The sequence below is a fragment of the Ceratotherium simum genome, chromosome 11 (genome assembly GCF_057802395.1).
Source record: "Ceratotherium simum simum isolate JZ-2026a chromosome 11, ASM5780239v1, whole genome shotgun sequence".
NCBI classification, from domain to species: Eukaryota; Metazoa; Chordata; class Mammalia; order Perissodactyla; family Rhinocerotidae; genus Ceratotherium; species Ceratotherium simum.
Window position 1 is genome coordinate 12,356,448 of NC_141910.1, and position 284,742 is coordinate 12,641,189.

The following is a 284,742-nucleotide window of genomic DNA, read 5'->3' on the forward strand; positions in this document are numbered from 1 at the left end:
AGGAAGTTGAAATGGTGGCTTCGGAAGCCGCTCGGGGGTGAGACTGGGCGCGGTCCCAGGGCCCGGCGAGAGCCGCAGTGTGCCAGGCGGCGATCCATGTGGCCACGGGATTTTCCAGGCGCAGGGAGTTGGGCTTGCCAGGTGGGGGAGGCTGGTGGGGCGGGGCTTCGCTGGGTCCGCCCCTTGCCCAGGTGAGGCGCCCGCGACCCAGGCCGGAAGGGATGAAGCGCCCCCGCAGTGCTCGGAGGTGCAGGGTGCCCTGGCTGACCGGCTGGCGGGCCTGGCCTGCTGGGCTCCCCGGGACTGGCACGGCCGGCCGGGCCTTTGACGGGGGTGGAGGGGGAGGGTGCCGCGCCCTGCCCGGCCCAGGTGTCGCCTCCGGGGGCGGGGTTTGGGAACCCGGCAGCGGGAGATTCCCGGCCGGACTGGGGGGCGGGCGTCGAGGGACAGAAGCGGACGAGACAAGGCAGAGCCGGGCGGCGCGGGGAGCGCGCAGAGCGGGCAAAGCCGCCGAGCCGCCAGCATGTTCTCCCGTAACCACCGGAGCCGGGTCACCGTGGCCAGGGGCTCCGCCCTGGAGATGGAGTTCAAACGCGGCCGCTTCCGACTCAGCCTCTTCAGCGACCCGCCCGAGGTGAGAGTCCCGCGCCCCCGCCTCGCCCTTCGCCGGCTCCCGCAGCCCGGCCGCCTCGGCCGCCCGCCCCCGCCCGTGCGCACGCCGAGGGGCGGAGACGCCGCGGCCCGGCCGCCAGCCGGTTGTTGTTGACTTAACAAGAAAGGCGCGGACCGTCTGCACGTTACTCGGACCCGCGCCATCCGACACTCCCTGACCCCGTTGGGATGATTTGCCTCTGCCTGGAAAAACTCCGGGTTGGCTTCAATTTAAGGGGCTCCAGGCTGGATTCCCAAAATGTGCCTGGCCCCTGGCCCCTCCCGGGCATCCCGGGACAGAGGGCGGTGGGCAGCTGGGCGGTCCCCAACAGCTCAGACTCTTGGCCTGGGCGCCCGCTCCTTCCGCGGCCGCCAGCCCCATCCCACAACCTGTCTCAACCGCCGGGGACAGCCTCCATCATCAGTCTCCACTTCTAGGCGAGGTCTGCCCCCTTCGCCGAAGCCCTCCCCAACAGCTCCTCTGTGCCCCTGAAGGGCTAGGAGAGTGGGGGGTGAGGGGGATTCCCTTTTAACGATTTGGGGTTATTTCCCACACCCAAACTTTCAGCCTCCTTTCCTAGGGCCTAAGTGGAGTCCAGCCTCTAATCTGACAGTTTCCTCCGCGGCCCACCGCTCTCCCGCGGTCGTTGCCCAGGTCTGACCCTACCTGTAACTCCCTCGGCAGGGGCTGAAGGGTGTGGGGCTGAGCTAGGACTGAGTAGGCGAGTAGCAACAGTAAAGAGGCTGTCCCCAAGGTCAGCTCTCCTTCCCTGCTGAGCCTGGAAAGGGTTAAGTGAGGGGGCCCTCCTCCCGCCCCCCTCTCCCTCGCTGCCTGGATTCCAGGCCTGGCTTCTGCCCTTTCCCCCCAGCCTGCCCAGAACAAAGGCCCTTTCACACCCGTATCCCGGTATCCCGGGCCTTCTGTGACTCAGAAGCTAGTGGACCTGGGCGAGAGGGCCTTTGTCGGGTCCCGCACAAGCAACTCCGCGTGGGGCCAGCGTGGGGGCAGTGAGGGGCGAGCCCGGGGACCAAGAGGAGGGGCCTGTGAGCTGGGGCCGCCCCCGGGATAAGCCCAGCCTTTGGGGGCCAGCCCCAAGGAGGGGCCGGGGCGGAGCAGGGCCCAGCCGGCTGCCGAGGGGAGTGTGACTCCGTGGGCCTGGGGTGGGGGGTGGGGGTGCAAAGCTGCAGCTGGCTGGGAATCGGGGCTGGTTTCCTGTCTGGAAGGGAAGGGGCCCGCAGAGGGGAGCCGGGGCAGCAGCAGACAGGCACTCCCCTGCCTTTCTCCCTCCTTCTCCTCCCTTCTGCTGGAAAAGCGAGGTAACTGTGAGCCCAGGGTGGGGCAGGCTGGATGGGGGCCCCAAGTTGGATGAGGTGACCCTGGGGGTTGGGCTGCATTTACTGCTTTGTCCCACTCCCTGTTCTCACTCTCCCCTCAAGTCCTCACCTCCATCCCTCTTCTTCCTCAAACTAAGCCAGAACCCCACTCAGAAAGCTCCAACCGCCTGACAAACCCCACGACTCTGTAGAACCTGCATGCAGCGGCCCCTTCCTGCCCCTTCCAGCTGTGCCTGCCCCTCACGCCCTGCCGGCACACAGATTCTCTGTCTACCAGGGCAGGGATGTGGGCGGGGGCTGGGGAGGGGCCAGAGTTGCAATGAAAGGGCCTTTTTCTTCCACAGCTGGGGGAACAGCTGCCACCAAAGCAAGACTGGACACTTCGTGCCCAGAGCCCCCTCTGCAGCTGGCCGCCCCTCCTGGGACCCTGCTCATCCTCACCTCGCTTTCCTTTGCTCCCATGCCTGGCTCCCACCAGGGCCCTGGAACAGCGGTAGGCAAGAAAAGTTTGTCACAGCAGCCAGAAGGGTCTAACAGGAGTGCAGAAGGACAGGGGCAGTCTCTGCCCTCTGCCCAAGAGCTGCCCACTTCTTTCGAGACCAGGGGAGCAGCGGGAGGAGGAACTGTGGGGGCAGCGTGGTGCCTGCCCGCCCCACCCCTCTGGAGGGGTCAACAAGGGAAGGGGCACTGGGGGGCACAGAGATGCAGGACAGATTGCACATCCTGGAGGACCTGAATATGCTCTACATTCGGCAGATGGCGCTCAGCCTGGAGGTAAAGTCCCCACCCCTGGAGTACACCTCCTCCACATGCATCCCAGCCCCAGTCTCTGCCCTGCCTATTCCTGCTGGGGCTGAGGGGGGAGGGCGGGGCCCGCTCAAAGTGGGGAGAGGGGCAGGTGGTTCTGTATGCCCTACTTTGGGTGCTGCGTGTGGACCCAGGCTCAGTTCTGCCAATCAGAGCGTTATGTTGGCAACAGGGCCTTCACACCTATTTCTGGAGGCTCTGTGGGTGGGTGTGGATGTGTGTTCTGGGGCCAAGGGCTCCTTTTAGGTATAGGAAGAAGAGAGGAGTTCAGTGTGAGAGAGGTTTGCAGGAAGGATGTGGCCTTACGAGAGAAGGGGAATGGGACTCTGGAGCAGGATGTAAGGATTCTGCTGGCCCTGGAGATGGCAGGGAGCTGTTTATTAGTTTATTATTCTTAAATACATTTATCGAGCACCTGCTATATGCCAAGCTCCTTTCTAGAGCATGGAATACCTCAGTGAACAAGATAGGAAAGGTCCATTCTACTGGGGGAACAGATGATAAACATGCGGGCACATAAATGATCTCACAGTGAAATGACAGGGGCGTGTAATAAGCATCAGGTCGGGGAGGCAGCATTAGATGTGGAGGTCAGGGAAGACCTCTGTGAGGGGTTGGTTGAGCTGAGACCACAGGGATATGAAGATATATGAAGATTGAAGGAAGGGCTTTCCAGACAGAGGGCATAGCAAGGGCAAAGGTCCTTACCTGGATGAGTTCCAGTTCTAGTGTGGCTGGAACACAGTAGCTGGCTTTGAGCTCATGGGCAGGGGCCAGGTTATGCAGGGCCTTGAAGGCCATGACAAGGCACTTAGATTTTACTCTAAGTGTGATGTTGGCCCAAGGAAGGGTTTTAGGCAGGGAGATGACGCATCTAATGTTTTAAAATGATGGCTGCTGTGGAGAACAGGCTAGGCCGGGGTGGGGGGTGGGAGAGAGGAGGGTTGGCAAGAGAGGTAGCAGAAGACCACCAGATAGGAGGTTGTTACAGCCCTACGGGAGTGAACCTGATGGCGTGGATTAAAGTGCTCGTGGTGGACACAGGGAGAAGGGGGTGGGTTTCAAACGATGGTGGAAGATGTGACAGGGCTTGCTGATGGATTGGATGTGAGGGCTGAGGCAAAGAGTGGACTCCAGGGTGAGTCCCAGGCATGTGGCTGAGCAACTGGGCAGTGTGGCCATTTACTGAGATGAGGAAGACGGAAGAGGCGGTGGAAGTGACTGCTTGGACCAGGCAGGCGGTTGCTTCTGAGGGAGGTCAGATGCAGGACAGTAAAGAGTCTAGACCAGGAAAGGCTATTTCTTGCACATGTGTTACGCCCACCCCAGCAGGCCCCGCCCCCACTCCCTGGATCATAGTAGACATTACTAGACAGTCACGGCACTCTTTACCAACCCGCCCGGCCGTGGCCTCAGGATCTTTCTCAGCACAACCTTGTGATAAATTGCGCAGGTTGTGTCCTTCACAAGAGCACCACAAAGCAGAGGGAGGAGTCCTGGCCTGGTTTCGGGCTGCATGAGGAGGGGGCACTTTTATCTAATTTGTTTGCCTGGAGAGGGTCATCTTTTTCTAATGTGCAGAAATGGTGCCCAGTGAGCCTGCTGGGATTCTGACACTACCTATTGTCCTGTGTTGCACATGAGGTAAAACTGATGTGCCATCCCTAGTCCTCTGCACTGCCCATGTTACTAGTTACATGTGGCTATTGAAATTTAATTTATTAATTAAAGTGAAATAAAATTAAAAATTTAGTTTCTTAGTTGCTTTAGCTACATTTCAAGTGCTTGATGGCTACTGAACATTTCCGTCATCACAGATTTTATTGGACAGAGCTGGTCTAGGTATTTAAGCATTTAACTTCGGCATCCCTCCACGTCATTCTTCTTCATAGAAGCTCTGCCCGTGTTCTGGGGCAGAGGAGGGGGCTGAGATTTCACTTTGGTCACCTCTCCTTCAGCCGTGGGCTGAGGGTGCTGTGTTCTTTCTCCAGGAAGCTCAGCAGTTCCCCCACCCTCCTCCTCGAAAGAGAGACCCATTGATGTTTCAGGGATTTAGCGTGAGAGGTAGTCTGGAAGAGTAAATCTAAGAAGACTTTCTGGAGGAGGCAACTTAAGCTACAAGTAAAGGGGAGGTGGGAGTGAGAGAAAGGGAGTTTTTAAATATGTGCTGGGCCCAAGAAGAGGTTAGAGTTTCCCATTTAATCCTCAATCAGTGCTGTGAAGGAGGTGCTGTACTCCCCGGTTTACAAACTGAGGCTCCAGAGGTTAAGTTCTCACAGCTAGTCAAGTTCCTAAGCCAGGATTTGAACTTAGCCCTGTAGAGATTCTTAAGGGAGTAGAAGGTGATGAGAAGCAGAGAAGGAAGTCAGGGACAGAAGGGAGTGGGAGGGACAGGAAAGGATGTCCACAGAGGGCCTAATGTGTGCTGGGGCCTCTGTGTGACTCATCCTCCTTCAGCCCCTTGGGCCCTGACCCAGGTCCGCCTGACAGCCAACTCTGGGCTCTTTCCCAGGAGCCTGGTGAAAATGCTGCCTGCTTGATGGGGTGTGTGGGTGGGAAGGGGGTGACAAGAAGCTATCCCTGTGTGGGGAGATGGGGGCAAAGCACGGGGATCCAGACCCGCGTCAGGATTTCTGAGATGCCCTGCCCAAAGGGTGGGAGCCGGGATTTCTAGGGCACTCTCTGCTGTGGAGACGTGGGAGAGGGGATGTGGTGCCAGAGGGCAGTGGAGGGGGTAGCGGGGTGTCTGTGACACCAGTCCGCCTCGTCCAGGCTGGGCCCAGCGACTTCTCTGTGGCTCCAGTTATTCCAATTTATACACTGTCTTCCTCCTCACGCTTCTGGGCAAGGGGTCACCTTGGAGGGCAACCGCAATGCGGGGGGCCTCCCGACCTCCTGCAGCTCGAGCGCTGCGCTGAGGCCAGGAGCCCTTTCCTGGGCGATGCGGGCACTCCCGGAGGCACTGTCTGGCCGCCACTGGGGCACCGTGGTAGCGCCACCGGAGCCCAGAGCCTAGCCCTGCCAGGCGCACGGAGGGACCGCCGGCGCCCCGGAGCCCTTCCTCGGCTCTCGCGGCAGTTGGGAGCTGATGTCATCGGCGCCCCGAGCGCCGACGGCGGGGGTAGGGGAGGCTGTGCGGGCACCGGCCCCTCCGGCTCCCCGGACCTCGCGCGCTGCCTGCATCGGCGCCGCACGCCGGGCAATGGACAGGGCTTGGGAAGGATCCGTGAGTGCTAGACACAGGACCAAGAGGCTAGCCAGGAGGGGGCTTGAGGACGCCTCTCTTGTCTTCTACCCCCCTGCTTTCACCCGTTTGGGGGTGTTTGCGGTAGAAGCTAGATGCAGAATGGGATGGGGGATTGGCACACAGGGAAGTGTTGCAGAGGTGGGACCCAGTGCAGGCAGACATAGCGGGGGTGGGGGGAGCTGTGTAGTCTGGGAGGGCTTCCTGGTGGAGGGGTGCGTTGGGACTGGGTTGGCCTATTTCTGAAGGGTCAGGAAGGGAGACAGGTTGATAGTGCTGGGATAAGGGGTGATGAGAGCCTAGCCTAGCCCAGGAAATAGATTGTGAAGGAAGAATCTGCAGGGAAGCTGGACAAGACTTTTGGAAGCAGGAATTTAGGGTATTCAGATCTTGGAGACTTGAAGGCTGGAGCCACCAGGGACAGAAGCAAGGGCACAGAGTGTGGAAGAGAGGTGGCATGAGGGAGAAGACAGGTTATGGGTGGTCATATTCACCTCCCTCTTCCGACCTGGTGGCTCCACTTGGCTTGCCTCCTGAACTGATCTGTACACTGTAATGGGGTTAGTCTTCCACCTCCTCTCTGAAGCCTTCCCCATCACCTCAGCCAGAAGCAAACAGGGTCTGTTTCTTGCGAGTGTGTTTATGCCATGACATGGCACTTATGCAGCAGCCGTTAACGTCTGCATCTCTCACCTCTCGGCTGGATTTTAAATGTGGAGCCTTGGACAGCACAAGGATGCTCCAGTGTTTGTTGGGTGAATGCTACTGCTGCCCAAGTAGCATCATTACAATAAGCATCCTCACCATTCATGTACACCAAGTGGGAGGCATTGTGCTAAGTGCTTTATACTCCAGTCTCACTAAATCGTCACAACTGTAGGATGTGGGGACTGTTTCCATCCTCATTTTACAGAGGGAGAAACAGAGGCTTAGGGAGGTTCAGTAAGTTGCCCAGTGCTTTTAAAATAAGTTTCTTCCCAGCTTCTCAAGACTGGCAGGGCTGTGACTCAGACTGTTTTATGTCAAACTGGTGCTCTCACCCTCTGCTCTGTGCCAAGACCTCCAGAGCTCCAATCTGAGCGAATGTTCTGAGCATCCTGGTGCCTCTCCCAGTGCCCCCTCTCTGGCCCTTATACAAAGCCTGCTCAGCCCCTCACTCCTGACCTCCTGCCTCACCTGCCTTCCCATCCCCACTCCTTGCCTCTATCCTCACCTCCCAAGCTCAGAAGGCCAGCAGGTGGCAGATCCCCTAATTTGGGGTGTGTATGAGGTTCTGTGCAGCATGGGTGAACTCTATAGGTGGTATGCTCTTTCTCCACTGATCCCTTGCCAACTAGATGTCCCCCCTTATCACTTGAGTCTTTGGGGTAACCCAGGATGGCCTTTACTATCTGTGGCCATTCCCTTTAGTTGGTGGTTCTCAGCCCTGGCTGCACCTCAGAATCATTTGGGGAATTTTCAAAAAAATGAACATGCCTCACTCTTAGGAGATTCTTATTCTGCAAGTCTGAGGTGGGGCCTGGTAATTTTTTGTTAACTTAGAAGATTTAATTTTTTTAAAAGGTAACACAATTTCCAATAGTACAGTAGTAGAGTAGCATATATATAAAGTATCTTAAATCTGTTTTCTGTTCCTGGCTCCCAGTCCCGCAATCACCACTATTTTATGCCTACCTATGTATATGGGTATCTTACATCGCTTAATGATGGAGATACGTCCTGAGAAGTGCATTGTTGGGCGATTTCATCATTGTGCAAACATCACAGAGTGTACTTACACAAACCTAGATGGCATATCCTCCTACACACTTAGGCTATATGGTACCAGTCTTATGGGACCACCGTCGTATATGTGGTCCGTCACTGACTGAAATGGTGTTATGTGGCACATGACTGTATCACGCACAAATGAAAGCATGCTATAATACTGTTCTACTTTCTTTTCTCACTTCATATATTTTGAAGATTGTTTCATATCTGCACACATGTCCACCTCACTCTTTAATGTCTGTAATATTCCATATGCCATGCTATAGATGTGCTGTAGCTTATTTAACCAATGCCCTATTGACTTTTAATCTTGGTGTTTAAAATAATGCTGCTATGAATATTTTTGTATATTTGCCCATATTTTTAACTATATCTGTAGGAGAAACTCCTAGATATTGGATAGCTGGATCAAAGGATATGTGAATTTGTAGTTTTCATAGATTTTTCTAAATGGCACTCAAAAGAGGCTGAAAGAATTTAAACTCCCCCATCAAATGCACGAGGGCATCTGTATTTTTACAAATCTTCTCTGGTTATTCTTGGGCAACTGAGGTTGAGACTCAACCCTTGCTCTTAAGTTGCCTGAAACATAAGTTTCGTATCAGTTTCTCCTGGGCCACAGCCCACTTGGGGACTGGAGAGTGCTTCCACCTGTCCCCTGACTGACATTCCCTTCTCATCCTTCTCCCCACTCGGGCTAGGACACAGAGTTGCAGAGAAAACTAGACCATGAGATTCGGATGAGGGAAGGGGCCTGCAAGCTGCTGGCGGCCTGCTCCCAGCGTGAGCAGGCTCTGGAGGCCACCAAGAGCCTGCTGGTGTGCAACAGCCGCATCCTCAACTACATGGGCGAGCTGCAGCGGCGCAAGGAGGCGCAGGTGCTGGGGAAGACAGGCCGGCGGTGAGCAAGGGGAGGCGAGGCCTCATGAGGGGTAGTGGTGCGGCGTGTATTTCTATATGGAGTGTGAACCACCCTGAAGGTGCTGTCCCCATGAAGCCTTGTCAGGGGCCTGGAAGGCACCTCGGTGTTTTACCAGCAGTGTGCTACCCAGAGGTGCACTAGTGAGTAGCTAGGGCCGGACTCAGGAACGCCAGTGTATCTGGTGCAAGGCTGGCAGTCTGAGGGGTAGTTATGTAAAACTGCTACTTTGCTGAGCCCCACCTGTGATCTGATGACGCTGGCTGACTGGTTTGTGGAAAGCCAGTTCACCAAATGGCCAATTTGCTGAATGGCCAATTTACTACAGGCTGACAATAGTTCATTGCACCTGGGGTTCACCATCAGCGGCAGGGACTGGGAAATGAATAATAAAAAACATTTAAGGGAAAGCCTACCCCTTCACATAAATTAGATTGTGCATTCTAAAAGGGCTCAGCTTCGAGATGTGAAACACAGGCTACAAGGACATTAAACTCTGCTGATCTGACAAATCTACAGTGAAATGGTTGAGGTGATGCTGTGGTAAAACTAAAATATTAGAGAAAATATTTGGCAAATTGATCATTCTGAGAATTGGCCAGTTTTGGTAAATTTATCATTTGGAGAATTGGCTTCTGGCAAAGTAGTCTGCTTGATCCCACAAGGCTGAGTGGGGAGAAGGTCCCGGCCCCTCACTGGTATGGTGCCCATCCCAGCTCAGCCATGAAGGCTAACACAAGGAGAGGTCGCCAGGAGCCCTCCAGAGCTCACCTATGAAGCCCTGCCATGTCAGTCTGGCTAGGGACCTGGGGGCTGGGCCCTGGGCCAGGGGAGTCCTAGAGCCCCTGGGAACTGGAGCTGGAGGGGAGTAGAGTCTTGAGGCCAGGCTAGGACAATGTGATTTGCCCACAGGCCTTCTGACAGCGGGCCACCCGCTGAGCGCTCCCCCTGCCGTGGCCGCGTCTGCATCTCTGGTAAGAAGCACAGCTACCCCAGCTGCTGGCACTCCTTGCCCAACCACAAGACCTCCTGCCCCATCTCAACATCTGTTCCTACCCCTCTGCCCCTTAGACCTCCGGATTCCACTCATGTGGAAGGACACAGAATATTTCAAGAACAAAGGCGGTGAGTTCCACACATGCTGGGACAAATTCAGGGGAGTGACTCTGAGGTTGGAGGCTCTTGTGGGGCAGTCTTGATCAGTTTGCCCTCTTTGTTCCCAGACTTGCACCGCTGGGCCGTGTTCCTGCTGCTGCAGCTAGGGGAACACATTCAGGACACAGAGATGATCCTGGTGGACAGGACCCTCACGGACATCTCCTTTCAGAACAATGTGCTCTTGTGAGTACCTCATCCCTGTGGTTCCCTCCTTTCTCTACTCTGCTTCAATGCTCAGATGAGGTAGCTACAAGGGAGGGGGAGGAGAGGGAGGAGAGGAGGAGAGGGAGATGGGCCTTCCCATGGAGCTGTTCTGCACTTGCACATCCATCCTCCACCTCACTCCACCCCTCCTACCCCCATGCCTTCCTGGACTTCCCCAGGACCATCCTCCTCTCTTCCTCCCACGTTCTTATAGCTCTGAGGCAGGGCCAGACTTTGAACTGCGGCTGGAGCTGTATGGGGCCTGCATGGAAGAGGAGGGGGCCCTGGCTGGTGCCCCCAAGAGACTTGCCACCAAACTCAGCAGCTCCCTGGGCCGTTCCTCAGGGAGGCGTGTCCGGGCATCACTGGAGAGTGCTGGGGGTTCGGGAAGCAGTCCCATCCTGCTCCCCACCCCGGCTGTGGGGTAAGGCCCTGTATTCCCCCACTGCCCTCAGCTGCCTGTATCCTGACCACGCGTGACCCTGAGCTGTGCTGAGCATGCAGAACCTATTTTGCACTGCTGCCAGGACCAAGAGGAATGCAGGGAGAGCTCGATTCCAGGGTTTTCACCTTTTTGCAGCAGCAAACACAGCTTACGTAGCTAGAACAGAGCGCCCTGGTTGGAGCACGGTAGCCTGGGCCCTGCAGTGTTGCCTGCAGGTGCCAGAAGGCACCCAGTGGAACACTGAGCCTCTGAGGAGCAGTTTGAGAATCTCTGGGGTACTGAACAGAATGCTGATTTTTAGAGACAGACATGGGTTCAAATTTCAGCTTCACCACCTACCAGCTATAAATTATGGGCAAATTTCTTAACCTCTCTACACCTCAAGCTGCTTCATCTATAACTAAAGAATGCCACCAGCCTCACAGGGCTGTTGGGGTAACATCTTTAAAGCAAAGGACCCAGCATTCAGCAGGAGCTCAGTAAATGTTTGTTCCTGTCCCTGTGGGGGAGGCAAGCTAGTTTTCTGGGGGGCAGCCTGAACAATGGAACAGACCTGCTCAGTCCTTGCAGCCCCTGCCCTCTAACCTGCCCCTCAGTCGGCTGAGGCCCACAGCTCTGTCTGTCCTGCAGTGGTCCTCGTTACCACCTCTTGGCTCACACCACCCTCACCCTGGCAGCAGTGCAAGATGGGTTCCGCACACATGACCTCACCTTCGCCAGCCATGGTGAGTATGTGTGTGCATGGAGGTCACTGGATGGTGAGAAGAGGGGGCCACTGGATGGTCCTTTTCACATTCTCCACCCTCACCCTGCACTTCCTCCACCCCAGAGGAGAACCCTGCCTGGCTGCCCCTTTATGGTAGCGTGTGTTGCCGCCTGGTGGCTCAGCCTCTCTGCATGACTCAGCCTACTGCCAGTGGTACCCTCAGGGTGCAGGTGAGGGGGCCCTGAGGAGTGGAAGGGAACAGGGAGAAGGCAGAGGAGAGCTGCATCACCTAGGAATCGAAGGACTATTGAAAAATCAAGATCTGGGTGGAGGAAGGAGGGTTATGGCAAGATGAGAGGAGGATCAGAGGGCGGGTAGAAAGGAGCAGATTCTTGATGGGGGCTGGGAAGAAGGGTGTTTGGGGGTGTGATTCCCCCAGGAAACCTGGAGTCATTTATGCAGCAAGCTGGGGAGCGGCTGGACTGGGCGCGAGTGCATGGAGTCCTGAAAGGCACAAACCTCTTCTGTTACCGGCACCCCGAAGACGCAGACACTGGGGAAGAGCCGCTGTTTACTGTTGCAATCAACAAGGTGATGGGTCCCCTGGTGGTGAAGCCACCAGGTGCCAGTGCCCAGGAGCCTCTCTTTCAGGCCCCAGGAGGGTGGGTGCAGACCTCAGCGGGATCAAAGCTAGCCTCCTGCTTCTAACAACACCACACCCAGCTTCAGGGCCAGGAATCCAGAGGGGACCATATTCTCCCCCACCAGCATCAATGGAAAAAGATTGTCCCTTCTACTCACCAACCTCAGCCCCTGCCAAGTCTCAGAGAGGGCTCTACAGCCAATCTAGGATTGTTCATCCTCCTTCCATCTTTCCCCTCAGATTCCAATCTGCATCTACTTCACTCTTTCCCAGTTTTCTCTCCCAACCCAAGTCCATGACCCCGCTTTGCTCCCTAGCCCTTTTGCTGGCTCTCCTGCCAGCTTTTATGGAAGTGCTGAGGGACCTTAGGCCTTAGCGTTCCTGCCCACCACCATGCCTTCCCCACCTCGCTCAGTCCCTTTCCTTGTCTCCATCTGCTCCTCTTTCCCCAAGGACCATCTGTCTCATCCCCAGTCCTTTCCTGCCACTCCTGCCCACTCTGGTCAGTAGGAGGCAAATGAGAGGGCTTGGCGAAAGCCCCACCAGCTGTTCCTCCTAAGGCAGGGGTGACCAAGCCTGCCTGATGTCACTGCTGACTTCTGTGACCAAGGTGGAAGCAGACCGCTTCTCTCTCCTGCAGGAGACTCGAGTCCGGGCAGGGGAGCTAGACCAGGCCGCAGGCCGGCCCTTCACCCTGAGCATCAGTAACCAGTATGGGGAGGACGAGGTGACGCACACCCTTCAGACAGAGAGTCGGGGAGCCCTGCAGAGCTGGATGGAGGCTCTGTGGCAGCTTTTCTTTGACATGAGTAAGAGCAGGGGTCTGGACTGAAGGGAGGGATTGGGGTTTGTTATTTTTACCAAAGGCCTCTATTTCAAGAATGTGTAGAAGGGAATGTAGCAGGGGAGAGGGTAGCCTGGCCCTCTCACAGTCCTCCCCTCCCACCCCCAATCAATGCTCCCCCTTCAGGCCAATGGAAGCAGTGCTGTGATGAAATCATGAAAATCGAAACCCCCGCTCCCCGGAAACCACCCCAAGTCCTGACCAAGCAGGGGTCCTTGTACCATGAGATGGGTGAGTGAAAGTGCCCTCTGGGAGCCTGAGGGGAAGCAGGGTGGGGGTTCTAAGGGAACCCAGATAATGGAAACAGAGAGAGAGCACACTGGGTGAAGGCAGAGCTCTGGAGACCCGAGTCCCCCTCAGTCCTGTTGTATTCCTTTCTCTTCTCCACTCTTAGAACCACCTCCACTAAAGTTGAAAATGAAACCCCAAAGAACCAGATTCATTTCTTGGATTTCTTTCCTAATTTTTTCTTTTCTGTTTCCCTTTCTGCATGCGGATTCCTGTCTCTTCCTGACCCTTCACTTGCCTGGCACTGCTTTCATTCTCCTCTTTCTTGATTTATTCACACTTTTGTGAAACCCTCATCCCTGTTCATCCTGCACCCCATATCCCATAGTCTTATCAGAGGCCACGGCTCCAGGGGGCCCAGGTGAGGGGCTGCTCCTGCAGGATAACGCAATCTCGGCCGAGATCCGGGCTTTGCTTTCTTCCTATTACAGTGACAGGTGACGGTCAGGGCTGGGTAGGCCTGGGGCCTAAGCTCTGACTAGCCCCCTCCCCTCAACCCTTTCCTGGTGCCACAGCTATTGAGCCGCTGGATGACATCGCAGCGGTCACAGACATCCTGGCCCAGCGGGAGGGCGCGAGGCTGGAGATGCCCCCACCCTGGCTAGCAATGTTTACAGAGCAGCCTGCCCTGCCTAGTCCCTGCTCGCCTGCTTCAGTGGCCCCAGCCCCAGCCCGGACCCACCCCCTGCCCTGGGGGCGACCGCGAACGTTCTCCCTGGATGCTGTCCCCCCAGACCACTCCCTTGGGGCTTCCTGCTCGGTGGCCCCTCTTCCCCAGCAGCGATCCCCACGGTCCAGAGGACTCTGCAGCAAAGGCCCACCCCACACTTGGCTCCAGTCACCAGTGTGAGAGAGAAAAGTGCTGGCCACAGGATCTGACCAGAAGAGAGGACCTGTGTGCAACTGGGCTCTGGATATGGCGCTGTCCAGGTTGGCCAGCTTGGCCTCCCCCTCCTCTGCTGGACTGGGGGTAGGCTAGAGAGAGGGAACAGAAGCTCCTCTTAAGCTGTGGTTGCCATGGTGCTGAGGGACTCATTCCCGGGGCTGGCTGGGAACCCCTCAACCTTTCCTGGGAGAAAACTGGAACCAACCCTGCCCTCCCTCCCTGCACTAACCAGCTTTGAGGATGGCACTGAAGAGCCCCGGGAGGGAATGCACTTCCCTTTGACTCCCACATCAACCATTAAAGTTATTTAACAGCAGCCCTCACCTGGTTCTTGAGGATAGGTTGCCTCTCTGCTTGGTCTGGACTTGCCCCATCCCCTCATCCCTGGAGCTTAGCTCACCATTGTGAAGTATAACTGTGATACCGAGTAATCAGACAAGGGCTGGGTGGAGGGGGTACTTTATAAATACTACAGGGGGAAAGGAGGGCTGCTTTTCTCTCACACGCTGCTGAATCTCAGGATCTCAGCGAGGTCATAGCCAGTCACAGCAAAGGAGCTGCCTGAGGGATCACAGAATCGGGCACCACACACCTGGGTGTCGGGTACACACTCACCGTGACAGTGTTCCACCTGGGAGAGAAGAGGGCTGCTCAGGGCCTGCTGCCCCATGCTTGGGCTCCCCATTCCACTCATCTCACCACACACCTCAATGGAGCCACTCTCGGGGCTTCTGCTCAGCTTCCAGATGTGTACAAAGGTGTCCTCAGCTGCAGAGAGTAGCTACAGCAAAAAGGCAGGGAGGACAAGTGGGAGTTGGAACGTGGGGGGACAGGTATAGGCCAGAGGCTACACTGACCTCAGAGGCTACACTACACGGGTCCAGGGGCTACACTGAGTGACAGAGACAAGACTGTGGAGTTCCTCTCAACGTCCCAGCACCAGGAACAAGGCTACGGAGGGATGGAGGAGGACACTGACCTTGCCCACCTCAGGAGCCAGGTCGAGGGCACAGAGGGCCCGGGCGTGGGCGTTGATCTGGACATGTAGAATTCCCGTACTGGCCTCATACAGACGCACTTGCCCGTTCCCATAGCCTGCTGCCACAGTCCCCTGCCACAGCTGCACGGAAGGGCACGGGACCCTGCAAGGGCGATACCCCACTGTGATTTCCCCAGACCCAAGGCCACTCCCCACCCTGAAGCTACCTCAGGAAGGCCTCAGCCTCCTTCTGCCTCACCTACCCGAATCCTGGAATTTGGGTCAATAATTTGAATTCAGGCCCTGACCGCCAGACACACAGCAAGCCTGAGTCATCTGCCGTCACCACGTCAGCCATGCAGTCCTGAGGGGAAAGGCAAGATCAGCCCTTCCCCCTCTCCCCTGCTGGGTCCTGTGCACAGATCTTCCTCAACTCACGATAGGGTTACGTCCTGATAAACCCATCGTAAAGTGAAAATATCATTAATTCAAAATGCATTTAATACACCTAACCTACCGAATATCATAGCTTAGCCTAGCCTACTTCAAACGTGCTCAGAACACTTACATTAGCCTACCATTGGGCAAAATCATCTAACATAAAGCCTATTTTATAATCAAGTGTTGAATATATCATGTAATTTATTGAATACTGTGCTGAAAGTGAAAACCAGAATGGTCGTATGGATACCAGATGGTTGTAAGTGTATGGGTTGTTTACCCTCGTGATCGCGTGGCCAACTGGGAGCTGCAGCTCACTGCCCGCTGCCTAGCATCAAGAGCGAGTATTGTACTGCGTATCACCGCGTATCAAAATTCAAAATTTAAAGTATGGTTTCTACTGAATGCCTATGGCTTTCACAAAATCGTAAAATCAAAAAATTGTAAGTCGAAGCATAAGTCAGGGACTGTCTGTACAGGGCAGGAGGGGAAGGGAGACAGTGTTTGCATCTCTGCCTCCAGGGAAAGGGCAAGATGTGGAGCCCTCACCAGCTGGATCCAGGGTTCCCTCGGGAAGCATACAGTGCTTAAAATGCTTTCCTTACATTCCTTATAGAGTCTCCCCCCAACCCCCACCCCACACCATGTGTTAGGAGGGGCTATCTAATTGTCCTCACTGCATGGATGATAGAATGAAGGCCATACTGTTATGATCTTCTGGCGGCCTTGCAGTGAGCCAGTCACAGTCCTGACTAGACTCTGGGCCTCCTGAAACCCCCAACCCCAGGCAGCCAACATAGGCCATGGGCCCAGCTTGGTGCCAGGTGCAGTGGAGGATATGAATTAGAAGATACATACCTTCTTCTCAAGAGGTTTGCAATCCAATAGGGGAGACAAGAGTTGTCTTTGAGGGCAGTACCAATTCAGGGTTCAGCTAGGGGAGATCAGTGGGAGCTGGAATAGGGGGAAGGCTTCCCTGAGTGGGAGACACTGCAGGTGGGCCTGAATGGGGAGGACTTGCCCAAGTCCAGAGAAGGAAGCTGCACATGTCAGAGCTGGAAAGCATCTTAGAAACCATCTGTTCCAACTCCTCAATTCACACCAGTATTGAAAAGTGTCAGTGAACTATTAAATGCCATGTAAATATAGAGAATGTCTGGCTTCATCACTGGACCTGAGGTTGCTAAAGCCTAGCAAAGTGCAGCAGTTTGCCCAAAGTCATCCAGCTGCTTAGTGGTCGAGCCAAGACTTGAACCCAGGTCCCCTGCCTCCCAAGGTGGGGAAGGCTCCCAGGCTCACTGGAACAGGTAGGGGGAATCCACTCACCTGTCCCTGGGCAAGCTCCGTGGCAATGTCTGTGACTGGTGTCTGGTGACCAGCCAGCTCTTCGCTCAGTACGACGTTGGGACCCTTGGCTGGGATGTCAAACACAAGTACGCGGCCAGACCACGTTCCTGCAGAACCAGTGCCCCACTGATGGCTTCCTGATCCTCCCAAGTCTCCAGCCACCAGACTCAGCACTTCCTCCATCCCAGAAACCTTATAAAAAACTCACCCCTCACAGCTCCAACAGCCCTGCCTTTCCATTCACTTCCCATATTCTATTCCATCCTGCCCCTCTGAAACCCTCTATGGCTTTTTGGAGTCTCTGAAACCCCACCTCACTCCCATCCTTCCCTCTAACCCTCCACAATGTCCTCAAACCTTCAGCATCTTCTGGCCAAAGCCCACACCCCTGTACCGCAGCACCCCCAATGCCCTGCTCTTGGCCCCCTCACCCACACAGATGAAGTGGCCACTGGCAGCAATTCCTCGGGCAAACACAGCCTGTACTGAGTATGAAAAGGGAAAACTATTAGAAATAGTGCCCTCCCCCCCACCCCCCGCCCCAGCAAACACTCTCTACTCCTACCCCACTCAGTCTTGCAGGTACCTGGAGAGGCATCTCCAGAGCCCAGCGCATGCCAATAGACCATGACAGAGCCATCAGATTCATACATCTGGAAGACAGGGGCAAGGACGGGGTCACAGCCCAGCTGACTTTTGCTGAGCTCTGTGCTGAGTACTTCACATACTCAGGTTAGCTTTAGCCCATTTAATCCTCAAAACAACTCTGGGAGGTAGGCACTACTTTTATCCCCATTTTACAGAGGAGGACACTGAGGCTCTGAGAAGTTAACTAAATTGCCCAAGGTCATACAGCTAGTAAAGGGGGAGATATTGGAGATGGTACTTGGGAATTGGAAATGATGGAAGGAATAAAGATGAGAAATAAGGATGAGTGTGCTAAGCATGTGAAAAGTTTGGAAGTGTTTAGAAGCAGTTGGGGAAGCAGCAAGGGGCCTTGGAGAGGAGTTGAGAAGACTCTACTGGGTGATGCCAGGAAGGTCCTCTTCTTACCTGTATTCCTCGATGTGAGGTGAGCACCAGCAATACTCTGAAGGGGAGGACACACCAGTGCACCTGCAGGGAGGTGGATGGGAGTAGGGAGAAGTGGTCAGAGCAAGGGACATAAGGACTCAGTGGAAATTCAGAGAGCTAGAGAAGTCCTGTTCCTTGGGGTTTGGAGAGGACAGGGTTAGACTGGGTTCAGCAACACCGTCCCAACTCCGTGCCTCACCTGGGTGATAAGTGGAGGGCTCACTCCAGCTCCCCCCTTAGCGTGGAGCTGGCGCTGGGCCAAGGGCACACCCTCAGGAGCAGCGCTGAGAAGCTGGGCGCTGGGTCCATGGACTACCCCAAAATGTGTGAGGTTGCGGACAGGTAGTGGCAGCACACTGAGGTTGTTGCACAGGGCGGCAGCCGAGCATCGAAGGGGGATGGAGCTCTCCCGGCGGAACATCCTAGGGGAGAGACTGCCGAATCACGAGGCGCGCGGGAAACAGAAGACAGCGGAGTTCCTGCGGGGGGTGGGGGGTGCTGTCATGAAGCACTAGGGAAGACTCCTGAGACTCGGTCATGATGTGATGGGGGGCCCTGAGGACTGTGATGAGAGGGTCACATGCACGGGGAGGGTCTCTTGGAGCAGGAGAGGGGAGCCCCAGGGCTGAGTCATGGGGAGATAGGGGAATCCCAGAGGAGGAATGGTGATGGCAGAGGACCCATTGGCCCCAAGCGCCCGAGCCAAGGCGGGATGAGGCACGGTAGTCCCCAGACCTTTCCTCCCTCGGTTCGGCTCCCCGAAGACCCCGGCCCGGGTCAGAGGTCACACCAGCAGCCCCAGGTCTGCTTGCCTGACTCCAGGGTCCTCGGGTCCCGCGGAATCCGCCGCCACCATAGAGACGACGCACGTACGTACGGCCGTTGGGCGGGGCGAGTAACCCGATCGTGCAGCGAGCTGCGCGGTTGCTGGGGCAACTGTGGACGTGGCGAGCCGCCCTGCGCACCGCGGGGTTGCTCGGCGATCTTTACGCGGCAGCGGCGGCCGCAGGGAGGCAGGGTGAAGCTGCTGAAACCCCGGGGTTGGAGCGACAGCTGCGGCGATGGCGCACGAAGGCTCGGTGAGCTTCAGATCAACTAGGGGTGCGCCAGCCGGGATCCGCCGTTGAGGTCGGCGTCGGGAACCGTGGGCCACCTCCGCGCCTCCCGACGCCGGCCCACCACCGGGCCGTTCAAGATGACCAAGGAAGCCACATCGGTACTTGAGCAAAAAACCTACACCTGCACCACGCCCACTCCCACGCTTTGTCACACTCGGGACCTGAGGGAAAGGGTCAAATGGGTAGTGCAGAGCCCAACAAAAAGTGACTTTGGAAACAGCTAATGTATGTAATAGGTCTCTTTCGTTGAGGTACCCGTTTAAATAGATAAACCAGAATTGGTCAGGCATTGGGGAGAGATGTTGCTAAATTATCCATTTCGAGAATTTCAGGAGGAAGAAATGGATTAAACAACTCTGAGGCTGCACTTGAAAGTCAAATTGTTTAAAAGCCAAAAAAAATTTTAAATAAAACAGATTGAAGAGCTTTTGTGCAACAATGTCTCTGGCCCCTCTGGCCAGGCCACGTCTAGGTACGGTCACTATCACGGGTGTCACATGAGAGGCTGGGAGGTGAAGTCTAAGGAACTGACTCTCCTCTCCTAGCCTTACCTGCTCTGCGCTGGCCAAGCCTGGACTGGGCTGTTGGCCATTCCTTGGGCTTGCCAGAGAGGCGAAATACGGCTTAAGGCATCTTAAATTCAGTGTGAGGTTTAGGAAACACCAGATTTGGTGGAGAATGAATTTTGGGGAACATCAAGTATGAGGCAATAAGGTTGGGGGTGGGGAGGCAAAGGTTTGGGAAGATTATGTTTGGAGGTAAATTTTGGAAGGAGTCAGGTTCAGGGAGACTGTTATGGGGAAGTGAAGAGGCTCCCAAGAATCTGCTAGTAAATTCCTATGTTCCTAAAATGAATTTTTGGGACTAGTCTTTTTAAGTGGGTTTTTCTTGAGTATAAAAGGATACAAACTCATTGTAGAGAACTTACAAAATAGAGAAGAGCATAGGAAAGAAACATACCCACTGTTACAATTTTGGTGTTTTCCTTCAACACATACTGGTTTACATATCTGAGATCATACTTGATATGTAATTTTGTATCCTGTTTCTTTCATTTAACGTTACATCATAAGTGTTTTCCTATGCGATTGCAAATTCTTCCTAAAGATTACCTTTACTCATTGCATAACATTCCATCATATAGATAGTGCACAATTAGCCGTATATTCTCTTTTTGTTAAACATGTTTTCAATATTCTGCTATTATAAATGACACCACAAGGAATATGTTGGAGAATATATTTTTATTTTCATTTCAGAGTATGCCTTTGGGTATATTTGTAAAACTGAAATTGATGTTTTTGAAGGTTGGACATCTTTTCAAATGTTTATGAGTCATCTGTAGTTCCACTTGTGTGAAATGTTATGTCTTGCTTATTATCCTTGTCTTATGATTTTTCTTATTTTGTATGAGTTTTTAATATATTGGAGGATATTTATTCTTTTTTATATTTGTTGCAAATATTTTTGGGGCAGCAGGATAAAGTCAGGCTCTGTAGTCAGACCTGAATATGCATTATGACTCCACTAGTACTTCCTTGCCATATGATCCTGGGCAAATTCTGTAAAATGGGGATAAAAATGTTACATAGTCTAAAAAATGTAGGAATTGAGTAAATGTATGTGACTGATATACTTTAAGTGCCAGTAAATCCTAACTACTAATATCAGCTTGTAATGAGGAACTTTTAAAAAATAAGTGAAGGAAACGACCTATATCTATACACCTATCTACCTATTTATTATTTTTCACATTACTTTTATGTTTAGGCAGTTCTTGCTCATCCAGAGATTATATGACAATTTAACCTATTTTTCCTACATTATATTTTTTGTTTATATTTTTGTTTTATTTGTGTGTGTTTATCCTTTAATCCATCTGGAATTTATTTAGATGAATATTGTGAAATGAGGATCTAAGTTGATTTGGGGGATGGGTGGAGACTCTAAACAGCACCAGTAATTCCAGTACCATTTATTGACTCATCTTTCTCAGGATGAACTCTCAAGAATTTGGGACGCTTTCAATTAGTGCAAATAGCAAGGACTGTGGAGTTAGAGCTGTATATAGCCTGAGTATACTGTGTGATCCCACGCAAGTGATGGTTAACTTGTGTCAAGTTTGTTTCTTTGTCTGTAAAATGGGCTTAGTGAGCTGTTATGAAAGTTAAATTAGCTAAGTCAGTCACCTAAAAAGCATCTGTCACATAGTAGGCTCTTAGTAAACTGTCCCTTTCAAAAGGCTTTTCCTTCCTACTGGACAACTTGAGAAAGCTTCCTCCAAGTCTAGAGCTGCTTCTCGGTTCCACTTCCGGTGTCCTGCCCTGATTGCCCTGTTTCTTTCCCACAGAGGCAGGAGAGGCAGGTCCGAGACCGCGGGATGACCCGATCCAAGGCAGAAAAGGTGCGGCCGCCTACGGTGCTGGTGCCGCAGGTGGAAGTCGTGCCTGGGCGGCTCACCGAGGCCGAGTGGATGGCTCTCACGGCACTCGAGGAAGGCGAAGACATCGTGGGGGACATCTTGGCCGATCTGCTTGCGCGAGTCATGGGCTCTGCTTTCAAAGTCTACCTGACCCAGCAGGTGGGCCTGGATCTCGGTCCTCCAGACCCATCTTCCCCCTCTCCAACTCCTTCCTGCCGGGCTAAGACCCTCTCTTGCCCCCGTAGTGCATTCCATTCACCATCAGCCAGGCCCGGGAGGCCATGCTGCAGATCATTGAGTGGCGCTTCCTGGCCCGGGACGAGGGAGAATCTGCAGTGGCCGAGGACCCCACGTGGGGCGAGGACGAGGAGCCCTCGGCATGCACAACGGACGCCTGGGCTCAGGGATCTGTGCCTGTGCTGCGCGCGCCCTCCTCGGTGGGGCTGGAGGAGACTTTCCAAGGCGAAGTAAGCCCAGCCCGTAGCTCCCTTCGAACTCCCCCCGCCGCGTCTTCATTCTCCTCAGGGCCTCTCTGGACTCTTCCACCCGTAGTTCCTCTCTCCCTTTTCTCATGTCTCACTACCTCCCACCCCGGGTGCATTTCTCCAGGACCAAGGGATCGTGGACCAGATCCCTTTAGGAAGACCGTGGATGGATACAGGAGCACAGGAGCAGATGGAATCTTGGGAGCGTTCTCCCGAGCTGAGAGTCATCCCTGGCGCCCCACCCACTCTGGAGCTGTTTCAAGAAAGAGGGCCCGGGCGTCCTTTAGAGGGACTGGACGGCCAGGCTAGAAGCCACCTGTCCTCGGCCGGGTCCTTGAACGGGAGCCTCCAGCCGTCGGTGGAGATGGTGTGCATCCGCACTCCTCCCTATTCTCTGGAGTGCTCCCGCGTAGCCAGCCCCCAGGCCTCCGCCGAGAGGGCGCAGCCCCTCAGCTCCCAGTTCTCGCTCGAGGACCTCTACTATTGCACGCCCCAGCTGCACGCTGCTGGGGACCGGCCGGAGCTCAAGAAGGAGAAGATAGCCCGCGTCGCCTCGGGTGTGTCAGTGGCCAGCCCCTCTGCGGGCGACTCCACCACAGTCAGGCCCTCCGCATCGTTCCAGCCGCAGCAGCCGCAATGCCCGGACGCTGGGCTGAGCATGCCTCACTACAGGGTGGGCCGCAAGGTGGCGGTGGCGCGCCTGGACCCCGCGCGGCTGCCGCGCCACTGGGTGCGCCCGCTGGCCGAAGTTCTACTTCCAGACTCCGAGGCGCGTCCACTGGAAGCCTACCGCGGACGCCCGCGGGGCAAGAAGACCGAGGCCACGGCCGGACCCCTAGCCCCCGGCCCCGGCGTCCACGTCTCCCCCGAAGTTTTCTTCCCTTTCCTGCCTGGCGTTCCTTTCCGTGCCTTAGGCCCCTGCCCCGCCCTCCAATTACCCACTTTAAGCTTGGGCCTACCGTCGCCAGGCTTCGGATCAAACCTGCCCTTTCCCAGACCCGGGCTCCGCTTTCTCGCCACGCACCCGGTGCTCCCTGACGTGGCCCGCACCCCCAGCCCCAAACTGTGGCCGGGTGCCAAGTGGCCCAGGGGCTGGGATGGAGACGCCGAGTTGCTGGGCGACCTATGGGCCGGCCGCACCTGCGTACCTCCACAGGGCCTGAATCCTGGGGACCAGGAGGGCCAGGATCCTCACAGGTGGCCTCATCCTGAGCCCCGAGTCCTCGAGGCCACGTCCCAGGTGATGTGGAAACCCATGTTGCTGCCGGAAGCAATGAAGCTGGCTCCTGGTGTGAGCATGTGGAACCCAACTACCCAGGTGCTGCTCAGCTCTGCAGCATCCCAGCAGGAGGACAAAGAAGGCCCAGCCTCTCCACCCATTGAGCAGGACCCCATCCAGACAGGTGCCCCGAAGCCACAGGTGACGGTGGCACAGCTAATAAAGAACTCAACCCCCAAAGTGTGGTCACTCTCCTCCAAGTACCTGCCCCATACTGGGTCCTGAACCTCTGGCGGTGGGAATCCTACCTTCCTTCTGTCTGCTTGCCAGAAATAAACACCTGAGCTGCTTAACCAATTGTCCTGATATCTCTGTCAGCTTCTTCCAAGGGTGTATACTCTCACTGAACTGGAGAGGAGCGGTTGTCCTGCAGGCCTAGAAGAATATGGAACACTGGCTCCAGGGAACAACCCCATTACCACCCCTAGGAGACCCTCGTTAGGACAGAGGCTGCTCCCCAGCAGAGGCGTTCTGGAGAACCACGCCCCTCCCGGCAGAGGAGCAGACAGCAGGGCTGAAAGTGGCAGCTGCCTCAGCTGGAGAGGAGGAGGAAGGGGATGGCCCTGCTTAAGCGCAGACTGACTCAAGACATGAAGAGTTTGAGTTCTTGCTTCTCCAGTCACTGGAACTCTGTCAATTAACCTTAAAGTGCAAATAGAGAATTAGAGCCCTGCAGGGCTGGGGAAGCCCTGACTCTTGATATTTGATTTGGACCTTTGACTGGGGTGAGGCAATCAAGTGGCTTGGGCACGCAATTTAAGGAGGAACTCACTCTCAGGCTCAAACAGCGTGCTTGAACAAATCCAAGAGTATTTGCTCCCTTAAATTCTGTGTCTTAGGCTCCACACCAGCCTCACTGCTAATCCCCACACAGCTTTGACTAGCCCCCTCCACCCTCACAGCCAGCAGTCTCCGCTATGTCGATGTGGTCTCTACTCAGCACCCTGGTCTGGGGCCCTGGCTCTGTCCTCCTCGTTCTGGTCTTCCTGCTTAGACTATGTGTGCGGCTCTGGCATAAGTCTTACCTTTGGGACCTCCAGCACTGCTCCACCGATCTGACTGGGAAGACGGCAGTGGTGACTGGGGCCAACAGTGGTGAGTGCTCCTCCCACCTTGTCACCTCACTAGGGACCTCAGCCCCCAACAGCCCCAACAGGGAGGGCAGGGAAGAGGACTAGCACCCACTGTCAGCACCCTTGTCCCTCCCCTTGCCCCATTGCCCTCCGGTCACTCCCCAGACTAGCCTGCTCTGAAGCTGCCCTCCCACAGGCATTGGGAAGGTTGTGTCCCAGGAGCTGGCCCGCCGAGGGGCCCAGGTGATCCTTGCCTGCCGTAGCTTCGAGCGTGGACAGCAAGCCCTGGCCGAGATCCAAGCAGCTTTAAAGTGCCACCACCTCCTTCTTGGTGAGGTGGACCTGAGCTCCATGGCGTCCATCCGGAGCTTTGCCCGTTGGCTTCTGCAGGAGTATCCTGAGATACATCTGCTGGTTAACAATGCTGCAGTCTGTGGTAGGTGCCTTAACTTTCTTCCCCCAAACACATTTCAGTAGCCTCCTTTCTAGCTCAGGGACCCCAAAACAGGCATCTCCAAAGCCTAACCTGTGCATCCTGCTGAAACACTCTAATTCATACACTACCGTAAAAAGCCTACCTTCAGTTACAGCCTCAAACTTCATTGCCCCCATCTTTGCACATACATGCTCCTGTGGCATTTTTACTGAACCCCAGTATATCCCCCAGACCTTGTTTCCTATCGGGTAGTCCCTCCATCACCCACCACCTGTGTTCTTATCTCCTCCCAGGATTCCCCATGACACTTACCCCAGAGGGCCTTGATCTCACCTTTGCCACCAACTATATCGGGCCCTTTCTGCTCACAAATCTGCTCCAAGGTAAGGAAGGATGGGTGTCTGCCTTCTCTGCTGCCCCTGCTTCTCCATACCCCTGACATTTTCATGGCTTACTGTCTCCCATGGCCACCTCCTTCCCTTTGGCACCCAGCTGCTGCTGAGCGATGATCCAGTCCGCCCTTGCTGCACACAGCAGGGGAACCCATCCGGCACAAGTCAGGAATAGGAGGCTGGTAATGGAATCAGTCATCTCAGAATACAACCAGCAAGGGGATATAAGATCCCACCTCTCCTTCCCCTAGCTCCGAGTTCTAGCCAGATCAGTAGAGTCACTCATCTCAACAGATACTTCTCAAGGGTGGACTAGGCCACTAGAAACACAGAGAACAAGAAGACTGACTTCCTGCTCTCAAAGAGTTCAGGATCCACCAGAGATGTGGATGAACACACCACTGCCTGAGATCCAAGTCCTTTGGCTTTCTGATTTTGTAATCTTTTCTGATGAAGGAGGTTTGAGTTCCTCCTGGGCTGTGGTGGGGGGTGGGGGGGGCGGAGCGGATGGCAGGCACCTTCTTCCTAACATTTTCTCCTGGGTTGTGTAATAGCCTCTTTAAAAGAAAATCAATTTTTTTTGGTCGGGTAGTACATCCAAAGTACAAAACTGAAAGTATACAAAAGGGTATAGGGTAAAAAAAAAGTCTCCTCTCCTTGAAAACCAGCCATTTATTCCCCTCCTGGGAGGCAACTATGTTGCTAGGGTCTCGTGTAATCTTTAGTGGCAGATTACGTTAGCCTCAAATGGAAAGTGAACAAAGAGCAGGCAAAACTGCATTGGCAAGTCTGAATGCTTGTTCCCCTTCCCCAAAATTGTAACAGGCTGCAACACCCTGTCTGTACCTTGCTTAGTAATAGTTTCTTAAACTGTCTTCTCTCCTGTTTCCCTCATCTATTCTCCCTTCTGCCATTTCTAGAAATTACTTTTTACCTTATTACTTTTTTTTTTCTTTTTTTTTTTTTTGTGAGGAAGACCAGCCGTGAGCTAACATCCGATGCCAAGCCTCCTCTTTTTTTGCTAAGGAAGACTGGCCCTGGGCTAACATCTGTGCCCATCTTCCTCCACTCTATATGGGACACCGCCACAGCATGGCTGGACAAGCGGTGCGTCAGTGCGCGCCGGGATCCGAACCGGCGAACCCTGGGCTACCACAGCAGAGCAGGCACACTTAGCCGCTTGCGCCACCGGGCCGGGCCCAACCTTATTACTTTCTTGCTTAGAATCCTTTGAAGGTGCTCTACCCTTTACAGGATAAACTGAGTCCCTTCTCTCCACTTACTAGACCCCCTGCTGACTGAGAGCCTCACCCTTGGCCCTTCCCTAACCCACACCCTCTTCTCTAGCCAACAATCTGTAGCTCTTCGACCATGCTCTGTTTTTTACCTCTGGGTGTGCTTTTGCACATGTGGTTCCCTCTATCTGGAATATTCTTTCCCACCCCCTTAGCCTGGCTAACTTTACTTCATCTGCCAAGACTCAGCACAGATATCTCCTGTGCTGTGGCTCCTGCCCTGACACCTCTGCCTCCCCCAGGTGCCCCCCCCTTTATGGGGCTTCCTTAGCCCCTTGTACACATCTCTGTTCCCGCACTGACACTGCTCTGTGAGGATCAGTCTCCAGCTAGGCTCTGAGCCCCTTTGGTCTTTACACCACTATGTCTCCAAGTTTGGGGTCCGTTGTCCCCTTTAAGAATAATTTTCTTAAATTATTCTATGTCTCCAAGTTTGGGGTCCTTTGTCCCCCTTAAGAATAATTTTATCTCCAGCAAATTTTGGCTAAATACTACCTGCTCAGTTTTTTCCTTTGTGATTCTTAACTTAAATGTAGGGCTCAGAATAGTTTTAGCATTTTGAAAACAACACTGTAAATTCATATATGACAACTACTACTTTTCATGCTTCATATAATCCAGACTTTTTTTCATATAGTTAGGTACTCTATTTTTTTTTTAAGATTTAACTTGTTCTATTGATTGTAATTTTATTTTTGTTCCTTTGGAAGATAGTTGTTTTTTTTTTTTAAACACTTTCCCAAGTATCTCTACACACATTTCTTTGCCCGCAAACCTACCATCCTTATGTCCTTAGCACCTATCTTGATGTCTGCCATAATCCAGGGGCCTAATGAATATTTGTGGGTTGAAAAAGTGAATGAATGAATGCTTTCACCATGTCTCCAGCCTCTCCTTCCCTTCTTTGCCATCAGTCAGGTAAAACACAAACAAGGATCAATTAAATTCGCTCCAACTGGCGAGGAGAAGAAAAGCAAGGTAAAACTCCACACGCTGAAATAAAAGAGGAGGAAGAGCATTAGGAAAGCAGCTAATGAAAACAAAATCTCTGTTCACATTAAGCTCTCTTGTGCCTACCCCCTGTGCCTGGCTGGGGGGCCCACTGACCCTCTCCTGAAAGCCCTGGATGGGCCCTGCTCTCCTGGAGAAGCAGGTTGGGCAGTGGGCATGGGAGTTTACCCCAGGACTTGGGTTGAAGGATTGTGGTCCTCTCTCCACACAGGGGCCCTCCAACGGGCAGGGTCAGCCCGGGTGGTGAATGTGTCTTCCTTCCAGCAAGCACGTGGGTACATTGATGAGGGACATCTGACAGGGGCTGGTAGACCTTTGACCTTCAACCAGAACTATTACTGCAGCAAACTGCTTTTGACCTCATTCACTGGGGAGCTTGCTCGGAGACTTCAAGGGACAGGTAACTGCTTCTGACACCCCCTACTCCTCCGCTCCCAACCCCTCACATCTCCTCCCAACATGTCTTGGCCGTAAAATACTCCCAGTATCCCCCAAGCCAGCTGTTAATCTCCTCCATTTATCATCTGTGCACCCTATATTTCTCTCAACCCCATCTTCACATCTACTTTTCAACCTTTTCCAACTCTCTTATCACCCACAATATCCCTCTCCTTCTAGCATTTTCCAATATCAACACCATCCATCACGTTCCTCCTAAAGTTCACCCAACACTTTCAAATACCGATGTCTGCGTACTGGCTGGGACACCACCATTCATGTCGGTTATGGAGCACTGGCTTCCCTGGCAGCACTCCCACGTCTCTGGTCACCTCTACCCAACAGACCCGGTAGGATCCTCCCGTCATTGCACATCGTAGGCCCACACTTAACTCTTTCTTCCTAATATCCCCCTCTCACTTCACTTTGCACTATACTTGTGTCTCACCCTCTCAGGTGTGACTGTGAACTCTGTGGACCCAGGTGTTGTATACACAGAGATCATGAAGCACTTATCTTGGTTTTACCGCTTCCTTTTCTGGCTCGTCAGCTTCTTCATTAAGGTGGGTAGAGGAGGAGCTGGCTAGACCTGAGGAGGGTGGGGCAGGGCTCTGCTTCTCATGTGTCCTTAGCAGACTAAAGCCTACCTGGCGTGACCTTCTCCCCTTCCCTGCCATGTCTCCACAGGATCTCAAACAAGGTGCAATCCCAGTCCTCTACCTGAGCTTGGCAAAGGAGCTGGATGGCATTTCTGGAAAATATTTTAGCAGTTCTTGTGTGATAAGTCCTCCCCCTAAAGCTGCTCAGGATCCTCATGTGGCCCAGAGCCTCTGGAATGCCACAGTCCAACTAACAAACCTAGACAAGGTGGACTGATCCTCTGTGACCCTTGCCCTAACTTGCCACCCTCCCCCTGACTCCTAACCCTTAATCTGATTATGCCTTTTGTTTGCTGGCTCAAGGATCAATCACTTAGTCCAGTATAAAGACCTCTTCCTCTTCCTGTTGACTCAGTGACATGAGAGCGCAGACTGGCCAGGGGACTGCTTCAGCCTCTACTTTACTGCCACTTCTCTGATGGAAGTGTTCATCCCTTGGGCGCTAGGATCTCTAAACCTACTGTGTCCCACATTGTGGTGACGGGGAGTAAAACTCCTTCCGGTGGGTATTATAGGAGGAGAAACTTCTGTCTGTTCCTCTTGATTCCTAGATGTGTGCTTCCTGTCTTTGGGGGAGACAGCACCACACAGTGTCCTCTGCATTAAGGCATATGCCGTATCTTGTAGGACAGCATGCCAGCTTCACAGGGTGTTGTCTCCCAGCTGATACTGTAACTGAGCCTGCAGATAATCATTTCACCATTCCATCAACCAGCTGCTCCTGTGATGCGTCATGCAATAACACCAGTGAATTCTGGGAGTCAGAGCCCATTGCTTTTTTTCTGGGGTCTTTCTTCATCTACATAAATTTTGGAATCAGCTCTTCAAATTTCACACACACACAAATCCTGTTGAAATTGCACTACACCCACTGGGAGGATTGACATTTTTATGATATTGAGTTTTCCTGACCATGGACAAGATATACTCTTATATCTATTTAAATCTTCTTAATATCTTTACAAAAATTTGAAGAATTTTATACACAAAGATCTTACACAAGTTTTACTATATTTAATTTCAGGTTCCTTATTTTTTTGCCATTGTAAATGGTATTTTAAAATTTGTATATTGGTCATATGTCAAACAACTTTATTAAGTTATCTGTAGATCCTTTTGGTTTTTCTACATAGAAAGTCACATCATCTAGGAATAATAAGAGTTTTATGTCTTCTCTTTCAATTATTATAACTTTTATTTCTTTTTCTAGAAAACCTTAATTGATTTTCTAATATTAAACCAACTTTGCATTTCTGGAATAAACCCAACTTGGTCATAGTGTTATTTTTGTATACACTGCTAAATTTAGCATACTCATGGTTTTTTTTTTGTGAGGAGATCAGCCCTGTGCTAACATCTGCCAATCCTCCTCTTTTTTTGCTGAGGAAGACTGGCCCTGGGCTAACATCCGTGCCCATCCTCCTCCACTTTATATGGGACGCCAACACAGCATGGCTTGCCAAGCAGTGCGTCGGTGCGCGCCCGGGATCCGAACCCGCGAACCCTGGGCTGCCACAGCGGAGCACGCGCACTTAACCGCTTGCACCACCAGGCCGGCCCCTAGCATACTCATGTTTTTGTTTAGAACTTTTTAACTGTGTTCATAAATGAGATGGGCATATTCTTTTCCTAACTTCTATTGCTGTTTTCTGGTTTTGCTGTCATGGATATATTCATTTGATAAGATGAGTTGGGGATTTGTGTTAGTCCAGGGACGTCATCTGAGAAGCAGATACCAAGTTAGGATTTAAATGTACAAGAAATTTGTTAAGGGAAATGGCTGTGAGAAGCTGGGAGATCCACCAGACTGTGATTTAAGTCTGACCCGGAGTGAAGCAGAGAGGGAAGGAAAGAAGATTGGTTGGCAGTATCTTGGAGTGAAGTGGGATTTTTTTCCATTTTTAAACTTCCTCTCTCGTTTTGAAAGTATATAATCTATTTCCATTCTATAGTGGGTTAGTCTAAAAATTCTAACCTGCATATTTAACTTAACAGTACATTTAATTGATATCTTTATTCTTCTTTCGAGCAATACATAGATCTTAGAATTCTTTAACATTAATCATTCCCTTTGTACTTACATGCTTTTATAACTCAATATTTTAATTATATTATTTCATTAATCTCACAAATCAGATATATTGATATTATTTTAAATAGTTGATATTTATGTAGATTTACCCATATGTTTAATATTCTCTGTGCTTGCTCTTCTTTCTTGTGTCTCAGATCTTCCATCTGGGATTATTTTCCTTCTATCTGAAGTGCATCCTTTAGAAGTTCCTTTAATAAGGATTTGTGGTAGACAGAATATTAGGATGGCCCCAAGGTACCTGGCAAAACGGATTTTGCTGATTTAATTAAAGTCTGCGATCAGTTGACTTTGAGTTAATCAAAGGGGAGATTATTTTGAGTGGAACTGATCTAACCAGGCGAGCCCTTTAGAAGAGTTCAAACCTTCCCAGAAGTCAGAGAGATCCTCCTGTTTACCATGAAGAAGCAAACTGCCACATTGTGGAGAGGGCCACATGGCCTCTAGGAGTTGAGGCTTCAGTTCTACAGTCCCAAGGAACTGAATTCTGCCAATAACCAGTGAGCTTTGAAGAAGGACCTGGAGCCCAGATGAGATTGCAGTTCTGGATGACAACTTGATTTCAGCCTGGTGAGACCCTGAGCAGAGGACCCAGCTAACGTGTACCCAGACTCCTGACTCACAGAACCTGTAAGATAATAAATGTGTTCTTTTAAGCCACTGAGTTCTTAGTAATTTCTTATGCATAAAACTAATATGGGATCTAATGATAGTAAACTTCCTCAGTTTTATTTGTTTGAAAATTTCTTTATTTCACCTTCATTTTTGAGGGATCATTTTGCTGGCTAAGGAATTATAGGTTGACAGTTATTTTCTCTTATCTTCTTAAAGATAATATTTCTTTGTCTTCTGGCTTTCATTGTTGCTATTGAGAAATCAGATGTTAGTCTAACAGTGACTTTGTGGGGAATCTGATTTTTCTCTCTTGCTCCTTTTAAGATTTTATCTTTGTCATGTTTTTCTACAGTTTCATCATTATTAATCCAGATGTGCCTTTCTTTTTGTTTATTCTGGTGGGAATCCCTTGGATTTCCTGAATCTGAGGATATATATTTATCCTGCATTTCTCTTTAAATACAGCCTCTCCTCCAATATCTTTCATCTCTCTTTATGGAATTGCAATTAGATAAAGGTTGGACCTTCTCACTTTATCTTTCATGTTTCTTCTCTTCTACGTTTTACTTCTTTTTATATGTTAAAGCTACATTTGGTTCATTATTTTTAGATCTGTTTTCCAATTTACTAACTCTCTTCAGCTATGACTAGTCTTTTGTTTATTCCATACAATAACTTTCTATTACAATTATTTTACAATTTATATTACAATTTTATATTACAATTATTATATTTTTATTACTATATTTTATAATTGGTTGTTTTGCCAATCTACCTAGTCAATTTTTATAATCTCTTGCCCCTTCCTTATATTTTAAATCCTCCATGTTTTTAAAAACATATTCATTTTATATACTGTAACTCAAAATTCCAATATCTGTAATCCTTGCAGGCGTGAATAGTTTATGGCAGCTTGTTTCTTTGTATGTTTAGTGACTTTGATTGTATGCTTCTGGTTCTTGGAACTATAGCTGTAGGAATTATTTAAGGCCTGAAATTAAAGTACATTCCCTCAGAGAGGGTTTACATTTAGTTCAGCCAGGTTCCCGGTAGTACTATACCAACTTGGGAGCACTTTATAATTTTTATTTATTTATTTTTCCCCCAAAGCCCCAGTAGATAGTTGTATGTCATAGCTGCACATCCTTCTAGTTGCTGTATGTGGGATGCGGCCTGAGCATGGCCGGAGAGGCAGTGCGTCAGTGCGCGCCCGGGATCCGAACCCTGGGCCGCCAGCATCAGAGCACACGCACTTAACTGCTAAGCCACGGGGCTGGCCCAAGGGAGCACTTTAAATTACATTTTTGTCTTGGGTTTGTTTTTTTTTTTTTTTTTTTGCCACTCATGTGGTATACATTCTGGCCCCAAACTTGTGTGAGTACCAGCTTATTATTTTGAATTACCAGAGAGGATTTTTCCCACTACATTCAGAACCAAGGATGAGATAGGCTTTTATCTATACTATCGCCCTCTGTGAGGCACTTTTTTTAAGTTCACTCTCTAGTGGTGTTACTCTTTGACTATCCTGGCTTTATGTGTCAAAGGGATAGTTTTCCGTTCCAAAGGTCTCTACTTAACCCCAGATTTTGTCTTCTGTCCCTACTCATGGCCCTTTAAATACAGGTTCCAGGCCACCAGGGGTTGGTTTGGCAAACACTGGCTCCAATGATCATCAATGCCTTGGGATTCATAATTTCATATCATCTCTGGCTTCTGAGGAATTCCCTTACTTTCCCACCAGTTCATTCAGGAAATACAAATAGATGTGTGTGTGTGTGTGTGTGTGTGTGTGTGTGTGTGTGTTAAATGTTGCATCCAGCATTTTTAGTTGCACCATATCAGGTGGAGTTTCTGTGATATTTAGTCCTCTGTATTGCCAGAAATGGAAGCATCTAATTTCTTCTTCCCTCCCTTCCTTCTTTCTTTCCTTCTTTTGCATTTGGATAACCAATTGTCCCAGCACCATTTGTTGAATAGTGTGTCTTCCCCCCACTAATCAATAACACAAATTTTGTCATATATCAAATTTTCATGTGTATGTGTGTTTATTTTAGTCTCTTTTCTGTTCTAACGGTCTATTTTTCGATCCCTACATCAATACCATATTGCCTTAATTACTATAAAATAAACACTACCACACACCCCCCCAACTGTGTTCTTTTTCTTCAGGAGTTTCTTGGCCTTTGCTTTTCTCTACAAATTTATTAATTTGTTGTCAAGCTCCTAGAATATCCTGATAGGATATTGATTGGGATTATTTCAAATATATAGATTAATATGGGATAACTAACTTCCTTATGACATTAAATCTTCCTGTTCATGAATGTGCTATATCTCCCATTTATTTAGGCTCTTTAATGTCTTCAAATATGATTTTATAATTTTGGAATGTGCACATATTTTGTTAAGTTTATTACTAGGTGCATCAGTTTCATTTAAAATATTATATTATTTAACTTTTCATTGTTGGTTATAGAAACGTAATTGATTTTTTATATTGATTTTATATCTAGCCACCTTGCTAAATATTTTTTTATCAATTCTAATAATTTTCAGATTTTTTTGGCATTTTTTATATATGTCATCATATCATCTGGGAAAAATGACAGTTTAATTTCCTCCTTTCTAATTTTTACGTCTTTTATCTCTTTTTATTACCTTATTGTAATAGCTATGGCCTAAAATACAATATTGGTTAGAATCAGAATATTGGGCATCTTTGTATTTCTGACTTTAGAGAATCTAATGAGATCTTGTATTCCTTAAAGAGTCTGTATCTGTTTTAACAAAAAGCCTCCACTTGTAAATATGGTTTTCCCCGTGATTTCTACAATAGAACTTCCATGGTTCTAAGTCTCCACTGTAAGAGTGACTTTTTGTGGTTGTTCTGGCTTATCCTATTTTGTAGATTCTTCTTATTACACAGTCTTCAAGGTCCCCTGAGGGACCCTCCTCACGCTGTCCCCACCTCTGCTTCAGAAAGAAATGGGGAGGAGCAAGTCTGGTTCTCCATGGGCCACCTTGTCTCTTACACTCTGCCTCTGTGTGGTAATAAGCCAGGCAGTGATAAATATATACTAGGTTCTTTCCTAAAAGGCCAGACCCTCTCATAAAAGTATAACAAAACAAGGGGAAGAAGGGTTGAAGTTCTATCTCCAAACTGTCCAATCTGAAAGCCGCTGGCCACAAGTGGCTATTGAGTACTTGAAATGTGGCTAATGTGACTGAGGAACTGAATTATAAATTTTATTTAATCTTAATAAGTTAAATTTAAGTTTAAAAATGTATATTCAATCTAGTTATTGGGAAACTTCTAATATGTTTGAAACAAGTTGCATATATGAATCTATTTCTTCAACTGTAAATTGTATGAAATTTAAACCAGATCAAGTATTTCCAATGAAAATTTACCATCTGAATAGAGATGTGCTGGAAATGCAAAATGCACATTGGATTTCAAAGACTTAGTACAAAAAAAGAATGTAAAATATCTCTGTAATATTTTTATATTTATTACATGTTGAAATGATAATATTTTTGGTATCTTGTTAACCTTAATTTCATTTGTTCCTTTTTACTTTTTAAAATTATAGCTACTAGAGAGTTTAAGATTATATGTGTGGCTGGGTTATATAAAATTTAATTTTAATAATTTTTCCACAAAAAAAAACTCTTTAAAATTTATTAGCCTACATTTCAGTTCAAGACAATTTCAAAACTTACATGTTATTTCTGTTGGACGGTGCTGCTATAGCTAATCCAGATGCTTCTCTCTCCCACATCTGTCCTCCCCCATACCTGGCTTTGTCACCTTTGATTTGCTTTCTGCCTTTATCCAGTCCCCTCTCTAAGTCTCTCAGCCTGAAAACCACCCCCTCCTTCTGTGAAACTGCATTCCTTTTCTCAAGAGGAGGTTTTTCCCTCTTGGTTCCTTCCCATGATCTGGAATGCCTGGGATTCCACCCAGATGAGCACAGATGTTCTTCTCTGCTCAGCATCACAGATTGGGAAGATGGACTCCAGTCATGCAAATCAGAGTTTTGGGATCCTAGAGGTCTCGTTCAGGTTCTCCATCACAGGGAGCCTCAGGCTGGCACCTATGAGAAAACACATGGGGAAAGACAATATTAATTTTCCTTGAAGACCACTCAGGCTAATCCAATGTAAAAGAAACAGTGTTTCTCCTATTAACACGTCCTGCCCTTTAGACTCAGTGTGACCCCCTTTCATGGTGCTAAGAAGCATTTGGGTCTTTCCTGTATCCCCACCCCCATTCCACTGGAGGCCTGGCAGCTTCACATGAAAACTCAGCACATCTGTTAAATGTTGTTAAGCCACTCAGAAGGATGGCTCCAGCTCAAATAAAAAATATACACTTAAAAAAATTTTCAAGGCAGATCGATATGTACTATATGGACAACCTCCAAGATATATTGTCCAGTGGAGATAAAAATAAGGTTCAGAACAGTGTGTCTTGGAAGCTGCTGTTTGCATCTAAACTGCTTGAGTTTTCAGAGACTGCTTCCAGTAGTCCAACTGCATCAAGAGTTGCTTTGGGTAGAGATCTTGGGGATGGGATGACTGGGAGATATACTTATGTTTAAAAATATGTGCATATTCAAATGCCAAAAGGTGGAAACAACCCAAATGTTCATCAACGGGTGAATGGATAAACAAAATGTGGTATATGCATACAATGGAGTGTTATTCAGCCTTCAAAAGAGAAAATGCTGACACATGCTACAACATGAATGAACCTTGAAGACATAAGCCAGACACAAAAGGACAAATATTGTATGATTCTACTTATATGAGGTATTCAGAACAGTCAAATTCACAGAGACAGAAAGTAGAATGCGAGAGAGAGGAGTCAAGATGGCAGCGTAGGCAGACTCGGAACTCACCTCCTCCCGTGGACACAGCCAATTTACAACTACTCGTGGAAAAATTACCCCTGAGACAGAACTGAAAACTGGATGAGAGGAACTCCTGCAACAACGGACAATCCTAACTGAGGTGGAAGAGGCAGAGACTCCCTTCTGGAGAGGAAAACGCCGCCTTCACAAGCCGCCAGCGTCACGGCCACTGGGAGCAGCTCACAGGTACGCAGCCTCCCTGGAGACGCGGGGCCCTGAGCCGGGGAGCGCCCCCGCTGTGGGCATTTTGTGGACCCAGCACAATCGACACCAGCGGCATAATATCTGACTGTGCCTGCTACTAAAACACTGGGGAGCACCCCCAGAAAACCCGGTTCACAAAGAAACTAAAACTGGCTCTTAAAGGGCCCACGCGCAAACTCACCCATTTCAGGAAGCACCCTAAAATCACCAGAAAGAAAGGTGTACAGTGCTTTGGTGACAAGAGACTCACCTAATAGGCCCTGAGTGCATCTCGGTGATGGGTGAGACCTCTCCAGGGACTGGGACATTGGCAGCGGCCATTGTTGTGGCCTGGTGTGGGCGTGCTGACACAGACACCATTGGAGTTCTCCCTGAGGCCTGCTAGCCCAGGGTATGCCCCACCCGCTAGAGCACCGATTTAATCCAGCTCAGCCAGGGCAGGCAGCCCACCCTAGAGACTGGCCCCACCCAACAACAAGCCCTCAGGCAACTTGTGGGCCTGCATAGATTGGTGACTGGATTCTCTGCAGCCTGGCAACTGAGCCGACTTGAGCAGGGCAGGGTGGGCACAAGGAGCGGGTGGAGAGTGTGGGGTGGTGGCAGAGTGTGTGGGGCTCCCGCCGTGGAGAGACTGGGTCCGCTTGGGGAGGTCGGGGCACTCACACGGGGCAGGACTGTGTTGACTGTGTGTGTGGACCTGTGGGTGGCAGGGCTTCTCAGGCGCAGAAGACTTGTACTTCTCAAAGACCCACATAGGAGGTTTGCTCCACCTTCCAAAACCTGAAACAATTGGGTGCTCCTGTGCCTGAGGCCAGCCCCACCCAGCTGCAATCCTCAGAGAGCTGACAAGAGACCTAATAGGCTAGAGGCTTACAGCAATTGTAAGGCCCTGAGCCTAACAACCTGCCACGGTGGGGGCCTACTCACTTAAAAGAAATACTGCAACACAAATGTGGTATTAGAACTTGCAGCCAACTGTGCTGGGGATCCCCACACCTGATAAAGAGACTGAAGGGCCCACAACAACTACAAGCAGCTGAGCATTACAACAGCTGGCCAGGAGCATAACTCGGCCTCCCTGGGCGCCTACAGGGAGAGCAAACAGGCCACAACAGAAGGATACACGTAGCCCACATAGGGGTCACCCCTGGAACTTTGAGAACTGAGGGAAGCACACTGGAAGCCTCCTAAGCCATCAGTTACATAAAGTCACCTATCCAAGAGCAGGAGACGTAGCTGACCTACCTAATACATAGACACAAGCACAGGGAAAGAGGCAAAATGAAGAGGCAAAAGAATACATTCCAAGTAAGGGAACAGGACAAAACCCCAGAAAAGGAACTAAGTGAAACAGAAATGAGCAACCTACCCGACAGAGAGTTCAAACTAAGAGTGTTAACGATGCTCACTGATCTGGGGAGAAGAATGGATGAACCCAGTGAGAATGTCAACAAAGAAATGGAAGATATAAAAAAGAACCAATTAGAAATGAAGAATACAATACTGGAAATGAAAAATTCATTAGAGGGACTCAAAAGCAGAGTAGAGGATACAGAAGAATGGATCTGTGAGCTGGACGAAAGACTAGAAGAAATTACCCGAGGTGAACAGGTAAAAGAGAAAAGAATTAAAAAGACTGAGGACAGTCTAAGGGACCTCTGGGACAACATCAAGTGCACTAACATCCGTGTTATAGGTGTCCCGGAAGGAGAAGAGCGAGACAAGGGGTCAGAGAATCTATTTCAAGAAATAATAGATGAAAACTTCCCTAACCTAAGGAAGGGAACAGACATCCAGGTACAGGAAGCACAGAGAGCCCCAAACAAGATAAACCCAAAGAGGCCCACACCAAGACACAGCATAATCAAAATGTCCAGAATTAAAGATAAAGAGAGAATCCTAAAAGCCGCAAGAGAATGTCAAGTTACTTACAAAGGAAACCCCATAAGGCTATCAGCTGACTTCTCTGCAGAAACCTTACAGGCTAGAAGAGAATGGCACAGTATATTTAAAGTGCTAAAAGGAAAAAACTTACAGCCAAGAATACTCTACCCAGCAAGGTTATCATTCAAAATGGAAGGAGAGATCAAAATTTTCCCAGATAAGCAAAAATTAAAGGAGTTTGTCACCAAGAAACCAGTGCTACAAGAAATGTTAAAGGGACTGATTTCAGGGGAAAAGAAAAGACCACAAATAGGAAAAATTATCTATTTCCATGATTAGAACATAATGGATACAAATGCACAACAAAGAGGTTAGATATGATATCAAAAACATGAGGGAGGAGGGGAGTTAAAGAGTACAGCTTTCAGACAGAGGTCAAACTAAAGTGACCATCAATTCTGTATAGAAGAAGAAAGGAACAGAGAAGGACTACTAAAACACTGAGAAAAAAAAATTAAAAAATGGCAGTAAGTACATACTTATCAATAGCTACTTTAAACGTCAATGGACTAAATGCTCCAATTAAAAGGCATAGGGTGGCTGACTGGATAAAAAACAAGACCCATATATATGCTGCATACAAGAGACACACTTCAGACCTAAAGACACTCACAAACTGAAAGTGAAGGGATGGAAAAAGATACTCCACGCAAATGGCAATGAAAAGAAAGCTGGGGTAGCAGTACTCATATCAGACAAAATAGACTTTAAAACAAAAACTGTAAAAAGAGACAAAGAAGGGCATTACATAATGATCAAGGGAAGAATCCAACAAGAGGATATAACACTTGTAAATATCTACGCACCCAATGTAGGTGCACCTAAATATATAAAGCAATTATTAACAGACATAAAAACAGAAATAGACAGTAACACAATAATAGTAGGGGACTTTAACACTCCACTTACACCAACGGATAGATCATCCAAACAGAAGATCAATAAGGAAACATTGGCCTTAAACGACACACTACAACAGATGGACCTAGTAGATATATACAGAGCATTCCATCCAAAAACCGAAGAATACACGTTCTTTTCAAAGGCACATGGAACGTTCTCCAGGATTGATCACATATTAGGCCACAAAACAAGTCTCCATAAATTTAAGAAGATTGAAATAATACCAAGCATCTTTTCTGACCACAACGGTATGAAACTAGAAATCAACTATAGGAAGGAAATCAGAAAAGCCACAAATAAGTGGAGATTAAACAAAATGCTACTGAACAACGACTGGGTTAACGAAGAAATCAAAGAAGAAATCAAAAAATACCTGGAGACAAATGAAAATGAAAATACGACATGCCAGAATTTATGGGATACAGCAAAAGCAGTTCTAAGAGGGAAGTTTGTAGTGATACAGGCCTATCTCAACAAACAAGAAAAATCTCAAATAAACAATCTAACAATGCACCTGAAGGAACTGGAAAAAGAAGAACAAACAAAGCCCAAAATCAGTAGAAGAAGGGAAATAATAAAAATCAGAGCAGAAATAAATGAAAAAGAGACCAAAAAAACAATAGAAAAAAATAAAACCAAGAGCTGGTTCTTTGAAAAGATCAACAAAATTGAGAAACCTTTAGCTAGACTCACCAAGAAAAAAAGAGAGATGGCACAAATAAGTAAAATCAGAAATGAAAGAGGAGAGGTTACAACAGACACCTCAGAAATACAAAAGATTATAAGAGAATACTATGAAAAGCTATATGCCAACCAATTCGACAATCTGGAAGAAATGGATAAATTCTTAGAATCATACAACCTTCCAAAACTGGATCAAGAAGAAGTAGAGAATTTGAATAGAGCAATCACCAGTAAGGAGATCGAAACAGTAATCACAAACCTCCCCAAAAATAAAAGTCCAGGACCAGACGGCTTCCCTGGTGAATTCTACCAAACATTCAAAGAAGACTTAATACCTATCCTTCTCAAACTCTTCCAAAAAATTGAGAAGGGGGGGAAGCTCCCTAACTCATTCTACGAAGCTGACATTACCCTGATACCAAAACCAGACAAGGACAACACAAAAAAAGAAAATTACAGGCCAATATCACTGATGAACATTGATGCAAAAATCCTCAATAAAATACTAGCAAATCGCACACAACAATACGTTAAAAAGATTGTACACCATGATCAAGTGGGATTTATTCCAGGGATGCAGGGATGGTTTAACATTCGCAAATCAATCAACGTAATACACCACATTAATAAAATGAAGAATAAAAATCACATGATCATCTCAATAGATGCAGAGAAAGCATTTGACAAGATACAGCATCCATTTATGATAAAAACTCTGAATAAAATGGGTATAGAAGGAAAGTACCTCAACATAATAAAGACCATATGTGAGAAACCCACAGCTAATATCATCCTCAATGGTGAAAAACTGAAAGCCATCCCTCTAAGAAGAGGAACCAGACAAGGATGCCCACTCTCACCACTCCTATTTAACATAGTACTGGAAGTCCTAGCCAGAGCAATCAGGCAAGAGAAAGAAATAAAAGGGATCCAAATTGGAAAGGAAGAAGTGAAACTGTCACTATTTGCAGATGACATGATTTTATATATAGAAAACCCCAAAGAATCCACCAGAAAACTTTTAGAAGTAATAAACGAGTATGGTAAAGTTGCAGGATACAAAATCAACATACAAAAATCAGTTGCATTTCTGTACACTAACAACGAAGTAGCAGAAAGAGAAATTAAGAATACCATCCCATTTACAATTGCAACAAAAAGAATAAAATACCTAGGAATAAACTTAACCAAAGAGGTGAAAGATCTGTACACGAAAACTATAAAACATTTCTGAAAGAAATTGAAGAAGACACAAAGAAATGGAAAGATATTCCGTGCTCTTGGATTGGAAGAATTAACATAGTTAAGATGTCCATACTTCCTAAAGCCATCTATAGATTCAATGCAATCCCTATCAAAGTTCCAACAACATTTTTCACAGAAATAGAACAAAGAATCCTAAAATTTATATGGAACAACAAAATACCCCGAATAGCTAAAGGAATCCTGAGAAAAAAGAACAAAGCTGGAGGTATCACACTCCCTGATTTCAAAATATACTACAAAGCTATAGTAACCAAAACAGCATGGTACTGGCACAAAAACAGACACACAGATCGATGGAATAGAATCGAAAGCCCAGAAATAAACCCACACATCTATGGACAGCTAATCTTTGACAAAGGAGCCAAGCACATACAATGGGGAAAAGAAAGTCTCTTCAACAAATGGTGTTGGGAAAACTGGATAGCCATATGCAAAAAAATGAAAGTAGACCCTTACCTTACACCATATACAAAAATTAACTCCAAATGGATTAAAGACTTGAATGTAAGACCTGAAACTGTGAAACTTCTAGAAGAAAACATAGGCAGTACACTCTTCGACATCAGTCTTAGCAACATCTTCTCAAACACCACGTCTGACCGGGCAAGACAAACAATAGAAAAAATAAACAAATGGGACTACATCAAACTAAAAAGCTTCTGTACAGCAAAGGAAACCATCAACAAAACGAAAAGACAACCTAACAATTGGGAGAAGATATTTGCAAACCATACTTCTGATAAGGGCTTAATCTCCAAAATATATAAAGAACTCATGCATCTTACCAACAAAAAAACTACCAACCCAATTAAAAAATGGGCAAAAGACCTGAACAGACATTTCTCCAAAGAAGATATACAGATGGCCAACAGACACATGAAAAGATGTTCAAAATCATTAACTACCAGGGAAATGCAAATCAAAACTACAATGAGATATCACCTGACGCCCGTCAGAATGGCTATAATTAACAAGACAGGAAACAACATGTGTTGGAGAGGATGTGGAGAGAAGGGAACTCTCATACACTGCTGGTGGGAGTGCAAACTGGTGCAGCCACTATGGAAAACAGTATGGAGATTCCTCAAAAAATCAAGGATAGAACTACCATATGATCCAGCCATCCCACTGCTGGGTATTTACCCAAAGAACTTGAAAACACCAATTTGTAAAGGTACGTGCACCCATGTGTTCATTGCAGCGTTATTCACAATAGCCAAGACTTGGAAGCAACCTAAGTGCCCATCAAGGGACGAATGGATAAAGAAGCTGTGGTATATGTACACAATGGAATACTACTCAGCCATAAGAAATGATGAAATCCAGCCATTTGTGACATCATGGGTGGACATTGAGGGTATAATGCAAAGTGAAATAAGTCAGAGGGAGAAGGTCAAATACTGTATGATTTCCTTCATTAAGTAGTAGATAATAACAACAATAAACAAACACATAGGCACAGAGATTGGATTGGTGGTTACCAGAGGGGAAGGGAGGAGGGAGGAGGGTGAAAGGGATAATTCGGTACATGTGTGTGGTGATGGGTTGTAATTAGTATTTTGGTGGTGAACATGATGTAATCTATGCAGAAATAGAAGTACAATGATGTACACCTGAAATTTTTACAATGTTATAAACCAATGTTACTGCAATAAACAAAAAATTAAAAAAAAAATAAAATAAAATATTATTGCACATCTATAAAAGTAAAAATGTATATAATCAAGTACCAGGTGGCAATGTGAGCAAATAAAAACATAGATTTGATGGGAAAAAAAAAAAAAAGAAAGTAGAATGCTTGGCACCAGGGGCTGGGGTGAGGGGACAAAAGAGAATCAGTGTTTAATGGGTACAGAGTTTCAGTATGGAAAGATGAGACAGTTCTGGAGATGGATAGTGGTGATGGTTGCATAATAATGTAAATGTACTTAGTGCCACTAAACTGTACACTTAAAATTGGTAAAAATGGCAAATTTTATGTTATACGTATTTTACCACAATAAAAACGTGTATACAGTGCCTTTTAAAACCTTTAAATTTATTTTTTATACCATTTCTCTTTAATTGAAGGCCATGGAGGCAATTTCTACTAAAATTATAGATGTATTTATTATTTGACCCAGACATATCCTACAGATATACCTGCTCACATATGGAATGTCATATGTACAAGGTGATTCACTGCAGTATTGTTTGCAATAGCAAAAGACTGGAAACAAAGTATCCCACTAGAAGAGGCTGGCTAATAAATTATGTATATCTACGCAATAGAGTGCTATGCAGCTGAAAAAAATAAATGAGGAAGATCTCTATTTACTGATTTAGAAATATCTCCAAGATACATTGTTAAGTGAAGAAATTAAGGTGCAAGTGTATATAGTATACTATCTTTTGCATAAGAAACAGGAGGAGTAAGACTATTCATATTTGCTTGCATTTGCATGAAACATTGAGAGGATAAGCAAGAAGCTAATAACAAGGGTTACCTGTAGTGGGCAAGGGGGAAGGAGTCGAGAGGAACAAGGGTCGAAGGGAGGTTTCTCAGTGCATGCTTTTTTTTTGGTGAGGAAGATCAGCCCTGACCTAACATCCATGCCAATCCTCCTCTTATTTTTTGCTGACGAAGACTGGCCCAGAGCTAACATCCGTGCCCATCTTCCTCCACTTTATGTGGGACGCCGCCACAGCATGGCCTGACAAGCAGTGCATCTGTGAGCGCCCAGGATTCAACCCTCGCTGCCAGCAGTGGAGTGCGCGCACTTAACCGCTATGTCACCGGGTGGCCCCTCTCAGTGCATACTTTTTATATTGTTTTGATTTTTGAATCATGCAGTGCATTATCTGTTCAGAATAATAATCAGAAATATTTAGAAGATGAAATGGGGAAAAAAAGGGCCAGTAATGGAGAGGTTGCCCAATTCATCCTTTTTACCATTTACCCCCCATCTCCACCCCACCACCAATTTTACAGATTTTTCAAGTTGTTTTCAATCTGAGATTAATTCAGATAAACATTACGTCAGTTATATTTTAGGCTCTTGACACTAATTTGCTTAATCTTCCTAACAGTCCCATAATATAGATACTATCATTAACATTCTCATTTTACAAATGAGGATACAGAGGCAGGGAGACGTTAAGTAACCAACCCAAGATCTCACACAGCTAGTATATTGCAGTTAGAATTGGAACCCATTGTCTATCAAATCCCGGCTCTCCCAGCATCCTTGTACAAATATGTTTGAATACCTATTCTATTATTTCTTTGGCTATATTATTAGAAGTGGGTGCATTGGGTCAAGGAGCTTGTACTTTTTAATGTTTTCTCTTTTTAAATTAAAAAAACCGCCAAAATGCCATTACGTAAATTTGAGTTATTTTACATTCCCATCATAAGGGCTTGAGAATGCCTGTATCCTCAGGTGGATAACACTGAGTAGCGGCAAAATTTAATTTTTTCCTCAAGCTAACTGACGAGATATGATTTAACACTATTGTTTTAATTAGCAGTTTAGCACTCAAAAGCTTAGCGATTCTCTGGGGTACCCATTTGCTCAGGGCTGCGCTGTCTCCCCTCCGCCGGCAGAGGGCGCTAGCCACGCCGCGCGGCTCAACTGTGGTCCTAATCGGCATCCCAGGCACAGTGCGCACGCGTCTGCTTCGCTCCAGGTGTCCAGCTTCGTGCCTGATTGACGTCTCCTCGGCCGCGCTCAGCGCGCAGATTTTAACTCGGGCGGGTCTTCCGGGAAGGGTAGCGTTTTGTCTGGACCCAGAGCGCCCCTGGGCCTCGGGTCTGGTGTGGGCCTAGGGGGTCGGGCGGCGCGTCGGCCAGCTCACGCGGGCGGGGCAGGCTGGGCGGGACCGGCAGGGTCTAGGGCGGCGGTCGCCTGTGGGGCCGGATGCGGGCGCGGAGCCCCTGACAGGACAGGTACGGAGGCGGCGACCCTGCCAACCGTCTCCTCCGCTGCCCCCGCCGCGTGTTCGCGCGGTTCCCGGCGGTGGCCGGGGGCTCGGCGCTGGCCGGGGGCGCGGCGTGGAGCCCGGTGCGCGGGGCGGGGGCCGGCAGGGTGGGCCGCGGCGGGGGTGGGCGCTCGCCTGGGGCTCGGTCGCCCGACCCACCTGAGCTCTCAGCCTGGCGGTGTTGTCCCGGGGGCAGAGTGATTACCCTCCGAATTCCTCCGGAACTGCAAGGGTCCCCTCCTTTCCTGGGAGCCTCGGAGGCACCCCTAAACCCATTCTGAGCCACAGGTTTTCTCTGGGCACATGGTTGAGAAGTTGTGTCAAATGGGGGGGGGGGGGGGAAGAGGACTCAAGCACGGGGGCCTGGATATGCGTTAGGTGTGTCTGTGTCTCCCGCTCCTGGGGTCTGCCTTAACTGGTAGGATGACCTTTGAGAAGTCATCTTGCGCATCTCTCTTGTCTTTAGGCAGAACCACAGCTAAATCACATAGATGAGGGACTCCGATGCTTTAATAAGGCAGTGATTTAAAAACTTAGCCTCGTTTATGGCAGTGAGGAGAGCAGCCCATATTGACCACTTCCTGATGCAGTATGCTTAAGGTATTGAGCGTCAAGAAGCTATGAGGTCGAGATTGACATTCTTTACCAGGTGTACTGCCAAAGCCTGAGCCACGGGGATGTTAAAAGAGATAATGATAACTTTTATTCTTTAAGGCATTTTGTGCTCAAATATGTTTAGAAACTTCATGGTTAAAGTTTTCTCTGCTACAGAGTATTTCAGAGCCTTCAGTATGCTAATAATATTTACCATGACTCTCTCTATGGAAGTATGGTATGGAGAGTTTCCCAAATTTGAATGGGAAATACTGTTTTTCTTGAGTGCTGCCTCTGCTTAACATCTGAAACAGTTTGGGAAGTGCAGTTCCAGAATTAGAAACTCAAGGGTTGGAAGAGGCAGTGTAGGTCAGTGCTTTTCGAACTTTAGTGGTGTGTACACCTGGTAGTCTTGTTAAAATACAGATTCTGGTTGGTTCTACATTTCTAACAAGTTCCCAGGTGATGCTGATGCTCCTGGTCCATGGACCACACTTTGAGTAGCAAGGGTGTAGATCACTGGATTGAATGTTAGAGACCATGTCCTGCTCCCTGCTCCCAGAACAGACTGTGCTGCCATGAATGATCACTTCACCTGTCCAGGTCTATAAAATGGGAGGCTGGACTAGAAGATCTCTGAGGTTCCTTTCAGATCTAAAATGCTATGATTCTAGTCCAGTTACCCTTGGTGGTAGTTGAATTTCATCTAAAATATCCTTGCTCAATGGCCAACTTGAGCATGAACGTTTCTAATAATGGGGAATTAACTACATATAAAGCATCCCATTTCATCATGGGATAGCTCAATAAGGAAGTTTTTCATGTGCTAAAATACATCTCTGCAACTTCTATCCTGTTGGTCTAGGTTATTGTTTAGAATCAAACAGGAAAAAAAGTGTAATCCCTCTTGTAAAAGATGACTTAAAGTATTAGATGACAGCTGTTCATACCAGGTTTTCTTCAAACTGAATTGTTCGTAACTTCTTTGTGATATTGTTGCAGATCCCTCTCTTTTAAATTTAGTCCTTCTGCGTGGAGTGTAGTGGGGCTTTAGCTGGACTTTGCAGCATGGGTGGGGCTTGCAAGACTAAGGAAAGCATCCTGAACAGCTGACAGTGGTGCAGAGATGACACTGCGTATGTCAGATCCAGGATTCTTTGATTAAAGTATGAAATGGTATGTCAGTGAACGATTGTGGGCAGGTGAATATCTGGGCAAAGCGATGTTAAGAGCATCTAGTTGTCTTACTGTGGTGTATAATGTGGTTGGAATGGGGGAAGGAGAGAGGCAAGAAGCCAGATATGCTTCACATTATCAGTAAAGAGGGCTTAGGTTGATGATATTAGTAATATCTTATATTTACGTATAACATTTTACAGATTGCAGAACCTTTCACAGGCTTGATCTCATTTGATTTAATGATCCTGTGAGGTGGGTAGAGCATCTGTTACCCTAATTAATAGAAAAGGCACCAAAGAGGGTAAATGATTTGCCTTAATTCTCAAAGCTGATAAATGGCAGACCAAAGTGATGACAGTGGTGATGGAGGAGAAAGGAAGGATGCAGGAGGCAATGCTAAGGAAGAATTGACAAGTTGGGCATGACTGAACATGAGATTACAGAGGGGAAGTTATTAGGGAGGGATGAAAATAATTGAGAGAATCACAATACCATTGACACCTGCCACTCTGGGTTTTACTCTGCCAGCTCTGTCGTCACTCGTGGTGGCCTGGAGTTTTGGGTCAGGAGGGATTGTAGTAAAGGATTCCCAGGTTGCTTGGCCTTTCTCTAGCTACTGGGTGATGCTGTGGGGATTTGAGTTATCTGTCCCATAGCAAGGGAAATGAGAACTGAGTCCTCAGTGTCCCCTGAGGAGGTAAGTGCCGAGCAATTGACTGATTCACTATCTTAGGGTCCTCGCCATCCTGGAGACCTGAATTTGGCTTTATATCATTTTTCTTTTGAAGTTCAGGCTAGTTCCAGTTGCACTTGGCTGATGGACTAATTGGCTGTCCAGTCTGACCTCCCCAAGCTCCTACATATCTCCTGAGGGCTTCACTGAAGCAGAGACTGGACCCTTGTCAGGAACCAAAGCCTCACTATAGCTGTTTTCCCAGAAGATCTGCACTTCCCCTAGAGGTCTCCCTGTGGTCCTTGTACCCTGAAGCATATGAGATTGAGATTTAATGTCACTACCAAATTCCACAGGACCTGGGGCTGTGCCTGCACTTTTAGTTTCTTAGGCGCCTCTAGAGAGGAATGAGCTGCATCTGCTGGGGTGTATGTGTGCTTGACTGTTAATGTCCCCCATGGGGGTGGTCTTTGAACGTGGAGCTACTCTCTGGGAAAGCCGTCAGAGCCAGCTTATATCCCTAGAGCCTGGTGTTGGTACAGGCTTCTGTTCAACATAGAGTGTCTGTGTGCAGTGCTTAGGGTACTGAGATGGATAAAAACTCTCTGCCCTGGAGGAGTTCATCATGGGATAAGGGAGACGATATTTTAAATAAAATGTGATATTGTAATACAGATATGTCCGAAGTGCTATGTGAGGGCGGAGAAGGGAATGACTAGCTGTACATGGAGATGTCAGGGGAATCTTCAGGAAAGAGGTGGTAATTGAGCTGAGCCTTGAAGATGAAGAGAGAGAATGGCTCTGGTGACATTTGCAACATTTGCGGAGGCATAAGGAGAAAGGTAAATAGATCCAAGTGGCTGAAATATAAGAGAACTTTGAGATCAAAGGAGAGGTGGTTGATGAGACTAGATTCATAACAAGGCCAGGTTTTTAATGGCCTGTAGTGCTGTGCTAAGAAGATTCAATTTTGTGGGCAGGGAAGCCACTGGAGGTTTGTAGGCAGGGAAGTGATGTGATTGTATTTTGGGAAGCTAATTGTGGAAATAGACCGAAAGAGGAGAATCTGGATCAGGAGACTCTTGTAATAACCTGGACAGGGTTTAATGCTGAACTAGGGATTAGGTCAGTGGACATGGAAAGGAGGGGATGGATCTGAGAGAGACTGTAGAGACAGAGTTAACCTGACGTCATGACTAATTAGTTGTTGAAAACAAAAGAGAGGGAGTTGTTGGGGATGACTCAGTGTTCTATTTTGGGTGGATGGTGGTGCCAGTAGTAAAGAGGGAATATAGAAGAGGAACATTTTTCGGGGGGAAGATATCAAGTGTGTTTTGGGTCATATTGAACTTGGGGGGTGGTCTGTGGCACTTAGAAGACAGGTGGAAGTGTGGGTCTAGGTTCAGAAGAGAGTCTGAGCCTAAGGGTGGTAGGCATAAGTGGTAGTTGACGCTGTTGGAGTGGATGAGCCCCGCCACACTTATATAAGGCTGAAGATGTCACAGGAGAGGAGAAGGACTGGTGTGCAAGGTGAGAAAGAATGTTGTCCAGGAAGCTAGGAGAGGAAAAAGTTGCAGGAAGAGGATCAGCAGCCTCAGTTGCTACATGGAGGTCAAGTAGGATGAGCTTGGAAACTGCACCTTGAGATTGGACAGTCAGGAGGTTGTGGTCACCAGGGCTCTTTTACTTTTTTAGGGTGAGCAGCTTCAGTGGAGTGGTAGGGACGAGAGCCAGGTGAGTTGAGGAGGGGGTGGGAAGTGAGGATAGAGAGGGTGTACTCACGATGAGATGAATAGTTTGGCAGGGACGGAAGAGAGATGGTGGCAGCTTGTGGAGGAGGTAGCAGAGACTGGAGACAGTCTTTCCTAGAATAGAAGTCTTGAGTATGAGTTCTCTGATGATGCATGAGAGCCAGTAGAGAGGGTGCAATTGAAGGCACAAGAGAAGAAAGATGATTGCTAAATCAGGTCCTCAGAGGAGAGGGGAGGAGTTGGCCCTGAAAAGAAAGGGACGTTATTTCCTTTGAGGAGGAATGACAGAAGGAAGGAAAGAATGTAGGAAGAAAGTGGCGACAATGGTTGCAGATATATCTAAATTTGCAAAGGAATTCTCATCTAATAGGCTCAGTTTTCTTTCTCAGCAAGGGTACTTGCCGAGGGGTGAGGGCGCGCTGGTGTGGGCTCCAACAGGAATAGGGCCTTGAAACCCGTAGGGAAGCTTGAAATGACTGTCCAGAGGAAAGGGAAAGAGGGCAGGCTTGAGATCCGCCCCAAGAGTGTTTGGGTACCTTCTGAACTTAAATCCTGCACTGTAGGCCTCTCCTTCTCTTCCTTGTAGTAATGATGGCTGACGTTTATAGAGTGCTTCGTACCAGGCCCTCTTCTAAGTGCTTTTCAGGCATTCTTATGTGATTTTTACAACAAGCTTGTGGAAAGTAACTGTTATTATCCCTATTTTACAGAAGAGGAAACTGAGGTATGGAGGATTACTTAGGCTTAGTAGTACTTATGGTTGATGAATCTCTTATCTCTGCAGAAATGGCATTCCTTCCTCTGAGGCATCAGAGAAAGGCAGAAATTTAATCCCAACTCCCAGTTTCTGGACCTCTAGAGGCTGGAGTCTAGTGCTGCGAAAGGGGGAGTCTTACCAGGCCAGCCTGTGGGCATGATCGTGGTGGGCTTGGGTGAGCAGGGCGGTGGGGTCACTGTTGCTGCTGGCTTTTTACAACTACGTAGGCAACTCTGAAATCCTTGAGTGATTTCCCAGCATCCTGACTAGAAAGACAAGTGACTGATAGTGATTTGTCAGGTACTGCAGGCTGTGTCGCCTGAGATGGTGAATAAGAAAACAGATCTTGTCACTGTCAGCCAGAAAAAGAGAATTTTTTCTGCCAGTTATGGGACTAGGTAGACCTAAAACCTTACATAGTAGCATAGATTATTAACACTCACCTTTTGTGTTTTCCTCATTGGTGTGATAGATAGAATTTGCAGGTAAGGCACACACCTGACTTGAATGAAAGGGAAGAGTGGTGGGATGGCATGGATGGAAGACAAATGGACTTACCTTTTCCTGCTGCAGCCACTGGAGCATCATTTCTGTGTCCTTCCTCTTGAGGTTGCCATGGATACGCCTTTGCGTGGAGACTTGAGGAGATTGATTTCCATTATGATCAGATGATGACGTGGATTTAAAAAGAGAAAGGACGAAATGCTCTGCTGCTGGGGAGTGGCCAGTGAGCTGCCCAAAAGGCAGAGCCCAGCACAGCCGAGGGGGCTGTGGCTTTGTTGGCTGCTTTGGCTTTTGCTGAAGTTGTGAAATGGTGCAGCTCTTTCTTTAGAGCGCAGGCTCAGTGTTCCCTGTCTGCAGGGTCCTAGTGCCAGGAACTTGCTGTTTGATTCAAGGGGAGGCGTGAGCAGGAACTTTGAACAGTCTGTTTAGCAGGACTCTTGCTGGTACTGGGAGGGTTGTAGTTCTTAAGTACAGGGTTGCGCTCAAGTGCCTGTTGCCTTCCTGCAAAAGTTCCTTTACTGAGGATAAATGAAGCATATTGTGTAGCTTTCCTTCCTGGCTGTTGGAGGTCTGGGCCCTTTGGAGGTGGGCCTGGCAGTCACTGGGTATTCCTGGGGGAGGGGAATACTGTGGGAGGGGTAGAGCTGCATTCAGATTGGGAGTGGGCTGTAGACATTTCTGAGGGTAATGAGGAGCCAGAGAGGTAAAGAAAGTCCATTTGGGGGCTAGGCCCTATCTGTATGAGATCTGTAAGGCAGATACAGGAGTAGGACCTAGGAACAGAAGGCTCTGTATGTGTCTTCTTTCCGGGTTCCTGTGCATCTCTCGAATCCAGCCTTCCAAGCTTCCAGTCCCCCAGCCTCCATTCCCCACTCGGTGAGCAGACTCTTTCCTTTCCTGACTCCTGAGGGACTTAGGTCCACACTTACCCTTCCCTACTAGTGCTTTCAGAGATGTACGACTTTACCCTAGTCTTAAAATCTGGATCTTGCTGATTACCATTGTGTTTCATTTTATCTCTTTGCAACCATACTACTGTATACCTAGTGCCTAATGCAGTTCAGTTCAAGTGTGTGGACCCTACTGTCAGACTGCCTGGGTTTCAAATCAGCTCCTCTATGAGTGGGATCAGGGAAAGCAAACAGTTGGGTTAGCCCAGGATCAAGGTTAGGTGAGACGAGACAAGAGGAGGTCAAGGGCTCAAAGGATGCTGGGTACCAGTAAAAGCAAGGTAGAAATGGTGTGGCTGGGTGCCAAAGAGGCCTTTCCTCTTTAATTCCCAACAATCTACCTGTTTTCCTATCATTTTCTGAAACATTCTCCAAGACCGTTGCTAACTATTTATCAGACACAGAGACTTTTTCCTCCTCTCTTCCCGTTTTCCTAGACATTTTAGCAGTATTTCGTATCATTGGGGTGGGGGTGGGCGTGGAATGGATTACATTCCTGACTATCCATACTTACCTTCTAGTTCATCTCAATGTGGTTATTTATTTAATAAATATTTGACTCCTTGAGCTAAGGGTGATGGGATCATAAAGAGGAAAAGTTGTGGGCTCTGCTTTAAAAGACATATAGTTTAATAGAAGAACTCATCTAGACTTCTTCGCTTCAGCCAAGCTGGTCTTCTTTAATATTCCCTAGTCAAGCAAAATTATTTCTGTCTCTACTCATGCTGTCTTCACAACTTGTAGTGTTTGTAGGCCTTTGCTCTCCATGTATCCAAAAAACAACCCATAATTTAAGGCATAGTCAGGTACCTCTTTTCTTTCTAGCTCACCTTTCTCCTGTCTATAATTCCTTATAATGTTTATTGTCTAGATCTTTTATTTTAAGACTTATATATTGTCTGTTATCATGTCAGTTAATTCTTTGCACTTCTGTAGGTTCTGCACTTTTACGTGCTTTATTTTATTCCAGCCTCCTAACATTACTGTAGATATGCAGATATTATTCCCATTTTGTAGGAGAAGAAATCGCCTCCAGGAAGTTAGGTGACTGTATATACCTTGTGGCTAGTGAGTTGTGAGGTTGTTCTTAGATCTGAGGCAGTGTGGTCTAGAGGATGGGCATGGCCCTGGAAGCTTAGAGGTACGTGTGGTAACAGTGAGGATAGTAGAAAGTGAGAGGGTTTCGGTTCAGGCTTTGGTTCCAGTTTTGGCTCCACTCCTTTCCTTCTGTGTAACTTCAGGGAAGTTGCGCAGTTCTCTAAACCTCAGTTTCCTCGTCAGCATTGTCCCTGGCCTGCCCTTCTATGGGGTTGTTGAGATGTCTGAATATGATGATAGCAACATTGTTATTAGCTAACTTCTGTTGAGTACTTACCAACCAGCAGGCAATGTCCTAAATGTTTTACATGGATTTTCTTGGCTAACCTTCACAACAGCTCTCTGAGATATGTTCTTTGATTGTTCCCAATTGACAGGTGACGAAATTGAGGCACAGAGTTAAGTAACTAGACCAAATTTATGTAGCTACCAAGCAGTGAAGCCAGGAATTAAACAAAAGCAACCTGAGTCTAGAACTGGAACTCTTAACCATAGTACTATAAAATTATGTTTTTTAAGCTACTCTGTAGACTGTGAAGTGTTCTGAACATGTGAAGTCCAGGTTGCAAGGACCTGCATGGCCCTGCCCACTTGTGTAATGGTGCATAGGGAAGGGAAGGGGCAGCATGGAGATTTCACAGGGGAGGAGAGAAATGGTTTCCTAGGGGGTCTGGCCAGGATTAAAGATGTGGAGAGGTGTTTTGGGGCCATAGATCTGGCTGTTGGTTATCATTCTACTATTAGACTATCTGGCCTGCCTTAGAAAGTGGATGGATGGAGGAAGACCCTGTTTGGCCAGTGAAGCCCAGTGCAGACAAGATAGGTATCCCTAGGCCCAGGGGATCTAGATCCATCCACACCCAGCAGAGCTGTAGGTCAGGCAACCTTGTTGGCTACTTAGGGGCAGGGACCGCAGTCTTTTGGTTCCTAGCCCATGTTAGAGGGTAACTGAATGAAGTGGTATCATTACATAGCCCTCTGGAGACCTTTCACTAGAATGCATAATTTTGTTAAACATTTTTCATTATAAAAGTATTACATGGTTATTATATAAATTTTGTGAACTATAGAAAATAAACCATCTTATCCTTTCTGTTAAGGAGATGCCTAGGAGGCAAGGCCAAGAGTACAAGGGGCAAGTGGCTGAGGTGGACTGGGCATTGTGCTACAAGGGCAAGTGGGGCTCGCTGCGTTTGACCGCTGCCCTTAATAATCCGGTTGAACCTGATACTCTCAGGGTTCAGAGCCTGGCCCTTCATAACAACCAGAGGGGAAGAAGAGTGACTGTGGCACCCTTTGCCAGCATGGGGGCAACTGGGGTACTTGACTTGCTTTGCTGTGTGTGAAGTTGCCTCCACTACTGCCCTTCCTTTGCTGTGTATTAGGCAGGGCCTGGCTCCTCTGGCCCAGTGTAAAATTGAAATCCAAACCCCAATCACATGAGTTTGGACCCCAGTCCAGAGTTTAGAAAGGGGAGAGAGAGAAGAGCACCAGAAGAGGAGGTGAGAGACCCTTATTTTGGCTGTGTGGAGGCCCTAGGCAGCTGAGGGTCTCAAAGTGGCACTTGATGCTTGTGGGCCTGCTGAGGCCTCACGTCCCTGGGGGGAGGGCGGCAGTGATGGTGAGGGGGTGCAGACTAGGAGGACCTGTCAGGGCTATGCTTCCAGCCCTAGGACGGTGTATTCTAGTGATGAGTGGTGAGGGTCTGTGCCTGAGCCTAGCCCCTTAGTCCCTGCCCCTCTTGTCTGGCCCAGGTGAAGAAGGGGGGCACTAGGACCCAGAGGCTAGCACAGTTCCTGACAAGTCTAGAGCAGCACTAGCGCAGAGTGAGACTCATCAGCTGGCAAGCAGGATTCGGTGTCTCTGGGTTCAGGAATCCTGGGGCAGCAGTGGGGACATGCTCATCAGCCCCCGTCTCTGCCGCCACCCCTACCCCTGTAGGCTACCGAGTGAAGTCCGTGGACTGGAGAGGGCCGCACTTGACGGCTTCTGTGTCTGTCCATGAAGGCCTGGAGCCCTGACCCTCCTGCCTAGGTTTCTGCCTTTTCTCTCTGTCTTTGGCCAGCTGGGGAGGGGGTAGAGGCAGGTGAGCAACATGGCCCAGAGCAAGAGGCACGTGTACAGCCGGGTAAGTGGCCCCAATCTGGGATGGTCCTGGGAGGGCTGCTGAAGAAGGCCTGGGTGCCTGTAGACATTGCTGTGGGGGCTGGGGAGACTGGCTGGAGCTGGGATGGGGCCACTTGCAGCCCTGATGGTGTTAGGCTGGACAGGCTTTCCCTCCCAGAGTTGGGCCTGTCACTGGGGCCTGTTGAGGCCCCACCTTTGACTCTAATTGGAGCTCAGGCCAGAGGTTCCTGAGGGGGGCCAGATGGTCTTGGGGACTCCGAATGGGGTCGGTGGGTTGGAATGGCCTTACAGTGAAGCCTTTCTTTAGAGCTGCTTTGTTGTTTGTCACTTGCTTTCTTTCTGTTCTGGCTGAGATTGAATCTGTACCCACTGTTATGTCTACCTAGTTCTGAGAGGCTTATTAGGGTTGGGAGCTTAGGGGGAGTCTCCGAGTTTGGGGCCAGCCCTGATATCACTGTTAGTTCTTTCTATTGTCAGATCCATGAGAGCCACCCTGCATATCCCAGGTATGACTTGGAGTCCCGGAGCCCCTGGGGGCTATATCCTCACCTTCCTGGATGAGATCTTTGGGGAAGGGAGTTAGGGAGTGCAGGCTCTGGTGGGGCTCCCTTGTGAAGCCAAGTGGGGGCATCAGAAGGGAGCCCTGTGGAGTCTTAAGGACCATGGTGTCACTTCGTGCCTTATTCATCTGTTTGCTGCAAGGCCCCTGGTTCATGAAGCTGCTATTGCTAAAAATGGCTTAGGTGTGATTTTCTTCTAAACCATGGGTCTATTATGGACCTAATTTCATGTTGTGTCCTGTCATCACGGGTGTGTCAGAAGCTGAGAGCTGCCCAAGGACAGTGTTTAGTCTCTTCCTTTGCCTTGTCCATCCATGGGCTGATAAGCCATCATTTGGACCACTGGGCAGAGTCTGGGGGAGTGCTGGACAGGTCTAAGTTACCTGATTTACCTGGCATTTGCTTTTCTTTTTATAGCAACATAGTGTGGGGGAAGAATCTCTAGAGCTTGGGGGTAGAGAGTTGATAGAACAGGGCTCAGGCCAGGAAGAAGGGAGTTAAATGGTTGAATGGGCTGCAATGAGGCATCCAGGATTGTCATGGTGGGTGTGTGGATGGGGGTGGGGGGTTCAGGTCAGGAGGGAGTGGTGGTGACTTGAGCGCTGGAAGGAGGCACAATTGTGTGCATCTGAATGGGAGAGGCCTAAGAGAGCTGTTTGAACCATAGGGAAGATAGGTGACAGTGGGGAGGGGGATGAGATTCTATGAGTTCACACACTGAGTTGCCTGTCTTCTCAGCTCAGGCTCCTGAGTCAGGGCATTGGGTTGTGGGAGCCTGGTGTAAAATGAGTTATTTGCATGAGCTTCATTCCTCTCTTTGGGGGCCAGTGCTCCTGAGAAAGCAGCCATGTGGTGACATTCACAGATCTATCAGCAAATTCTGATTTGTTATAAAATTTAAATATAAACTCTGAAAAATTCTGGCAGATTCCAGAGGAGTTGGGAGAAGTCTTAGAAGGACACGTCACTGACATTTTTCAGAAGGGAATTTTGGGGCCCACTTCACCCTGCAAATGGGGTTCAGAGAAGTGACTTCTGGTCCTTTTTCAGTCCAGGATCCTGACTAGGGCCTTTTTTATGCATTAGGATGACATGCTCGGCCTTTAACTGTGTATGTTTGCATGTGTCTTTTTTTCAGACGCCCAGTGGCAGCAGAATGAATGCAGAGGCAAGCGCTCGGCCTCTGCGAGTGGGGTCCCGTGTGGAGGTGATTGGAAAAGGGCACCGAGGCACTGTGGCCTATGTTGGAGCCACACTCTTTGCCACTGGCAAATGGGTAGGCGTGATCCTGGATGAAGCAAAGGGCAAGAACGATGGAACTGTCCAAGGCAGAAAGTACTTCACTTGTGATGAAGGGCATGGCATCTTTGTGCGCCAGTCCCAGGTACTCACACCCTGCTTCTGTGTGTGTGTGTATGTGTGTGCGTGCATGTGCACACACGTACATGTGCACATGCTCTGTTGCATGTGCAGCTGACATGTTCGTGCTCCCTCTTCTTGGGCATGAGCATAAGTCTCTGGTTGGGAGAGTAGGAGGTAGCCTGGGAGGGAAGATTGGAGATCCATCCTTAGGGAAGCTGCCCGGTACCCCAGGCTTGCTTGGGGCCTAGGGAGGGGCCCATATTATAGCCATCTTTGATCTGGCTATATTGCTTCTATTCTTTGGCCTCAGATCCAGGTATTTGAAGATGGAGCAGATACTACTTCCCCAGAGACACCTGATTCTTCTGCCTCAAAGGTCCTCAAAAGAGGTAACAACCACCCACTTAAGTTTCTTTCCCACATCCAGGAGTCCCCAGGACATGGGGCCACAGTGGATCCTGAGATTTTCCATCACCACCATATTCCCTTGTTATATCTCCCCTACCCTGCCATGTTGTTCTCTGCCCCTACCTCTTTATACAAATACACACTTTGTTTCTGTTTGCTTTCTACAGATGGAACCGACTCAACTGCAAAGACCAGCAAACTGGTGAGTGGTTGGGGGTGGGAGTGGGGAGTAATAGAGAGAAGGAGGGGAAGGAGAAAGAGAGGAGGGAGACCCAATGCCAGGCAGGTAGAAGTAGTAGATGAGTAAACTGTGTTAGCCTACCAGTCTCCAACCTCCCTGAGAAGGAAGTTTTCTGAATATGAGTTGCTGTTTTAGGGGTAGAGTAAATGTGGTAGCAGGGAAAAACTTTAGGCTTCAGAAGTTCAGGGTCAAATGGGTCTGAGGCTAGGAGTGATAGGAAGGACAGGTCTGACCCTAGTAGTGTTGTGGCCATCTTCCTATCGTTTGGTACCCAAGGCTGCCAAGCTCTATAGGACGTGAGGGTAGGGGTAAGGTAGGAGTGGAGGAAGAAGGAGCTCTACTGTTCACAAGTGAATGGTGAGGAGCCGGGCCCTCTGCCACCTGTTTTAGGCTGTCTGCAGATGGCTTGTCCTAGCTCCCCTCTGCTGCTCCGCACAGGGTGTGTGGGGTGGGGCTCCAGACTCGCCAGCTTCTCTGGGCCAGTGTGTGGACATCCTGGAAACTGATCCTTGAGGGACCCTTCATCTCACTTACCCAGGGCTTGACCCAGGGCTTGACAGTGACCTGACTCCCCATTTTACCTGTATGTGCCTGAGTTGGTCTTAATACCTACACCCAGGATGTCTGGCCAGCTAGCACAGTGTGGCGTTTGTTCTCTAACTGCCCTTTCCTACTCCTCATGCAGCGGGGACTGAAGCCTAAGAAGGTGGTGTGTTTACTGTTTGTGCCTGGGTGGGTGAGGGCCATGAGCCCCCTCCCCAGCTGTCCTGCATGTCCTTGGGCTGCTGCATGCATGTGTGTGTGACCTTGGGGCTGGGATGGCCAGAGGAAATGGCAGTTTTGGCTTTCAGAGTTCCTTTGAGGGGTGCAACGACATCAGGCTTGGTGTCCAGGCCCAGGGAGGGCTCATTAGAGGTGATCCTCACCCCTCACCCCCCACCTCAGGACTTCTAGTCAGTGACTCCAAGTATGACTGTAAATAGCAGCAGCATGAAATAGAACGTTTACTGGGTTACAGTGGCTTCTCACTTAGCCTAAGCTTGGGGGCACTGGGAGGAGAGACTGGGGGATTGGGGATGGGGAAAGTACCAAGGGAGGTGGTTGGGCAAGGAGGTGGGAGGTCAGGGCACAGAGCACAGTAAGAACAGTCTCGAGTTGGAAAGCCTGAGAGTCTGTGTGCCTGCCTCTGGGTGGGCACTGCCGTGAATGCCCACCTTCATTCTGCGCTATCTTTCCCTGCCTCTTCCTTCCTCTGGTGTTGTGCCTGAGGCTCACCTCCCACCCCCCTGCAGCCTTCCATCAGCCATCATTGGAGTGGGGCTCAACTGTGCCACTCCCAGACTCTTTTAAACTCTTTTAAGTCACTGCCATGACCACTTCCTCACACCAGCCCTGCCTTGGGCCTGTGCCCAAGCTGTCTCTGACCTGCATGTGCCTATCTGACCTGTATGTACTATGCTGTATGTACGATTCTGTGATTTCCTTGTTGCCAGCCTGTCTCAGGCCCTTCTGACCTTGCATGGAGAGCTACTGGATGGGGGCGGTGGGAGGGGAGAGGAAAACATCTCCCTTGCGACACCTGGTTGGTGATGGTCTTCACTTTGGAGTCTTGCTGTGGAAGAGACCACGTGCTGGTACCTGCTTTGGGGTCCTGGCTTTGGTGGGAATGGGGAGGTAAGAAGGAAAATAATGCTCTAAAGGATGCTGGGTCCATTACAAAGTCATAGTAACTTGGCTTCTTCCCTTGATTACTGTCTTCTTGTTGGGGCTCGCTCCCATCGCACATAAGGCCCCTGAATAGAGAAGAGCATGGACATGCAGTCTGATATCTATGGAGGAGTTCTGGCCACAGCCTGACCTGATGCTGGGTGGGGCCTGAGCCATGCCCAAATCCTGGGGTTTTGGCAGCTGCCTGGGGAAATTTGGCAGAGCCCAGCCTAGGCTGCCCAGGCTGGGATACAATGCTTTCTTTGCTCATGGTGCAAAGTGTCAGTGAAGTAAAGTCCCCCCAGGTCTTCTCTCCAGTGGTTCTCTCGCAGCAGATCAGTTAGCCCAGGGTGTTTGCTCTCACCCCATGGAGAACAGGGAGCTAGATCCAGAACAAAAGAACATACTTTGAGGGGGAGGGCAGAAGAGAACCCAAATGTCTCTGCAAGGTGCCCAGTCCTTTCTGGAAGCCCTTTAGAAACAGGCTTTAATCTGCCTACAACCAGGGGAGGGTTGGGAAGAGACCCAAATACCGTCATAAGAGCTGCAGCTGAATGTTCCTAGGGTTTCTTAGTCTCCCTGTGTGCCCCTCAGAGATGATGCTGTCGCAGGAGGGGTGCTCTGGTTGTCTGGGCCTGATGAGCCACCATAAGGGCGTGGTCAGTGTAAGAGACAGAAGCAGAGTTGATGGGGTTGTGGGCAGAGGGGTGTATGGGAGAGGCTGATGGGGCCGTGAGGTCCCATGTCCCTGGCCAGTGATGCCCTGGCCCCAGAGGGTACCATTTCTGGGATGGCCCCTAGTCCAGTTTTTTGGAGCAAACTCTTGGGGGTAGGGAGGAGGGAAGGGGAGGAAGGAGCCAGAACCTGTTCTTTAGAGGAAGAAGAAGGGCGCCTCTGCGCTGGACTTTGTGCAGTCATGAGGAAGAGGAGGAGCCAGCAGAGCCTGGCCGTTGCTAGGTGACCAAGGAGCAGTGGCTCCACCCCTGTGGAGCAGAGGAGGGTGGGTGCATGACGTCAGGTGGAGCTGGTGCTGCGGCCACTGAGGCTGCCATCAGCCTCAGCTGGTGAACTGGGCCAGGCGCCTCTCCGGTTGCCTACCGGAGGGAGCCTGGCCGTCCCTCTGCCCACCTGCGGGGGCTTCTGCATCTGAGCTGCAGCCATTGCGCGCTGGGAAGCTGCCAGGCCGGGAAGCGAAGGCTGCATTGTTGGGATTTGATGCACTAATCTCCTGTCTCCGCCGCCTTTCCCTCTGTTCCGTCTCTTTCCCTCCCTCCCTTCGTCTGTCCTTCCTCTGTGTGTTTGTCCATCCTCCTCTGTCCCTCCTTCTCTTTCCTCTCCTGGCTTTCTTTGGTTTTCTGCAATGATGAGACAGGCACCGACAGCCCGAAAGGTACTCTTGCTTGCTCTGGTCCTGCTGCTGGGTTGCCAGGGCGATGGTGGCAGCAGGCTGCTGGGGTGGGGGTGGGGGCTGATTGACTTCATCTGTCTACCTGGTTGGGGGAGGAGGGTGGGAATGAAGGTGGGGGACAGGGAGAGTTGTGTGTCACTGCCATGCCCCACGCCCTGGGCATTTGCTCCCTGGCCTGCCTGCTTTTGGCTCTGAGTCTGTTCCGGGCCTTGTACCCAGTGGCCTCACAGGCTTGGGCTTCAGGCAGCTTTTGCTGCAAACCGGCTCTAGGGGAGTTTCCTGTGAGAGAATCTACGGAAGTGGGTCCAGGGGTCTTTGTGCCTCTAGCAGGCCTGCCTCACCCGACCTTACTAGCATGACTCTCAGTTGTACTCCCAGCATCCCTCCCCTACCAGGGTTTGTATCAAGGGGCTTTCCCAGGGTGAAATGGGGACCCTGGAATAGTTTTGGCTATAGAGGCTTAGCCCAGGGTAGGAGGCGTAGGGGTTGGTCTCCTTGAGCTCAGTGTCTCCTGGAAGAAGAGTCTAAGCCAAATCTTGTCTTCGCTGGAGCTGTGAGACACTGGGTAGCAAGAACTGTTTGGGAGTTGGAGTTAATCATCTATTTACCACTTTGCAGTAACCTGAGGGGTTTCTGGATTTGGTTTAGGGCAGTAGTTTCTCTGTGCTGCTGCCCACCCCCACCTCCTTTCTTGCAGCTGGGTGGGGTTACTTGGCTGAGCTCTGGGCTTCTGGCTAATGCAATATTCATGGTCCTGACACCTGAGCCCTCTGCCCTAGGGATGGGGACTGCTGCAGAATCTGGTCCTGGGGAAGGGGGGGTAGGGAAGACAGCAGCATTGTTCTGCCCTGGAGGCCTGATCTCCCTCTGCTGGGTTCATATCACTTACTCTGGGCTCATGTCATCACTCTTGTCACATGGTATTTCTAAGGAGTCTGCTGTGGAGTCGAGCAATTGAAGGAAGGGGCTGACCTGGGAAAATCCTTGGGAGTGGTACATGGGCGGGGCCTCTGGCTCTGGGCTGGAGTGCGAGAAGCAGAAGGACTGGTCTCTGGAGACCCTCTCCACCAGCTGCTGCCTTTGGTCTAGGAGACAGGGACTTCTGGGATTTCCAGGGTGTCTGAAGGGGTGAGGTCTGCGAGGGTTAGGCAAAAATGGGAAAAGGAACCAGTGGGAAACCGGAGTTCTGAGTTCCTGGAATAGGACCAAGGCGATTCACTGGAGGGAGAAGGGGATGGGGTGGGGTGGGGGTGGCTAACCGCCCCATTCCTGTTACTTCTTTTGCTCTCATTGCTGTCCCTTTTGCTGTCTGTCTTTCTACCATTATCTTTCCTTTCCTGACTACTTCTCCTCTGGCTCCTGTTGCCTGTCCAGACCACAACTCGGCGACCCAAGGTGAGAAAAAGCAGGCCTCTGTACAAGCCACTGCTGAGTGTACACACACATTTCAGGCATCTGCATGTATGTGGGCATATGTACGAGCAACTAAAAGTTGGTGATGGTGCGTTTGGGGTTCTCTTTTTCAGGGGAGTGTGGGGACTGAAGGTAGTGACAGGCCCCTCCTGGGAAAATGACTTCCGGCTCTTAGAAGGGTGTCTGAGCCAGTAGCTTGGGTGCAAACGAGAAATGAGAATGGTTGTGGTTAATCAAGACAGGCTTCCTTGGAGAAGGGCAGTTTTGATGGCGTGGGGTGGGGGTGGAGGATGAAGAAGAACTTGGCAGTGTGTATGTCAGAGGATAAGGAACGTGTGTGTCTGTGAAGGGCTTTGGGTGGGGGTATCTGTGGACAGCACGTGGTCTCTGGGTGTCAGCCCACCAGGAGAGCTTCAGGGCTCAGCACTGCAAGGGAGAGCACTGGGCAGGCCTGTCTGCACCAGGGCCTGGGGCTTCAGGGCAGCCTCTCGGCCCCAGCCCCACAGGGTCCTGGGTAGTGTTGCCTGGGTAGAGCTCCTTTGTCTTGGGGGAGGGAGAAAACAGGAGGGTTGGCTGTACTGACCTTGTTTCAAGTTGAGTACAACTTGCACTTTGGCCCTTTTACCTGCAGGGTCCCCTGAAGTGGACCAAGGGAGGGGGAATCAACTTGATTCTCAAAGAGTGAGGAGGGCTTAGCAGGGGTATGCAGCCTGGTACCCCCACTTTTAGCCCAGCCTTCTCTGGCAACATGAAAGTTAGAGAACAAACTCCAATTTGTTCTTTTTCTCTGGGAATGACATTGAGGCACTTTTTCCCCCTGGGGGAGGAGGACACAGGCTTAGAGCTTTGATAGGACTGGGAGTATTAAGAAATTGCTAGAATGATGACAAGTGGGTCACAGGGGGGAGGTCTGGGGAGTAAGGGATTCTGCTCTAAGGGGGTAGTGCCAGAACTGGGAGGAATGTGGGGTCAGTGCCAAGGGAGGAGCCTTGTAACCTTATGTCTTCCTCCCCCTCCCACCCTGCCCTCCTGCTCCCTCTGTCCTTTGTCACTATCTCTGACTCTGTGTCATTTTCCCTCTCCTCTTCCCTCTCTTTCTCTGTTCTCATTGTGTTTTGGTACTCTTTCTGTCTTTTTCCTTCTCTGTCTCCTTCCCTTGCCATATTCTCTCTCTCTTTCACCACCCCGTCCCCTACTCTTTTTCTGGTCTGCCCCTGCCCTCCCTGAATAGCCCACCCGCCCAGCCAGTACTGGGGTGGCCGGGGCCAGTAGCTCCCTGGGCCCTTCTGGCTCAGCGTCAGCAGGTGAGCTGAGTAGCAGTGAGCCCAGCACCCCAGCTCAGACTCCACTGGCAGCACCCATCATCCCCACTCCGGCCCTCACCTCTCCTGGAGCAGCCCCACCACTTCTTTCCCCTTCCAAGGTAAGGACTGGGGTTGGAGTGAAGAAGAACCAAGACACAAAGGGGCCTGTGACCCCTGGTAGGTCTTGGAAATTTCCCAGGGCTGGGGGAGACCCAGAACTTGGACCAGAAGGGTGGGGACATAGCATATGGGCATCCTGCCACTGACTAAAGTGCCTTGTCCTTCTGCCCACACTTTCGCCATATATATTCCTTGCAGATGTTTGTATGCCACTTGCTTTTGACCCTAGGACTGGAATGATGTTTGCACACATTTCTGTCCTTTCTGCTCCAGCTCAGCCTTGGTGGGGAGGAGGGGGAGGCTGTGCACAGACCAAGGGCTCTCTCTCCGTTGCAGGAGGAGGAGGGGCTGAGGGCCCAGGTGCGGGACCTGGAGGAGAAACTGGAGACCCTCCGGCTGAAACGGGCAGAAGACAAGGCAAAGCTAAAAGAGCTGGAGAAACACAAGATCCAGCTGGAGCAGGTGCAGGAATGGAAGAGCAAAATGCAGGAGCAGCAGGCAGACTTGCAGCGGCGCCTCAAGGAGGCGCGGAAGGTGGGACTTGGGATGAAGGGGGTGGCTGGGGAGGCATGGGGCCCAAGGAAGTGTGCTGGAAACCAGACTGGAGCTGGAGCCTGGAACATCCTATGAGGAAGGGCGCGTGAGGCATCTCTGTGCCTCTACCCCCACCAACCTCCACTCCTCCTCAGGAAGCCAAGGAGGCACTGGAGGCAAAGGAACGCTACATGGAGGAGATGGCTGACACTGCTGATGCCATTGAGATGGCCACTCTGGACAAGGAGATGGCCGAAGAGCGGGCCGAGTCCCTGCAGCAGGAGGTGGAGGCGCTGAAGGAGCGTGTGGACGAGCTCACCACTGACTTGGAGATCCTCAAGGCTGAGATTGAAGAGAAGGGTAAGGGGCGAGGAGTTGCTGGGGGCCAAATGGTGGGGTTGGAACCATGTCTGAAAGTGTTAATGGTCTTCCCCAGGCTCAGATGGGGCTGCGTCCAGTTATCAGCTCAAGCAGCTTGAGGAGCAGAATGCCCGCTTGAAGGACGCCCTGGTGAGGTAGGGTGCCCTCACTGCTTGGCTCTAGAGCTTACTCTCCTGTCTCCAAATGTGTCAGAGCGCCCACCGCCCAGTGACTCTGACACAGGCTGTCCCCCTTCTCTCTCCTTGCTTCTCCACAGGATGCGGGATCTTTCTTCCTCAGAGAAGCAGGAGCATGTGAAACTCCAGAAGCTCATGGAAAAGAAGAACCAAGAGCTGGAAGTTGTGAGGCAACAGCGGGAGCGTCTGCAAGAGGAGCTGAGCCAGGCAGAGAGCACCATTGATGAGCTCAAGGAGCAGGTCTGGGGAGCCCAGCCCCTCACCCGGAGTGTCCACCCCCACTCTCCTGTTGGTGCCTCCTCTTTCGAGGCACCTTTCAGCAGCCCTGCTCCCTCCCTCTAATACAGGTGGATGCTGCTCTGGGTGCTGAGGAGATGGTGGAGATGCTGACAGACCGGAACCTGAATCTGGAAGAGAAAGTGCGGGAGTTAAGAGAGACTGTGGGAGACTTGGTAAGAGAAGATCAAACCCCTGAATTCTGAGCCTGACGGGAGGGTATTTAGAAGGGACTTGCTGAGAGAGGGACTGACACATGACCCCTGAGCTTTGAGCAGGGTGTGTAGTGAGTGGACCCACCCTGGCCTGCTACCCTGACCTTGCCTTTCCTTTGTCCCAACTACCTGTGGCCTCCCAGGAAGCAATGAATGAGATGAATGATGAGCTGCAGGAGAATGCACGTGAGACAGAACTGGAGCTGCGGGAGCAGCTGGACATGGCAGGTGCCCGGGTACGGGAGGCCCAGAAGCGTGTGGAGGCAGCCCAGGAGACAGTTGCAGACTACCAGCAAACCATCAAGAAGTACCGCCAGCTGACGGCTCACCTACAGGTGTCTGTGCACCCCCTGGTCTCTGCCCATGATCACCCCAGGGTTCCCTCATGACGAGCTGTGCCTCATTGTCCATCTCTGCTCCCAGGATGTGAATCGGGAACTGACAAACCAGCAGGAAGCGTCCGTGGAGAGGCAGCAGCAGCCACCCCCAGAGACTTTTGACTTCAAAATCAAGTTTGCTGAGACTAAGGCTCATGCCAAGGTCAGGGAAGTGGGTGGGTCAGAGAGGAGGAAGTGTTGGGGAACCCAGGTTGGGAGTGGCTGTGGGATGACCGGTATGAGGTTCTGGGCTTCAGGTTCCTGGGGGAGGGGGTGCTTTGCATGCTGGTTTGGAAGACTCCTGGCCTGGGCTTGTCCTGGAAGCAGGGAACCTGGTGGAGCAAGACACGGTGGTTCTGAGACTCTCTCCAGTCTGGCTGAGAGCCTGCCTCCGTGTCTACCTCACAGGCCATTGAGATGGAATTGAGGCAGATGGAGGTGGCCCAGGCCAACCGGCACATGTCTCTGCTGACGGCCTTCATGCCTGACAGCTTCCTTCGGCCAGGTGGGGACCATGACTGCGTCCTGGTGCTGCTGCTCATGCCTCGTCTCATTTGCAAGGTATGGCCAGTCAATCACATGTTCCACAGGAATCTATTGAACTTACTGTGAACCAGGCATTGAGGATGCTTAGCGAGGATAGTAGTCAGTGTCCCTGCTCAGAAAGAGTGTATGGTGTAGTGGAGGAGTACAGTCAGCCAAGTCACAGGTGGATGTATAGTACAGATGGTGTGTTATGAAGGGGAGGTAGCTGCTTTGAGAGAGCACAGTTGGGGATCTGATTTAGATAGAGTGTGTCACTGAAGGAATAACATTTGAGCTGAGACTTAGAAGATGACTAGGAGCTAGTAGGGGGATAACAGGATAGAATTCTAGATTAAAAGGTAGCAGCAGCTTTAAGGCAAGAAAGAGCTTGGTGCCACTGGTCCCACTACCCTTTCATCCCCATATGCCAAATCCTCACAGCTGCCAGTAATCACATCATTACCCTTTCCTGTGCGAGACTCACTGCCCACCTCCCTACCCGTCTAAGAGCTATTACTGCTTTCTCCCCTATGTGTGTCCATACCACACCCCACCCCCAGCCCTTCCCCGCCCTGTAGTTGCTCAGCTCTGTGTCCTGTATTCCTGAATCTGTGTTCTCTGTCCTCTGCTCTGAGCCCCAAGTCCCTGGTGCTTCTTCCGACAGGCAGAGCTGATCCGGAAGCAGGCCCAGGAGAAGTTTGAACTAAGTGAGAATTGTTCAGAGCGGCCCGGGCTTCGAGGAGCTGCTGGGGAACAGCTCAGCTTTGCTGCTGGGCTGGTGTACTCGCTGAGTCTGCTGCAGGCCACACTCCACCGCTATGAACAGTAAGTGACCCCTGAGCCCTCACTCCAGGGCCATGGGGCCGAGATTGGCTGGAACTGAGATTGCCTGGCAGGCCCTGGCCTCATAGGGCCCTTCTCTGGTCTCTAGTGCCCTCTCTCAGTGCAATGTGGATGTGTATAAGAAGGTGGGCAGCCTCTACCCTGAGATGAGTGCCCACGAGCGCTCCTTGGATTTCCTGATTGAGCTGCTGCACAAGGATCAGCTGGATGAGACTGTTAATGTAGAGCCTCTCACCAAGGCCATCAAGTACTACCAGGTCTGGGGCAAGAATTTGGGCTTGGTGAGGGCGGGAGGGAGGTTTCTCCTGCTGGGGGCTGTTGGTTTCACCCAGGCTGGCTGCTTGAGGCTTGGCTTGCTCTTAGATGAATTTGCCTTAGGATATAGCTCCTTGAGGGTTTCAGATTCTCGTGTACCTCTGGCGTCCCAGGATGACAGAGGCTCAGATTGCAGTTTGGGAAGAATTCTCCATCCTTCCAAGGTCTAAAGGCTATCTATTTCTTTGTCATCTCTTCTCAGCATCTGTACAGCATCCACCTCGCAGAACAGCCTGAGGACAGTACCATGCAGTTGGCCGACCACATTAAGGTGAAGTATGTGGGCCACTGATTGAGCCTCCTATAGAAATCAGAAATGGAGGACATCAGATCAAGAGATCTGACCCTGAAGGGGTGTTCCACAAGACTGGAACAGGGTCATTAAGGCCAGATCAGGGAAGCCAGAGAACCCACTCCTATGGGGGTCAGCCTAGGGTAGAGACTTCTTAGAGATGATGATGGAGCAGAAGGGCTTCTGTTGGGGGCTGACAACCACAGGCTTCTGTCCTCACAGTTCACCCAGAGTGCCCTGGACTGCATGAGCGTGGAGGTGGCGAGGCTGCGTGCCTTCTTGCAGGTGAGAGCACGACTAGATCTGTTTGAGCTCCTCTTCCTTCTTAGTCCCCACCTCCTCACCTCCAGCCCTAATACTCACTTGGCTCCTCATTCATTTCCTATTCCCTGAGTAGGGTGGGCAGGAGGCTTCAGATATTGCCCTCCTGCTCCGGGACCTGGAAACATCATGCAGTGACATCCGCCAGTTCTGCAAGAAGATCCGAAGGCGAATGCCAGGGACAGACGCTCCTGGGATCCCAGCTGCACTGGCCTTTGGACCACAGGTTTAGGGCTGTTGAGGGGGGAAGGGAAGGAAGCCGAGTAGAACCTGGAGGGGCCCAGCATGTCAAGATCTGGATCTGGTCAGGGGACAAGAACAGTTTTGAGGTAGTTGGGAGCTGCGATGCTAGACCCAGGGTGGGCTCCTGACTCTGGCCTGTTGTGCAGGTATCCAACACACTCCTAGACTGCAGGAAACACTTGACGTGGGTGGTGGCTGTGCTGCAGGAAGTGGCAGCTGCTGCTGCCCAGCTCATTGCCCCCTTGGCGGAGAATGAGGGACTGCCTGTGGCTGCCCTGGAGGAGCTGGCTTTCAAAGCAAGCGAGCAGGTGGGCCTGGATGGCTGGGCAGAAGGTGTTGGGGTGTCAGGTGGCCAATGTGGGGTTTTCATTGCTGCCCTTGGCTCCTGCAGATCTACGGGACCCCCTCTAGCAGCCCCTACGAGTGTCTGCGTCAGTCGTGCAGCATCCTCATCAGTACCATGAACAAGTTGGCCACAGCCATGCAGGAGGGAGAGTATGATGCAGAGAGGCCCCCCAGCAAGGTGAGTGGGGAGCTCCTTGAAGGGGCTCCAGGGGCTTGGAGGAGCAAGACCTGCAGAGCTGCTGCTAGTTGTGGGAGGGCTGGGAGGCAGGAGGAAGAAATCTGAAGAGCCCCACTCTGCTTAGAAGGCAAGCAGATTTTCCCTATGACTGGATCTTTCTGAAAGGAGCACATTGGTGCCCTCCTCTCCCCACCCTGCTCTCTGCTCCCACCCCGACCCTTAGCCTCCCCCAGTTGAGCTGCGGGCTGCAGCCCTTCGTGCGGAGATCACAGATGCTGAGGGCCTGGGCTTGAAGCTTGAAGACCGAGAGACGGTTATCAAGGAGTTGAAGAAGTCACTCAAGATCAAGGTGAGGGTGGGGTAGGCTTGTGGGGGCTAGGAAGTATGGTGGGGCACAGGGCAACAGTGAGTGTTGGGAATCTGGACTGAGACAGGTTGGGGGTTGAGGGGAGAAGTGGTGCCTGTGATCATTGGGAGCTCTTATGGGCCCTTAGGGAGCTTGCTATCTCTTGGGCTATCCCAGGTTCCTGGGGGGCCATGGGAGGATGTAGGGGAACTAGAAGCTCTCTGCCCTCATCCAGGGGGAGGAGCTGAGTGAGGCCAACGTGCGGCTCAGCCTCCTGGAGAAGAAGCTGGACAGTGCTGCCAAGGATGCAGATGAGCGCACTGAGAAAGTCCAGACTCGGCTGGAGGAGACCCAGGCGCTGCTGCGGAAGAAGGAGAAGTCAGGCACCTTCCCCGGGCCCCTGCTTACTGCAGCCCTCCCTTCTGCCAGTGGCTCTCTGCCTCCTAACCCATTCCCTACCCGGGCTTTCTCCTAGTGAGACTCCCCGGGGGAACAGACACCATTTTCCTCCCGGACTGCCAGCCCCATTGTATCACCCTGTGCTGCCCCTGGCTCACCAGCAGGGCTACTCCAAAGACCTGTCAGGACTGGGGGCGGCGGGCCGTGGGGAAGGGACACTGCCCAAGCCCAAATTCTCTTTCACAGAGAGTTTGAGGAGACGATGGATGCACTCCAGGCTGACATCGACCAGCTAGAGGCAGAGAAGGCAGAGCTAAAGCAGCGGCTGAACAGCCAGTCCAAGCGCACGATCGAGGGGCTCCGGGGGCCCCCTCCCTCGGGTATTGCTACCCTGGTCTCTGGCATTGCTGGTGGTGAGTGCAGTGGCACAGGCAGCACTGGCCCAGAGGAGACTGAATGCTTTTCCTCCTGTCCTTGGCCTCAGTTTGACTTCTGCCCTCCTCTTATCCCTGGATGTTCAGCCAGGAGTGTGCTTGCCCAATTGCACTCTGTGGCAGCTTTCATCAAATTTTTACTTTTCTCGAAGATATGTACAGAGTCCCACTGACTGAGGGGGCGTTACTAAGTTGTCAGTGAAGCTCAGAATTACGACAATTGGACTCTAGTAGATGTCTCTTCTGGGTCTGCACTCTGGCCTTTCTGACCCAGCCCTATATCCCAGAGAGTCATCAGCCTGCTGCAGACTGGGCTAACTGTGCTGCAGTATCCAGCTGTGCCTCCTGCTTGCTCTTGATTGCTCTTCTGCTTGCGCACTGTGTTTTCCCCATCGAGTTCACATGGCTTCACCCTGTGGTGTGGTTGTCTCTTCCATTGCTGAATTCTCCCAGTTTCACTTGGGGCTTGTGTTCTGACCTTTGCCTGGCCTCTTAGTGTGGTCAGGGTCAGGGCTCCTTATCCAGAGTTCTTCTGGCTTCCAGGACCGGTCTCTAGTTTCCTGACCAAGGAAGTGGCCACTGCCATCTTAGTTCTCATCTGTCCAATAGTTTTTCAGTTTCTTACTCACCCTTCTCACCTCCAGAAGACAAACTCCTTGCCCTGGAAATAAGCCTTCAAGACCTCTAGACCTCCCCTGCTGTACTGTCCTGTCAGCTGGCCTCACCTAGGGTCTTATCTTCATAAAAGCCCCTGTCACTGGTGCCTCTCGATCTTGGGAGTAGACCAAGTACCTTCTTGACTTGAGACTCCTGTGGTACAGATGGCTCCTGTTCCTTGGGGAAGGAGTGTCCAGAATTACCACGTTGTGTTGTTGTAGCACAGGCTTTTTAAACAAATACTGCTTCTGAATTTATGAAACTTCTCACCAAAAAAGGGGTCTTTTACCTCAGAGCAATGGGGAACCCTGAGGGTCACGGGAATATACCTGCATCCTCAACTTAAGCTTTGCTGCTGGTGAGCACTAAGGGTGTAGACATATCGGGGTCTTGGGAGCGTTCCTTCTGCCCTTCTTGGAGGTGGAGCATGAGGCAGGGAGGCAGGAATGGCCTTGGGCCCCAAGGGCTTCCTTCAAAGCACGGGTCCCACTGCAGCTCTTTCTCACACCCTGTCTGGTGGCCTCACTCCCTTTTCTTATCTTTCACACATATTTGTTCTTTCTCTAAAGGTAGAAGGCTCTTGTTAGAGAAGGTGTGGTGATCAGCATAAGGGTTTTCCTGGAGGTCGTGTCTAGGATTCCTGTGGTGTGTCTCCCTAATCCCTAAGTCATCTAATTCTCCTCTCCTCTTTTCCTGCTCCCCCACGGGCTATCCCGAGCACAGAAGAACAGCAGCGAGGTAGAGACTCACCCTGGTTGGGGGTTGCCAGGGATGATGGAAATTGGGGCTGGGGGAACAGGGTGAAACTTCCACCTTGGGAGTAACCAGATCAGGAGGTGGGAGGGGCTAAGGAAAGGAGATGAGCAGGGATGGAGCCCATCTTCAACCCTCTCCACCTGGGGTTGATGACATTTGTTGTGGTACCCACAGGAGGTGCCCCTGGGCAGGCTCCGGGGTCTGTGCCAGGTCCTGGGCTGGTGAAGGACTCACCACTGCTGCTTCAGCAGATCTCTGCCATGAGGCTGCACATCTCCCAGCTCCAGCATGAGAACAGCATCCTCAAGGTGAGAGAGTCACAGGGAGGACTGGGCTGGAGGTGGAGCGTACCTCCCACATTGATGATAGACAGCAGAGGCCTTCTGTCATCTCTTACCACCCCCACCCCTTTTTTCCTCCCCACAGGGAGCCCAGATGAAAGCATCCTTAGCAGCCCTGCCTCCTCTGCATGTGGCAAAGCTCTCCCTCCCACCCCATGAGGGCCTTGGCAGTGAGCTAGCAGCTGGAGCACTGTATCGTAAGACCAACCAGCTGCTGGAGACATTGAATCAGCTGAGCACGCACACTCACGTGGTAGACATCACTCGCACCAACCCTGGTATGGACCTGCCAACCGCTGAGATGAATAGCACACCCCCTCCTCTTACCCCTGGGATGTAGCCCCTGTCCAGGCAGTTCCCACATTCCCACATTGTAGAGGCTCTTCCCAGCAGTGCTCTTTGGCCTCAGTGTTCAGTTTACTTGAGTCACCCACTCTTTTTTTTTTTTTTTTCTGTGGGAAAGATCAGCCCTGAGCTAACATCCAATGCCAATCTTTTTGCCGAGGAAGGTTGGCCCTGGGCTAACATCCATGCCCATCTTCCTCTGCTTTACATGGGACGCTGCCACAGCATGGCTTGACAAGCGGTGTGTCAGTGCGCGCCTGGGATCCGAACCTGTGAACCCTCGGGCCACCGAAGCGGAGTGCGGTCACTTAACGCTATGCCACCGGGCCAGCCCCCAAGTCACCCACTCTTTTATGTGCCTGTTCCATGAGAGGATCCAGGATCTGCACTGTTGACCCTTAATCCAGTACAGCTGTCTGCCTGGGCCTTGGTGGGCCTCACTAGCCTTCTATCCCCACAGCTGCCAAGAGCCCGTCGGCCCAGCTCCTGGAGCAAGTGGCTCAGCTCAAGTCCCTAAGTGACACCATCGAGAAGCTCAAGGTCAGCTCAGACCCCACCCTTCCTCACCCAACAGGGCTCGCTTCAGAGCTTTCCCTAGTGGAGCCCTTAGCATATTCATTTCCACAGGCACTCCCAGAGTTCCTCTGGGCCCAGCCCTGTGCTAGATGGCACATTGCAGGGGAGGTGGAAGGGAAGGCAGGGTTCCTGTCTTGGGAGCTCAGTGTCTTGGTGCAAACAGAAGGTAGATTCTCATTAACAAAATGGGTTGAGCTGGGATTATCTTTTGAGTGTGCAGTTCAGCTGCAGCTTCTTTCAGAGCTGAGATCACTGGGGGTTAGAATGGTTGGGGATGGCTTCCCAGAGGCCATAGAATCTGAGTTGGGCCTTAAAGGGTAAGTATTATAAAGTAAGGATGTTGGGTGGGGATGGGGTTGGAGGTGAGAGCAAAAGTAAGGTGATAGAGAGGACTGGGTCCCTGCTCCCCTGGTGTTAGTGTCCCTCTGAAACCAGGGAGATACTGGGCTAGTCTGTGGAGGTCCCCTAAATGAACCTTTGTTCCCCTTCTCCTACAATAGGATGAAGTCCTCAAGGAGACTGTATCTCAGCGCCCTGGAGCCATGGTCCCCACTGACTTTGCCACTTTCCCTTCGTCGGCCTTCCTCAGGGTAAGGGGGAGCGTGGGGAGGAGGATGGGCAGGATGGAGGGCTCAGGTGGGTCTTTCCCCTCTCCTCCAGAATTTGAAGAGGCCTCTAGGGTCTCAGATTCAACAACTACATATCCTGAATTATCTTCCCGAGTCTTACTTGCAAGTAACTGAAGAGTGCTTGCAGTGCTTCCAGAAATTCCAATATTTTAGCAGTTAAACATCTTCTATGACTTTTCACACCAGGAGGGGCTCAAAACTCCCTTGTCAGGCTATGTACCCCAATTCTGATTTGGAAAATGTGATCACCATAGCCTAGGAGCTCAAAAACCTGGCTCCCAGGGGCTACTTTGGTCTCGGGGCTCAGGGCCCCTCCAGTGGCACACAGCTCAGTGAGCCCCTGACCTGGGGGTCTCTTCTCCTTGCCAACTCCCAGGCCAAGGAGGAGCAACAAGATGACACTGTCTACATGGGCAAAGTGACCTTCTCGTGTGCGGCTGGCCTTGGACAGCGACACCGGCTGGTGCTGACCCAGGAGCAGCTGAACCAGCTTCACGGTCGCCTCATCTCCTAAGAGCTCCTTCCCCCGCTGTCCCCTTCTACCCACTGCCCGATGCACAGCCACCTCAGCCAGCCCCTAGGTAGAACCGTGTGTGTAAAGCTGTTTCTGCCCTGTTCAGCTTCACTCCCACCTGTCAGTGCCCTGCCCCTTGACTTGGGTTCCCTATTTCCACTCCCTGGCCTCTGCCAGAATTTGCTATTTGGCTGTTCCCTCCTTCCCGAGGGGCCTCAGGGCATGTGGGGGGTAGGCTGAGACCCCACCACCAAAGGTCGAGTGAGGTCCGCCTGATGAGGACTTCACCCCTTGATTAAAGCAGCTTCTGCTTCAGTGCTTTCTGTGTGGTGTTGAGAGTGGGCCTTGGACCATTTGGCTCAGAGCAGGAGTGGAGGAGAAGGGATGCTAAGGAGGCTTTGGCTGTGCCATATTTGAGGGCTCCTCGCTGTACTGACCAGAAATTCATGCGTCCCTCAAATTCATGTGCAATGTGTTACTGTAAGCAAGTGGGAAAGGGCTAGTGAGCTGACCAGAGCAGTCTAGGTGGGATAGAGGGAGCAGAAATTGGGTCGCAGTGGCGAGAAAGGGGAGAGAGCAGCATTTGTGCACTACTGTGTCCTGATGTTCATTTGTGGAAGTTGGGTAGCCAGAGGATGGCAGACAGCTGACACAAGCATCATTGCCTGTAGATGGTAATGGGAGCTGCTCATGGGGCCTAAGAGGTTTCTGGAAACTGGCATGTGATGATGGGGATAAAGGGGGCTTGTGAAGCACTTTGTACCAAGGATGCAGCACAGCATGGAAACAGCCTCCTTTGATCCATCCAAACCCAGAACTGCCGGTTGTAACATGAGAACCAAGCAGACTGGCTGGTGGTTGGGAGGGGTGGGGTATGAACAGTCTCAATTTTGCCCCTAGGGACCCCTCTCTTTTTGGAGTTCTTGGGCAGATTCCCAAGGTCAACATCACTTTCCCCAACGTGGAGACAGCTTTGTGAAGTAAGAATAAGGCTTATATCCCACCTCTTGGGATATAAGCTGTTTGAACTCAGGGAAGTTGCTTAACCTCTTGACCTCAGTTTCTGTATATGTAATATGAGGCTAATAGCACCTTCCTTAGGTGGTATTCCTTCCTCAGGTAATCTTCAGGGGAAGGTTCAATGAGATAGCATGCTTGACACAAGAACTCAAAAAAGGATACCTGAGAGAGGCTGATATTGAACAAATCAAAAGGTAATGAAATACAAGCAGCCACACTCCCAAGACATAGACTTATGATGCAAATAACCATACTTTGGGTCCCAAAGGATAGGCAGTCCTCGGTGCCCCAGCTTTCGGCTTGTTTCCATGGTGGTCCCCATCTTTTTTCTACCATCCAGGCACTGTTTCTTCTTCCTCTTAGGAGGCCAAGCCTGAGGGAGAGTCAAAGGTTTGTGGCACTCCCCCCAACCCCAATTTGAATTTACCTGCTTGATTCTCATTTTCTATGCTACTGCACGGTGGGGAGCAGGAGTGGGGGCAATACGGAGACCTGAGTCTCTGCTGGCGAATCCTAGGAAGTGTGCAAGGCCCCAGAGCCAATTCCGCCCTACCCAGCCTTGGGCCTGAAAGTGAACCAGGAGCACGTGTGCTCCACAGCTCCAGGTGCCCAACTGGGGAGGCTTCATAGCACTGAATACCTTGATCCCTGTCAGGTAGGCCCAGGGCATCTGGAGAACATGGGATCTGAGGGCAGGCGGCCCCTCCTGCCTCCTGTGGGTGTTATGCTCTGTGTAGCCCTCTTCTCTAAGTATATTGAGAAGCATGTCCATTCACCCAGCCTTCCAGCGTCTCCACCACATGTGCCAGCTTAAACAGGCACTGCTGCTCCCAGGGACAGATGGCCGCTACTGCTGAAGGGCTTAGAGGGGCGGCCTGGGACGTTTGGTCTCCATTCCTCCCCAGAATGCTGGGGAGGTCGGGGATGAGACGTGGATTTGTCTTACTCACATAATTGGTGTCAGAGTAAATATATGTCTATCACCCCATGTTTTGTTTTGTTACTTTTTATTATGGGAAATTTTAACACACAAGAGAGTAGAGTGTAGTGAATCTCCACGTGCCCATATTTATCCTTTCCTGACCTTGTTTCATCTATGTCCCGTCTTCACTCTCCTTTCCCAGATTATTTTGAAGCAAATCCCAGACATCATCTTATTTCATCCAAAAGTATTTTAATATCCCTAAAAGATAGCACTCTTAAGAAAACTACAATACCACTAATATACCTAAAAAAATAATTTGTCAAATATCCAGTGTTCCGTTGTTCCTTAAATGTTTTGTTTTGTTTTACAGTATGTGGATTTGGGTAAGGTTCAAGAGAAGGATAATACACTACATACAAGTAGTTGTCTCTTGAGTACCATATTCTAAATTACCATTATTACACCAATACAACATATGCTTTGTATGCATATATCTTAAACTTCATTTTTAATGTGTCAGCAATTCAAATAATATATTATCATCTGAGAATACAAAGAGCACAACATGGAAGAAGATTGAGCACATCAGTTCCCAGTACTTAGTCACTAGTGATTGAAGAGATTTTTCGTTTTAGTGTTTTCTATTTAGAACATTAATTTAAAGATGTCCTGCCATGGCTCTGCAAGAATAGAGCTGCCGGAGGGGGAGTACAATGAAAAAAAATGGACCCAAAATTAGAGAGGGATAAAAGACGGAAGTCAAGGAGAGAATATATTTTGAAAGTAAGTATAAGGATTTCCTTCATTCAGAGTGTAAGCATCTGTCCTAGCTAAGGCTGCTATAACAAAATACCGTAAACTGGGTGGCTTAACAAAAATTTATTTCTTGCAGTTCTGGAAGCTGGAAGTCTGAGACCAGGTGCCAGCATGGTCAGGTTCTGGGAGAGTGCTCTTCTAGTTGCAGGCAGCTGACTTCTCTTATCCTCCTCACATGGCAGAAGGAGAGTAAGCCAGCCCTCTGGCCTCTTATAAGGGCACTAATCCCATTCATGAGGGTTCCACACACATGACCTAATCACCTGCCACAGGTCCTGCCTTCAAATACCATCACGTTGGGGATTAGATTTCAACATATGAATTTTGAGGGACACAAACATTCAATCCATAACAGCATCCAAATTGGTGTTAAGAAAAGAGATTATATCCTCTTATTTCTGCCTCGAATTGCCCATTAATGAACCAACTAGATAGTGCCCATCTGCCTGAAAAGGAGCACTCTCCTCACAGCATTGTATATGGAAAGGCTGGGCAAAGGGAAAGGAAAGTGATGGGAGAGGAACCTGCTTTTGAGATACTCTAGGTGATGGGTACCAAAGCCTTCTCTTTGGCAAACCTGTCAAATTGCTGAAGTTGTGACTCTCCGACTTTACAAATGATGATAGATAGAACAGATTTCTACTGAAGAGCTATAAGGATTGAAGAAAAAATGTTTATGGAAAGGGGCCAGACAGACACCCAGGCAGCAAGGCAACATGGCTGTTGAACAAGAGTTAATAGCTTTCAACCTCTGTCCTCCACAGATCAGGTTAAAAATTCAAAACCCTTTGACTTTAGATTAAATAATAGGACAATACCAAGTAAAGTTTTGCTTCAAATGCGGCAACTGGATGGAGCTACAAGAAAATAAATGCTTCACTAGAATATAACTTAAAACAGCCCCTTGAACTTGCTTCATTCCACCACACCCACTGGGCAAAGATGTTGCACTTTTCAACCAACAGAAGAGAATAGTAGACGTGCCACTGACACAACCATCTTATAGGAAGAGACTTGTCAATGCACGAGTGGGTGATGGAGCCACGGTCAGCCCTTAATGCGGTGAAGAAGGGTATAGAACAGTGACCAGGAAAGACGACTTTCTCCATCCCTATCGCTGTCCAAATTCTGGATTTATAATCACTGAGGCAAGTGTACCCATTTTCAGAGAATTGGCTTACTGGAGAAGGAAATGGCAAGGTTTTTTTGTCCCCTTGAAATTGCTGAATAGGACTTGACGAAGAGGCACATCAGGATCATAGGATGACCCTGAAATAAGTTGAGGAATTTAAAAGGTGAAGAAGAATTTTACAGACATTAGAGGTCATTTCCCCCTGGTCTGCTGAGCCCTTCACAGTCAGCCACAAGTATGGTAAGACCCACTATTCCTGCCTGGTTAATGAGCAGCAGATGGCAGATCCTCTCTTGGCTGCACTGCAAGTAACAACAAAGGGGAATGACATAAAGCAGTTTGCAGGCAGTGGAGAAGCTAAGAAAAAGATTGTCCAGCAGTTTTACTTTTGGGGGAGGGAAGGGGTTTCCAACTTCTCAAAGATTTGTGCCCCCAAGGTCATTTTTTTTTGTTTAATTTTTCATACTTTATTCCTGATATTAATAGGTTAAGAATGTAGAATTTTCCCAAGTACTGATTTATAGGTAATGTTTATAAGTGGCACACAAAACGTTCAGTTTCACAAGTAGTAACATTCATTGATCCCTTTACATGAATCTCCATCTTTATTTTAAGCTAAGTGCAATAATAATTTAATACGATATAGTTAAATACATGCAAAATCTGTATATCCTGAACTATAGGAATTTGAGGACGTGGTTTCCACAGCCATATTTGATCTTAGTCAAGTACACATTTCCAAAATGAACAAGTTCTAACAAATATGTTAATAAAACTACCCCAAATACTTATTCTGCCATCAGCTTTTAAAGCCATGCCATTCCAGCTACTACTGAAAGCATTTATTTTAGAAGCTTAAATATGATCTGGAAAAATGCGTTATCTTACAACCTGACGAATAATATGTATAAGCCCCAAAGCTTTTAAATCAAAAAAGCTTTCCAACACTGAAGCATTCCCATGGAATTTAGTTTCTCCAAAAAATCACTATCTGAAGAAAAAAATATTAGAACAAATTATCTTGTAAGACAGAAACATGTTTACAAAAGACTATATTCCTATATCATCTTCTACTTAAGAGAAACACAAACCAATTAACTATCCTTAATAATCTGTTAGATTACTGCTGTCTAGAAACTTGAGAATACATGAAACACGTTTTAGCTGTCATGGGGTCAAAGGTGACATTTAGATTTTACATATTAAACAGCTATAGGATAGCGTACACCTAATAGGTGCACAAAGACACCTAAAACAAGTACTGCTTCATCATTTAGATGTCAAAAGTCAGAAGGAACTGTGTGGTTTGCAAGATACTTGAACTTTTCTGTGGTCATTAAAATCCAGTAAGTAATTCAAGTATGGTAATATAAAGGCAGGCAAGTAAGATCTCAAATAGCACTCTAAAATCAAAGACAGGAAAATTTTGTGTTTCTCCATCTTTCACTTACATGGTTAGATATCAGGACCTTACTGTAAACAATATTCAGTTACTATATATGGTCTCCCCAGAAGATAATTACAAAAAGGTGTCAGAAATTACAAAAGGCGTCAAGATCCATAATAGGCTTCATCAAGTGCTTTTCTAGCTTGTTTCAATTCTTCACTTGTATCACTCATAGTAAACAAGACTTTAACCCTAGCAAACTTCCATGGTCCTTTCAAATCAAGAAGATGATATCTTCAACTTGAACTCGACTTTGTCTTCCAATTTTTGAGTCATTTCAGGGATGAACTCTATGGCAGTCTTTAAGAATATCCACTGGCTCAGTGTAAGGATTCTGATCATCCCTAAACCCATACACCATACATTGTAATTCTTTAGAGAAAAATCTCTTTGTTTTACCAAGTCTACCTTATATACCTCCAATTTCTTCATTTTGTTCCTCAAAGGTGGGGTTTTCTTCCCTATCTTCTCAAGGTCATATTTTTTTTTTTGAGCTGGGCATCATTTTAAGGATGTTTCAATTCTAGACAATTTCAGCTGGCTCTGTACTCTGAAAGATGAGGAAGTTAGCAGGTTTTTTTGTTTTTTCTGAAGATTCTCTGCCAATTTTTGTTCACTAGAGTGTTCTTTTACCTTGTCTAAGTTTATAATGTTTGGATTCTCTTCTACAGGGTTTCTTTTTTCTATATTTTATTGTATTCACTGCTTGCTCAAGGTCATTTTTATTCTTCAGGTCTGTCCTTGATGACCTGCCAATGGTATTCAGACCTGGACTCAGTTGGATGGCTGTGGTGCCAGGTTAGGAACAGAGCTGGATGCAGTGCCAGAGTTTCCCCAAGTCATTGCTCAGAGACTGGAGCTGGTGTCATGACATGAGCAGGAGAATCCCACCCTAAAAGGAAATGTGTGACATTGCCTCCATGGTTAGATTTGGAATGGGTGGTGGGGTGACATGATTGCTGATGGTGACCTCGGAGGATGGAGGGGGAATAGGGACATTGCCTTCAGGTGGGGTTGAGAATAAACTTAGGCCTCCAGTCCCTTGCAGTCCTGGGCTTCAAAATACGTCATCTCTTGGTTATAACGTTCCCATTACTCAACTTGATGATCTGTCTTTCCTTGAAGCCCAGCTCCAACTTGGGATGAGTGTCCATTTCCTGGGGTTCTTTGGACATCTCAGGTACCTGCTTTACCCACTTGAAGTGATTTTGAAAAGGGGTGTTAAAGTCAAAGGCATCACCCTGATCTGTGAAGCAAATACCAATGAAAGCACTATGCCCAGGGTCATCCTGGGACCAGATTACAAAGTAGAAGCTGGAATCTGTCACTGTCTACTCAGCAATACCAGGATATTGTTCTACTGGTGCCTGAGCACAGAGCTCCCCTGATACTATATACTCGAGTTGATAGAGGCAGTCTTCCCTTTTAAAGTGCTTTGGGTGTGACCAGTCCAAGAAGGCGGGGCCGAATTCCAGACTGTAGCCGTATTGAAGACCCCCAGGCAGAATCTAGTAGATGTTGACATTCAGCTTCATGTTCAGGATATGGCTTGTACTCTGACTGGGCTACTATCTTGGCCCTTTTCTCCCTGCCTATTAAGTCTTCTTTAATCTGTAGGTTCTTTCTTGCTTGCTTTTTCCTTATAATTTATTTGCTGAAGGAACTATATCTCAGAATCTGGGTTTTTTTTTTTAATGCATCCTCATGGTGTTAATAGGTTCCTCTCCCTTCTGCATTTCCTATAAATTGTTAGTTAGATTTAGAATAGTGATTCTCAAAGTGTGGTCCCCTGACCAACAGCATCAGCATCACCTGGGAACTTGTAGGAGATGCTAATTCCTACTCACCCCAGAGAGGCTGGCCATCAGGGTCGCCATCTTGGTGAGGCCTAGCATCCCATTTTTGTGAAGTTACCCACTGAAGTAGAAAGGTCAAAACAACTCGGGTGGGGAGGGGTGAAATATTGGGTGAGGTAGTGGTTGGTCTCTTAAAGGGATGGCATGCAAGTATTTCTAGGTTTTTATTTTATATCCATGAAAAATTTTATTTTTTGGGGGGGGTAATGTCAGAGCAAATGGAATAGTGGACTTATGGTTAAATAGTCAGCTGATTTAATGTACTTTGAAAGCTGTATCATTACTAGTGGTACAGTGTTCCCTGCCTCTCTCAGAGAAGTGAAGAGAAGTATTCATTTCCCCTAATGCTTAGGCCATCAAATCTTGACACTTTCTAGAAGACAAGGTAGCTAAGATATGGCAAACCCTCCTCTGGAGTTTCAGGTTGCCTACATACTTGGTAGTCAAGGGCACCTGATTTAGAAAGATCCTTGGCTAGGCCCTTCAGCGGCACCAAACGCTTATCAGGTTTCCAAAGAGAATAAAAGTCAGAAGAGACCCTTCTGATCTTAGTGGAAAGGGTCAGCCCAGGACTGGCCATCCTGGCAGGCAATCAGGACCTACTCAAACAATTGAACAAGGACCAATAGGTGGAACTGAACTTTCGTGAACTCATGGAGTAAACACAAGTTTGCCTATCAAGTTGTGAAATCAAACTTTGTTATCCAAAGCCCCAGTGAACAAAATCTGAGATAAATCACTTTAAACCCATCCTGATACTCCTTTGTAAAGAAGAAAAAAAATGAAGGATAGGCTCTATGCATTTGTTAACACTCATAGAACTGAACACCAAAAGAGAATGGATTTTACTGTATATAAATCTTTAAAAAGTGAATTAAATAAAGAAAAGGAGCACTTAGATGAACAGAATGGTAAAACACGACCACAACTTGTTAGAGTTTTCCTAAATATTAACACAATGATATTGGAAATTCATTTTTCAGTGGAAAAAATTCCCAACTCTTTATTTTGGAAGGTAGTTGAGCTCCTGTTTTAAATGAAGATATGTTGTCTGAAAAAGTAACATGCGCACTGACCTGGGGTCAGTGGGGGGGGGTGCAGAGACTGGAACAACTTATTCTACCCTTGATGGACATTTGGGTTGCTTCCAAGTTTTAGCACCTTCAAACCATGCTATATAAACATCCTTGTTCATGTGCCCTGGTACACGTGTACAAAAGTGAAATTGCTTGGTCGTTTGGTATGTGTATTTTCATCTTTATTAAATATTGCCACATTGTTTCTGCAGAGTGGCTGTACCGGTTTGCACCCTTACCAGCAGGATGGGTCCCTTGGCTGGATTCAAGTGTGCCCCCTTAGGGAGTAAGGGGAGATAAGGCTTGGGAGGAATGAGGAAGCCAGGCAAGGGAAGGCCTTGGGTGCCAATCCAAGGAGTTCAGACTTAATTTGACTGCCCTGGAAAGCCGCTGGTGATTTTGGAACATGGAACAAAATGCAAAAAGGAGGTTTTAGAAAGGTGAGTCTTTAAAGCTCTCAATTGTTTTGTGTTGTGGGGAGAATGGTGATGCTGGTGGAGTTGGCTCAGGTCAGCAGCAGGACTCAAGCTCACAGGAGAGAGGAGAAGGTTTGTGGGGAGAAGGTGCAAAAGGAGAACTGAGCAAATGCCAGGGGGCAGAGACCCAGAGCATCCTAGATCTACCAATCTTGTCCTTAAATAATGCAGTTAGACTATCTCACACTGCTGGGGGTGTGAAGTACTACAACCCCTCTAGAAAACAGTGTGGCATTATTTAGCGAAGATGAAGACGCACAAATCCAATGACCCAGAAGTCCCACAATATACCAAAACAAAAGAAACAGGCAAAGAAAACCACCCCCAAAAGAAGGGATTTCAAGAGGAAAGAATTGTCAACAATGTCAAATGTAATTGAGAGGTCCATCAAGAAAAGACCTGAAAAGCATCCACAGACTTTGGCGATTAGGAATCTGATGATGAGCTTTGCCAGAGAAATGTTTGTGAGACGGTAGGGGCAGAAATCAGAACACAGTGGTTTGAGTGGGGAGTAAGTGGCAGCAGAAGGAGACCGAGTGTAGGACGTGCTGTCAGGATGGTTGGCTGAGCGCAGACTCAGCATGCAGAAATGTTCAGTGTGATAAAGGTAGCATTTCAAACCAGAAGATGGAGGGTACATAATTTGACAAATGGTGATGTAATACTTGGGAAAAATAATCAAGATAAATCCTTATACCATACACCAAATTAAAGTCCAGATGGATTGAATATTTAAATATAAAAACAGAAAAGAACTAGAAGAAAATATAGGGGTACATAAACTTGGGGATAGTTAAAGCATTTCTAAGATTGACAACAAAACTAGAAAACTTAAAGGAAAATATGAATAAATTTGACTTCATTAAAATTCTCTCTCTCTCTCTCTCTCTCTCTCTCACACACACACACACACACTAAACCCTTCTGTAAGGAAAAGAAGAAAAAAGACCATAAACAAGATTGAATGACAAATGACAAACACAGAAAATTGTTTACAATATATGATAAAGAACTCATAAATAAATAAGAAAAAGGGAAACACACTAATATAAACATGGATATGAATAGCAATTCACAAAAAGTACAATTGTTCAATACCAAGTGAAAAAAAATTCAACCTTAATAGAAATCAAAAACTCTAGTTCACAATGGTGAACTGAACTCTTATATTTAATACTCTTTCCTCCCTAAATCAAACTGAAGTTACATTTTTTAATAAATGAAAGAAAGAAAAGGGAAAAATTACACAGCAGTGCTAGAAAACAGGGAAGGATGTACTTTGGGAAGTAGATTCCTTGGGACCTGACATCCAGCCCCTCTTCCTTCTGTGGGAAAGTCCTCCAGCCCCACTCCAGTCACATGGTTCATGTGGGACTGCCATGTTCTTCCTAACAGAGCCGGCATCCTAGCCATGGCTGAGTGGCCCAGGCTTGGGCACCATAGGGGAAGGGATGCCTCTTACCACCCTCCCCACCTTGGGTTCTGTTTTATGGAACAAAGACACTATAGTCAGTTGGAAAATCAAATATAGCTTTACCAACAGGTAAAATCTTACAAACCCTGGTAGATGCTTAGATTGGCTCTCTTAGTCTCCTTTTCACCCTCCTAATTGGAGAGATTGGAAACCCAAAAACTTTACTTCCCAGTATCCCTTGCTGCTAGAATTCTAGATATAAATTGGGTTCCACCAATTAGCTACACTTACATCATATTTGCTGAGGAACCTGCTTCCCAACACAGAGAAGAGAGGGAGTTACCCAAGAAGGAAGTAGAGTGGGAAACCCTGAGGCTCTGAGATAGCAGGCATTGTGGCAGTCAGTGGTAATGGGGGACTTCAGGCTGTGCGCCCCACTACTCCACCCTACCTGTCCCTTTGCTCACACACAGGAGGTGAATGGCTGTCCCTCTACAGCAAGGCAGAAAGGATCTCAAAGTAAACAAGAACTCTGGACCAAGAGAAACTTTGAAATAATAAATGTTTGTTGTTTTAAGCCAAAAACCAAAAGTAGATAAGAACGTGCTTTGGTTGACAGCTAAGGTGGCTTTAGGGCCAGACAGAGGAACAAACAGTGCTCCAGCCAACTCGCAGTGGACACTGGACATAAAGAGGAAAGCACTTTGCTGCAAGGGCAGTTCCCTCCCTACTTCCTCCACCAGGAAGGATCCTCAGCCTGCAAACCTGTTTCCTTTGTGCATCCTGGAGAGAAAGCTCTCTGTCCCATACCTTCCCATCCCCTCACCAACCCAGGGTGAAGCTCACCCTCAAATTCCTGTATGAAGTGAAAAGCAAAATGAAAAATCAACTAAAAACTATCTGAACTAAATGTCCAAATTATTTAAACAAAACCTGGGTGGGTAGAATCCAAAAGGTTTCACTTAAATGTTTGGCAGTAACATCCCAACTGGTCTTTCCACCTGTGCTACAATCTACTCTGAAGCCAATTATTCCATTCTTGTACAAAGTCCCATTCCACATTCCTTTGAGTTCAGACCCATTTGCTGATGTTTATGCATCCTCTATAATGGTCCAGCCTATCTACCAGGCCCTAACCTTTTTCTCCCCACACCTGCCCCGTACCAGGGAAACTGCCCCCTACTTCCTGGGATATGCCATATTCTTCCACCTCTCAGGTCTTTATTTTTATGGCTCCTTCCCTCTGCCTCAAATATCCCCTTGGCAGTTCTGCTGTTCCAAATCCTACCCCTACCCTATCCCTTCTCTGTCCTTCTGAAGGCCATTTTCTCCAGGAAGTGTTTCTTTCACATCGGCTAGGGCCTGGCCTTTAGAAGGCAAGCAATGACCATTTGTGGAATGAATTAGTTCTCCAAACACATGTAGTTTTTCTTTTACTGAACCCCTCCCTCCCTTTGTGCTTCTTTTTGGGGCATCATACTCTTCTGCTGTGAATTTGCCTAATCCCCAACCAGCTGGAAACTCCCTGAGGCCCAAGACTGTGTCCTGTGGCCTAGGCTGTTCTGATCTGACAGGAGGGGTTTCCTGGGTGGGGTGACTTTCAGTGCTAAAACCAGCGTCAACTTAAAAAGCAAATTTGTCTGTTATTTTATCCTCAAAATGAGTTTATTTGGAAATAGCCAAAAGAATTGTAATTCAGGATGTGCATGCTATGACGAACTCTAGGCAAATCCAGAAAACAAAGGAGGGGAGCTGCTTTTATAGAGAAAAATTGAGGTAGGAAGAGTCTGTTCTAAAGGAAAGTCCTTTGGGAGAAAGTAAGGTTCAGCGGTGCAATGGCTTCTCATTGGCTGAGCTGCAGCATTTCTCGTTGGCTGGGCTGTTGCCAAGTGGGGAGAGAAATCTTCCTTCAGTAGTAGAGTAGTTTTACTTCCTGTCCAAGATGCAAGGGTTAGTCTCTTCATGTTTGGTGTAATTGAGGATATATGATAAGGCATGAGAGCTCCCCTTACAGGGCTTCTGGACTCTCATTTAATTAAGGTTTCTTTTATTAATTTCTACACCAGGGAAGTCTCAGGCAAACCTGGATAAGTTGGTCACCCTAGAGTTGCCAGTCTTTGATTCCATGGGTTATTAAGAGAAATAGGATGTAGGGTTAATGTGATGGTTCAGTCATGGCCTCTGAAACACATCTTTCCTCTTGTCGGCTGTAGGCAGGCCCTAGGTCCAAGGGTGTGGCTTTCCCACTGAGGGAAAACTCCACCTGATCTAGGAATAAAGTGAGAACTTTAAAGCAGAAGATAAATTTCCTAACTGAAAGGGAAGGTAAACCCTGAAATATGGATCTGGAGACAGAGAATCCACAGAAGGGCCTGTGGAAGAAGAGGGGTGGAGTTCATTTTTTAATGGAACTTCCAACCCCTGCTCTTCCCCCTATGTCTCTGAGTCCATGGCAAGTATTATATTCTCTGAGCCTCAGTTTCCATATCTGCAAGGCTGGGAATGACAATGCTCTCCTCCCAAGACTGCTGAGAGAGTTAAAGGAGGAAAGGTGTGTGTAGGTACCAAGCCCAATAGCTAGTGCCTAGAGATGCCTTGACTGCCAGAGACTTCCCAGCATGCTCCTCTTCCCCGCCCCCCACACTGTGTGCCCACCTCCCCACAGTGGTACTGCTTTTCTTTTCCCCTCACTGTCTCTCCCTTCTCACCTCCCTCCAAACTTCCTGTTTTCCACTTATTGCTCCCTCATCACATCTTTTCTACTTACAAAAAAGGAATTAATAAAATGAGGGCAAAAATCAACATAAAACTTAGAAAAATCACAAAGTACGCCACGTTTTCTTGCAGTTGGTGTGTTCAAATGCCTTCTTTGTTTTCCTTGTCTGTATCCTCCTCTGAAGAGTCAGGAATTAGGGTTTGCAGAGCTGGAGTGGCTGTGGGATGTGGAACGTTCTCCTTAATCTCAGGCCTATGGAGAGAAGAGGCAAAAGGTCTGACATCTTTCCCGAGGATTGTCTATTTTTAAGGAGCTGACTCTCCCTGGGTAAATGCCTCAGCTGGCTTCCTTGTGCTTGGACAAGCTAAACGGGCAAGTGATGAACCTCCCGAGGGCATGCTGATTAGATAAGCCATTGAGAATCATGGAAGACACAGACAAGAGATTAAAAAACATAAAACGAATGTTACTTTTACAGTGTCTATGAATAGACAAAGACTTTTTGGTTCTAAAATAGTTGGTTGGTGAGGCAATAGAGGAGGGGCTATGTTAACAGAGGTAGAAAAAAGGAGAGGTGGGTGGATTCCAACAGCAAGGGCCGCCCTAAAGGGATTGGATTCAAGGGCCCAGGAGCAACGGCCACTGCGCTGGGGGTGAGTAGAGTGGACTTGAAATATAGAGTTACAGCTGGGTTGTAGGTGCTGGTTTGGGGATGTAAGTGAATCAACCAAGTAGTAAAGGCAGGAATCGCCAGCCAGTGAGGGTCAGGTGAGAATTTTATTGCTTTTTGCTAAAGGCCTGTGCAACTTAGAGAGCAAAGATAACGGACAATGTGATTGTTTAAGTGAATCTGTAACTATTCCAACACAGTAAAGGACAAGTGAGATAATGGCCAGGTGGTCCTGTAGTAGTGTTGCTATTCTGCGCTCCCCTGTCCCCACCTTCAGAGAGGGGAGCATGTATGCACGTGCGCATCTGTGCACTGTCAGACCTCTACAGCCAGGGGCTGAGATCTATACCTAGTTATAGTCTCTGCACAAAGGTCTAACTACCCCTCTTCAATCCATGCTCTTCAGCCATGGAAGTCACAGTGGTTGGTCCTGTGCCTACTTCACGCTTCTTCCAATTCAATAAGGGTTATTTACGGCATCTTATTGGAGGTTCCTAAGCGTCCAGGAAACATGATACTTGTATAAAAATCCCCACTTCAACTAAGCTTTCCAACCCTAAGGAGGCATCTTCTTACCAAGGATCTGCTTCTTGGGTTTTTTAGGGAATGAGATGGAGGAGATGCATGAGAAGCCAGGGAGCTAGTGCACATCTCTCTCTCTAGATGTAACAGGCTGTGTAGTTCTTGTGTATCAGGACCCCTGGAGATCAGTTGGCTTTCCAAAGAAAGAGTCACCAGCCTTTGATGAAAGTCTGACTTAGAAATCCAGAGCCCTTAGCTTTATGGGCCTCTGTCCCTGAGAAAGTATGTTTTACCTTCTCTCCAAGCAGGCATCCTGGGATTTGGAACTGAGCTGTAAGCTAGCTCATGAGCTAAAGGGATGTTCTCAGGAGGACCCTGAAAACCTACCAACTATGCTCTTTCTCCTCCCCACCCCCTAACTTATTTTGGGTGGACCAGATTAAGGAGAGCCATCGTTCCCCATCCAATGCAGGCACTCAGTAAGTGGCTTGTTGTTTGACTGAATGCCTGCCAATCAAGTTCATCTTCCAGAGAAGCAGTAATCAAGCACTTAGACTTAATAATGGAGATGCTCATTTTACTTCCCTGCTCTGTGAACAGGGATGGTGCCCCTGCCAACAAAGGAGATACTTCTGTGATGTTGTCATGAGAAACAGATGGTGGAATGTGTTCTCCAATGTTACCATTCCCCAAACCAGAATCAACTGGTCTTGGGTTTCCTTTTCTCAACCTTCATCTGTAGAAAAGTTTGCTTCTTGAGCTACTTGAGATCTGTTTCCCTATCTAAAGAGTTGGGCTCTGTGCTTCTTCTACTAATATATTATCTCAGAAGTACATAACTGGGATGATTTTTATGTAATCTTGAGGACAGGAGCCCTTTAAGATTCTCTTACTCAAAAATGGATACAGCTTGGTTTGAGGCCTAGTAAGGCACTGCAATGCTCACGTCTGGTAGTATAGGTTGTAAGCTGGGTCTGACCACACCCTCCTCTTGTGTCTTAGCCTTCTTCTTTTTTTAAAAAAAAAATTTTTTTTTTAATTTATTTTATTTTTTCCCCCAAAGCCCAAGTAGATAGTTGTATGTCATAGCTGCACATCCTTCTAGTTGCTGTATGTGGGACACGGCCTCAGCATGGCCGGACAAGCGGTGCATGGGTGTGCGCCCGGGATCCAAACCCCGGGCCGCCAGCAGTGGAGTGCGTGCACTTATCTGCTAAGCCACGGGGCCGGCCCAAGCCTTCTTCTCCTTAATCCAGAACAAAAGTAGCCCTAATGGAGAAACAGAAAATGACCATCTACACCTACTTCATCTCTCCCTCCTTTACCTGAAGTCTGGGCAACCTGCAATGTTATTTTATATCAGACTTCGAATTCAGCTCAACCAGGTCTTGTTACTCACCTGCTCTGTGCTGGGCATTGTGTAAGCACAGTAATGGCCCGGTGCTGCCTCATGTTGGGTAATCCCTCTTGGTCAGCAGTTCAGTCGGCAGCCATTTCAGTGCCTACTGGGACGTGCAAGACCCTTTGCTAGGCTGTGGGGGCAATATGAGGATAAATAGCACATGGGCTCTTGCCTCAGAGAGCTTCCAATCTAATGGGAGATGCAAGATATATGCACATTTTAATTAACAACTGAAGATAATATTGTGTAACTATTCCATTGAACAAGTATGACTCGGGGTAAAATCAGAAAGCAACTTGATTTTTGCCTGTTAATGTTCTTTTAAATTTATTCTGTAGGACTAGATCTTGCTCTGCCCCTGGATGAAATTTAGACAGGGCACATGACTGTTCTGGTCACCCTTGGTCTCAGTCTCATTTCAATAATTATAATGTCCTTCCCAGTAATAATCCAAACTTCAATCTCGATGTAAAATTGAGTCCTCTTCCCATCCCAGCTTGGTGCTGCTGAAGAGAAGCCTGTGGTGGTTGGTGGTCTGGATGGGGAGTGCTGGTTTCTACTCTTCCTTACTTATTTAGCTATTGGCATCTGCAGCCCCTTCAGGGTTGTTGCCTAGGGAAGGAGAAGAGGTAAGAGGAGTAGGAAAATTCTCTCTACACGTCTGTGATCTCCACCTTACCAGGCTCCTCGGTGGATGTGGTGATTCTTTTACACATCCCTGGTCTGACCCCTCTGTTATTCCCCTCGAAGGCCAACCTTTCTACCCCCAGTCAAGTCCCCCCCCCCACACTCCCACCTCTCACCTCCTTCCTCCTGGAGAGTCTATGTGGTCATGTGGAAATTTCCTCTGCTTCTGCCCCCACCCATCATCCCTTCCCTTCCTTTTACTTTACTGTCTTGGATGAAGCTGCCCTCATCCCCTGATCCTGGTTCAGCCTTTTATCTCTGCTCTGTGCCACAAATCCCCCAAAAGTCAATCAGCAGAGCAGGTTCACCTGGTATGGAAAATGCCAGGATTTGGAGACCAAGAGTCCTTTTTTGGATAGGGCTCTTCTTTGTTGTGGCTCATAGAATAGGGCTCCTTATAATTGATTTAATATAACTCCAATCAAAGTAAAAAAGAACTATTTTTATTATTAAAATTATTTAATTGTTTTTTGTGATAAAATAACATAACATAAAATTTACCATTTTAACCATGTTTGAGTATACAATTCAATGGCATTAAGTATGTTCACATTGTTGTTACAACCATTACCACCTTCCATCTCCAGAACTTTTTCATCAACCCCAGCTGAAACTCTGTACCCATTGAACACTAACTCCCTGTTCCTCCTTCCTCCTAGCCCCAGATAACCACTATTCTAGTTTCTGTCTCTATGAATTTGGCTATTCTAGGTACTTCGTATAAGTGGAATCATATACTATTTGTCTTTTTGTGACTGGCTTATTTCACTGAGCATAATGTCCTCAAGGTTTATCCACATTGTAGCATGTATCAGAATTTCCTTCCTTTTTAGGGCTGAATAATATTCCATTGTATGGATATGCCACATTTTGTTTATCCATTCATTAATCCATGAACATTTGGGTTGTCTCCACCTTTTGGCTATTGTGAGACATGCTACTATGAACATGGGCATACAAGTACCTGTTTGAGTCCTGGCTTTCAATTCTTTTGGATATATACCCAGAAGTGGAATTTATTTGTTTTTTAATAGAGAGTACATCCCTATGGTGGACAATATAAAAGGTACAAGAGGTTACACATTGGCCCGAGTCCCTGCCTCTCTGTTCCCCTCCCAGGAATAATTATTGTAACCAGTTTCTTGTGTCTTCTTCCCTGGAGAGACTGTGCATCCAAATGCACACCCCACGTACAAATGGTGGCGAACCATAAGCATTCTTTTATACTTTGCTTTTTTCCCATTTAACAATATTTCTAACAGATCATTCCATAGCACAGTTTAAAGAGCATTCTCATTCTATTTAAGAGCTTCATGGCTTTCCAATGTACAGAAAAAACTTTTTTCTATCAGTCTCTTATTGATGGACACTTGGGTTGTTTCCATTGTTTTGCTGCCATGAACAATAACAGCCAGCATTTACTGAGCATTTACCACCTTCCAGGCCCTCTTTAACATCTTTTCCAGGTATTATATCGTTTAATTGATCACCCTGTGACATAAGTGCAGGAATGTGAGTAACTGCCCTAAACCATGCATATGTCTTTGCCCACAGGTGGGAGTATATCTCTAAGACAACCTTCCATACGAAGAATTGCTGCCACCCAAAGGTATGTGCATTTTTAAGTTATATAAATATTGCTCAGAGTTGGCCCACCCGTGGGATTAGTCTCATTCTTAAATCATAAGCAGGGTAACCACATACCTTATTGCCCAAACTGGAACCCTTTGAGAATGAAAGGGGCGCTACTAATAATGAGGCTGAGACAACAGGGCAGATGGGGACTGTCCAAGGCAAATTGGGATGCAAGTTCAACCCTAGTCTTAAGGAGCAATCATTTAATTTCAGGGCAGAGATAAATGCACTGAGTCCAACAAATGATTAAATTGCTGCCATTGTCTACCGCCCGAGCTTCTCATCTAAATGAGATTTTTTTTAACAGCGCATTTCTCCAACACTATTTTCTTAAAAAGTCTATCCTTTGGAATACCAGTTTTAGCCCCTATACTCAAGTGTGTAAGAAACATTAGTTTATTTTCTAAAACTCTCCATCTGTATTTTGAGCCCCCATTTTAAAAAGGTGCTGACACTTAATCTATGTCGGTTCTGAATTTCCTTCATGGTTTCCATTTTGGGGCTAGAGTTGGGTGGGGAGCAGGGTTCTTAGGGACCTACACTTGATGTCATCTGTCCTTGTCCCATGTATTCCTTGTTCCTTGGTACCTGCAGGTCATTGTGGAGCTCAGAGTCTCTCTCCATGTCTTCATGCCACCTTGGATGAGGGGTTGGGGACAGCCTTGATCTTTCTCACTACCGTCCTCTCCCATGCTTGAGTCTACGTCTAGGCCAAGAGTCTTTTCTATTCCCCTAAAGGAAGAGGTTCCTTTCATCTATATTCTGCTTTCACATACCCTCCCTGAGGCAAAACATGGAATGGTCTGGCTATTTGAATGGGGGAAGGGAAAGGAGGTAAAGAAAATAGGCTGGAGGAGGCATTGGCTAATTTTTCAGAACATTATTTTGCAAGGTATATATAAATGTGTTATATAAGGTGTGCTTCCTGTTTTTTTAACTATTATGATTTCATCATTTTCTATGTCTTTTAGGAAAGACCCACTACCCCCACCCCCCAGGCCAGGTCAGCCATTCGCCAGCTGTGTGAACTTGGGTAAGTTACTGTATCCTCTCAGAGCTCCAGGCTCCTCCTCTGTAAAGGAGGATAATGGTAGTTCATGTTAATTGAGTGCTGGCACTTGCCAAGCACTATTCTAAATGTTTAATGTATATTCGCTCACTTAATCCTGACCACAAACCTGTGAGATAGGTACAATTATTCCCATTTTGTAGATGAGGAAACTGAGTTTCAGGATTATAAGTAACTTGCCCAAAGTCACGTGATCTGCTCATCCCTTGCCCAGTCCTGACCTTCGTAAATACTAACGGCCTCATGGGGTCACTGTGAGGATTAACTGAGGTCACGTGTGTGAAGCTCTCAGCCCAGATCCTGGCACATAGTAAAAGGTCAATAAATTCTAAGTTAATATTTTAGTCATGATTTTTTGGTCATTCTCATCCAAAATGCTGTTGGAATTGTATTTAAATTGTATATAAGTTTCTGAATATTTAACATATTTGCCCTATTCAGTTTTCCCATCCAGGAATATGGCACCTTCTTTTATGTTTCTTAGCAAAATGTTGTCATACATTTTCATATAAGACGTGCATTTCTAGACAAGTTTATTTCTAGATGTTTTAGAAGTTTTGTCACTATTGAAAATGAAATCTTTTTCCCCATTATATCTTTTAATCAGAGAGTGTCACTGTCCCCAGGTTCTTGTTAATGAATCACCCACTAGATGCCCCCAGAGGAGTGGCTTTCCATACCCTCTCATTTTAGGCTGACAATATGAAGATTACTTGACCCACACAGAGACATACACTCTGACAGGAAACGAGGTGACCAGTGGCTTTCCAGGCTTGCTCAGGCTGGCCGAGGCGCCAGAGCACTGTCCCCTGGCTCAGGAAGTGTAGCCTGGGGGAGGGAAGGTATGGGCTTTCTCTGGGTCCCTCCCAGAGCCTGTCTGAGGGATGAATTCCCAGGTACCGGCAGTTCCTCTGCGGCCTCAATGATTCCCAATCACATTTGCTAGACAATGGCCCCAGTGGCTGCTTTGTCAAGGGCCAAGCTCGCTGCCTTGGGAGTCTGGCTCACTTAAGTAAAGGGACTGCCATCCAGTAAAGCCTCATTTTTCTCTGTGAAATAGATCATCTGTAGTCCCTAACAGTCAGCTTTTGCTAGCCTCCACCTGGGGCCTCAGGTCAGCCCCAGCAGAGAGCAGGTGCTGGGGAGAGAAAAGGACCATGGTTCAGGGCCTGCAAAGGGATCTTGGTTCCTGGAGAAGTACAATGACTGCTCCATTCCTGCTAACAGCAAGGAATACCACTCCCTACCTCCTCAGAACAGACGTGTCATGAGCTTCCTGGGAGTGTAATAATTATAATGATATTACTAGTTAACACTGATTATTTCCTGTGGGTCAGACATTGACCTAAAATTTTATATATTTTCGTTCAGTCAGTTCTCATAACAACCCTTGAGGTAGATTATTATTCCCATTTTTCAGCTGAGGAAATTGAAGCAAAAAAAAAAAAAAAAGATAGGTAACTTGCCCAAGATCCCACAGTTAGTGAAGCCAGGATTTGAACCCAACCATTTACAAGCCTCTGTTTTAGGTATCAAGGATACAACAGTAAGACAAAGTCTCTGCCATAATAGAGGAACAGACAATAAATGAATTAAAAAACACACACACAATATGGTTTTGGATAGAAATGCCATACAGACAATTAAGGCAGAGTTAAGGACTAGAAAGGAACATTTTAGATGGGCTGGTCTGGCATGGCCTTCTTGGGTAGATGACATTTGACCAGAAAGCTGAATACATGAGGGAGCAAGTCATGCTGAAGGTTGGGGAAACAGTAAGTGCAAAGGTCCTGAGGTGGGAATGAGCTTGAGGTATTAGAGGAAATGTGAGATGTGCAGTGTGGCTAGTACAGAATGAGCCGAGGTCTACGCTGTTGCTGGCCACAGGCCACAGCAGTGATCAGGCGGTAGATGGAGATGGGGAAGGGAGAGGAGCCATCCACTGCATAACGTGGGCCTGGCCTCTTTGGGTTTCTCAGCTTCCCTTTAAGATCTCACTCATCTTTTTTTGTCCTCCTGTATGGTCTTGACACCATCACAGCATGTTCCCTCCTCAACCCTGGCTACAGTTCAAGGGCAGCTAAAGTCGACAAGAATCTGGGGCAGCTAGTCTTGTACCACCCGCCAAAACTTAGCACAAACAATCTGAGAGCCAAAAATTATGCATACTGGAGTGAGTCTTGCCCAGCTCATGGGGAATTTCTTGTGGATAAAAGTTCTAGATAAGCCTGCTGGGGCCCCCAAATGAATCCTCATTCCCACCAACACAAGGGGCTGAACTTGGCAGGCCTCTCCAGGTAGGAAGCTCATTCTGTCTTCATGGAACTTTGTCCCTCATGCCAGGGCCCTGTGTCAAACCTGCCTGAACCTGGCCGTATGTTAAACCCAGGTGGGATTCAGATGGCATTTGGCCAGGAGATGGAAGGGAATCTCTCCCTGTGAGTAGCCATCCCTGTCCGCCAGGTCTCTAAAGGAGATGGAGACACAGAGGTCCAAGGCTGCAAACTCCTGAGTCTTTGCCCCTCCTCCCTCTTTGTAGAGCCCATGATTGAGGGGCCCATGTGGAGTGCTCTCTTCTCTTGGGTTAGAGGCAGCCTAGAGCCTAGAACCAGAGGGGCTGAACGGTCTATCCAGGATTTCTTGAGCTCGGCACTGTTGCCGGTTGGGGCCAGCTGATTCTTTGTTGTGGGGGGTGTCTCGCGCATCGTAGGGTGTTACCAACCCTCCCTAGCCTCTACTCACTAGAGGCCAGTAGTACTCTCCTCCCAAAAATGTCTCCAGATAGTGCCAAATGTCCCTGGGGGGAACACACCTCTGACTGAGAACCACTGGGTCCAATCTTTTCCCTTTCCCCTAAGCCAGTGTGTGGATCTCAGCTGATACCAGTCTGCTGTTGAGGAAGAATTGAAAGCCCCCAAGCATTTATCCCAGTGCTTAAAGCCAGCTGGGTGAACCAGTCTCCTTGGCAGCAAGGTGGAAAAAGGCCAGAGGGAAGGGAGTGGAGAGAGAAGAGGTGGCCAGATCTTCCTTCAACAGTTTTTGGCTCACAAAACTAAACTGTGAGGAAATGCAGGGATGGAGTTGGCCATAGACATCATGGGGCTAGGTCTCTCTCCCCCTCCCCATTCTGTCTTTCAATCACACATAAACACACACACACCCCTCTGCCACTCGATGTGTTGTCTTTTTTCTCATCCCCTGAAGAAAGGCTTTCTCCAGAGGTGAAAGAGAGCTTAGTGCGGGAGGAGAACGTTAATGGATGGGCTGATTTAGACCAAGAGATTGGCAGGGCAGGAACAAGAGCTTATGGGTATCAATGAGGGAGGAGTGAAGGGATTCATCATGGGGTCCAGACCAGAGTGAGGAGTAAATGAAGCCATGAGGGGCTGGTGGAGGGGGAGAAGAGAAAGATATTTGAAGACTAGAAATCTTCATCGGGTTGAAAAGCAGGAAGAGAGTCAGAGATTAGGAAGCTGACCCCTAAGAGTCTCAACTTTCAGCCCAGCTCCATGAATATTTGTTTGTTCTGCTCCAGAGACGCAGACTCATAGAATCACAGGATGTTAGAGCTTGAAGGAAACTTAGAGACCATTTAGTGCACTCAACTCCATGCAGGCTCTTCCGTTAATTCATCAGCACCGCAATTCGAGGACGATGCTTGTTCACAATCTTTCCCTCTCTGCTTGGAATCCCTCTTTACTCGGAATCAAATGAGAAATAAAATACAGGAGTCAAATGGCTAGAAATTAAAATAACCTTGTAACAGATAAAGCTGATTGGAGAATTTGTTTTAGAATGTACAACCACAATTAGGCTTCCCAGTTCTTTCCGCCAGAATCAAACTTATCTACCCAGCACTGGAAGACCCCCTACCTGCAGGGCAAGCACTTTCTCAGGGAAGTTTACTGTGCAGAGAGGAGGGGAGGAGGGCAGCTCGGGCCTTCCCTGGGGCAGGCAGTTCTCAAAAGGATCTAAGTCATGGCACATGCCCATTTTTTTCTCCCAAATTTACCAAACACAAGAGCCACTCATCATCCACTAGGTAGGAGGGAGTGAGGAGGTAGAGAGGTGAGTGGACAGTACTCTTCTCAAGACTTCCGAAACGACAGAAGCTCCTACTTTGTAGACAAGGGTCAAGTGCTTGGAGGGAGACAGATCAGTTCCCGAGAACAAGACACCATTTATTAAGTGCAAACTCTGCTCCAAGAAGACTGAAGCCCAGAGAGGTGAAGTGATTATCTCAAGGTCACACAGCTCTGGGGACAAAATAAGGTTCTCCAGACTCCTAATGTCAAAGCTTTACCATTTCACACTTGTAATCACAGCAGATCAGGTTCATCCAGGGTCATCAGCCTAAAGTCAGCAACAAGAATCTCCTACTCCATCATTCAGGTCTTCTCACCCCTTCCTGCATTACCACCACTGCCTCCACCACCTCCATCTACGCCTCCACCACCTCTGTCTACACCTCATCACCTCCATCTACACCTCATCACCTCCATCTACACCTTATCACCTCCACCACCTCTGTCTACACCTCCACCACCTCCGTCTACACCTCCACCACCTCCATCTACACCTCATCATCTCCATCTACATCTCCACCACCTGCCTCTACACCTCTCTCACCTCTGTCTACACCTCATCACCTCCATCTATACCTCATCACCTCCATATAAACCACCACCAGCTTCATCTACACCTCCACAACCTCTGTCTACACCTCCACCACCTCCGTCTACACCACCACCACATCCATCTACACCTCATCACCTCCATCTACACCTCCATGCCTTCCGTCTACACCTCATCACCTCTATCTACACATCATCACCTCCATCTACACCACCACCACCTTCATCTACACCTCTACCACTTCTGTTGACACCTCCACCACCTCCATCTATACCTCCACCACCTCCATCTACACCTCATCACTTCCATCTATACCTTCACCACCTCCATTTATGCCCAACTACCATATCGCCACTTCTACCGTTCCACCTACACTTTCACCTCTACCTTTTCCTCCATCTCATTACTACCTCCTCCCTTTTGTTAGCAGGCAGCCGGCAGAGACCACCTGGGTGGAGAGGCAGACATGAACTAGAAGGCTACTCACATGGCTCTGGTCTCAAGAAGTCTTCAAGATCTTTGAGATCAAAGATCTCTCCAGCTTATGATGTCCCTGGTCCCCCCCAAAAGATCATCTTGGAGTATTTGATGAAGATTGTGATAAAGATACATAAACATAAGTACATATGTTTATACATATGTTGACAACAAGTACAAACTGCCACAATTCCTAAGCCATGCCCTAATCTGACAGCTGCAGATTTAGGTACTTGCTATATGATAAGATCCATTATTGGCATCTCAGCAGTCCTCAAAGCTCTAATAACCTAAAGATATTCAAATGAGCTATAATTTTGCCAGCCAGCCAGAGTCAACCCAGTATATAACACCAGACTCAGGCCTTTGCAGGCTCCTGGAGGTGCTGCCACCTGTTTGTAAAATAGGTAACCTTGCGATGGGGCAGGATCATCTCTAAGGTCTTTTAGACCTCCAGCTCTAACATCCCTCCAAGACAGAATCCAAAAAGGATCTGGGATAGAAACCTTGCCAAGAGATAAACTAGCATTTCAAAATCCCAGGCTGAAACATATCACTGCCATAAAAAGATCAGCAAGCTAAAATCCAAGAAATTTAGAGCAAAGACGTCTGCCTATGATTGTGGCTAGCCCTGTTCAGACCCTGCACTACCCTGGTCTGTCAGCCAACCAGGCATCGGTCCCTCATCCTGCAGGAGTGTCCCTTCCCCCACCCTGGTCACAGGGCTGGCTGCCAATGAGCCCCACTAGTCAATCTCCAATGCCCCAAATACTGTTCAGCCTGGAAATCACAGGGTGTCCTTCTTGCCACCCAACAGCCACAGAGCGAGTGACTGGCCTTCCTGAGATTCGGATCGTGGTTTCCAGTGCTAAGAGCGTGAAGGTAAGTTTGCAGCTTGGAGCTTCAGAGATGGTAGACAAAGCTATGCAGATAAGGGAAAATGTGCTTTACAGGATGAGCACAGAGTATTTAAGAGGAAGATTCTCACACACTGAGATGGAGAATACTCTGAAAGCTGGATAAATCTTGCAAATGAGCGTTGAACATTTGCCTTTCCTTAAAAAATTATACTGTTTTAGCCTCGCTGGTGCCTTGAGTTCACTGGTTTGGGGCACAAAACCTCACACCAAATTATCAGAAATGACAAGAGACTCATTCTCTTGGACATCCTGGTGAGTTAGTTCTTTTTTGTTCTCATCTGATGGAACTGAGAATCTTTTTCTTCTAGGCACATAAATTTCTATTGTCTTTGCCAAATTACAAGACTGGCTGAAATATTTATGAAGTAAGCAAAAACCCTGAGACTTACCTCTTCCCCACAAAACTGTGGGAAAATAGATTACATCTGTTCATGTAACATTTTGGGATAGAAACTGAATAATGGCTGGCCTGCTTTCATTACACTTTCCTTTGGATGTGGTACCTGGCTTTGTTACTGGTAGTTTGCTTAGGATATTTTGTTTGTTTGTTTGTTTGGTTTTTTTCTCCTGGGGCATGCGTGGGTGGGGTCTGCAGGGCCCAGAGGCAATGGATAAACCATCAACTGGACCCGTGGCCTTTCTCTTAAAGCCCAGTATGACCCCATGTCATTCTTGTCAATTCAGTTCACAAAATAATCCCAGATGAGCCCCTGGGGAGGTCTTTTTCTGAAATACTTTGGGCTATGAGAGGGGTTCACTGGATACCATGTTGGGCTGGTCCCATTCAATAATGTCAAATGGCTTAAAAGATGGAGTGGGAGGAAAAGCTCCCCAAAGGCTGACCGATGAATGTGGCACAAACTTTTTTCTAGTTAGTTTTCTTCCAGAGACATGGAAGTCTATTTTTGAAGATTTATTGCCATATTTTTCCCTTCTTCCCTAATAATTAAACTATCTTGTTCTGTTTGTTTCCAGTGTCTAGTGCAAATATCTGGAACAAAGTGGATTTGTTGACTGAATTGATGTACCCCTGTGGATGGGGTGGGAGGCTTAAATGGCAGGTGATTTAATCACCAGGGTTTTGTTGGTCAAATGTGCTGTCCATTCATAAGGCTGGCTGTGTCACTAGCTCCTTGCTGCAGTGGATATGAAGGCTGCTTGGGCAGGGGCCCTGAGTGACTGTTCCCTGGTACGCCTATCTGGTCCTTAGCCTTGCAGGCTTAGGGCATTAATTTTGTCAGTAGGGTTTGGATTCTCAGGGATCTCAAATGTGATTCCAGGCTGGTAGCAGGGGCAGTAAAGTGGAATGGGGCCCTTAAGGGGTCTAAAGATGGATGGGACAATGATGGTGAGCTGGTTGGGCAGTGGAGCAGCTGGTGGAGGAAAAACTGCCAATACAAGTTTTGTCATTTGCTACACGCCAGAGGCTGGTGTGTTATTAACACTGTTCCTTTGGCAACATATTGTAGTGGATGGTTGTACTGGCTAATACTCTTTGGATGCAAGTAACTCAAACCAACTGAAACTAGCTGAAGAGAAAAGAGTTCATTATCAGGCCATTGGGAGGTCTTGTGGATGGAATTCGGCTAGACCTCAGGAAGGGCCTGGAACTTGGAAACCCACACCAGACTCCCTCTATCTCCCACATCTTCAGATCTTTCTTTCCTCTTCTTCCTCCTTCTTCCTTTGCTGCCTCCCCTCCTGTCTCCCTTCCTTCCTTCCTTGGGTCTGGGAATCAGAGATAATTCAATTCTAGTCTTGGCTTTGCCATGCCTGGCTCCTTGACACAGGAAAAATTACGTAATTCCCTGAATCTCCATTTCCTTATCTGTAAAATGGAGGTAAAAATTATGCACTGAATTTTAGTCAAGATTAAATGAGATTATGAAAGCAAAATACCTGACATTCAATCACTATACATTATGTGAAATGCTAGAGACAGAAATTCTGTTTCATGGGTTAGGTCGTGACTGGGAATTTTTATGATGGGCCCTGCAGCTGCCGATCAAAGCAATAATTAATCTAAATGCTTTCCATATGGCCAACGTTCTACTTCAAATGGATGGCTTCCTTTGAGTATGATCTGGGGCAGCCTGGGTGCTTCTATTTCTGCACACTCCTGGAAGGGAGCTTCTCTCTGTTTGTGAGGAGGTGGGACTCAGCACAGAGGAGATGAGGAAAGAATGGTCTCAACTAGTGCAGAACCAGGAGGTGTACATCTCCCTGAATATGAGCCACATTACAGCTCCGTCATTCTAAGGTTTAGTGGAGTTTTCATCTCTTTTTGCATCTGTATCATCATTTTTTATTCACTTTTGTTTGGTTTCCAATCTGAAAATCCATAGTATTTCAAATACGATAGAACTCATTTTTAAAACATGCCGAAAACTCCATTTCATTTGTATTAGTCAAGAACTGTCAACTACAAGTGTCAGAAACCTAACTCAAACATGAGAAAAAAGAAAGTGAATTATCAGCTCAACACAACTGAGAAGGCCAGTTCAGAATTCACTGATTCAAGGGATTAGTGTTATCAGTACTCTGTTTCTCTACTTTCCTCCAATACTTCTCTCCAAGTGGCAGGCAAGATAGTAGCTCCCGAGCTTATCAGCTTCACAACCAGAGCGAGAGCCCGAGTCAGAGCCAGAGGGAGGCAGTGTTTTTGGATGGATCAAGTGGAAATATCCTGGGAAGAATTCTGATTGGCCCAGCTTTGGGCGTGGGATCATCCCTGAACCAATCTCTGTGGTGGGGGAATGGGGAGTGTTTGATTGGCCAGATGGGGTCACATGGCCTTTCCCATGTGCGGTTGGGGAGAGGTGGAGTCAGTCCCACCTAACCCATTTGGAGGCGGTTCTCTATTGGTAAGAGAATCTGTTACTCAGCTTCTCTGTACTCCTCACCATGGCCATACCAGAGGAGGAAGATATCAGCTCTCAAAAAATCACTAGCCTGTTCAAGCTACCAGTGTGTTCTTGCTAAGCTTACCAGTTCACAATACCCAGTTTGAATGAAAAGATGTGATGTTAGGTTTGTGAAGCTCACATGAAGCAAATTCTGTGTGTGGCGATTCAATTTAATAGAAAATGTATTTATTTCCTTAAAATAGTGGTTCTCAAAGTGTGGTCCCTGGATCAGCAATGGCAGCATCAACTGGAAATTTGTTGGAAATGAAAACTCTCAGGCTCCACTCAGCTCTATGAAATTAGAAAGTCTGGGGCGGAGCCCAGCAATACTCGGTTTTAACAAGCCCTCCAGGTCACTCTGATGTGTGCTTAAGTTTGAGAACCACTGTCTTAAATGTTCTTTGTTTTGTAGTTGTCCCGAATATTTTAAACATGATTTCACTTTTTTTGTGTGTGTGTGAGGAAGATCAGCCCTGAGCTAACATCCATGCCAATCCTCCTCTTTTTGCTGAGGAAGACTGGCCCTGAGCTAACATCGGTGCCCATCTTCCTCCACTTTATGTGGGACACTGCCACAGCATGGCCTGACAAGCGGTGCGTCAGTGCGTGCCCGGGATCTGAACCCAGGCCACCAGCAATGGAGTGCGCGTGCACTTAACCGCTACGCCACAGGGCGGCCCCACACTTTGAATAAACAGACTTAACCATGGATTTTCAAGGGATACAATTATCACGTCAAGTGGGAGCACATGTCATATTAAATTATTTGCCTTAAAATGTTTAAAATAAAAATAATATATGACTATAATTTAAAAATCAAGTAACACATGTAAGAGCTTATACCAAAAAGCAACTGAAAACTCCATCCTTTCCACACACCTGACAGTTCCACTTCCCAAAGACAACCAGTTGGAATTCTTTTAGCTTTTTCTGTTGGTTACCTACACCCCTCTAATAATAATTATTATTATATATATATGTATCTCCTTCTACTTATCAGAGTTAGAAATTAGCCACCTACAGGTGAATATTTAACTATCTTACACCTTACCCATTGCCTCTTCTTCATCTTCCCAATGAAGACATATCATCACTGTTTCGAGTTAATTCAAAAATCATTGTTTATAGGGGGCCGATCCGGTGGTGCAGCAGTTAAGCGCAAGCTTCGCTTGGCGGCCTGGGTTCGGCCCGGGGTTCCCAAGTTCGGTCCTGCGCATGCACCAACGCACCGCTTGTCAAGCCATGCTTGGCAGCGTCCCATATAAAGTAGAGGAAGATGGGCATGGATGTTAGCCCAGGGCCAATCTTCCTCAGCAAAAAGAGGAGGATTGGCATGGATGTTAGCTCAGGGCTAGTCTTCCTCACACACACACACAAAATCAGTCTTTATACTCTTCTGATTATGTAACATGATCACATTTTATTTCTTGCAGTTTTAATTTTTCACTGGCGTTTCTAATTGCCTTTCTTTTTCTTTGCAGTTTCTGTCTTGGTCACTCTCTTAAGTTATTCCAAATTCTCAAGGAGTGTATCAGAACTCTTGCATTTCATCTTTTCCTTGGGTGGCTCCTTCTGAAACCTCATTTTTAGCTCTTTTGAGGCTGATTGCTCCCCAGGGCCATAGCACAGCTGTCATGTAGAGACCTCCCTTTGTTATTCTGGTTGGCTCTGCTCTCTCCTGGATCCCATTGTCTTCCTCTTCTTGGTTCATGGTGATAACATACTTAAATAACCTCCTAGGAAGTTATGAGAGAAAAGTAAAATGATTTCTTGCATGTCCAAATCTGTCTTCTACCCTTGCTCTTGATTGGTAGTTTGGTTGGGTACAGAATGTGAGGCTGGAAATCATTCTCCCTCAGAATTGCACAGGTGTTGCCTCATCATTTCTGTTATCCAAGTTGCTGATGAGAAGTCTTCTGATAATCTGATTTTTATTCATTTATAGGTGACCTGTTCCTGTTTCTTTCACTCTAGACGGTTTTAGGATCTTTCTTTTCTTCACATTTAGTGTTCTAAAATTTCATAATCACATATCGAAGTGTGAGGATTTTTCCCTCCAATCATTCTTTGTGAAGAATACTAGGCCCATTTTATCAGAGACTTCTATGTCAGTGTTATGTCATTAGTTCTCTTATTTCTTAAAATAATTTTTAATTTTTAATAATAAAATATTTCAAACTTGTAGAATGACAGACATTCATATATCACTGTCCAGAACTAACAGATGTTAATATTTTATCATATTTGCTTCATATCTATATTTATCCAAAATATCAAAGATACAGCTAGAACATCACAATTAAATGTTACCTCTCCCCAGAGGTCTCATTCTCCTGCATGATTTTATGCTTCTATTACTTATAAATGTAGCAATAAACAATATTGGTAGTGTTTTCTGTGTATTAAAGTTTTATATAAATAATATCATTTTATTTGTATCTTTTTACAACTTGCTTTTTTTACTGATTATGTTTTTGAGATTTATATACATTGGTACATAGAGATCTAGTTCATTCATTTGAACTCCCTATAGTATTCCGTTATGTAGCAGTTAGGAAGGCCTTCAGCTAAAAGTAACATAAAACTTGACTAGCAGTTTACTATCAAGTAGATTTTTCCCCCCCACATAACAGGAAGCACAGAGATAAGCAGTCTGGGGCTCAGTGATGTTATCAGGAACCCACGTTAGTTCTAGTCTTCTACTTTTGTTCTTAGCCTGTGCCTTTGGTTTTCATACTTGTCACATCATTGTTGCAAGATGGCTGCTTCATCTAGAAGCCTCATGTCCAAGATCTATACAGGAAAGGGGGGAGAGTAAAGTACAAAATGTGCATCCCAGCTGTGTCTGTCACTTTTTATTAGGAAAATAAAAGCTTTCCTGGAAGCCCTACCCAGTGGGCTTCCATTTAAATCTCATTGGCTTGATAGGGTCTCATGACTACTCCTAGGATCAGTTACTGGCCAAGGGCCATAAGATTACCATGAAGGGTTTAGACAGATCACAATTCACGCTTGGGGTTGGGGAAGGGGTCTACAGCAATCAAGGGCCTCCTGTCTCCACATGAACAAAATGGCCTTATATAAATAGGCAAGAAGAAGAGGGAATGGATGCTACAAAGTGTAGCAGACACTGCTAGATGACTGCTCGATGCTTTTTCTCTCTATTTTCCTTACTAACAGAATCCAATCTTATTTGCCCAGTAAATACCATACTTACTTTCCCAAAGTCTTTTGTCATATGACTCAAGTCTGGTTTTGAGTAACAGAAAAGTTAACTATAGTAGTTTAAACAAATAAGTGGTTTAATTATTTCCCATAACGAGAAGCCCAGGTGTGGGCTGTCCAGCGCTGGTAGTGTGGCTCAGTGAAGACATTAAGGACGCAGGCTCCTTCTTCCCCTTGTATCCAAAGTTAGCATGTGGCCTTCATTCCCATGATGACCAGAAGCCTGCTGCACTTCCTGGCATCATATGCAAGCTCCAGAGAGAGTGTTGCCAGATAAAATACAGTTTTCCCAGTAAAATTTGAGTTTTAGATAGACAATGAATACTTTTTAAGTATAAGTATGTCCCAAATATTGCATGGGACACACTTATACTAAAAATTCTTTGTTGTGTATATGAAATTCAAATTTACCTGGGAAAACAGAATTTTATTTGCTAAATCTGGCAACCCTATCCAGGAAGGAAGAAGAAGGGAAAATGAAGGGGCTTTCTTCTGCAGAGGCTTTATCCAGGAAGGGAATCTCTTACCAGGTTTTTTCTCCTATATCTCTTTAGCCAGAGATTGCTGAAGGGCATCTGGGGAAAGTGATTATTTTTAGTTGGCCACATTGCTGCCCTAAACAAAATCAGAGCAGAAAGGGGATGGACATCAGGCAGGTAGCTAGCAGTGTCCTCCACAGATGTCTTACACACTCCTCCCATATATCTCCCCGTTCTCTCCAAATAGTTACATCCAGAGGGGATATTCAAAATATTTAACAACCAGTATGGCGTTGACACAGACCAATCAGAATGGATACCTGACTACTGAGAATGGACACCAACCACAAACAGCAGCCATACCAGTGCATGTTGGTGGAATACCAACCCTGCTTATACCACAATTTTTGGTAAAATTAGCATTCATTTTCATTTATTGTGACTATATAAATATCGTTCACATTTGAGTTATGTAGTTTACCAGGATTACTTTTCCTTTCTTCAGACTCTTTATTCTTGATAGAATCTTGGTATCCTCTCACAATAGTCAAACACATCCAGATAATTGATGAGGTCAAGTTTTTTCTTGGAGATATCCTGTCCAGAGCCTGCTCTAAGATGCACCTGTTGCTCTCTGGGCTGCTGCTCCTAGGGCCTCCTTGTGCCAATCTTTTATGGTAAATGCCATTTCCCAGATGCCATATTTCTTTCTGAGATGCTCCTTCATCTTGCTGGAGTTCTTTCTTCAATCACTTCCTGAGAAAAGGTGCACAGGAGGTGAATTTTTGAGACATTTCATGTCTGAAAATGCCCTTATTTTACCCTCACATTTGACTGACAGCTTGGTTAGGACTGGAATTCTAGGTTGGAATTAATTTTTTTCTCACTTTTGGAGGCGTGACTCCATTGTTTTGTAGCTTCCATGGTGGCTATTCAGAAATCTGACAGAAGTTCTCATGTATGATTCTTTGCAGGTGACTTATTTTCTTATTCTGGAAGCTTTTAAAGTCTTGTCTTTATACGTAATATTCTAACCCTTCATGATAATGTGACTTGGAGTGGATTCTTTTTTAAAAATTCGTATTTCTGAGATCTCAGCAGGCCCTTTCAATCAGGAGATTCAAATCCTTCAGTTCTGGGCAGTGTTCTTGTGTCATTTCCTTGACAATTTCCTCTCTACCGTTTTTCCTGATCTCTCTTCCCGGATCTCCTGTTATTTGATGTTGGACCCCCTGGATTGATCTTTTGATTTCCTTGTCTTTTTCCTACTCTTTAAAAAAGTTCTTTGTGCTCTATTATCTGACATATTGTTTTCAACTTCATGTTCCAACTCTTTTATTGAAAATTTTCTTCTAACAAAGCTTTAATTTCCAAGAATTCTTTCTTATTCTTTAAAAGTTCGTTCCATGTTTATAACATTCTGCTTTTTTTTTTTTTTTGTCGTGAATACAGTATCTTTCCTTTTCTACTTGAAGATGTTAATTGCGTAGTTTTTTAATGCTCTTTGACTGTCTACATTGCTCCTGTTTCCTTGGACTTCCTCTTTTCCTGTTTGTTTTGGTCTCTCTCATCCTGGAGATTCCTGGCTGGCCATTATATTTGAGATGGAGCTGCCAAACAGCTGTTTGACAGGCTGGACTAGTTGAATGATAGACTCACAGTGGGCAGTTGGGTGGAGCCCTTGCCATTTTGTTAGAGGTCCCCAAAATGTCAGAATCTGTAAGTCCTGCAGTCTCCTGCTTGGAGTGCATAAGATTTGTTAGCGTTCTAGGAGCTGAGCAGGCAGAGGGCTGAGTAACTGCGTTTACTTAAATCTGCTTCCCCTCCCCGTGCCCCAGTGAAATGACTCCTTCTTGCCTTCAGCTATCCAGGGGCCTCTGGGTTGACCCCTCCATCTTCTGGGGTTGGGAGCACATTCTAGGAGACTGGAGCCTAGAAGAGAGATCTGGTGGTTTAATGGACTCCTTAGGGAGATATTCAACCAACTCACCTGTTTTCAGCCCTACGCTGTATCCTGGTCTTCAGAAGTACCTACTGGCTCCAATTTCCTCTTTTTCTACTTTTGAGAACCACTTTGTATGTTAGAGACTATCTAATCTTTGAAGGTCCAGATAAGACATTCTTAAAAAACTATCTGCTCCTGGTTTTTTATTTTTCTTTTCATTATAGAAAATTTTCAAACATAACAAAAATAGAAAAAATAATACTATGATCCTTTTGAACCTATAAACCAGCTTCAATAATTATCAATATCTGACTGATTGGGATGCCTTTCCCATAACCATTTCAATTAGTGGTTGTTAGTTAATTCAGGTTTTCTAGTTCTTTGAACATCAATTTTCATCATTTTTATTATTTTTCTAATAAAGTATCCATGTATTAGCCTTATGGCCAAGAGTTATAGTTCTAGAAACAGACTGTCTGGGGCCGGCCCCATGGCTTACTGGTTAAGTGCTCACGCTCTGCTGCTGGCGGCCCAGGTTCGGATCCCGGGCGCGCACCGACGCACCACTTCTCCGGCCATGCTGAGGCCGCGTCCCACATACAGCAACTAGAAGGATGTGCAGCTATGATGTACAACTATCTACTGGGGCTTTAAGGGGGAAAAATAAATAAATAAAATCTTTAAAAAAAAAAAAAAAAGAAACAGACTGTCTGGGTTTGAATCTCTGTTCCTCATTTGGGCAGTCAGTTAAGCTCTTGGTGCCTCAGTTTTCTCATCTGTAAAATGACAATAATAATGTTACTTATCTCATAGGGTGTTGAGCAGATTCAATTCAGTCACACATGCAGAGCATTTAAAATAGCACCTGGCACATTGCAACGGTAGCTATTATTATTATCTAAGTCATAATGTATTGGCATAAAGTTTTCCATGGCATTTGCTTAAAATTTTTAAATTCTCTACTGTATTTTTAGTTATGTCCCTTTTTCATTCATGTTGTTTACTTATGAATATTCTCTTTTCTTCTTGGTTAGTCTTGTATCTTTTGCCTATTTTAATAATCTTTTCAAATACGTGCCTTTTGGGTTTATTAACCATCTCGATGCTTGATTGTTTTCCATTTCTTTCTTTCTTTTTTTTTTTTTTTGATGAGGAAGATTAGCCCTGAGCTAACATCTGTAGCCAATCCTCCTCTTTTTGCTGAGGAAGATTGGCCCTGGGCTAACATCCATGCCCATCTTCCTCTACTTTATATGGGACGCCACCACAGCATGGCTCGATACGTGGTGCATGGGTCTGTGCCTGGGATCTGAACCTGTGAACCCTGGGCCGCTGAAGCGGAGCACAAGAACTTAACCACTATGCCACTGGGCCAGCCCCTATTTCATTATTTTTTGCTGTTATCTTTTATATTTATATCCTTCTACTTTCTTTGGATTTTCTCTCTTGTTCTTTTTCTAGGTTCTTTAGTTGAATGCTCATCACATTTATTTTCCTCCTTCTTTCCTCTCTCCCTCCCTCCTTCTTTCCTTCCAGTTCCCTCTAAGTGTGTTGCGTCCCACAAGTTTCAATATGTAGTAGTTGTAATTGTTGATTTCTAAATATTTAATCATTTCCATGTGGTTTCCTGTTAAATCCATGATTAGAAATTATTTTTACTTTCCAAATATATAAATAAATATATATTTACTATAGAAGTATGATACAAATGCTTTGAAATTCACTAGGGCTTTTCTGTGACCTAGAATATGTACTCTCTTTGAAATGTTCCATTTGTACTTGAAAAAGAGGTGTGTTCTCTATTAGTCAGGGATATATATATATATATATATGCACACATAAGTGTATATATTTGAGCCTCTTCAATTTGTTTGTACGTTCTTTTGCCTTAATTTTTTTTATCTGCATTAAGGTCTCCCACTATGGGTGTGGATTTGACCCTTTCTCTTTGAAATCCTACCTTTTTGTGTCGTATACATTTTGAGGCTGTGTTCATCTTTTACTTTATAGTCATGAAAATGGAGGAGGAGAGGGCTGGAGTAGGGACACTGGATCCCGCTAACTACAGGAGGAGATGTCAGGATCAGGAAGGTAAGGTCACCTTGAGAACTTGAGAATTCCTTGAATATCCTTATGTCCCTTTCCAGCTGGGGAATCTGGAGAGCTGGTCCCTTTCCCTGACTCACTCAGTGTCTGCTCTAGATCAGTGCGACCAGTCTTCACTGTGTCTTAAAGGGACCACGTGGTCAGGCTGGAGACATGAAACTGGCACTTTACTTATATGGATTAGGGCATGGCTTCCCCAACACAAAATTAAGCTCATCTAATTTTACAAGATCTACAAACCATACTAAATGCCAAACATCAGCATTTTATAGATTCTAAAAATGGCAGCTCAGTTAAAACCACTGCAAGAGGGTGTTGAGTAGAGGTATCTATTGCTCCAGAATTGCTGACTCAGAGGCCCTAAGTATCCTAAACTCTACAGAGGAGCAGCCACAGGGCTTATGAAGAGGCAACCAGACAGGCTTCTGCCCTGCCAGTACCCCAGCCCCACTTGGAGGGAGATACTAATCTCGCCGCCCTGCTGGATGCTCACTGAGCTGCGGAATGTGTAGAGACACTCCCAGCCTGTTGATGGAGAGAAATGCAGTGAGGAGTTCCTAGGAGAACTTCAATTGTCCTGATCCAAACTGTAAGATGTTCATGGTGAGAGGAGAGGTCCTGCAGAGCTAAGAAGGGAGGTTGGGGGAGGGCTAGTCATTCCCCACAGTTCACCAGATACATAGCAACACTGATGATTATGATGGAAGCCTGGAAAAAAATGGGACAAGTTAGATCCAGGGCAGACAGTAAAATATTTCCCTGACAGCCATCTTCTCTGACTTCTTTAATAAGGATATTCTTCATGTGTATAGCCCTTTACAATTTTCATAATCATGTTCCCATACACCATCCCATTCTGTCTTCTCAAAAACCAGAGAAAGGATTTTAATTTCCACATTACAGATGAGGACACTGAGTCCCAGAGAGGCAGATGTGCATGGCCATAGAGCAAGTGAAGAACTAGCCGGGGAGCACCCAGGGCTGCTGACTCTTGGAGGACTTTCTGACGTGTCAGCTGCTTCCCATTTCCATTCCTGGTAGAGAATAGGAACTCCTCATTGAAAGACCCAAGTATGCTAATCCCTCAGAGTAGAACTTCTTACCTCTAAATGTTGGTGTCCATGACTTACCTCGAATTACAGCTTGCTTAAGAGATGTAGTAGAGCAGGGGAAGTCACAACATGTTGGAGGAAGAAGTGAGAAGGAAGGAGGAGCACCAGTCATTCTGATACTGGTCCACTGGGAAGCGAGGCTGTGCTTCATAAAAATCTCCACCTCACATTCCTTGTTATACCCAAGAGAGACTGGGGGTCCAGAAGAGCAAGCAGTAGGGTGAGTAGGGGTGAGCTGGGGCTCTAAAGAGATTTGGACACTAATGTCCCAGTAATCTGACTCTCCAGTGCCTAGGAATGACTCACACAGACACTCAACATATCTCTAAGAGGCTTGGACATCCTTCTCCAAGGTTCAGCTTGATATGGTTTCTGTGTGATATCCACAGTCAATGAATGCCCAGGCATCTAATATCTGCATGTCAGTAATTTGAGCCAAGAGTCAGCCCTTCCTCTCCAGGGAAAAAAAATCAAGTAAATGTAGATCTTGGTGTAAGAACACAAAGTCTAACTTCCCATTCTGCCACAGTCTTTCAGCTTTCAGTTGCCATTCTTGGGCTTAAAAAAATAGTAATAAATGGGGCTGGCCCAGTGGTGTAGTGGTTAAGCTCGTGTGCTCCACTCTGGTGGCCCTGGGTTCACGGGTTCGGATCCTAGGCGTGGACCTACACCACTCACCAAGCCATGCTGTGGAGGCAACCCACATACAAAATAGAGGAAGATTGGCACAAATGTTAGCTCAGGGACAATCTTCCTCACCAAAAAAAAAAAAGTTAAAATTATCAAAATTTGTTGGGCAGCCTGCCCTTGGGAAAATATCACCCTGGAATTCCAGACTCAAATTTATTCTAAACCAGTGGTTCTTAAACAGTTTTAAAGTCCATTTAAGCAGAACAAAAGATCTTCCCACTCATTTACTCCACTCATTCTCATTTCTCTTCAGAAAGGAGAAAAAAAGAAAAGAAAACAAAGTGTAAAGGTCCAAAAGAGGAATAGCATTTAGTATTCAGCAGGTGGATGATTCAAGTTAGAGACTTGATATCAAAAAATTATAAATCAAAGATACTGTTGGGGTCAGTAGTCATCACTATGCATTGTAGAATTAACCAAAAGAAGTCCACCCAGAAACTAAACTAACAGAAATTTATAAAAGAAAGAGTTGTAACAATTAAAAATGACAACCAAGACTTCCAGTTTCCACTTTGACATGTAGAGAGCTTCAAAGTCATCACTCCCACCCTCACAACAATGAAAAAGCTGAACAACCTGAAAAAAGAATTATACACCATAACCAAATGAAATTTGTTCCAGGTATTCAAGGCTGGGTCACTGTGTGAAAATTGATTAATGTAACCCATCACATCAACAGGCTAAAAAAGAAAAATCACATGATCATATCAATAGATGCTGGAAAAGCATTTGGCAAAATCCACACCCATTCATAATAAACTCTCTGTAAACTAGGAATAGAGAGTAAACTTCCTCCACTTGATAAAGAACATCTATAAAAAAAATCACAGCTAACATTATACTTAATGGTGGGAAACTAGAAGCTTTCCCAGTAAGATCAGGAACAAGGCAAGGATGTCCCCTCTCACTGTTCCTTTCAATATTATATTGGAAATCCTAGCTGATGCAATAAGACAAGAAAAGGAAATAAAAGCTATGTAGATTGGGAAGGAAGAAATAAAACTATCTTTGTTTGCAGATGACATGATCATCTGTGTAGAAAACCCCAAAGAATCAACAACAACAACAAAAACTCCTGGAACTGATAAGCAATTATAGTAAGGTTTCAGCACACAAGATTAATATACAAAAGTTAATTGCTTTCCTATGTACTAGCAACTGGAATTTGAAACTAAAAACATATTGCCATTTGTATGAGCACAAAAAATACTTAGGCATAAATCTAACAAAATATATACAGGATCTTTATAAGAAAAACCATAAGACTGATGAAAGAAATCAAAGATCTAAGTAAATAGAGAGATATTCTATGTTCATGGATTGGAAGATTGAATATTGTTAAGATGTCAGTTCTCCCCAACTTGATCTAAGGATTCAACACAATCTCAATCAAGATCCCTGCAAGTTATTTTTTTTTTTTGGTTACTGATAAATTGATTTTAAAATTTATATAGAAAAACAGAAGACTGAGAATAGGCAGCACAATACTGAAGAAGAACAAATTGGAGGACTAACACTACTCCACTTCAAGACTTGCTATAAACCTACAATAATCAAGAGAGCATGATATTGGCAAAAGAATAGACAAGTTGATCAATGGAACAAAATAGAGAGCCCAGAAAAGAAACCATACAAATATAGCCAGTTGATCTTTGACAAAGAAGCAAAGGCAATTTAATGGAGGAAAGACAGTCTTTTCAACAAGTCTTGCTGGAACAAATAAATATTCATATGCAAAAAAATAAATAAATAAAAAGAAGAATCTAGACACAGCCCTTACACATTTTACAAAAATTAACTCAAAATAGATCTTAAACCTAAATGTAAAATGCAAAACTATAAAACTTCTAGAGGATAAAATAGGAGAAAATCTAGATGACCTTAGGTTTGGCAATGAGTTTTGAGATACATCAAAGTCATGACCCATGAAATAAATAATTGATAAGTTGCATTCTATTAAAATTAAAAACTTCTGCTCTGTGAAAGACACTGTTAAGACAAAGAAAAGGCAAGCCACAGACTAGAAGAAAATATTTCCAAAAGATATATCTGATAAAGGATGTATCCCAAAATATACAAAGAACTCAAGACTCAGCAATAAACAATCCAATTAAAACATGGGTAAAAGATCTGACAGACACCTCACCAAAGAAGATATACAGATGGTAAATAAGCATATGAAAATATGCTTGACATAATATCTCATTAAGGAATTGTAAATTAAAATAACAGTGAGATCAACTACACACCCATTACAATGGCTAAAATCCAAAAAACTGACAATACCAAATGCTGATGAGGATGCAACACAACAGGAATATGCATGCACTGCTGGTGGGAATGAAAATGGTATAACCACTTTGGAAGACAGTTTGGCAGATTCTTACAAAGCTAAACATAGTCTTACCATACAATTCAGCAATAATGCTCCTAAGTATTTACCCAATTGAGTTGAAAATTATGTCCACACAGAAAAGTGTACATGAATGTTTGTAGCTGCTCTATTAATAATCATCCAAAACTGGAAGCAGCCAAGATGTCCTTCAACAGAGGAACAGATAAACAAACCATGATACATCCATACAATGGAATATTATTCGGACATAAAAACAAAATGAGCTATCAAGCCACGAAAGATATGGAGAAAATTTAAATACATATTGCTAATTGAAAGAGCCAGTGTGAAAAATCTACATACTGTATGATTCTAATTATATGACATTTTGGAAAAGGCAAAATTATAGACAGTAAAAAGAGGTTCTACAGGAGGGAGGGGATGGATGAATAGGTGAAGCATAGGGAATTTTTAAGGTGGTAAAACTATTCTGTATGATACAGTAGTGGTAGATGCATGTCATTAAGCATTTGTCAAAGTCCGTAGAACTATACAACACTGAGTGAATCTTAATGTAAACTATAGACTATAGTTAATAATAATGTATCAATATTGGTCACTAATTGTAACAAATGTACCACACTAATGCAAATTATTAATAATAGGGAATGAGCCAGCCCTGATGGCCTAGTGGTTAAAGTTCAGCACACTCCACTTCGGTGGCCCAGGTTTGGTTCCTGGGCGTGGAACCACACCACTCATCTGTCAGTAGCCATGCTGTAGCAGTGGCTCACATAGAAGAACTAGAAGTTCTTACAACTAGAATATGCAACTATGTACTGGGGCTGTAGGGAGAAAAAGAAATAGGGGCTACTATTCATAGCAATAAATGCCTACATTAAGAAAAAAGAAAGAGCTCAAATAAATAGCCTATCTTTACACCTCAAGGAACTAGAAAAAGAACAAACTAAGCTCAAAGTTAGTAGAAAAAAGGAAATAACAAAGATCAGAGCAGAAATAAATGAAATAGAAATGAAAAAGACAATAGAAAAGATAAACAAAATAGACAAAGCTTTAGCTAGACTAACCAAGAAATAAAGAGAGAAGACTTAAATAAATAAAATTAGAAATGAAAGAGGAGACATTACAATCGATACCACACAAACACAAAGTATCATAAGAGATTATTATAAACAATTATATACCAACAAATTGGAAAACCTAGAAGAAATGGATAAATTCCTAGAAACATATAACTGACCAATTTCTTCTGATTCATGAAGAAACAGAAAATCCGAACAGATCAATTACTAGCAAGGAGATTGAGTCAGTAATCAGAAACCTCCCAGAGCCAGTCCTAATGGCCTAGTGGTTCAAGTTTGGCACACTCCACTTTGGTGGCCCGGGTTCAGTTCCTGGGCGCGGAGCCACACACCACTCATCTGTCAGTAGCCATGCTGTGGCAGCGGCTCACATAGAAGAACTAGAAGGACTTGCAACTAGAATATACGGCTATGTACTGGGGCTTCAGGGAGGAAAAAAAAAAGAGAGATAGGAAGCGTTAGCTCCAGGTGAATCTTTCCCAGCAAAACAAAACAAAACAAAAGCTCCCAACAAACAACAGTCCAGGACCAGATGACTTCACTGGCGAATTCTACCAAACATTTAAACAAGAATTAATACCAATGCTTCTCAAACTCTTTGAAAAAATAGAAGAAAAGGGAACACTTCCAAACTCATTTACTAGACCAGCATTACCCTGATACTAAAACCAGATCAGGGCACTCCAAGAAAAGAAAATTACAGGCCGATATGCCTGATGAGCAAAAATCTTAAAAAAAATTTTTTAGGAAACCAAATGCAACATTACATTAAAAGGATCATACACTATGATCAAGTAGGATTTATTTCAGGGATGCAAGCGTGGTTCAACATCAGCAAGTCAATCAATGTGATATATCTCATTAAAAGGATAAAAATCATGTGATTATCTCAATAGATGCAGAAAACCCATTTGACGAAATCCAGCATCCATTCACGATCAAAACTCTCAACAAACCAGGTATAAAGGGAACGCACCTCAACATAACAAAGGCCGTGTATGACAAGCCCACAGCTAACATCACACTCAATGGGGAAAAGCTGAAAGCTTTTCCTCTGAGATCAGGAACAAGAAAAGGATGCCCACTTTTGCTGCTTTTATTCAACAAAGTACTGGAAGTCCTAGCCAGAGCAATTAGTCAAGAAAAAGAAATAAAAGGCATCCAAATTGGAAAGGAAGAAGTAAACCTGTCTCTATTTGCAGATGACACGCTATTATATATAGAGAACCCTAAAGGCTCCACAAAAAACTGTTAGAACTAATAAAAAAATTCAGTAAAGCTGCAGGATACAAAATCAATATACAAAAATCAGTTGCATTTCTATACACTAATAACAAACTATCAGAAAGAGAAATTAAGAAAATAATCCCATTTACAATTGCAGCAAAAAGAATAAAACACCGGGCCGGCCCTGTGGCTTGGTGGTTAAGTGCGCGCGCTGCGATGCTGGCGGCCCGGGTTCGGATCCTGGGTGCGCATTGAGGCACCACTTCTCCGTTCATCCTGAGGCCGAGTCCCACATACAGCAACTAGAAGGATGTGCAGCTACGACACACAACTATCGACTGGGGCTTTGGGGGGAAAAAATAAAATAAATAAAATCTTTAAAAAAAAAAAAAAAAAAAAAAAAAAAAAAAAAGAATAAAACACCTAGGAATACATAAATTTAACCAAGGAGGTGAAAGACCTATACACTGAAAACTATAAGACATTGATGAAAGAAATTGAAGAAGACACAAATTAATAGAAAGATATTCCATGCTCATGGATTGGAAGAATTAATATTGTAAAAGTGTCCATACTACCCAAAGCAATCTTCAGATTCAATGCAATCCCTATCAAAATTTCAGTGGCATTTTTCACAGAAATAGAACAAATAATCCTAAAATTTGTATGAAACCATGAAAGACCCCAAATAGCCAAAGTAACCTTGAGAAAGAAGAACAAAGCTGGAGGCATCATGCTTCCTGATTTCAAATTGTATTACAAGCTATAGTAATCAAGACAGTGTGGTATAGGCATAAAAACAGACACATAGATCAATGGAACAGAATAGTGAGCCCAGAAATACACCCACACATATATGGTCAATTAATTTATGACAAAGGAGCCAAGAATATACAATAGGGAAAGGACTGTTTTTTCAATAAATTGTGATGGGAAAACTGGACAGCCACATGCAAAAGAATAAAACGGGACCACTATCTTACACCATAAACAAAAATCAACTCAAAATGGACAAAATGATCTTGAACATAAGACCTGAAACCATAAAACTAGAAGAAAACATAGGTGGTAAGGTCCTTGACATCAGTCTTGGCAATGATTTTTGGGGATTTGACACTAAAAGCAAAGGCAACAAAAGCAAAAGTCAACAAGTGGGACTACATCAAACCCAAGATCTTCTGCACAGCAAAGGAAACCATCAATAAAGTAAAAAGGCAACCTATGGAATCGGAGAAAATATTTGCAAATAACATATCTGATAAGGGGTTAATATTCAAAATATATAAAGAACTCATATGACTTAAGAGGAAAAAACCCCAAAAATCTGATTAAAAAATGGCGGAGGAACTGAATAGACATTTTTCCAAAGAAGACATAACAGATGGCCAACATGTACATGAAAAGATGCTCAACACCACTAATCATCAGGGAAATGCAAATCAAAACCACAATGAGCTATCACTTCACACCTGTTAGAATGGCTATTATCAAAAAGACAAGAAATAAGAAGTATTGGCGAGGATGTGGAGAAAGGGGAACACTTGTGCACTGTTGGTGGGAATGCAAATCGGTGCAGCCACTATGGAAAACAGTATGGAGGTTCCTCAAAAAATTAAAAATAGAACTACCATAGGATCCAGCAATTCACTTCTGGGCATTTATCCAAAGAAAATGAAAACATTAACTCAAAAAGATTTCTGCACCCCCATGTTCATTCCAGCATTATTTATAATAACCAAGACATGGAACCAGCCTAAGTGTCCATCAATGGATGCATAGATAAAGAAAATGTGGTATGTATATGTATACAATGGAATATTAGTCAGCCATGAAAAAGGAGGAAATCCTGCTATTTGCAACAACATAGATGGATCCTGAGGGCATTATGCTAAGTGAAAAAAGTCAGACAGAGAAAGGCAAATACTGTATGATCTTATTTACATGTAGACTCTAAAAAAACAAACTTATAGAAACAGAGAACAGATTAGTGGTTGCCAGAGGTGGGGGCTGTGGGGTGTGGGAAAATGGGTAGAGGTCATCGAAGGTACAAACTTCCAGTGATAAGATAAATAAGTCCTGAGGATGTAATGCACAGCATGGCGACTATAGTTAACAATCTGTATTATATATTTGAAAGTTGCTAAGAGAGTAGATTTTAAAAGTTCTCATCACAAGAAAAAAAATTATAACTATGTGATGTGATGGATGTTAACTTATTGTGGTAATGTTTTCACAATATATACATATATCAAATCACTATGTTGTACACTTTAAACTAATATGATGTTACGTGTCAATTATATCTAAATAAAAACAAAAATAGAGAAACTGTTTGTGGATGTGGGGTAGGGTGGCAGTAGGTACCTGGAACTCTAAGTACTATCAGCTCAATTATTCTGTAAATCTAAAACTGCACTAAAAAAAATCTATTAGTTGTTTTAAAAATTGTTGACCAACTCAAGACAACAGTGCTGAGAAACTGGTAGCAGAATGTCCTTCCTGAGAGCTAAGGGAATGCCAGCTGCCTTGTGCACAGACCTAGTCGAGGCTTTAGGTAGCAGTCAGGCTTCTTAGTGGAATTCTGAATTAAGGTTCTTGGTAACTCCAGTTCTTGAAAATTCCAGTTTACAAAACTAGCTTTGAGAAACCCTTAATAACTCACTTTTCTGATAAGTAGTTCATGTCATCCTTGGTTGTTAGTAAAAATGGCCCTCAATGGAAATGCATATGGCTTTCTCATAACAACCAAAGAGGGGGCTTGGGCATTTTAGACTAAATCTGTGGCCAACTGAGGCCTCTCTCCTGGACCATGTGTGAAAAGCCATATGTGGTCATTGCTGCTCTGGGCAAGCAAGAATGGGGAGATGGGAGTTCTGCTCATTCTAACAGAATTCTAACTATAGCACCGAGGACATCCCTTCCAGCAACTGTTGAGTGGTTCAGAAATGGAATTCTGTCAAACTCAAGCCTCGGGGCAGTGGCCTTGTCCAGGGATTCCATGTTTTCTGCTCTGCTTCGGTGGCCCCAGCTCTTGGTAACTGGATGATATTAAGGAGAAATGCCAATTTTCAGTAACTCTGGCTCCCCTCTCTTTTGTGCTGTGCCCACAGACTGCCGCTCCATCCACATTGGGCTTTCAGTCCCCAGTTACCCTCAGAGGAAAAGAGACCAGAAGGGACACCTTTCAGGCCTGCAAAAGGTCCGCTGGGGCCTGCAGCTGGACAAACCACAGCAGGAACTGACCAGTGCGGGAAGCAAGGGGAACAGCCGAGACAGCAGCATGAATCATGTCGGCAGGACCCGTGAGTTCTTGAGGGGTGCATTCTGGGGAGCCATCTGCTGGTGGGTCCAGATGGGGCGCGGCAGGGGGGGATTCTCTGGAGAAACATGAGTAACGCCCCACACGGCTCAGACCTCCCAGGCCCCCTCTGCTCTCCTGCCTTTGGGGACCAGCCTCCCTGCTCGGGGCCACCTTTACTCAGGCTGAGCCCCTGTCTCTCTCTGGTGACTTCAAGACCCCTGCTCTGATCCGTTCCCTGTTGATTTCATGGTTCAATTCTCAGAATTATTTCCCTCATTTCCAAATTCTTAGGGGCCACACGGCCGTTGCCCTAAGAACCGATAATGAACATGGCTGTCTGGCATGAGGCATTGTGCTCAGAAAATGGAATTCCTTACTATATTACCTCCACACTCTCTCCTCACCTGAGCTGGAAGGAACAGTACAGAATCCCCTGGGTGCCCCACATGGGAGCTCACAGACCCGTGGGAAGCTGTCTCCCAAGTCAATAAAGCCCTGAGGCTTTCCTCTGCTGTTGCAGAAATCTGCTCTGGGCTGATTAAAAAATCAGTCTTTTGTTCCTTCCTGTGGAAAGAAAAGTATCAGTCTTAAGAGGAGTGAAAAGACAGGAATCCTTAGAGCACAACTGTGACAGTTCATTCTTTTGAGACTTGGCTGTTTCTAGGGACATGATTTCACCCCCAGCATATCCCAGATCTGCCTAATAAATAGTATTTGATTGGTTTCTTTTATATATATCCACTGTCTTGCACAAGGCAAAATTAGTTATTTTACCATCTAAACCTTCAAAGGAATGTCAGAGGCAGGAACAGTGTTTTAGTGTCCCTGTAGGAGGATGCCTGACATACATGCTCCCAAAGGCCATCTAAGCCACCCTCAACCCTGCAGCCACCCTGAACAACTGCTGTGATTGGCACCAAGTCTACCAAGGCCTGTGGCTTTCCCAGAGTAAATGTGTCTATGTGGGAGATGGGTTAATGGGGAGTCCTGTGGAGGTGTCCAGTGTAAGAGATGAGCACTGATTTAAATATGCATGTGCACACACACACACACACACACATGCATGCATATGCATGTGCACATATGCATGCTGAGGCGTAGGAACATCGAGGACCCAGAGGTGAGCCTGGTGGGAAGACCTCCTGCTCCCCATCGTGGATCTGGATGCCTCCCATTCACTCTCTGGGGCATTTCCGGTCACCCCACACCCCCCACCTCTCCCGCATTCAGGGATGAAGTTACCCTTTGAAAGTCAAGCCTGCTGGGTCCCTCCTGAGCCAGAAAAGAAGCAAGTGGTTTAGAATTGGTGCTCTCTACTCAAAGGGTTTGGAGGAGGCCCAATAAGCTGTATTTATTGATGCCACCTGGTGCGTCACAGAAGTAGTCATGAATGGTGGATTTTACGATGTTTTGGTGGTTTCTGCTTCAGTTAAAGGGACATTGGTTTTAACTGGAAACCAAGGGGGAGAGAATGTAGAATCTTTTGATACATTTGTACATCTGGTACATTCCCTTCACAGTCTGCCGTTCCCATACCATGTGTGTTACTGGCTTGTCCCTGGCTTGACTGTGGAACAGGGAAGAGAGAATGGGAGAGCCTAGAAGGACAGGAAATTTCCAGCTGTGTCTTTCAAGCTAGAGTAAAGTAAGAATCCCTTTTAAAGGGAAAACAAATTCTTGTGGACCCATGAAAATGCATTTGTACGTTTGCAGAGCCCCAGGGGGCCATAAATCCTAGTTTGAGAAACACTATCTTAATTAACTAAAGTTTTATTCCAAAAAAAACTCTTTCAATTTCAAATTATAAGAACAGCAAAATTTTTCCCTTATACCTGATAAAAGAAATCTTTTTAAGATTATCATCAAAATGAAAACACAAAATTAAATTCAAGTAGATCTCACCTATTCCTAAGAATGCATTCCAGACCCCAGTTCCAGACGCACTGGCTTAAGGGAGTCACAAAGCTTGCTAGCAAGTCAACAGCCACAGTGATTTTTCTGTGGCCTGTGGGGCTAGCTTGTTCCTGCCATTCTCCACGGGTGGTAGAGGTTCATCCCTCAATCATTCACTTCTTCCAGGCCAAATGGATGTGTGTTGCAAGTATAAACTGTACTCCACTGCATCACAGGGTCAGTGACAATCACCTGCAGAGGGGAAAACAAAACAGGGCAGAATCATTTTACCTGCAGCATCTAGATAATTGTCTGAATCTCCCCCTTTTCTTTGCTGTAGGGCACCTGACCACATGTGTTTTCCCTCTCTGAGTGTCCTGCCTATTCTGTGAATCCATCCAGACAGCCCAGGCAGGGGGTCCAGCTGGCCTGGCCACATAGCCCCAGTGGGAAACCCCACTACAGAGGAGGGGGATCATACAGAATGTGGGGGGCCTGGGCCGGGTTAGGGAGGCTAGATGTGGCTGGGCCTGAGTGTAAGGCAGGCTATGCAGAGGAAGGATTGACAGGAGACCCCTTCAGTTCCTGCTTCATGGAATAATGGCAAAGATCCAGCAAGACAATGTATGTGAAGGAGCTTTGTACCTGTGAAATAGTAGTTCATTATAATTTTGTTAACTAAAGGAATAGTATTAATAAAAGGGAGATATTACTATCCCCATCTTCAGATTGGGGAATCAAGGTTCAAAGAGATGTAGTGTGATGTAGCTATAATCAGTGAAGCTGGGATTTGAAAACAGCTCTGTTGACTCCAAAGGCTGTGCACGCCCCTTACACCACACTGATGCCCTTTCTAAGACATCATTGTTCAATCACCACATTGAACCCGGGCTGAGAATTACATCCTTCCAAGCAGCCAAATTGCCTTATGGTGAAAGGGATAGGTAGGTAGGGAATAATATGCCAGAGCAGTTGGTTTGTTTATTCTCTCTCTCCTTACCATCCCTTCCCCCAATGGGAAAATAATGTTAGGAAATCAATTCTTAGCAGCCAATCAATTTTGACGCAAGCAGAGCATTTATGAGGAATAGAATCATGTGGTCGGATTCAGTAAGAGACATGCTGCTTACCTGGAAAGAATGCATTTTCTGGCTCTGAGAACCTCTTGAGAGGCCATTAGGAGCAAGTGGATTAGAAGTAGCTTTGGAAATATGGTTGCATTTCCACTTTTCTCGGCTGGTAATAAGAACTGGAGCTAAGATCCAAGAGAAACAAGATTGGCCAAGCCCAACCTGGGTGCATAGACCCTGGAGTCTCAGCATCTTCATTTGTAGAGTGAAAGATCGTTGTAGGGTGATCAACTGTTTCAGTTTTCCCAGGACTGAGTAGTTTCCTAGGACAAGAGATAAGGGGCTTTCAGTGCTAAAACCAGGTCAGTCCCAAGCAAACCAGGATTGTTGGTCATGCTAAGTTGTTGTGAGTTGCTAAATGCTATACAAACAGACATAAAATACTTCACTTGGTGCACGGTGCATGGTAGGCACTTAACATATCTTAGTTCAATTGATATCCATTAACCCAATTTAAGAGCAAGAAGCCCAAATCTTTTTCCTCTACAAGTGGGTATTGGTTTGGTTTTGCTGCCCTCATTGGTACCAAGGGCTTATGAGATCCTTCTGGTGGAAGGGGTGTGAAAAATTAAGGCCTCCTTCCACTTGCCAGGTATTGAACAACTCTAGGGTCACTGAAAGATCAAAACCACCCCAAGATGAACAGTAAAGGGGAGAAAGGCTGTTTTTCTAGCCAGACATTTGAGTCTCGTGTGGTTCCAAGGCCTTAGGCCCAGGGACATATTTCATGTGGTCTTTCTCTCCCTGTTTCTGATGAGGAAGGAGCCAGGGTTGGAACAGAAGGCACATTTATCTCTAAAGCATCTCCTCTACAAAGGAGTTCCTGAGACAGGCTGTGTTTCCAACATAGGAGCAAACACAATTGGGTTTCTTTTAGAGTTTGAAGCTTTAAAATGGTATGGCTTCTTCACCGTTGTTTACTTTCCTAATTTCCTTGTATCTTGGAGGGATACAAGAAGAGAGAGAGGAGGAAGAAAGAAGGAAAAGAGGAAAGAATGAGGATCATTCTAGACCTTTTATGCCCCCTTCGGGGAGGGGATGGGCAGGCAGGAAGGCAAATTAAAATTTCCCAGAGGAAGCCTGTATTTACTCTTTTCTCTTCTTGCTCTTTGACACCTTAAATCCTGGATCTCCTGGAATTATGACATACACAGCATTCCCTCCCCAGCCCTGAGGGCTGTTCTAAAAACAAACACAAACACAAACAAAAGAGCCTATTAGAAGAGAATCCTGGGGCCGGCCCCGTGGCTTAGTGGTTAAGTGCGCACGCTCTGCTGCTGGCGGCCCGGGTTCGGATCCCGGGCACGCACTGACGCACCGCTTCTCCGGCCATGCTGAGGCCACGTCCCACGTACAGCAACTAGAAGGATGTGCAGCTATGACATACAGCTATCTACTGGGGCTTTGGGGGGAAAAAAATAAATAAATAAAATCTTTAAAAAAAAAAGAAGAGAATCCTGGTTTGGTGACCTTAAGACCCTAAGGGGAAATTGGGGTTGAGAGTCTGCAAGTGAACCAATGAAAGTCCTAATAAATATAAAGTTTTTATAACCTGTGCGTTAGTCGGATTTACCTTATTCCTTGAGAGTTAGCTAATATGGACTCCAGCCTCCTCGCCCACATCCTGGGGGAGGTCCATGCCTTTGCCTAAATTTCTGTGAGTTCCCAGAGGCCTCCAGCCTTGTGTCACTCTGGCTTTAAGTCCCTCCCTGGTGGGCGCATAGTCTTGCTGTTTCCTTCTTATTCTAACTCTTCTTACTATAGCGACTCACATTCTTTTATAACTCTTACATTTGCAGTTTTTAAGAAGGTACGCAGAAGAAAATCTCCATACTCTAGAATTTCATATAAGGGGAACTCATGATGAAGGAAGTAATTTTATGACAAGTATCAGAAACCTATTTGAGCTGACTTGGGCGAGGAGAGAGAGAGACAGAGGGGGTGTGTGTGTGTGTGAGTTTATATTACAAGACCAAGGGAGTTTCTCACAGTCCCAAAGCAGAACAAACAGCCAAGCTTAGCGGGTGGACGCAGCACCCGCTCAGTCCCCTCTCTGGCACTGCGTGGCCTCTTCCCCCTGCTTCTCCTGTCAGTCTGCTTCACTCCTCTCTCTCTGCAGCCCTTTCTGCCTTTCGGTGTCCTCGGCGTCCAGTGTGTATATTCTGTCTTCCAGAAACCATCAAGAAAGGCCAGCTATCTCAGAGACCCAATCTAAATTTCCAGGCTTAGGTCAGGTGTCTAATTAATTGTTTCTGGTCCAGTTAACTGTGGCCAGGGGGCACAGCTCACACATTCCGCAAACACAGCTGCCAGAGGGGCATCATCCTTTTGGGGGCTGTGGGCTGGGCTTACATCTCCAAAGCTGCCTACGACAGGAGGGATTCCCATAAACACTATAAACAGGCAGATTCTCTCCTCTTCCTCTCTCAGCGAGCACATTTGGTGTTTATGGACAGCTTTCCAGACAAAGAGCTTTACTGTCCATGAAACTAGGACTCGAGGCCTTCAGGTCCTCTCTCAAGACCCACCTCACACAATTGCAGGCATGATTTTGGAGCCCTCAGGTTCGTCCCCCACTCTCCAATGCTCAGTGGCTCATGAGCCACCCAAAGTCCCCCCGCAGCTTCACCTCCAGCTCCATTTCCTTGTTCTTGGCTCCTTTCTTGCTGAGCCTAATCCCAGCTGATATGCTCATGAGTGTTAATCAGTAAAATTCATTCACCCAGCAAATACTGATTGAGGTCCCATGCTGTGTGAGCCCTGTGTCGGGGGCCAGCAGCCTGATGTGAGCTAGACAGACCCTGACCTCACAAAGCAGAATGTCTAGCGATTCGTGTGGAGCCTAAGAAAGAGGGAGCCTCTGAAAGGACTGGCCTAGAGCAGAGACCCCCAGGACCAAGTCCTCATGCTGACTCCTGATGGTCCTAAATGCCTCCTGGCTCTTACTAGGTGTTGACGGCTTGCCTGTTATTAGCCCACTAGATCATTTTGTGCTTTGCTCATCCAATGACTAGCCAGTCCCCACCCAGTAAAAGCCCAATTCTGTTTGCTTCTTTCACCACGCTTCCTGAAGCTTGTTCTTGCTGAGGTTATGTTTCTCCCAGCCACTGCTGGTGGAGTCCATTCCTACACTTGGGCCGTCGCTGTGTGACTCTCACTGTCGACCAGAGGGGCTATTATTACCAGTGGTGTTTCTCATTACATGGGTTAACTTCTGACATGCTGCATGCATGTAGGCCCCGCAGTGCATTAGAGCCACCCAGATCCAGGAGCCTGGCATATGGTGTGCTAAGCCTCCTGTGGGCAGAGAGAGGGGAGGGGCCTGTGGGTGGAGGGCTAGGGGGTTAGCGTGGAAGTAGCATGGGCATTAGAAGCTGAAAGAATTGAGCCCTTGGGATGTTTAAAGGGCCGGGCTGGTCACTGGTAATGAGGGAGGAAGGTGTCAGACATGTTGGCCACAGCAACGACAGTGATATCGTTTATTAGGTGAGTGGTGTGTGCCAAGCACTGTGCCAACCACATCACGTATATTATCTCACTTAATGGCACCACAATCTAGCGAAGTAGGTGTGATTCTTCTCACTTTACAGATGGGAAAACTAAGGCACAGAGAGGTAGTGCCTACCCTAGATCCTACTGCTAGTAATTAGCAAGGTCAGGAATTGAACCCAAGTCTGGGCTCTTAAAGCACCACATAAGGAGAGAGAATCTTCCAGCATCTTTGGTGATCTCTCTTTGGGTGTTTCTCTGGGGTTTCAAGGTCACCCACAGCCCCTGACTCAGTGTGGCATGCAGTGGCTGCCTGGGGTGCTCAGGAGGAGATGGGCCAACTTCAGCCACAGTGTGGTGCGAGCTATAGAGCTTGGGACCCTGAAAGGGGCCCACTTCCTCACTGTCCTGCCCTGCTGAGGAGCCCACCAAGGCAGGAACTCCTGGATGGTGGTGTTTGCTTGGAGCCCAGCACCTAAATACACGCCCTTGACCCTCTGCTTCTGTTGTCTCAGCTTTAAAGTGGGTGTTCTTGATCCTTGAGCCTCAGGGATGAAAACATGGTAAGTGGAGCCAGGCAACAGGGCAATGTGGGGTGGAGGATGTCGGCAGACTTCGCTGTCCTCCAGGCTTCCCTAAGCTGGGGCCTGGGGGGCCTTCTCTGCTGTAAACTGGGTCTCAGTTTTCTCATCAGTGAAATGCAGAGTTTGGACTCCGTAAGCTCCCAGCTCTAAGTCTTAGCGAATTCAGGGTTCAGAGCTCCCTGAAGCAGCAGCCGCTCTGTGACCTCTAATCAACCTTGGCACATTCGGAGTACTCAGTAAGCACTTGTTGAACCGAACCCAGGAGATTAGGAGTTTCTCAGCAGAGCGAAACAATTCCCCAGTGAGGTTCCCCACACACCCTGAAGTGACCAGTTCCCGCTGTCCATGGGCTCTCAGAAAACACCCACTGAGCGATGACAGCACTTTGTCTCAGAAGTAGATGAAAAGGAGAGGATGGGGAGTTTGGGTTTAAAGTTGAGGAAGGAGAGAAACCAGCTACATGGAACATTGTTGTCCAAGCGTGGTTGCTGTGAAATGTGAGACCCCACATTAACCCTCCCCTACAACCCCACCTCCACCTGGGTTGTGCAGCTGAGAGCTCGACCTTGCCAGACCACTCTCCAGCCCCTCACCTGCTGCCGTGGCTCTTAAGGAGGCCCCCGGGGAGTCTCAGGGCAAATCCTACCTCTCCCTTTATAAAGGGGCCTGAGGACGGGTGCCTGGGCTCCTCTCGAGCCCCCAGGCATGGTGGGAAGTCTCATGGGGGAGGGAGGAAGGGGCAGTTCTGCCAGTCCTCTCACAGGCCCCGTATACCTGCCCCCACCCTGGCTGCTGTGGAGACCCGGCTGCCTGCTTGAGGTTCTGCCACAGCCACTCAGCCCGTCTCTCTCCAGTGCACCTGAGGACTCCCTCTCCCTCTCCCCCTCTCTCCCCTACCCCGCTTTCTCTCTCTCTCCCTCTCTCTCCTCCCACAGTTCTCTCATACTCACAGTATCTTTAATTCACTCGATGTAGTTTTTCTCTCTTGCACACACACAATCTCTCTCACACAGCCCTCTCTCTCCACCTCCACAGTCTTGCACACATTCCTTTTCTCTCTCTCTCCCTCCCTGTCTCTCCCTCTCTCCCTCTCCCTCTCCCTCTCCCTCTTCTCCTCTCCCCGCTCCTCCCCTGGTGCTTAACTGGAAACAAAAGTGAGTTTGTTGTGGCCGGTGGGGAAGAGGACGTGTGGAGGCAGCAGCCAGGGTGGCAGCAGCAGAAACAGCCTGGGGCCAGAGGCAGTGCCAACAGCCTGAGACCTCAGCGCTCAGCTATTCCAGGGAGCAGGTAATGCCTCAGACAGGGCTGGTTCAGGCATCCTGCTCTCTGCCCTGTCTCATCTCGCCATGATTGTTCCATTTATTTGCCTTCTTATCTGACCCTGAAGGGGGAAGGGGACTCTAGACTTAGGGAACAGCAGGCATAAAGGTCCAAGGAGTGATGTGCCCTCCTCTTCAGAGAGCTGTGTGCGGTCTGATGTGGCTGGGTCCAGGGCATGTGAGGTCAAGGGTGGCTGGGGTCCAGGGTGTCTGGGATCAAGGATGGCTGGGGTCTGGGGTGTCTGGGGTCAAGAGTGGCTGGAGTCTGGGGTGTCTGGGATCAAGGATGGCTGGGGTCTGGGGTGTCTGGGGTATCGGGGGTTGAGGGTGGCTGGGGCCCAAGGTGTCTGGGGTCAAGGATGGCTAGGGTCCAGGGTGTCTGAAGTCAAGGGTGTTTGGGGTCCAGGGTGTCTGGTGTCAAGGGTGACTGGGGCCTGGGGTATCTGGGGGCAAGGGTGACTGGGGTCCAGGGTGTCTGGGATCAAAGTGTCTGGGGTTGAGGCTGGCTGGAGTAGAGGGTAGCTGGGTCCAGGGCATCTGGGTGAGGGACATGACGGAACCTAGAAAGGCAGATTAGGGCCAGATCACAGGGAGATTTTGAGCCATGTCGTTGACCCTAGGCTTTAGGTAATAGAGAGCCATTGAAGGTTTTTCACCTGAGAGAGTAACAGGATCAAATCTACATTTTAAGAGAGTAGTTCTTGAACTCTGATCCCATAGAGAGTTGGTGTGCCCTCTCAGAATCAAGCAGTCATAGTCTTCTCCCAATTTAAAGAAAAAATGAGGTTATTTATTCAATTGTTAGTTTTTCTTCCTTAAAATTTCCTTGAACCTTGATATCTGCTAGCAAATGTCATCAATCAACAAGCCAATGAAAAAGATATAAGTTTAAAGTAATAGAAAAAGTCAAATAAAATCCATTTGAATAAATGAGGCCCATTAAGCTATATATAGATAAATTAATTGCCTTTTCTGCTAGTAAAATTATTTCTAACTCATATGCACAATATTTTATGGTGCTGCCCAGAGAGCACCATGACTCCCAGGAGTCTGCCACACGAATATGTTTGAGATGTTTTAAAAGCAAACTCTGGGCCGGCCCCGTGGCTTAGCGGTTAAGTGCACGCGCTCCGCTGCTGGCGGCCCGGTTTCGGATCCCGGGTGCGCACCGATGCACCGCTTCTCTGGCCATGCTGAGGCTGTGTCCCACATACAGCAACTAGAAGGATGTGCAACTATGACATACAACTATCTACTGGGGCTTTGGGGGAAAAATAAATAAATAAAATTATAAAAATAAATAAATAAATAAAAGCAAACTCTGCCGCTACATGGGGAATGGGGATGGATGGGGCCACCAAAGACAGTGGGAGCGGCGGGTGGCTATTGCAGTGATAGGAACAGGAGATAATGAGAACCTGAACCAAGATGGTGGGAATGGATGGAAAAAAGGGAGAGAGCTAAAAATATTTGGGAAGCAAGTGGAAGAAGTTAGTGTCCAAGGATGGTGAGAGAGAAGGAGGCTTCAGGAGTGAGTCCAAAATTTATTGTCTGGATGGCTAGGTACCTAGGGGTGCTGTTAATCAAACAGAGGATGGCAGGGTTGGGGTGTTGGAATAAGGGATGCTGAGTGTTTTGAATAGGTTGATGTTGACTCAAGAAGGCTGCAGAACTCCCAGATGGAGCAGTCCAGTTGGCAGCTGGAAATGCTCAATACAGGCAGGGCGTGGAGACATGGGTGACCTTGTCTATAGGGTGACGTCCTAAAGAACAAGATGGCCCAGGAAGAGTGTAGAAAGATAGGAGAGAAGAAGGCCAAGGAGGAATCCTGGGGAAGATCGAGATTTAAGTGAGACAGGCAAGAAGGGCCAGGGAAGGATATTGAGAAGGAGTCCTCAAAGAGATAAGAAAATATATCAAGAAAGTGCTGTATTATGAGAGCTAAGAGTCGCGTTTCAGTACAGAGGGAGCAGTCAGCACCACTGATGTCCCAGAGAGATAAAACAGACCATAGCTTCACAGTGCTGTTGGTTTGATTGATTTTATTAACTTATTGGTTTGAAAATAAGATAATAAGAGAGAGCTGAGGGTGGGGTTATAAACTCAGGTGCATAGCGTAAATGAGATTAGCAGAGTAGTAGTAGGGAGTAGTGGGGACTGTGGCAAACTAAAATGCATATGCCCACCTAAAGAAGGCAGCGGTCACTCAGCTCTGATTGATTGTTGCCAAGCAGGAATGTGGGCACAGTCATCAGAGTATCTGAATTTTCAAGAGAAGTCAGAAATCTGGATTTCTATATGAACTCTCACAATTCTTTATGTTAGCAACTATTTCAAAAATTTTTTACTCTGTGAGGGCTGAATTAAACACTTCTTTGAGCTGCCAGTTTGAAATCTCTGCCTTAGTGTAATGGGGCTGAACCAGTTGCAGCAGGTTGGGAAGGGACTGGGTAAGAAGGAAGTGGAAGTGAGTGTAGACCACTCCAAGAGATTGGGGGAAAAGAAAGGGAAAAATGAGCAGGACAGCTTGGAAGGCAGGCAGGATCAGGGGAGGGTGTTTTAGGGTAGGAAGAGCTGTTTATAGGATGAGAGAAAGAGGGTGCAGAGAGAGAAGTTGAAGACCCAGGTAAGGAAAGGCTAGTTGATGAAATAAGGATCCAGCAGAAGGGAATGGATGGGGCCAGAGATTAGGCTGAAGGAAGGACTCCTTTGTTCAAAGATGGACTCCAACAGTGGTAAGGACATAGAAGGACTAGAAGGGAGGAGGAGGATGGATTTCATGCCTGGAGGCCTTTATTTTCTTGGTGAAGTGGGGTAGGAGATGGATCAAGAGGCTTGAAAGGAGGAGCAAATGTTGGGAATGGCATTGAGGGACGTGGGAAAGGGTGCTGACAAGGATGAGTGGAAGGCGGCTGCACTTCTGAGGTGTGCTGAGAGTGGAAACCCTCCATTTGCACAGGTAGGTGGTTTTCCCCTGCGGGGATCTTGGGCCTGGGTGCTGGGGTTGGTGGTGAAGGGGATTAGCACCCATCACATTCCAGGCCCTGTGTCATGTGTCTTATTCTCCTTATCTGATTTATTTCTCCCGACAGCCCTGTTTACTCAGACTGAATTCACTCATGAGTAAGTGGCAACTCTGAGATTCATACCCCTGTCTAGCTGGATGGAAGCCCCTTGTGCACCCTGCCTCCACCATACCACTCGTACCACCCTGCCTTTCCCTGTACCCCCAAGACACACCTGCAGAGATGAAGACTGGGCCAATGAATTCTCATTTGGGCATTGGCTGGCCAGTTTTATTGGGAAGTCATGAAGTAAGAGAGTGGAGAGTGTAATGAAAGAGTAGTTTAAACTATTGACCATTGGGAGTCCATGGAGAAATAAATGAGGGCCAAAGGGGTTGATAAACTGAGGGGATAGAGAGGCTTGGAGGAAGAGGAAGACTTGATGAAGCCCAGGAGACAGTCAGTGAGAGACTGAACCAGGGCAGGGGCAATGGGATTGGTGAGGAGGGAACGTATTCTTAAAAACTTTCAATGTGAGAGTGGAGGCAAGAGAAAGAGGTGAGGTGAGGCTGACTCCAGGATGTCTAGCCTGTGCAGTTAGGTGGCCAGTTATGCCTTTAACCAAGGCATCTGACATCATGTCATACCTCTCTCTCTTGGTCACCATGCTCTAGACACACGGACCAGCACATTCCCACCTCAGGGTCTCTGGAACACTTGGAGCACTCTTCTTTCAGAAGTGCAGAAGGGGCTCATTCTCATCTCTCCAGTCACAATTCAAATACACCCTCCTCAGAGACGCCTTTTTTTTTTTTTTTTTTTGGTGACGAAGAATGGCCCTGAGCTAACAGCTGTTGCCAATCCTCCTCTTTTTGCTTGAGGAAGAGTGGCCCTGAGCTAACATCTGTGCCCATCTTCCTCCATTTTTTTTGTGTGTGGGTTGCCGCCACAGCATGGCTTCATGAGTGGTGTAGGTCTACACCTGGGATCCAAACCTGCAAACCCAGGCCACTGAAGCGCAGCACGCTGAACTTAACCACTATGCCACCGGGCTGGTCCCAGAGAGGCCTTTCTTGACCATGCTGTCCAATGTAGTTCCCCGGTCACTTTATTATTTTCTTTTCAGAACACTTATCGCTACCTGAAATGATCATTTATGGATTTGTTTACTTGTTTGTTGTCCATCTCTGCCACTAGAACAGATGTTCAAGAGAGCAAGGACATATGGGCCTTCTTCACAGCTTTTTTTTCTAACACCCAGAACAATGCCTGGCACATAGTAGGCATTCATTAAATATCAAGTGAAAGAAAAGGAAGGAAGGAAGGAAGGGAGGAAGGAAGGAAGGAAGGAAGGAAGGAAGGAAGGAAGGAAGGAAGGAAGGAAAGAAGGAAGGAGAAGCATGTTTGAGGAAGGATACATATTCTGAGTCAGAATGCTGGCTTTTGAGATGCGTGAGAGACACCTAGGAGGCGATGTCCAGTGGGCAGTTGGAAAGCAGACTAGGAGCTCAGGAACAGGCTGTCACCTTGCCCAAGAAGAAAGTGGGCCCATGTGGCACAATGGCACAAGCATGTCCTTCACATGGCTGACTGCCCCTTCAAGGCTAACGTGGGGAGCTGACTGGTTTGGGGCCCAGTGGGAAAACGGATCCTTCTGGGTTGCTCTGCTGAAGTTGGGTCAGAGTTTTTCTCACTTCACTTTTCTATTCTATTCCCCATCTTTGCTGCTGCCCTAGCTTTGGCCATTTTCCATCCTTCTTCATTGTCAGCTACAAGACCCTGGAGTCTGAATGCTGACACAATCCTTTCGTCTCTTTTATCTCAGAGAATATCTCAACCACATCCAACCCACAGAGGCTTGAGTCTAGCTTTGCAGAGAAGCTAGGCTTAGTTTTACTGAATTAGGAAATACTTTTCCCTTGCACTTGGCTCCTGCTCTGTTTCAATTGGCCTTGCAACCCTCTGCCTCCCACGGGGCACTCAGCAGACCCTGCTGCCCTCCTTTTGCAGGATCTCCAGCTGCTGAGCAGCTCCAGGACATCCTGGGGGAGGAAGATGAGGCTCCCAACCCTACCCTCTTCACAGAGATGGACACCCTGCAACACGACGGAGACCAGATGGAGTGGAAGGAATCAGCCAGGTGAGGCAAAACCCCAGGAGGGAGGTAGAGGGGGCTTCCCACTCTGGTCTGCCCGGGGCCCAGGCTGAGCTGACCCTCCTGGTGGGAAGGATTATCGACCAGTGGTACCTCGCACCTTGAATTCTGCCAGGGCTCTTCCTGGCCCCTGAAGACCTTCCCATCTGCCTTCCTTGGTGTCCAGAACTGGTTTGGACACTAAGGAGCAAAGAGAAACTTATGGCTTTGTCTTTATCTTCAAAGAAATTAAAACCCTGAGACCATGAGAGAATAATACAAGGGCACATATTCTTTCATGTCAAATGGTTCAAACTAAATGCTGTAGGAGAAGGGAAAGCACCAAGCGGGCTGGGGTAGACAGGGAAGGCTTCCTGGAGGAAGGAGAATGTGTGCCAGGAAAAGTCCAGATGGAGTGATCCACTGGGTTGCTGATGAAAAGAGACTTGGCCGAGTTTGGGGCAGGATAAGCAGAGTGGAGCTACGGAGGAGCGTGTGGGGAGCACAGAGAGCTGGGTATATAGGGGCAGTAGAAGGAAGAGAAGAGCCAGAAGGCTGGAGGGTTACCACGTGCTGAAGTCACAGGACATGAGGGAGGATCAGGGTAAGGAGTAGTGCTGGCCATACCCCAGTGCCTGGGACAGAGCGCCCTCTGAACTGAACTGGCCTGGTCAGCAGTGCCAAATGCTGCCAAGAGCCCAAGGAGAAGGAAGGAAATAGTAGGAGGCAGCAGGAAGGAGGCGGGAGGAGGCGAGACCCTGGGAAGGAGGTTGAGAGACTCTGGAAGACAGACTATACCAATGTTTCTCAACCTTTTTTTGTATTGGCTCCTCCCAAAGAAAATTTTAATTTAAATTAACTTTATTAAATTAGAATTTAATTTAATGTATTTCTAATAAGAGAAATTAAATGCTAATGAATAAGATTTTGTCAGGTAGGGTTGAGCTTTGGAATGCCACAAACCACTGTAATATTTAAAATTGTTTGCTCCCCCAAGAACCAATATTGCTCCAGTTGAGAATGCATGAACTAACTGCCCCGTGCCCAGGACTGGCTCGGCCTGGGGGCCACCGTGACGCCCAGAGCCTGGCAGCTGCCGGTGACCGCAGCCTGGCTCCTCCCTTACCCAGCAACCTCATTCACCTGGATAGTGGCTCTGCAGAGTGAGGAGGGGCAGGTTTCCACATCTCCAAGCTTCCCAACCTGATCTCTCCTGGAAGAAAGGCCATCGGGTGGACTAGCAAATCCCTGCGGGCCTCCGGGAAGGAATGAATTCCTGGCCTTGCCCCTAAGCCCACTCCCTGTCTGGAAGCTGTTGAGCCTCTTCCTGTCAGCCCATCAGTGAGCCCTCACTATGCACTCAACAATTCACAGGCTTGTCTCATTCAAGCTGCACATCGACCCTGAGGAGGCGGGAACAATTATTATCCCATTTTAGATGAGGATACTGAGGTTTCCAGGGGCAAACAGCTTGCCAAGCGTCAGAGCATGCAGGTCTGGAGTTTGGATTCTAGCCCAGGCCTGTCTGACTCCCCAGCTTGACGGCTTATGCACTTTGTCATGCTTTCCCATTTTCTCAGCCACCTCTCTCCCGTTCCTCCAACTTTCAGGGACTCTGTTTTGATTTCCAGGGAAGGACATAAGTCTGGAGGCAATTCCACTGGGGTGGGAGGTAAACGGGGACAGCCACAGAGCCCAGGACATCTATCCAGGGCTGACAAGCAGGGGAGGACATTTCAAATGACCAGGGCCCAGTCTGGGCTATTGTGGCTTAGTGCCTCTGAGGGGCTAGTGTCTGCCCTGGGCAAGTGCTTTTCCTGCCCAAGCTGGGCAAATAGAGAGAAGTCAAGTTAAGAAGAGCCTTCTCCGAGTCCCAACAGAGAGAGAATACCTTCTCCCCACCCTGAGCAAGGTCTATATCCAGAACCCCTGGCAATAATTGCCAGGACCAGACCCTCCAAGAGACCTATCACACACATAGCCACGGAACCCTTGCTGAGAAGGTCTCCGGGGCCTCAGAGACCTGATTGTCTGTCGCCATAGACAAAATACCCAGTTTCTAGTCTCTCTGAGTGTGTTCCACAGAGCCTTCCACACTACAGACCCTGCAATGAAACTGATAAACTATAGCTGATGATGTTTCTAGAAGGAGGCTCCTCCTGAAATATAAAGGGGTGTGGGGGCTACCATCTGCAAGCTGGTGGGTTTCCGCACAAGGCAGGTTATCTGAGGACAGCGTCTGAGGAGACCCTGAAAAGGCCTCAGTGTAACCGGAGTGAAGGGAAGTGGTGTCTAGAAGAAATTAAAATGACTGAACCCCTTTCCAGGCAGATCTCAGGGAAGAGCAGCTTGAGGGACAACTCGGGGGCAGGAAGCAGTTGGGGAAGAGGAGCTGAGGGCCTCCCTACCTCCATTCCCTTTCTTCTGCCCCACCCGCCTTTAATTTCTCCTGCTAACCCCATCTGGTTTCCAGCTCCCTGTTGAAGGTATGACCAGCAGGCCTCTGGAGAGGTCAGAGGAAGGGTTTGGCCATTGGTCAACAAGTCCACCTTGGCCTGGATGGTTGCTGCAGCCTCCTCCAAGCAAAGCGCAATAGTAGAGGTGCTTGGGGCCAGGCCTGTTTGGGGTCTGTCACCCCCACAAAAGAATGGGGAGTATTTCCCTCAGCCGACAGGCTGTGGGGTCCGCTCAGGAGGTCTGGGAAGTATCAAGAATCAGCAAATCCTAGTGGGTTCTGGACCTCCTTGGAGTAACAGGGGAAATGATAGGGAGGGGGGACGACTCCTCACACAGACTCTCAGGCCCTGGGAGGGTTGTGGGTCTATAACTCACATCAAAGAGAATGGGGAAGGGTGCCCTTTAATAAAAGTATTTAATTTGCTGTAAGAGTGTTTGCTTTGTTGAGTTAGAAGATTAACAGAGTGAAAATCTCAAATCCGCAAGGAATTTTCCCCGGCGGTGCTTTGTCGGGGGTTATTAGTTGGGGGATGTTTTGGGCCTTCGAGAAGTAGTCACCCCTGGATGGATTTAAATGGCTTTTTGAGCTCTGCTGAGCCTTGCCCCTGTGTGCTTAATGGGGACTGTGTATGCAGGCGTCATTTCTAATGTGATCAATGCTGGTAGGTCAGGCTGTTAATAAGATAGATTTTTGTTAACTCTGTCTCTTTAGCATTCCCGCGAGGGAAATGCAGCTGACTATTTGCTGACAGTGACCTTGCCTGAAGGGAAGGCTGGGTGAGGTGGGGCATGGGTGGGGACCCCCTCACTGTGAGCAAACAATTTACCCAGAATTCCATCCCCTCTCAAGCCCGGGTTGATCTGGCTGCAAGGGAGGGAGGGAAGGGGAATGACCTGAGCTGGAACCCGCCCAAGTGTGGCGGGCCCTTTGGGGTTACTCAGAAGTAGCCGGAGCTCAGAGCCTTCCAAGAGCTCTGAAAGCAGATTCCAAATCCAGGCTGCCTCCGATCTCAACTGGAGCAGACCAAAAGCGTGAACTTGCCAGAAGGTTCTTATGAGGCACATATGCTCTGAGAACATTCCTGAGATGACCAGGAAAGAGCAGAAAGAGGGGCAGGGGAAGTGGGTCAGCTTAGTTGGGTCAAACCAGATCAGTCCATTTTCAAAAGCCCTGAATGTTTCTCTGCACGTAGGCGGGAATGCTTTCTCACTCTATACGTGATGGAGGAGAACCCCGGAACTTCATCTCGACCCTGAAACTGCTCCAGCTTAAGATGTTGTGGAATGCCCTCCTCACATCATTTCCTCTTAGTCTGGGGCAGAATGTACCCCTAGCCCTCTGGTCTCTCCATTCACCTAGGGTCACCTTGTGGGGCCAGAGCTGCCCACTATGTATGAAGCAGAGTAGGAAGCTGAGTGCTCCTAGTGCAGAAGTCAGCAAAGCTCATTCATTCATTTAACCAGTATTTACTCAGTGCTTACTATCTATAAGCCCTGAGCCAGGTGCTGAAGATACAAACGTGAACATGGCAGATACCGTCCCTACTCACTTGGGCTCTCAGTCTAATGGGGCACAGAGGCAAATAACCAGGTGTTGATGATGAGGATGCTATGAAAACACAGCGTAGGGGCACCTAACCAGACAGCAGGAATCAAGGAAGGTGTCCAGGAGGAAGAGATGTTCACAGAGAGACCTGAAGGATGGGTCAGGGTTAGCTGGGGGAAGAGGCCCCTGGAACAGGGAAAACAGACACACAGAGAAACAGGGAGAACTCTGTGGCTAGACTGCCAGAAGTTTCCAGGGGCGATTGTGCGGTCCTATGCAGGCCATGTGGTGGAGTTTGAACTTAATGCTGAGAGCTTCGGAGGACCACTGAGGGGTTTTGGGTGGGAGAGGGACAGGATCGTCTGTTTGAGAGAGATCGCTCTGGCTTCAGTGTGGAGAATGGATAAAAGGAGGCAGGACTCAGCCAGTTAGGAGGCTGGTCCAGGCAAGAAATGATGAGACCCTGAACCAAGATAGAGAGAAGGGGTGGATTTGAGACATATTTTTTTGATCATGTAATTTATTTTATATATGTAATTTGAGAGTGTAATATTTATATGTTACATATATAACATACAATTATATACTACATATATATGTAACATATAATTATATGCTCTCGCTCTCTGTGTGTATAATTCCTTTTAAATAGACTATTTTTAGAGCAGTTTTATATTCACAGCAAAATTGAGCAGAAAGTACAGAGATTTCCCATATACCCATTGTCCCCACACATGTATAACCTCCCTCACTGTCAACATCCCCCAAGAGAGTGGTACATTTGTTACAATTGATGAACCTGCATTGACGCATCATTATCATCCAAACTCCACATAGTTTATATTAGGGTTCACTCTTGGAGTTGTACATTCTAGGGGTTTGGACAAATGTATAATGACATGTATCCACATTGTAGTATCGTACAGAGTAGTTTCACTGCCCTAAAAACCCTCTGTGCTTCATCTACTCATCCCCCCCGCCCTTCTTTCTCTCTAATCCCTGGCAATCACTGATCTTTTTACTGGGTTTGAGACATATTTTAACAGGTAAAATTGGCAAGACTTGATGGCAGATGGCATGTGGGGGAGAAGGATAGTCAAGGAGATGCCCAGGTTTCCAGCTTGAGCAAGTGGGAACTCGTGGTATCAATTTAGGAAACACGAGAGGAGTAAGTAGTAAGGGTCTGTTATGTTGGATTTGTTTTGTTTTGTTTTGGAGGTGGTTGATGATGAGATCCATTCTGGACACGTGATGTTTGAGGAAACTCCAAGTGGAGATGTCCAGCAGGTCATCACGTAGACATAGAGGTCTGGAGTTCAGTAGAGAAGCATCGATTTGTGAGCCATCAGCATTTAGATGGAAAGCAAACCCATTGAAAAGGATAACGTTGCCCCCGAGATCTGTGAAGTGAGGAGAGTGCCCAGGACAGAGCCTCCAGGAACACTAACATTTAAGGGATGGGCAGAGGAGGCGGAACCCATAATGGACACTGAGAAGGAGCCACCAGAGAGGTAGGCGGGGAAGAGAAGAGTGCTGCATCCTGGAAACCGGGGGCAGAGAGACATTAACATGGAGGGAGAGGGGGAAGAACTGAAGAGTACCCACAGGATGGAGCGAGCCGAGCAGTCTCGGGGGAGGGACAGGGGCAGTGGGTGGAGAAGAGAGTCAGAAGAACAGAGGTGGGTTCAGTTGAACAGTTCTTCCAAGATGCTTGTCTTGGAGGGCAGGAGTTAGAGAAGTCTTTCAGGGGCAACAAGGCAGTCAAGGGAGGCTTTTGTTTTTTGTTTTTCAGAATGAGAGAGATCTGAGCATATTGAATGCTGATGGAAAAGGCCCAAATGAAAGAGAGTGGTTTACAGATGCAAGAAGCAGAGAGGGGCTGCTGCATGGAGGATGCGGGGCCCTGGGTGCAAGTAGGGGGCTCCCCCAAGCCGGGAAGGCCCACACCTCTCCCCTGTGACAGGCCGGAAGGAGCAGAGGGCAGGGTGGCTGCAGCGAGGTTTGGGGGCTTCTAGCAGGAGTTGAGAGAGTTCTGGGCTGGTGATTTCCAGACTGATCTCTTGTTTGAGGAGAGGAGAGCGGAAGAGCCGACTGGAGGAGTTGCAGATTGCCAGGTGGTCCTGAGGCAGGTGAGCAGCTCCAGGCCCCATGGCCGTCCTGCTTTATTGCTGTGGAGCCACGCTTGGAGACTGGTGGTCAGATGAAGGTATTTAAGGTTGTTCAACTTTGACTTGATTTTTATATACTAGTCTGAATAATCATACTATTTGTCATTATCAAGCTAGTGTCGTATCCAATATCTAACATGGTCCTTCCCTCTCCCTCCACTAGTCAAATCCTGATACTTGACACTTATGTTGGGCAAGTGGGAAAAAGTGATTCTATACGAATTAGAACCTAGGTGGACCACGTGGTGGACTCAGGATGGTAAGAGAGGATTAGCTGGCCAGTGAGTGTGACAGGAAGGCTAGTTAAGCGAGGAGAGAAGGCAGGACTCTTCCCGATGGGACTTGACTGGCTAGCAGCCCCTCAGAGCCCCTAGAGGCTGGTCAGCAGGAGGGACCACCTCCCCCCAAACAAGGACATCCTTGGATAGGTCCCACAGGTGCAGTTGTCAAAAGGGGAGGAACCTTCCTGTCAGACCACCTTGCATGCCAAGACCTCAGTTGATTTATATATATTTATACATCTATATCTATAGATATTTACATATCTAAATGTATATATATTTTAACTTTTTATTATGGAAAATTTCAAACACAAACTGTAGAGAAAATAGTATATTGAACCCCCATTATCCATCACCCAACTTCATCAATGATTAATATCTATCTCCACCACTTGTTTCTGTTTGCCTTTATGGATTTTGTTTTGCTGTATGTTTGTTTTTGCTGGAATATTTTAAAGAAAATCCAAAATGTTGTAAACATTTTAGTACAGATCTTTATGAAATTAGATTTCTTTTGTAAACACAACCACAATGCCATTATATCTCCTAAGAAAATTCAGAATAATTGCTCAGTATGATGAGATATCCAGTCTAGATTCAAATTGCCCTAATTGTCTCAAAAACATCTTTTTTTACTGTTGGTTTGCGCTAACTTAGAATCAAAACAAGGTCCACGCGTTGATTTTGGTGGTGATGTCTTCCGTCTTGTTAGGATCAGAACTGTCAGACTCTGGAGATCCTAAAAGAATGGTCCTGCCTGAAAATCCTCTGGCAGGAGCTCTTTGTGCTAAGTCAAGAGTCCCCCATACCATATGTCCAGCTCCGACAACCGCAGCCTAAGCTCAAGTGAGCTGTCCAGGCCTGTGTATGATGCTCAAGGGAGAGAGAAATGCCACTGTCATTGTCAGGACATTTTAGACTACAAGTAGCAGAAACCCACTCAAGCTAACTTATACAAAAGGATAGGGAGCATCAGCAGGATATGGGGTGACCTCATGGTACCCAGGGACGGTCAGATCTGTCAGGGGCTGGACCTGGGAAACTGGGCTGTCCTCTTTCTCTGCTTCTGGTCCCCCCTTTCTCTGGGATTGTCTTGCCTCTTCAGCAGCCGCTTCCTCCGCTTGTCCCCACCCCTGGCCATTCCTCAGCCTCCGTGTTTACATCTCCTCTACTCAAGGGACCATCTCAGAGTGCATGGCTGTTCCTCAGACCCAATTCCTAATTCTTCAAAGAGAATCTGACTTGCCCAGCTTTGGTTGTCTTCACTGTAACCCAGATCAGAGTTACAGGAAGCTATGGCGAGAGGTGGCCATGGCCTGGGGAGCACATCCTCATGGATGGAGGCAGAGCGGACACGCCAGATATGTCTTTTCCGCATATGTAGTAGTGGAGATATGCACTTTGTGTAATCTAGTCTTTGGCCGCTGTTGTACTCTTTATGCCAACCAGAACTTTCAGAATTCTTCAAGCCTTCCATGATAGTACAGATGGCAGAGTTTTGCAAACCCATTCCCCTCTTGGACAAGCACCTCAGACATCACATCCTATCTTTGTACGTGGATGTGGACTGATGTCACTATAGCACTATGTCAATCCCTAGGGCAGTGGAGAAGAGGAAGCTCTGCCCTGTGGGTCTAGGAGAACTGTGGAAAGTGTCTTATCTACACCTTTCTTCTTTCATTCTAAAAGCATTTTAAGAGATTTTGTGTTGGGTCCCATTGGAGAATTTAAATGAGTAAGATAGGAATCTGCTTTAAAATGCTTATGATCTAGCGCAGGTGTTAACAATCTTTTTTCTTTTTCTTGCTTTCTTTCTTTTTTTTTTTTTGAGGAAGATTGGCCCTGTGCTAACATCTGTTGCCAATCTTCCTTTTTTTTCTTTTTTCTCCCCAAAGCCCCAGTACATAGTTGTGTATCATAGTTGTAGAGTGGTAGCTCTTCTATGCAGGACACCACCTCAGCATGGCTTGATGAGCGGTGAGTAGGTCCGCGCCCAGGATCCAAACCCATGAATCTCGGGCTGCCAAAGTGGAACACGCCAACTTAACTGCTATGCCACCGGGCTGGCCCCTCAACAGTCTTTTTCTAAGGGCCAGATAGTAAATATTTTAGGCGACTTCTTGCCCATATATGATCTCTTCTTGCTCTTTTTCTACTCCTTCTCCTTCTTTTTTACAACACTTTAAAAATGTAAAAGCCATTCTTAGCTAGCTGACCATACGAAAACAGGCTGTGGAGCACTTTTAGCCCACAGGGTATGGTTTTTCGACCCCTGAGCTGGTGTAAAAGGCAGGCGTTTGCCCATATACACAGATAACTAAAACCCAGGGCAGTACGTGTGAAGTGGTGGAAACACGGCCTGAGAGTCAAAAGACTTGCCCTCAAACCCTGTCTGATAAGCTGCATGACCTTGGGCAGGTGCCTCATCCTGTAAGAGTCTCGTCTGCTCACCTGTGCGATGAGAATAGTAACAGACCTTCCTGTGGGTCGATTCAAGGATTAAATGAGACAACACATGTAAAGTGCTTAGCATGGTGCCTGGCACAGGGGAAGCGCCCAGTAAGCTTTAGCCGCTGTCCTTATTATAATAAGTGCTATGTGATAAATGACACAAAGTGTGTGGGAGTCAGAGGAAGGAGAGGTCTCTTCAAGCCGGGCCCCTGGGGAGGCTTTGTCATGGAGGAGGTGGCTTTTGAACTGGGCCCTGACTAGCGGAGGTGGAAAAGAGAGCATCTACTAGGAGGAGAGGGCCTCTCCTGAGAAGCAGTGAGGAGAAGGAGCCAGCGGACTCTGAGGGAGACTGACAAGTCTCTAAATGACAGTCCCATGGGGTAATTACAAATGCCTCCCGGACACACAGACCAGTGGCTCTCAGAGAGGTTTGGCTCCAGAAGCCCTTCCCGGAAGGAGCCAGTTAGGAATTTGCCAGTAGCTTTGTCTGATGGCATTCTCTTAGCTGTGAGCTCCCCCTTCCCCTAGAATGAAAACATGCTGTGCAGGGGGATGGACCCTTCAGCAAAAGCATGAGCTTGGGCACAGAGCCCCCCACCCCCATTCCATTCACCACAGCTCCTGGAATGCCACAGCTCTGCCGCATTCCAGCCGCTGCACCACTGGAGCACTTTCTGGGAAGAGGTGGTTCTCCAGTAAGGCCCAAATTCACTGCCTAACTGAAGGCCCTGAGAGGAGACTCCTAGGCCAGCAAAAGGGGAAGACATGGAAGGGTGTGGGGTTCATTCCAGAACAGTCTAGGCCAGAGGTCCCCACCTGTCTGGTCCCAGTCCCAGGCAAATCTCATCTGCAGAGATGGAAGATTCTAGACATCTTATCCTGGTTCTATTAAACATTTGAATCATTTAGCTAATGTGCCTCATTCTGATTCTATACCTTCCTGATGATAATTTGGCTTTCTCTGTACCTCTGCCTAAAAGGAGAGGATGCAAGGGCTAGAAGATGAGAGTAACTAACCCCCATAACTGTTGTAAATCTCATTGTAAATTAAATAATTGGCCTTTGGGTTTATCCATCAGCCCTTGTGAACTTGGTTAGCGTTAGTCAGTATCCCTGGACCTAATCATCTCTGCGACTATAAAAAGACAACTTTCTGAATCTAGTGTGGAGTAGATACCCCAAAAACATTGTGAGGCCTTTCTGGTGCTCATCAGCTCCTGCTGGTACCTTCTAAACTTCTGTATATGTGTGTTGACCCTTGACCCATGCCTGTCCATTCAGTCTTTTATAATTTGTAATTTTTCAAATTCACTATCAAGCTTGGTGTTCTGGTGCTTATCGGCTCCTGCTGGTACCTTCTAAACTTCTGTATATGCATGTTGACCCTTGACCCATGCCTGTCCACTCAGTCTTTTATAATTAGTAATCTTTCAAATTCACTGTCAAGTTCGGTTTGTGAACATACACATCATATCTGTAGTTTTAATCAGTTGTAGAAACATTTTGCATTGTTTCACATGCGTATTTTAATGCATGTGCTTGTTATTATGTAGTAAGAGTTTGTCAAGTATTGTAGGAATGGACTAGAATTTGCTTAGGAGTTCCCCTTTTGAAAAACTTTCTTCCCACAAATCACTTCTTGGTGCCTCTGTCAAAGACTGAAACTAGCGAGATGGGTCCTCAGACATCTCTGGGAAAATTCTTCATTGGCCCATAAGAAAATTAACCCTGGCCTTTGGCTTCTGCTGGAAAATTCAGGGCACTGACATGCCTCAATGTGAAGTTAAATAGCTTTGCTGGATATTAGGGAAAAACTCACATTCACATTACTTTTAAGAAATGAATCTGTTAGTGTCACAAAATTTATTACCAGCAGGCCTTAGCCAGAAAGCAAAAACCCTGTGTCTCGATGCTTTGTAACTAAAACATGGAAATCAAGTCTTTGGATGATGGGTGATGGGGTGGGGATGGAAGAGTTACAGAATGAAGTCAGCGAGGCCATTAGATAGGGTGTGTATTCCACAACTTTCAGGTGAATAAACTTAACTTCATCTAAGAAAATAATTCACTCGAATATAAATCTTTTTTTTTTTTTTTAAAGATTTTATTTATTTTATTTTTTCCCCCCAAAGCCCCAGTAGATAGTTGTATGTCATAGCTGCACATCCTTCTAGTTGCTGTATGTGGGACTCGGCCTCAGGATGGACGGAGAAGTGGTGCCTCGATGCACACCCGGGATCCGAACCCGGGCCACCAGCATCGCAGCGCGCGCACTTAACCACCAAGCCACAGGGCCGGCCCTCGAATATAAATCTTAAAACAAATGTTTAGAGGCAACGTAACCCCAACATTAAAAGTTGCATTCTATAAGAGATTACATTTTTTTAAATCTTTAAAATTAGGATGTTCTAAGGGGAATTTTTGCAAACAAATTAACCAGGACACAATTTAATAGTATTGATATGCAAAATAGGTACAGAAAGAAAGAACCTTCACTCCAATTGCAGTGTTCATCTTTAGTCTCCAGATGTTACTCTTATCTAACCACACACAGTGGCCCGTTAGTTGTTTTGTCTTCTCAAAGACTTACGTCTTCCTTTGAAAAAGTACTGATGTCTGACTCTTGGGCCCCTGCGATTCTGATGTCATTAGTCTGAGGTTCAGCTGGACGTTGAAATGTGTAAAAAGCGCCCAATGATCCTAATGCAGCGAAGGTTGAGAGCTGCTGATACACCTGCTAGCCAGGGCAGGGTCAGTGGGAGTGTAATTTAGGTCTCCATCTGAGAATGGACCTAGAATTCAGGTCTCTTGGTTTTCAGCCCTTTCCAGATGCTAAAAGGAGGCCCTCCCCCTTCTTCTCACATCCTGTGGGTTGAGCGTTGGAAAGCCTGGGCTGTGCCTGGTAGCTTGCCGCATCTGCTTTCTACTGCTCTTGATATTAACTGAACAGCGACTTCCTCTAATGGTATCTGTGACCGAGTTACTAGTCACAGAGAAGGACTCAGGTCTAGACACCCTTTGCGTGACAGCGAACTGCTTTGTGTGACATGTGACTCTTTGAGGTTCTGTTCAGCTCCATCCCAGCTGGGAGAGGGGCACCTGCTGCCTGCCCCTGGACAAAATCCCTGAGAATCCTTTTCCAGCTGGAGATTTTCTTTCCACTTGGTCTGTGTCTCCAACTCTAATTCCCCACTTTTTGAAGCCAACCGTGGTGTAAAGGTCACTTTGCAATGAGTTGCTTGGGATTACACATTAGCCGTTTTATTAGGCTCCCAAGAGTTTTTAAGCCTGGCTTTAGTCAGAGAGCTATTTAAAGAGCCCATTCCTTTATTCATCCTGAAAAGTGGCTAAACGTTTTATTATGGAAAATTCAAATCTATGCGAAAGTAGTATGTAGTAGAATGAACCCCCACATACCTATCACCCAGCTTCAGTGGTTACCAGCTAACTCCTGGCCAATCTTGTGTCTCTATCCCCCACTCACTACCCCAGACACACACACAGGGCCATGCTGACACAAATCCTAGACACCATATCATTCCATCTGTAAATGTTTCAGTACGTGTCTCTAAAAGATAAAACCTTTCTTTCTTTCCCAATTTTTTTTATTGTGGTAAAGTACCATCTTAACTCTTTTTAAGTGTATAGTTTAGTGGTATTAAATACATTCATAATGTTGTGCAACTATCACCACCATCCATCTCCATAGCTCTTTCATCTTATAAAACTGAAACTCAGTACCCATTAAACAATAACTCCCCATTCCCTCCTCCCCCCAGCCCCTGGGAACCACCATTCTGCTTTCTGTTTTTATGAATTTGACTTCTCTAAATGCCTCACATAAGTGGAATCATACAGTATTTGTCTTTTCATGACTGGCTTATTTCACTTTGCATAATGTCCTCAAGGTTCGTCCATATTGTAGGATATGTTAGAATTTCCTTTCTTTTCATGGCTGAATAATATTCCATTGAGTGTATATACCACATTTTGGTTATCCATTCATCCATTGGTGGACACTTGAGTTGCTTCTACATTTTAGCTACTGTGAGTAATACTGCTGTGTACATGGATGTACAAATACATCTTCAAGACTCTGTTTTCAATTCATTTGGGTAAAGGCGTCTTTTTTTTTTTTTTTTGGTGAGGAAGATTGGCCCTGAGCTAACATCTGTGCCAGTCTTCCTCTGTGGGTTGCTGCCACAGCATGGCTTGATGAGCAGTGTGTAGGTGTGGACCCAGGATCCGAACCTGTGAACCCCGGGCTGCTGAAGTGGAGTGCGCAAACTTAACCACTGTGCAACTGGGCCGGCCCCAAGGCCTCTTTCTTTTTAACACAACCACAATACCACTGTCACCTTTTAAGAAAATGACAGTAATTCCTTATTTTCATTGAATTATCCAGGCAGTGTCCATCTTGATCAGATTGTCTCATATTTTTTAATATAATTGGTCCACACATTGCATTTGGGAGCTATGTCTCTTAAATCAATTTTGATCTACAGGTTCCTCCACCTTTATTTTTCCCTTGCTGTTGTTGTTATTGCTAAAGAAGCTGCATCATTTGTCCTATATGGTCTTTCATGTTCTGGATTTTGTTTATTGCGTCCCTATGGTGGTGTTTAACATGTGATAGTTGGGACCAGGCTTATGTGATTCCTGTCTGAGTTTTTCACAAGACTGTTTCATAGGTGTTAGTGTCTGCTTCCATCAGAAGGCAGACACTCACTGCCTCACTACCCTCAAGCAGGAGGGAGCAAGCATTTAATGAGAGCTGCTCTGGGCAGGGGATGGTAAGGGGACACCAGAGAGGAAACAGTGGTCCCTGTCCTCAAGGACAGGGATGTCTATTGGGGAGGCAGGTATATACCAAGACAACCGGGAAACACAATTGACTATAATTAATTGTTATTTTAGCCTCTGAGCCCCAGAAGTCAGGAACTTTACCTAGAACAGTCTGTAGCAGAGTTGCCTAGATCCTGCCCAGATATTCTGGTGTAAACTCATCTAGGATATGACCTAGACATCAAGATTTTAAAAGCATCTGAGATATTTTTATGTGCATTCAAGTTGAAGAATCGTTGTCAGAGGATAGCGGTTCTTCAAGTGTGGTCCCTGGATCAGCAGCATCAGCATCACCTGGGAACTTGCTAGAACTGCGCAGATTCTTGGCACTCCCTCCCCGCCACCCAAGACCTACGGAATCAGAAACCTGGAGTGAGATCCAGTGAGCTGTAGTTTCACAAGCCTTCCAGGTGATACTGATGCGTGCTTAAGTTTGAGATCCCTGTCCTAGGTGTTTGTTACAGGAGAAACAAGCAGGATAAGTGCGAGAGCTTTGCTGAGGAAGTGGTGCTCTTGCTGAGCCATGGAGAAAGGAGGAGTCATATCTGGAAAACAGAGAGGAAAGAGGCCTTTCTGCTGCGTAGACCCACGATCCTCAAAGGTGACCTGCAGACCAGCAGCATCAGCATGCCTGGGAGCGTGTTAGAGATGCAGAATCTTGGACCCCATCCCAGACCTGCTGAATCAGAATCTGCATTTTAACAACATCTCCAGGTTATTTGTGTGCACATTAACATTTGAGACGCACTGGTGTAGAGTGTGTACTCCAGTTGTGAAATCAGAGACAGGAAAGCAAGGAATGGCCACACTAGGAAGGAGGCTCTGGAGATCTGGTTCCACTCTTTCAGCTGGTGTTCTCGGAGCCATTCTAAGGGAAAGAAGCCATGTTCCCTCTTGTATAAGGAGAATGGGACCCATGTGCACAGAGCTGCTGCCCACATTGGACCCCCAGACAGGTCAAACTGTCCCTGAGTCCCACAGTTCTATAGGGTTACAGAGCAGGGGCCCCTCAACCCACAGGGCACAGTCAGATAAACTGGGAGTTTCCATGACCAGGCCACCCTCCTGATGGGGTGACCAAACAGGCATCAGTAATTTCTATAATTTCCCCAGGCAATTCTAATAGGCAGCCAGAGTTGAAAACCACTGCTGCAGATCTTGGGTCCCCCGTGTTTTCATGTTCCACTGAAGGGGAAAGTGAGTTCAATATCTAGCTATAGCCATTAAAAACACAAAATTAAATTCCAGGTGACAGGCTTGCTGTTTCAACATCTGGATTCCCAAAATAGTTGCAAGGAGGACTAGAGAGCATCCCTAGTGAAGTTGTCGAGTATCCTGGAATTTTTTGAAACCAAGTTCTCAAGGGATGCTGGTAGCAGGAGTCTAGTTCTGGCATTGCCCTGAACCCAGAAATAGGTAACTTTGCTTTTCTGCAGACTGTGCTCAGGTGAGTTGATGCCCTTGTCTGTTTCTGCATAGAGCTAATGTTTTGTGGGTGCCTGCCACAGTACAAATAGTTCAAGTCCCAGGGGGTGGAAAGGACCCATTGTCTTTGCTATCTAGAGTTAATAGAGGATGTTTCAAAGAGGAGGCATGCTCTCACCCACTCCTTCCAGGAATAGTTGCGTTTATATAGTTAGAAAGCTGAAGAATGGGATGTCATGGAAGAGAGCTGCCCGAGAACGTCCACCCAGAATGTTTATGAGACAGTGTAGAGAGCAATCAACCCAAGTGGCCATGTGCACTGAGACACGTCACACTTTTGGGTGAATGGAGTAAGGCTGTGGAGTAGCAAAAGGATGTTCAGTGACAAGGTGACAGTATAATTTATCTTGTGTATTTTGAGAAAAAATAAAGGGCGATACAATTGCTTGAATAGGACAAAGACTCTCAGGGAGAAGGTGAGCCTCGTCTTGACCAAAACACTTGGGCTTGTCCTTCGATCTCTTCCTTGCAAACCCTTATGTTAATACAACTTTTAGAAAAACTTTGTGTTGGTATCATACAGACTTGGATCTTCATAATTTACATGATGTTCCCTCAAACAGATTTCCGCATTAAAACAGTCAGCTCCACTTCGGTGAGTCTCTGAGGCAAGTGTCTGTGTAGTCTCTGCTCCAGCCTCCATGTTTTAGGTCTTCACCTTCCAGGCCTTTTCTAATCAAACTTCCCCATCCTGTGTCCATCCAAGCCCCCAGGGCCTCACCAGGTGCCTGAGTAACTGGTCTCAAATAAACGAATTGGATCAGGATGTTAAACATTGATAATGCAAAATACTCACACAATTGTGTAAAGAGGAAATCTGACAGAGGAGAAGAGGTTCGACCTCACTGGTAATCAAAAGAATGTAAATGTGATATAATTTTTCAATTACCAAATGAACAAAGGTGACAAAGAATGACAATAGTAGAGTTTGAGACGCTTCAGAAAAATGTGAGGTCTCCTGTATGTGGGTGGAAGTATAAATTGACACGAGGTTTCTGGAGAAGAGTTTGGCGATGTATGTCAAACACTTAAAAATATGCAGACACAACAACGCCACTTCTGAGAGTTGATCCCAAGGAAATTAATGAGCAAGGGTCAAGGATATTCATAGCAGCCTTGTTTATAATAAAGAATAATTAGAAATAATCTAAATGTCGACCAAGTGAGGATTATTCATATCAATTATGGTCCATTCATACAATGGAATACTAAAGAGCTCTTAAATGATATGAATACTTATAGACATTTATAGACATGAAAGAATGTCCATATTATGCCCTTTTGGTGTCATTAATGTAAAATTGTGTATGTGTGCTTGTGCGTGCATGCACATATGCATCCGTGCACACAGAGATCTGCGATGATAGTCATCAAATATCAACTATGGTGTCTTCTGGTTGGGAGAGCTTTGAATGCCTTTACTTTCTTATTTTTTTATTGTTTCTAAAATTACAAAGGCAATATTCTTTATTTTTGTGTCAATAGCTAACACTAACAGAATGTGCGTTATGTGCCAGGCACTGCTCTAATTGCTATATACTATTATTATTCCTGAAGAAAACAAAGGTATGTGAGATTAAGTATCTTGCCCAAGGCCCACAGCTAGTGAATGGTGGAGCTGGGATTCCAAATCTGGTCTCTTGCTCCACAGGCTGCACTCTTACTGTGCTAATTAACCCAAATAGAGTTAATTTGGGTTAACTCTCCTCAGCAGGAACCATTGTTAGCCATTTGACAGGTATCCTTCCAAAACTTCTGCTGGGCGTCTTCAGACACAAATGCACAAATACACAAATGTGTGTGTGTTTTTCTTTTTTTTTTTAATCAAATGGGATGGTATTGTCCATCTTCTTAGTGTGCAGAGTTCACCCTCATACTTTTTACCTCTGAGAGGTATTCTGCAACATGGACGTAGGGAATGGATGGGACCATGCCCCTACTGAAAACTGGCTTCAATTCTTTCAATTCAATTCTCTCCAATTCTTCACCTTTTTTTTTTTTTAATTTTATTTATTTATTTTTTCCCCCAAAGCCCCAGTAGATAGTTGTATGTCATAGCTGCACATCCTTCTAGTTCTTGTATATGGGAGGCGGCCTCAGCATGGCTGGAGAAGCAGTGCGTTGGTGCGCGCCCGGGATGCGAACCCGGGCCGCCAGCAGCGGAGCGCGTGCACTTAACTGCTAAGCCACGGGCCCGGCCCACCAATTCTTCACCTTAACGGACAAAGCTGCAGTGAGCATCCTGGTATACTTATTACTGTGTGCGGATGTGTCATGATATTCCTGTGATAATTGCCTAGAAATGGACTGCCTGGTCAAAAGATATGCCTGCTAAATGTTGAAAGAGACTGCTCAGTTCCCCACAGCAAGAAGGCTGTGGTGCTACACTGTATACATACGTACAGTGTATACATACATACATACACTATATACGTACATACAGTGTAGACATAATATATGCTATGTATATACATATGGTGTATACATACATACACACACTATATACATACATACAGTGTAGACATACATACATACACTATATACATACATACAGTCTAGACATAACATACACTATGTAGACAAATAGTGTAGACATACCTACATACATACACTATATACATACATACAGTGTAGACATACATACACACACTATATACATACATACAGTGTAGACATACATACATACACTATATACATACACACAGTGTAGATATACACTATATACATACATGCAGTGTAGACATACATACATATATACACTATATACATACGTACAGTGTCTACATACATATATATACTATATACATACATGCAGTGTAGACATACATACATACACTATGTAATACATACAGTGTAGACATACATACATGCACTGTATGCATACATACAGTGTAGACATACATACATACACTATGTACACACATGCAGTGTAGACATACATACATGTACTGTATACATACATACAGTGTAGACATACATACATGCACTGTATACATACATACAGTGTAGACATACATACATGCACTATATACATACATCCAGTAACTGAGCGCCCATCCCCACCTGTGTTGTTTTCACCAGCACAGGAAGTTGTCAGTCTTTTTCGTTTTTGCCAATATGACAAGTGAAGAATGTTGTTTCATTTGCAATAATTTAAATGTTGTTGATTACAAGTAAAGTTGAACATCTTTTTATATGTTTTTTATCTTTTCAGAATAGTTCGCTTTTCACTTGAGTAATTTGAGTTTTTCTTATTGATGGGAAGGAGTTTTGCTATATTATAAATATCAGTCCTTGGATGTCCTATTGATTGCAAATATTTTCCCAATATGTTACATTTCTTTGAACTTCGTTTATGTCTTATTTTGTTATACAGAAGTTTTAGTTTATGTAACAAAATCTGTGCATTTTTTTTTCCTTTGCCATTTTACACTTTGTTTAGGAAGTCACTCTCCACAACCGAGAATATAAGACTACTTTCCTGGAGCTGGCCTGGTGGCGCAGCAGTTAAGTGTGCGCGCTCCACTTAGGTGGCCCAGGGTTCGCAGGTTCAGATCCCTGGTACGCACCGATGCAGCACTTGTCAAGCCATGCTGTGGCGGCGTCTCATCTAAAGTGGAGGAAGATGGGCACAGATGTTAGCCCAGGGCCAATCTTCCTCAGGAAAAAGAGGAGGATTGGCATCGAATGTTAGCTCAGGGGTGATCTTCCTCATAAAAAAAAAAAAAAAAAAAAAAAAAAAAGACTGCTTTCCTGTATTCTCTTCTACGATATTTATATTTTTGTTTATAGATTTTAAAAAATTTATTTATTTTAATTGTGGTAAAATATACATAACATAAACTTTACCATTATAACCATCTTTAAGTGTACAGGTCAGTGGCATTAAGTACATTCACATAGTTGTGTAACCATCACCATCATCCATCTCCAGAACTCTTTTCATCTTGCAAAACTGAAACTCTGTACCCATTAAACAATAACTCTCACTGCCCCCTCCCCTCAGTCCGTGATAACCATCATTCTATTGTCTGTCTCTGTGAATTTGGCTACCCTAGAAACCTCAGATATGTGGAATCATGCGGTATTTGTCCTTTAGTGACTGGCTTATTTCACCTAGCTGGTGTCGTCAGGGTTCATCCATGTTATAGCATGTGTCAGAATTTCTTTCCTTTTTAAGGCTCATTAATATTCCATTATAGATTTATTTTTGTTTAGATGTCAATCTGTCTAGAATTTAATATTGTGTTTGATGAGAAGTAACTTTTTTTATTTTTAGGTTGGTCGTCTTTTAAACAACTCCTCCATCAAAACCCAAATTCCCATGGGGGCCAGGTCTGTTTCTGGACTGTTGGTCCCATTGGTCTCTTTCTCTATATCTGCATTGGAATCACACTGTTTTAATTATTCAAGCTTTTCAGCAAGTTTTTATATCTGCTCAAAGCACCTCCCATTCCCATTCTTATTTTTTAGACATTCCCCAACCATTCTCAGACATTTACTTTTGGAGAGGAACTTTAGAATTAGATAGTCACCGTCCAAAAATACTCCCTTGGGATTTTAATTGGCATAGCTTGAAGCTACCCACTGATTTGAGCGGAGCTGGCTGACCCTGCTCTCTGGCAGCTCTCCAGGCTGTCTGGTGCTGCCCTCTGTGGGGGAGGAATAGGCCGGCGCTGCCTCTGGCCAACTGTCCAAGGCCTCCCCACTCACCCCCTCCATGCAACCTATGATTCCGAGGCCTCTAGAAAGGACAAATTCCTACACATCCTTCGTTTAATTTCTCTCCTTCCCCAGATGACACCTGGATTTTAACGTGAAGTTTCAGAACCAAAATCCAGGGTGGGACACGTGGAAACCTTGGGCCCTGCAGCAGAACCCAAGGGGAAGTCTTTTTGTCAGGGAACGTTTCCCTGCTCCCAGCAAACCACACCCCACAAGGCACACACTGAACACACGTGTGACCAGCCCCAGGTGACCAGGGTCCAGTTGAGGAATTTTTTAATAGCTTTATTATTATATCATACCATAAAGTTCCCTCATTTTAAGTACAATTAAATGATTTTTAGAAAATGTACAGAGTTGTGCAACCATCACCAAGTCCAATTTTAGAACATTTCTACCACCCCCAAAAAGATCCTTCGTGCCTATTTATGGTTGTTTTCTGGAAGCCACTTTGCCCTGAGCATGACAGGGTCAGGAGGAGTGGGGGACAGAGGGAGGGGGTCCCCAAGAGATCTTCTGCCTGTGAGTCTAGGACCGACGCCCCAACCGCGTGCATAGCATGACGTGCAGGCCGACATCCCTCTCCTGGGGAGACCCAGATAGAGGCTCCTCCTGAGGGCACTGGCCATGCTGAGCCCCATCCTCACCCCTTCCAGGTGGATAAAGTTTGAAGAAAAGGTAGAGGAAGGAGGCGAACGCTGGAGCAAGCCCCACGTGTCTACACTGTCCCTGCACAGCCTCTTCGAGCTCCGGACGTGCCTGCAGACCGGGACGGTGCTGCTGGACTTGGACAGCGGCTCCTTACCACAGATCATAGGTGAGGCAGGGACCACCGTAGTCCCTGCAGACCGGGGAAGCCCCCCCCACCTCGTGCCTACCCTTGGTCTGGGTGACACGCCTCCCTCTGACGCCTGCCTGATTCTGCAGAGACCAGGCTTGGGGTCTGATGCTCCCAAGGTAGCGTCACAGTTGCTCCAAATTTCAGTCCCATGGAGAGCTCAACAGAGGAAAAGGTCATCCTCTGAAATGCCAGCCAGCAATGTAGCAAAAGGGAGAGGGGCTTCTTGGAATGGTCGGAGACATCTATTGCCATGGCAACCTGTTTCTTGTCAGGGTAAAGGGACTGCCGTTCATCTTTAGGAAATTACCTCTCATTTAGGGGAGTGGCAAAGGGAGGGCGGGTGACTTGCTTTTCATCCCTAAAACTCTTTGTAAATTTTGTTCTAGCACGTTCGATTTTGCCAAAAATATTCTTCTAAAAAGAATTCATGTTAGGACTAAAACCATTTAACACAGTACTCTTGTGCCTCTTGGGGTACTTTCATGTGTATGATTTCATTTACTTTTCACAATAGGTAGATAGAACAGAGAATTCTACACCCACATGCACACGCACCCACCTGCACACACACCCACAGCCATGCACACGCCCTTTTACATGTGAGGAGGCGGAGGATTAGTGACTTGCCCAAGTTTCCACAGCTTGTGGCAAAGCCAGGACTATTTCTACATCCCGTGTCACCTTTAGCTCATTTTGTGTGTGTGTGTGAGGAAGATCAGCCCTGAGCTAACATTCATACCAATCCTCCTCTTTTTTTGCCGAGGAAGATTGGTCGTAAGCTAACACCCGTGCCCATCTTCCTCCACTTTATATGGAACACCGCCACAGCATGGCCTGACAAGCGGTGCGTTGGTGCACGCCTGGGATCTGAACCTGGGTCGCCACAGCGGAGCACGCGCATTTAACCACTACACCATGGGGCCGGCCCCAAGCTCACTTTTAACCCTATTAATAACAGATGAAACTGAAGACCCCCACTCCCCGGGGCGCTCTGTCCCCGCCAGGGACAGGCATGTTTGTTTCCCACTTAGATGATGTGATTGAGAAGCAAATCGAGGACGGCCTCCTGCGGCCGGAGCTCCGGGAGAGGGTCAGCTACGTCCTCCTGAGGAAACACCGTCACCAAACCAAGAAGCCCATCCACCGCTCCTTGGTCGACATTGGAAAGTCAGTCTCCTCCACCACCAGTGAGTCGGGCCGTACGCTGGTGGGCATTGGGCATGCGGGGCCCAGTGTCAGGCCCTGGGGCCCGGGTGAGCCCACCTTGATGGCCGGAGAGTCTTGGCCTTTCTGGACTTCATAACCCTGGAGAGATTCTGAGGTTCTTGTGGTCCCTCAGCCTCCTTCTCTGTCAGGCCTGCAGGGACCCCAGGACACCCCAATGTCGTCCCCACCACCAGAGCAGAACCATTTCTAGGAAGAGAGCTGGTTCTCAGCCTGGGCTGCACATTGCAATCACTTGGGGATTTGAAACGAGTCCTAATGCCTAGGACCCACCCTGGAGAGTTGGATTCAATTGGTCTGGGGTATGGCTTGGGAGCAGGGAGTTTAGAAAGCTCCCCAGAAGAGTCTCATGTGCAGACAGGGTTGAAAAATGCTGGTAGTGATGGCTTGTTTATGGAAAGCACTTGAAAGTTTCCCACCAAACCCCCAAGAGGAGCTGAGAGCCTCGGCAGAAAGCGGAGCACATTCGGGTGGTGAAAGAGGCTGGGTTCATCTCAAGGGCACCAGGGCTGTGTACCTGGCAGCTGGTGTCATTCTGATTTTCAGAGTCCGGGGTCACTAGGGGGAGTGAATCGTTCCATGCACACGTCTCAAACCTGCAACCTCCACTCTTGATATCCCAGAGTCGAGATGCCCCAACACTAGCCTTGCTGGACCTGTCAGATAAATGCAGTAATCAGAACAAGTTCTTAAATAAAGAACCTTGAGGAATCTCTTTAGATGAATTGTTTAAAATGGAAAGTGTTTAGCATATCGTAATAACAGCAGGTATACACTCGGCACTCACCATGTGCCAGGCACTGAGTGCTCCACATGTGTTAACTGGCTACATCCTCACAATAACCAAGCAACTAGGTACTGCTCTTGTCATCCTCATTTTACAGATGAGGAGCCTGAGGCACAGAGAGGTTAAGTTACTTGCCTAAGGTCACACAGCAAGTAAGTGGTGGAATCAGGGATGACCCAGGCTACAATACCTGGTGCCTGTTTAATCAATTGTGCATCTAACTCACTTTCAACAGTACAAATATTTTCTCTAATCTTGTTCAGACTATTGCTTCAAACAAAATAAAAATAAAACAACTCAAACACGCTTTTTTCTAGAAGGAGAAGAGACAAGTCTCGCAGCCCAGCTTTATTTAGGTGAAATGACTATAAACATATACCAGGCTAATGGGAGAGGCTGTGCCACTCCAGCACAGCTGCCAAACCCCTTCTGTTCCTCCTCCCAGATCGCAGCCCAGCCCGCAGCCCTGCAGCAGGCCCGAGCCTACACCACTCCACCGAGGACCTGAGGATGCGGCAGAGCCCAAACTACGGACGCCTGTGTGAGTGTGTTCTCTGCCATTGCGCATTGGCTGCGTTCTGGCCACGTTCTGGCCGCGGCGGCTGTGGAATGTCAGCTTTCATGGACTTTCATAGGTGGAGGAGTTGAAGCCCAGAATCTGTCTACAATTCTCAGGCCTCAGGAGAATTCTACCTTTCACCCTAAACCTGGGCTGCCCTCAGAGCCTAATTTACTACCCATATTTTTCTAAATAATTACTCTGAAAAATACATCTCTACATCAAGTCTTGGTATAATCAATCCTCCATCCTCTGTGCTAGGCATTTTTATCTTAGTCTATACCTTTGTTTTCACCAAACTCATCATTAGCCCTGTTTTTTGGTGAAAAGCCTTCTTAGAAACTGAATTAAAAACAGGCTGGGTCCTTTCCCCCAGGATAGTTGGAGAACATTCCCATCACTGGATGACAGTCTTGTGCCACCACAATGATGAAATGCTGGCAGTGACAGCCCCCTGTCTGCTGGGAATGGGTGAGGGGCTCACGAGGTGCACAGTCACAGACAGGGCTTTCCCAGGTCATTCACCAGGGGTGAGCTGTGAGGCAGAGAAAAGAGGGAGCCTGGAAAATGAAAAGAAAAAGCAGTGTGAAGGAGTATTTTTCTTTAAATACTTTATGCCAAGGTACTAAATACTAGATGCTAGACACAAATACTAAAATGCCAAGATATGAACAAGGGCAGCCCAGGGTTGTGCCCCTGACCAGGCCCGAGGAATGATTTGGGGGCAGCGTGGTCCCTGCCCAAGACCTCGGCCACAGCAGGGTTCGCTTCAGCCTTTTCTCTCTGTTCTTAGTGACCCCAGGGTCCCCTCAGTCTCCCCTGGCCTCGGTTATTCCATGTAGGGGTGCCAGGAGGCAGCGGTCATTGGGCGGCAAATGGCTTTGGGATGAGCCTTCCGCTCAGTTATTCACTGTGTGTAAGGTCACCCCTGTGCCTGATGGTGCAGTGGTGGGGACCCAGATAAAAGGCAGAAATAAGTGATTAGAACTTTGTGTGTAGTGGCCCTGCCCTGAAGTGGCCCAGGCCACAGAATGCACAAAGGGAAGGCACATGCCCTTTGACTAAAGAGAAGTTTTCTCTTCTCTTTAGAAGAAAAGGAGAAGAGAGAGAATCTTCTCTTCTCAGAGACTGAAGAGTTTTCCAGGAGCAAGGAGGAGTTGTTCACCGGGAGTGGAGGGTGTGAGGGAAAGAGGGCCGAGTTGAAGGGGCCTCTGCACCCTGCAAGCAGACTCAGCCTTTATTCGGAGGAGTTTTAAGCAGGGACATACTATGATCAGATTTTTTTTTGAGAAAGAATAAACTAGAAGAGGACAAGATTGAAGCAAGAGACTGGCCCCACATTCAGAGCAAGAATGGAGAGGAAAGGGCCAAGATGGGATTTAATGACAGGCGGCGGGGGGTGGGGGGGAGGTGCAGTGCATGAAGGCGAAGAAAGACCCTGAGGAGAACCCAGCAGGAGAGGATCCTGGATGGAAATAAGAGGAGGGAAGCCAGGGGAGAGCAGAGCTCTGGAAGTAAAGGGAGAGCAAAGGCCACAGAAGACCAAGAAATGATAGGTATGAGAGTGCCCACTGGATTTGGCTGCTGCTGGGAAACCAGAGCTCACTTTCTCCTGCCTTAACTGAGGGAGGAACTATCAGGCGGTTCGAATAATTCACCACCACTGTTCTCCCCATGGGGAGTCCACCTTCTTTCCCTCTGCCAGCCCAAATTCCCAGCCAGCTTTAGAGACTCGCATGGGTCACGGAGAACGGAGGTGAAACTGGTCTTCTCTCTCCAACAAAGTCCAAGCTTAGTGACACCTGGCAGCTCACCTGATAATGTGTCTCTGTCCTCCTCACCTCCAGGGCCTGGTGCAGAGCAGACTTCTTGGTCTCCACCCAAGAAGGCAGGGCAGAGGGGCAGAGACCACAGTGCCGCAGATTTAGGAGTGAGAAGGAAGAAGTGGAACCTGGAGTCTAGCAACTCTTTTTAAGAAAGCTGCCATTGAAGGGAAGAAAAGAGAGTGGATGCTGGCTCAAGGGGGCTGTAGGATTAGGGGAGATGGGGTCTTCCTTTGGTTATGAAGACGGGAGAAGCATGTGTAGGGCCCAAGGGAAAATGACCTGCAAGAGCCTGGCTTCCCCTGATGGACCTTCTTTTCCTTCTCTCCTAGGTCACGCCCAGAGCAGAAGCATGAATGATATTTCTCGCGCCCCAAACACAGACCAGGTAGTATAGGCCCTGTACTTGGCTGCAGGAAAGGGCCAGGGCAGGAAGAAGCCTTTGGTTTCGGGGGCAAGGAGCCCCTGTGGGCAGAACCCCACTCCCATGAAGGAGCAGAAGTACCCAGGAAGGAGATGAGTGGGGGCTCTGGGCTTACCTGGTGACTGCACAGTCCATCACTTGGGTACTGACTGAGCCCCAGGTGCTGGCTCTGCGCCAGGCCCTGGGGGGTGTGGGGGACAGAGAAGCACGATCAGATGAGGTGCCAGCTGTTCCTGAGCTTGGAGTTTGTTGGAGAGAGAAGGCCAGCACACAGAGTTTCACCTCCTCCATGACCCATGAGCACCTTTAAAGATGGAGTGGGGATTTGGGCTGGCATAGAGAAGAAGTGGGGCCTCCCTGTGGGGACAGCAGTGATTGTGAATGAATGGGACTGCCCAACAGCATGTCTTCTGTCGGCTAGGGCAGGCCAGAGTCAGTTCTTGTCTCCCACCAGCTTGGCTGAAACCCTCTTGATGAGATCAGAATCCCACAAACAGGTTGAGTCCAAGTTCTAAGGCACCCAGCCTAGGAACCCCGTGGCTACACCCCCTGAGGAAGCCCAGAGGAGGCCCCCCTCAACTCTAACCCCTGCACATCTCAAGGGCAGAAGTCTCATGATCCCCTTACCTGCGCCCCCAGGAGTAGGAAGAAAGGCAACGAAGGAAACCTGAAATTTGGTGAAGGCTCTTCAGGAGCTTGGGTGACCTCCAGGCCTTCAAGTCACCCCCAAGTTTGGTGGAAGGCAAAAAAAAAGCAGTCCCTCATGTCAGTGTTCTGAGGGCCCTTTGGTGGCCAAAACAATAAACTAACAATAATAACAGCATCAACCAATATTTAAGGTCCACACACTGTATGCACCACACTGTGCCGAGTGTTTTCTGCGCATCGCGAAGGTACTACAGTCATGTGCTGCATAACGATGTTTCAGTCAACGACAGACCACATATATGATGGTGGTCTCATAAGATTAGTACCATGTAGCCTAGGTGTGTAGTAGGCTGTACCATCTAGGTTTGTGTAAGTACACTCTATGATGTTCGAACAACAACAACATTGCCTAACGATGCATTTCTCAGAATGTATCCCTGTCGTTAAGTGACAGATGACTGTATGATCATCTCCATTCTACTGATGAGAACATAGAGGCTTAAAGCAGTTAAATGACATGCTCAAGTTCATGCAGCTGAAAGGTGGCAGAACCACGACTTGACTCAGGTAGTCTGACTCTAGAGCCCCTAATTTGGGAGTGACTTAGGAACGAGTATTCTGGAATATTATTTAGAGAAGAGCCCCACTTTGCTGTAATCATGCACACAGACAGTGGAGCCATGATAAGAAAGCTTGCCTAGTAAAAGTCTTTCACAACCTATTTTAATAGATGTCTAAGTGGTCATGAGAACACTAGCTGTCACTTTCCCCAGGCAATGCTGCCTTGATGTAGGGATTGGAGCCCTGCACGTGGTGCCAACATCCAGCTCTCCTAACTGATCGGGTGATGCTGCTTCTCAGCATTTGCAGCAGCAGTGGCTTGTGGCGGGAACAACGTTTGTACACCAGTGGGCACTCTCTCGGTGTGAGCCCAGAGGCGTTTGCCCTGCAGGCTCTTTCTTCATCGCTCCACGTCCACCCTGGGCGGGTCGGCTGGCTGGTTCCCAGCAAGCAGAGAGTGAATTCAGACAGCGTGGCTGTGTGTGATGACTCAGTGGAGTTGGGACCAGAGTCCCCATGGGGTTCAGGAAGTGGGATCAGCAAGGCCCTGATTGGACAAATTCATGTCCAGACTGTGGCTAAGCCAGGGTGGCCAGAACACCAGCATGGCCCATTTCTGGCATGTCACTACCCTGGCCTCTTTACCAAACATATCACAACTTGCAAGGGAGGACCAAGGCCCTGTTTCAGTTCCTCTGCTCTCCTGGATTATGAGTGTGCTGGTTGGGCCACCCAAAGCGTTGTTGTTTTCAAAGCCTGTTGTTGTCTCCAGGGCACTCCCGCCACCCTGCCTCTCCTCCTGTCCCCTGCACCCACTCCCTGTGAGATGCTTGGGGACACGGAGCTGGCAGGGGGATGGCAGCTGCCCTGGCACACCCAGCCCGCCATCCTGAAGAACCTGCTTATGAATCAGCTGACCGATGGCGCCTGGGATGAAGGGACTTTTTTTTTTTTTATTTAAAGATTTTATTTATTTATTTTTCCCCCAAAGTCCCAGTAGATAGTTGTCTGTCATAGCTGCACATCCTTCTAGTTGCTGTATGTGGGACACGGCCTCAGCATGGCCAGAGGAGCGGTGCGTCAGTGCGCACCCGGGATCCGAACCCGGGCCGCCGGCAGCGGAGCACGTGCACTTTAACCGCTAAGCCATGGGGCCGGCCCATGAAGGGACTTTTTGAGTCATGGGGACTCTGGCCTTCCTGTCAACTCCTACCCCTGCTTATTCTCGCTGTCTTAGGCTCCTGGGGCTGTTGCCTGGGTGGTTTGGAGAGTTTTATTTTTTTGATTGGATTTAAAAGATTATAAGGGTGCAGCCCTTGCTCATGTGCCTTTTCTCGTGCTAGTAGGCCACCCAGCCCAGTGTGTACCACGCCCCCCAAGAATGGAATGAGAAAACAGCTGTGGGCCCACAGGGGCAGGACCCATTGGCTTTGCCCGTGCCCACAACTGACCCTCCCCAGGAACAGAAGGAACCTGTGTCTTCACTGAGCTTACAAGAAACAGGAGGGACTCCAGCCAAGGGGGTATGGGTGGCAAAATTGAGCGTCCACGGGATCTCTCTTCAGCGCTTGCCTCCACCATCTGTGCCCTTTCTTCCTTTGTTGGCCACTGTGGACTTCTGCCAGCCCTGCCCTCCCCAAACTCTCCCTCTCCATCCTCTCTCTGTGAAATTATCTCTGTACCTTGCTCATCCCCTTGCTGCCCAGAGAGAAAGCCTCCTGAAAAACTAGTGCATTCTAAGATGTTAAAGACTAAGAAGAGCTTGTACGTGACTGTCCCTCAGGTATTTTCATTGTAAAGAGGACTCAGGAGGAGCCAGTGTCCTAAGTCTAGGAATGAAGTCATAAATGCAGGGAGTGGGAGTAAGTTTGGGCAGAGGGCTTGTCTCCACTACCTCTCCCATCAGACCTCACTCACTCTGCCTATTTGACCTTCCTGTCCCAAACAGATGCTAGCCTCTAGAACCTCAGTTAGTCTCAGTAGAAAGTCTCAGAAGCTATGAGTTTCCTGGGAGGTCTCATGGGGGTGGCTTGGGGGCATGGAAGTCTCCTGCAGACTTGGAAGTGTGGCCAGGGGTTCCTGTCAGTCGGGAAACTGGTGGCAAAGGGAAAACAAAGCAGATCTGCTGGCCATCAGCGGCCTCATCCCTCCCACAGCCACCCACGGGGAAGGCACAGAGGGAGGGCTGGGTGCCTGGAGTTTAAGAGACAAGACTCCCATCTGCATGGGCCGCAGGAAGCTGGGGGACGAGTCCTGACATCCAGCAAGCCTGGGCTCTCTTCTCTGACCCCTCAGCTCACACCTCAGCCGAGCAAAGTTTTCACCCATCAAGGAACGTCTCAGTGGTCAAGTCATCGCCTGTTCCTTCCCATCTCGAAAGGCTGAGTTGGTCCTTGGGGTTAAGCAACTTTGAGTCTCCTCATCTGCAGAATGGAGGAGAGTGTTTGGTTATTTCTTTCAGTTTCTTGAGAAACACTGGGACGATTTTGTGAAGTTAGGCCTCCTCAGCAATCTGAAGGGGGTGAGGGAGTGCGAGCTGAAACCACGGCATGAGAGTACCCATGGCTATCTCATTTCTCTCCCTGACCAGCGGAAAAACAAATTCATGAAGAAGATCCCCAAGGACTCGGAAGCTTCCAATGTGCTCGTGGGCGAGGTGGACTTCCTGGACCAGCCGTTCATCGCCTTTGTGCGTCTCATCCAGTCGGCTATGCTGGGCGGAGTGACTGAGGTGCCCGTCCCCACTAGGTGAGGGCCACTGAAATCTGCCCACCACACCTGCCCTCAGGCAGCCAGTTGTCCGTGCAGTCAGCAAGCAGTGCTGTTGGAGACACCCCTAAAATGCAAAAGGAAAACTGGGGAATTGGCTGGGGAGGGAACTCTTCTGATTAGGGAAGAGTTTTAGAGAGTTTGTTTAAAATAATCATAAAAAAGAAGGAGCCAACAGCTGGGAGAGACACTGTTGGCCAGGCTCTGGGACACGACGGCATGGTAAAGGATGCTCACGGGGAGCGAGGCGAGTGAAGAGGAAATGTCTCTCCAAAGCAGATCTGGGATTCAGAGGAGGGAGGGGACAAGTGTATGGCCAGTTAAAGAGTTAAGAATGGGTACTGTTTAGGGACAGAGAATCCTTCTGTTCACCTGCTTCTATTTTTCCTTCTCACTTTCCTCCTCCTCCTCCTTCATCTTGTTTGCAGATTTCTGTTCATACTGCTGGGACCTTCTGGGAGAGCAAAATCCTACAATGAAATTGGCCGCGCCATTGCAACTCTCATGGTAGATGATGTAAGTGCTAAGAAGAAGCGTGTGCACCTGAATGCCGTGGCTCCTGCATCCAACACTGTGCTTTCATTCATTCACTTATCCAACAGGCACATTTGAGCACCTACTGTGTGCCAGGTGCTGTGCAGGGTGCTAAAGATTATGAGAATGAGGGAATAGTCGCTGCCCTTTAGGAGCACCAATGAAGCAGGAGAGAGAGACCTATAATCCTAAAGTGAACTGTGGGCTCACTGCCCAGGCAGCTAGGGGAGGCTTCACACATGAGGGGCCTTAAAGCTAAGAATGATCAGGAGTCAGGTATACCCAGCACGAGCCTACGAGGCAGGTCCAGAGAAAGGGAACAGGAGCCAAGGCTCAGAGACAGAGAAGCTGGATGGAAGTGGTTCTGCATAGGCTCAGTGTACGAGCTTCAAGAGCAGGAGGTGATGCCAGCGAGGTGAGCCGGAGACTATACAGAGCCTGTAGGCAGAGCTAGGAGTTCACACTCTGTCCCAGGAGTGATGGGGAGTCTTGGGGACTCTAAACACTGCATGATCCGATCAGATCTGTAAGTCAGACAGAACACTCTGGAGACAGTGTGGAATGATGCAGCCTGATTCTCCAAGGATGAACAGCTAGGAAGTTATAAACAGACTTGAAAGAAGATCTGAGCTGCTTGGACTGGGCTCTGCACACATTTTCTAATGAGCTTGCTCTGTGGAAAACTGAAAGCAGAAAGGTTAGGTAACTTAACCAAAGTCCTACAGCTTGAGGATGGAGTTCTGGCTTTCAGGTCCAGGAAGGGCTGTCTCCTCCCATACCTGCTGTTCCCCATTGTGCCATATTTTACCTGCTATGTTCTCATCTCAAAAATTGAGAGTGAGTTGGCAGCAGGAGTTCTAAGTTGTTCAAATTGATTTTCTTTGAAACTGTATGTGATGTGCTCTGGGAGGTGGGTAAGAAGGGGACGTCAGTGAGAAAGCTGACCCTTCTCGTCCCCTTCCTCTCTCTTTGCCAGCTCTTCAGCGATGTGGCCTATAAAGCGCGAAATCGGGAAGATCTGATCGCAGGGATTGATGAGTTTCTGGATGAGGTCATTGTCCTCCCCCCTGGAGAATGGGACCCAAATATCCGAATTGAACCGCCCAAGAAGGTGCCCTCTGCTGACAAGAGGTGTGTATGTGAATGGGGTGTGTGGGGGGGGGCGCGGGAAACGGTACAAAGGGAGCTTCAAGTCTGTCCGTTTTTCTTTTTTTTTTTGGATTTGAAAGGAAGATGTCAGCATACATGGGTTTATACTTTTTTTCTGATTTCATTTTATTCCCCCCCCCCCAAATCAGAAGCAAATACTTGTATGCTGAATGTGAATGAACATCTGTAAATCTGGGTGACCTGTGAGTGGTATTGTTAGATCATTTTCTGCATTTTTCTCTGTATTTTAAGATATTCCATGATTTTTGTTGGAGAGGTAAGGGGTGTTCTGGGTACAGTCCTGGAGGGGCTGAGCCCTTCCCAGGATTGGGAGCCCCACTGTCCCCTGTCCCCCTTCCCCTTCCAGGAAATCCGTGTTCTCCCTGACAGAGCTGGGCCAGATGAACGGCTCAGTGGGGGGAGGCGGGGGGACGGCTGCAGGAGGCGGCGCTGGAGGCGGCGGCGGTGGCGGAGGGGCCGGCGGAGGGAGCAGCGGGGATGACGAAGAGATGCCCGCCGTGCACGAAATCGGGGAGGAGCTTATCTGGACAGGAAGGTGCCCACCCACCCTGACGCCAGCTGTCCTTTAGACTTCTCTCCTTCCCACTCACCCTTTAGGGACCTTCTCTCCCTCTGCCTGCAGGGCGTGCTCCAGGTCAAGGGATCTGGCCCTGCACTCTTTCCCTCCCCGCCCTCATAGCCCCTCCTGGATCGGCAGGGGCAGGAGCGTTACCTCAGGAGAGGGGAAGCTGGACCAGCACAGGAGAGAAGGAACCCAGACTTTTCTCCAGATGCCCTTTGTTACCTGTACTAGTTTTCTAGGGCTGCCATACAAAGTATCACATACTAGGTGGCTTAAACAGTAGAAATTTATTCTCTCACAGTTCTGGAGGCTAGAAGTTCCAGATGAAGGTGTCAGCAGGCCATGCTCCCGCTGAGACTGGGTAGAATCCTTTCTTGCCTCTCCCTGGCTTCTGGTGGTGGCCACCAATCCTTGGTGTTCCCTGGTTTGCAGCTGTATCACAGCCAATCTCTGCCTGTGTCCTCACATGACCTTCTCCCTGTGTCTCTGTTTTTCTCTTCTTATAAGGAGACCAGTCACATTAGATTAGGGCCCACCCTGATGGCCTCATTTAACTTGATTACATCTGCAAAGACCCTATTTCCAAATAAGGTCACATTCACAGGTATTGGGGGTTAGGATTTTGATATATCTTTTGGGGGAACACAATTCAATCCATAACACTACCCTTTGATTTTTTTTTTTTTAACCTTACTTTACCTATTAAAAAACTTTTTTTTTTTTTTTAGAAAACAAGAGAAAAATCTTCCAGCTTGGGTTTCTTTGCTAGCTCTTGGAATAACTCAAGTTGATCTGAATTTAGGAAAGGACACGGCCCTACAAAATTATGTGTAAATCATGACTTTGAGAATGGAGTCATGTTTTATATGCCTTTGGCTCTATACCAGCCAGAGGTTCTCAAGTGGGGTCAATTTTGTGCCCCGCCCCCCACCAGTCCTCACCCAGGAGACATTTGGCAACGTCCAGAGATATTTTTGTTTGTCACAACTGAAGGGAAGATGCTACTGGCATCTAGTGGATAGAGGCCAGGGATACTGCTCAAAATCCTATAATGCATAGGCCAGCCTCCCCCAACAAAGGATTATCCAGTCCAAAATGTCAGTAATACTGAGGTTGAGAAATCCTATGCATGCTAAGCATTGCGTTAAGATCTATGGGTTATAGCATCCCCAATAAACACTGTCCCTAAACCTAAAATTCCCCACTCGGTTGTTCCAGAGAGCAAAGAAACCAGTTATATGGTTCAGAACCTGCCCTTGATGAATCTGTGTTATAATCTGGGATGTCTCTATCTCGTAAAGTTGGACACATTTGCTCATAATCAGGGACATGAGGAGGATGGCCATCTGTGGCCCTGGGATTTCCATTCTCCGTGGAATGTTAGGTCTACCCCAGGGCATATTCCCATCAGACCTTCCCTCTCCCATCCAGGCTATGACCACCCTTCCCAGTGGAGATGGCACCGACCACCAACTTTGAGTCCTGTGAGAGTTCTTCCTTGGTCTTAAATGTTCTGGTGGAAAGTCTCTGTTCCCATATACCCCTAGTCAAGTTCCCTTCCTCACCCCAGGATCTGCAGGCTCCTGTAAATAGCCCTGCCCCTGCAACGGTGTCTATGGTGAGAAAGCAGCCCCTGGGCCTGTCTCAAGCAGGTTCTTCGGTGGCCTGCTTCTGGATGTCAAGAGAAAGCTGCCCTGGTTCCTAAGTGACTTCTATGACGGCTTCCACATTCAGTCCATCTCTGCCATCCTATTCATCTACCTCGGCTGCATCACCAACGCAATCACCTTCGGTGGGCTTCTGGGGGATGCCACTGACAATTATCAGGTGTGTGTGAGCTGGCGATGTGAGTGCAAACCTCAGTAAAATCTGCTACCACCAGGTGGCGGTAAGGAGCTTCTTCCTGTAATCCCCAAACCAAGGCTTGGGTTTCATCTACCACCCCGGTTCAGACCATCACTTTTAGTAATCCTTTACCCTTCAAAAAAATATTAACAAGCCAGCATTATTAAAAATATCTAAAGCTAAATCATGTTACTAAATACCGAACTTAAGGATGACATAAATAGATCAAACTTTTAAGGGGAATCATCTACTTTGTTATTTGATACTTTTCCCACTGATGCTTGAAAGAATTTAATCAGCACAATTGAGTTGATAATTGTGGACTTCTCCCCACACTATTATTTTTAACCAACCTTAAATTCTTAGCTTGGAGTTAAGACAGATCTAGAAAGATGGTAAGCTGTTACTGTGACAACAATACAGGCCTCCTTGGGGTAAACATCAGCTCAGTGGAGACACTAGTCTGAGACCCAGGCAAAGGTCTTTGCCAATGAGGGCCTTTGGGGTAGAACCGTTGGAAAGCTCAAAGTACCAAGGTGAAGACTCATTTCCCAGATAAACTGAGATGAATGCCTGTCTCCAGCCCACACCACTCTCCTGAGCTGCAGGTCTAATATCCTGCTGCCTCCTGGGCATGCCCACGCGACTGCTCCTCAGGATCCCCCACTCACAGGGCCGACATTGCATCCTTTATCTTCCCTCCACACCTGCTGCTCCCCGGGCCTTCCCCAGCATAGTGAGTGACGCCATGTTTCACCCAGTAGCCCACGCATCATCCTTGACTCATGAATCCCAGCCTCCCCACGTGGCCCTCATGACATGGCCCTACTTGCCTCCCAAGCCTCATCTCCCAGTATTCCCTTTCTCAGATTCCTGTCCTCCTCACTCGTTCTGCATTGTTTTCCATCAACCCTGGTCATCTTCCAGTGCTTCAAAGGCATTCTCCCTTTCAGCTCCAGCCTTTATGTACACTATTTCCCCTGCCTGGGACACTTTCTCGTCACTCCACTTTCCACTTACCCTATTCTGGTCAATTCCCTGCTCAAGTTTTGGATCTCAGCTTCTACATATCTGCTTCTTGGGAGGCCTTCCTGAGCACCCCTTCCATCCTACTGTGTGCCCCTATGGCACCCTGAACCTATCCCAGTTTATCACACTCCTTGGCAGTGGTTCTCAACAAGAGACACTTTTGACCCCCAGGAGAAAATTGGCAATACCTAGAGACAGTTTTGGTTGTCCTAACTGGGAAAGGTATGCTACTGACATCTGGTGGGGAGAGGCAGGGGATGCTGCTAAACATCCTACAGTGCACAGGACATCTCCCACAACAAAGAACTATCTAACCAGAAATGTCAGTAGTGCCAAGGTTGAGACACCCTGTTGTCTCTCCCACTGGACTAAAGACACATTATCTTGTTCACTGATGGTTCCCCAGTACCTAATACAATGCCTGGTACATAGTAGGCACTTAATGGATTTTGAATGAGTGATTGATCTGACCTCTAAAAGCACCTAAGAGATGTTTAAATGAATAAATGATTGGATGGATGAATGGGCTGTCCTCTGGGAGTAGAATGCACATAGGACAGGCATGTCCATTGGCAGCCCCCTTTTCTAAGCCCTACGGTACCAAAAGGAAGTCACATGAGACCTTTATCCAAATGGAATTAGAAAGAGGAATTGGCGATGGTAGGGACTGTGGAGTAGGAAATGGGGAGCAGAATTTCAGGAGGAGAGGGCCCAGAATAAAGGGCGAGCCCTGTGACCTGGGTCGTTGGTGAGATAACTAGGTTCTAGCCTGTGCCCAGAGACCCCTTCTCCTGCCTCTGCTGAGCCTCACACTCCTTGTGCCCCTAGGGAGTGATGGAGAGCTTCCTGGGCACTGCCATGGCTGGCTCCTTGTTCTGCCTCTTCTCGGGACAGCCTCTCATCATCCTCAGCAGCACAGGGCCCATCCTCATCTTCGAGAAGCTCCTCTTTGACTTCAGCAAGTAGGTGCCCCTTGGTGGTCCCCAGTGCCTGCTCTTACACTTGGGCCCAAGACTGGGGCAGGGGAACAGCCCCAACAAGGAGGCAGGGGTGAGGAGGTACTGAAGCTGTCTTTACCTATGGGAAGGACTGCCAGGTTGTCCCTCCTGACTCCCTCCAGCTGCCTGCCTTTAAGCCATTTTAGTGCATATTAGCACAGCTGATAGGGAGAAATCCAGTCAAGACAAGAGGAGATAATTCACACCACTCTGCTCATAAGCAGTTATGGCTTGGAAGTCAGTGCGGTGTATGAAGTCTCAAGCTGGAGGTCAGAAGGCTGCACCCTGACCCAGGCAGTTCCTGTCACCACTCCGGGCTCAGTGGCCTCATCTACAACATGAGGCCATTTCTAAGGCCTGCTCCAGCTCTGTCATTCTGAAATTCCCTGATTTTCATTCAATCTGGGTGTTTGTTACCAAATGTGTGAGAACTGAGATGTCTTAGCACCTTCTTGCCCACCCCCCACCATGAGATCCTTTCCCAGAATTCTCAAAGACCAGACAACCCCACCCAGGAATTGTCCCTGTCTCCAGTCCTCTCACAGTTCCTAGGAGGGCAACTGTGCCACAGGAGGGGCAAATGAGCCACTCAGGGTAGGTCTGGGGAGCTGAGCACAGCCAAGAGCCCTGGGCTGGAGGCCCCTCGCTTCCGTCTGCCTTCCAGAGGCAATGGCCTGGACTACATGGAGTTTCGCCTCTGGATTGGCCTACACTCAGCCGTCCAGTGCCTTATCCTGGTGGCCACAGATGCCAGCTTTATCATCAAGTATATCACCCGCTTCACCGAGGAGGGCTTCTCCACCCTCATCAGCTTCATCTTCATCTACGATGCCATCAAGAAGATGATCGGTGCCTTCAAGTACTACCCCATCAACGTGGACTTCAAGCCCGACTCCATCACCACCTACAAATGCGAGTGCGTCGCCCCCGACACAGGTGACCAGTAACCCTAGACAGGCCCTGGGCCCCTACCTACCACCCACTCTCCCCACCCCCCACCCCTACCCCCAGCTCTCTACTCAAATGCAGAAGAGTGAGCTTTCCTGGGAGGAGCTGTTCAGCCAAGGGCTGACTATCCCAAGGGAGCAAATGCAGGGTCCTTAACCCGGTATTTAGAAGGAAACCAAGGGGACAGTAGCTCTAATGAGGGCCACAGTACCAGATCCCAGGGTTATAATCAGGAGGGAGCAGGGATACCCCAGGAAGGGAAGAAGGCATGCTTTGCCTCAGTGTGGGGTGAAGTGGAGGCCCCACTTCAGGAATGCTGCCCAGGGGTTCCTGCTCTAGGCCAGAGGTAGACAAGATGGGTCCCAAGTGCATGACACCATTAGCTCTCCTGACACATCACTGCCAATGTGTTCACATACGTTGTAAGGTGAGACCACACCAGAGGTATGAACATCCCTACAGACGGGGACACATCCAGGGTGGAAGGCTGGTCAGGGTGGAGGAGGGCCTGGCAATTATGTCATTTAAAGAGTGGTTGGAAAACTTGAGGCTATTCAGCCTCTTAGAGAGGTATGAGAGAAGGACTGTTATGTCACAGGGGGCCACATTCACCCTGTGTAACTTCAGGATGCAGAACAAGGACTGAGGAGCAGAAGCTCCAGGGAGCCAGATGCTGGCTGAATTCAGGGAAGAACTTAGAATGGTGGGAGCTGCCACCCTAAGAACTATTGGCCCCCTTGGGTGGTAGCAAGCTACTTGGACACTACCTGGATGTCCATCGGCCAAGAGTGTTATAAAAAGGATCCCTGCGCTGGGTAGGAGGCTGAATCAACCAACTGGTCAATGTGGTAATTCTCAGTGCCACTCCTGTGGAGTTCCTTTCCGACCAAAAAACTGTCGTCTGTAAGTTAGGGCTTCCCACAGTCTGAATCCCTGGCTTCCTTCACAGTCATAATCGTGCCCCAAAGAGCCTTCAGTGGGATGTGCCCAGAGTGGGCAGGACGCTACAAAGCAGGGGCTGGAGATCACTCATAGATCTCTGAGCACCACCAGGCTGGACTCACAGAAAGCAAACTGAGGTCCAGAGACCACCCAAGGTCACGCTGAACCTCAGTGTCCCTAGCTGTAAAAGAGGGACATCAACGCTGGCCCTGCCAGTCTCATGGAACTCTTCTGAGGTTTTCAAATTGGGATGGAGGAAATAAGTAGATACTGTGGTGTTCAGCCCCTTAATACATACTATCCATAAAAAATTGATCATAAGTCAATCAAAAATATTTGCTGCACAATGATTGTGCTCCCTCCTTTAGAGTAGGTCTTGTGGAAGATAAAGATGTCCTGACCTCAGGGAGTATGGTTTTCGTTGTACCCTCTCTCCGTCACTGCACTGATTTTGTAAAGAAGTCGAGACTTAATTTTTTTCTCTCATCAATTTTGAGTTATTCTATTAAAAGCCAACGATAAGTGAAGCTGTCCTTCGGCCTGGGCCACGACACGTTGCTTGCCCAGGGCACTGAGGACACCCTACCTGCACGCCCTTTTTGTTCCGCCCTAGATTGAATCCCGTCTCTGTGGGGCCCATCAGGGCACCCCCCACTTGCTGCTCATGCCCTCTGGACTGTGGATTCATTGCACTGAACATAAATGTTCCTGCAAACATGGCTTTTGGAAGTACATGTCCTTGATCTCTTTCAGAAGTGGTCCAAATTTTGGGGTCATATGGGGGAGCTTTGGCCTTTCTGAGCATCATCTGCCCACAGGAGAAATCAAACATGGGGGGCCGTAGGAACAGGGGACGTAGGAGCATATAAGGGAGGATTTGAGGGCTGTAATAGAATCCACCTGCCTCCAAATAGCACCCCCTCTGGCCTTGCCCAGGTGCCTGATGTCACCTCATTCTTTTGGGTCATGCTATTGTCGTGGTTCTCAAACTGTGGTCCCAGGAAGCGGCATCAACGCCATCTGCGAACTTGTTAGAAATGCAAATTCTTGGGCCCCACCCAAGAGATGCTGGATCAGAAACTCTGGGGTAGGGACAGCTATATGTTAACAAGCCTTCCAGGTGATTCTGACGCACGCTGAAGTTTGAGAACTACTGCTCTATTGAACTATTAATTAGTAATAATGAGCCATAGATGTTCAGTTTCTTCAGCGTAAAGGAACCAGAACCAGGACAAGTTAGTTTTGATTAGGAGAATGTGAAAAGGAAAGTTCTAGACATTTAGGAGACTGGGGTGGGGGGAACTAAGTGAGAAGGGTGTCTTTCCCAGTCTGTGGGCCACTTGCTTACTAATTGTCCCATCTTCCTAGTTTTACTGCAAAACCCAGTCTCACTGTGGCACACTACCACTCTTTGTCACTCCTCATCATACGAGCTTGTTTGGGGGCACGCTCTTTTTAAATTTAATCTTGTTTCCATTGTAACTGATTTGTATTCTATTTATGGATGCTGCACACACTGACTGGGCTGCTTTCAATCCCAAGTGAGTACCACTTTGTAAACACTAGAGTTTTAAAATATTTGATACTTGGACCCTCTCTGGAATTTTCCATGTTATATTTCTTCCTTCTTCATCTCAAAGTGGCTTTCAGATAAATCCTACAAAGTTCTCGATACAAAAGAACGGCTAAACCTAAGCAGAAGACATCAAAGGAAAGTCTGGTCTGACAACCCGGGGCCAGGGGAAGGCGTCGGAACTCTCCAGGCTAGAGCATTAGCTGGGAGTCTGCTAGCATTTGCCTGGGTAGCCCCGAGTCAGCCTTCTTGCCTACCTTCTCTGCTCCGTTGTTAATTGTGCATCATGTTCTCTTGGTCAGTGGTGTGAGGAAAGGCAGCAGATGTCCTGATTTCTATTAAGTGAAGCTTTCTTCAGAACAATTGTAACAAACCTCTGAGTTTGTAGAGCTTCTAGGAATATTCTGCCCTGGGTCAAGATGGAATGCCTTAGCCACTCCCAGCCCCAAATGCCCCAGAAGCGGGCAACACAGAGGGGCCCTGGATCACGTCTTCCCCATGACAGCTTGTTGGAGTTTGAAGAAGCTTCAACAATAGCCTCTTCTTCCCGCTGTGTCCCCAACCACAGCCAGCAGGAGCTAGTGGGGCTTGCAATGCATTTCCAGCAAATGGCTGGCACGCCTCCTCCCTCCTTCCCCAAACCCGCTGCAGAGGAACTGCTTAGTCAGCCTTCACTTTGGGGAGGAAGGTGAGGAGGACCTGGCCCTTCTCCTGCACCCATGCATTGTAGCAGCAAGAGAGAGGGCAATGGAGGCTGTCCAAGGCCTGCCTTTTAAATGAATGGCCACATCCCCCAGGGGAGTGATTACAGTTTCTCTCAACTCCTCTCTTGGCCCTTGAAGGGAGCCCTCATATGCCCTGCTTACAGTTAGGGACACTAAGGCTGGGGAAGGGGAGAGCCTGGACCACGGATGTGGAGTGAACAGCTGAAAGCAGCACCTTTGGGATCCTGGTTCTCCTTCAGGTCCTGGACCTGGGTTTAATTGTCCTTGGCTTGTATTCAAGGGGCAGATTGGAGAAGATAAACAAGTTCTCGCAGGCCCAGCTGACCTAAAAAAAAAAGGCACATATGGATGGGGCAGGAGAGAAGCGAAGTGTATGTGGAGAGGAGCAGGGCAGGGAAGGATGCTCGCTGTGTAGAGCTGGGAGGCGTATCGGCTCTGGGCCAGCCTGCCTGCTGTGGATCATGATTCCTCCAAGTATGAGTTGTGTGACCTTGGGCAATGCAGGTTACTTAACCTCTGTGGGCCTCAGTTACCTCATCTTTAAAATGAGGAGACTTCTTGGCGAATTAGGAACTTAGCAAGATGACGTGTGTAAGGGTTTGGCATAGTACACGGCATAGAGTAAGTTCTTTGAAAATGTTTTTTATGTCTCAAAGCACAGACATGGGTCCAGTGGCACATTATCCGCCAGCTTGTGTTAACACTTTGTCTTGGCAGCAGATTCCCCACTTCAGTTTGTTTTGTTTTGTTTTTTGTGAGGAAGATCAGCCCTGAGCTAACATCCGTGCTAATCTTTCTCTTTTTGCTGAGGAAGACCGGCTCTGAGCTAATATCTATTGCCAATCCTCCTCTTTTTTTTTCCCCAAAGCCCCAGTAGATAGTTGTATGTCATAGCTGCACATCCTTCTAGTTGCTGTATGTGGGATGCGGCCTCAGCATGGCCAGAGAAGCAGTGTGTCCGTGCGTGCCCGGATCCGAACCCGGGTCCCCAGTCGCGGAGCGTACGCGCTCAACCGCTAAGCCACGGGGCCAGCCCCACACTTCAGTTTTTAAAGCTAGCCCTTCAGCATCAGACAGGAGCTGTCCTAGCCAGCCTGGCTGGTCTGTCAGAGCTGTGGCCGGGGCTCCCTCCACCACCCCTGCCCTCACTGGGCAAAGTGAGGAGAGTGAAGAGGGGTGGGAGTACGATGAGCTGTCCTTGCAATGGAAGCCAATCCTTGGCTCTAAGGAACAGGAGGGAGATGGGAAAGGGTGGGGGCCCAGGAGCACGGGTCGCAGGCTCCCGGCCCAGCAGCTGCTGACCCTTCCCCATGTCCTGTGCTCATCCACAGCAAATACAACCGTGTTCAATGCTTCAGCCCTGCCGCCACCAAACACCAACTCTTCTCTGGTAAGTCCTTTCCTCTTACGTCAGACATGTGAGAGCTTTTGTTTGTGGGGAGAGTGAGAAAAGTTGGGAAACTGAGACCATCTCATGGCAACCCAGAGGTCAACCCCAGCTGCCTGTCAGGGTGACCTGTGGAGTTTTGTAAATGCATATTTTTATTTTAAGTATATACTGTCAAAATCCCATTTTAAAACATGCCTCATTCCATTAGATCCATGTGCATAAATATCACATGCACGCACGCGCACACACGCGAAGGAGAGGTAGAGGTGAGGAACGGAGAGCAGGGCTGCACAGAGCTGTACACAGAGTTTCCCATCCATCTTTCTACCTTTTTCTGCAATTTCTGCCTAGGACCCCCAGTTCCCACCCAGCCCCATAAAGTTTATTAATGCTCCCCTCTCCACCCGCTGAGTCTCATCTGTCCTTTGTGCTGCTGAGTCCCTGGCCCCCCGGTCTGGTCTCTCTTTCCCAATAATGATGAGCAGCGGCCCTCAGGAGGCGGCACCCAGCCTGTGGCTCCAATGGTGGAAATCCAAAACCAGGCGAAGGGCAGCACTGGAAGGCCTTGGGGGAGATGGTTGGAGCTTCAGAGTCCCTGAGTTGCTCCTTCAGTTACCCCTGCACAGGCAGCTGGCTGCTCAGTTGGCAGTTTAACCTAAAATTTTTCAAATATCTGATTTTGACGGGGCGAGAATGGAATCAGTCCATGCCTGTGTCTGAATACTTATTGTGTGCGAGGTGCTGTGTGCGCTGTGAGGGCTAAAAAGACGTATAAGAAACAGACGTGGCCCCTGCCCTCCAACTGGCTTGTAATAAGCTTGTGGCGAGGAACCTGAGAAGTAATGGGACGGCACGAGCAGAGCATGCCATGTGTCACATACCAGCCAAATGTGTACTTCCAGCCCTGGAGGCAGGGGACACCCTGCCGGCTGGAGGCCAGGGAGAGCCTAGAGAAAGTGAAAGGCGATTTGGTCTTCAAGGTTGGGAAAGCTGGTTCCGTAGAGAGAAGCACATTCCGGGCCGAGGGACCAGCACAGACAGAGGGCATAAGAGGGAAAGCACAAAACCTGTTCTGAGGACAGTGGGTGGACCAGTCTGGCAGAGACAATGTGAGGGTGGGGGATTGAACAGGGAGGCCTCCAGAGATGAGGGAGGTGAGAGACCAGGCCAATGCGGGGGCAGGGGCCTGCTACCCTGCAGGGGGCATTTCCAATCGCTTGGGAGATTGCGGGATGCAGCTGACGGTCAGCACACGGCTGCGCCTCTCTCTTTGCGTGGTCTTCTCTGATCCTGAGCTGTTTCACAGCATGGTGGGCTCAGGGTCCCAAGAGGGTGAGAGCAGGTGCTGCAAGGCCTTTTGAGGCCCAGGCTCAGAACCTGCTCAAAGCCACGTCCTCCCCATTCTATTGGTCTAAGTAGGCCCAGGGCCAGCCCAGAGTCAAAGGGGTGGAGCATTAGCCTGCACCTTTTGATGGAAGGTGTCACATTGCAAAGGAGTGTGGACCCAGGAGGCATGATTCACTGGGGACCATTATTATATCGAACTACCACCCTTCTCTCTTTTTTTCTTGATGAGGAAGACTGGCCCTGAGCTAATATCCGATGCCAATCCTCCTCTTTTTGCTGAGAAAGATTGGCCCTGGGCTAACATTTCTATATATATGTTCCTAAGTCTATATTTTGAATATATGTATATATTCATATGTATATATGAATATACACAGGAATATGTTATTACTATGTATTATATTATTATATATATTCATACAGTCATGTGCCACATAATGACATCTTCCTCTACTTTATATGGGATGCCGCCACAGCATGGCTTGACAAGCAGTGCATCGGTGTGCGCCCAGGATCCAAACCTACGAACCCCAGGTCGCTGCAGCGGAGCATGCGCACTTACTGCTGCGCCACTGGGCCGGCCCAACCACCCTTCTCTTAATCCAAACATCCAGTACAGCTAGTTGCAAGTGTCTGTTTACTTCTTTACATAGGTTCCTGAACATTCACACATTAATTTTACAAAAATAGGTATTAAATTTTATTATAAATTACTCTTCTTTTATTACACTTAGAAACACATATAAATATATATATGCATGTATATACATATATGTATATATGTACACACATATATATATACTTAGGAACACATATATAGGAATATATAGGCTATACCATCTAGGTGTGTGTCAGTACACTCTATGATGTTCGCACACAAAGAAATCGCCTAATGACACATTTCTCGGAATGTGTCCCCGTCGTTAAGCAACACGTGACTGTATACATATATATAATTGTTTTGTGTGCCCTGGATTTTAGGCATCTGGGATGCCAAAAGGGGCAGTGACTGAAGTGACTGACCCAAGAGAGGTCTGACAAGGGGGGGGTGTGAGCCCCAATATGTGAAAGGGTGTGCATAGGGGAAGGAAAGGGGAGAATAAATGTGAGGCACTCCAGGAAGGGGGTGCCAACAGCACCCGTGGTTGACTGAGCCAGGAGCCAGGCCTGCTGAGGGAGAGGGCATCCCACCCTCTGTGCTTTTCCTCCTCGCCAACAAAGCAGTGCACCCTAGAACACAGTGAAGAAACACCTGTCAGCTCCTAATCTTCCCAGGGAGCCTCCTGCTTGTTATCCCTTGAAGCAGCCTGTCCCCAGGAACATCACTCTGTTGCTGGGCACCATCGTGGAGCAGGAGGGCTGGAGCCCCGCAGAGGGTGGGAGGGGTGTGTGGGTTGCCTGGGGACTGCAGAGGGGAGGACACAGCTGACCCACCAGGAAGGCCCTGACCCTTTCTCTCCTGTGCTTGGTCTCCAAGTACAACCCCCTTAACCTCACAGCGCTGGACTGGTCACTGCTGAGCAAGAAGGAGTGTCTGAACTACGGTGGGCGCCTGCTCGGGAATTCCTGCAAGTTCATCCCAGACCTGGCACTCATGTCTTTCATCCTTTTCTTCGGGACATACTCCGTGACCCTGACCCTGAAGAAGTTCAAATTCAGCCGCTATTTCCCTACCAAGGTAAGCTCAGCCTGCAGTTAGGAGAGGACCTACAGTCAGACCATTCACAAGGTCTTCTCAAGAGGGTTCTGGCCCACTAATGGGAAGGACACCACATCAGCACTGGCTCACTGAGAGTTTTCAAGTTACGAGCGCAGACTTGGAGTTAGAGAGAACTGGGTTCCCTTGCTGTCAAGTCCCCTTGACAACACTTAGTCTTGTCAGACTCTTATCTTTAGCCTTCCTGTGTAGTAGTATCTCCTTGTGTTTTTTTAAATTTTCATCTCCCTGAAGACTAATGAAGTTGAAAATCTTATCATGTGTTTATTGGCCATATGGCCATTTGACTTTCTTCTTGGAAGCACCTGTTTAAATCTCTTACATATTTTCTAGTGGGCTGTCTGTCTTTTACTTGCTGATGTGCAGTAGTTCTTTATATATTCTGAATAGAAACCTTTTTGTGATTACATGTGTTGCAAATGTCTTCTCCCGCTCCGTGACTGCCTTTTTACTTTCCTAATGGTATCTTTTGATTAATAGAAATTCTTAGTTTTACTGTAATCAAATATATAAATATTTTCCTCAAGGAAAGTATTGGACAGAAGATATTCTCCTGTTATCTTGTAAAAGCTTCATTGTTTTCCCTTTCATGTTAGGTCTACAATCTACCAGAATTGCTTTTGACATGAAGTGTGAGATAGTGTTTCTTTGTTTTTTTTAATATAGATAGCCAGTTGTTCCAGCACTTTCTCTTTTTAAAGACCATCCTTTCCCCACTGCTCTGCAATGCTTCCTTTGCCATATATCAAATGTTCACATGTGATGGGGTCTGTTCCTAGATTCTTTATTCTGCATCTCTGGTTTATTTGTATGTCAATATCACAGTCTTCATTTCTATAGCTTATAATAAGTCTGTATATCTTATAGACCAAACTCTCCTTCTTTGTCCTTTTTCTATAAGGACATTTCCTTTGCATTTCCACATAAATTTGAGAATCATTTTAAGTTTCACCAAAATAAAATTTATTTGAATTTTGATAGAATTATATTGACTCTAAATGTCAATTTGGGGAGAATTGACACCTTTCAAATTTTGAGTCTTCTGATCCATGAATATGGTATATTTCTCCATTTATTTAGGTCTTCTTTCTGTCCGTAATGTTTTACAGGTTTTGGTCTTGAGGTCTTGCACATTTTTTTATTAGATTTATTCCTAGGTGCTTGATTTTTTTAATGCTAACTGCTGTTTTAAATTTCATTTTCCAACTGTTTTGTGGCTAGAATAAAACATTTATTCATCAAAACAGCACTTGCATTTGTGAGCATGGCTGCGCCCTGGGGAGGGGCACTCAGAAGAATTTTAACAACTCTCTTCCTGCCATAAGCCCCATGAGCGCTCTCCTAAAGCCATCTTAAATAAATATTACTACTACTACTACTACTAATGATAAAAAAAAAAGTTTGACATGAATAATTGGATTGTTCCAAATATTTTGTAAAGACTAACTAAAGGAACTTTAGGAAGCTTTGCAATATACAAACTGAGTGAAAAATAGTGTGCTTGCAACACAAATGCATCCTCAAGACAAACTCTCTCCCTTCCTCCTCACTTCCAACCAGCTTATATATCCCTAAGTCTCCTCTTATATAAAAATTCTAGAGCAATGACTACATCTGAGAATGTCTATCTGCTGCCTGAAGGATGAGCTATAATTCATGTCATATGAAATTCTTTTATCACTAACTTTTTCTCTCTCAAATTACTTACAAATTGCTCTGTTGCCTCCTGGAATTTGGTGTTGCAGAGAAGAATGAGACCATACCATTTCACACCCATCAGATTGCTAGAAATATAAAAGTCTTGTAATACCAAGTGTTGGAGATGAAAAGCAGTGGGTGGGAGTGTAAAGAGATACATTCAATTTAGAGAGCAATTGGTGCTCTCTGATACAGTGATGATGGATATCATTTCTGACACTTCTACTCCCAAGTGTACACGCCAGAGAAATTCTCACACATGTACAAGAATGTTCTTAGAAACATTGAATCCAAGAGGAAAACAATGAAAATAACATAAATTTATCTATCAACAAGAGAACAAAGAAATAAATCAAAAACAGTCATACAAACATTAAGCTGCAATGCATACACATAGCCTATAGCTACATCTATCCTTGAGGAAAAATATCACAAACATAATGTAGAGCAAATCAAATTGCAGAAGATTACGAATAATATGATACCATTTATGTGAAATTTTAAAACATGCAAAACAATGCTATATTTTGTTTTGGGATATATGCATATTTAGTAAAAGTATAAAAACACTCGTGGGAATAATAAACTCTCAACTTAGACCAGTAGACCTCTCTAGAGAGCAGAGACAGGAACGCCACTGGATGACAGAAGAGGCATCGACTGAACAGGTAAGTTTTTATTTCTTAAGGTGGAGGGAGTTCACAGCTGTTTATTACATTCCTCTTTATATTAGGTTGGACCATGTGAAATTGCCTATATTTGACTGTTTTGACCTACAAAAATGTGGCAAATTCATATGGCTTAACTTAATAACTTTTTCATCTGGATGCTAGGAATATTGCAGAAAAGCAAGAGTAAACCAAGCACACTGCTTGGTTCTGCTGTGACCAATGTTTTATATGTTCATGACAATATAAAGCTGTACTGATTTTCAACTTTTAGAATCAACTTATAGATAAAATACAAAAGATATGTTTACAAAACAGAATATGAGCATTCTCAGCTTTTTCTAAAATTTAGATACAGTTGACATACTGCATTATATTAGTTTTAGGTGTACAACATAGTGATTCAATATTTGTATATATTGTGAAATTATCACTACAATAAGTCTAGTTAACATCCATCACCACACATAGTTACAATTATTGTTTTTCTTGTGATGAGAACTTTTAAGATCTGCTCTCTTAGCAACTTGCAAATATGCAATACGGTATTATTAACTATAGTCACCATGCTGCACATTACATCCCCAGGACTTATTCATTTTATAACTGGAAATCTGTACCTTTTGACCCACTTCATCCATTTCACCCACTCCCCACCCCCTACCTCTGGCAACCACCAATCTGTTCTCTGTTACTATGAGCTTGTTTTTTTTTTTTAGATTCCACATATAAATGAGATCATACGGCATTTGTCTTTCTCTGACTTATTTCACTTAACATAATGCCCTCAAGTTCCATCTATGTTGTCACAAATGGCAATATTTCCTTCTTTTTTACGGCTGAATAATATTCGTGTGTGTGTGTGTGTATACATACACCACATTTTCTTTCTTCATTCATTCTTCGATGTACACAGGTTGTTTCTATATCTTGGCTATTGTAAATAATGCTGCAATGGACATGGGGGTGCATAGAGTTTTCATTTTCTTCAAATAAATACCCAGAAGTGGAATTGCTGGATCATATGGTAATTCTATTTTTAATATTTTGAGGAACCTCCACACTGTTTTCCACAGTGGCTGCACCAATTTACATTCCTGCCAACAGTGTGCAAGGGTTCCCTTTTCTCCAACTCCTCACCAACACTTGTTATCTCTTGTCTTTTTGTTGATAGCCATTCTAACAGGTGTGAGGTGATATCTCATTGTGGTTTTGATTTGCATTTCCCTGATGATTAGTGACGTTGAACACCTTTTCACGTACCTGTTGGCCATCTGTATGTCTTCTTTGGAAAAATGTCTATTCAGATCCTCTGCCCACTTTTTAATTGGATTCTTTGGTTTTTTACTATTGAGATGTATGAGTTCTTTATATATTTTGGATATTAACCCCTTGTCAGATATATGATTTGAAAATATTTTCTCCCATTTGGTAGGTTGCTTTTTCATTCTCTTGGTGGTTTCTTTTGCTGTGCCTAAGTGTTCTCAGCTTTGACAATGTAAAGATCAAAGTGGAGGAGTCACGAGATGGAATGGGTTCGGGGGAGGAGAAGAGTGGTGGGAAGCATAGGGGCAGTGAGCTTCTTCTTGCTTAATGGAGAGTGAGAGCGAGTGGCAAAAGTTAGCGGGAAGAGAGGTTTAATTATATAACTTGAAAGTACATGGGAAACCCATAGAAGGAGTTTACAAATAACTCGCAAAGATTGGGAGTGAGGAAAGGGCAGGAGGGATAGTGCAAGTAAACTAAATCCTTATCAACAGATAATGCCTTAAGTTAGTAAATCAAAACATAAAAGGATAGCATATGAGTTAAAGACTTGGAGGAAACCACCAGAACTGACATCAAGCAGACAGACATGGGTGTATCTGGAAGGGGGGGCTGGAGTGAGGAAAGGTGAGGTGGGGGACTTTGCTTTTTACACAATGTGGGTTTTTAACTAATTACATATGTTATTTTAACAACAATTTTAATAGGGAGTAGGGGGTGCAGGGAACGAATTCAGTGTCCCGTCACCTGCCTCTGACTTCCTAACTTCTTTCGTGTTCTCTGGAAACTGCTCTCTGAAAAGATATGGAAAAGGTAGCAGAGTAGATGTTGGGGAGGAAAGGTGGTCAGAGGGCAGCGAGGTGAAGTCCAGAACCTGGCCTACGATAGGTCTCTGGAAACAGAGGAGCAAGAGGTGAAGGACTCTTAGGGGACAGAAGGTCTGAGAGCAGCCAGGGGTCCTGAGCAGAGTTGGGGGCCTCCCTCCCAGCCCAGGTGGCAGTACAACAATCTGTCACAGGGTTTTAGGAGCTCGGATTTCCTTCAGACTTCAGCCCTTGCCCTCACTGCCCCTGATGGGTGACCCAGTTCAGTATGTCACACCAGAAAATGTCTTCAGCAATGGCTGTCATGCCACATGGATAATAACAATTCCCACTTTTACTGTTATATGCCAAGCCCTCTGAATATGTCGTAGCTCACTTATGCCTATAAGGTAGGTCTATCATTATCTCCATTTTACAGATGAGGAAACTGAGGCTCCAAGAGATGACATGCTTCCCTAAGGTCACACAGCTGGCAAGGGCAGAGCCAGGATTTGAGTCTTGGTCTGCTGACTTCAGAGCCCAAGCTCTTAACCGTTCTTCTGTTTGCTGCCTGAGAACTGGGTCAGCCTTGAGGTGGGCGGGTGCTTCATTCACTTGCTCATCTTTCTGCAGGTCCGAGCCCTGGTAGCCGACTTTTCTATTATCTTCTCCATCCTGCTGTTCTGTGGAATTGATGCCTGTTTTGGCCTGGAAACCCCCAAGCTGCACGTGCCCAGTGTCATCAAGGTTTGCCCCTGGCCCCTGCTCTGGGCATTTTCTCTGCCTGCCCACCAGCTGCAGATCCTTTTCCCTCTACACTGATCAAACTCTCATCTCCTCTCAGCTAAGAGACCATGTAGGTTCTCTGTGTCTGCCCTGCCCTTCTCTATACAGCCTCCCAGGGAGTGATCCTTGGACATGGTGGGTTAGGGACATATTCATAATGAAATCCTGCTGTGTAACCACAGGGTGAGGAAGGTGCTAGAATCTACCCTCTAGCCCAGCTGAAGCCCCTTGATTTCCACTTGAGGGTCTACAGTTCCCTGACTCCTGGCAGTCTACAAGTGGGGCCACCTGAGATCTGTTGAAAATAATCCCTTACAACAGTGATTCTCAAAGTGGGGTCCCCAGACCAGCATCACATCATCCCCTGGGAACTTCTTAGAGATGCAAATTCTCAGCCCCACCTAGATCTATGGAATCAGAAATCTGGGAGTGGGGCCTAGCCTCTCTGGGGGATTCTGGGGCCTGCTCAAGTGTGAGAACCACTGCTGCAGAAATTCCCCATTAGTCCAGAGTTGGTGCCATTTGCTGTAGTGGAGCTTGAGCCCTGCTCTCTCAGAAGGAGCACCCACCATCTACCCTGGGCTGGGAGGTACAGGTTCTAGAACTGACCCTCCCTGTCTTTGAGGTCTTGACCCTCACAATTTTATTTCAGGGTTCTCCTCAGTAGCTTAAACACATCTCATAAAACTCATGTTGGCCTTGGAAATTAAAGTACCTATTTCTCTCAAATAAAACAGTTTAAATCTCTTAAAATGATAAACTTCAGCCCAGCTCCTGCATAGATAATCCCTTATTCTCAATACACAAGCCTGAGTTGATGTTTGGTGTCTCACAGACAGTTCTGTAATGCTCCCCAGACAGGTGACTCAGAGGAGAGGCAGAAGCGCCAGGCACTCGGCCAATCAAATTCTTCCTGCCTGTTGGGTTCATTTCTGCTTCTTGTTATTTTGCAATTAGTGACTGCAAACTCTCTCCCAACGCCCTCTGACTCTGCACCTCCGTTTCCCAACTAATCCCAGGGCAGCTGCCACAGATGATTTTAATTCTGCAGACACCACGCCCTTCCCAAGTCTGTCTGCCTCTGTGGTCTCTTTAAAGTTGCAGATGCCTAATGTTTTTAAGGGAAAAGACTGCACTTGAAAAGTACCCCAGGTGGGGGAATGGCGGGAAGCGGGGAGAGTGGGCCCAGGCAGCGAGTGTGCTGGGATACGGGAGAGGGGACAGGGCCCTCTCTCTTTGCTTCGCTCAGCCCACGCGGCCTGACCGAGGCTGGTTCGTGGCCCCCTTCGGGAAGAACCCGTGGTGGGTGTACCTGGCGAGTGTCCTGCCCGCCCTGCTGGTGACCATCCTGATCTTCATGGACCAGCAGATCACGGCCGTCATAGTCAACCGGAAGGAGAACAAGCTGAGGGTAAGGCTGTGCTCGGAGCAGGGGCACAACCCCTTTCTTCCCACAAAGTAGAGGAAGGAAGAAGGGAGACGGTGCTTCTGTCAAAATTTTGGGCCATTTGTGAAGCAAAATATGAGGCCAGAAGACTGGAGTTCTGGTGTTTGTGGGGGGCACTGTGACCTCCAGATGCGGGTGAAGCCAGCAAGGCCAGGGTGACTTGATCCGAGGACCAGGACCACACCCAGAGTGGGCCATTGGGTGCAGGCTCCCTGCTTCTCCCAAAGTGACTTTCCAGCCCTGTGCCTCCTGACAGTGAACTTGGGAGTCTGAGAAGATCCTAACAGGAGGATATTTACCCAGAACCATGAGGCAGAGGAGCATCCTTAGCCCTTCTGGTCCCTGCAACTCCCCTCCCTGCCTCGGGGTCTGAGGAGATTCAGGCTACCCTCTTCCCAATCTGGACCACTCTGGGCGAGGTCTAAGGCCTGCCCCAGCCGGGCCCTTCATTCAGGAACTGTAGGGATATTGTGGCTACTGCGTAGGATCCTTCTTCCCAAGGACCCAAGCCCAGGGCCTCTCCAAGCCTGAACATCCTTCTCCTCCCTCACCAAACCCTGAGGTTGGTAAGGCCCGAGCACCTCAAGGTAGCAGCCCCCTCAGAGTACCCTCTTGAAGGCCCAGGGGAGCCCTCAAACCATGTTTCACAAAATGGCTGCTTTGGGGAGATTTCTCTCTCTCCCACCCTACAGGTGGGAGAGGAATAGGAACAGCCTCCCTAGACAACTTCTCCCCTCCTGCCACCCCTGCAGAAGGCTGCTGGCTACCATCTGGACCTGTTCTGGGTGGGCATCGTCATGGCCCTGTGCTCCTTCATGGGGCTCCCCTGGTACGTGGCCGCCACAGTCATCTCCATCGCCCACATCGACAGCCTCAAGATGGAGACAGAGACCAGCGCCCCCGGGGAGCAGCCCCAGTTCCTGGGGGTCAGGTAGGTGGGGGTCAGGGCCTGGGGACCACCTGAGCGGGAGTGGTCAGGTTAGGGGAGGGGAAGCAGGTTTTTCTTGCCATCAGGTATTTGGGGGCACCTACTCTGATAGCCCAGGAACCACAGAGATAGGAGTGATATTTCCGAAGGCAGAGAAGAAGGAGATGAAAATTCAGTTCTATGTGGTGCTTTTTTCTTAATAGATTCCAAGCAGTACACCACCATCCCCCAAACACATGCTCTCACCTCTTACCTCTCACCTCTATGGGCCACACAAGGGCCCCACAGACCCCCTTCTAACCTGTCCCTTTGTCTCCTCTTCCAGACCCCCTGCCCCCACTGCCCCCCAAAGTCCTCCTGTGGGTTCAGGTCCTGCTCAATCTCCTTTCCTCCAGAAAGCCTTCCCAGGCCCACTCCCATAGTTGGGCTGTGGCCCAAGGCCTGCCACCACTGTTCCTTCACTTGCCCCTCCTCTCATGCCCCATGTCAGGTCCCTGACCTGGTTCAGGCAGGGAAGCTTATCTTCCACCTCTCAGGGCCTCCGGGGTGAGCCCCCACCAGACACTGGCATTCTCATAAGTGGCTGTTCTAAGAGCTTCTCCCCACTGCCTCGGATACCTGGCCTGCCCAGCCTGCCCTGAGTGAGGCTTCTCTGGTCAGGGCAGTGTCCCCTCCTGGACCCCTGAGCCCCAGATGGGTGGGTCTGAGCCATCTGCCCTGGAGCCCCCAGTTGTACCTGGGTGCTCGGGAAAACACACCTGCCCTCCTCCAGCAGCCAGGTCCCCTTCCCCTGAATCCTCATGAGTCATGCCCCACAGATGTGGGATCGAATAAGATCAATAATAATCAAAGGGCAGGGATAATAAACACTTTATATCCCATTTCATCCTCACAACAACCCCCAAGGTAGGTGCCATTGTCTCCATTTTACTGAGGCTGAAGACATTTAGGGCCTTGCCTGATGACACACAACTAGTAAGTGGCAGAGCCACACCCAAGGTGGTCTGGCTCAAGCACTCTATTAGCCACTGCACTGGACAAGTTCCTGAATGCCCCTGTAAAAGACCCTCTCCCTGGTCGGAGCTCCCTCTATTCCCATGTGCCGGTTAGCTGGGCCTTGGGCAGCGGGCTTACTCTCTGGAATGAGGAGCAAGGTAGAGGCCAGGGCCTTGGGTACAACCTTCAGGTGCCCACAGAGAGCCAGAGGGCTGGACTGGCCAAGGAGCATCTCCCAGGCCACTCTGACTGTGAGTTCTTCTCTGCCAGGGAGCAGAGAGTGACCGGCACCATCGTCTTCATCCTGACGGGGATCTCCGTCTTCCTGGCTCCCATCCTGAAGGTGAGACTGCACCCTCCACCAGGGCCCCATCTGCCTGAGAAAGCATTGGCCTGATGCCTCAGAGGTGGGGAGAAGGTCCCCACATGGCTTCTAAAAAGGCAGGATCCTATTAGGCCAAAGAGATGTTTCGTCGTCAGCATTGTTTTCTGGAACATTGCATCGTTTATTATAAGCACCAGGCAATCCTCACTGCTCTTTCCCATCCTTCCCAGGGCCCACCCTCACCTTTCTGGAGGACACTCTTCCCTCAGAAAGTTCTGCCAAGTTCTATCCTTCTATCTTCTATAGCTGCTCTCGGGGACTGTTCTCTGCCCCTCCATCTTGCATGTGTTGGGCATACAGTGACTTTTTCCCACAGTCTGAAGCTCCTCTTCCTCATGTCCCTCCAAACCAGCTAGAAGAGATGAAATCAAATGGGAGTACCTTCAGAGCATGCGTCCCCAGAATGGTCTCTCCATTCCAGCCGCTCACCTGTTCTATTAGTCTGCTTGGGCTGCCATAATGAAGTACCACAGATTGGGTGGCTTAAACAACAGACATTTATTTTCTCACAGGTCTGGAGGCTGGAAGTCCAAGATCATGGTGTTGGCAGGTTTGGTTTCCTCCAAGGCCTGTCTGCTTGGCTTGTGGATGGCACCTTCTTACTCAGTCCTCACATGGTCTTTCCTCTGTGTATGCCCATCTGTGTCCTAACCCCCTCTTCTTATAAGGACACCAGTCATATTGGATAAGGTTCTACCCATGGGACCTCATTTTACCTTAGTCACCTCTTTAAAGATCCAATCTCCAAATTCAGTCACATCCTGATGTACTGGGGGCTAGGACTTCAACACATGAATTTGGAGGGACAGTTGAGCCCATACACCAATCAATAGCCCTTCCCTTTAATCAATGCCTATGAAAGACTTTCCTTTCTGGAATTAAGCTTCCTTGGTAGTTACCCCAATCTTTTGCGATATTTTCCCTTTTTGAATATCTCAAAACAGCTCATTCAGGGGAGACTTTGTAAAAAAGAGAGACTAAAGAACCATGATCTTAACTGATTTGTTTAGAATGGGAAATATTTCTGGCTTGAGAACTGGTGCTGGGCACAACAAGATAGTAGGTTTGAGGTCAGGTATTTTTTTAAGGGATGTTTCTATTGTACAGGAAACAGGTTACATACAGGTGGTCAGGCATTTTGTTTATTTAAAAGTGTATTTTAAATGGCCAGGAAATATTTACTTTTGTGGAGAGGGTTCCAAAGAACCATTGTGCATGTCAGTCCTGATACTGTTTAATAGACAAGCATTTGCATAAAAAAGCTCCAATCCAAGAACCTTGTACTTTAGGGGCCAAAAGTTCCCATGAACACTTTGCAGATGTTGGTGTCCCCGCCCCTGTGAGAGAGAAGCAGACCCCGGGCAATGCTAGGCATGCTGCCCCCGCTGTTGAGTGAGTTCAGCGATTTAGTCACCTCACACCAGCTCTTAGTCGTATTTGAATAGAACACAAAGCAGTTAGAAAATTCCACTACAGTTCCCCTCCTTTTGTTCCATTTACAATGTGATCAATTATCCTATGGACACATTTATTCTGAGTATAAATTTTCTAGGCTTTTGCACTCATGTTTGACATATCTGATGTTAGTAAATTTTTGTTTTGCACTAATATTGTCTATCTTCTTAATATAAATAGCATGCCCACAGCATATACTCAAAATAATTGAAATGAAAATACTTCTGTGCACAAGAGTTGACATTGCCAAAACCTTTGATGGTCATCCTTTAAATGATGTATGGTCACATTGCTCATTCTTGGGTGATTTGTAGTAGTTTTCTATTTTAAGCGGTAATGGAAATTCCTTTCGGCTGCAATTCTTGGCTCAAATGTTGTAACTTTTCCAAGCTGTGGACTGTATTTCTGTATTAATTTATGCATCTTATAAAAATAAATGGGCTCTATATAGAGGGTAACATGTCAGATATGGGGAAATGTTAATTATTACTCTGGCCGTCATAGAAATGTTTTCATGGGTCCACATGGCTCCAAATGCTCTCATATTGTCTTTGCATTCAATCACAAAAGGATTTCAAAAATCCTGCCCATGTTCTTTAACAATAAGAGCGGAAAAATATAGTATTTAACCACCAGTTAACCTATTTGATAAACTTTATAGCAGTAAAGACATATTTAGATTTTTATTGATCATAAGATTTAGGATTTCTGATTTGATTACAGTCATGCGTGGCTTAAGTGGCATTCTCAGATACAATCTGAGAAATGCACTGTTAGCTGATTCCATCGTTGTGCGAACATCACAGAATGTACTTACACAAACCTAGATGGTACAGCCTATTACACACATAGGCTATGTGGTACTAATCTTATGGGACCACCGTCATATATGTGGTCCATCACTGACCAAAATGTCGTTATGAGACGGATGACTGTATATCAAGATACATACCTTTTTGTAAAGATAGGTTTTCAGGGGAAGTCAACAACTTTGCACCCACTTCTTCAGAGACTGATTCCACCCTAAACTGCTCCTGGGAATGAGAGATCAAGAGTGTCTGAGGCAAACCTTCCCCAGCACAACCCAACAACTATCCTGTTCAAGTCTCTTCCATCTTTTTTTTTTTTTTTGTGAGGAAGATCAGCCCTGAGCTAACATCCTTGCTAATCCTCCTCTTTTTTGCTGAGGAAGACTGCCTCTGAGCTAACATCCATTGCCAATCCTCCTCCTTTTTTTTTTCCCCCCAAAGCCCCCCAGTAGATAGTTGTACGTCATAGTTGCACCTCCTTCTAGTTGCTGTATGTGGGACACGGCCTCAGCATGGCCGGAGAAGCGGTGCGTTGGTGCGCGCCTGGGATCCGAACCAGGGCCTCCAGTAACGGAGCGCGCGCACTTAACCACCAAGCCACGGGGCCGGCCCAAGTCTCTTCCATGTTAACCAAGCAAAATAAAATAACTTCTAATGAAAACAAAAAGAGGTAGACTTTCAAAATTGTTAGTTAAGCAATTAAAGCATTATCACTAGCTGACCCCAGTACTAAATACTAGATTGATTTGAGGTTAAAGAAGAAAGATTTTGTATTGCCAGTTCAAGAAAAATGTAACTTAATCCAGATCTGAGGTCCTAGATTTAATCCCAGCATTTATTTCCAATCAAGAAAATTTTCCATAAAACTTAACATTTTGCAACTGTAAGTGTGTCCATGTCTGTCAAATTAGGCATGGCTGAGTACTAGACTCATAGAGAACTTACACTGGAGAGCTGTCTACCCAAGACCATACTTCAGTTGAAATTTTTAATTCTTGTTTATGTAGCCAAGAGAGGAGAGGTCCCCCTGATGCTACAAATTTTAGAGGGTGCAAACTAGATCCTAGTTACTAATGTTTCTATTTTTATTAGTGTTTCTATATCAGTTATTAACTACATCTGTTTTTGTACCAGTTCCTCCAGTAGAGTTCTGTTCCAGGGCTTCTCAAATTTTAATGTGTATAAAAATCACCTGGGAATCTTGTTAACTGAAGATACTGATTCAGTAGGACTGGTAGGGCTCAAAATTCTGCATTCTTAACAAACTCACAAGTGATGCCAGTGATGCTGGTCCAACGACCACACTTCGAGCAGCAAGGAACAAAATTCCACCCCCTTGTATCAATGGATGGTTGAACCAATATTAGACAGTGGTGTTTATTGTTAGAGGATCAGTGATAATCTTCAGTCCTTCCATCACCAGTTTGCAAATCTTTGGTTATCCTGCCAAATGAGGGCACTGGGGGACGAAGTGGGCATGTACGTGATGGGCAGCATAAATGACTTACACACTCAGCTCTGCAGATTCTCAGTCCATCCCAAGCCCCGAAGGTTTTTTGTTTTGTTTCCTTTGTTGCTCGTATCTTGCCACAGCTCGTCAGGACTGTGGATTTCTGCATTCTGCCTCAAAGGAACTCTTGACCATGTCAGAAGCTCCCGCTCTGGGCTCCATGTTGTTCTCACAGTCTCAGCCTCAAATTATATAGGAAGGCCGTGGTGTCCCTACGTCTATGGGACTGTGGTCGTTGTTGACTGCTTAACAGGTGGTATAAAGCTGACACTAGAGGCAACTTTTTGCCATTTTACTGTGTCATTAATATTTGAAAAGGGTCTTTCCCTGGGGATCCAAGGAAGATTTGTGCTGGTTTATCTAGAATTTGAGATCACAGCCCCATCACTAGTCAGAGTGTGATGTCATGGGCCTCTGGGATTTTCTGAGAAAGCTCCTTGAGCCTGTAAATGACAGGACTGGAGACAATTTCCTAGGCTTGATAATGAGGTGACTTGAATATCAGTCACTGGTAACTAAAATTAGCTAAGATTTAGCCCAGTTCTCCTGGTTGATATGGTTTTCACACTCATTAGAACGAAAGGGAAGTTTTAAGCTATCTTAAATTTGTGTTATTACCTATAATAGCTAAGTCTTTTATTTAAGATTTTATTTCTCTCTCAATTGCTCCCACCCTTTCAGAACGATTTTATCTTGTTTCATAATCAGGCAAAAATCTCGTAAGTCATGTACAAATGGAATGACACAATGACCCCGTATTTCCTTTCTTTAAGTTCCAATGTCTTGGATTGAGGTTTACAGCACATGGGTCCAAATCATGCTTTGTGTTAAAAAAATGAACACAGTCTAATTTATTTTAAAAGAGAGGTTATTTATTGGTTGGATTTATTGACATTCTTCAATGGCGTCTAAAAGTTGGGCAGAGTACTTTGTGTTCTCCCAAGACTTCCAGCACGACAGCCCTGGGAGCGAGGCAGGGCAGCCTTGTTCACAGTGTGACCCGCAGGTCAGCTAAAGGGGAGGATGAAAGAAGCAGAAACGTAGCTTAGACGACAAAGGAGAACTACCTCGAAAGACTTCTAAAGAGTCATAATGATGATTGCAAGACAGTGTGGATGATCCAATCCCATTTTTGAAAAAGCAAACACACTACCTGTTAGCGTGATGGAAAGGAAAGATACCCACCAGACCATTAGTGGTTAGTTGGCAATTAATGGTGGTTAGTTTATACACTTCAGTTTTCCTTCTTTCTATCTGATTGTGTACGAGGCATGACTGTTGTTAATCAGCAAGTACTCCCGGCTGATGTAAGTCAGCTCACTAAAAGTCCTCAGCCCCTGCGAGCTGAGCCATGCAGCTTTGGGGGGCCCTCAGCTGGCGCTGGAGGTGGGAAAGCGCTGGCAGGAATGAGCAGGTAGAAGTCTGTGGAGCTTTCCCATGTTCCAGAAAGTATGTCTTCAGCTAGACCACTTGGCTTCTGCAGGGCCAGAAGGGGCTACCAGGCTGGGAGAGCAGCTTCACACTGGGCTAGCCACCCAGCTAGAGAAGGGTCAGGAGAGCCCCAGTGACCTTCATCTCCCACCCTGCTGGCACACTGGCTCCAGATCTGCTCTCAGACCCTCAGTTCCTCCAAGCATCCAGCTCCTTTACCACTTGGGGACAGCTGAGGCAGGCCAGGCTGCCTCTGTGACTTGGCAGACACTGTCATCCAGAGCAGGGCAGCCAACAGCCTGCCACTGCCAGAGCCTAGTCCAAAGTTCTGCTTCCCTCTCTTCTCATTTCAGTACATCCCCCTGCCAGTGCTGTATGGAGTCTTCCTCTACATGGGCGTGGCTTCCCTGAATGGCATCCAGGTAAGGCTCTCCCCTCCCCAGGCTGATCTGGTGGGGGTCAGCGCTCCACGTCTGGCTCCATGTCACCAAGACCCCAAGTGCTTGCTCTCCCAGGTCAGTGAAAGAATAGTAGTAACAATGATACCACCATTTACTATGTGCCAAGTAAAATAACTACTAGGTGCTTTATAGGTGTTATATAATTTAATCTATATAGCTAAGTCCTCTGATACCCATTTTAAAGATGAGGAAACAGGCTCAAAATTCAAAACCCACATCAGGCTGACTCCAGTGAGCATTTCACTACATCTCTCCCTTTTCTAAGGCAACTCTCTCAGAAGAAAACATTTTGTTTTGTTTTGTTCTTTATTTACCACGATACACCAGATGGCTTGGGTAGTTTGTGTTGCACTCAAGTTGCATTTTCCTTGAATGTGGACAGTGTTCATTGGGAGCCAGCTCCAGGGCTGTCCCCTTCACCCAGGGCTCAGGCCCCCTCCCCTCAGATATCCCTGGATGTCCTCCTGGACCTCTAGTCCCCCTCCTGTGCGTCCTAAAGGCTGGATCAGGGGCTCCCCTCTATGGGACCCCGCTGGGGTACCCGCTCCCTGTCCCAAGTGCCCCGCAGGCCCACCCGGGTCCCCACAGCCTGGCTGAGCTTTGTGCTGTCCTCACCAGTTCTGGGATCGCTGCAAGCTCTTCCTGATGCCGGCCAAGCACCAGCCAGACCACGCCTTCCTGCGGCACGTGCCGCTGCGCCGGATCCACCTCTTCACCCTGGTGCAGATACTCTGCCTGGTGGTGCTCTGGATCCTCAAGTCCACCGTGGCCGCCATCATCTTTCCCGTCATGGTAAGGTGGGCGCAGGCTCCCCCTCCTGCTGGCCGGATGAGGCCTAGGCAGGTGTCCACCGGGAGGTCCGCCCTTGCCTTCTCCTCCCAGATGGCCTGACTCTCTCGCGGTCACAGAGGCAGGCACAGACCAAGATTCAGGTTGTGAACCCAGGCCAGGTGGAGCAGGGGAAATGGAGAGGAGGGAGGGGGAAGAATGTGTGCGGTGGGCAGGTGCAGCGGTGACAGCCCATACGCCCACCCGCACCCAGCTTAGGTTGGGGCAGCTCAGCGAGAACATGGAAGCCACACACCCTCCTGGCTCTGGGGCGGGGTGGGGGAGCTGGGCAAATTCCACAAGGAGACTGTGTTGCCCACTGCCAGAATTCAAACTAAGCGCAGAACTAGGTCATTACTAACTATAAATCTTTTCACCGTTCAAAATAACTGAATTTGAAAAGATAAATGGGGGCAGTGGGGAGAGAACTAGAATCAGAGATTAAGAACTGCAAAGTCCAATGTCATTAAGGTGACATTTGGTGAAGCTGGGGAAAATATATGGCAGTTCTTTGACTATTCTTGAAATTTTATGTAAGTTTGAAATTATTCCAAAATAAAAACTGAAAAGAAGAAAAGCCAACATGTTGCATCTGGCCCTTGATGACCCCAGCAGAGGGAACTGGCCCCAGGCCCTGCTGGGGGTGTGGCAGAGGGGACTGGAGCCTGTGGGCTAATGCTTGGGGAAAGGCCTGGGGGGACCCCAAGCCTGCGGGGCTGGATTAGGGGCCAAAGTGAGGACAGGGAGGTAGGGCTTGAAATGTGCCCTCTTGGGAGGGCTCGAAGTCAGTGATTCTTGACCGCGGCTGCTCATTAGAGTCACTTGGGAGCTTTTTAAAATTACATGTGCCCAGGCCTCACCCCAGATCAATTAAATCAGAATCTCCTGGAGAAACCCAGGCATTGGTATTTGCAGTACATCTACAGGTGAGCACATATGTGCGGCCAAGCTTGAGAACCACCATTCCAGGGAAAGGGAAATGGACCCACCCAGCAGTGCCCTCATGGGGCTCAGAGGTGAAAGGACAGTAATAGGTGCCATTAAAAAGCCTGTACTGGGGCTGGCCCCGTGGCCTAGTGGTTAAGTTCAGTGCGCTCTGCTTCAGCAGCCCAGGTTCGGTTCCCAGGCACGGATCTATACCACTCGTCAGTGGCCATGCCGTGGTGGCGACCCACATACAAAATAGAGGAAGACTGACACAGGTATTAGCTCAGGGCAAATCTTCCTCAGTGGAAAAAAAAAAAAGCCTGTACTAAGTGCTGTTGTGTTGGGTCCACACCAGCCCTGAAGTACACTAGTAACCCCATCTTACAGATGAGAAAACTGAGGCTCAGAGAGCATGTGTAAGGGACTCAAGTCACACAACCAGGAAGGAGCAGAGCCAAGATCCAGACCCTCCCCTATTGCTTTTTTTTTTTTTTTGATTTACATGCAGTAAAATTCATTCTGTGGTTCTAAGTCATGACAAATGCAGAGGAGTGATTCCACCATCATAGTCACGATAAAGGACAGTGCCATCACCCCTGAAACTCCCTCGTGCTGTCCCTCTGTAGACAACCCCTGCCCCCAGCACCCACTAATCTGTTTTCAGAGCCAGGAATTTTAAAGCCCAGGTCTGTCCAACTCCTGAGCGCTGCTTGTAGTGTCAAGACGCAGTGTCAGCGAGGGACCAGTGTTTATCCAGCTGGCGGTCTTCTCCCTGACCTCATTTAGTGGCCAGCTCTTGGTGGGGAAAGGACAATATTTATCACTAGCTACCCTGGACCCATGAGTTTATTAAAAGGACAGTGTTTAATCTTCCCCAAAGAGCACATGTTTTTCCCTTTGTTTATCCTGAACACAACCAAATTTTCTAGACTTTCCTTTAGAAATTCCAGATATCCCAGTATACTTTATTCAGTTTTTGTTAGCAGAAGGATTGGCAGCTCTCAGAAATGGGGGCAGACGGGGAGTTGGTCTCAGAGTGTGATCCCCAAACCAGCAGCATCAACGTCTCCTGGGAAACTTGTTAGAGATGCAGGTTCTCAGGCCCACCCCAGACCTGCTGAATCAGAAACTCAGCCAGCACCCTGCAGTGTATTAACAGCCCACTAAGCTCAAGTTTGAGAACCACTGATTTAAAGAATGACTGTAGTTCTCCAGCCATGATCTCCATCTGGCTCCCCGCCTCAGCTCTTGCAGTGCAGGCTCTGAACGTCTGAGTCACTGGTAGGCATTGTCCCTCAACTGAGGAAAGGCCAGACGAGAAGAGCCAAAGTGGGTGGGAGGTAGATACTGGTTTGTGGGAGCTTTGAGATGGCTTCAGAGACACTGAGCAGGAAAAGTCCCTAAACACAGCTGACTGAGAGAGAAAAACTGCCTGAGTTTGGGGCCTTGAGCCCAGGGTTTTCTCTGAACTCTCACCACAGATCCTGGGCCTCATCATCGTCCGAAGGCTGCTGGACCTCATCTTCTCTCAGCATGATCTGGCCTGGATTGACAATATCCTCCCAGAGAAGGAGAAAAAGGAGACAGATAAGAAGAAGAAGAGAAGGAAAGGGGCCCATGAGGACAGTGACGAAGAGGTGGGGAGGACGTGAGGCCTGGGCTAAGGGGAGAGATCAAGAGACCCTCCCTCCACTTCTGCCAGGGCCAGGGAGGGGGTGGCTCCTCAGGTGGCCGGGTCCAGGATGAGCTGAGGCTTCTCCTGGTCTTGCGCTGGGGTGCTGAAAGCTCGTCTGTTTATGTGAATATCCTCAGGGTGGGCCAGAGGGAATGAGCCCCCCACCCAGGGAAAGGTTGGTTGGCCACACCTGCTCTTTCCCATTCTTGTGGGCTCTCAGGGACATTATTAACAGCAGTGCAGGGCCCTGAGGGAACAGGAAAGAAGACTCGGCTCCATCGTGAAAGAGGTTTGCAGGAGGACTGACCTCCAAGGAATGGAGCAGGCCCGGCGGGGAGGGGTCTGATGGAAGCTCATTAGTAGACTAGACTGCTGGACCGGTGGGAGGATGGGGACAAGGTTTGCTTGGGCCTGCCCTAGGGTACTGGGGAGGAAGAGGCACATGTCCTCCTGAAAGGAGAGTGGCTACATTCCCCAGGTGTCGGGACCACTGGGTTGCCCCATCTACCCCTCTCTTCTTCCATGCTTCCTCCCCATTTCACCCCCAAACACTCAGGGAGTCAACAGACAAGAAGCCAGTCCAGAACTTATAGGTAAATCAAAAAATGTTAGGCAGAAAGATTGTCTATTTCAAGTGATCATTACAGATGATGAAACTGTCCCCCAAAAGGGAAGTGACTCACCCAAGATAGACATATAAATGTCTAAGACGGAATTAAGAAAACCGTTCCTAACTTTGAATCTGATCATTTCCCATGTAATAAGCTGCCCCTGCCATCTCCTAACACTGTGCCTGGTCCCATTCTCCCCATTTGACCCGAACCCACATTCCTGCATCATTCTTGAACTGTTCTCCTAGTGATCTCACCTTTTGCAGATGAAAGCTGTTCAGAGGCAGATCCATGTGACTGGTGGCAATTAAACTATCTTCTGATGGTAGTGACAGACCATAACTCCCCTGGTCCTTAATTATTGTCCTCCTCCAGGAAGGGAAGCAGCCCAGCACTCATTCACGTGTTTTTCGTTGATGATTTAGATGATTTGCAAAGGTAGGTTCTGAGAACAAAGAAACTGAGAGTCTAAGTGCTTTTTAAAGACAAATACAGACTCTTTAATTGATTCATTCAATAAATATTTGAGTGGCTACCACGTGCCAGGAACTATTCTAGGGCTGGGAAAAAGCGTCTCTGGATATGATATATTCAATGGAAAAACAGGATTCAATTTACACAAATTCATTTTGCACACGTCATTACAGTAACGCAACTACTGTGTGAGGTTCCCTCCCAAGTGACTGGTTACCATGTCAGTGGAAGCTGTTCTGATGAGTGATGTTCCTGGAGGAGTTCCGTCCCATCCAGGACAGCAGGCTAATTGTGTGATGCCCCTCATGGGCCCCAGGGTATTTGCAGCACCCGTTTGTTTGGTCTGGATGTGAAGAGGATGGTAATTTGCACACTGTACATGCTTGTATTTTCCGCCTTGGCAAGAAAGCCAACGCTGTTGTATTGGTGTGTTTATCAGCTTTTCCCACTGTTTCTCTCCAGCCCCAGTTCCCTCCTCCCTCAGTTGTAAAGATTCCCATGGAAAGTGTCCAATCAGATCCCCAAAACAGTATCCACTGCATTGCCAGTAAGTAAAACACACGGTGTCTCTCCCTTCCTACTTACTACTAACTCTCTACCTCTTCCTTGAGGAACTTCCGTCTTTAACTTGGGGAATCTAATGGTCTTAGATGCTAGAGGACTCCTGTGCTGGGCAGAGTTCAAAGAACTGGGCCATGAGAATTGGGACTCCAAGCAGATGGAAACCCCAAATCAAACCCTGCAGACTCCAGTGGTGAATCTCCATTTTAGTTTAGGCAAAACTCCTCCTTCCTTCCTTTCCCCTGGTGCCCCTAGATGGCCGTGGCACCACCTGGCCCTCTCTTGCATTGTTTCAGACCACATTGATCCAAACATGACTCGCTGAGCCTCCATGTTTTCCATTGGCTGTTGAAACAATTGAAAGCTCAAATCCAAGCTGAGTTGTCCCCTTTAGAGAAGTAGCATAGTATTTGCATTATAAATTAGTCAGAAGTGAAGGTGCCAGTGGTCAGGCTGTGGTTCTGTATGAATCACAAACTGAATCCACCTGCTGAAAGGGAGCTGCCTGGGAGGGACCAGGCATTGCTTATGAAGATCCAGGGGGATTCTGTTGCTGCCTTTACCCCTCCCAGCCTCAGCTCTCTGTTGGTGGACAGTCCTGTCTTCAAGTCAACACAGCCTGTCCTGGGAATAGTCTGAAAGATCCCAACTTGAGTCCCGACACCGGTGCTCTAATATAGGGCTTGCCACTTTCCTCAAAGACCCGGATTAGGGATCCTGCCAGCTCCCTCAAGGGCCCTTGAAGAGCTTCCCATTACCCTCACTATCAGAAGTACTTTTTCCTTTTGAGTTTCTCACTCTCCCTCCCCCTTCCCATTTGTATCCTTCCATCATCCTTTCTCTCTTCCCTGGTCCTCTCCTTGCCTCCACCCACGTGACCTGGCTAAGCGCTCTCCAGGTAAAGGAATAACAGAACCAGAAGCCATCCATCCCTGTGAGGCCCCTGTATTCCTCATGTACGATATTGGCTACGGGATTAGAGAACGGAAAGGAGAAGAAATGGGTGAGGGAAGCACTGGAGAAAGAGTAAATTCTCCAGAATAGTCCTCAAACCTGCTCCACATCTGACATTTTAATTTTGCTTCCAGGAAAAAGATCTTCCAGTTGGAGTTACTCATTCTGATTCTTCCTTCAGTGACTCTGACCTCGATCAAAGGTAATGGCCATGAGGTGAACTCCCTGGGTGTTAGATAAGAGACTGAGCAATGGCTGGGAGGGTTGAGGAACTAGGTTTTCCAGGCTAGCCAGTATCTCAGTACAAGGCCTTTGCTCGTCCAGCAGGAGACAAAGGCACAGACTGATTACTGTCAAGTAACATACCTGTCCTCGTACTGACATAATAACATTACAACACACAAAGGTATTCAACTTTAGAAAAGGAAATTATTACAAAATCCTAAGTAGAATGAAAATTGAAAGTAAATATTTTAAAAAAAGAAAACAACCTGAGAGAAAAACTAGACATGACTTAAGTATATATTACTGAAAGCCAAGATAAAGGAACTCTAAGGATCAGAACACCAGGTACTCTAATACTCTGTGGGATAAAATAACAGCATGGTTAATTAGCAAAGGTCAGGAAGGGTATCAAGGAGAGCTAACTAAATATCAGAGATTAAGTGGAGATACGAAAAGGCAAGAAAGGTTCAAGGCCCAGGGTCCAGGATCCCGCAGGCCAACAATGATTCCTTGGTGTTCTTAATGAGGAGCCACCCGTGAAAAAAGTGGGACTACCTGATGTTTGAAAACAGAGGTGGGTCGGGGGGGGGCAGCTCAAAAATGGAAAAGAGGAGTTCAGAGGCAGGAAAGTCTGCCTCAGTTATTCCCAGGGAGGATGGTCAGGGCAGTCCCACTCCTACGCCACGCCCTAAACTGGACAGGAATCACTGCACTAGGTCAAATAGAAAGAGCTCAGGCTATCCCAGGTCTAGAGGCAGATCAACTCCAGACTTAGATTTTAGGAAACGTGTACCAGATCTTCTGAGTTATGTCAAAGCTGTTATCACAGTGCCAGGATGAGAAGAGAGACTTATCACCAGCACAAGCCTCCCTAAGCAGAGGGCCCACGGCCACTCTAGCCCAGGAGTGTCCCATGTCCCAGTTAGACGTCTCTGCCTGCATTGTCATCCCACTTCCCCAATCAGGGCTCCTATGCCCTTAGTGCCACTGATCTGTGTATATAAATATTTTAGGAAAAAAGCAGTCTGTTTGTCCTGATATATTTTCATTTTAAAATAGCCTACACTAAATTGAATCTCCATGTGCCCCAATTTGAGTCAGTGGAGAAAGAATTTGGAGCCGGATAAGGCGTTTCCAAAAACCTGTTAAATTACACGAAGCGTGGGACACGGTTAGAAATGTAGAGAATTTGGTCACTGGCCACATTACCTCCCAGCTACACTGGTGGTTTGTACCGATTCTATGAAAGTAGATGGAAGCAGAGACCACTCAATAACAGGGTTCTGTTCCTGTGAAGAAAAAGGCTCAGCAACATGGTCTAGTTTAATGAAGATTAAGCATCTGTGATCTACTGGGCATGATACTGAATCCCTGGGAATACAGAAAGACAGGCATGTGGACAAAGACACACAGCACCATGTGCAGAGAACCGAGGCGCCACATAAGAGAAAGGACAGTGGTCTAAGGGAGGGATTTGTCTTATCTGGAAAGTCTGGGAACAATAAATAGGAGTCTGGATGGGGCAGTCAAACTAGAGGGCAACAGGAGTGTGAGCAGAGAAGGCCCTGCCTTACTAGGCTAAGGAGCTTGGAGTCTATCCTTTGAACAGTGGGGAACCAGTCAGATTTGTGATCCAGAAAGTTCACTTGGCAGCAATGTGACGAATATGTTGAAACAGGGCGAAACCAGTCAAGAGTACAGCTGAAGGCCAAGCAGGTAGGATACTGCTAGTTCCCATGATGTGTTAAGAGTTCAAAAGGAAGACAGAACTATTTGCATTACGGCCCTGCTCTGGGGGATAGCATTAAAAACACCTAACACTAAATACATCATGCTTCCCTTCTTTTTCTCGTTCAGCATCACCTTGCACTTCAAAATTTCCTGTCCTGCTTCACCTGCTTTCCACTGCCCGCAGAGCCCCGTGTTCATGGTGCCACAGGTGAAGATAGAGATGGAGTCAGACCGTGACTACACAGACACGGACAGATACAGAAGAGAAGCTGACGGCGAGACCATCCTGTAGGGGGACGCAGCTTCCCCCAGACAGGGCAGTGACAGCATGGTTTAAGTCTGCATTGTGAGCATCTGGGCCAAGACCCTTAACTTCTCTGAGGCTGTTTCCTTATTTACCAAACAGAGGGAGTCATTCCGCTTGATAGAAAACTGGAGATTGTTGATGAAAAAGTACTTATGTGCAAAGCTCTCCCCTGCCCTTTGTAGCTATGAAAATAACTAAAGATAAATGTTATACCTTATTTTAAAATGCAGTCCAGCATAGAAATTATAACATTTCTTTTGAAATGAAAAAATGCTTGCCTCCCAAAACTGTAGCTAAGGGGCCAATAGTCAAATTTTTATTTAAAATAAATTATCAGTTTTTTTTAAAGGTTAGATTTTAAAGTATCTAGATGATCTTGAAAGAACTATTAAAATACTTGTACTTCAATAGACCAAGTTTGGAAAAGTTGTTTTGCAGTTTTGCATGTTAAGAAATGCTTAGGGCTGGCCAGGTGGCTTAGCGGTTAACTGCGCGCGCTCCACTACTGGCGGCCCAGGTTCGGATCCTGGGCGCGCACCGACGCACTGCTTCTCCGGCCACGCTGAGGCCGCGTGGCACATACAGCAACTAGAAGGATGTGCAACTATGACGTACAACTATCTACTGGGGCTTTGGGGAAAAAAAAAAAAAGGAGGAGGATTGGCAATAGATGTTAGCTCAGAGCCGGTCTTCCTCAGCAAAAAGACAAGGATTAGCATGGATGTTAGCTCAGGGCTGATCTTCCTCACAAAAAAAAAAAAAAGAAAGAAATGCTTGAAAGGTCCTATCTTTCCTCTCCATCTCATTCAATTTCCTAAGGGTCGTATGAAAAGTTTGAACCATTTGCATTATGAACCTTCTCCAGCACAGAATTGTGGCTAGGGCTTTCCCAGATTGAAAAGCCAGTTCCAAACGTCTGTTGACAGACCCAACACATCTGAGTGGATAAATATTTTTAAAATAAAATAGTTCTTGTTAAAGTGAAATCTCAAACCACATGTTAAATTGACAAAATGATCCTTTAAGTGAGTATCACTGGTTTTTCATGCCCAGAATCAAATTTCTTTATGCATTCGAGTCAGTCCTTCCTGCACGTTTTCGATGGCCTGATTCCTGAAGTCAAACTCCCCTTCACATGAACATTGTATGTTAGGCAGAGCTAACATCAGATTTTGGAAGAATATAACTTTGCATTAGACTAGTACTTTAAAGGAATGATTGGAAGCAAGTTGGGTAGATTAAAACTTGTCAATAATGAAGCAAACCCTTTCCTCTTCAAAATTAACATCAGTCTATCTATCTTCAATCCATGTTTAATAAATGCCAGCCATGTTTATTTAATACCTACTATGTATCTGAAGCCACAATGCATCTGACATTCACCTTCTCCACAACAACTATGGATTTGAGTCTTGAGTAAATCACTTTACTCAAGATAACAAATGCAGGTGCTTCTACTTTAATTCCTTTCTATTTTTTAAAGACAGATGACAATCATTAATCCCTTGAGTACCGGGATGGTTAATTGCCTCTGTGACCGCTCCCCCCCCCCCCCCAGCCTAGTCCAGTGCCTGGTCCATAGAAAGTTCTCAATAAGTGTTTGTTTATTAAATCGCAGAGCTCCCTTCCAAGGGATACTGCCAAGAGGTAAAGCTCCAAACCTCTCCCACTTCTGAGTGCAGCAGAATTACTTAGCTGCTCAATAATCCAGAACCATCACCTGAGTTGATAAAGTCTTTGTCCTCATCTGCACCAATCCCGAGAGCTAACAATCCACCTTTAACATTTCACTTGTAAAACTTGGCTCATTTCCAATAGCACTTTGTCCAAATTAAACTGTAGAAATGTTATGGAGTCAGGAGTAAATGCGCTGGATTAATCAAACAAACTGGAACACTATGATGTTAATTTTTGTTGTTGTTGTAAATTGATCACTGTAATTTTCACTTTATATGTCATTTATATTTTGTATATACATGAACATTTTAATTTTGACAGCTTTTTTTCTTTTAAACTTTATTTCTTTTCCCCCCAAAGCCCCAGTAGATAGTTGTATGTCATAGTTGCACATCCCTCTAGTTGCTGTATGTGGGACTCGGCCTCAGCATGGCCGGAGAAACGGTGTGTAGGTGCGCGCTCGGGATCTGAACCCGGGCTGCCAGCAGCGGAGCGCGTGCACTTAACCACTAAGCCACGGGGCCGGCCCTCGACAGCTTTTAACAGGTTGACATATTGTTACTTCTCCATGCAGTGAGTCAGTACTTTTTTCCACTTGTACCTACAATTCAATACAACGTAATCCTGTCTGCTCATCTTGTTCCATGTTTAATAATTGAGGTGAGTCAGCAGGCATGGCTTATGGACGCGAGCTAGACCTCATTTACAAAAACATCTCCGGCAAATGATCATCTTTCACCTCCAGAAAACTATTAAAAGAATAAAGGCAGCTGGCAGAGGAACAAGGAGTAGGGCAGCTCCCATTGTTCTCCTTTCTCCTTCTGCCTCAAGCTGCCTGGAGCAGGAGGTGCTTCTGCCCGCCTAACGCCAAAATAGCCCGCCCTGGTGGAGGATACACAAGGCCTATCCTAGCCTCAAAATGTGCACAGCAAATACCCTCCAACCTGTCAAATCAAACACACACACGGAAAAAAAATTATATAGATGTATATATAGATATATATAGAGAGAGAGAGAGAGCAAAAAAGAAAACTTGGCAAGCATGTCAAGAAGTCTTTTGTAATTTGAACAATGTGTAAATTGAACGCATGGCTTAGAAAATACTCAGAACAATTTAGAAAACACCAAGAACAAGACTAACCACTTAAATGAATCTGAAAGATTAAGCTCCTGGCTTGGCACAACCTGCTGAGATGTAAGACTAAAAGGATTAGGCTGGTTTCTTCACAGCTCTTTAAACCAGTTTGTTTAAGGCACAGGATTGGGTGTTACCAAATTTAGGAATATCCAGATGGATTACATCCAATGAGAAAAATCAACCACGGTTAAGTCACAACTAAGGCATAGCAGGAAGATACAGTATTTCAGAAACTCATTCCACACTAGTCAGAAGTGTTTTATTTAAAAAAACAAAACAAACTAAAAAACACTTTAATCAGAAAGTCTGATTAAATTCAGTATTAACTCAAGCTCTCAAAAACCTAGCAAGGGAAAGCCAACAGGTGCGTCAGAGAAAAGCAGGCAGCTGCTGACAATTCTTTGGTGGAAAAGTAAGTTGCATACTTGTATCCAGGCTGCCCTAACGATTATCAAACCCACGTTTTTTTTTTCAAAAACAGGTTTCAAGATATATCAAAGAAACCATACAGACACTCCCAACAGTACAAAAATTGAACAATGAAGTTTAAGCATATAGGAAAAGCCAAGTATGACAAAACACACAAATAATTTATGAAATAAGCCTTTCAATCCTAGAAAACTAAAATGGGGAGACCTCATGAATGGTATAAAAGGAGGGCTAACAGCACCTGGAACAACCCTAAACATTGCCTGACTAAGCCACAAAATGACAGCTTAGGATACTATTAACATGTTGTTTTTCTTCTGGTTATCAGTCAATACATATATAAACTAGGGTAATTTTTTTCTACTCAATTACCATCATTTCTTCTCGTTTACCCTTCCCCTAATTTTCTCTGGCAACATTTTTCCTTTGGTCTGACCAGGTAAACTCAAAAGGTTTGGAACCTAAAATGAGCATCAACTCTTATTGGAATAGCACTTGGGAAATGCAATCCTAGAAAAGGCAAATTTTAACGCAAGTGGCTTGACAACGTGAAGCAGCCATTCTCAATGTGACGATGTCCCCTATGTTAAATGGCTTCTCGTGGCTAGATCACATGACCCAGCATGACACTGGTGTGCTCCCTGGTGAGGTACTGCAGAGTTATGTGCATAAACACCCATCCATTTAAGCTTTCAATAAATACAAAGCATCATTTTAAACCATTTCAGTAACATAAATAAAAAATACTGCATTTCTATTGGCCTGTGGTTGCCTCTTGAACTGGCTTGGAGTGCTGTTCATGACATAGAAGACACAACAGTTAATTAGTCGCCACTCCGAGCTCCTTAGACTTCAGTACTTCTCGCTCTTCAGGCCTCAGCACTTTTTTGGCAGCAATAATGGTATTTTTCATTAGCATCGCCACTGTCATGGGACCAACACCCCCAGGGACTGGAGTGATGTGACCAGCTTTCTTCCTGACTCCTGCACAGAAGTATGACAGGCAGACCGCTTCAATTATGGCAAAGAAATGTACATGTTTTAACATATCATGGAAAAAGCATTCAAAGAAAAAGCAGTAATATACGTAAGCACCTTCATAAGTCTCAAACTCATTAAAAAAATCACATCTACATTACTCAAAAGAAAAGGTTTTTGAACATACCAATAAAATAATATGCACATAATAAGTAGTTGTTCAATCAATATTTATACACCTAAATAACCTATAATTTATCAGTCAAATTTTCCTCCATATTAAATCAACTTAAAAAGAAACATCTCAGTAGGTTAACTGTGTGGGAGGGGTAACTATAATATTAATAAGCATCACCTCAATTAATACCTGCCTACAACATTTTCTTCATTTTACTCTATTTATTTACTTCATTTATTTAACTGTACTGTTTGCCCAAAGCACTAAGCAAAGTAACTTTCTGGGAAGCGAGAAGTAAGGTTTTTTTAACCTAATCTTAAATGAAAAATCTGACTGCTTTAATAGAAACAGAAAGCTAGAAACAGGATTATCAGCACAAAATTCAGATAAACATGGTATCTTAAGTGAAAGGAGAAATTTACAGCCTATTTCAAAATTTCAGGAAGATGGCTTTTCCTTGGACTGTTCTAACATTCCAAGTTTGTGGCCTTCTTTAACACTTCTGAGGAGACTCAAAGGTTCAGGGAAACCATTTTATTAAATTTTCAGACTTGTTACAAGTCATGAAGTTGTTCAACTATGAAATAATCCAAAGGAAAAAACAAACAGCTCCCTGAAAAGTTTATGTCTGCTCTCCATAATTTTATGATACAAAGACCTAAAATGATTCTAGTCTAGGCTATAATGTTTTTAAAGATTTCTCTTAATTCTTGTGGGATGCATTTTAAATGGTATTACCAGAGTAACATAAGTTTAAAAGTTAAAGAAAAAGTAAATATCTGTCCAAAATGTCCATTAAAGGCAATATTTATTGATTTTATAGTTTTAAAACATTATACCATTTACCTTCAAAATCCACATCTCCAACCAACTTGGGTTTAGCAGTTATGGGATCTTGAATTCTATTTATTCCCACGTCAATGACTGCAGCTCCTTCCTTGATCATATCTGCTGTGATCAGATTGGGAATGCCTGGTAATGGAGGTATGAATGATCAATTTACTACGAAAGAAGATTCCACCTGTCAGACTTGTATCTACTTTCAATTGCAAGAGACTTGGAAGAACTAATTAGCTTGTTTTGTAAAAACCTATAAAAACTATTAACCAAGGAACCATTTCAACTTCACATAGTAAATAGAAATATTCCAAGGCTTTAGAAATAACATTCATCCATCAAGTCTATAACAGAATGCCAGAAACCAATATTCCAACCACAACTCTCTCCTCACCTTTGTAGGCAGTTCACAGTATCATTCTTAGGGGTAGGATGAATGGAATGGCAGTGAGGCAGGCAAATTCTAAGAGAAGCGGTCCATTCTCACCCTTCTGAGGTGATGTCCTTCTGTCCCCCTCCCAGGTGTTCTTACCTGCAGCGGAGACCACAATATCTGCAAGAATGGTATGTTTCTTCAGCTGCTCTTTGGGAGTGTATCGGTGAGATATTGTAACCGTGGCATCACCTACAAGTTAAAAAATCGATATCTTGATCTCTGAATCAAAGCTGAATTGGATTAGGTCTCAACTAGTCAAACTATTGTAGGAATTCAACATCTCTGAAAAAATAATTGACTTAATTCATGTGCCATATTTTCTGGGCAGCTAACTGCCATTTACTCTTTAAAAATTAATACCCAATTTTTTTGTAACTTTTACCCATTGGTCCTAGCTCCACCCTTTGGAGTCATATATAATGAAATTTATTCCTTATACTATTTAACAGACTTTCAAGAATTTTACCTTTTCTAAGTAAAATATCACTAGAATTTCTCAAGGTTTTTTGAAAAAAAAAAAAGTGTGCTGAAAGATATGTGGAAATACACAGTCTTGCCATTATATCTGATATAATCATGTAAGGTCACATCATGATAATCACATGTGATAACTAATCTATGAGACTTTTCCTCAGACAAATTAACAGAACTCGACACAATGACACAGAACTCGACACAATGACACATTACAGTCATATCAGTTCAATCTTTTGCAATGGTCTAAGATTTTTTCTACCAAATGACACAGAACAGGATACTGACTTTGAATAAGACCTGCTTCTTACTCTAACTATCAACGCCATAACTGAAAATTTCTAATTGTCTACAACCACGTTTATACTCAAAACGCAAATTTACTTCTCAGGTATATCCATTTCTGAACTAGTTCCATAATAAATGAATTTAAGTAAACTCTCAGGTGACACTGAGTACAGCTTCTCCTACCAAGATTATTCCCCGAATATCTGTTCAAGTTACAACAAATACCAAGTTTAACAAAGTTAACACTTCCAAACATCCAAGGACAGTCTCTGAAGGTTCTCACATAAGGGAGAAGACCCTTCTCTGAAAGCAATTTCCTTACCTCCAGGACGTTCATGCGCCCCATCTGTGTGTAGTAACATTGCAATGGGCATTCCAACATTTTTTGATCTTCCAGCCACAACCACATTCTGCCCTAGGGTTGGAATGCCTATGAAAAAAAATATATATTTGCATTAAAAGCAGTGCCAGACTGTCTTAGAATGGGCACCAAACGAAAAGGAAGGCAGACGGCCTAGGATGTGAATCTAATTGTCATAATGAAGGAAGTCACTAAGCTTCAGTCAGTTGGACCTGTCACTTACTACTACAAAATGTTATATGAATGTGCACTATCACCACTATTAAAGCTTACATTTCCTTCACTGAGGTTTCTGTATTAAACAGCAAAAACAGTCACAGGCAACTGCTAAGAGAGGAAGGCTCTGAGGGACAGGACTAAAGGTCATGGGTAGGAGTTCCTGCTCTTTGCTACTGCATGAATTTTTAACATTTGCAAGTACTACTTTACTAACACAGACATACGACTATGGGATATACCTACCAGTTCGCTTAATTATTTCCCACACACCCCATGGGGTAGCCGGTAACATGGAACACTGGTCTAAACACATTCGCCCTACGTTAATTACATGAAAGCCATCAACATCCTTGTCTGGAGAAACAGCATTGCAGATCTTTCTCTCATCAATGTGCTCTGGAAAAGAAATCAGGGCAGCAGCTTTAAGTCACTGCTGCGTAGTGAGCTCTGCTTGACTTCAGCTTATCTGGTTTGTCGCACAAACCCATTCCCCTTCTACAACCTGCCTCCACAATTTACGTCATCATCTGCACAGAAGGAACACACATCAAGCCAAGCCAAACACCAATATCAAAGCCAATATCCTCTTGTACAGCTGCCTCCCTCCACTCTGCTTTGTATCAAGATCTCAATACCAAATCATGGAGTAATTGGTATTGAGTGGTCTGTCCCGTATCTAATCAAATACTCCTCTCTTGAGTTTACCTCCCCTTTAAGTCAAATCCACACGAGGGGCTGGGTATATACAGTAACCAAGCCTCTCCACTCCTCAGAAATCATTTTAAATGGTAGAGTCCAACTCACCTGGAAGAGGCAGCTGAACAAGGAGGCCGTCTACATTATCATCATTATTTAGGTTATTGATTAAATTCAACAGTTCTTCCTCTGAAATTGAAGCTGGTTTCACAATTGTCTCACTGTTGATTCCTATAAGAAAATTTTAAGCTTAAAAAAAAAATTGAGGCATTTAATGAGCAATGCTCATTAAATGCTATGTTGCCTGCCACGGTCTTCTACCATAGAGGTTTTTTATTATCACACCTGCCCCGGTAGCTGAAAAGTTTGAATGGTTCACAAGGAACGTAAAAAAGTAACCTCACAAATATATACACGAGAGAATGCTAGCTTGACACTTTCTATACATTATTTTACGCAATCCTCATCAACTTCATTCTAAGGACAAGGAGACTCGAGGCTTAGCGAAATTGAAACATAAGCCAGCTAGTAATGAAGCCAATCTCTCCAGTCCCAAAGTCCCTGTTCTTTCCACTGCACCATCCTACCTCCCACTGTCTTAAAAAGCCATAGCTTGCTATTTTCTAGAGGTTCTAAAGATTTTTCAATGAAAATGACAGGAGGCCTCAATCCTCAGTGATAAAGAATACAGTGTTCTATTCAAGGGCTCACAGTGCAGTAACACTGCCCAGCCAGCCAGGGGTTTCACAGCCCTTCAGAAGGGCAGGGCACCCGGCCCTTAGACGACTGAGCCCCAGATGAGAGGGCAGAGGCCCAGCTGAGCCCACCCACCTCTAGTCTACCATCACACGGAGTCTGTGGTATAGCAAGATCTAGACCACAAACCTCCCATCACCCAGACCCCACGTCTTCTGCATTCAAAATCCAACCTCTTCTAAACTGTGTGATTTGATTGGCTTTGGAACCAAATGGTGGAGAAATCAAAAGCTATTTCCCAGAAGTCAGAGTCATTTCCTTCAAATCTATGACTGTGCTCTAGGCCACATCACTGAGGTCTCCTCAATCAAATGCTCAAAAGTTCTGTCGGAGATTCTCATTGGTGCTCACGGAAAGCACATGTACACTGTGCTCAAGGTCAGCTGTCAAATGTTAAGACTAAGGACAGAAATTAGCTTACATTCCAAAAGACACCGAGAATATCAACCATATTCCTTCTGTCCTAGTCCCCAGTAGATACAGCCTAATATCTTTATGACAAAATTTTAGATACAGTCCAATCCCACTAGCTTCCTCTGCTTGGGTTTTCTAATCAGAAAAAGGAATAACGAATTACAAGGGGGTCTGCCTCAGCCAAGCCTCAATGTCACAGCAGTCGGGATCTGAGAGTGACACATACCCACATCTGCAGCTGCCTTGGTTTTGTTGAGGACATAGGAGTGACTTGCAGGATTCTCGCCGATCAGGACCACGCTCAGGTGGGGCCGTTTGTTGCCTGATGCCACCCACTCTTCAACCTCCTGCCGCACTTCCTGCTTGATCTGCTGGGCAAGTTTCCTTCCAGAAATGACAACAGCTTCATTTCTGCAGAAGGCAACAGAGTCACAAAACCAAATAGCTTAAAGTTTTGTGAAAAGTAAAGATCAGACTACAAAAAAGTGTTATTAAATACCCAAAACTTCAAGTTTAGATTAAAATACATGGTGCCTAATCTAAGAGACAAAGGAAATCGGAAGGACAAGTTCAAAGTGGTAAGTCTGTGTCCAGCTCCATGTTTAGAAGGATCAAATTGATTGAAATAGTTACTATCATTGATCTGAAGCTCAGAGTGTTTAAATAACTGACGGCTAGTACTTGGCGAATCTGGGTTGCATGTCCAGCTCTGTCTGAATCCAGATTCTGGACTTCTAATGCTCTACCACCCTGCCTCCTGATCACTGACAGACAGGCCAAAAAAACCCTCTCATTGTTTTATTTGACCCCTCACCATGAGGTTAAGTAGTCTTTCCTATACGCTTACGTACCATTTGTAGTTCGTGTTTTGCCTGTGTTGTTAGCATCCAGTCATATGTTTCAAATCATTTCCCAGTTAGTCATTGGCTTTTAATTTTTATGATGCTTTAAAATATATAAATTATGTTATACAGTTAAACCAATAAACAATTGGTTTAACAGGTTAAACCTCAAGATGCCTACTGCTCCCCACAGCCCCTCTGGGGAAGACTCTCCTGGTAAGAACAAGGAAAGAGGGGGACTAGAGGAGGTTCCATCTCAGAGGTGGCAGTGCTCTACCCCGGGACCCCACTGGCCTATCCACAGCTGACAGACCAGGAGTGAGGATCTGACTCAAGGACAACAGTCTCTAGGCAGGCCAGCAGTTGGCTCTAGACCAGTAAGAGCTTCTCTCCAAACCACATTCATACACTAGAACCACAAAGGACCTCTTCATGGGAGGAGCAGAAGACAGACAGAAAAAAGCTGAGACAGAGAGAATAGCAGTCACTTGCACGGTAGACAGAGTAAGGGATAAGAAAACTGCTGCTAGGGGTGGGACAATGAGAAAACTCAGAATCTAGAAGAACCTCCAGTTCCCAAAACCATGTTCAGATCTCCAAAAGGCTCTCTCTTCCCAATAAGAACTGGTTATGCAGCTCCTCCTGGGTTCCAGTGTGGAAGATTCCTGGTTTTCTTATTTCCACACATGTCCTTACAATTAAGTTCCCATCACTTAAGGTAGGACAAGTATCTGTTCCTTTAGCAAACAGATCCCACTGAAAACAAGTCTTTCCCTTTAGGTTTCTGTCCTCAGTATCATGAGGAATGCTCCAACCTCAAGATCAATGAAACATACAATTGTTTGAAATATTGGAACAATTTCCCCTCATAGCACATATTTAATTCTCAGGGATAACATCAAGGTACTGGATATCTTGTATGGTCAGATATGATTCATTCTCAAGCCCACTGTTAATTCAAATGGAATTTTAAAGCTTTAACAGTCTTCAAGCCTCAATGCCTGCTTTTTATTTCCATTATGATTAATACCTACTTTAAACCAGATCTCAATGTCTTAGGTAGAATGTGGTAATTTTATACCCAAACCTTATATTAATCTGTATTTGCATCTTGGAAGGTATTAGGAAGACATCATAATTTTATAGCAAACCAAATATTTTCACCCAGATTTTAAGTAATGTTACTAGCATAGCAAAAAATATATAATAGCATTTCATATATACCTATGGTATATTAAGGAATTGAAAACTTGTTAATATTTACAAACCCATTTCAGAATTAGAGTTGAAAGGGACTTCATTAAAGGGCTTTGCTGTTACAAATACCTCAGCAATATTCCTGATCTACATTACATATCAGTACCAGGAATATTTGTCCCAGGGCAGAAATACATTCCTAATCATGCAACACTATAGAGTGAAAGACTACTTACAAAGGGTTTAGGTCAGTCATTTATATTGAATGAAATAACATATATAAAGTGCCAGGCACATATATTCAATAAAAATTAATTTCTTACTCTCTTTTGTTTGATTTATACACACACACACATACATATATATTCTTAATATATGATAGATATATTTGTCTATTTATATACTCATAAGGATATACATATAAATATTCAGTGAGGAGGACTTACATTGCATTCATTAAAAAGTTTCTTTTGAAAGCAATAAACTTAGAGAAAATGGTAGCAGCACATTTGGGCTAAGAATGATATACTAAAGTTAAGGACACAGGGTTCTGGGAGAACCCAGTGTTCCAAGTCCCAAAGGCAGGTTCTGGATGTTATGCCAATTTTCTTTAAAAAAAAAAAAAAACTGTCAAAGAGTAACAAGAACCCAAACAAAGCCACAATGCAATGAACATCTTTCATAATATAACTGTTTTAGCCCTCTTCTGCTTACCACAGAAAATGTGAAAAACAGTGCTATGAATGAGTTATTACTAAATTTCCCATCATCTTTTTTGCCAAAGGGCAGATAAAGTAACTGCTACCCCAAAATAAACAGAAATGTAGACTCAGCTCAGTCCCACAGGGAATCCCAAACTTATTAGCTAACATTTAGGAATTAAATGCTTTCACAGGTGTTTAGAAACACTTCCATTAAAATTATGAAACAACAGACTATAAAGAAGTCAAGAGGATTGTTCAAATAAAATTCAAAGCTAAAACTCCAAGTCTATAGCAACTTCACTTTCCCCCTAATTCAATAGCTTACAGTACTGAAATTTCCCATGAAAAATTAATATCAGGTGCATTTTACAATTCATGATCAGGTTATTTTGGAAAGAGTTCTGTCATCTACTAATTAATGGAACCAGTAATGAGTGAAGAAAGACACAAAGGGGATGAAACTAACATCTATTAAACACTAGGTATTTTCGTAAGAGTTTTACATACATTATTCTCAGTTACTTGGGTACTATTATAATAACACTGTTATACAGAAGGGGAAACTGAGGACAGTAGAAACAAGAGTCAAATGCAAACCTCTGCCTCCAAAGTCCATTTTTCCCTATTCCCCACAGTCTCCTAGACTATAGTAAGTACTATCTTTCTAACCATGAGTTTATGTTCCTGAAACCCTCACATCAACTCCCCTCCCCCCAAAAAAGGTAGACATGTGAACTCATATTTTTAAAAAGATATTGTTCTTTCACATTTACCAGCCAGCAGTGATCAAAGCAATACAAGGAAACCAAATGTAGTATTGCCTTCAGAGATGTGCAAGTCCACTTGCTCATTCTGAAAGGCAAGTGAAAGGAGGGCATTTGTTACTGGAGAGTGAGCAAGCTGGTCTGGTTCTTTAGGTAATGAATTAGAGGATCTTCATATATCTCTCTTCAATCATGAAAGCCACAGGCACATGTGGCCAGAACTCAGGAAGGGGGAAGAGAGAGGAGAACAGATAGTAGCCAGAGACGGTAAAAGCAGGTCAGGGTCAGACCAAGAAAAGCCTTGAGTGTCCCCTCCCAAGTCTTCTTTCAAGAATGCATTAATTCACATTCTCTGCTCCACTAGCACCTTAGCAGTGTCTCTAACAGCATTTTTACACTGAGTGGAAATCACACACGTGTTCTTCCCCTCGACAGGTCTGTGAGTTCCACTAAGGAAATCATCTCTGAATTCGCACAGCCTAGCACAGTGCCTGGCTAAAAGAGAAGGCTGCTATCACAAGGCTTAGGTATCTGGCAATGCCAAGTCTCTGATGAGAAACCTGGGTCATAGTGGTTTAAGTTCTGCGCACTCTGCTTCGGCAGCCTGGGTTCACAGGTTCGGATCCCCAGCACAGACCTACACCACTTGTCCGCCACGCTATGCTGGTGACCCACATACAAAACAGAGGAAGATTGGTAACAGACATTAGCTCAGGGCAAATCTTCCTCTTTTTGCTAGTTCAAGCAAAAAAAGAGGAACACTGGCAACAGATGTTAGTTCAGGGAGAATCTTCCTCAGCAAACTAAATAAATAAATAAGAAAGGAGAAACAGGGTGCACAGAGAGAAATCACAGCCCGCCCCCCGTCCCCCACCCTTCAACCTAAGCTTAAGAATGGGAATTTGAGGTCCAGAAAGATCAGGCAATACCTGTTACCTATTACCTCCCTATGGAAACGCAACTTCCCTTCTCCTCCCGGGTATTTATCACCTCAATTTACTCAGCCTGGCACTGACCGGCTCGGAGTGGGCTGCAGTTAAATCCCTGTGGCACATTTATTCTCCCGAGAGGGCAAGGGGCCGCTAGAAGAGCAGCGCAAGCCACGCCCACCTGCCGGAGGAGGGAAGCGCCGGCAAGCCGCTCCGGGATTTCATCAGATTGCACCAACGCCCTCTGCCGCTAGGGTCCCAGGAAGGACGGCTCACTGAAGGCTGCTCCTTCAGAACCCTTCCCGGCGCTCGCCAAAGCGTCTCCTCTGCTTTCCCCAAGACGGCTCTCGGCAGCCGAGAGTGCCCGACAGGCTCTGGCTGGTTACCTCCATACGCTCCCACGTAAGTCGGGGCGCCCCAGAGCCCGCTTGCGCCTTCGCTCCGCACTGTGGGCTCCGTCCCGCCGGCGGACTGGCTCCGAGACAGGGCGACGCCCCGAGCATGCGGGAGACCGGCTCCCTGCGAAAGGGGGGCTCCCGGTACCAGCCCACCCCGCCCAGCGAGCGCCCAGGTCGCAGGCTGCGGCCGCGCTCGGCTGCCACGTCGCCCCACCACACCTCTCCCGGTGGCCACCACCGCTCGGAACGGAGATGCTCAGGAAGGATGTCCCTAGGCGCCCCGCCTTCAGTTCCCCTCAGCTTTCGGCGCTGACCCAGCTCCCTAACCCGCTTACCGAACTGTCGAGAGGTGGAAGGGGCGATGGCGGAGGCGACAGCTCTGCGCGGGCCGGAGCAGCCGCTTGGCCAACGTGGACACGAACGAAGCAACAGCCATGGCCCGCGCCGGTATCCTCGCCGGGAGACAAGCGCGCGCGCGCGCGGGTCGCGCAGTTATACCGAAGCCGCGAGGCAGGCCCCGCCTCCCGCCGGCACCCATTGGTCCTTGCCCAGTAAAGCCCTGCTTGTGATTGGAGCAAGAAGAGCCAGGAGCGAGGCCCTGGAGGGCGCGGCAGCCTCAGTAGCATACTGTGATTGGCTGAGGACGGCAAGCCCTTGCCAGACGCTGCCGGTGTCACGGAAGTCCGGCCAACCCGAGCGCGAGTTTGTTCATTCATTGCTTGAACAAATATATCTGAGCGCCTACTGTGTGCTAGGGACTGACTGTAAAGAGTGGACGAAAAGGCAGAATACCCACTAATAAATGTAGAAAAATGATAGCGTTAGAAAATAACTATTTGGCAAAAATGATTTTTTTAAAAAAATTGATTCAGAATCATCAATAGATGTCAAAACTACCGGGTGAAGTTAGATGAGGAACAAAATATTTACATATAAGGTTGCCAGATCTTGCAAATAAAAATACAAGACGCCCAATTAAACTTGAATTTTAGATAAATAATTTGGGAGGAGGGTCATACTTATACTAAAAAAGTATTTGTTGTTATCTGAAATTCAAATTAAACTGGGCTTCCTATATTTTATCTGGCCACCCTATTTGCATAGTCTCAAAGTATCTCTCCCACAAAATACCTATTAACAGCAAAGGAGGAAACGGTAAATTTACAGTGGAGAAACCTGACAGTCATCCCCTTAAACAAGTGATCAAAGTTACCACCACCAATAATGGGACAACACACCCATGTGCCCCCAGATATGCATTGAGGAGGACACATCACTTCATAGCTCTTAAGTCTGAAAATTGAATGAAGTGATTTTCCATTGAGTCCCCTAAAAAATGTTACAGATTTCTCATTTACACATTGAGAGGAGAGATTACAGACCTGGAGGAACGTTAAACAGTTCAGGAAAAAGCCATATTCCTGAAACTTTTGACTGTACTAGCAGATTGTAATCTAAACACAAAGAAATATCAGACAAGCCCCAAATGAGAGACATTCTACAAGAAAAGCAGCCTGTACTTTTCAAAAATGCCAGTCATGAAAGACAGAGAATGAGGAACTGTTCTAGATTAAAGGAGTCTAGACATAACAATTTAATGCGTGATTATGAACCAAAACATTTTTTTCTTTCTTTTTCATTTTCCCTTTTTTCCCTTTATCTTTTTTGCTATAAAGGACATTATAGAACAATTGGCAAAATATTAATGAAGTCTGTAGATCAGCTAACAGTATGGTATCAATGTTTATTTCCTGATTTAGCTAATCATATTGTGGTTATGTAAAAGAATGTACTTGCTTTTAGAGATAAAAGGACATCATGTCTGCCACTTACTTTCAAATGGTTCAGAAAAGGGGCCAGCCCCGTGGCTTAGCGGTTAAGTGCGCGCGCTCCGCTGCTGGCGGCCCGGGTTCGGATCCTGGGCGCGCACCGACGCACCGCTTCTCCGGCCATGCTGGGGCCGTGTCCCACATACAGCAACTGGAAGGATGTGCAGCTATGACATACAACTATCTACTGGGGCTTTGGGGGAGAAATAATTAAATAAATAAAATCTTTAAAAAAAAAAAAAGGTTTAGAAAAAAATATATATATATATATAACATAGCATAACATAATATAAATATTAGTTCGCTAGGGCTGCCGTAACAAAATACCACAGACTGGGTGGCTTAAACAACAGAAATTTTTTTTCTCCCAGTTCTGGAGGCTGTAAGTCCAAGTTTAAGGTGCCAGCAGGTTTGCTTTCTCTTGAGCCCTCTCTCCTTGACTTGCATATGGCTGCCCTCTCGCTGTCCTCACATGGCCTTTTCTCTGTGGTAGCACACCTCTGGTGTCTCGCGCTGTGTCTTAATCTCCTCTTATAAGAACATCAGTCAGATTGGATTAGGACCCAGTCTAACCACTTCATTTTAACTTTATTACCTTTTTATTTATTTATTTTTATTTTTTATTTTTTGTGAAGAAGATCAGCCCTGAGCTAATATCCGTGCTAATCCTCCTCTTTTTGCTGAGGAAGACCGGCTCTGAGCTAACATCTATTGCCAGTCCTCCTCCTTTTTTTCTTTTCCCCCCCAAAGCCCCAGTAGATAGTTGTATGTCATAGTTGCCCATCCTTCTAGTTGCTGCATGTGGGATGCAGCCTCAGCATGGCTGGAGAAGCGGTGCGTCGGTGTGCGCCCAGGATCTGAACCCGGGCCACCAGTAGTGGAGCACGCGCACTTAACCGCTAAGCCACGGGGCCAGCCACTTTATTACCCTTTTAAAGGCTGTATTTCCAAATACAGTCACATTCTAAGGTACTACGGGTTAGGGCTTCAACATAAGAATTGGGGGGGGGGGGCACAATTCAGTCCATAACAATGTATACACATAAAGAAAAACTGAAAAAGCATATGGCAAATGTAACATATTAACAACTGGGAAATTGGGTGAAGAGTATATAAGGATTCTTTGAACTTTTCCTGCAATATTTCTGTGTATCAGAAATTATTTCAAAATTAAAAAAAAAGACCAGTAAGATTTCTGCCCTCATGGCACTTGCGGGGTAAGGCACAGTGAACAAGAGAAGAAACTAAGAAAAAGAATTCGATACTGAGAACCCTCAAGATAGCAGATGTGAAAGGTTGTATAGGTCAGAGCTTATCCCACAGGTCATATGACTGGGGATGATGACTTGCAAAGCCCATCCCCAGCAAGCCGTGGTAAGCAGGGCCTTACAGTGACTTGGACCTTGCAGCAGCGGCTGCGAAGAGGGAAAGGAACCAGATGCGCCCAGATTTTAAGATACCTAATCCTCTCAACACTGAAAATTTTGGAAATTCTCTTTTCCCAAAATGTGAACTCTCAAGAGTGAAACCATGAGAAACTATTATAATATTTTTAATAAGCTTAACAAAAGGATTTGCTTCTATGTTCCCACACTATTATGTTGAAATATCATTTGTTTAACAAAAATACTTTATGCTCCAAGTTGTAATCCAAATTCTGTGAAGTGAAGGGGCTCAGGCCCCAACTAGCCTTTTGTACCTCCTCTCTCTTTGCTCTGCCCTCCACTCAGCACATCCTGTACTTCTACCCAGTGTTTGGTCCCTCCTCTCGCTGCTCCCAAGAACCACTGCTACTCATCCCTCAAGGCTGCACCTCAGACTGCTGGACTTAAAAGCTTTGCCTGTAGGCCTCCATTTAAGTGGTCCCAAAGGTTTCACTGACACATAAGGCAGAATCAGGACCACATAAAGGCAAAACCATGTTTGTTGCTGCAACACAATACGGATAGGCAGAATGAACTGCCCTTTCCTCTGTGCTATCACAGCAGATAGGAATACTCCGATTCCAGCCCTCAGAAGAACATCTTGATATTATTTGTGCACCTGTCTATCTCCCCCAATATGATGTGGGCTTATCTAATCAAGACAATTCATATCTTATGATTCATTTCATTCATGAAAGCACAAAGCATATGACTAAGCATCTATTAAAAATCATTCTGATAAGAGCTAATCTTTACTGAACACTTACAATATGTCAGGCACTGTTTTAAGCACTTTGTGTATATTGTCCTATTTAATTCTCACAATTACCCCAGGAGGTAAGTGCTATTGTTATCTCCATCTTACAGATGGGGGAAAGGAGGCACAGGAGATTTAAGGAACCTGTCCAAGTTCACAGAGCTAGTAAGGGGAAGGGCAGGGATGCAACCCAGAGCCACTGGCTCCAGAGCCCATGCTCTAATATTTGCTACCATTTACTGAGCACTTACTCTGTGGCAGGCACTGGGTTCCAAATCATCTCCTTTAATCCCAACAACCCTGTGAGGTAGGTATTATGTTCCCCATTTGAGATGAAAGAACTGAGACTCAGAGAGACCACTTGCCTGAAGTCACTCTCCCAGCAAGATGAGGCTGGCTCCACCCCCAGACAGGCCTGACTTGAAAACCTGCACCTAGCCCTCCACTCCATGTGGGCCTGAATGTTTCACAGACACTGAAGGAAGAATCTGGACCACACACAGACAAAATCACTTAAAATTACAAAAGGATGAGAAAAAATAGTTGGGTAGGGGAGGCCACAGTGGTGAAACCCACAGAGTTGGCAGCTAAACTACAACAGTCTTCCACACCTGGAAGGAACCACAGAGCTTAAGAACTCCATCCCATTCCACCACTGGTCAAACTTCCATTATAAATGACTAACTTGAAGAAATCAAGGAACCTTTATCATCTCAGAGCACTTTCTAAGTAAGGATTATGCCGGACACTGAAGTTTCACCTCTTGTAACCTGGAGCTTATAATTAGTTTATATGCACCAGGATAGCCATTGCAGTTGTGAAAATATTGAAATATTTCTGTACCAATTGATAAAACCTGCTCTCCCAAGCGCCCTGAGTGTCTACCACACCCTAGGACTCCTTCCTAGGGAAGTTAATATTGACGCCTGGACCACGACTCTGCTTCCACACTAGACCAGCTGGGGCCACATCTATTCATTCCAGATTCCCTGAATTTCTCTCATTTCAGAACATACTAATTCCTAGCCAACATGCCTTCTATTTCAATAACACCGAAGTAGACAGCACTAAATCAAGACAGCCCAGTCTCTGGAACACCCAGCCAGAGAGCTATGCCTTTTTTCTTACTATAAAAGCAATTTATGTTCTTTGTTTAAAATACACACACACACACACACACACACACACACACACACACACAGAGGAAACTACAAAAAAGACTAAGAAGTAAAGTCAAAATGACATCCACTGCATCAACAATCAGAGACACTCAGGATTGGATAAATGGCATTGTACTTCGAATTAAGGAAATAAAGTCAAATAAGAGGCAAACTCGTACTAATAGGGTTTCTAGTTAGCGGGATAGAACACAAATCAGGTTAGCATTTGGGTGGATAAGAGACACAGGTATGCCCAGGTGCCTCTGGAGGGCTTAGTGGGGGGACCCCTGACTTATGGCAAAGTCCTCCCCTTGCCTTTAGCCTGGAATCACCTTTATGGCCAGTGGAAAGGTAGGCTTGGGGAAAGAGGCTGAGGAGTATGTTCAGCCTTTTTGGCAGGGCCTTAAGACAGACAAGGAAAAGAAGACCTTGAGGTTTATGGGCAGTCCACTCTAGCTAATAAAAAGCAAAGAATTTCATACAGAAGACTGCACAAAAGCCTTCAGTGATTTACAGGGCCCCTCTGCAAGGCTCTTTCATGAACCATTGCGGGGTGAATGGCAGCTGGTTAAGAACCCTATGGTTAGAGAACCCTGGCCTCAGAATTTCCAGGATTTAGGTTCTTCAATTCTTCTCTTTCGAACTGGGGACACCTTCTGTTTAAGGGGCTCCTCTGGATCTGGGGCGAGTCATTGTGGCACCCTGAGGAGATGCAACTTACTCTTCTTCTAATTTCAAGGAGAAGAAAGGGGACCTTACTCACTTGACAGGATAGGAAAGGGGACAGGGAGTCAGACGGTGTGGAAGAAGGGAAGTAAATTCATAGACCACGTGCCAGGAACTGTGCTAGATACTTCCCCTACATTTACTCATATACTCTTAATGTTCTTGTGAGGGCATTATATTATTATCTCTGTATTATAAAAGAAGAGACAAATTCACAAAGTTAAAGTAATTTTCCCATGGTCACCAGGATTAAACATAGGTCTGTCGTCATCCAAAACCCATGTTCTTCCACAAAACATGCCTATCACTGTTGTGTTAGGTCAGACTGAAGACAGGGCATTTGGCAGAATGTAGTGACCAGAACGTGGAACAAGGAACCCTGCCTAGGTTACAGAACACTTAAGGACATGATTCTCTCTGCAAGTGATACTCTAACAAGCCTTCCCTCCTTTTCCTTCCATCCCTCCCTCCATCCTTCCTTCCTTTTCTTCTCTCTTCTTCTTCGTCTTATTTTTCTTCTTTCTGGCCTGCTAAAGAGAACTCTCATACAATTTTTACCATTTATAAAAATTTTGAATGATTTTTTAAAGAATAGAGATGATGTTTTACCTAAGTGGTTAAAAACACATGATTCTGACAGCAGCATCAAAAACTGTTATGGAAAATATTGTCTTCCAAACTTTAGTACTTAGATGCCAATCCATCGTGGTTTTGCTTATTATCTCCTTATAATTAATTACAAATAAATTACAACTTGTATTTTATCATGAAAAAATTCTACACACTTCCTATTTGTCCTGATTTTATTACATTCAAGACTAAAGGTGGTAGTAATATCAAGGGAAATGATTTGCTGCATAACTAACAGGTAGTACTACGTGCCAGGCACTGTTCTAAATGCTTTATGCTTAAAAACTCATTTAATCCCCACAATAACCCTATATAGCAGTATACCACTATTACCCCATTTTACAGATGAAGAAACTGAGGCACTGAGAGGTTAGTAACTTTCCCAGGGTCACACAGCTAGTAAATGGAAGATCTAATTATCAAATCCATCTCCTTTCTTTTTTAAGCCTCAAGAAAAATAGTTTTTGAACTTTCAGAGACAAGGAAAGAAGCCAACAATGCAAATTTCACATTCTGAGACTAACAATAAGAGCCAACATATACTAGACACTGTTCTAAATATTATGCATGTATTATCCAATCCTCTTATCTATCCTATTATTATCCCTATTTTACAGATGAGGGAACTGAGGCACAAAGAGGTTAAATAACTTCCCTGGGAGCACAGCTAGTAAGCAGCAGAGTTAAGATAGCAAAAAAAAATAAAGCAAAAAACGTAAGAGAAAAGGCATTAAAAACTTTAGGGTCATTGGGATCTCTCTGTGGCTGAAGGAAATATGACCCAAATTTCTGTCACTATTTGTTACTCAAGAGTACATTTTCAGAGAAGGCAACTCTTCAATGAGTACAGCAGAACATGCCTGGGTGACAAAGGCTTTCACCAGTAGTACAAATATTAACGACATTAGGTGTCAGTGTTTCCTAAGGCCATGGAAACAGTCAGAAGAACGGTAATTCTTTCCCACTGAGAAGCCACACGGGCCAACAAAATATATGGGTTTCTCTCTCATATCAAATGATATTATGAAAGTAAAGCATAAACACTATAGAATGACTGTCTTTTACCACGATGCTTACACATGCTGAGACAACTGCTTAAAAATAAGGGCTAAAGACATAACGGATATTCCTTTCTTTCCTTTTAGGTCACTACTTTTCTTACCAAAAGTCTACTTCATTTTCAAAATACAGAACATGCAAACTTATAGAATTTCTTCAGCACATACAGAGCCTATTGCCAAATATTATAGTTCAATTCATGTCTTTAATCTCATTTTGAGACAGTATTAGAAATGTGTAATTAAGAAAACTACTTGGGGGCCGGCCCGGCGGCGCAAGTGGTTAAGTGTGCGCGCTCCGCTGCGGCGGACTGGGGTTCGCCGGTTTGGATCCCGGGCACGCACCGATGCACAGCTTGGCAAGCCATGCAGTGGGCGGAGTTCCATATAAAGTGAAGGAAGATGGGCACGGATAATTAGCCCAGGGCCAGTCTTCCTCAGCAAAAAAAGAGGATTGGCAGATGATAGCACAGGGCTGATCTCTTCACAAAAAAAAAAAAAACAAAAGAAAACTACTTGGTTCCCTTTTTGCACTATTACCCACAGAAGAAGGCCAGGATTCACCTTATCATAAGGTGATAACTAATGAATTATTATAGTATCAGAAAGAAGAAGGGTCTTTTCAATTAAGGGTTCCATTTAACTCTGGTTTGCATTAGTGGTGAGTATACGTTAAATCAATAATCAGTCCAAGTTCTTCATTCTGTTCTTGGATTTTGCTAAAAAGATTCAAGGGGAAAAACTTTCTTCTGGTGCAAGATTCTCTTCCAAACTCTGTCAGAGAGAAGAAAATAAGAAAGAAGACACACGTGCTTGAAATCCTTTCTGATATTACCCATTGATTCAAGCCCTGTGACGCTAACATACAATGAGATTCAAAGGAAGTTTCCACTCTTCTGGAAATTACAAGCTATATTACAATCCTTTCTTCCAGAGATGAGAGGGAAGAAAGTAAGCTCAATTCTACATATTTATTTCTGCGTTTGTTTGTTTCACATGGGTCTCCTAACCAGACTGTAAACTCCCAGAAGGCAGGGACCACATCAACGTTGTCCACCACTGTACCTCCACCTCGACGTAGAGTGCCTATCAACAGGCACGTATAAATACTTCTTGAATATCCATATAAATGAAGGATGGCTTTTATTGCTAAGATTCTTTTAGGTTTTGGGCTTATTTATATACTCTGATCCGTTGATCTGTTTGGTGATTCAAGTGCCAGCAACACATTTTTTTAAAAAAAATTAATAGACTAGTTTTTAGAGCAGTTTTAAGTTCACAGCAAAAGTGAGCAGAAAATACAGAGAGTTCCCACTTCTCTCTTCTCTCCTTCATCCCACCCAGCCCTCCCGACCATCAACATTCCATCCCACTGTGCTCCATTTGTTAGAATCAATAAACCAACACTGACACAACATTATCAATCAAAGTCCATAATTTACACTGAGTTGTACATTCTATTCGTTTTGGCTAGCCTTTAATTACATCAAACAGTGACAATGGGGAGGGAGAGTAAAAAAGAGCCTCAGCGGTAACTGAATTGGGTATATTACACCAAGACAAGTCTCATTTATGCCGCTGGGTACAAAATGCAGCAAGTGGGTCTATGGGATAAGACAATACCCAAACTATAAAAATAAGGCTTTTGGACCAGCCCCAATGGCCTAGCTAAGTTCAGCGCACTTCGCTTCCCGGTGGCCTGGGTTCGCTTCCCAGGAGTGGACCTACTCGTCTGTCAGTGGCCATGCTGTGGTGAGAGTTCACGTAAAAAGAAAAACAAAAAGAAAAACAAGAAGATGGGTAACAGATGTTAGCTCAGGGTGAATCCTCCTGAGCAAAAAATAAAAAAAAATAAGGCTGTATGTCACCGTAGGGCTTGATGATAAGGAAGAGGGCATTGGCTATGCTCTTTAGGTTGTTCCTACTACATTTAAGATTGTCTAAGGGGTTAAGATGTTGCTGAGCATGCAAGCTAAGGTTAAGTGGCTGTGCCTGTGGAAAGAAAATGGTTATAGAGGCTGGGAACCAGGGAGGCCTAGCTAAGACTTTGCCTAAATAGAACTAAACGTTGGAACTGAAAATTTTCATATGTCAATTATTTTCCTGCCACCAGAATTTGTCTTCCGACACTTCCCCCCAACTTACACCACCCACCCGAACCTGCAGTAGCTCTGGATTCCCTTGATTTCCACGGGAACGTAGAGAAAAGAGAGACCGGTCTGGCTTGCAGATATCTAGTCTATGTTCTTAGCCTCGTGTTATATACTAATGTCACGGAAGTAGGCTATCTGAGGTATGACGCTTAGGGAAAAAGACCTTCAGAAAACATTCAGTGAGCTCAAGCCATACCTCTACACTGCAACAGCCTTCACAATTTCTTCTCAGATAAGCATCCCTCGCTATCACTCAAAAAACTCAGATCACATAATAGGAAAAACAGGCCTATAAATGAAGTATGTGTCTTTGGAGGTCCCATCGAGGAGCTAGCTTCTCGTGGGCTCTTGGCGCCTTGTAGCACACACCTCCCACTCGCCGACACTAGAAAAGGCCCCAGATGGGTCCATTTAGGCACACTAAACGCTTACCTCCAAGGAAAACGACCAGATCCAAAGATTTCCTCCCCAAACAAATCATCGACAACTCAGCCCTCACTCACTGTCTCGCAGTCACAAGACTGGTCAGTGAGAACAATACCGACCAGGCGAACAAAAACAGAGGCACCCAGGCCAGGTCGGGGGGACTGCAGACATCTGCTCCTCAGGTGTGGGTGCACAGTGTAACTCACCACAGGGCCTTTTCACCGACCGCTTTCTAAGTTTCTCCACAAAACCCATCAGGTCAAGTTAGCCCATGATGCTTCAAAACGAGCAATCGTCAGGGGAACAACATGCAATCTGTCTTCCAATTTTGGATTCCTTAAAAACGCGACCAGGAAAGACACGTGGAGACAGAACCAGAGCATCTGAATCTGAAAACAATCTCCGCTCAACAAACATACCGATGCACGACGAAAACGACGTCACATGACATCAAGCAAAGGGAGAAAAAGATATTGAGGGTTATTCTCTTTCGTGTACAGAATTCACGGCAGTTGCAGGATCCCCTAGCTACGTTAATAAATACGTATTGAACTCTCTGTTCTGCTAATACAAAAGGAGGCCCACGTGTGGCAAGGTAGTTCTCAAGAAACCGAAAACTCCACAGGCACCTCTCTTTTCCTGTACCTTGCACCTTGCCTCTTCCCTACTCTCCACGAATCTCCTCTTCCTTCTCGAACTATTTTCCTCTTCACTTTGCCCGGCCTTGCGCCCGAGCACGGCCGACAGAGAATCCCAGAGGCCCGACACTCTACAGTGCCTGTTCCCGAGAGGGAGGAGGCTACAGCAACTGCCACACCGTGATACGCTTCGCTGAGAAGGAAAGGCCAAACTACCCCGCATGCCTCTCCCGTATACGAGAGCGAGATGGCAGCGGGCCTCTGTGGCCCAAGGAGCCAGAGGTAGCAAATGATGGGAAAAAGAACTGCAACCAAAGGCTGCAAGAGGAAAGGCCTGCAATCAGCTGTGTCATCTAGCTCTCTGGTATTTGCTTCGAATGGGCAGAGTCCATTTCGAGAAGCACCAGGCACTGAAAGGAAGATCCCTGCTGCTGGAGGTGGACAGGAAGTAACGTCCAGGAGGGTAAGATGCAAGATCAAGGCTGGTGCCAGAGACAACGCCTACAACGAAGAACACAAAAAAGGAGAGCAGAAGAGAGATGCAAGTCCAACCTGGCCCGGCCCGGCCCACCCCAAGGAAGGCAGGATTCAAGGAGAAGGAACTAAAAGAGAAGAGCCTTCAACCACATCATTCCCCACAAGGGGCACTCAACAAACCTCACCCTACTCTTGAACCAAGTTACACAAAGAGCTCCTGAATTCACCCTTCCTTTGCTCCTTAAAAGCAGCAGTAAGTTCACTACTTAGATCCACTCATAAGATTTCAGAACAACTGGAACAGGTCCACCTAGATGTCCCTTGCCCTCCTCTCTAAGGATATCAATTAACTGTACCTATAATAACAAATGGACAATATACATGAAAAAGTAGAAAGTGTAGAAGACAAATAACTATGAATTCATTCTATCAATGAACATCTGTAAGAAACGTTGAGATATTTCCTGCCGGAAGAGCCCGGGGCAGCCAGACGATCGCATCTGTCTCGTGGGATGGCACCTCCCCAGAGCTCAGCCATGGAGGTGCTGTTGGAGCTCTCCCACCACTCCCTCCACCCAATCCCGTCTTCTCGGGGGGAATCTGACCTCCCTATTGGCTATCTCCTACCTGCTTTGTGACATCATTCTCCCCCTAAACCTACCACCACCTGGTAGAATCTTGGGGTTTCCATGGAGTTGTCTGTAAATAAATTTGAATCCTCGCAAGTGACCAGTGTGACCAGTGGCCTTCGTACTGGACACATCGCTCTTTGGCTGCAGCCACTCAGACGCCCTCTAGTAGCATCTCTCTCATCCCCTGGATCTGCAGTTGATGCTTCCTCTTCTTCTCTGACCATGTCAGGTAAGGAAAGAAACTAGGAAATGGTTTTCATTATGTATTTTTGCCCCGATATTGACTAGCAGATTCAAAAATGGCAGAGAATAATGGGGGGGAAAGTAGTGAACTAGGAACCTGGGGACGTAACTCCCGCCTTGACTTGGACATTTGCGAGCTGTGTGACTTTGGGCAAGTCCTTGGCTCTCTCACAAACGCTGTTTTCTCCTCATCTGTCACATCAGGATATCACAGCGCTTGTCCCCTCTGCTCCCTTTCTTCTCTGATGTTGAGTCTTAAAGGGCACCCACCTAGGCATGCAATCAGAGACCTCTGGAGAGTGTTTCCGCAGCCACAGAGAGAAATCCTAGGTGATGCAGAAAACTAGCAATGTATACCGAGAGGTTTCACCTCTAATGGTCTCCTCCACTACCATTTCCACTGTGAGATGTTACATTTAGGGCTGTTCAAAAAGCAATGTTCACATGTTTTGGAGTTTTCTACCTGAACGAGCTGGAAAGAGAAAATGGGGAGAGAGCATGGAGAGTACTGGGGTATAGGGAGGCAAGTATTCAAAGGTCAGGAGGTTGAGGACTGTTGTCATCAGCACAGGCCAACAGGAAGCCAGAGGGGGAGAAACTGGAAGAAAGGGGAGGCAGAAGGACGAGGAGCTCGCAGGGAAAACGAGGGAGTTGGGCGCGGAATGTTGAAGGGAACCCACGATTTTAAATCAAAGCAGAAAGAGCACACAGTTGACGTCTGCTCAGAGCAGGGTAAAGCCCAGTTGAGCAGAGCAGACGCTTACATTCATAGACTAGGACGGAGAGTAGGGGCAGAACAGGGAATCGCCAGGAAAAGCAGCTTCTCAGAAGAGTCCCCCCTCACTTGTTCGTTTGTTTCTGCTGCCTCTCTGAACACCGATGGCACTTGTCAGTTTGGAACACGAACATTTTAGAGATGTTTTTAGACATGATGCTCCCTATCATCGAGACACTAATAAAAGTGGCTGTCCAGAGGCCGGGGCTAGGAGAATTTGCAGTTTTGATTCCATTCTCATTTTTAAACGATGTAGATGTTTTGCCTATTCAAAAGAAAATTTAAGCTTTGCTAAAAACGGATATCCCCTAACTTGAATCAGAAGCATTAATTCCTTTGTGTGACAAGCAGGTTCCAAGTCAAGGCTGCTTTTCATCCGGACGGCTGTTTTCTTCCTCACACAGAGTGCACACTGAGAAACAGCCGTCATCTGTTTCTAGACCTTAGCTACCGAAGAAGAAAAAGTCAACTCCCACATCTATCTAAAACAGTTTTGTGGAGTCCTTTGGGTTTTCCTACATTCAATAATTTTTTAATTGGATCCTAGGGATGACGGTGTTTTTAGGCTTTGGGGATGACACCTTCCTGGATGTTGAAGGTGATTCTTATCGAGGTTTGTAGGGGCAATATGAAAACCTTCATGACACCTTTTAACTACCCTCCTCTGCTTCTAGGCGGTTGAAGCACGAGAAACCTACGTTTAATTGAAACGTCTATTTCTGCTAGGCTTGGTAGCTGGTACTTGCTGGGTCACAGTCAGAGAAATAAGAATGAGCACAATAATGGAATTCCTTTACACTTAGGATGTTGCTCTCTGCTTTGTACCAGCTCTTACCGAAACAGCTCTCTACGTCTATTGTGGCTACCTACACGTTCTCATTTATAGCACTTTGCTGCCTTTTTAAGCCATTTTTTACCGTTATATCTTCTCTGTCTCTATGTGCTGCCTAGGAATTCATTCGAAATCACCTTCTACTGTGGGCTGTTGTTTTGGCAAGTAGTATTCACTACAACAGAGCCGGCAATATTCACTTTCATAATACTGCATGGATGGTACAGAACTTCATTTATTAGTAAACTTCTTAGGCTCTGATGCCTGCTACATGCCTCGGTTTTCAATCATACCTGTACATGTCTTTTTAGTCCTGTGATATACGTTTTTCACGATTTTTCTCTTTGTTTTTACAGAACTTACCATATCTTCCTCCATATTACACTTACGCAATATATCACTTTTATTCACGTATGAATTATTACCCTCATGATTATCGCTTTTCTTATTATCACTGCTCTACAGAAGAGTAAGCTGAAGTTCAGAGAGTTTAAATCACTTTTTTCTTTCAAAAAGCACTTTTGAGACACTCACTCACAGGCAGTCATTTGGAGGTAGGAACAGAAACCAGGCTTGAAGAGGGTAAGAATGACCCGTGACATCTACCACCTGGACTCAGTAAGCTGTGAACTCCAGGTAACGTGTGAACTGCACAGGCAAAATGAGACCCTCAAGGTCAAAGTGTTACGTGACAGCTGCTCTGTCTTCCAAAGGACAAAGAAAATGCCTCTAGTAGAAGTTCGACTTCTCCCGGTTTCCGGTAGTGGAATGGTCAGAGCAGAGTCCTGGCAAGGAAGTCAGGATACTCAGGCTCTGTAACCTGGTAACGATGCTAAACAAAACGGGAGAACTTGAACGATTCGATCTGACCTCTCTGAGCCTCGGTTTCCTCACTCGGACAATGAGAATCTTAGAACAGAAGCCCCAAGATGCTTCCATTGGAGCAAAGAGTACACGAGTCGGGACTAGCGCAGGCTCAAGGGAAAGACGGGCAGGGAGAAGGTGCCTTCCAGCCTAGAGAACAATGTGTGAACCGCGCCACGTGGGGCTTCTGCACATCTCTGCCCAACCCGGGAGCACAGGCAGTTACACAGAAGAGAACCAAACTGCTCCAGCACGTGCGACCGCCATAAACGGTTGGATTTGGGGTATCGCAGTGAGTATTGGTATATGAGAGGCTGTCTCATAGCAAGAACCTTAAGATAATGCTGTTCCTCTAGCATAGTGAGAGGTCATCAACCCCACTGATGTTTTCATCACCCTCTTGTTCCCTACAGAAAATTTCCAAAATCCACCTTTCCTTGGAACTCCCAACTCGCTGCAGCTCTCTCTTCCTGTGGTGAGCAATGCAGCTTCCCTAACGGGAAGTGCCTGCAGTTTCTCCAGAGTCTCTGCTCCAGCCGTCAGTTCGGCATGGCTGCTGCCATCAGCCTCGGCCACCTCTTTCCAGCCACTCATGGGGAGTGCCTACCTTTACCAACATTCTAGCACAACCATGTTGTCTGGAGTGACTGGCCAGAGCCACATCTCCACGCCAGCTGCTTCCTATCCAGGTCTCTGGCAGTGGGATATCACAGGAGGCACTGAGAAGGAGTCTTCTTCACTCGGAGACCTCACTGTGGCTCTCACGGACCAGGACACAGCTGTTTCTTCCAGGTCCATGGCAGCCCGGTATGACAGAACATCTGATGCCAATAACGTGGTCCCTCTGTATCCATCACTTTCTGCCAGGCTTGTTCAGAGACCACCACCTCAGATTCCAAATCAGGCACACAGCCTGGCGCTTCCCTACCGGGAAGGAAGCCAGGTGTATTACTATACTCCCGGCACCCTGGGGCCTCTACTGTCTGGCCAGCTCGGCCCCTGCCTGCCATCCTGTGGCTCCGTGTCCTACACAGGAGCTGGGGCCTCCGCCTCAACCAGAAATGGTGATGGTACTAAAGCAGGTTCAGCCCACAAATGTCCTACCACCAGCCTCCACCTCTGGCATCTACTACGCTGTGTCTGCTCAACCCGTCACAGAAACAAGATTTCAAGGTGAGTACAGACAGCAAGAAGGGAGAGGAATGAGGTCCACATTCCAAAACAGGGTCAACTCGGCAGGGTCAACTGGGAAGTGCTGAGTCCACAGACAGGGAGAATTGAAGTCCGGAGGCTTTCATAAGCACTACCCGCGCTCAGTACTACTCCCTATTTCAGACTCTACATAAGAACGCCCATTACTGGTGGGAAGGGGGGACACTGTAACGGCCATCTACGCTACATGCACGAGAACACCAAGAGCACACCAAGCGACACCAGAAGCCTCACTGCCCTAGCTGCTCAGTCCCCTGCACTATACCACGCTCAAATGGCCTCCCTTCCCCGACCTACGGCTGTAGTCTCCTGGGAAGGCACTGGTGATAGCGCCAGGGTACCTTTCGCTCACCGCCTTCATTTACACCAGGAGTTGAGACCTCGTCTTCCCAGATCCTGTCCAAAGCAAACAGGCTAAGAATGCGCCCTTGCTGATGTATTTCAGCAGGAAGAGCTCCATTCCCTCTCCTAGTCCATGATGTGAAGGGAAGTGTTCTTAGTCTCTCAGGAAAGCGGAGAGAATTCTCTATAGGAGAATGCTAGCATTTGTAAAATGCTTCACAGTTTGAAAATCTCTTCTACTTTTTATTTGTCCGATAACAACCCTATGCAATACAAAGAAAACCAAGGAACAATGACATCAAATGATCACCAGTAAGAAACGGGACACTCGCCTCTTAATTCCCAGCACAGGACGCTGTCCATGACCCTGAAGAAGAGCGAGTAAAAATGTGCCCTGTCCGTTGTGGGAAGGTGCATGATTGCTGCCTTGGTGTCTAGGGGGAGCATCTCCCTTACCAGGGACTGACTTCTTCCCTCCTTCCTTTGCAGCGATGGAAACCTCCCTGGGCCCGGAGACTTCCCTGGCATTGCAACCCGCAAGCCAGACATTTTGTCTACAACAAACCCCAGAATTCCCAAATCCTGCAGTAGCAGAAAGACCCAGCTACCGGAGGGGAACCCACCACCTGAGCTTGGGGACATTTCAATGAGGGCTCCAGACCAGAGTTCCAACAGTAACCTCCTGGCACTGTCTCCAGCTCCCAAGAAGTTGGAGGAGCTTACACCTAAGCTCGCAAAGCCTCCGGATGCCTGCCAGATCCCAACGGAAAACCAAGATCCTCCACTACTCCCTTCAGAAATTCCTGATACGCACTCAGCTCCTGGCCTGCACTGATCCCCTCGGCCAAGAGGACCAGCCTGCTTCTGAAAATGCTGATCTGGGAAAGAGCAGCCTGAGTCTCGAGGGCCAAGGGACACTGGAAGATGGCACTGAACCTGGCGGTGGCTTTGCAGACATCGCTACACTGGTGGGGGGTATTCACCTTCCCCAGCTCTTCAATTCCTTGGAAGACCTTGATCCATCCAAAAGCCCCCAGGTGATCCAAGCCAAAGACACCAGAGCCATCGAGTGGATCCAGGTGCAGGAAAAGTCAAGTGTCACAAAGGCTGCCTCCGATCAAGCCAGGAAGAACAAACGTAAGGCCTCTGAGCCTATCGACGGTGCTCCCAAGGCCAGAATCCAGCCCAAGGACCCAGAGTGCCTGTCAGGGGGAGAAGTGGCTATTTGCAATGCTGCAGACAGCGACAGGGCTCCCGTGGACACGGCCAGCCATTCTAACAGCAAGCCTCAGAAGGCTGCATCCGGCAGGAGCAGCAAAACTAAGAGCCGTGGGCAGGAAAGGACCAAGAGGACCAGAGGAAACAACTCCAAGCAAGCTGAAGAGAGTAAGCTGCCAGGGAACAAAGTCAAGGCAGAAGAGAAGCCAACCCTGCCCAAGAGGAAGCGGAATCAACCCGAGCTGAGCCGAGAGACCTTCCAAGGGCCTCGAACCTCCCTAGGCATGCACTTGCTGGAGTCGGTGCAGGTGTTCCATGCTCTGGGCAGGAAGACTGATAAGAAAACTGGACTCTCTTCCTCCCGGGCCCTGGCAAACTCCAGCCACCCCAAAGACCCCCAGCCCGCCCCAGCTATCAAACCACGCCTGCATACCCCACGTGAGGGCCAAGGTCCTGAGGAAACTCGAGCCAAAGCCCAGGAACCAGAGGGCAGTGTCGCACAAGAGCGCCCACCTCCATCCCAGTCCGAGCTGCCACCTCCTGGGAAGGTCAAGTTGGTACCTTTGCCTTTTCTGACCGTGGACAGGCCTCAAGCTCGACCCGTTCCTCGGAGGCCGCCCGGGTCTGGCCTCCCACCGCCCGGCTGTGGCTGACCCTGCCCGGCCTGGTTCTACCCACTCAGCTCAACCGACTGCACTCAATTCAGCCCAGCCAGCTCCTGCATCTGTGACGGGTCCTGCCAGACCAGCTCGGCCAATTTCCACCAACCCCACCCGGCCTAGCGTCCCTCAGTCTGCTGCTGCCACGCCCGCACCCCACAAAACAGCATCTTGCACTTCTCTCCAGCGGGAGCCCGCTCCCACTCCTGTGACCAAGCTCCAGGACCCGCCCAGGCCTCAACCCCACTATCTGCTCCAAGACTTTAGCACGCAACGAATTCCATGGAGAAAACCCGACATCCCAGGGCCAGTGATATCAGAGCCCATCACAGCCGAACAGAGGCCAGAGCGGGAGGCCATGAAGAGGCAGGCTCAACAAGAGCGTGAGCAGGCTGCCAAATACACCTCTTTGGGGAAAGTGCAGTATTTCATTGAGAGGGAAAGAGAAATGGAAATTGCTGACTACCACGGCTACGCAAGATAAGGCTGCTAGGACTGGTGGTGCGACTTTGGGTAGCAGTCTTTGCTCCATAGATAGATAGGTAGAGATGTCTCTATTTACTTTGATATATTTTAAAACTTAAGACATCAATACGTTAAAGTACTAGAATTGATAGATGAGTAATAAAGAAGCCTTTTGAGTTTGGAGATGCCGTCAACTGTGGTTCTTCTTTGGTGGTGGTGGGGATCCAAGGCTTCACGAGAAAAAAGAAGTGGACTTGGACGGGAGGATGAAGGAAAAGGGATACGAACTGAGGAAAGAGGCAGCAACTGGGTCCAGGGCTAGGAAGCCCAAAGGGGGGGGCCGGGTTTTCAGCAGCTGACAAAAAGCAGCAGGAGTGGGGGAAATGGCAGAAGTCAGAAGCCGGGTCTGACGTGAGGGTTAAAAGAAGAAAACCGGCATAGAGTTGAAGATGGCAGAAGATGAGTCTAGGTTGACCAGGAGAAATGTGACAAGTCTCTCAGGGAGGCTGGCCTTATGTCTCACCACCACCACATAGGTCGTTTAGAAAACAAGAGATTCCGGAGATCTCTCCAAAAGGTTTGGCTCGCCTCAGCCACGTGGGATTATGGCTGGGGCCGGTGAGTACAAATCATAGGGCAATCCACCAGAGGAAGGGCCAGGGCTCAGAGTGACCCTGGGGCCAGCTGACAACAGGGGCCTCCCCAAGGGAAGTGCTGCAACAGGAGGCCCACCCAGAACAGGGCTGGGATAGAAATCACCATTTCCTCAACACCTGCGCACCAGGCCCGCCAACGCACCACCTCACGTAACCTTTGCCACCACATGCAAGGCCAGGGTCACTGAGCCACTTCACCACTGAGGGTCAGCAGTGGGCTGAGCTCACACTGCACGCGAAGGAGCAAGGCCTCAAGCCGAGGGGCCTCTACGCCAGGGCAGTCCTCAGTACTGGCTAGCGCCTGTTGGGGACCCACCCGGCTTTCAGAGCACAGCATCCGGAGCTTACTGCTGGACGGCATCCAACTTCTGGAGGGGCCTAGATTTTATTCTTCGATGTGCATCATTATAGTTCGCCTTCTGCACAGACTACGTCGTGTTCCCCGCCACAGCTCTAACTGCCATCCGTCATCGTACACAGCTGCCCCTTATCCCCTTTCCCCCTCCTCCCGCCCTTTTCCTTCTGCTAACCACCAGTCTGTTCTGTCTCTATGTGTTTGCTTGTTTACCTTCCACATACACGAGTGAAGTCACACGGTATCTGTCTTTCTCCACCTGACTCATTCCGCTTAGCGTAATACGCCCGAGGTCCATCCCTGCTGTCGCAAATGGCAAGATTTCCTCTTTTCTACGGCTAAGTACTATATTCCCTTGTGTATATCTCCCACAACTTCTTTATCTGTTTGTCGGGCGATGGGCACTTAGGTTGTTTCCAAGTCTTGGCTGTTCTGAATAACGCTGCGATGAACACAGGGGTTCATATATCTTTTTGAATTAGCGCTTTTGTGTGCCTTGGATGAACACCCAGAAGTGGAATAGCTGGATCATACGGGGTAGTTCTATTGTTAACTTTGTGAAAAATCTTCATACGGTTTTCCACAGCGGCTGTACCAATTTACACTCCCACCAGCAGGGTACTAGGGTTCCCTTTGCACCACGTACTTCCAAGACCTGTTAATTCTTGTCTTTTTCTACTAGCCCTTCTGACCGGCCTGAGGTGGGTATCTCATTGTGCTTTTGATTTGTATTTTCCTAATAAGTAGTGACGTTGAGCATCTTTTCCTGTGCCTGTCGGCCACCTGTATATCTTCGTTAGAAATATGTCTGTTCATAAATAATGACTTGAGGGGCCCGCCAGGTCCTCCTCCGTCCAATCGGCCAGTTGCTGCCTTCTCCAAACATCGCCATCACCCAAACCGCAGGAGAAAAATCCGCTGGAAGGCGTCCATCCCACGGGGTGAGAGCGGGGGACACACACGTGCACCGAGTCGCCACTCCAACGGCGCAGGACGCAGGCGCCCAGGGGTCCACGGGCGCTCCGTGCTAGGCCTTGTGGGGCAGCTGGAGGGAGGGAATGGGGAGAGCGGAGGGGGCATCAAAGGGAACGGGGCGTGGGGAGGGGAGAGATGGGGAGAGCATATAGTTACCATGGGAAAATTGGTAATTTACATTTTTAAAATCAGTTTTTGAGATAGGATTCACATACCATAAAATTCACCTTTGGAAAATGTAACTTCAGTGGCATTTAGTACATCCACAAGATTGTGCAACCACCACCATTAATCTAACCCATCGCATTTTCATCACCCCAAAGAGAAGCCCCCTAAACCATCGGCAATCACTCCTCATTCCCTCCTCTCTCCAGCCCCTGGCAACCACTCATCTGCCTTCTGTCTCTATGGATTTGCCTTTTCTCAACATTTCATACACATGAACTAGTACAACATGTGACCTTTGTGCCTGGCTCCTTTCACTCAGCATAACCTTATCCAAGTTCACCCACGTGGTAGCGTGTGCCAGTCCTTCATTCCTTTTTATGACTGCATAACATTCTATCGATGGATCTACCACACTTCTTTATCCATTCCTCAGTTCACGGACACTCGGGGTGTTGCCACCGGTAATTCACGTGTCTTGAGAGTTTATTTTGCGCCAGGCAGCACCAGGAGGAGTCACTCACCCCATTTCACAGATGAGGCGACAGGCTTGGAGAGCGTCCAGAATTTGCCCAAGACGAAGAGCTCGCTAGTGCGAGAGCCGGGGTTTCAACTCAGGCAGGCAGACCGCAGAGGTAACAAGACTCACAGGCTAGAACACGAGAAAGGTACAAAAGGGGATTCCACGGATAGTCACCCTTTTCCCCGAGTTTTCAGTCACCCATTTCCCTCCTCTTAGAGACATTTACTCTGGCCACGCTGGGGATCCTTCCAGAGAAATTACTTACACCCCAACATGGAAGTAGCACAATTTATTGACTAATCTGTCCCATCGATTGGAAGTGTCACTTTTATGGTATACTAAAATCTTTTATGTATTTGAATTACTCTTTTCAGAACTGGCCTGGCTTTTTTGCCTATCTTTAATATTTGCCATTTCTCTAGAAGTCTTTTTATCTTCTTATTCAGTTTTAAAAATTTCCTCCTTCCCTTCTTTCCCTTAAGGCATCATCCACTACATTCGTTCACTCTGGTATTATTTGTAGTGTCGTCTTCAGATGGGACAAACTACCTGGCGTCCTCAAAAAATAAATTCAAGAGAAAAAAAGAAAAAGAAAGCAAGACCAGACATGAAGGGAGAACTTATAGATTAAGTAGGCCTCCAGAGACCTGACAATCAAATGCAAAGCGTGGACCTAATTCAGATCTAACTCAAACCCTTACAAACAATGTTTATGACACGAAGGAGACATCTGCGAATTTGAGGGCTGACTGGATATTTCACGTTAATAATCTTAAGGAATAAAAGTCTTATATTTTCAATATACCTACCAAAAACGTACAGGTGAAATTATACGATTTCTAGGATGTGCCTCAAAATACTATGGAATGGGGGAAACAGGTAAGGGTACAGAAGAATCACGACAGCCATCAGCTGATAGACATTAAAGCCGGATGCGTTCGTGGGTGGACAATGAACAACGCAGCATTATGTCTGCTTCTGCATGTTTAAAATCTCCGAGAATTGTTTAAAAACAAGAAGACACTCTGGAAAACGTTTTGGCGCTTTCGCGAAGGGTAAACATAGAACTCCCGTATGATCCAACAACTCCACTCCTACCTACACATCTAAAAGAACTGAAAGGAGGGAAGTGAACAAACATTTGTACACAATATTCACTGCAGCGTGAGTCACAACAGGCAAAAGCCGGAAGCAACCCAAGTGTCCAGCCACAGATGAGCAGATAAATAAAACGTGGCACATACACACGATGGAATGCTATTCAGCCACGAACAGGACTGACTTTTTGCTGCATGCTACAACACGGATGAACCTTGAAAACATTATCTTCAGTGAAATAAGCCAGACACACCAGGACAAATATTGTATGATTCTGCTTATATGAGGTACCTAGAATAGACAAATTCAGAGAGACGGGAAGTAGAACAGACGCGACGAGAGGCTGGGGGAAGGGAGATGGCGCTGTCATTGTCTAAGGCTTACAGGGCTTTTGTTGAAGACGATGAAAAGATTTTGGTTCCAGACAGTGGAGATGGCTGCACCACCTCGTGAATGCACTTAATGCCACTGAACTGTGCACCCATGAATGGTTAAAATGGTCAATATCATTTATGTGTACTTTACCACAATAAAAAAAAGAGGAATAAGTGAGTTCAAATTTCAATTCCTCCTTCTCTGCGCCTCAGTTTCACCATCTATAAAATGATTAATTGTAATCGTCCATCCTCGGAGCTTAGTGCAGGGTAAGCACCCAGGAGGAAACACGACTACCACTACCACAGCATCAGCAAAGGATTCTTGTGAGGATCAACTAGGTTCGTGTACGTGAAAGCATGTCTTAACTGGAAGCTGCTAGGCAGGCATACCTCCTTTTACTGTGCCTCGCAGATTTTTTTGCATTTTTTACAAGACCCTCCATCAGCAAAAAAACTACAACGCGCCGAAGGCTCAGAGGACCGTCACCTGTTTTCAGCAATAAACTATTTTTTAATTAAGGTACGTACACTGTTTTTGTAGACATAATGCTACGGCACACTTACCAGACTACAGTCTAGTGGAAACGTAACTTTTATATGCACCGGGAAACCCAAAACATCCTGTGACTCGCTTTATCGCGGTGGTCTGGAACAGAACCCGCAATATCTCCGAGGTCTGCCTGTACAGATCTTAACAAACATTAGGTCTTATGGTTTCCCAGGGCCGTGGAACTGGTCAGAAGAAGGATAATTCTTTCCAACCGATATGCCACATGGGCCAACAGAATATACGGCTTCCTCTATTCTATCAAGAGATATTATTAGGAAAAGAAAGCATCAAACTTAGAGAACTGTCTTTTACCAAGATGTTGACACACGCTCAGACAACTGCTCAACATCAGTGCTCAAGACATAACGGATATTCCTTTCTTTCCTTTTAGGCCACTACTTTTCTTACTAAAAGTTTACTTTATTTTCCAAAGATAGAACATGGAAGCTTATGGAATTTCTCAAGCACATACGGAGCCTCCTGCCAAATACTATAGTTCAGTTCACGTCTTGAATCTCATTTTGAGGCAGCGATTCGAAATGCGTGAGGAAGGACACCACTTGGTTCCCTTTTTCCACTATTACCCACGAAAGGAGGCCAGGACCGTGACTACTGAGTTACGATGATTACTACACTATCAGGACGAAGAAGGGGCGTTTCAACTCAGGGTTCCATTTACCTCTGCTTTACAACAGCGGTGAGTGTAGCTTCAAACAATCGTCAGTCCAAGTTCTTCACTCCGTTCTTGGATCTTGCTAAAAAGATTCAAGGGAGAAGGAAAGTTCCCCCGGAGCAAGACTGCCTTCCAAACTCTGTCAGAGAGGAGGAAATAAGAAAGAAGACACGTGTGCTTGAAACCCATCCTCACGTTTCCCATTGATTCAAGCCCTGTGATGCTAAGATACAATGAGACTCAAAGGAAGTTTCCACTCTTCTGGAAATTACAAGCTGTATTACAATCCTTTCTTCCAGAGATGAGAGGGAAGAAAAGAAGCTCCCTTCTACGTATTTATTTCTGTGTCTGTCTGTTTCACGTGGGGCTCCTAACCAGACTGTCGATATAGGCGAGAAAACTGTTCATAGTCATATAAGCCTTAGCACCTAACTCCATTACACAAACAAACACAAAGGATTGATTGATTTATGCAGTTTTTGCAGTTTTCAGGTCTACTGAATTTTCCAGAATAGTAATCACCCCATGGACCAACCTGTACTTTGTTCTCTTTGGAAACCTACTAAGTGCCGTTCCCTATCATGGAAACTCTACCACTGAGGCAACATAGCCCACCTAGGTCGGTCTGTGTCTGCAGTATTTGCATTCACGGCACAAGTAACCCCCTATTGCTTTATTGTTACTCAAGTCACGCCCAAATACTCACATACGCAAATGTAAATATATATTACTTTATTCTAAACTACTTTGTCTCATTTCTTCTTTCTATTGTAGTTAGAGCATTACGTTGACTTTTCTCTCTTAAAATTACGTACGGAAGCAGGTTGTACCTATCTACGAATTTCACTGCAGGAGAGTAAAGGGGTACAGCACACAAACTATTTGCTATAAAAAGGGAAAATGGAGCGAGACAGGGTTGAGGACCAGAGTTCCACAGGGTGAATGCAGATTTCCGAAAGAAGACTGAATTAACTTTTGCTTTCCTTTGTCAAAGGAACTCTGAAAGCAATGAAACGAGTCCCAGGCATCTGCTGTCCAACCGGGAGACAGTCTTGCCACCTATTCAAACGCTTTTTGGGAGCCAAATTTTTTTGTGTGTGAGCCTGTCTCCCCGCGTAGAATGAAGACTCCTCGAAAATGGAAATCACAGACCACACAGCAGGTCCCCGTGTGGGCATTTTGCATTTTGCCGCTCCCCTTCTTCAACCCCACCTACTAACCACCTACACTCCCCTTCTGCCTGTTTCCCCATCTTGAAAACACATACAAGGCAGCAAAACAGAGCAAAGGTCTCCACAAACAAGGCCCAACTAAAACCAGACACGGCCAGAACTTCTGCATCCCTGATAAGCCAGCCCAGTCCTGAACGCTGAGGGGTCATCGGTACGGACACGGTGACTGAAGTAGTTTCCATTCAGTTCTTTCACTTCGCAGTTTAGTTTCCGTCCTCACACAACCGATGCCATCAAATGCAGTCAGTGCCGAAGTTCCAGTTCAAATTTTAAAAGGACACTTGATGGAAAAGGGCCTGTGAACTTCACTTAATGCTAGGAGTCCCAGGGAAAAGGAATATTTGAGCTGACTTCCCTAGGATGAGGTAGGATTAACTGAGGTTAACTCAGTGTATCTGAAGCACAGAAAGTGCGGGCACGAGGGGCACAAGATGGGGCTGGAGAAGCGGAGAGGATTCTCCACCACGCGGACTCTTCAAGGCCAGGGTCGAGAGTTGGTTTTCATTCTTAAAACAACCTTGCTGAGTGATGTTTCTGAGCAACGTTCCAACTTGCCTATTAAAAAGATTTCCTGTGTGAAGAATGGATTGGAAGGAGACGAGAGGAGACACACGGACACTAGTTAGGACCCGAAACGCAAAAGGTCAGGCAAGTTCTGTATGAGCATGCTTGAGGGAAACAAGGTGACAGATTCCAAGATACTCAGGAGATAAAAACGAAGGGGACTTCACGAGGTAGGAGACGGAGGAAAAGGAAGGTCTCAAGGAATACAAAAAGCCTTCACCGCACAAAGGAGCAAAGTCTCACAAGGCATCATTTGAACGTGTAGAGCAAGACGTCTCATTTCATTCGGGACCTGTTAGGAAGCAACGGATGCCCTCTGTGATTGCTGGAAACAATATAACCAACATTTCTGGCGGCAAGTTCTGCGACACTGGAGCTGGAGCGTTTTCTCACTCAGACTTCGCGCTGATTACTCACACGCTCCGTGCCAAAACAACACAGCTGGAGGGACTGAGCGGGACTCCACTGGGGCAGTCAAGGGGAGTCCCCAACACTGACAGTCGGCAGTCCCTCTGCACTTTACCCGGGCAGCGATGGCCAGAGCCTCGCTTTTAAAAGGATGGGGAGAAATCAGAACATCACACACCGGCCCACTCAGCTACAGCGGGCGGCGCAGCCGGAGGGTCAATGCCTCCTAGCCAGGGGCCGACGGGCCAAGCGCGCGGCGGCGGCGGCGGCGGCGGCGGCAACAGTGACCGGCAGAGCCCACAGGAGACGAGGCCCGGGCCCAGGAGCCAAGAGCCGGCAGGGCCAGGCCCAGGGGACAAGACGTATTACCTTTCGGGGATGTGGTTTCCGCCCCGCCTCCTGGACGTGCCAAGTCTGGAAAAGACGCGCCCCTGGCCCCGGCCGCCGCGGGCGTGATGCCATCGGCTCACGTGGGCCCCAACAGGCCCACCACCCAACGCCAGCAGCGCCAAAGCCGCCACTCCAGCGCCCTCGCTGCCGGCAAAACAGCCCCGACCGCAAGCGCCCGCGCAGCAGCCCGCCCGGCGCCCAGCAGCCTTCCAACCGCGCATGCGCCACCGCCCGTCCCGAGGACGTCACCGCGCCCGGAGGCCTGAGATGCTCCGCTAGGAAACAGGACTCTGCTGGCTACCGCGCCCTCTCTCGCCGCAGGCCGCTAGCACAGCTCATGCAGACGGGGGCGTGTATGCCATCGCCTTCAGATTTCCAACAGTCCAGGACCGGGAAGGAACAGTCAAGTCCCACTCCCCCAGTTCCTTGTCTGGTTCTTCCAGATATCTTCCAAGAGCTCACCTTCACACATCGTATACCGTAGACAAACGCTTCTTTCTACCTCTAGGCATATCCTCTGTTTTACAGAAAAGCAGCGTACTCTACCTAGTCTACAATATACCTCGGACAGTGCATTTCCCAGTCAATTTAGGCGTACGTCCGTTCTATTCTTGTTAATGGCGTCATAGTATTCCAGTGATTATAAGTACCATAATTTACATAACCAGGACACTGTCCATGGGCTTTTAGTTGTGTTCAGTTTCTTTGTCCTCTGTTAACAGACAGGCTGCAATGTAAACATCCTCATGCATGTAGACAACTATATCGCAAGTCCCAGAAGTAGAATTGCTGGAAAGAAGGATATGCAAACTGAAAATCTGGAAAAGTACTGTCGAATCACCCTCCAAACACACTGTAGCAACCTACACTCCCCACTTACAGTGAAACTTGGATTGGCTTCCTATCCTGTGACAGGTATCACGCTAGAGCTTGACAGCATGTATTTACCTCTTAGAAAACTCCAAACGAGAACCGAGAGAGAGAAGAGCGCAGCTCAAAGCTACGATTTCCACACAGAATCAAGTACAGGGAGCTGTACCTGTGAGAAAAACTCTAAACTCTGCTACAAGTCGAACAGCAAAGGACAGCATGTTCTACAGCAGGTCTGAAGGCAGAACAGGGCACTCAATTCCAGATTACACCGTAGGCGATCAGAACAGTGAGTGCTTTCTGTTATTTTTAGATTTTAGTTTCTAGTTTCTGAAAGTATCTTACCTACGCTGTCGGTAACCTTCACAACCATTTGACAACGGGGTGAACTGAGGGTCAGAAAGGTCCGAGGTCTGCAATCAGTGAATGAATGAGTGAATGAATGAACGAAGCGGTAAAAAGATCACTCGCTTTAACATTTCTGGCACAGTCAGTGTCTAACCAAGTTCAAATCCACAAACATTTACTATTCGGAAAACCTCCGCAGAATTGAAAATGGGTCCATATTAGTGAATTGCTCTTTGGACAAAGTACGGACATAAGTCAGCACAGCACAGTTTGCAAACTTCCAATGAGGCACATTCAGGCTTGGTGCTAAGTCACAAGATATTCCTTTGGACTCTATGTAAAAAAAAAAAAAAAAAATTATCCAACAGGCGTGAAGTGGCCGACAAGCAGGAAGGGTCCAAACATCTGCAGACGTTGACAACATACGAAATGTGACATACATCTATCAGAAGCTCAAAAAGCTCTATTGGTCCTGCACTTCCGACTTGCTGAAAGACTCAAGCTTGGGGTGGAAACAGACTCAGAGGGAGATGCCACAAGAAAATCCAGACCCAGGCATAACAGGGTGTCCAGAAAGTAGGGGGAACCAGCAAAGAGTAGGCCCTTGGAGTGGAGTCAGTCCACCGTGAGGTAAAAGAACGCCTGGATGGGCTTGCAGGACACTGGAATGCAAGACACAGGAGCAAGGGATATTTGGAGCACCAAAGAGCTACATAGTTGACACTAACAAAACCTACCAGTGTCCGGGAGGGCCCCACGTACCACGCAGGCTTTGAGGGATTCCAGTCCTTAATTAAATCCAAAAGTGACAACGGGGAGAGAAAGGAAGAGCCTCAGGGCTAGGTGGACGGGGTATGTGCCAGCAAGACAAGTCTCAGTTATCCCCACGGGTACAAAATGCAGGAAGTGGGTCTCTGGGAGAAGACAATTCCCTATCTATAAACAAAAGGCGTTAGGTCAGGGTAGGGCTTGATGCTAAGTTCCAGAGCCTTGGACTAAAGCTCTTGAGCTTCTTCCTCCTACAGTTAAGATTCTTGTAGAGCTTAGGATCATGCTGAGCCTGCAAGCTCAAGTTCAATGGCCATACCTATGGAGAGAACGTGCTTATAGAGGCTGGGAACCAGGGAAGGCCTAACTAAGACTTTGCCTAAATAGAACTGAACGTTGGGACTGAATATTTTCATATGTCAATTATTTTACTGCTACCAGAATTTGTCTTCCGACACTTCCCCCCAACTTACACCACCCACCCGAACCTGCAGTAGCTCTGGATTCCCTTGATTTCCACGGGAACGTAGAGAAAAGAGAGACCGGTCTGGCTTGCAGATATCTAGTCTATGTTCTTAGCCTCGTGTTATATACTAATGTCACGGAAGTAGGCTATCTGAGGTATGACGCTTAGGGAAAAAGACCTTCAGAAAACATTCAGTGAGCTCAAGCCATACCTCTACACTGCAACAGCCTTCACAATTTCTTCTCAGATAAGCATCCCTCGCTATCACTCAAAAAACTCAGATCACATAATAGGAAAAACAGGCCTATAAATGAAGTATGTGTCTTTGGAGGTCCCATCGAGGAGCTAGCTTCTCGTGGGCTCTTGGCGCCTTGTAGCACACACCTCCCACTCGCCGACACTAGAAAAGGCCCCAGATGGGTCCATTTAGGCACACTAAACGCTTACCTCCAAGGAAAACGACCAGATCCAAAGATTTCCTCCCCAAACAAATCATCGACAACTCAGCCCTCACTCACTGTCTCGCAGTCACAAGACTGGTCAGTGAGAACAATACCGACCAGGCGAACAAAAACAGAGGCACCCAGGCCAGGTCGGGGGGACTGCAGACATCTGCTCCTCAGGTGTGGGTGCACAGTGTAACTCACCACAGGGCCTTTTCACCGACCGCTTTCTAAGTTTCTCCACAAAACCCATCAGGTCAAGTTAGCCCATGATGCTTCAAAACGAGCAATCGTCAGGGGAACAACATGCAATCTGTCTTCCAATTTTGGATTCCTTAAAAACGCGACCAGGAAAGACACGTGGAGACAGAACCAGAGCATCTGAATCTGAAAACAATCTCCGCTCAACAAACATACCGATGCACGACGAAAACGACGTCACATGACATCAAGCAAAGGGAGAAAAAGATATTGAGGGTTATTCTCTTTCGTGTACAGAATTCACGGCAGTTGCAGGATCCCTAGCTACGTTAATAAATACGTATTGAACTCTCTGTTCTGCTAATACAAAAGGAGGCCCACGTGTGGCAAGGTAGTTCTCAAGAAACCGAAAACTCCACAGGCACCTCTCTTTTCCTGTACCTTGCACCTTGCCTCTTCCCTACTCTCCACGAATCTCCTCTTCCTTCTCGAACTATTTTCCTCTTCACTTTGCCCGGCCTTGCGCCCGAGCACGGCCGACAGAGAATCCCAGAGGCCCGACACTCTACAGTGCCTGTTCCCGAGAGGGAGGAGGCTACAGCAACTGCCACACCGTGATACGCTTCGCTGAGAAGGAAAGGCCAAACTACCCCGCATGCCTCTCCCGTATACGAGAGCGAGATGGCAGCGGGCCTCTGTGGCCCAAGGAGCCAGAGGTAGCAAATGATGGGAAAAAGAACTGCAACCAAAGGCTGCAAGAGGAAAGGCCTGCAATCAGCTGTGTCATCTAGCTCTCTGGTATTTGCTTCGAATGGGCAGAGTCCATTTCGAGAAGCACCAGGCACTGAAAGGAAGATCCCTGCTGCTGGAGGTGGACAGGAAGTAACGTCCAGGAGGGTAAGATGCAAGATCAAGGCTGGTGCCAGAGACAACGCCTACAACGAAGAACACAAAAAAGGAGAGCAGAAGAGAGATGCAAGTCCAACCTGGCCCGGCCCGGCCCGGCCCACCCCAAGGAAGGCAGGATTCAAGGAGAAGGAACTAAAAGAGAAGAGCCTTCAACCACATCATTCCCCACAAGGGGCACTCAACAAACCTCACCCTACTCTTGAACCAAGTTACACAAAGAGCTCCTGAATTCACCCTTCCTTTGCTCCTTAAAAGCAGCAGTAAGTTCACTACTTAGATCCACTCATAAGATTTCAGAACAACTGGAACAGGTCCACCTAGATGTCCCTTGCCCTCCTCTCTAAGGATATCAATTAACTGTACCTATAATAACAAATGGACAATATACATGAAAAAGTAGAAAGTGTAGAAGACAAATAACTATGAATTCATTCTATCAATGAACATCTGTAAGAAACGTTGAGATATTTCCTGCCGGAAGAGCCCGGGGCAGCCAGACGATCGCATCTGTCTCGTGGGATGGCACCTCCCCAGAGCTCAGCCATGGAGGTGCTGTTGGAGCTCTCCCACCACTCCCTCCACCCAATCCCGTCTTCTCGGGGGGAATCTGACCTCCCTATTGGCTATCTCCTACCTGCTTTGTGACATCATTCTCCCCCTAAACCTACCACCACCTGGTAGAATCTTGGGGTTTCCATGGAGTTGTCTGTAAATAAATTTGAATCCTCGCAAGTGACCAGTGTGACCAGTGGCCTTCGTACTGGACACATCGCTCTTTGGCTGCAGCCACTCAGACGTCCTCTAGTAGCATCTCTCTCATCCCCTGGATCTGCAGTTGATGCTTCCTCTTCTTCTCTGACCATGTCAGGTAAGGAAAGAAACTAGGAAATGGTTTTCATTATGTATTTTTGCCCCGATATTGACTAGCAGATTCAAAAATGGCAGAGAATAATGGGGGGGAAAGTAGTGAACTAGGAACCTGGGGACGTAACTCCCGTCTTGACTTGGACATTTGCGAGCTGTGTGACTTTGGGCAAGTCCTTGGCTCTCTCACAAACGCTGTTTTCTCCTCATCTGTCACATCAGGATATCACAGCGCTTGTCCCCTCTGCTCCCTTTCTTCTCTGATGTTGAGTCTTAAAGGGCACCCACCTAGGCATGCAATCAGAGACCTCTGGAGAGTGTTTCCGCAGCCACAGAGAGAAATCCTAGGTGATGCAGAAAACTAGCAATGTATACCGAGAGGTTTCACCTCTAATGGTCTCCCTCCACTACCATTTCGACTGTACGATGTTACATTTAGGGCTGTTCAAAAAGCAATGTTCACATGTTTTGGAGTTTTCTACCTGAACGAGCTGGAAAGAGAAAATGGGGAGAGAGCATGGAGAGTACTGGGCTATAGGGGAGGCAAGTATTCAAAGGTCAGGAGGTTGAGGACTGTTGTCATCAGCACAGGCCAACAGGAAGCCAGAGGGGGAGAAACTGGAAGAAAGGGGAGGCAGAAGGACGAGGAGCTCGCAGGGAAAACGAGGGAGTTGGGCGCGGAATGTTGAAGGGAACCCACGATTTTAAATCAAAGCAGAAAGAGCACACAGTTGACGTCTGCTCAGAGCAGGGTAAAGCCCAGTTGAGCAGAGCAGACGCTTACATTCATAGACTAGGACGGAGAGTAGGGGCAGAACAGGGAATCGCCAGGAAAAGCAGCTTCTCAGAAGAGTCCCCCCTCACTTGTTCGTTTGTTTCTGCTGCCTCTCTGAACACCGATGGCACTTGTCAGTTTGGAACACGAACATTTTAGAGATGTTTTTAGACATGATGCTCCCTATCATCGAGACACTAATAAAAGTGGCTGTCCAGAGGCCGGGGCTAGGAGAATTTGCAGTTTTGATTCCATTCTCATTTTTAAACGATGTAGATGTTTTGCCTATTCAAAAGAAAATTTAAGCTTTGCTAAAAACGGATATCCCCTAACTTGAATCAGAAGCATTAATTCCTTTGTGTGACAAGCAGGTTCCAAGTCAAGGCTGCTTTTCATCCGGACGGCTGTTTTCTTCCTCACACAGAGTGCACACTGAGAAACAGCCGTCATCTGTTTCTAGACCTTAGCTACCGAAGAAGAAAAAGTCAACTCCCACATCTATCTAAAACAGTTTTGTGGAGTCCTTTGGGTTTTCCTACATTCAATAATTTTTTAATTGGATCCTAGGGATGACGGTGTTTTTAGGCTTTGGGGATGACACCTTCCTGGATGTTGAAGGTGATTCTTATCGAGGTTTGTAGGGGCAATATGAAAACCTTCATGACACCTTTTAACTACCCTCCTCTGCTTCTAGGCGGTTGAAGCACGAGAAACCTACGTTTAATTGAAACGTCTATTTCTGCTAGGCTTGGTAGCTGGTACTTGCTGGGTCACAGTCAGAGAAATAAGAATGAGCACAATAATGGAATTCCTTTACACTTAGGATGTTGCTCTCTGCTTTGTACCAGCTCTTACCGAAACAGCTCTCTACGTCTATTGTGGCTACCTACACGTTCTCATTTATAGCACTTTGCTGCCTTTTTAAGCCATTTTTTACCGTTATATCTTCTCTGTCTCTATGTGCTGCCTAGGAATTCATTCGAAATCACCTTCTACTGTGGGCTGTTGTTTTGGCAAGTAGTATTCACTACAACAGAGCCGGCAATATTCACTTTCATAATACTGCATGGATGGTACAGAACTTCATTTATTAGTAAACTTCTTAGGCTCTGATGCCTGCTACATGCCTCGGTTTTCAATCATACCTGTACATGTCTTTTTAGTCCTGTGATATACGTTTTTCACGATTTTTCTCTTTGTTTTTACAGAACTTACCATATCTTCCTCCATATTACACTTACGCAATATATCACTTTTATTCACGTATGAATTATTACCCTCATGATTATCGCTTTTCTTATTATCACTGCTCTACAGAAGAGTAAGCTGAAGTTCAGAGAGTTTAAATCACTTTTTTCTTTCAAAAAGCACTTTTTGAGACACTCACTCACAGGCAGTCATTTGGAGGTAGGAACAGAAACCAGGCTTGAAGAGGGTAAGAATGACCCGTGACATCTACCACCTGGACTCAGTAAGCTGTGAACTCCAGGTAACGTGTGAACTGCACAGGCAAAATGAGACCCTCAAGGTCAAAGTGTTACGTGACAGCTGCTCTGTCTTCCAAAGGACAAAGAAAATGCCTCTAGTAGAAGTTCGACTTCTCCCGGTTTCCGGTAGTGGAATGGTCAGAGCAGAGTCCTGGCAAGGAAGTCAGGATACTCAGGCTCTGTAACCTGGTAACGATGCTAAACAAAACGGGAGAACTTGAACGATTCGATCTGACCTCTCTGAGCCTCGGTTTCCTCACTCGTACAATGAGAATCTTAGAACAGAAGCCCCAAGATGCTTCCATTGGAGCAAAGAGTACACGAGTCGGGACTAGCGCAGGCTCAAGGGAAAGACGGGCAGGGAGAAGGTGCCTTCCAGCCTAGAGAACAATGTGTGAACCGCGCCACGTGGGGCTTCTGCACATCTCTGCCCAACCCGGGAGCACAGGCAGTTACACAGAAGAGAACCAAACTGCTCCAGCACGTGCGACCGCCATAAACGGTTGGATTTGGGGTATCGCAGTGAGTATTGGTATATGAGAGGCTGTCTCATAGCAAGAACCTTAAGATAATGCTGTTCCTCTAGCATAGTGAGAGGTCATCAACCCCACTGATGTTTTCATCACCCTCTTGTTCCCTACAGAAAATTTCCAAAATCCACCTTTCCTTGGAACTCCCAACTCGCTGCAGCTCTCTCTTCCTGTGGTGAGCAATGCAGCTTCCCTAACGGGAAGTGCCTGCAGTTTCTCCAGAGTCTCTGCTCCAGCCGTCAGTTCGGCATGGCTGCTGCCATCAGCCTCGGCCACCTCTTTCCAGCCACTCATGGGGAGTGCCTACCTTTACCAACATTCTAGCACAACCATGTTGTCTGGAGTGACTGGCCAGAGCCACATCTCCACGTCAGCTGCTTCCTATCCAGGTCTCTGGCAGTGGGATATCACAGGAGGCACTGAGAAGGAGTCTTCTTCACTCGGAGACCTCACTGTGGCTCTCACGGACCAGGACACAGCTGTTTCTTCCAGGTCCATGGCAGCCCGGTATGACAGAACATCTGATGCCAATAACGTGGTCCCTCTGTATCCATCACTTTCTGCCAGGCTTGTTCAGAGACCACCACCTCAGATTCCAAATCAGGCACACAGCCTGGCGCTTCCCTACCGGGAAGGAAGCCAGGTGTATTACTATACTCCCGGCACCCTGGGGCCTCTACTGTCTGGCCAGCTCGGCCCCTGCCTGCCATCCTGTGGCTCCGTGTCCTACACAGGAGCTGGGGCCTCCGCCCCTCAACCAGAAATGGTGATGGTACTAAAGCAGGTTCAGCCCACAAATGTCCTACCACCAGCCTCCACCTCTGGCATCTACTACGCTGTGTCTGCTCAACCCGTCACAGAAACAAGATTTCAAGGTGAGTACAGACAGCAAGAAGGGAGAGGAATGAGGTCCACATTCCAAAACAGGGTCAACTCGGCAGGGTCAACTGGGAAGTGCTGAGTCCACAGACAGGGAGAATTGAAGTCCGGAGGCTTTCATAAGCACTACCCGCGCTCAGTACTACTCCCTATTTCAGACTCTACATAAGAACGCCCATTACTGGTGGGAAGGGGGGACACTGTAACGGCCATCTACGCTACATGCACGAGAACACCAAGAGCACACCAAGCGACACCAGAAGCCTCACTGCCCTAGCTGCTCAGTCCCCTGCACTATACCACGCTCAAATGGCCTCCCTTCCCCGACCTACGGCTGTAGTCTCCTGGGAAGGCACTGGTGATAGCGCCAGGGTACCTTTCGCTCACCGCCTTCATTTACACCAGGAGTTGAGACCTCGTCTTCCCAGATCCTGTCCAAAGCAAACAGGCTAAGAATGCGCCCTTGCTGATGTATTTCAGCAGGAAGAGCTCCATTCCCTCTCCTAGTCCATGATGTGAAGGGAAGTGTTCTTAGTCTCTCAGGAAAGCGGAGAGAATTCTCTATAGGAGAATGCTAGCATTTGTAAAATGCTTCACAGTTTGAAAATCTCTTCTACTTTTTATTTGTCCGATAACAACCCTATGCAATACAAAGAAAACCAAGGAACAATGACATCAAATGATCACCAGTAAGAAACGGGACACTCGCCTCTTAATTCCCAGCACAGGACGCTGTCCATGACCCTGAAGAAGAGCGAGTAAAAATGTGCCCTGTCCGTTGTGGGAAGGTGCATGATTGCTGCCTTGGTGTCTAGGGGGAGCATCTCCCTTACCAGGGACTGACTTCTTCCCTCCTTCCTTTGCAGCGATGGAAACCTCCCTGGGCCCGGAGACTTCCCTGGCATTGCAACCCGCAAGCCAGACATTTTGTCTACAACAAACCCCAGAATTCCCCAAATCCTGCAGTAGCAGAAAGACCCAGCTACCGGAGGGGAACCCACCACCTGAGCTTGGGGACATTTCAATGAGGGCTCCAGACCAGAGTTCCAACAGTAACCTCCTGGCACTGTCTCCAGCTCCCAAGAAGTTGGAGGAGCTTACACCTAAGCTCGCAAAGCCTCCGGATGCCTGCCAGATCCCAACGGAAAACCAAGATCCTCCACTACTCCCTTCAGAAATTCCTGATACGTACCAGCTCCTGGCCTGCACTGATCCCCTCGGCCAAGAGGACCAGCCTGCTTCTGAAAATGCTGATCTGGGAAAGAGCAGCCTGAGTCTCGAGGGCCAAGGGACACTGGAAGATGGCACTGAACCTGGCGGTGGCTTTGCAGACATCGCTACACTGGTGGGGGGTATTCACCTTCCCCAGCTCTTCAATTCCTTGGAAGACCTTGATCCATCCAAAAGCCCCAGGTGATCCAAGCCAAAGACACCAGAGCCATCGAGTGGATCCAGGTGCAGGAAAAGTCAAGTGTCACAAAGGCTGCCTCCGATCAAGCCAGGAAGAACAAACGTAAGGCCTCTGAGCCTATCGACGGTGCTCCCAAGGCCAGAATCCAGCCCAAGGACCCAGAGTGCCTGTCAGGGGGAGAAGTGGCTATTTGCAATGCTGCAGACAGCGACAGGGCTCCCGTGGACACGGCCAGCCATTCTAACAGCAAGCCTCAGAAGGCTGCATCCGGCAGGAGCAGCAAAACTAAGAGCCGTGGGCAGGAAAGGACCAAGAGGACCAGAGGAAACAACTCCAAGCAAGCTGAAGAGAGTAAGCTGCCAGGGAACAAAGTCAAGGCAGAAGAGAAGCCAACCCTGCCCAAGAGGAAGCGGAATCAACCCGAGCTGAGCCGAGAGACCTTCCAAGGGCCTCGAACCTCCCTAGGCATGCACTTGCTGGAGTCGGTGCAGGTGTTCCATGCTCTGGGCAGGAAGACTGATAAGAAAACTGGACTCTCTTCCTCCCGGGCCCTGGCAAACTCCAGCCACCCCAAAGACCCCAGCCCGCCCCAGCTATCAAACCACGCCTGCATACCCCACGTGAGGGCCAAGGTCCTGAGGAAACTCGAGCCAAAGCCCAGGAACCAGAGGGCAGTGTCGCACAAGAGCGCCCACCTCCATCCCAGTCCGAGCTGCCACCTCCTGGGAAGGTCAAGTTGGTACCTTTGCCTTTTCTGACCGTGGACAGGCCTCAAGCTCGACCCGTTCCTCGGAGGCCGCCCGGCTCTGGCCTCACATCGGCCCGCTGTGGCTGACCCTGCCCGGCCTGGTTCTACCCACTCAGCTCAACCGACTGCACTCAATTCAGCCCAGCCAGCTCCTGCATCTGTGACGGGTCCTGCCAGACCAGCTCGGCCAATTTCCACCAACCCCACCCGGCCTAGCGTCCCTCAGTCTGCTGCTGCCACGCCCGCACCCCACAAAACAGCATCTTGCACTTCTCTCCAGCGGGAGCCCGTTCCCACTCCTGTGACCAAGCTCCAGGACCCGCCCAGGCCTCAACCCCACTATCTGCTCCAAGACTTTAGCACGCAACGAATTCCATGGAGAAAACCCGACATCCCAGGGCCAGTGATATCAGAGCCCATCACAGCCGAACAGAGGCCAGAGCGGGAGGCCATGAAGAGGCAGGCTCAACAAGAGCGTGAGCAGGCTGCCAAATACACCTCTTTGGGGAAAGTGCAGTATTTCATTGAGAGGGAAAGAGAAATGGAAATTGCTGACTACCACGGCTACGCAAGATAAGGCTGCTAGGACTGGTGGTGCGACTTTGGGTAGCAGTCTTTGCTCCATAGATAGATAGGTAGAGATGTCTCTATTTACTTTGATATATTTTAAAACTTAAGACATCAATACGTTAAAGTACTAGAATTGATAGATGAGTAATAAAGAAGCCTTTTGAGTTTGGAGATGCCGTCAACTGTGGTTCTTCTTTGGTGGTGGTGGGGATCCAAGGCTTCACGAGAAAAAAGAAGTGGACTTGGACGGGAGGATGAAGGAAAAGGGATACGAACTGAGGAAAGAGGCAGCAACTGGGTCCAGGGCTAGGAAGCCCAAAGGGGGGGGCCGGGTTTTCAGCAGCTGACAAAAAGCAGCAGGAGTGGGGGAAAGGGCAGAAGACAGAAGCGGGGTGTGGGGTAAGGGTTAAAAGAAGAAAACCGGCATAGAGTTGAAGATGGCAGAAGATGAGTCTAGGTTGACCAGGAGAAATGTGACAAGTCTCTCAGGGAGGCTGGCCTTATGTCTCACCACCACCACATAGGTCGTTTAGAAAACAAGAGATTCCGGAGATCTCTCCAAAAGGTTTGGCTCGCCTCAGCCACGTGGGATTATGGCTGGGGCCGGTGAGTACAAATCATAGGGCAATCCACCAGAGGAAGGGCCAGGGCTCAGAGTGACCCTGGGGCCAGCTGACAACAGGGGCCTCCCCAAGGGAAGTGCTGCAACAGGAGGCCCACCCAGAACAGGGCTGGGATAGAAATCACCATTTCCTCAACACCTGCGCACCAGGCCCGCCAACGCACCACCTCACGTAACCTTTGCCACCACATGCAAGGCCAGGGTCACTGAGCCACTTCACCACTGAGGGTCAGCAGTGGGCTGAGCTCACACTGCACGCGAAGGAGCAAGGCCTCAAGCCGAGGGGCCTCTACGCCAGGGCAGTCCTCAGTACTGGCTAGCGCCTGTTGGGGACCCACCCGGCTTTCAGAGCACAGCATCCGGAGCTTACTGCTGGACGGCATCCAACTTCTGGAGGGGCCTAGATTTTATTCTTCGATGTGCATCATTATAGTTCGCCTTCTGCACAGACTACGTCGTGTTCCCCGCCACAGCTCTAACTGCCATCCGTCATCGTACACAGCTGCCCCTTATCCCCTTTCCCCCTCCTCCCGCCCTTTTCCTTCTGCTAACCACCAGTCTGTTCTGTCTCTATGTGTTTGCTTGTTTACCTTCCACATACACGAGTGAAGTCACACGGTATCTGTCTTTCTCCACCTGACTCATTCCGCTTAGCGTAATCGCCCGAGGTCCATCCCTGCTGTCGCAAATGGCAAGATTTCCTCTTTTCTACGGCTAAGTACTATATTCCCTTGTGTATATCTCCCACAACTTCTTTATCTGTTTGTCGGGCGATGGGCACTTAGGTTGTTTCCAAGTCTTGGCTGTTCTGAATAACGCTGCGATGAACACAGGGGTTCATATATCTTTTTGAATTAGCGCTTTTGTGTGCCTTGGATGAACACCCAGAAGTGGAATAGCTGGATCATACGGGGTAGTTCTATTGTTAACTTTGTGAAAAATCTTCATACGGTTTTCCACAGCGGCTGTACCAATTTACACTCCCACCAGCAGGGTACTAGGGTTCCCTTTGCACCACGTACTTCCAAGACCTGTTAATTCTTGTCTTTTTCTACTAGCCCTTCTGACCGGCCTGAGGTGGGTATCTCATTGTGCTTTTGATTTGTATTTTCCTAATAAGTAGTGACGTTGAGCATCTTTTCCTGTGCCTGTCGGCCACCTGTATATCTTCGTTAGAAATATGTCTGTTCATAAATAATGACTTGAGGGGCCCGCCAGGTCCTCCTCCGTCCAATCGGCCAGTTGCTGCCTTCTCCAAACATCGCCATCACCCAAACCGCAGGAGAAAAATCCGCTGGAAGGCGTCCATCCCACGGGGTGAGAGCGGGGGACACACACGTGCACCGAGTCGCCACTCCAACGGCGCAGGACGCAGGCGCCCAGGGGTCCACGGGCGCTCCGTGCTAGGCCTTGTGGGGCAGCTGGAGGGAGGGAATGGGGAGAGCGGAGGGGGCATCAAAGGGAACGGGGCGTGGGGAGGGGAGAGATGGGGAGAGCATATAGTTACCATGGGAAAATTGGTAATTTACATTTTTAAAATCAGTTTTTGAGATAGGATTCACATACCATAAAATTCACCTTTGGAAAATGTAACTTCAGTGGCATTTAGTACATCCACAAGATTGTGCAACCACCACCATTAATCTAACCCATCGCATTTTCATCACCCCAAAGAGAAGCCCCCTAAACCATCGGCAATCACTCCTCATTCCCTCCTCTCTCCAGCCCCTGGCAACCACTCATCTGCCTTCTGTCTCTATGGATTTGCCTTTTCTCAACATTTCATACACATGAACTAGTACAACATGTGACCTTTGTGCCTGGCTCCTTTCACTCAGCATAACCTTATCCAAGTTCACCCACGTGGTAGCGTGTGCCAGTCCTTCATTCCTTTTTATGACTGCATAACATTCTATCGATGGATCTACCACACTTCTTTATCCATTCCTCAGTTCACGGACACTCGGGGTGTTGCCACCGGTAATTCACGTGTCTTGAGAGTTTATTTTGCGCCAGGCAGCACCAGGAGGAGTCACTCACCCCATTTCACAGATGAGGCGACAGGCTTGGAGAGCGTCCAGAATTTGCCCAAGACGAAGAGCTCGCTAGTGCGAGAGCCGGGGTTTCAACTCAGGCAGGCAGACCGCAGAGGTAACAAGACTCACAGGCTAGAACACGAGAAAGGTACAAAAGGGGATTCCACGGATAGTCACCCTTTTCCCCGAGTTTTCAGTCACCCATTTCCCTCCTCTTAGAGACATTTACTCTGGCCACGCTGGGGATCCTTCCAGAGAAATTACTTACACCCCAACATGGAAGTAGCACAATTTATTGACTAATCTGTCCCATCGATTGGAAGTGTCACTTTTATGGTATACTAAAATCTTTTATGTATTTGAATTACTCTTTTCAGAACTGGCCTGGCTTTTTTGCCTATCTTTAATATTTGCCATTTCTCTAGAAGTCTTTTTATCTTCTTATTCAGTTTTAAAAATTTCCTCCTTCCCTTCTTTCCCTTAAGGCATCATCCACTACATTCGTTCACTCTGGTATTATTTGTAGTGTCGTCTTCAGATGGGACAAACTACCTGGCGTCCTCAAAAAATAAATTCAAGAGAAAAAAAGAAAAAGAAAGCAAGACCAGACATGAAGGGAGAACTTATAGATTAAGTAGGCCTCCAGAGACCTGACAATCAAATGCAAAGCGTGGACCTAATTCAGATCTAACTCAAACCCTTACAAACAATGTTTATGACACGAAGGAGACATCTGCGAATTTGAGGGCTGACTGGATATTTCACGTTAATAATCTTAAGGAATAAAAGTCTTATATTTTCAATATACCTACCAAAAACGTACAGGTGAAATTATACGATTTCTAGGATGTGCCTCAAAATACTATGGAATGGGGGAAACAGGTAAGGGTACAGAAGAATCACGACAGCCATCAGCTGATAGACATTAAAGCCGGATGCGTTCGTGGGTGGACAATGAACAACGCAGCATTATGTCTGCTTCTGCATGTTTAAAATCTCCGAGAATTGTTTAAAAACAAGAAGACACTCTGGAAAACGTTTTGGCGCTTTCGCGAAGGGTAAACATAGAACTCCCGTATGATCCAACAACTCCACTCCTACCTACACATCTAAAAGAACTGAAAGGAGGGAAGTGAACAAACATTTGTACACAATATTCACTGCAGCGTGAGTCACAACAGGCAAAAGCCGGAAGCAACCCAAGTGTCCAGCCACAGATGAGCAGATAAATAAAACGTGGCACATACACACGATGGAATGCTATTCAGCCACGAACAGGACTGACTTTTTGCTGCATGCTACAACACGGATGAACCTTGAAAACATTATCTTCAGTGAAATAAGCCAGACACACCAGGACAAATATTGTATGATTCTGCTTATATGAGGTACCTAGAATAGACAAATTCAGAGAGACGGGAAGTAGAACAGGCGCGACGAGAGGCTGGGGGAAGGGAGATGGCGCTGTCATTGTCTAAGGCTTACAGGGCTTTTGTTGAAGACGATGAAAAGATTTTGGTTCCAGACAGTGGAGATGGCTGCACCACCTCGTGAATGCACTTAATGCCACTGAACTGTGCACCCATGAATGGTTAAAATGGTCAATATCATTTATGTGTACTTTACCACAATAAAAAAAAGAGGAATAAGTGAGTTCAAATTTCAATTCCTCCTTCTCTGCGCCTCAGTTTCACCATCTATAAAATGATTAATTGTAATCGTCCATCCTCGGAGCTTAGTGCAGGGTAAGCACCCAGGAGGAAACACGACTACCACTACCACAGCATCAGCAAAGGATTCTTGTGAGGATCAACTAGGTTCGTGTACGTGAAAGCATGTCTTAACTGGAAGCTGCTAGGCAGGCATACCTCCTTTTACTGTGCCTCGCAGATTTTTTTGCATTTTTTACAAGACCCTCCATCAGCAAAAAAACTACAACGCGCCGAAGGCTCAGAGGACCGTCACCTGTTTTCAGCAATAAACTATTTTTTAATTAAGGTACGTACACTGTTTTTGTAGACATAATGCTACGGCACACTTACCAGACTACAGTCTAGTGGAAACGTAACTTTTATATGCACCGGGAAACCCAAAACATCCTGTGACTCGCTTTATCGCGGTGGTCTGGAACAGAACCCGCAATATCTCCGAGGTCTGCCTGTACAGATCTTAACAAACATTAGGTCTTATGGTTTCCCAGGGCCGTGGAACTGGTCAGAAGAAGGATAATTCTTTCCAACCGATATGCCACATGGGCCAACAGAATATACGGCTTCCTCTATTCTATCAAGAGATATTATTAGGAAAAGAAAGCATCAAACTTAGAGAACTGTCTTTTACCAAGATGTTGACACACGCTCAGACAACTGCTCAACATCAGTGCTCAAGACATAACGGATATTCCTTTCTTTCCTTTTAGGCCACTACTTTTCTTACTAAAAGTTTACTTTATTTTCCAAAGATAGAACATGGAAGCTTATGGAATTTCTCAAGCACATACGGAGCCTCCTGCCAAATACTATAGTTCAGTTCACGTCTTGAATCTCATTTTGAGGCAGCGATTCGAAATGCGTGAGGAAGGACACCACTTGGTTCCCTTTTTCCACTATTACCCACGAAAGGAGGCCAGGACCGTGACTACTGAGTTACGATGATTACTACACTATCAGGACGAAGAAGGGGCGTTTCAACTCAGGGTTCCATTTACCTCTGCTTTACAACAGCGGTGAGTGTAGCTTCAAACAATCGTCAGTCCAAGTTCTTCACTCCGTTCTTGGATCTTGCTAAAAAGATTCAAGGGAGAAGGAAAGTTCCCCCGGAGCAAGACTGCCTTCCAAACTCTGTCAGAGAGGAGGAAATAAGAAAGAAGACACGTGTGCTTGAAACCCATCCTCACGTTTCCCATTGATTCAAGCCCTGTGATGCTAAGATACAATGAGACTCAAAGGAAGTTTCCACTCTTCTGGAAATTACAAGCTGTATTACAATCCTTTCTTCCAGAGATGAGAGGGAAGAAAAGAAGCTCCCTTCTACGTATTTATTTCTGTGTCTGTCTGTTTCACGTGGGGCTCCTAACCAGACTGTCGATATAGGCGAGAAAACTGTTCATAGTCATATAAGCCTTAGCACCTAACTCCATTTCACAAACAAACACAAAGGATTGATTGATTTATGCAGTTTTTGCAGTTTTCAGGTCTACTGAATTTTCCAGAATAGTAATCACCCCATGGACCAACCTGTACTTTGTTCTCTTTGGAAACCTACTAAGTGCCGTTCCCTATCATGGAAACTCTACCACTGAGGCAACATAGCCCACCTAGGTCGGTCTGTGTCTGCAGTATTTGCATTCACGGCACAAGTAACCCCCTATTGCTTTATTGTTACTCAAGTCACGCCCAAATACTCACATACGCAAATGTAAATATATATTACTTTATTCTAAACTACTTTGTCTCATTTCTTCTTTCTATTGTAGTTAGAGCATTACGTTGACTTTTCTCTCTTAAAATTACGTACGGAAGCAGGTTGTACCTATCTACGAATTTCACTGCAGGAGAGTAAAGGGGTACAGCACACAAACTATTTGCTATAAAAAGGGAAAATGGAGCGAGACAGGGTTGAGGACCAGAGTTCCACAGGGTGAATGCAGATTTCCGAAAGAAGACTGAATTAACTTTTGCTTTCCTTTGTCAAAGGAACTCTGAAAGCAATGAAACGAGTCCCAGGCATCTGCTGTCCAACCGGGAGACAGTCTTGCCACCTATTCAAACGCTTTTTGGGAGCCAAATTTTTTTGTGTGTGAGCCTGTCTCCCCGCGTAGAATGAAGACTCCTCGAAAATGGAAATCACAGACCACACAGCAGGTCCCCGTGTGGGCATTTTGCATTTTGCCGCTCCCCTTCTTCAACCCCACCTACTAACCACCTACACTCCCCTTCTGCCTGTTTCCCCATCTTGAAAACACATACAAGGCAGCAAAACAGAGCAAAGGTCTCCACAAACAAGGCCCAACTAAAACCAGACACGGCCAGAACTTCTGCATCCCTGATAAGCCAGCCCAGTCCTGAACGCTGAGGGGTCATCGGTACGGACACGGTGACTGAAGTAGTTTCCATTCAGTTCTTTCACTTCGCAGTTTAGTTTCCGTCCTCACACAACCGATGCCATCAAATGCAGTCAGTGCCGAAGTTCCAGTTCAAATTTTAAAAGGACACTTGATGGAAAAGGGCCTGTGAACTTCACTTAATGCTAGGAGTCCCAGGGAAAAGGAATATTTGAGCTGACTTCCCTAGGATGAGGTAGGATTAACTGAGGTTAACTCAGTGTATCTGAAGCACAGAAAGTGCGGGCACGAGGGGCACAAGATGGGGCTGGAGAAGCGGAGAGGATTCTCCACCACGCGGACTCTTCAAGGCCAGGGTCGAGAGTTGGTTTTCATTCTTAAAACAACCTTGCTGAGTGATGTTTCTGAGCAACGTTCCAACTTGCCTATTAAAAAGATTTCCTGTGTGAAGAATGGATTGGAAGGAGACGAGAGGAGACACACGGACACTAGTTAGGACCCGAAACGCAAAAGGTCAGGCAAGTTCTGTATGAGCATGCTTGAGGGAAACAAGGTGACAGATTCCAAGATACTCAGGAGATAAAAACGAAGGGGACTTCACGAGGTAGGAGGCGGAGGAAAAGGAAGGTCTCAAGGAATACAAAAGCCTTCACCGCACAAAGGAGCAAAGTCTCACAAGGCATCATTTGAACGTGTAGAGCAAGACGTCTCATTTCATTCGGGACCTGTTAGGAAGCAACGGATGCCCTCTGTGATTGCTGGAAACAATATAACCAACATTTCTGGCGGCAAGTTCTGCGACACTGGAGCTGGAGCGTTTTCTCACTCAGACTTCGCGCTGATTACTCACACGCTCCGTGCCAAAACAACACAGCTGGAGGGACTGAGCGGGACTCCACTGGGGCAGTCAAGGGGAGTCCCCAACACTGACAGTCGGCAGTCCCTCTGCACTTTACCCGGGCAGCGATGGCCAGAGCCTCGCTTTTAAAAGGATGGGGAGAAATCAGAACATCACACACCGGCCCACTCAGCTACAGCGGGCGGCGCAGCCGGAGGGTCAATGCCTCCTAGCCAGGGGCCGACGGGCCAAGCGCGCGGCGGCGGCGGCGGCGGCGGCGGCAACAGTGACCGGCAGAGCCCACAGGAGACGAGGCCCGGGCCCAGGAGCCAAGAGCCGGCAGGGCCAGGCCCAGGGGACAAGACGTATTACCTTTCGGGGATGTGGTTTCCGCCCCGCCTCCTGGACGTGCCAAGTCTGGAAAAGACGCGCCCCTGGCCCCGGCCGCCGCGGGCGTGATGCCATCGGCTCACGTGGGCCCCAACAGGCCCACCACCCAACGCCAGCAGCGCCAAAGCCGCCACTCCAGCGCCCTCGCTGCCGGCAAAACAGCCCCGACCGCAAGCGCCCGCGCAGCAGCCCGCCCGGCGCCCAGCAGCCTTCCAACCGCGCATGCGCCACCGCCCGTCCCGAGGACGTCACCGCGCCCGGAGGCCTGAGATGCTCCGCTAAGAAACAGGACTCTGCTGGCTACCGCGCCCTCTCTCGCCGCAGGCCGCTAGCACAGCTCATGCAGACGGGGGCGTGTATGCCATCGCCTTCAGATTTCCAACAGTCCAGGACCGGGAAGGAACAGTCAAGTCCCACTCCCCCAGTTCCTTGTCTGGTTCTTCCAGATATCTTCCAAGAGCTCACCTTCACACATCGTATACCGTAGACAAACGCTTCTTTCTACCTCTAGGCATATCCTCTGTTTTACAGAAAAGCAGCGTACTCTACCTAGTCTACAATATACCTCGGACAGTGCATTTCCCAGTCAATTTAGGCGTACGTCCGTTCTATTCTTGTTAATGGCGTCATAGTATTCCAGTGATTATAAGTACCATAATTTACATAACCAGGACACTGTCCATGGGCTTTTAGTTGTGTTCAGTTTCTTTGTCCTCTGTTAACAGACAGGCTGCAATGTAAACATCCTCATGCATGTAGACAACTATATCGCAAGTCCCAGAAGTAGAATTGCTGGAAAGAAGGATATGCAAACTGAAAATCTGGAAAAGTACTGTCGAATCACCCTCCAAACACACTGTAGCAACCTACACTCCCCACTTACAGTGAAACTTGGATTGGCTTCCTATCCTGTGACAGGTATCACGCTAGAGCTTGACAGCATGTATTTACCTCTTAGAAAACTCCAAACGAGAACCGAGAGAGAAGAGCGCAGCTCAAAGCTACGATTTCCACACAGAATCAAGTACAGGGAGCTGTACCTGTGAGAAAAACTCTAAACTCTGCTACAAGTCGAACAGCAAAGGACAGCATGGTCTACAGCAGGACTGAAGGCAGGACAGGGCACCCAATTCCCCGTTACACCGCTGGCGATCAGAACAGTGAGTGCTTTCTGTTATTTTTAGATTTTAGTTTCTAATTTCTGAAAGTATCTTACCTACGCTGTCGGTAACCTTCACAACCATTTGACAACGGGGTGAACTGAGGGTCAGAAAGGTCCGAGGTCTGCAATCAGTGAATGAATGAGTGAATGAATGAACGAAGCGGTAAAAAGATCACTCGCTTTAACATTTCTGGCACAGTCAGTGTCTAACCAAGTTCAAATCCACAAACATTTACTATTCGGAAAACCTCCGCAGAATTGAAAATGGGTCCATATTAGTGAATTGCTCTTTGGACAAAGTACGGACATAAGTCAGCACAGCACAGTTTGCAAACTTCCAATGAGGCACATTCAGGCTTGGTGCTAAGTCACAAGATATTCCTTTGGACTCTATGTAAAAAAAAAAAAATTATCCAACAGGCGTGAAGTGGCCGACAAGCAGGAAGGGTCCAAACATCTGCAGACGTTGACAACATACGAAATGTGACATACATCTATCAGAAGCTCAAAAAGCTCTATTGGTCCTGCACTTCCGACTTGCTGAAAGACTCAAGCTTGGGGTGGAAACAGACTCAGAGGGAGATGCCACAAGAAAATCCAGACCCAGGCATAACAGGGTGTCCAGAAAGTAGGGGGAACCAGCAAAGAGTAGGCCCTTGGAGTGGAGTCAGTCCACCGTGAGGTAAAGAAACGCCTGGATGGGCTTGCAGGACACTGGAATGCAAGACACAGGAGCAAGGGATATTTGGAGCACCAAAGAGCTACATAGTTGACACTAACAAAACCTACCAGTGTCCGGGAGGGCCCCACGGACCACGCAGGCTTTGAGGATTCCAGTCCTTAATTAAATCCAAAAGTGACAACGGGGAGAGAAAGGAAGAGCCTCAGGGCTAGGTGGACGGGGTATGTGCCAGCAAGACAAGTCTCAGTTATCCCCACGGGTACAAAATGCAGGAAGTGGGTCTCTGGGAGAAGACAATTCCCTATCTATAAACAAAAGGCGTTAGGTCAGGGTAGGGCTTGATGCTAAGTTCCAGAGCCTTGGACTAAAGCTCTTGAGCTTCTTCCTCCTACAGTTAAGATTCTTGTAGAGCTTAGGATCATGCTGAGCCTGCAAGCTCAAGTTCAATGGCCATACCTATGGAGAGAACGTGCTTATAGAGGCTGGGAACCAGGGAAGGCCTAACTAAGACTTTGCCTAAATAGAACTGAACGTTGGGACTGAATATTTTCATATGTCAATTATTTTACTGCTACCAGAATTTGTCTTCCGACACTTCCCCCCAACTTACACCACCCACCCGAACCTGCAGTAGCTCTGGATTCCCTTGATTTCCACGGGAACGTAGAGAAAAGAGAGACCGGTCTGGCTTGCAGATATCTAGTCTATGTTCTTAGCCTCGTGTTATATACTAATGTCACGGAAGTAGGCTATCTGAGGTATGACGCTTAGGGAAAAAGACCTTCAGAAAACATTCAGTGAGCTCAAGCCATACCTCTACACTGCAACAGCCTTCACAATTTCTTCTCAGATAAGCATCCCTCGCTATCACTCAAAAAACTCAGATCACATAATAGGAAAAACAGGCCTATAAATGAAGTATGTGTCTTTGGAGGTCCCATCGAGGAGCTAGCTTCTCGTGGGCTCTTGGCGCCTTGTAGCACACACCTCCCACTCGCCGACACTAGAAAAGGCCCCAGATGGGTCCATTTAGGCACACTATCTGCTTACCTCCAAGGAAAACGACCAGATCCAAAGATTTCCTCCCCAAACAAATCATCGACAACTCAGCCCTCACTCACTGTCTCGCAGTCACAAGACTGGTCAGTGAGAACAATACCGACCAGGCGAACAAAAACAGAGGCACCCAGGCCAGGTCGGGGGGACTGCAGACATCTGCTCCTCAGGTGTGGGTGCACAGTGTAACTCACCACAGGGCCTTTTCACCGACCGCTTTCTAAGTTTCTCCACAAAACCCATCAGGTCAAGTTAGCCCATGATGCTTCAAAACGAGCAATCGTCAGGGGAACAACATGCAATCTGTCTTCCAATTTTGGATTCCTTAAAAACGCGACCAGGAAAGACACGTGGAGACAGAACCAGAGCATCTGAATCTGAAAACAATCTCCGCTCAACAAACATACCGATGCACGACGAAAACGACGTCACATGACATCAAGCAAAGGGAGAAAAAGATATTGAGGGTTATTCTCTTTCGTGTACAGAATTCACGGCAGTTGCAGGATCCCCTAGCTACGTTAATAAATACGTATTGAACTCTCTGTTCTGCTAATACAAAAGGAGGCCCACGTGTGGCAAGGTAGTTCTCAAGAAACCGAAAACTCCACAGGCACCTCTCTTTTCCTGTACCTTGCACCTTGCCTCTTCCCTACTCTCCACGAATCTCCTCTTCCTTCTCGAACTATTTTCCTCTTCACTTTGCCCGGCCTTGCGCCCGAGCACGGCCGACAGAGAATCCCAGAGGCCCGACACTCTACAGTGCCTGTTCCCGAGAGGGAGGAGGCTACAGCAACTGCCACACCGTGATACGCTTCGCTGAGAAGGAAAGGCCAAACTACCCCGCATGCCTCTCCCGTATACGAGAGCGAGATGGCAGCGGGCCTCTGTGGCCCAAGGAGCCAGAGGTAGCAAATGATGGGAAAAAGAACTGCAACCAAAGGCTGCAAGAGGAAAGGCCTGCAATCAGCTGTGTCATCTAGCTCTCTGGTATTTGCTTCGAATGGGCAGAGTCCATTTCGAGAAGCACCAGGCACTGAAAGGAAGATCCCTGCTGCTGGAGGTGGACAGGAAGTAACGTCCAGGAGGGTAAGATGCAAGATCAAGGCTGGTGCCAGAGACAACGCCTACAACGAAGAACACAAAGGAGAGCAGAAGAGAGATGCAAGTCCAACCTGGCCCGGCCCGGCCCACCCCAAGGAAGGCAGGATTCAAGGAGAAGGAACTAAAAGAGAAGAGCCTTCAACCACATCATTCCCCACAAGGGGCACTCAACAAACCTCACCCTACTCTTGAACCAAGTTACACAAAGAGCTCCTGAATTCACCCTTCCTTTGCTCCTTAAAAGCAGCAGTAAGTTCACTACTTAGATCCACTCATAAGATTTCAGAACAACTGGAACAGGTCCACCTAGATGTCCCTTGCCCTCCTCTCTAAGGATATCAATTAACTGTACCTATAATAACAAATGGACAATATACATGAAAAAGTAGAAAGTGTAGAAGACAAATAACTATGAATTCATTCTATCAATGAACATCTGTAAGAAACGTTGAGATATTTCCTGCCGGAAGAGGCCGGGGCAGCCAGGCGATCGCATCTGTCTCGTGGGATGGCACCTCCCCAGAGCTCAGCCATGGAGGTGCTGTTGGAGCTCTCCCACCACTCCCTCCACCCAATCCCGTCTTCTCGGGGGGAATCTGACCTCCCTATTGGCTATCTCCTACCTGCTTTGTGACATCATTCTCCCCCTAAACCTACCACCACCTGGTAGAATCTTGGGGTTTCCATGGAGTTGTCTGTAAATAAATTTGAATCCTCGCAAGTGACCAGTGTGACCAGTGGCCTTCGTACTGGACACATCGCTCTTTGGCTGCAGCCACTCAGACGTCCTCTAGTAGCATCTCTCTCATCCCCTGGATCTGCAGTTGATGCTTCCTCTTCTTCTCTGACCATGTCAGGTAAGGAAAGAAACTAGGAAATGGTTTTCATTATGTATTTTTGCCCCGATATTGACTAGCAGATTCAAAAATGGCAGAGAATAATGGGGGGGAAAGTAGTGAACTAGGAACCTGGGGCGTAACTCCCGTCTTGACTTGGACATTTGCGAGCTGTGTGACTTTGGGCAAGTCCTTGGCTCTCTCACAAACGCTGTTTTCTCCTCATCTGTCACATCAGGATATCACAGCGCTTGTCCCCTCTGCTCCCTTTCTTCTCTGATGTTGAGTCTTAAAGGGCACCCACCTAGGCATGCAATCAGAGACCTCTGGAGAGTGTTTCCGCAGCCACAGAGAGAAATCCTAGGTGATGCAGAAAACTAGCAATGTATACCGAGAGGTTTCACCTCTAATGGTCTCCCTCCACTACCATTTCGACTGTACGATGTTACATTTAGGGCTGTTCAAAAGCAATGTTCACATGTTTTGGAGTTTTCTACCTGAGCAGGCTGGAAAGAGAAAATGGGGAGAGAGCATGGAGAGTACTGGGCTATAGGGAGGCAAGTATTCAAAGGTCAGGAGGTTGAGGACTGTTGTCATCAGCACAGGCCAACAGGAAGCCAGAGGGGAGAAACTGGAAGAAAGGGGAGGCAGAAGGACGAGGAGCTCGCAGGGAAAGCGAGGGAGTTGGGCGCGGAATGTTGAAGGAACCCACGATTTTAAATCAAAGCAGAAAGAGCACACAGTTGACGTCTGCTCAGAGCAGGGTAAAGCCCAGTTGAGCAGAGCAGGCGCTTACATTCATAGACTAGGACGGAGAGTAGGGGCAGAACAGGGAATCGCCAGGAAAAGCAGCTTCTCAGAAGAGTCCCCCCTCACTTGTTCGTTTGTTTCTGCTGCCTCTCTGAACACCGATGGCACTTGTCAGTTTGGAACACGAACATTTTAGAGATGTTTTTAGACATGATGCTCCCTATCATCGAGACACTAATAAAAGTGGCTGTCCAGAGGCCGGGGCTAGGAGAATTTGCAGTTTTGATTCCATTCTCATTTTTAAGCGATGTAGATGTTTTGCCTATTCAAAAGAAAATTTAAGCTTTGCTAAAAGCGGATATCCCCTAACTTGAATCAGAAGCATTAATTCCTTTGTGTGACAAGCAGGTTCCAAGTCAAGGCTGCTTTTCATCCGGACGGCTGTTTTCTTCCTCACACAGAGTGCACACTGAGAAACAGCCGTCATCTGTTTCTAGACCTTAGCTACCGAAGAAGAAAAAGTCAACTCCCACATCTATCTAAAACAGTTTTGTGGAGTCCTTTGGGTTTTCCTACATTCAATAATTTTTTAATTGGATCCTAGGGATGACGGTGTTTTTAGGCTTTGGGGATGACACCTTCCTGGATGTTGAAGGTGATTCTTATCGAGGTTTGTAGGGGCAATATGAAAACCTTCATGACACCTTTTAACTACCCTCCTCTGCTTCTAGGCGGTTGAAGCACGAGAAACCTACGTTTAATTGAAACGTCTATTTCTGCTAGGCTTGGTAGCTGGTACTTGCTGGGTCACAGTCAGAGAAATAAGAATGAGCACAATAATGGAATTCCTTTACACTTAGGATGTTGCTCTCTGCTTTGTACCAGCTCTTACCGAAACAGCTCTCTACGTCTATTGTGGCTACCTACACGTTCTCATTTATAGCACTTTGCTGCCTTTTTAAGCCATTTTTTACCGTTATATCTTCTCTGTCTCTATGTGCTGCCTAGGAATTCATTCGAAATCACCTTCTACTGTGGGCTGTTGTTTTGGCAAGTAGTATTCACTACAACAGAGCCGGCAATATTCACTTTCATAATACTGCATGGATGGTACAGAACTTCATTTATTAGTAAACTTCTTAGGCTCTGATGCCTGCTACATGCCTCGGTTTTCAATCATACCTGTACATGTCTTTTTAGTCCTGTGATATACGTTTTTCACGATTTTTCTCTTTGTTTTTACAGAACTTACCATATCTTCCTCCATATTACACTTACGCAATATATCACTTTTATTCACGTATGAATTATTACCCTCATGATTATCGCTTTTCTTATTATCACTGCTCTACAGAAGAGTAAGCTGAAGTTCAGAGAGTTTAAATCACTTTTTTCTTTCAAAAAGCACTTTTTGAGACACTCACTCACAGGCAGTCATTTGGAGGTAGGAACAGAAACCAGGCTTGAAGAGGGTAAGAATGACCCGTGACATCTACCACCTGGACTCAGTAAGCTGTGAACTCCAGGTAACGTGTGAACTGCACAGGCAAAATGAGACCCTCAAGGTCAAAGTGTTACGTGACAGCTGCTCTGTCTTCCAAAGGACAAAGAAAATGCCTCTAGTAGAAGTTCGACTTCTCCCGGTTTCGGTAGTGGAATGGTCAGAGCAGCGTCCTGGCAACGAAGACAGCATGCCCAGGCACTGCAACCTGGTACCGATGCTAACCAACCCGGGAGAACTTGAACGATTCGATCTGACCTCTCTGAGCCTCGGTTTCCTCACTCGTACAATGAGAATCTTAGAACAGAAGCCCCAAGATGCTTCCATTGGAGCAAAGAGTACACGAGTCGGGACTAGCGCAGGCTCAAGGGAAAGACGGGCAGGGAGAAGGTGCCTTCCAGCCTAGAGAACAATGTGTGAACCGCGCCACGTGGGGCTTCTGGACATCTGTGCCCAACCGGGAGCACAGGCAGTTACACAGAAGAGAACCAAACTGCTCCAGCACGTGCGACCGCCATAAGCGGTTGGATTTGGGGTATCGCAGTGAGTATTGGTATATGAGAGGCTGTCTCATAGCAAGAACCTTAAGATAATGCTGTTCCTCTAGCATAGTGAGAGGTCATCAACCCCACTGATGTTTTCATCACCCTCTTGTTCCCTACAGAAAATTTCCAAAATCCACCTTTCCTTGGAACTCCCAACTCGCTGCAGCTCTCTCTTCCTGTGGTGAGCAATGCAGCTTCCCTAACGGAAGTGCCTGCAGTTTCTCCAGAGTCTCTGCTCCAGCCGTCAGTTCGGCATGGCTGCTGCCATCAGCCTCGGCCACCTCTTTCCAGCCACTCATGGGGAGTGCCTACCTTTACCAACATTCTAGCACAACCATGTTGTCTGGAGTGACTGGCCAGAGCCACATCTCCACGTCAGCTGCTTCCTATCCAGGTCTCTGGCAGTGGGATATCACAGGAGGCACTGAGAAGGAGTCTTCTTCACTCGGAGACCTCACTGTGGCTCTCACGGACCAGGACACAGCTGTTTCTTCCAGGTCCATGGCAGCCCGGTATGACAGAACATCTGATGCCAATAACGTGGTCCCTCTGTATCCATCACTTTCTGCCAGGCTTGTTCAGAGACCACCACCTCAGATTCCAAATCAGGCACACAGCCTGGCGCTTCCCTACCGGGAAGGAAGCCAGGTGTATTACTATACTCCCGGCACCCTGGGGCCTCTACTGTCTGGCCAGCTCGGCCCCTGCCTGCCATCCTGTGGCTCCGTGTCCTACACAGGAGCTGGGGCCTCCGCCCCTCAACCAGAAATGGTGATGGTACTAAAGCAGGTTCAGCCCACAAATGTCCTACCACCAGCCTCCACCTCTGGCATCTACTACGCTGTGTCTGCTCAACCCGTCACAGAAACAAGATTTCAAGGTGAGTACAGACAGCAAGAAGGGAGAGGAATGAGGTCCACATTCCAAAACAGGGTCAACTCGGCAGGGTCAACTGGGAAGTGCTGAGTCCACAGACAGGGAGAATTGAAGTCCGGAGGCTTTCATAAGCACTACCCGCGCTCAGTACTACTCCCTATTTCAGACTCTACATAAGAACGCCCATTACTGGTGGGAAGGGGGGACACTGTAACGGCCATCTACGCTACATGTACGAGAACACCAAGAGCACACCAAGCGACACCAGAAGCCTCACTGCCCTAGCTGCTCAGTCCCCTGCACTATACCACGCTCAAATGGCCTCCCTTCCCCGACCTACGGCTGTAGTCTCCTGGGAAGGCACTGGTGATAGCGCCAGGGTACCTTTCGCTCACCGCCTTCATTTACACCAGGAGTTGAGACCTCGTCTTCCCAGATCCTGTCCAAAGCAAACAGGCTAAGAATGCGCCCTTGCTGATGTATTTCAGCAGGAAGAGCTCCATTCCCTCTCCTAGTCCATGATGTGAAGGGAAGTGTTCTTAGTCTCTCAGGAAAGCGGAGAGAATTCTCTATAGGAGAATGCTAGCATTTGTAAAATGCTTCACAGTTTGAAAATCTCTTCTACTTTTTATTTGTCCGATAACAACCCTATGCAATACAAAGAAAACCAAGGAACAATGACATCAAATGATCACCAGTAAGAAACGGGACACTCGCCTCTTAATTCCCAGCACAGGACGCTGTCCATGACCCTGAAGAAGAGCGAGTAAAAATGTGCCCTGTCCGTTGTGGGAAGGTGCATGATTGCTGCCTTGGTGTCTAGGGGGAGCATCTCCCTTACCAGGGACTGACTTCTTCCCTCCTTCCTTTGCAGCGATGGAAACCTCCTGGGCCGGAGACTTCCCTGGCATTGCAACCCGCAAGCCAGACATTTTGTCTACAACAAACCCCAGAATTCCCCAAATCCTGCAGTAGCAGAAAGACCCAGCTACCGGAGGGGAACCCACCACCTGAGCTTGGGGACATTTCAATGAGGGCTCCAGACCAGAGTTCCAACAGTAACCTCCTGGCACTGTCTCCAGCTCCCAAGAAGTTGGAGGAGCTTACACCTAAGCTCGCAAAGCCTCCGGATGCCTGCCAGATCCCAACGGAAAACCAAGATCCTCCACTACTCCCTTCAGAAATTCCTGATACGTACCAGCTCCTGGCCTGCACTGATCCCCTCGGCCAAGAGGACCAGCCTGCTTCTGAAAATGCTGATCTGGGAAAGAGCAGCCTGAGTCTCGAGGGCCAAGGGACACTGGAAGATGGCACTGAACCTGGCGGTGGCTTTGCAGACATCGCTACACTGGTGGGGGGTATTCACCTTCCCCAGCTCTTCAATTCCTTGGAAGACCTTGATCCATCCAAAAGCCCCCAGGTGATCCAAGCCAAAGACACCAGAGCCATCGAGTGGATCCAGGTGCAGGAAAAGTCAAGTGTCACAAAGGCTGCCTCCGATCAAGCCAGGAAGAACAAACGTAAGGCCTCTGAGCCTATCGACGGTGCTCCCAAGGCCAGAATCCAGCCCAAGGACCCAGAGTGCCTGTCAGGGGGAGAAGTGGCTATTTGCAATGCTGCAGACAGCGACAGGGCTCCCGTGGACACGGCCAGCCATTCTAACAGCAAGCCTCAGAAGGCTGCATCCGGCAGGAGCAGCAAAACTAAGAGCCGTGGGCAGGAAAGGACCAAGAGGACCAGAGGAAACAACTCCAAGCAAGCTGAAGAGAGTAAGCTGCCAGGGAACAAAGTCAAGGCAGAAGAGAAGCCAACCCTGCCCAAGAGGAAGCGGAATCAACCCGAGCTGAGCCGAGAGACCTTCCAAGGGCCTCGAACCTCCCTAGGCATGCACTTGCTGGAGTCGGTGCAGGTGTTCCATGCTCTGGGCAGGAAGACTGATAAGAAAACTGGACTCTCTTCCTCCCGGGCCCTGGCAAACTCCAGCCACCCCAAAGACCCCCAGCCCGCCCCAGCTATCAAACCACGCCTGCATACCCCACGTGAGGGCCAAGGTCCTGAGGAAACTCGAGCCAAAGCCCAGGAACCAGAGGGCAGTGTCGCACAAGAGCGCCCACCTCCATCCCAGTCCGAGCTGCCACCTCCTGGGAAGGTCAAGTTGGTACCTTTGCCTTTTCTGACCGTGGACAGGCCTCAAGCTCGACCCGTTCCTCGGAGGCCGCCGGCTCTGGCCTCACATCGGCCCGCTGTGGCTGACCCTGCCCGGCCTGGTTCTACCCACTCAGCTCAACCGACTGCACTCAATTCAGCCCAGCCAGCTCCTGCATCTGTGACGGGTCCTGCCAGACCAGCTCGGCCAATTTCCACCAACCCCACCCGGCCTAGCGTCCCTCAGTCTGCTGCTGCCACGCCCGCACCCCACAAAACAGCATCTTGCACTTCTCTCCAGCGGGAGCCCGTTCCCACTCCTGTGACCAAGCTCCAGGACCCGCCCAGGCCTCAACCCCACTATCTGCTCCAAGACTTTAGCACGCAACGAATTCCATGGAGAAAACCCGACATCCCAGGGCCAGTGATATCAGAGCCCATCACAGCCGAACAGAGGCCAGAGCGGGAGGCCATGAAGAGGCAGGCTCAACAAGAGCGTGAGCAGGCTGCCAAATACACCTCTTTGGGGAAAGTGCAGTATTTCATTGAGAGGGAAAGAGAAATGGAAATTGCTGACTACCACGGCTCACGCAAGATAAGGCTGCTAGGACTGGTGGTGCGACTTTGGGTAGCAGTCTTTGCTCCATAGATAGATAGGTAGAGATGTCTCTATTTACTTTGATATATTTTAAAACTTAAGACATCAATACGTTAAAGTACTAGAATTGATAGATGAGTAATAAAGAAGCCTTTTGAGTTTGGAGATGCCGTCAACTGTGGTTCTTCTTTGGTGGTGGTGGGGATCCAAGGCTTCACGAGAAAAAAGAAGTGGACTTGGACGGGAGGATGAAGGAAAAGGGATACGAACTGAGGAAAGAGGCAGCAACTGGGTCCAGGGCTAGGAAGCCCAAAGGGGGGGGCCGGGTTTTCAGCAGCTGACAAAAAGCAGCAGGAGTGGGGGAAATGGCAGAAGTCAGAAGCAGGGTCTGACGTGAGGGTTAAAAGAAGAAAACCGGCATAGAGTTGAAGATGGCAGAAGATGAGTCTAGGTTGACCAGGAGAAATGTGACAAGTCTCTCAGGGAGGCTGGCCTTATGTCTCACCACCACCACATAGGTCGTTTAGAAAACAAGAGATTCCGGAGATCTCTCCAAAAGGTTTGGCTCGCCTCAGCCACGTGGGATTATGGCTGGGGCCGGTGAGTACAAATCATAGGGCAATCCACCAGAGGAAGGGCCAGGGCTCAGAGTGACCCTGGGGCCAGCTGACAACAGGGGCCTCCCCAAGGGAAGTGCTGCAACAGGAGGCCCACCCAGAACAGGGCTGGGATAGAAATCACCATTTCCTCAACACCTGCGCACCAGACTCATGAATGCCGTATTTCAGTTAAATTTTGCCCTGACTTACAAAGCCAGGATCCGCAAACCACTTCCCCACCGAGGGTCAGCAGTAGGTTTGAGGTCACATTGCGTGTCAAAGAACAAGGCCTCCACTTGAGACCTATATGCCACCCGAGTCCTCAGTATTTACATGTGGTCGTTGTGCATCCCACCTGGCTTTCAGTGCACAGTATCTGGAGATTACTTGTGGACGTTATCAAACTCTTGGAGGAGTCTGTCAGGTCCCTTCCCATGGACTTAGGTGCATGCTGCCTTCTCTAAACCTCGACATCATCCAAACCACACGAGAAAAATCCCCTGGTAGATTCTATTACACAAAGTGAGAGCAGTGGGCGCATGTGGGCACTAGGTCACCACTCCAATAGCCACAAGATGCAGTCATCCAAGGGTCCAGAATTGCTTCTTGAGAGTCCTCCTGGCTCATGAGGAGAGGGTGAGGGGTGGGAGATTGTGGGGTGGGCATAAAAGGGAATGGAATGGAGTAAGGGGAGAGATGGTACAACGTCTAGTTATGTAGAGGAAGAGGGATAATCCCCCTCTGCCCTTTCCCTTAAGGTTCTTATTTTTTTTTTTTTGTGAGGAAGATCAGTCCTGAGCTAACATCCATGCTAATCCTCCTCTTTTTGCTGAGGAAGACCGGGTCTGAGCTAACATCTATTGCCAATCCACCTCCTTTTTTTTTTCCCCCAAAGCCACAGTAGACAGTTGTATGTCATAGTTGCACATCCTTCTAGTTGCTGTATGTGGGACGTGGCCTCAGCATTGCTGGAGAAGCGGTATGCCAGTGCGCGCCCGGGATCTGAACCTGGGCCGCCATTAGCAGAGCCCGTACACTCACCCACTAAGCCATGGGGCCAGCCCCTCCCTTAAGGTTCTTATGGCTGGCCAAATAATTAACAAGACAGGTTAGCAGGAGAAAATAATACCAAGTGTAATAACATCTATAAATGGGAGAAACCAGAGACACTGAGTTTCTCCACACAATAGTGGTGATTCTCACCTTAAATACTATCTTCAGCTAAAGACAAAGGAGGATGTTGGAGGTAGTAGTGGTTTGGGATATCAGAGGGGAAGAAGACATTTTACATGGAGAGGGAAATGTAAATGTTTGTCAGACAATGCTTTTCAGGGCCACCTATAGAGCATGTGGCCAGAGAGTCAGGAATTATAGTAATCAAGAGTATGTACATTTAAGTCATCTTCTTTCATACTGATAAGAGTTTTTACAGATAAGGTCATCCCCCCCTCTTCCCTCTACACAGAGGGAGATACCTTTACAAATGTAAATATTTGGTAAAAAGAACTTTGTTAAGAATGGGCTTAGCATGAACCCTGCTAGTCTGTCTACACCCAGAGTTAAATTCCTTTAGGCAGTTTGGGGGAGGTCAAATGTCTGTCAGAGAAAACAATCAAGGTAAAGAGATATATTTCAGGGTGGCCAATTTTGATCTCCCACAGTTAGTATGAGAAAATTGGTAATTTTTATTTCTAAAATTATTTATTGAGATTATAATTTCATACCATAAAATTCACCTTGGAAAAAATAAATTCAGTGCTGTTTAGTACATTCACAAGATTGTGCAACCATCACCATTGTCTAACCCATTACATTTTCATCACCCCAAAAAGATAACCCCTTAACTCCTAGCAGTCACTCTTCATTCCCTCCTCTCTCCAGCCCCTGGCAACCACTCGTCTGCTTTCTGTCTCTATGGGCTTGCTTTTTCTGGACATTTCATGTATATGAAATAATACAATATGTGACCTTCATGTCTGGCATCTTTCACTTAGCATAAAGTTTTCAAAGTTCATCCATGTTGTAGTGTGTGTCAGTATTTCATTCTTTTTTATGACTGTATAATATTCTATTGTATGGATCCATTACACTTGTTTATCCTTTCATCAGTTCAGGGACATTTGGGTTGTTTCTACTAGTAATTTACATTTACTGAGATTTTATTCTGTGCTAGGCAGCACCAGGAGAAGTCACTCATCTCACTTGACAGATAAGGAGATAGGCTTCGAGAGTGTCAAGAACTTGCCCAACCATAGCAGATAGTGATGGTGAGAATTTGACTGATGCTGGAAGAGAGGGAGAGGCTAGGTGACTGTGGCTCTCTCTAAATGTTAGACAGTATAATTCTTGTTAATATAATGGTTGAGGACATCTGGTAAAAATTCAAGATGGGGTAAATTAAAGAACATTTTGAAGAGAAAAAAGAAGCAGAGAGCTGGCAAAGATTATAACACGTTAGCTTCTACTCAGATATTTTGGGTTGCATGCCTCATAATCTTATTTCCTCTGACCTGGAAATGTATATTCCTTCATTCTTTGTCTGTGCTCAAGGGGTTAGTGTGGTTCCCATGAGAAAAATGTATAAAATGTTATGAGTTTTCTACATGAAATTAAGTACATCATTTATTTTGCAATGTCATTTTTATGGAAATCAAGGTGGTGATAAGAGCTGGTAAATCATAGTTGTTGCTTTTGTTTTTCAAGTCTTTATTTGGCAAAATAAAATCCATATATTGGTTCCTAAAAAAAAGAAAAAAAGAACTTGCCCAAGATGAAAAGAAGAGATGGGGTTTGAACTCAGGCAGGCTGACTTCAGAGGTAATAGATTCACAAGATAGAACATGAGACAGGTGCAAAAGCAGGTTCAATGGATATTCACCCTTTTCCCCAAGTTTTCCAGCCACTTATTTCGCTCCTCCCTTAGAGATATTTACTGTTACTACGCTGGGCATCCTTCCAGAGAAATTATTTACACCCCATCATGGAAGTATCACAATTTATTGACTAACCTGTCCGACTGATTTGAAGTGTCACTTTCACGGTATACCAAATTCTTATACGTATTTGTATTACTTTTTTCAGAATTATCCTGGATTTTTTACCTATCTTAAGTATTTGCCATTTCTCTAGAATTCTTTTTGTCTTCTTATTGATTTTTTAAAATTTCCTCCTTTTCTTATTTCTCTTAAGGCATTATCCATTACGTTCATTCACTCTTGTATTATGATTATTTTTTCAGGTGTACATTATTATATTTAAGTTTTTGTATAGACTGCATCATTTTCACCACCATTAGTCTAGTTGTTATCCATCACCATACATATGTGCACCTTATCCCTTTCTCCCTCTTGCCACCCTTTTCCCCTCTGGTACCCACTAATCTGTTCTTCTTACCTATGTGTTCATCTTCCACATATGAGTGAAATCATGTGGTATTTGTCTTTGTCTGATTTATTTTGCTTAGCATAATACGCTCAAGGTCCATCCATGTTGTCACAAATGGCATGATTTTGTCTTTTTTTTTTTTTAAAGATTTTATTTATTCATTTTTTCCCCCCAAAGCCCCAGTAGATAGTTGTATGTCGTAGGTTCACATCCTTCTAGTTGCTGTACGCGGGACTCGGCCTCGGGTTGGACGGAGATGTGGTGCCTCGGGGCGCGCCAGGGATCCGAACCCGGGCTGCCAGCATCAGAGCGCACGCACTTAACCGCTAAGCCACGGAGCCGGCCCGATTTTGTCTTTTTTTAAGGCTGAGTAGTATTCCATTGATTCTGAGTAGATTCCACATATTCTTTTTCTATTCATCCATTGATGGGCTCTTGGGTTGCTTTCACGTCTTTGCTATTGTGAATAATGCTGCAATGAATATAAGGGTACATATATCTTTTTGAATTATTAATTTCATGTTCTTTGCATAAATACCCAGTTGTGGAACAGCTGGATCATATGGTATTTCTATTTTTAGTTTTTTGAGAAATCTCCATACTGTTTTCCATAGTGGCTGCACCAGTTTTCATTCCCACCAGCAGTGTATGACAGTTCCCATGCTCTACATCCTCTGGAATACTTGTTACTTCTTGTCTTGTTAACTATAGCCATTTTGACAGATATGAGGTGATATGTCACTGTAGTTTTGATTTCCGTGTCCCTAATAGTTAGTGATGTTGAACATCTTTGCATGTGCCTGTCGGCCTTCTGTATATCTTCTTTGGAAAAATGTTTGTTCATATCCTCTGCCCATTTTTTTATTGAGTTGTTCATTTTTTTGTTGTTGAGTTGTATGAGTTCTTTGTGTATTTTGGAAATTAACCCCTTGTCGGATATATGATTTACAGATATGTTCACCCAGTTGATGGGTTGTCTTTTCATTTTGTTGATGGTTTTCTTTTCCATGCAGGAGCTTTTTAGTCTGATGTAGTCCCATTTGTTTATTTTTTCTTTTGTTTCCTTTGCTTGAGTAGACATAGTATTCAAAAAGATACTGCTAAGACCAATGTCAAAGAGAGTACTGCCTATATTTTCTTCTAGGAGTTTTATGGTTTCAGGCACTACATTCAAGTCTTTAATCCATTTTGAGTTAATATTTGTGTATGGTGTAAGATAATGGTCTACTTTCATTCTTTTGCACGTGGCTGTCCAGTTGTCCCAACACCATTTATTGAAGACACTTTCCTTTCTCCACTGTATGTTCTTGGCTCCTTTATCAAAGATTATCTGTCCCTGGGTGTGTGGTTTTATTCCTGGGCTCTCAATTCTGTTCCATTTATCTATGTGTCTGTTTTGATTACTGTAGCTTTGTAGTATATTTTGAATTCAGCGAGGGTGATACCTCCAACTTTGTTCTTCTCTCTCAGGATTGCTTTGGGTTTTTGGGTCTTTTCTTGTTCCATGTAAATCTTAGGATTCTTTATTCTATTTCCACGAACAACTCCATTGTGATTCTTACTGGTATTGTATTGAATCTGTAGATTGCTTTAGGTAATATGGACATTTTAACTATGTTTATTCTTCCAATCCATGAGCATGGAATATCTTTCCATTTCTTTATGTCTTCTTAGATTTCTTTCAAAAATGTCTTATAGTTTTCAGTGTATAGGTCTTTCACCTCCTTGGTTAAATTTTTTCCTAGGTATTTTATTCTTCTTGCTGTTATTGTAAATGGGATTGTATTCTTTTTTTTTTTTTTTAAAGATTTTATTTATTTATTTTTTCCCCCCAAAGCCCCAGTAGATAGTTGTGTGTCATAGCTGCACATCCCTCTAGTTGCTGTATGTGGGACGTGGCCTCAGCATGGCCAGAGAAGCAGCGCGTCGGTGCGAGCCCGGGATCCGAACCCGGGTCGCCAGCAGTGGAGCGCGCTCACTTAACCACCAAGCCACGGGGCCGGCCCTGGGATTGTATTCTTGATTTCTCTTTCTGCTAGTTCATTGTTAGTGTACAGAAATGCAACTGATTTTTGTATGTTGATTTTGTACCCTGCAATTTTACTTTATTTGTTGATTATTTTGAATAATTTTTTTGGAGGATTCTTTAGGGTTTTCTATATATAGAATCATGTCACCTGCAAATAATGACAGTCTTACTTCTTCCTTTCCAATTTGGATCCATTTTATTTTTTTTCTTGCCTAATTGCTTTGGCTAAAACTTCCAGTAGTATGTTGAATAAGAGTGGCAAGAGTGGGCACCTTGTCTTGTTCCTATTCTCAGAGGAATAGCTTTCAGTTTTTCACCACTGAGTATAGACTTTATTATGTTGAGGTACTTTCCTTCTGTACCCGTTTTATGAGAGTTTTTATCATAAATCAATGTTGGAGCTTGTCAGATGCTTTCTCTGCATCTATTGAGACGATCATGTGATTTTTATTCTTCATTTTGTTAATGTGGTGTATCACATTGATTGATTTGTGGATGTTGGACCATCCCTGCATCCTTGGAATAAATCCCACTTGATCATGGTGTATGATCTTTTTAATGTACTGTTGTATTTGATTTGCTAGTACTTTGTTGAGGATTTTTGCATCTATGTTCATCAGCGACATTGGCTGTAATTTTCCTTTTTTGTGTTGTCCTTGTCTGGTTTTGGTATCAGGGTAATGTTGGCTTTGTAAAATGATTTAGGAAGTGTCCCACCCTCTTCACTTTCTCAGAAGACTTTGAGAAGGATAGGTATTAAATCTTCTTTGAATGTTTGGTGGAATTCACCAGAGAAGCCATATGGTCCTGGACTTTTGTTTTTTGGGAGGTTTCTTTTTTGTTTTTTAAAGAAGGGAAGTTTTTTTTTCAGGGGAAGATTCACCCTAAGCTAACATCTGTTGCCAATCTTCTCCTTTTTTCTACTCCCCTGCCCCCAAAGCCCCAGTACATAGTTGTGTTTAGTTGTTAAGTTCTGGTTCTTCTATGGGGGCCACTGCCACAGCATGGTTGCTGACAGGCGAGTAGTGTGATTCCATGCCTGGGAACTGAACCCAGGCTGCCAAAGCAGAGCACGCTGAGCTTTAACCACTAGGCCATCAGAGCTGACTCTGGGAGGTTTTTGATTACTGTTTCAATCTCTTTACTTGTGATTGGTCTATTCAGATTCTCTATTTCTTCTTGATTCAGTTTTAGGAGGTGGTACGATTCTATGAATTTATCCATTTCTTCTAGATTACCCAATTTGTTGGCATACAGCTTTTCATAGTATTCTCTTATAATCCTTTGTATTTCTGTGGCATCCATTGTAATTCTTGTATTATTTTATTTTATTTTATTTTTTTTAAAGATTTTATTTATTTTATTTTTTCCCCCCAAAGCCCCAGTGGATAGTTGTATGTCGTAGCTGCACATCCTTCTAGTTGCTGCATGTGGGACTCGGCTCCAGGATGAACGGAGAAGCGGTGCCTCGATGCGCACCCGGGATCCGAACCCGGGCCACCAGCATCGCAGCGCGCGCACTTAACCACCAAGCCACAGGGCCGGCCCTCTTGTATTATTTTAAATGTAGTCTTCAGGTGTGTCAAATACCTGGTTTCCTCAAAAGATAAAATTTAAGGGAGAAAAAGAAAGAAAGCAAGAGAGACATGGAGGGAGAACCTACAGATTAAATAAGAGATCTAACAATCAAATGCAAAGTGTGCACCTTATATGGATCTAATTCAAAGTCTTAAAAACAATGTTTATGACATTTAGGAGACATTTGCAAATTTGAGGGCTGACTGGATATTTAATATTAAAGAATAGTATTAAGGAATAAAAGTCCTATATTTTAAATAAACATACCAAAAATGTATAGGCAAAATTATGTGATATCTGGGATCTCCTTCAAAATAATATGGAATGAGGGAAACAGGTAGGGGTATAGAGGAAACATGACAGCCATCAGCTGATAAATATTAAAGCTGGATGAGTTCATAGGTGGACAATGAACACCACAGCATTATGTCTGCTCCTGTATATGTCTAAAATGTGCAATAACTATTTAAAAACAAGAAGACACTGTGGAAAAGAGCTGGTTGTTTCTCAAAAGTTAAACATAGAACTCCCAAATGATCCAACAATTCCACTCCTACCAACACATCTAAAAGAATTGAAAGCAGGGATTTGAACAAATATTTGTACACAATGTTCATAGCAGCATGATTCACAATAGCCAAAAAGTGAAAACAACCCAAGTGTCCATCAACAGATGAATGGATAAATAAAACACGGTATATACACATGATTGAATACTATTCAGCCATAAAAAAGAGTGACATTTTGTTATATGCTATACCACAGATGAACCTTGAAAACATTATGTTCAGTGAAATAAGCCAGACACAGAAGGACAAATATTGTATGATTCCATTTATATGAGGTACCTAGAATAGACAAATTCATGGAGACAGGAAGTAGAATAGAGTTTACTAGAGGCTGTGGAAAGTGAAATGACATTGTTATTGTTTAATAGTTACAGAGCTTTTGTTGAAGATGATGAAAAAGTTTTAGTTATAGACAGTGGTGATGGTTACACAACATGGTGAATGTATTTATTGCCACTGAATTGTACACTTATGAATGGTTAAAATGATTAACATTATTTATGTATGTTTTACCTCAATAAAAAAAAAGAGGAATAAGTGAGTTCAAATTTCAATTGTTCCTTCTCTGTGCCTCAGTTTCATCATCTGTAAAATTAGTAATTGTAATCGTCTATCCTCTGAGCTTAGTGCAGAGTAAGTACCACTACTACTTCATCAGCAAAGGATTGTTGTGAGGAGTAGCTAAGTTAGTGTATGTGAAAGCACCTTTTAAATGGCAAGCTGCTGTACTACATCTGGTTCCTGTCTGAATCCCTTCCCCCACACTGATGGCACTTACAAAGCGTTTCTCCTCAATCACAGCAGTGGAGCATGAAGATGAGAGTGCTCTCAGAAGATTTCCCCAATGTCACCACTTTTACAAACTCTCCCTTCAGTCCTCATCTTACTGGAACTTGCAAGATGATTCCATAGAGTTGACCCCCTCTCTTATTCTTCAACATTCCACTCTTGGTTTTTTAACATCTGCTTCTAGTTTCCTTCCTGGTTCTCTGGCTGCTCCTTCTCAACCTCCTTTGCTTATTTTTTCTCTTCTATGTGGCCTTTAAATATCAGGACTCCTCAAAGCTCTATCCTGGCACCTCTTACTCTCTCTACCTTCCCTTCGACTATTTTACCCACTGCCATGGCTGTAAATATCTATATGTTGATAACTCCCAAGTTGATCTCCATCCTGGTCTCTTCTCTGAGCTCCTACTGTATATATCTGTATCGTCGACATTTCTGAGTTAATACATTCAAAACGGAACTCCTGATCTACCCCCAAAGCTGCTTTTCCTCCCAGTCTTTTTCATCTCTGTAATTGGGAACAAGCAGCTTCCAGTTAGTTGCTTGCGCCAGAAACACAGGACTCAGCCTTGGCTCACATTCAACTCTTCATTGAGACTTGTATATTCTTTCTCCAGGGTAGATCTCAAGTTACATCTACCTCTCTCCACTGATCTAGTCCAGGTCAACACCATCTTCTGCCCAGACAGCCACAATAGCCTCTTAACTGCTTCAGCGTTTTAAAATGTAGGTAGTATCATCCTTCTGAAAACCTTTCAATGGCTGGCCACCTTGCTTCAAAGAAAATCCAAGATTCTTGGCAGCTAGTTGCAGCTCCTTTCACTTTCTACCATGCCTTCCACCTTCTTATCACATTGGCTTCTTTTGGTGCCTTGATCATAGCAAACTCTTACCTGCTTCAAGGCCTTTGTACATGCTGTTAACTCTGAGCAGACCCTCTTCCCTCTTTCTTCATTCAGCTAACTCATCTTCGGGGGTCTCAGCTTAAATGACATCTCCTAAGACTCCCCAGTATCTCTTAGATCTCCCCTGTTAAACTCTCTTAATGCTTTTAATGCATTCTGTGCTTTTCCTCCTACTAGTAACTATGTAATTGTTTGATTAATATCTGTCTTCTTCGGGCCGGCCCCGTGGCTTAGTGGTTAAGTGCTCGCGCTCCGCTACTGGTGGCCCGGGGTTCGGATCCCGGGCGTGCACCGACGCACCGCTTCTCCGGCCATGCTGAGGCCTCGTCCCACATACAGCAACTAGAAGGATGTGTAGCTGTGACATACAACTATCTACTGGGGCTTTGGGGGGAAAATAAATAAATAAAATTATTAAAAAAAAAAAAATCTGTCTTCTCCAACTGAATGTAAGCTCCAGGAGAGCAAGGGCCATATTTTTTATTCACCATATATCACTGACAGAGGTCTGACCTTAGACTTTCAAAGTGGAAACCTTCATACGGCTTCATTACTGAGTGAGGTTTTGGTGTCTGATAATTTGGGATTTCTCTTTCACAAACTGCAACCTGAGTCCTGAGATAACACGCAGGGATGGATTAGCAACTTTACTGTCTGTCTTTTCCACTCACTTGGGACCCAGGCTAAAGCATCAGCTGCCCCAGAGAGCACTGACTAGCTGGGAGGGGCAGGAAACTTGTTGTGGGAACCAAAGTGGGAAGAAGGCCCTGTGTGGTTGAGGTTGTTCACGTAAAGCTAGAGTTTTGCAAATGATGAGACAGGACACTGACACAGAATGAAAATGCAAGGTTGCAAATCCTGCCCTAGTGAGCTGGAAAGGGGAACTGTACAATGAATGGAGATGGGGGGTGGGGGAGGAGGGATTCTGAAAAGGCAGTACTGGTGGCTTTATAATTTGCTGCTTAACTTCTGCTTTCAGCATCTGCTGTGACCAGATGGTGTGCAGTGATCTCTCTGGCCAACTGAGCCAAGGAGGGAGTAGAACCTCCCCTGTCTTTGCAAACTATAGTCTGTGTCTGGAGGGGAACAAATTGCCCCGTAGCACTTTGCAATTGCTCTCTCACACACACAAATCTTATCTTTAATCCCTAAATGGACTATATTGATATGCTGGTCAAATACTGACCTTGGATTTTTTTCCAGATCGCTGAGGCACCCTACTGCCATTCCTACCCACCCCCCAATCTAGATATCCCGAAAGGTTTTCTAATTAGTAACTAGCCTTTTATATTCTCAGTGATTCTCCAACTTGAAGAACCATCCCACTTTTAAAAGTGGGAAAAACCTTCATGAATTCCTTTCTCCCCATGCTGTCTGGAAATATTTTTATGATAATTACATTATTTAAATAATATAAATTATTATAAAAGTATAAATCTATAAATATCCTTATGCTAGATACAGCTTTGATAGCTTTTATACAGCTATCAAATCACACAGTTATAAATTAAACACCAAGAAAACTACTAGTTAATAAAATCAAAATAACATCATTACTTAATGTGAGAGGTTATATTTGGATGAAATAAAATCACCGGCAACATGAATATGGTAGTGACAGGTACAGGTCAAGTTCTTTTGCACTGGGCATCCCGCACCATCATTTGCTGAGCTATGACTCGATCCTCCCACAATGTTCCTTTTCCTTGATTTCTTCATTCTATCATGCTGTCATGTGGCTGTCACTTGGTGCTAATGCATTGTTTTCATATCATTTGCTTCTGTTAATGTTTCATTTGATCATTACAACTTGGCACTTTGGTACCAATATGAGCAAGCACCAATGGACCTACAGTACTGAAATTGTGTTATCAGAGGATCATACAGATGATCTAGAACTGCACTGTCCAGTATGGCAGCCACCAGCCATATGTGGCTACTGAGCACTTGAAATTGTGTCTAGTCTGAATTAGTTGTGTTGTAGATGCAAAATACACTCACATCATGTTTTGATGACTTAGAATGGAAAAAAGGTAAAATATCTCATTAAAAATGGATTCCATGTTAAAATCACATTATTTTGGATATATTAGGTTAAATAAAATATATTATCAACATTAATTGCACTTTTTGGTTTTCTTTATTTTTGCTTTTAAAAAATTTTATATACTAGAAAATTTTAAATTACACATGTGGCTCACATTATATTTCTATTAGACTACACAGTCTAGAATAATTGTATGTGTGTGTGAGAGAGAAAGTGAGTACAACAAACTGAAAATGCCATACAAAAAAATTCTCATAGAAAATACACAGGTACCCAAGACACACAGATCTAGTTTCGAGTTTAAACCACTGCTCTAGCATTTAATGGATGCATTCTTTCTCAGAAGCCACGGGTACAGAACCAGCGTAGGACTTTCCTTGTGGCTCTCATTCCAGTATCTTAGTGATATAATATGTCTATGGTTTTCTCACATGGCTTCCTTGTAAAAGTGTTTTGGGGAAGGATCCAGACACTTCCATCCCTCCCAGAAAATATGTACTGCCATATCTGGTCATTTCACTGCCATTTGACCAAAAGACTGTTCTCCACAGGGGAAATCTGGGGTAGATAAAGGTCTAAAAAAAAAAGAAAAAAAAAGTGGAAATGTACTCTCTGGGCAAACAGATGCAACTACTTCCCAAGCTAAATGAAAGCTACTGAAATCAGGGACTGCATCAGTCAAAAAATCGGTCTAAATAATATTTAGCCCAATACCCTATTGCATTTATTTAGCAAATATTTACTGAATATCTGCCCTGATAAATCCCTGATAAATACATCAAGGATTTGCTTTCAGGAAGCTGGTCATCTAATAGAGGTGATAAAACACATCAAAATTTCTTCCTTTTTAAATAGCAAATGTTGGGTAGGCCCACTGGCATAGCGGTTAAGTTCCCAGGCTGCACCCAGGGTTCACCGGTATGGATCATGGGCGCGGACCTACACACTGCTCATCAAGCCATGCTGAGGCGGCATCCCACATACAGCAACTAGAAGGATGTGTAACTATGACATGCAACTATCTACTGGGGCTTTGGGGAGAAAAAAGCAAAAAGGAGGAAGACTGGCCCTGTTTGTTAGCTCAGGGCCAGTCTTCCTCAAAAAACAAACAAACAAACAAAAAAACCTTAAAAAAATAGCAAGTGTTAACTGAGTATATCTATGTTCTAAGAAATATCTAAGTGAGTTCTATACCTTAACTCATTTAATCCTCACAATGCTATGAAATTGTCCCCCATTACACAGACGAGAAAACTGAGGCAAAAGATTATGAAACTACTCAAGGTCATACAGTCACTAAGTAACACTGGCAGGGTTCAAACCCAGATGGTCACCTCCAAAATATGAGCTTTTTTAGTCACTACTCAATCTTGCTTTTCTTTTAAAAAAAAGTTAAGAAATGATGTTAGTATTTACTTATTAGAGAAACATTGGAATATACCAAAAGGAACAAAAGAACATAAACCCTCCAATTCCTACCCTTAACACAACAGCTATTTAATATGTAAATACAACTTTTTAACTTGAACTATAATTATATATTGTAAGAAGGATATAGATAAAGGGCTACAAGAGTTCAGAAGAAGGACAGAGGATTTCCAGCTAGATCTGGAATGACAGGGTACAACGTGGATGTTGGGGCATTCCAGGCAGAAAGCATCGCAAGAACAGGAGCATGGACTCAAGGAGGCCCAGAGCTTATTGGGGAAACAGCAAAGAGCTCTTTGGGTGGAGTACTAACTTGAGCAACAAAGCTAGAAAACTAAGCCAAGGCCAAGTCATAAAAAGCCTAGTATTCTTCCACTTTTCATCTTATCAGTACTGGTAATATTGTACTGATGACCATTTATTCCTGTGTCAATCTCCTCTATTATACTGGGAATTCCAGTCTATATCCCCATTCATTCAACAAGCATTTATTGAGTGCTTTCTGTGTGCCAGGCACTGTGCTAAAGCACTGGGGATGACAAACGATCAAGCTGTGTCTCTGCCCCTAAGAGAATTCACATTCTAGTGGAAAAAAAAATGTAAGACAGGTGTGATTGAAATATGAACAGTGTGCGTTTCTGTCATTTGCTATCAAAAAAGCCTGGCTAAAGTAGACTATTCCCAACATTTCTGGCCATGATCTCCCTTTTTCTTTGCCTCCAATCCTACCTTATAGAAGCCAGATCATAGGGAGTAACAAGTTTTTGAAAAATAAAATCACCGTGATCAAATGAGGAGTCTCATTTGGATGGGCCAGGTAGAACTGAGTGGCAAGTAAGACAATGACTGAAAAATGCCCATGGAATTTAGAAACTAAGACACTAGAGAGCTTGGTGAAAACAGTTTCTATGGGAGGGCGGGTGGGGTGCAAAATCCAAACTGACAGGTGTAGAGGAACAAACAGATGGTGATATCATGGAGACAGTGAATGGAGACTCTTATTGAGCCAGCATCCCTTTTTGTGTTGTTGAATGGTCCTTTGGTGGCCTGAGGTAACTGTAAAGGAAGATAAAAATAAATTTGTTTCAAATCGCCAATAAGCATGTCAAAAGATTCTCAACAATGGCCAAAAGGGAAATGCAAATCAAAATCATGATGACATACAACTCCACACCCAGTAGGATGACCATAATCAAAACAACTGATAATACCAAATGTTATTGAGGATGTGAAAATATTAAAACCCTCAGACATTTGCTAGTGGGAATGTAAAATGGTGCAGCCAATTTGGAAAACAGTCTGGCAGTTCCTCAAAAAGTTAAACATATAGTTACCATATGATCCAGCCACTCCTAGTGGACACATTCGTCCACACAAAACCAGTACAGGAATGACTCACAGCAGCATTATTGGTTATGTCACACGGGGGAAACAATCCTAAAAACCAT

The 284,742-nt window shown here is 46.7% G+C and overlaps 8 protein-coding genes, 1 long non-coding RNA gene and 4 pseudogenes across 24 annotated transcripts; 8 read left to right on the forward strand and 5 right to left on the reverse strand.

The window, feature by feature from the left end:
* Positions 1-426: 426 nt before the first annotated feature.
* Positions 427-14,349, forward strand: RTKN (rhotekin). 4 transcript variants are annotated; one of them, XM_087436542.1, is made up of 13 exons: positions 553-634; positions 2,331-2,760; positions 8,509-8,708; positions 9,639-9,700; positions 9,798-9,851; positions 9,950-10,067; positions 10,303-10,512; positions 11,164-11,258; positions 11,363-11,469; positions 11,702-11,830; positions 12,523-12,691; positions 12,853-12,957; positions 13,530-14,349. In XM_087436542.1, exons 2-13 carry the CDS (start codon positions 2,689-2,691, stop codon positions 13,862-13,864), a joined length of 1,656 nt encoding a protein of 551 aa, XP_087292668.1. In that variant the 5' UTR covers positions 553-634; positions 2,331-2,688; the 3' UTR covers positions 13,865-14,349. The 4 variants fall into 4 exon arrangements, with proteins under 4 accessions (XP_004437214.1, XP_014648191.1, XP_087292668.1 ...); XM_004437158.3 differs by lacking the exon at positions 553-634 and adding an exon at positions 1,888-1,968; XM_004437157.3 differs by lacking the exon at positions 2,331-2,760 and having other exon boundaries at positions 427-634; positions 13,530-14,348.
* WDR54 (WD repeat domain 54) lies at positions 14,344-18,604 on the reverse strand. Of its 3 annotated transcripts, none has more exons than XM_014792709.2 (10): positions 18,554-18,604; positions 17,941-18,220; positions 17,721-17,783; positions 17,254-17,320; positions 17,099-17,152; positions 16,647-16,774; positions 15,143-15,243; positions 14,880-15,042; positions 14,607-14,681; positions 14,344-14,531 (listed from the first exon to the last, which is right to left on the reverse strand). In XM_014792709.2, exons 2-10 carry the CDS (start codon positions 18,160-18,162, stop codon positions 14,400-14,402), a joined length of 1,005 nt encoding a protein of 334 aa, XP_014648195.1. In that variant the 5' UTR covers positions 18,163-18,220; positions 18,554-18,604; the 3' UTR covers positions 14,344-14,399. The 3 variants fall into 3 exon arrangements, with proteins under 3 accessions (XP_014648195.1, XP_087292669.1, XP_087292670.1); XM_087436543.1 differs by lacking the exon at positions 18,554-18,604 and adding an exon at positions 18,477-18,530; XM_087436544.1 differs by lacking the exon at positions 18,554-18,604 and adding an exon at positions 18,477-18,529 and having other exon boundaries at positions 17,941-18,163.
* Positions 18,605-18,694: 90 nt separating this feature from the next.
* Positions 18,695-23,959, forward strand: C11H2orf81 (chromosome 11 C2orf81 homolog). 2 transcript variants are annotated; one of them, XM_004437245.3, is made up of 4 exons: positions 18,695-18,820; positions 21,210-21,440; positions 21,527-21,748; positions 21,891-23,959. In XM_004437245.3, exons 1-4 carry the CDS (start codon positions 18,803-18,805, stop codon positions 23,268-23,270), a joined length of 1,851 nt encoding a protein of 616 aa, XP_004437302.1. In that variant the 5' UTR covers positions 18,695-18,802; the 3' UTR covers positions 23,271-23,959. The 2 variants fall into 2 exon arrangements, with proteins under 2 accessions (XP_004437302.1, XP_087292671.1); XM_087436545.1 differs by lacking the exon at positions 18,695-18,820 and adding an exon at positions 18,842-18,957.
* Positions 23,960-23,961: 2 nt separating this feature from the next.
* LOC106802951 (retinol dehydrogenase 11) lies at positions 23,962-29,484 on the forward strand. Its single transcript, XM_014792695.2, has 6 exons — positions 23,962-24,140; positions 24,315-24,554; positions 24,848-24,937; positions 27,464-27,652; positions 28,147-28,253; positions 28,378-29,484. Exons 1-6 carry the CDS (start codon positions 23,963-23,965, stop codon positions 28,564-28,566), a joined length of 993 nt encoding a protein of 330 aa, XP_014648181.1. The 5' UTR covers position 23,962; the 3' UTR covers positions 28,567-29,484.
* A 15,302-nt stretch (positions 29,485-44,786) lies between these two features.
* Positions 44,787-73,425, forward strand: DCTN1 (dynactin subunit 1). Of its 6 annotated transcripts, XM_014792687.2 has the most exons (31): positions 54,520-54,567; positions 56,265-56,510; positions 56,799-56,877; positions 57,064-57,098; positions 57,823-57,843; positions 60,217-60,234; positions 61,627-61,647; positions 62,897-63,088; positions 63,426-63,623; positions 63,779-63,983; positions 64,060-64,138; positions 64,261-64,420; positions 64,528-64,632; positions 64,815-65,006; positions 65,095-65,211; positions 65,457-65,609; positions 66,238-66,398; positions 66,505-66,673; positions 66,934-67,002; positions 67,246-67,308; positions 67,421-67,570; positions 67,734-67,895; positions 67,979-68,110; positions 68,334-68,459; positions 68,692-68,834; positions 69,102-69,268; positions 70,877-71,010; positions 71,129-71,321; positions 71,849-71,928; positions 72,465-72,554; positions 72,970-73,425. In XM_014792687.2, the coding sequence occupies exons 1-31, from the start codon at positions 54,535-54,537 to the stop codon at positions 73,105-73,107; spliced, it is 3,831 nt and encodes a 1,276-aa protein (XP_014648173.1). In that variant the 5' UTR covers positions 54,520-54,534; the 3' UTR covers positions 73,108-73,425. The 6 variants fall into 6 exon arrangements, with proteins under 6 accessions (XP_004437209.1, XP_087292673.1, XP_014648173.1 ...); XM_004437152.3 differs by lacking the exons at positions 54,520-54,567; positions 57,823-57,843; positions 60,217-60,234; positions 61,627-61,647 and adding an exon at positions 44,787-44,901; XM_087436547.1 differs by lacking the exons at positions 54,520-54,567; positions 57,823-57,843; positions 60,217-60,234; positions 61,627-61,647 and adding an exon at positions 50,591-50,614.
* Positions 73,426-78,422: 4,997 nt separating this feature from the next.
* LOC101397194 (transcription initiation factor TFIID subunit 13 pseudogene) lies at positions 78,423-79,167 on the reverse strand (annotated as a pseudogene).
* A 42-nt stretch (positions 79,168-79,209) lies between these two features.
* On the reverse strand, positions 79,210-79,972 carry LOC101396921 (adaptin ear-binding coat-associated protein 1 pseudogene; annotated as a pseudogene).
* A 10,847-nt stretch (positions 79,973-90,819) lies between these two features.
* On the forward strand, positions 90,820-199,648 carry SLC4A5 (solute carrier family 4 member 5). The gene is made up of 28 exons (XM_087436553.1): positions 90,820-90,875; positions 91,873-91,934; positions 97,900-97,964; positions 108,568-108,648; positions 118,241-118,432; positions 131,862-131,991; positions 152,600-152,760; positions 153,816-153,971; positions 155,241-155,336; positions 157,510-157,565; positions 161,401-161,558; positions 162,008-162,095; positions 163,090-163,244; positions 163,630-163,818; positions 165,498-165,672; positions 167,548-167,681; positions 168,382-168,653; positions 173,237-173,295; positions 176,120-176,320; positions 181,428-181,541; positions 182,830-182,991; positions 183,780-183,958; positions 185,222-185,294; positions 190,895-190,963; positions 191,621-191,794; positions 194,239-194,394; positions 197,167-197,234; positions 199,115-199,648. Exons 4-28 carry the CDS (start codon positions 108,570-108,572, stop codon positions 199,278-199,280), a joined length of 3,462 nt encoding a protein of 1,153 aa, XP_087292679.1. The 5' UTR covers positions 90,820-90,875; positions 91,873-91,934; positions 97,900-97,964; positions 108,568-108,569; the 3' UTR covers positions 199,281-199,648.
* On the reverse strand, positions 191,775-242,896 carry MTHFD2 (methylenetetrahydrofolate dehydrogenase (NADP+ dependent) 2, methenyltetrahydrofolate cyclohydrolase). 5 transcript variants are annotated; one of them, XR_015553618.1, is made up of 9 exons: positions 239,476-242,894; positions 208,403-208,587; positions 207,115-207,237; positions 206,554-206,706; positions 206,053-206,160; positions 205,065-205,157; positions 204,542-204,667; positions 195,301-195,488; positions 191,775-194,300 (listed from the first exon to the last, which is right to left on the reverse strand). XR_015553618.1 is itself a non-coding variant. In XM_087436551.1 (8 exons), the coding sequence occupies exons 1-8, from the start codon at positions 239,715-239,717 to the stop codon at positions 195,439-195,441; spliced, it is 1,080 nt and encodes a 359-aa protein (XP_087292677.1). In that variant the 5' UTR covers positions 239,718-242,894; the 3' UTR covers positions 194,393-195,438. The 5 variants fall into 5 exon arrangements, 4 of the variants coding, with proteins under 4 accessions (XP_087292677.1, XP_087292675.1, XP_004437203.2 ...); XM_087436551.1 differs by lacking the exon at positions 191,775-194,300 and having other exon boundaries at positions 194,393-195,488; XM_087436549.1 differs by lacking the exons at positions 191,775-194,300; positions 195,301-195,488 and adding an exon at positions 202,348-203,523 and having other exon boundaries at positions 239,476-242,892.
* LOC147915921 (uncharacterized protein C2orf78 pseudogene) lies at positions 225,004-231,746 on the forward strand (annotated as a pseudogene).
* A 1,451-nt stretch (positions 242,897-244,347) lies between the features above and the next one.
* On the forward strand, positions 244,348-250,969 carry LOC147915922 (uncharacterized protein C2orf78-like). The gene is given in 6 exon segments (XM_087436554.1): positions 244,348-244,369; positions 247,271-248,032; positions 248,903-249,445; positions 249,448-250,014; positions 250,017-250,246; positions 250,248-250,969. Coding segments are annotated over 6 exon segments (2,634 nt in total). The 5' UTR covers positions 244,348-244,362; the 3' UTR covers positions 250,773-250,969.
* Positions 250,970-251,174: 205 nt separating this feature from the next.
* LOC147915923 (uncharacterized) lies at positions 251,175-259,708 on the reverse strand. Its single transcript, XR_015553619.1, has 4 exons — positions 258,697-259,708; positions 256,131-256,263; positions 253,428-253,555; positions 251,175-252,808 (listed from the first exon to the last, which is right to left on the reverse strand). It is a non-coding gene; the product is annotated as an uncharacterized LOC147915923 (long non-coding RNA).
* A 3,845-nt stretch (positions 259,709-263,553) lies between these two features.
* On the forward strand, positions 263,554-270,020 carry LOC147915924 (uncharacterized protein C2orf78 pseudogene; annotated as a pseudogene).
* Positions 270,021-284,742: the final 14,722 nt, after the last annotated feature.

What these genes read in the sequence shown, in the direction of transcription:
- RTKN (XM_004437157.3), top strand. Translation starts at nt 524, where the DNA reads ATGTTCTCCCGTAACCACCGGAGCCGGGTCACCGTGGCCAGGGGCTCC. An exon ending in TTTCAGAACAATGTGCTCTT is followed by an intron (nt 10,068 to 10,302) that starts GTGAGTACCTCA and finishes ACGTTCTTATAG; the next exon opens with CTCTGAGGCAGGGCCAGACT. An exon ending in CTCCCCACCCCGGCTGTGGG is followed by an intron (nt 10,513 to 11,163) that starts GTAAGGCCCTGT and finishes TCTGTCCTGCAG; the next exon opens with TGGTCCTCGTTACCACCTCT.
- WDR54 (XM_014792709.2), bottom strand. Translation starts at nt 18,162, where the DNA reads ATGTTCCGCCGGGAGAGCTCCATCCCCCTTCGATGCTCGGCTGCCGCC. An exon ending in ACCCAAATTCCAGGATTCGG is followed by an intron (nt 15,043 to 15,142) that starts GTAGGTGAGGCA and finishes TCGCCCTTGCAG; the next exon opens with GGTCCCGTGCCCTTCCGTGC. An exon ending in TGGCTCCTGAGGTGGGCAAG is followed by an intron (nt 14,682 to 14,879) that starts GTCAGTGTCCTC and finishes TTTTTGCTGTAG; the next exon opens with CTACTCTCTGCAGCTGAGGA.
- C11H2orf81 (XM_087436545.1), top strand. Translation starts at nt 18,937, where the DNA reads ATGACCAAGGAAGCCACATCG. An exon ending in TGACCAAGGAAGCCACATCG is followed by an intron (nt 18,958 to 21,209) that starts GTACTTGAGCAA and finishes TCTTTCCCACAG; the next exon opens with AGGCAGGAGAGGCAGGTCCG. An exon ending in AAGTCTACCTGACCCAGCAG is followed by an intron (nt 21,441 to 21,526) that starts GTGGGCCTGGAT and finishes TTGCCCCCGTAG; the next exon opens with TGCATTCCATTCACCATCAG.
- LOC106802951 (XM_014792695.2), top strand. Translation starts at nt 23,963, where the DNA reads ATGTCGATGTGGTCTCTACTCAGCACCCTGGTCTGGGGCCCTGGCTCT. An exon ending in GGTGACTGGGGCCAACAGTG is followed by an intron (nt 24,141 to 24,314) that starts GTGAGTGCTCCT and finishes GCCCTCCCACAG; the next exon opens with GCATTGGGAAGGTTGTGTCC. An exon ending in TCGGAGACTTCAAGGGACAG is followed by an intron (nt 27,653 to 28,146) that starts GTAACTGCTTCT and finishes TCACCCTCTCAG; the next exon opens with GTGTGACTGTGAACTCTGTG.
- DCTN1 (XM_014792687.2), top strand. Translation starts at nt 54,535, where the DNA reads ATGGCCCAGAGCAAGAGGCACGTGTACAGCCGG. An exon ending in TTGATGAGCTCAAGGAGCAG is followed by an intron (nt 64,421 to 64,527) that starts GTCTGGGGAGCC and finishes CCTCTAATACAG; the next exon opens with GTGGATGCTGCTCTGGGTGC. An exon ending in AGGCCATCAAGTACTACCAG is followed by an intron (nt 66,674 to 66,933) that starts GTCTGGGGCAAG and finishes ATCTCTTCTCAG; the next exon opens with CATCTGTACAGCATCCACCT.
- SLC4A5 (XM_087436553.1), top strand. Translation starts at nt 108,570, where the DNA reads ATGAAAATGGAGGAGGAGAGGGCTGGAGTAGGGACACTGGATCCCGCT. An exon ending in GTGCCCTCTGCTGACAAGAG is followed by an intron (nt 163,245 to 163,629) that starts GTGTGTATGTGA and finishes TTCCCCTTCCAG; the next exon opens with GAAATCCGTGTTCTCCCTGA. An exon ending in GGAAGGAGAACAAGCTGAGG is followed by an intron (nt 182,992 to 183,779) that starts GTAAGGCTGTGC and finishes CCACCCCTGCAG; the next exon opens with AAGGCTGCTGGCTACCATCT.
- MTHFD2 (XM_087436549.1), bottom strand. Translation starts at nt 239,717, where the DNA reads ATGCGCGGTTGGAAGGCTGCTGGGCGCCGGGCGGGCTGCTGCGCGGGC. An exon ending in GGAAATAATTAAGCGAACTG is followed by an intron (nt 206,161 to 206,553) that starts GTAGGTATATCC and finishes TTTTTTTCATAG; the next exon opens with GCATTCCAACCCTAGGGCAG. An exon ending in GGCGCATGAACGTCCTGGAG is followed by an intron (nt 205,158 to 206,052) that starts GTAAGGAAATTG and finishes TTTAACTTGTAG; the next exon opens with GTGATGCCACGGTTACAATA.